The 288,358-nt window shown below is 38.8% G+C and overlaps 1 protein-coding gene across 1 annotated transcript; it reads left to right on the top strand.

The window, feature by feature from the left end:
- The first annotated feature begins 204,610 nt into the window (after positions 1 to 204,610).
- Positions 204,611 to 205,693, top strand: FUT9 (fucosyltransferase 9). Its single transcript, XM_009982072.2, has one exon. It carries the CDS (start codon positions 204,614 to 204,616, stop codon positions 205,691 to 205,693), a length of 1,080 nt encoding a protein of 359 aa, XP_009980374.1. The 5' UTR covers positions 204,611 to 204,613.
- The last annotated feature ends 82,665 nt before the right edge of the window (positions 205,694 to 288,358 follow it).

The raw sequence follows: 288,358 nt of genomic DNA, 5'->3' as shown, positions 1-288,358 counted from the left end.
ATCATGACTTGAAGAGAAGAGCATCTGCTCGGAGAGGCCTTGATTTAAATATACCATCAGAACTGGGCTCATCTCCACAGGTTTCGATAGACTGTAGAGGTATGTGAGGTTTCATTGTTTTATAGTCATCCACACGGAGAAATTTAGCAGACTATGATTAAAGAAATGGTACACTGATTCCCACCATCTCCCACAGCAGTTTAACAAGGAGTCAGATTTGGGCAGAGTTGAAGCAGTCAGAATCATCCTTCACATCTTGTCCTCTCAGCTGCTACATACCCTGGAGATGTGAAGAGAGTCCTTCTCTGATTTTTACATTCCCTGGGTACGTGTTGCTGCTCCTTGATCCTTGCCCAGAAGTGCACCTCAGAACTGAATTCATCTAGGAGGAGAAGACCTATGTGGATTTAACAGACATGCTCTGAAAAAATCTGCCGCACAAGTATAAGATCACGTAACACAGTGGTAGCTACTCCTTTATTTTGAAGGTCAAAACCCCAGACTTTTATCAAGTACTTTAGTAACTATAGTGATAGAAGAAAGGGCAGAGGAAAGGCAAAAGGAAATAGGAAAAGAGTGTTTAAGGGTTAAACACCAATACAAAAAAAGAAAACATTTAGGCTCTGGGCTTTTCTTTTAGCACTGCTTATGAATTTTATATTAAATACTTTCTCTTTCTTTGTCTTTCTCCATCTCAGTTTAGCTTGAGTTCCCTTCTACAAAATGGAAAGACTTCAGCAGGAGAGTCTGAATGTCTGGGAATGTTTCTCCACCATGCTAATCACCAAATAATTTGCAACTTGGTGGTTAAACTACTCCTTTGGCATACTATGGAGGTATTGTGTAAGAAGTGGGAGGTGATGTGGTCTTCCCATTTTCTGGCATTTTGGAAACATGGTGATCATGCTTTGAAATAAACAAGTGACCTCAATTTGTTCTTAGACATAAGGTCTATTTTCAGAGTTGGGCTTGAAGTCTTCCTCCCCCTCCCTCCCCCCCCTCCATGAAAAAGGAAATGTCTTTCTGGAACACTAAGCAAGAACTAAAATCCACAGAAGTATAACGTTTGAGAAAACAACAATTGCAAGGCTATTCCTACTAATTAGCTCTGGGCACAGATACACTCAGCATATTGGTTGTTTTGAGGTGCTTCTCTCTCTAAGCATTTTATGTTTAATCCAGACATGTAAACCAAGTGTACTGGGCTTCTTGCTGACATATATAAAAGTCATAGGGATGAGAGGACATTCTTCCTGACATTTATTTCTTAGTGCTAAAAAGCATCATGGGATTAAATTGACCTAATAACCTTAGTCACAGAGCTAATATACTTCCATATGTAAACTTCATGTGCCAAAGTTCATGATGTTACAGCTCCTACATTAGAATGACAAAAATTTACATGTTGACAAAGAGACAGTCTAGATTTGCAAATAAATGCACTAAACAAATCATAAACCCAATTTTCTATAATATATGCCATCTGTGCTATTTGATCAAAAGAGACAATTGATTAGTTTAGCAGATAAGACAAGGGGAAATGGCTTTAAACTGAAAGAGGGCAGATTTAGATTAGATATAAGGAAGAAATTTTTTACAGTGAGGGTGGTGAGGCACTGGAACAGGTTGCCTAGACAAGCTGTGGGTGCCCCATCCCTGGAGGTGTTCAAGGCCAGGCTGGATGAAGCTTTGAGTAACCTGATGTAGTGGAAGTTGTTCCTGCCCATGGCAGGGGAGTTGGAAGTAGCTGATCTTTGAGGTCCCTTCTAACCCTAACCATTCTATGATTCTATGATTCCATGATCAACAGGAGAGTGAGTGAGTGAGATACATTGGGTTCCTCAGATGAGAGCAAACCTAAGGCTGTACAATACTCATTTCTATCATTAAAAAAAAATCATCATAGACATGGACGTAACACATGTGCCTAGACGTTCCCAAATTAGTCTCTGGTAGAAATTTGAAAATTATTTTGTTTCAATTTATGTCAGTGAATACGTTGTTTACTCACTCGTCTGAAAAAGAACAAAACAGTAGTGGATCATTCAAGCATTTCAATGATAGCATGACAATATGTGTACAATATTTGCCTGACAGTATACCAGAAATAAGTGTCCCTCTGCGTGATACGTACAGCTAGGTAGTATAATAGAGACACAATGCTGAGACGGAAGGAAGAAACTAGCCAGATGAAAATGTAAAGTTGTCTGTGGAAGAAGACCTCTGTGCCACAAGAATACTTTGCCTCACCTAGTTAGTCTAGTCACTGTACAGTACTGACTGGCAATCTGGATCTCTTATTTCCAAACACTAACTCTTAGTGTTTAAATTCTCTAAGATGCTACATAAAAATATAGATGCAGATAGTTGCAGATCAGGAAAAATAACATCTTTGCAGATTAGTCAAAGACAGGCAAAGAATAAATTGCTTCATAGAGTCCTTCTGAATCTGTTCATTGACAGGTACCAAATTTTAGGCACCTAGGGAACAAGCCAGACTAGGTATGGCCCCACTCACAAGAAATGTTATCTTCCGCTGCTGCTGCTGCCCATATTTTATATGATATCTTGGTGACTTTAAACACCAGTGAGTTAAACAGAACAGTATCTCCTGCAGTCTGGAACTTAGGCACAAATGCTCCATATGTTCATAAATCTCTCCTTTATTGGATATGTCCCTTGCAGAGGCAGGTATTTTTTATCGTATCAGTATTTTTTCTTGCAACTTTACTTAACACCAACACAGTAGACCTGATTTGCTTATTTTCATTGTCTTTGTGAGTTTGTAATGTTTTTACTATCTTGTGCTGACAATCTCTAAAACATCAGTCATTTTCATTAGATTAGAAAGATTTCCATGATGCAAGGCAAGATCTTGGCTCATCTTATCACCTGATATCCATATTTTCCCTGGAAAATGATGTGATTTATTAGGCAAAGAAACTTTTTCTGTGTTCCTCTGATACTGTTATTCTATTGATGCCCTGGTCATTGAAGTAATTTTTTGGTATAAAGACCACTTGTAGACTGAAACAGGTGTTATTAACAGTAGTGCCATCTACCAGATTCTGTAATCCACTGACATTATTGAGGCCTCTTACATGCAGAAACTAATCTAGATTAACAACTGCAGGACCAAAGTTAAAATTTTACCCAACAAACGTAAAAGCAGCAGAATACTGAAAAAGGATGTACAAGGAGTTAACTATATTTACATTGCGAGGTCAGGTGTGTCCTTCTATGCTGTTATTTTGACTCCTTTCCCTCTATGAATTTAGCTGTTCAGTAAACATATGCATAATATAACTGCCAGTTGGATTTGCTGAAATAAGAAATCTGATCCTTAGATATATTTAAATACAATGAAACATATTTTGAAAGTCATGTATGCTGTATGCAGATACAAATAGGAACTGCAGAAGAACTTTGGGTGTTATGTGTCGAAGTCAAGCAAGTCTACTTGTGCAAGTGTGTAGAGCTTGGACAACAAGTCAAGTCTATTCCAAGAAGTCCCCTGAAAGTTAGAGTCTGGGCACTTCATAAGTTTTTTGAACAATGTGATTTCACATGCTTATTTTGCTCACCAAGTTGAGTATTTAAGTTTTCATTTATAAGTATGTTTAATCACACTGCAATATATGCCTTCAGGATTTGGAACAAAATACTGGATTTATTATTACTTGATTTAGTTCTGTGTTTATAGTATAAGATATGATGAGTTGTTTGAAAAGCTGTTGCAATAAGAAAGAAAAAGGAAATCTTAGGACATTGAATTTGGCATGGTTTCAGAGAACTTAAGAGTAACTGTCTTATGGTACATAGAATTTGTTGAGGAGGTGCCTTAACTCTACTTTTAGTTATGATTGTGATTGTCCTTTACACAGAAATACTCAGTAGTGATGGAATTTTTTCAGCTTTTTTTTTTTTTAACAGTCAGGATATGTTCCTTTTCTATAATTTTCTGAAGTGTATATTTTATTCCCAGGTAAACATACCTGTGTTGAAATACTAGGGATGAAATTGCCCTTAAGATTTCTCTTTCATCTATAGAGGCATAAGGGAGTATCAGACCTATACCTTTAATCTCAAAATATCTCTTTCACATAATGGAAGTGTATGATAGAAAATAACTGAAGCCCATTCACAGCATTACTAGGAAAGAACAATTACAATAAGACAAGCCTTATTACCTGTATTGAAGACTTCAGATTGTATTGCCTTTATTGTTGAGCATCAGACTGAGTAGCTGTTTATGAATCTGCAAAATACTTATAAGAAGATTCTATATACTTGGTAGAGTAGATACACTGTATTAAAGCATTCAGATTTAGTATTTACTTAATATTCACTCTCTGGTGGTGACAGCTTTAATTTATAATAATGCTAAATGTCTTTCCTCATAGTATGGAGATTTCGATTACAAATACATATTACGTTCCTTATCTCATCTAAAACTGTAATCAACAGTACTAACTTCAATACAAATAAAAAGACATAACTATGTTTTAAGAAAAAAAAGAACACCAAACTGAACCGAGTTTCAGCTGCAGCTCTGCAATAAATTTTCATGTATTAATTCAAAAGATACAACACTTATTTGTAATGGAAGTTTAAAATTATACCACTAACCATTGTGATGCTTCTGCTTAGGGCTAGACTACAGCAGAAGACAAATACAGCTACTGAAGAACAGAGTGACTGATGTATATCAGAAGTGATACAGGGCGGAAGGCCTACATAAAAAAGTTAGGACAGAGTCTGACCTAGACTTTGATGGTTTGACCGTCCTCACCTGAATCAGCATTTGCTCAACTATCTCCAGTTGTATGATGCCTTTTGATTCTGGCTGAATCTTTCAAAAATCCCTTGCATATAGAGGAGTTAATTGAGAAAGCTTAAGTTCAGCAGTGCAGAGATTTAATGCACTAATGAAATAGGTTATCAACTGATATCCTAATTGTCTGAAGTATTCATCTACCTGAACAACATGTAAAAGTTCTGTTCATTCCCACAATTGTTCAGCTTTTCCAAATCATGCTGTCTTAGCTGAATAATAATTCATTTAGAAGAACTCTGAGACAAACATTATTTAAATCACTTGATGCGTTTACTAAGTTGTTGAAAAACGAACAAAAGAACAAGAGCATTGTTTAACATATCATTTTTTTAGTGGCATGAGTTGAGTTAGGGAATTTTTATGGAAGCCTGACTACATAAGGACATTGAGAAATAAATTCTACAGTAGAAGGAGCAAAAACAATAAGGAATGTGGTCTCTGTGAATAATTATTTTGCTGGTGAGTTGGCTTTAAAAAAAAACCTATCAGATAAGCCAAAATTATTTTTTTCCCTTTAAGATAAAAACTAAAGAGAAAAAGCTGGGTAAAAATTAAAAACTGGAATATGATTTTGAGTGATTCAAGACCAAAATATTTCAATTTAATTTCAGGCAACTTTGGCAAAACAAATAAATCAAAATTAAGAGACAGACTTAGCAAATACCCACAAAACCAGAGCAGAGAAGAAAGCGTCCCTCACTTTTTACTGACAGTCATCTACACTGTGCATAACTCAGGTTTAATTTTCTCCTCTGCCTCAAGGGATACAACTTTCCAAGCAGTGTGCCTCAGCTGATAAAGAACTTGCTGAGCTGAGTAGGCTACTCTCCGTCTTTTTGTTTTAGGCTGGTCAATTTGGTCTAAAATATTTACAAGTTATTTTGATCAGTGACTGGAAGCTAAGTGTTCTCTCTTGCTATCTCTTCACTTAAATCCCTTGAGTGGCATCCCACACAGCTCTTCTGATTCTCTTTCTCTCTCTAACTGAATTAATCTTTAATTATTCCATGCAAGGTGGAACAGTTCAAGAATAAGGAATGAATTGGCCATGGCTTCATGGCTCAGTCACTAGTATGTGAGAATTTAATTCAAGTGTCTCTCAGCTCTAAGCACAGAAGGCCTTAGGCTTGAAGGCAGTCAGTTTTTGTAAGAGTCCTCTTAGTGCTGGCTTAGAAGATATTCAAAGGAGCAAAGACTTCCTTAGTCTCTCCTGTTGAATGCCCTATAACATGGAAGAGGCAGGTTCATATTCCTTTTGGCAGAAGAAAAATATGAAGCAGGATTTCTCATCAGTACTTAAAGGATCCAACAACCAGAATGGATGGGGGGTCTTACACACTCCACATTGGTCATAGAAATGCAATCTTGGAAAAAAGGAAACTATATAAATACTGAGTATGCAAATGGATTGAGGAGGTCAGGCCAAACAACTCATATTTTTAAAGGAACAGGCTGTTTGCAATAGACTTGAAATAACATAGCTTATTTCAGTCTATATTTTCCTCAATATTTAGCATTCCTCTCTTGTTCTAAACGTTTCTTCTCAAGGTCGATATTTTATTTGTATTAACATTTAAGATCTGACCATTTCACATAAAGGAGTCTCAAATGGGTATTTTGAAAGTTAAACGGCTCATCGAAGACACTTTATGAGATAGTGATTCCCAAACAAGGGATAAGGGGACAAACGAAACCTTCCATAAATTTCAGGAGACTTTTGAGTGATATCATATTGTTTTTAAGGTAAGGAAATTAATGAAAACTACTACAATTTAAAGTGATTTTGTGATCAATGTTTATTAAGTGTCCTGTAGTTTGAATTGTTTCCATACTTAATGTAAATATACACAGATTCTTAGAGACGCTTACAGTTAATTCAATTAAAAATATGCTTGTAGAGGTAAAAGCTCCATAAACCAAGAAGAAACTGATATTAGTATCTCTTAATCTGAACCTGTGCAGCTAGGCCTTATTCCCTACAGACTTCCCCCAGAATAAACGTAATATCATTAACTTCCTGGAAAGTTGCAATAACAGCTTGATACCTATTCTACCTCTATCGTTTATTTCCGTCTGTTCTCACAGCGAATCATACTTAATTTTCAATTCACTAAATTCAGACTTTAAAAACCTATGTATTTTTCAACAGGAAGCCTGCAGAAAATGCCAAACCTTCAAAGAAAAGAAGGATTAGAAAACACTTTATCAGAAAATGCTATTCCCATTAAAAGAAAAATAAAAAAATGCCTCCACTCCATATAACAGGAGACTAGCAAATTACAATGTTTCCAGATTGTTAGAGGTAGACTACAGTTGCAAGATAATTTCACACTGGATTCTTAATTTGGCATTTTTTTTCTCAAACTGTCTTGTTCTTTAAAACATACTAAAAAGATTTTGTAAAACTGTCAATAGAAAGAAGTATCAACAGAGTGTAGATGGAAGATGGATTTTTCTCTCTGGCATGCAAACTTTAATGATTTATGCGAAATAAGCAGGAGAAATGCTATTTCCAGCATGGAGATATATATCTATATTTACACATTTCTATGTTTTTGCTTTTATATTCCTTGAGCATCTATAGCTGGAAACAAACATATCAGATTCAGTGAAAGGCCAATCAGTCTAAAACACAGTTTTCCTATTTAAAGCAGAGCCATCTCTTCTTATTGTTTACAATATAATTCTGTGATTCTATAATATAAAATGACAGCTGCAGCAGTTGGGGCTTATGTCTCTCTTTCATTACGAATAGAGCAACCAGAACATCTCTCATTATGGTACATTTGTTCATACATACCTCTGAATAAGTGAGTGAATTTTCCTTTGACTCTTGGTGACACTATATTAATTTCTCCTAATAGTGCCTCCATGTCGAAGACAACTTGTCCTGGTTTTCTGAAAATTTAGGACAGGAAGATAGACTGTAAACAGCTGAGTCTAAGTTGAAATGTCATTTTGTCACACACAGCTTAAGAGAACCTATTTGAAGAAATTGCACTCCAGAAAAGCAAACTCTCTAGGCCAGCAATAAAACAGAAAACTACTGTTTATACATATACTTAATATATCACATGCTTCATGGGATACTGTAGGCATAGGGATTTGGTTTTGTTTGTGAGTAAGTTTGTTGGAAAGTGCAGAGCTCAGCTCATCAAATCTATAACACCAGTGAAATGGCTTGCCTTAATTAAGGATTTCAGGCTGAAATGACTCAGCTCCTTTGAAAAACAGCAGAAAAAAAAGAAACTGAAAGGACAGTGTCTCTCTTCCCTAGGCTTTCAGCAAACATCCCTAATGAAAATCCCTATTGCGAAAAACAAGGCCTTAAGCACAATAAACTTTAGCTTTTCTTCATTTGTAACTTCAGCTGGCACTGCCAGAAACAGTACCTTTCTCTCCCTTCCAAGGCAATCACAAGGGCAGATTAATTATTCTAGCTCCAGGCTTCAGATTTTTAACATTCAATAGTGCAGCATAATTAATGCAGGTGGTATTTACACATCATTAGATTTTATAAAGGTTTTACCTCTCTCCTCAAGCTACCATCCAGCTTATTTGTATGAATGATATCCCTTGCTCCCTTGCTTCAGTTCTGGGTATCCTAATTCTGTTTAGCCTTGTAAAACCACTCTCTGCAGAGCACTTACTGTCATTTATTAATACTCACTTTCAGTCTTTCTCCCCTGCTCAAAGTTTAACTTTGAGATCTCATACAGGGCTCGTTGATCTCCTCTCACCCTCCATCCTTGTCTTTTCATACTCTGCCCCTACATGTATTTTACAGAGAAACTTTGAGTGACAAGATCTGCAGGGACCTCAAGAGATCCTTGGTCCATGTCCTTTTCTCCAGTTCAGCATCCAAACAGCCCCAAGTAGGTGCCGTTGTCAGACATTGAACCGTCGGGTTCAATGGGTAAGGACAAAAAAGGGATATTTCGGTAAAGACAGTATGAGCTGAAGAAAGCTCACATAGTACACTACAAGGGCATTTTCTGTGCTTAACAGGGTCTATAGAAACAAAGTGAGTATCTTCATGTTTTTGCTAGGATTTGTTCAGGTATCTTGAATGTTGGTAGGAACTAGTGGTAGCACAATGGATCTAAATATGCCCAAATTCCCCGCAGGGACTGGAAACACTGGTGAACTCTCTGTCAAAAATAACAATAATACAGACTGTATCCTAGAAGATGGCTAGAAGGAACAACTCCTTTCCCATGAGATTTGGCCTTCTGACAGACAAGTGTTTTCCACCAAACCAACTCTCTCACCCCTCTTGATGCATCATTGTTTTTCTGTTTTCTACTGAAGATAAGCTAAAGGCCTTCACCATCAAGGTCCTTTGCAGGTACCTCCACCTTAGCTATGAAGCCTTCACTCATTGCTGAAATGTCAAGTCTCACTTCCAGTCAGCCTGAGAAGTCAGCTTCTCTCTACCATTTGTTAAATTGGGAAACAAAAAGAACTTTGATCCTTTTATCCAAATTCATACTTCATATTAACTTCTCATAATGTCTGGAGAGCTGTTTAATATCCTCTTTCGCCACAATGGCTGTAAGCTTGACAATATTTAAGCTACTGTTATCTTGGTACAGATTCTGGCCTTGACATTGAGAACAGAGCTTGTATCATGAGTTGGTTTTGCCTTCCTCTTTCTTATTGCCTGGTTCATCTGTTGCCCTGGCCTTCCGCATACTTAGAAAAATTTTGAAGGTAGGGACTGTACTTTTTTGTTCTGCAGTGCCTAGGCACAATAAAAGTAATGATCCATGACTACTTCTGGTTTATTGAGCTCTCATAAAATCTAGAGAAGAATCTAGCTATAGATCTATCTGTCGATATCTATCTAGATGTCTATTTATACTCATCTATTCACATATCTAACTAGCCTATGTTAGTATTTACACTTAAAATTAACAGGAAAGACAAGTAAAGTGGTAGGACTTTCAAATTCCTTAGGAAATTTGAATCTGAGCTGACGTTGTTTAATCAGTAAGATCAGGATTCATTTTGAAGAAAAAATCAGATGGGTCATTGTCTTAATATCTCAAATAGAACAACTAAAATACAAGTTAAAAAGAAAAATGAAATCCTGACCTTGATTTATTTGATAACTCTAAGTCAGTATTCCTACCAGAAACATCAGAAGGTGGAAATTTCTGCAGTAGAAACATAACTCTTCCTAATTTCTTGTATTTAACATATAACTGATGAACTAAAAACTTCTTAAATCTACACATCACAATGTTTCCAGTGTTTTTACTCTTGAACATGCAAGGGTTCCAAAATGCTCAAAGACATCTGCAGAATCAGGCTTGTCTTAGGGATGTCTGGGGCAGTCAAATGAAACAACTCCTGGGAAATACTGATAATCTGGAAGGATATTCTTCAGGTGGAAAGCTAGCTTACCAAAGGAAATCCAAGTAGTCCTGACTCTGCTTAGTCAAATAGGGGCATAAAGCTCTTCAAGCAAACAGCATAACATCTTCTTGGGTCTTGGTTCAGAGATCAGAAATAGAAAGATTATTACAGCTTATCCAATATTTTCTTCTAACTGTAAGAGTCAAAAGAAAAAGAGGAACATTTTGACTGACCTGCGCCTTTAAAAAAAAGAGGTTTTTAAGCTGATAAATTGATGCACACTTCTTCCCTTAAGGCAGAAAAAGAAATCACATCCTAGAAGACACCATGAGGTCACGGTTCCTCACAGTCAATAACTTGAAAGGGTAACTGATCCTCGAAGTGCAGCCTAGCACTGAGCAGTGACTGTGACAGACAATGGATCTATATTGCTTGTTCCTCTTCAAATATCAGTACAGGTATTGTACGCTATATATTTTGTTTAAAATATTGTGCCAACAGGAAGCTGAGAGGAAGACTATGTAGAGGAAGACTGAGAGGAAGACTTTGTAGGCTACAGCCTACAAATACTTGAGAAAAGATGGTGGGGAGGTGGGGGAAGGGCTCTTTACATTAGTGTTGGGTGATAGAACAAGAGGAAATGGGTATAAGCTTAGTCAGGGGAGATTCAGGTTGCATGTTAGGAAGTATTTCTTCTCTGAAAGGGTTGTCAGCCACTGGAATAGGCTGCCCAGGGAGGTGGTTGAGTCCCAGGATGTGTTTAAGAATAGGGTGGATGATCTACTTGAGGATATGGTTTAATGGGGATTAGGGATGGTTGGACTCGATGATCTCTAAGGTCTTTTCCAACCTAGAAATCTATGAAAATCTATGAATGTATTTATACTTAGGTCCTCGCCTCTGAGTCACACCACACAGCCTTTTGGACTAAAATGACCCAGCTTGCCAAGGTATGTTGTGAAGGAGCTGTTTTGCTTTTTTCCCAAAGATTTTATTTTATTTGTCTCAGACAGCAGTTGCAAACTCTTTCCCTGCATGAAGGAGTTATTTTATCCCAGCCTGTTATTTTGTGCTTTAATAAAATATATTAGGGGAGATTGAAAGCCTTGGCGTTCTTTTGATAGTCTCACTAATAAAACAAAAATCATAGAATCATAGAATCATAGAATCATAGAATGGTTAGGGTTGGAAGGGACCTTCAAGACCATCTAGTTCCAACCCCCCTGCCATGGGCAGAGAAATCCTCCACTACACCAGGTTGCCCAAATCCTCATCTAATCTGGCCTTGAACACTTCCAGGGATGGGGCATCTACAACTTCTCTGGGCAACCTGTTCCACTGCCTCACCACCCTCAATGTAAAAAATTTCTTCCTTATATCTAATCAAAATCTCCCCTCTTTCAGTTTAAAGCCATTGTCCTGTCACTACACGCCCTTGTAAAAAGTCCCTCTCCAGCTTTCCTGCAGGCACCCTTTAGGTACTGGAAAGCTGCAAGAAGATCACCCTGAAGCCTTCTCTTCTCCAGGCTGAACAGCCCCAACTCTCTCAGCCTGTCTTCATAGCAGAGGTGTTCCAGCCCTCGGATCATCTTCGTGGCCCTCCTCTGGACTCGCTCCAGTAGTTCCATGTCTTTCTTATGTTGGGGACTCCAGAGCTGAACACAGTATTCCAGGTGGGGTCTCACGAGAGCTGAGTAGAGGGGCAGAATCACTTCCCTCGACCTGCTGGCCACACTTCTTTTGATACAGCCCAGGATATGATTTGCTTTCTGGGCTGCCAGTGCACATTGCCAGCTCATGTTGAGCTTCTCATCCACCAGCACTCCCAAGTCCTTTTCCTCAGGGCTGCTCTCGATCCATTCTCCGCCCAGCCTGTACTTTGCTTGGGATTGCCCCGACCCACGTGCAGTACCTTGCACAAAATAATGGAGGCATTTCCACCTCATAGCTCTGGTTAATTTAAAGCCTCCCACACAGATACTTTCTGAAGTCTTGTCTTTTTTTAAAATGTGTCTCATGTACAAAATATTTATTACTTGCATATGACCATGTTGTACAATCAATGTGAAGGAGAAATGCCTACCGAAGTCACTGAAAAGTTCAGGCTAAAAAAAAAAAATCAATCACATGTGATTACTTTAAAATATTAATGTGTAACAACTAAAGTGTTCTTCTGAGCTAAAAATATCTTTGATTCTCAGATGAAGGAGACGATAAAAACACCAACGGACCAATGGAATTAAGTATTGATTTAACAAAAATAGGTGGTTAATCCTTTTTGTACCATTTTTCATTCATAGATCCACCATCCTTTTACAAGCAAAGAAATTAATGCAAAACATGATTTGATAGGCAAACCTCTCCTCCTGAACCTTGTAAGGAAGGCTCAGGACTGCACCAAACCCAGCTCTAGATCCATAGCCTGGCCTCACAGCCAGACTTGTGCACTGCTGGCAGAGGCAGCAGAGCAACCTACTCATCTGTCTCCTCGTGGGTACAGCTGAGCATTGGCACAAATCAATCTTCTTTGCAGTTTATCCTTCTGAGCCAGGCACTGGCATTTCTGGAGTATTGGCGTACTTTGAGATAGGTTTTGTTACAGGGTTGGGGATAGCCAGCTGAGGCTAGTGACTTCTTCAATCACTCCATCAAAATTCAGTAGAAGTCATTTGACTGAGCCCTGAAACACTGAAGTGAAATGATTTGGCCAGCATCCCATTACAGGTCATTTGAGGAGCTGAGAAGAAAATTACGGTCTCCTCACTCTCCAACTTACATTCTGAAGCGTAAAATATCCTCTATAAACTGAATGTTTCTTTCATTAGACTCAGCTGAGAAAATCCGCGCACCCCAGCCTCCATCAATTAAACTAATTGAAGCAGTAGGTTTAGCCTAGTTTCCCATTCATGACTGCTGAGCAATTGTTGGAAAAAATCAGCCCTCAAGCTTGAAAAAAACCTTACTCAATTTAAAAAAAAAATAAAATAAGGGGGTTAAAGAAAGCCTTTAGAGACATCTGAAGGTAAATCTCTGAAAAGAATAAAATAGGCTATAGTTGCAGAGTCACCATGCCATCAGGCAGACTAAATGACATGCTGAAAGAAGTTTACAGGAGGTCCAGGAGTCTTTTGTGATAAATTCTGTCACTTAATTGAAGACGGATTTGGGATGGTTTTCTTGTCTCTGTAAGAATTCAGCCAAAACTGTTTATTATTACATTTTCTCTACCTGAGAGGGCTGATCCTCAAAATGAAGAGAAATACAATCAGGGGTATTGTTTGGAGTTATTTCCCCCTTTAGAGCAAAACATACCATGTTAAGTGACAGGGGTGCAGGTTCCCAGGTGAAGTATACTTATTATCGCTTAAAACATGTGCATTTCTTCTATGCTATCTTAATATTACCTAAACCAAAAACTATCGAGATTATTTTGGTCTGAAACTGTGATGATGTATATCAAATAACTGCACTGTTCTTCACTGTTTGGATCAGTTTTGAGGAAAGTTTATTTTTCAATGATACCACAAATTATTGCATATTTTTGTTTCCTCTATTCTCAAGTCTAGCTATTCTGTCAGATGATACATGTGCTGATATGTGAATCTTTCAGGAGATCTCTGTAAAATAAGCAAAAGAGGTTTCAGGCCAGGGCCTCAAAGCAGAGAATCAGCTGTATTGCTTTGGAACACAGGCCTGTTTCCCTGACGCAGTGAACATATTAATTGATTTGTCTTTCAGATATTTTTAGATTTTTTAACCCATCCTACCAAATTATTTAACCAGTCTCTTTTATTTTAGTACAATTTTTAGTTTTACACTCTTCGTTTGATCGTTTCAGCAGAGTACAAAATTGTGCCTTCAGGCGCAGCCTGTTGCAAGCAGTCGTGTGAAGATGCATTGCCTCGTGGGGCTGAAAAAGATGCTTCCTTCCTTGGTGCGTTATCTCTCAAAGCAGCCTGGTTGCACTTAGAGGAAAATAATTGGTACGTATTTTTAGATGGCTGAAGTATATTCACGTCTAACTGCTAAGCCAATTTATTGGCAATTGAGGGGTACAGACAGAGATTTGTTTCTGACCTTTAATTGGGAGGTTTCTTACAGGATGACAATCAACTGTGCTTTCCCAAGAACAAGGGTCTTGGTATAGACTTGGCCCTGGTATAGACTGTGTGAAGTTGCCAGGTCTTTAGTCGCAGAAGTATCACTGAGTCCTTACAGGAAACTAAAAGATAAACTCATATCAGTTTTCAAGATCTTAAGTAGAGAGTTAATTTACTTTGGGCCCTGATTGAACAGCTTGGAGTAGCTGCTCATTCAGTTTTCAGGCTTAAGAAAACCCGTAAAGGCTCTCTTATGATTCCTGACAAAGTCTTCCTCAGTCAAGATCAAATTATTTTCAGCTCAATTAATTAGCCAATATTGGATCTTACAGGTTGCAATCATTAGAAAGGACTAAACATCCTACTTTTTATCATGGTCAAAATCAACAGACGACTGCCTTTGCTTGATGTTCCAGATGTCTTCCTGTCCAGGACTTTACATCAAAAATTTCCTTTGTCTTTGTTATTACCTTCTCTCTTGCCATTTCTTTCTCCCCTCTTTCTCTACCAGACTATCTAAAATCTCCGTGTCAAATAAAGATTTTGCATATGAGAGCCACCCATCCCAGTGTTAACAACAAGAAAAATTATCTGAAAACGTTTATGTTTTTGGTGGTGAATAGAGATGCTCAACAAGGCCATTCGGTTAATACTTCCTATACTTGACAAATTTACTGAGAGCGAATTATTGTGAAATCAAAACAGTGGTGTTTAAAGGATCCAACACAGTTACCCACTGAGCTAAAATGTCTCCTATGGCCCTAAAAAGGTCACCTTGAAATTCTGAGAAGCAGTTGCGTGGCCAGCTGAAATTAGTAGTTAGAAAATTAATTCCACAGTCAAGATACCAGACTAAATTAGCATGTTATTGAAGATCCATTTAAGATTCCGTTTACTACTCTGTGAAATAATTTGTCATTCCCATTGCTTACCACCACACAGAGCTTATTCCTGACATAGCAGAATTCTTTCTACTCCTCACTAACAATATTAACCATGACAACCCTGCTTCCACTGAGCCTTTACCTCATTTTCAGAGCTTTCTTAAATTTAAGTTCTTGAATCAGGTACCAAATCTTGCTCATTAATCTTGCTCAGTAATATAAATGTAGCTTTATGGATTTTGTTGGAGTTACTTGTGTTTAAGGTACTAACTTTGTCAAAAGTTTCTAAAGTCCAGTCCGGTTGGACTGTACGTATTTCCCTTAGGTACAGCAGAAATAAATAGCTCATAAGGGCTGAAATGTTAAAATCATATCTGTTTCTATTTTAATTACTTACCATAGTCCTAATATACAAGCTGAGAATGATAAAGTTGCACTTAATTTGTAGATAGATAAACTGCCCTGCTGAAGGAATTGCTTGAATTATATTCACTTTTTTTAGGAAGAGGGAAACACTTTGTTCCTAAGTACATGTGAAACTCTGAAGCTGTACTAAATGAAAAGAAACTGGGAACTTTGTCATCAGCTTCAGTGGAAGCAAGCAGTATATCCTTGCAAAACCGTAGGTACTTGCTGGAGAGATTTTCTAGTCTAATCTGACAGAGAAAATGACATTTCATTTCTGGCCTGTTTTGTTTGTTTGTTTGTTTGTTTAATATTATTATTATCTTATACCCTAAATTGTATTTTTATATTCCTGAATGTATTTTCCCCAAATTCTAACTCTATTCAAAGATGTCATTTATAAGTATTTTATGTGAAATACATATTTTCCAAGTGTATACACATACTGACCAACAGTTGCACATAATGCACAGCAGAACTCAAGCAAGACTAAGATTTCTGTTTACTTGGTTTCCTTCCTGGCTTGCACATGTTACATAATGGATAACTTTTCAAAAGCAGCTACTTGGCTAAGGAGTTTAAGTTCCATTTTCAAAAACTTCTTATGCACTTAAGAACTCCTAGGCTCAGTGACTTATAATGTGGCTTGGCCTCTAAGTCCAAATGGAAAAATGCATCTGAGTGCTTTGGAAAATTACAGCTAAAGCCAATTATCTCAGCAAAAACTGAGATTCAGACAGGGAGAAAAAATAAGCTATTCTACAAAGAGATAAATGAGAATACTATAGCAGATAAAAGAAATATGAGCTGAAAGTTAGGTACAAAAAGTATCTCAATCAATTAGAGAGACTAAATGCAGGGTAACTGAAAAGAGGAAAAAATTCTGTCTTGCTGCTACTGATTGAAACTGACACTGATTTTTTTCAGATTCTTTTTTCATGTTTTTTTTTTCAAATCCTAATTTTCTCTTCACACTGACAAATCGAACATGGATATACTGGGTCAGACAGTTGCTCCATAACCGTAGACATGGTAAGTAACCCTCTTTAGAAATACAGTATGTACATTTTTCTCACTAGCTAGGCCTGTGCGCAGAAGTAGATATTCTTGAAGACTCATTTCAAGGGAGAGGCTGGACTAGGTGACCTCCAGAGGTTCCTTCAAATCAAAGTTTCTGTGATTGTGTTGCTGTTAACAGATTAACAGCATAAGCTACGGAGGAATTCTCAATGCTCCATCTCTCATAACGTACCTAATTTCACCACGATTTTGGGGGCAAAAGGATAATAGACGGTGTTGTGTGTATCTGCAGCTACAGTAATGTTGTACGCGTTTCAAAATGTATCGATTCCTTTTAATATAATTAAGAGAAGAATAATACGTTGCACAAACCATGCTGGGGGGTTTTGATCCAGGGAAGTTACATCCTCTTTTCAGCAAAAAAATTTCAAGGATCTTGAAGGACAACAGGAATTAACTTGACAGAATGATGAAAAATATGTCTTGCACATCACCTAAGGGGAAAGGGAAGCAGCACCTCTGTCAGTCAGAGCTGGAAAGACAGGAAAAGAAAATGGCATCCTCTCTCTCCAGAACCACACTGCACTTCTGAAAAACCACACTGCAGTACTGCCTCTGAACTTTATTGTGGCAATTTTGTTTGGTGCTGTAGCATGGTACTTGCTAGAAAAGGTCAACAAAGCAAAAAGACAGTGTGTGTGAATTGGCAAATGAGAAATTACAACAATTTGCAGGTAAAAAATACGGTAAATCAATTGGGCATGGGTGTTTGGGCGTGAAATTAAGACAACTGGATGCAGAATCAGAGCCATCTCTGTCATATCTTTATGAAAGTATTACCAGACATTACACTAGGGATTGGCTTAATTACAAGTTTCTTAAATTGATCCAGAAAAAAACAGATGTACTTGAGCCACATCCATTTGCTGAATTCAACTTGTACTTTCTCCATCTGAAAGCTCTTAGGTCCTAAACTTAAAATGAGCTCTGTATAAATAAAGAAGCAGGCTGGAGTTTGTGGATTTTTTTTATCCCTGGGTTAATGTGAAAAAAAAATTATGTCTTGAACCCCCACTATTCTACAGCTGTAATATAGCCTGTTTGTTTGTCTTTAACTCAGTATTCCGGTTATCCATAAGTGAGACATGAAACATTGAAAGTACACGTCAAAGATTGTCCTGTTTGAACGAGGATATTTGGTACCTCCTAATCTCTTCACAGAAAATCAGGTGAGTTCCATGCGAGGGCTGTTGGCTTTCATAGAGTTAATTGGTCGTGACTAGTCACTGGTGACATGTCATTTTCCTTTTCCCTCTCTTTCTCAACTCCCTTCTCATCATTTTTTTCTCAGAATACTATCCAGTAAAATTGATTTTATCCCTTTAATAGCTTCATTTTTCTCTCATTTTTGTAGAGGAAGGCAGCTATAAAAGCTGATTGGTTCCCAGTTAGCTTGGCCTGTAAGTTAGCAGAGAGATAAGAATCCTTCCTATCTTTGTAGCTTTGGCAGATACAGGAAATTTTCATTCAAAAAGAAAATGCACTTCAGATAAAAAGACTGAAATGTTTTAAGGGTTATTAACTGTGTTTACTTCCCTGTCAGTCCCATTACAAGTGATAAAACTCTTTCTGTTCCAAAAGCCAGAAGGAAAGTAGTTCAACCATAAGTCTGTGTGTATGCTGGGGTGGGTATATACATGTATATGTTTATACTGATCTTTTTCCTGCAGGTTAGACTGCAGCTTTTGGGGAGTGACTGCATGCTTCCCCCTTGGCAGCCGATAAGGAGGGAGCTGCACCAGGAGCAGCTCTCACCCTGAAGGAGACCGGACGACCATGGGGACACGCATGGGGACCCATGGAGGGAAAGTGTGCTTGTGACCCATGGGACAAGGGCAGGGGGGAGCTAACTGGGAGCTGGAGGGTACTAGTAGAGTGTGCTCCTGGAGATTAGTTACTGGGGCTGGGAAAAGTACAGCTGGTTTTTAATGCTCTGTAAGTGTGTGGTATGATCATTTATCCATTGTACTGCCAATATTGACCCTGAATATACAGTAGACTGATTGCCAGTTATTCAGGTCGTTAATAAGTCAATAAAATTTCATCATGATTTGAATTAAACCATATAATATTAAAATATTAAACTGAGATGTTTTTCTCCCTTCAGCAATAGCCATTGTAGAGTTGTTTTGCCAAGGCAGCAGCTGGAGACGGAGTTCATCCCAGAGAGCAGAGAGTTACAAGCAGGACGCCTCTGGCTCTACTTTGGCACAGTGTAGAAGCCAGAACATGTACTGTGCCCTTGGAACAGGAGCAGCCCAGCCCCTACAGAAATGCGACTTCTCCAAAACAAACAAACTGCTCTCTTCCCCCACATTTGCTTCTCACTCCTCTTGCACCAGCATCCTTCTGCATGAGGAGCTGAGGTGTGTGCACATTTCCTATTTCCCTTTGGTAAATTGATCTGCATCATTAAGTGTATCTGTAGTGGAATTCCTAATTCCCATCCAGAACTCTCTTTAATGTGTGATTTGACTAGGGGAAGACTTCAGTAGCCAACTGCAATTTTATTAGCTTACCAAATCTGACTTTTGAAAGACAGCGGTGTGTAGGTCATAGGAAACAACATAAACCGTAACCTAAGAGCAGCTTCTATTGAGCCAAGGTTTGGGTTTCAGATCAGCCTGAGTCCTTTCATGCTAGCCTATGAAGATTTTTGAGGCTAGCAAAGGATTTTCAGCTTGTAAGGACATCACATATCCATTTTTCCTACAATCGCAGATCCACCAAGAACTCTGTGGTAGTCTCTGTTGCTGGAAATTAAACTTATGGCCTTTTACCCAGCTTGACTAAGAGCTGTAGGTTGTGACAAGTCAGCAGTTCTATAAATCATAGATATTCTTTCCTAAGCCCAGCTCTTAGTTAACCAAACTTTAAGCCCTTGCTTTTGTGAGAAATGTTGTAAAATCCTAACTGTCCGATACTTTGATTCAAAGGAAGAAAATTCCATGTTGACTACCCTCTGCCCTCAAAAGTTATATAGCAGATCCCCAGCATCCTTTGGTGTAACTCCTGCATTATATGCATAGACATAGTCAAAAAAACCCCAAGAGAACAGACTTCTAAAGTCTTAAGTGGAAAAATAACAGAATGGGAGAAATAATAAGTCCTTTCTTATCTCTCACTGCTCTTAAACTGAGCAATGGTTAGACAAATCCTCTTTAAAACAAATGATGAGATTTAGTGCTGCGTTTTCCAGTGCGTGCCCTTCTGTTCCGTGGAGACAGCTCAGCATATTTCAGCCTGTTCAAGACTGTCTCCGCATGAACATGAGATGTCCTTGCTATTATCTTCATTGATTCGTACCCTAAAAAGGTGTCAATAAGTTGAATATTAATGTAAAGGGCATGGCAGTGTCTGCTGCAGCTTTAATTGTTCTATCACTTAACCCTCATACAGAGAAATCTAAATGAGATGGGCCTGAGTTCTAACAACCTTAAAATGCATTGGAAGTTTCAAATAAACCAATACCACTAATCTACAGAAGAGTGGATCATGACGATAAAGACTTGGTTTTGAAGCATGCTGTTTCAATTTATTTTACTACTACAATGTACTGTTCATGAATATTTGACAGCAGTAAAGGCTTCTAAGTAAATACCGACACAAAATTATATCAGAAGACATTATTCCTTATTTTCCTTAAAAAAAAAAAAAAATCAATCACTTCTTCAGGGACTAGAAAGTAAGCTATGTACAAATTTCCAAACTTGAATACAGAATATTAGCAAAGGATAGTTTGCCAGATGACTAAAGAATATCAGATGATCACTGAGGATGATGTGAAAGTATAGAATACTTCCCAATTCTATAATAACAGGACAACCAATGAAAGAGAATATTTAAAGTCAATTTTCAGCCAATACTTTTAGACTAGCAATGCTTTATGACTGCCTTGTTGCTGGTCCTTCTTGGTCTGTATTTGTTTCCAGTTCCTTCATCTTCCTCCATGAAATCACTCCAAAAAAACTCCACTGAAGACATAAATTAGACTCAATATCTTCCAGTGAAGAATTAACACATCATAAAACTCCAGACTGCTTCAAGCCCAGCAGTCTGGTTTGCATACTCTGCCTTATAAAGTAAAAAGGACTATTAACCTCATCCCACACAAAAGTAATGAGCATTTTTAGCTTATATTTAAGTTATAGAAAATCCCATTTCTGTGTTGTAATAACTTTTTAGCAATGATGTTTGTAAATCTTTCTTTCTTCCAGTGTATGATTCCTGACAATATTTCTTATAAATGAAGAGGTTTTATATACTGGAGAAGGGTATAAGCTCTGTAGTTTTATAACAGATCTCAGTAGTTTGTCAAGGGAAAAAATGCGAGCATGACAGAAAATGCATACTTAAAAAAGTAAGAATGTTCAGAGATATTTAAATATGACTCAGCACATAAGGAAAATTCTTTCATTTTAGTATGAATTGACCTTTTGAGAGTGTCACTAGTTCAAAACCGTCATCAAAAATACTTAAAGAATTGCCTATTACTTTAAATTTATTCATCACTGCTTAAAGGCAGAACTTGTAGACTCAACTAATATCAATTGTGTGAGAAAGGAATGGCACGGGAGAATTCAGGGACTGCAACTTCTTCCTTGTCAAAGAGAGAACCCTGAGGTCATTGGCAATCTCACTATACAGAATATCTTCACATCACTGTGTGGTCAGAGACAAGGACACACCACGTACGGCTGTCAGCAGCTGCCAAGCACAGGGAAGAGAGAGATGTCACAGTGAGTGCTCGGGTCTGGAATTTGTCGTTTTCCTTCTTGAATGCTGTCTTTTAAGACACACAGTCATATTCGACAAAGTTATGGCCAGCAATGACCTTGTGCCTTAAACTTACCCATTCTCAGAAATTCATGGCCTGTTCTAGGAGGCATGAACTTGGATAGGATGATATGTAAAGCATAAATTATCACTCACAGTGCCAATTGTGTTGCTTTCATCAGATCACAGAGGCACAAGTACACAGGAGTCCGTTCACACAAGCAGCAAAGCATTGCATTGGAGCCCTCTGTTATTCACCTCTACTCAGGTGAAAGGAAAGAAGCTCAGTAACACTTCAGTAAGCCAGAGGTAGAAAGATTGAGTGCTGTCCTTTGAAAGTGACAGCTCCTAGAAAGTTTAAACCAAGTAACATAGCAGGCAAGAGGACAACTTTAACGGTGTCATGCTTTTGTCAATCCTTACTGACAAAGCAAGGTGAAATCTTAGCCATAAGATTCAATATGATGGAGAGGAGGAAAAATCACTCTGTGGGGTACAGAAAAGTGAGTGTTGATATAACAAACAAGCACTGAAACATCTTCACCTGTCTTCTAGCATATAATAAACCCTGTGCACTTATATACTCTGTTCTCTCTAGGGTTGTTACTGGCTGAATCACAAGGGGAAAATCAGTAATTTTTTATGCTCTTGGTATCTCGTTTTTCTGAGAACATCCTTCTGTTGTATCCAAACACCTGAGCCATTCTTGTTTTTGTGGATAAAGATTTCAAGAGCTATAGTAATTCACAGTAGGATGGATTTTTCTCCCCTTCAGTGAAAAATCAAAACAAACCCAGTGTGTTCTAAACATTTTCTTCTTCATTGCTCTGGGAGACAGCCAAACCTTACCTACAGATGCTATTGATGAGATTCATATATCATAATCAAAAAGGGAAAAAAATCTTTATGTTCTCAATAATGCATTGTAAAGTATCAGGATAAACAAAGAGCAGCTTAAAAGACATATTTAATCATTTGTACCACCAATAAAAGGTAAAGATCTTTTAACCTTCTACTGACATAGAAAACTGTTCTGTCTGTTCTATTTGGCAGAAGGTTTCCATGAGTAATGAACTACACAAAATACTAGTCTAGCTGCTCAGAATGCAATTTTATAATAGTATCAATAACAGAAACTTTATTTTCCTTTTAGATCATAGAATCATAGAATGGTTAGGGTTGGAAGGGACCTTAAAGATCATCTAGTTCCAAACCCCCTGCCATGGGCAGGGAAACCCTCCACTACACCAGGTTGCCCAAAGGCTCATCCAACCTGGCCTTGAACACTTCCAGGGATGGGGCATCTACAACTTCTCTGGGCAACCTGTTCTACTGCCTCACCACTCTCAGAGTGAAAAATTTCTTTCTTATATCTAACCTAAATCTGCTGTTTGTCCCAGATGAAGGATATAGGCTAGATTCAAATAAGATCAGAGATCTTCTACTTATTGCAGGCACATGAATCCAAAACTACCAACTTTTACTCCATTCTTCTTTCTCCGTTTCCCAGCTGACCTGAAAGTTCCCTTTTTCTGTCTCAAGTTTCTGCAGCTGCTCCTTCTGCTACCCATGCTTCATGGTTAGGACTGAGACATAACACCAGGTGAGTCAACGAGTCAAACCAATGGTACGTTCTCTCTTTTTAGGAAGAATCTCTATGCCTTAGGAGTAAGAGGTAGTAGGTATAAAGCAAGTTATTGCCACAGGTGATGATGTTCTGTGCCTTTCTCAGCCTCAGGAGATTCAAGGACTTACACAAAATATATGTATGCCTCTAAATGTAAAGCTGGTTAGGAGATGCCAAGCCCATGCCATCTTTGTCTCTCCTGTTAAAGAAGAGGCACCTCCAGGCAGCCAGTGATGGAAGGAGAGGCTCCCTTTGAGGTTAAGATTCTTAGATTTAGATGTCTACCTGTAGATCGCTGTATACGTCAGATGCTTAAGTTTCAACCGATGTCAGTGTAGTTGGAGAGCAGTTGAGTTGGCCAGTGTCTGAGTGCCTACTTTAGGGTGAGTATAACTTCTCCAGGTTTCCTTAGTTATTGGGAGCAGATTTGACTGCAGTGGGAGGTTTGACATCTTGGGCACCAGAGGAGAAGACCGCAGGAGACTTATGGTTACAGCATTTGGCTGGGAAGGTGATGATCCCACTCCTTTGATTTTTCTGTTTTTGTAGCAAGAACTGTTCAATGTGAGAAACAGGGATCCCTGCACTCAGAGGGATGCTCTGAGATGAAAGAAGCCAGACTCCCTTTTTGTCTTCTTTCATGCCAGTTTTCTCTGCTGTTGTGTCTCATCACTTTCTAGGTGGTTATTGGGAGATGTTACTAGGACTCATCTTACACAGCTATTTTATTCTGCATTTCTTCCCTAGTATAGATTTATAAGCAATCAAATGTCTCCTATGTGCTAAAAGCAAAATACTTTTCACTTTAAGTGAAAATTGCAGACATTTATGAACAGGTCATGGTTTTGAAATCAATTCATTTCAGTACTGGAACAGCCCCTGAGAAACCTCTGTCTCCTGCAGACAGAACTGTAACATCATCATGGTAACTCCATTGTGAAAACAGAGTGAAACTGTTGAATCCAGCCTTTGTTCTATACCACAAGGGTTCTATTTCATGCATTAAGTGCCAAGGAGCTCAACTATGTATTACTTTATGGTTTAAACTGGGAAATTTCTGAGATTGCTTATCTATTCTCAAATACTTGAACAAATGAGGAAAGCAAGGGAAGTTTATTAGAATGAGTAAATAACCACTGAATGGAGAGTTCTTAAAAAAGTGTGGTCAATATCCTAAATCACTCTGATTTCTTAGTTGGTATATATTATATCTCACTAACACTAACACTCTCATGTCAGCTAGAAATACGGCAAGGATACTTCTTTGTTTGCTGTTGTGTGGCTTACTCCTGTACTCTTATTAATTTGCACCGGGGAGGTGAAGAGAACACAAAACCAGAGAGGTTTGGGAAAAAGTTTTCAGCTATTATTGCTAATGTGAATATTACTTAGTTTTAGAAGAATGAATAAAAAACAAGTCCATGTTATAGTTTAATCTAATCAACTGTTGGAAAATGCAATATTTTTGCAGTTTTTATCTATTTTTGCAGTTTTTATCTATTTTTGCGTAAAGATAATTGTTTGTATGTTCTTTTTGTTTGCCAAGAATGTTCATAAAAAGGAAAGGCTTCTCTGCAAAAACAGTAATACTAACTTGCATTAAGGAAATTACCTTTAAAAACACCTATGTCTCATTCAAATTATAGAAAGGAAGAGGAATTTTAGCTAGCACAAAGATGTAAAATATGGCTTCTGCTGTGGGAATATCAGCTTATTTTCATATGTTCAGGATTCATACGAGAAGCTATTTTAATTCATAATGTGTGTCTACAAAAACCTGGCTGTGAAAGGAGTGCTGACTCATTGTACATAGCTTATGGCCAATCTGGGCAGACATGTCTGCTTTCTGAGGGGCACAAATGTCAATTCTAACAGACTGGTGTCATTTCCAACCAGCACCAACTCTTATCATCAGTAGGCTTTTTCTCTGCCTTTCATCCACAAGGATTTTACTGTCTGGAAACCTACAACTGCCTGTCTCAGGCTGTTCTCCATCTAGATGCTTCTCTATTCTAGCTTTTTTTCTGGTTATAAAATAGCAATGTTTCAGACTTTATCCAGAGACTCAAATGGAAAATCAATCATATTGAGCCTAAATTTGCAAAATCCTTACAGACCAAAGGCCTTCCTTCTTTTATAGACAGCTATTGTGTATTAGGTGATGTAAATAGGTTATATCTCTTCAGCCTCTCTTCCAGAATGCTTTCAGCTGTTAGAAAACTCATCTACGGTGTTAAATACCTGTGTATAGCAGTTTGATGAGACTTTCTGTATTAAAACACAAGAAATGAAAGCTTATGAATGACTCAGGAAATGACCAGCATGGTTTTAGGAATTATGATCATCAATAGTAGTTAAACTGATAGATTCACTGTCATGAATTGATTAGCCTCTTTCAGTGACAGTTTATGGCAGAAATACCAATGGTATCTACTGTATAACAGAGAAAGATTAGACAAAAAGTTACTGCTTTGAAGGACTCCAAAGAAATCTTTTATCCTTTATTCACTGCAGATGATATTAGGGTCATGGTGATTACAAATAGTCCATCCACCTGCCTTTGAAGAACAAAGCCCTTGGAGGATTTGATTCCCCGAAAAGTGTAAGGACATTTATGCCTGATTGAATGAATGCAGTGTTGCCTATTATTCAAATGTTATTTCGCTTTCCCACAGAAAGGACATAATAGCTAGACAGTCGACAAGGAATTTACAAAGCTATTTGTAAGAGCACAAAGTCCCTCTGACCTACAGATGGACACACAATTCAGTCTTCACTCGCACTGATGTGCGGAAACAGACTCCACAACTTAGAAAGTTGTAAAGTAGGTATGTTTATTGCAGCGCTGGGTGCACGGGGGATCGCTCCACCACAAACGTGCACACCCGCCGTAGCAGTTCTTCTTGTATTTATACAGACATACTCATCCCCCTCCCCCCAAAAGGGCAGTCTCTCCCTGGAGATCATTTCCATAGCCCCTGCCTCAGGATCTGCCTCAGGCTCCTCCTTGACACGCCTCCTGGTGGTCATGGGCAGGGGTCTTTGGGATGAAGGCCATAGGTCTTCCTCACTGTGTGTTTTCACTTCTTCCCTAAAATTCCTGTTTTGGCTGGGCTTGCAGAGCCAAACTGTTTCCCAGCCTGGCCTTGCCTTGAGTGGACACCTGGTTGTCTCCTACTTGTTATTGTTTGAAGACAAATGTTAGTTCTTGTTAGTCCTTATCTCTCCTCTTTGTCTGTTTTTCTCCCTATGGGTCATGAGTTACAATCTCGCTAGCATTTATTCTGTCTCTCTTACCGGCCTTCTTTTCAGGTAGTGAGTGTTTCAAAGCAGGGATTGGTATTTGATAACTTCTAACAACTCACAGAGCTATTTCACAGAGCTATGTATTTCCCAGAGTCTTATGCCGTCTTATGCCTATTCTTATAACTATCCATAGAAATAATAGCTAATATAGTCTTATGTAGTCTTATGCCTACTCCTATACCTATCCCCGTATCAGCACAGCAAGAGTATAGAATGTCACCAACACCTGCAAAGCAGATCTAGCCTGTGCACATTCCCTTTTCTGATATTTCTCTGGAATCCCTCCCTCTCTAGTATTTCTTCTTCTTGCCAGCCCCAAGATTTCTTTATTTTAATTAGATTTGCCTTCTTTCTAAATAATGACATGATCTTTTGTCTCATAAGTTGATCCAAATTTCCGTTTTTCCCTTGATTCCAGGCAGCACAGTGATGGGAAAGACAAATTCACTTACATCAGATTTTGTTGCCTTGTTATATGACATAGCGCTTGGGAGTGGTGCCTCAGGAGCCTAAAGACACCGAGTAAGGATACGGTGGAGCTCGTCTAGCTGAGAGCAGACAGGTCTACTTGTCCTTCTGCTTGGTCTTTAGCTCTCAACACCCCTTTCCTCAGAAATGGAACTTTTTCTGACTCCACAGTGAGTTGGTTCACCAACACATTGGAAAATAACCTAATGAACATACTGAATATTCTTCTGCAGTTTAGTTGTCTAAATCAGCTCATCATGAGGTTGCACAACAGCTGAGGAAAGGGAGATGGTGGGAGTCTGCTGCCAGAGAAAGCTCAGGGGTGGGAACACTTCACCATCAGACAGGCTCCGCCAACTTTACACTTGGAATATGATGCCCAATCCCTTTGGCCTGAGAATAACAAGCTTTCACATATTAATAAATTATATAGTAACAAGGATTTTACAAGGAATTTTATATCTGATTAAACTATTTTATTGAACTATTGTGTTAAGCTATTTTACAATGTTCAGGTTTCATTTCATTTAATTTCATTTGAAACTATGGCATGTAGTTATATCTTATATACAATGTCTGTAAGATAACTTTCACAGGAGTTTATATAAATTGCTAGACTTTACCTCAAAACTCAGTGCCTCCCACAGATACTCAGGAGTCCCCTGGATCAGCTTCATAATGCTAATTTATTAACCAAGAGCATGGAAAATACCATCTACGTTCAAACATGAATTATATCTTCTCCCCATTGCAAAATATCGAATTCTCTAGATAGAATAAGAATGTCAAGCACAAAATTAAATTTTGATTTACATATTTTTCAGAGAGAATCAATCTTCATTAATCAAAAACAATATGGCTAAATCCTCCTTCCTTTTTTCATTATAGTGATTGTATTATGGACTTGGTCTAACGTAACCGGAAAGATTTAACACAATTTCTAAAGACCCTGAATCAGTCTCAAAATTATTATTTTTTATTTTCTTCAAAGAGGATCTTCTGCAAGATTAAGCAAGTAGTTAGAATATATATTTTTAATCAGTTCATCACGTGATATTTACCTCTAAATCAAAGCAACCCTTAGCCCAGTCTTAAGGAACAGACCAGAGGACACTATGGATTATTTGGCAACCTATAATGTTTGACTGTAAAAAATATTCACATTACTTTCCAAGTTACTTAAGTATGCAAAATGCAGTGGCAAAGAGAGCAATATTTCCCGTGAAATTTCTAGTGTTTCTACTCCTAAGCAGGTTAGGAACTGAAAGAAGCACTTTTACACTCACAAGCTTTCCAAACAGCAACTTGAGACTTCAGGTTTGTTCTCACTGCAGTTATTGATAATGAAATTACTCTTGATTTCGATGTGTTCCAAAGCCAAGTTTCCCTTACTGATTTCAGAAAGTGTTCTTCTGACTTATGTTTTTGTGAGTAAGAGGCAAACAAATGCAATCGATTTTATTGTCTTTTACTCTTCTTGTTTCATACAGTCTATACTTTTTCTTTCTTCTTGTGTACAGAAGTCTAGAGAGCTGATCGAAGACAGAAAATGTTTCCAGACAAGTCTGAGGCAGAAAAGGAAATAATAAACATCAAAAACTATACAATGTCAGTATGATCATTTCAGACCATCACTCCAGACTTCACTGCACTTCCAGACACTTTTACAACTGTGCTGACTGACAGCATTTCAACAGAGTTACAGATTGTTTATTGGACTTCCAGCTGTTCCATCAGAGAGTAAATAGGAAGAAAATGATAAAATCATGTCCAATTTCTATATATTAAATATTATTTTTTTTTCACAGTTAGTATTCTTTTAAGATCCTGTCTTACCAAGGGAGAAATATTTTGTTTCCAAGCGAGTCACTGTGTGCAGAATGCAACTATTGGAACACTTTTGTCCTTTAAGTCCTACAGTGGATGTGCTTATGCATTTTGCTGCATACAGGTGACAGTGCATAAGATAAGATTTGGTGGTAATTCTTCCTAAAACACAAGTCATGCACTTCTACATTTTGCTGAATTTTTATGCCTTTAAGGAGGCACCAGCAGCTACACAGGTTGTAGGCATGGATGTAAAGGTCACAGATGACAGGTAGGTACTTACTACTTTAATTCTCAACTGCAAATTATTGCTTAACTGCCATTTGTGCCTTTGAAAATGTCTCCTTATTTGTTCTGCTGAATCAGAACCTATGTGTGGTCTAGCTCACTTCATACTGTACAGGTTGAAGTCTATAGCTAAAGGTTTTGCAGGGTTAAGAAAATAACTGTTATTATACACCAGCTCTTTTTCTGTAACTTCAGTGAAGATTCCAAAATGTTACTCTCTTCCAAGAGACAACTGAGAAAAAAAAATTATGTAATGTACAAAAAACTTTGTGGGACAGTGCAAGGATGTATGCAATCACACCACTGATGGGGAATCTCAGGAAAGACAAACAGTTCACCAGAATCAAAAATCGTCTTGTTAGTGAAAGAATACAGTGGTCATACTAGTCAGTTGTCAGTGACCGATCTTCATCAATTGCAAAAATGATGAGAGGTAGAATATCACTACAATGAGCAACAGTTGAGCTTGTGACATTCCTAATGCCCGTGTTTGTTACTTCTATCTATCTACTTTATCAGCTCCTTTAAGCTGATGGATCAGGAAGCATTGGGGACTTCTGATCACTTTCAAAATTCAGATATTGAATAGATGTGAATAGAATTTCTAAGTAATTCATTCATGGATAAAGACCTGATAATATTTGTGATAGTGAAATATATTTGGTGAAGAAACGACAAGACTGAAAAACTATTTCTGTAGCAACAAACAAAAATGTTCCCTGCTTTCGAAGACAGCCTTGTAGCTGTACTTCCCCAGGTACTGAGTTCCTCTTCAGTGATGGCTATCAACATTGTTGCCGTCATTCTTTTCCTGACCATATGCTGACAATCTCATCTCCTTCTCTTTCTCCATGTTCTACTGTGAGGATCCTTTGGCATTTTAGATTCCTTGAAGATGTCAAAGCCATCAAATAGTGACAAATGACTTGTTTCTGTTTTGTATTAACTATTTATGCTGCACAAACATCATCCCATACTTGAGATTTTCTTAATCTGTAGAGTGTGTTCATATAAGCAGGGCAATCTGCATCTTGTTGTTATGAATTGCAGATCCAGAGTTTAATGTGAGGTGGCTTCTTCTTTCTTCTCCACCCAGAAATGCTAATATTCATTAGGTTTTGTCGTATTCTGACAGGCAGTTTTTTTCTCCAATTTTGGCTACTCAGCTCCAGTTTGGTATATTTCTGCTCGCTGGATCTAGCAAACTATTTACTTCTTGCAGTTGGTCCCACTATCATTCTTTCATCATTCATTCAAATTTATCCAGTCTTATTAGGATATCAAAATAAGTTTCTGAGTAAAACTGTGTAGTAAATGTTCAAAACAGTAAAATATCAACGTTTTCTCCTTCTCTTGTTATGTTACTGGCAACCATAATAATTCAAAATATTATCCTATTAATGTTCAGTTTTGTGGACATTCTCAGTAGAAATGTTAACCACTGCTATAATTTCTGGTTTTATTATATGAACACAAAGTAATATGTACTATAAATTCATTATAAAAAATATTCTTTTATAAATAATTATTATAATACTTAGAATGTCATGCCAAATAGAAAAAGGGATAGAATCATCCTGTAATTTATTAATAATAGTTGCATCAAGACAGAAAGTTCAAGATTAGTTTTTTTTCTGATATTATTTTTCAAAGCATTCTACAGCCCTGTTTAAACACTGCCAGTTTGGAATCAGTGTTTTAAGGCAAGGACTCTAAGCCTAAATATCCTCTGCCTTATGCAAGGCCAAATACTACTAAGAGCAGTGAACAACTGATGGGCACAAAGTGCAGCTAGATCAGCATAACAACATATTGGACCCCAGTTTTGCAAAAGATGGAGTGGTTTGTAGTTCAAAGGATTGCAAAAAATCATTCTTCTTTCCATATACCTCAAAAGCCTAAGGACAGTGTTGGAAACCAAAATTAATTACAATAACAAATATCTTCTAAAGGTAACATTCTTTTTCTTCACTTCCGTCAACATTACCAGCCTACCTAATAGCATTTTTCATGGGGATTTTTGTTATCTGTATACTGTTGGAGATCTCTAGACCATACATCAGCAAAGGGGTCAAAAAAATTGCATGATTTTAAGAACGGAAGGATAGTTCAGCCTACCAAACACGCACAGTTTGAAAACTTGCTAAAATTCTACTTGTAAGATTTATTGCAATTACACTTAAGTTTATTCACGCAGGAGGGGTTATGTGGCATCTCTCCCACAATGCTTCTAATTTTTCCCAGGCTTCATCCTAGAGAGACCACTTCAAAGCATGAGAATCAGTAAAACTGCTCCTCCTGCAGAGGACTCCATCCTTCTGCAGAGCCTACAAAGCCAGTGCCACTTGTGATGCAGTACTACACTGTTCAGGTAGAATATCTTTAAGGAAACTGGCTGGAATCACCAAATACCATGTTGCTTCCCCAGTAAAGTCCACAGGTAATAAAGTCAAACACAGAGAACCATATTTATTCAGATATTGCCTTATCCTGAGTGCACCTACCCCTTATATGGCCCTGCTCTGTCACTTTTAAGGTGTCCCAAGCATCACTAGCTATGACTTTGTACTACACCTCAACTTGAACAACTCAGAGACTGCCACAGGCCAAGCCATAGCAGACATAACAAGCTTTGTGGATTTGTCTTCATAAAGTTTCTTTGGGAATGGCTATGAACTTGAGCTCCTCAAGCAAGATAGCCATCACACTATGAATGTCAAACTTTCTGGGATCTCAAATTTTCTGTTGAAATGTCTTCATCTTATAGGTTTGCACTGCAGAACTATGGTTTACATCTGGCAGATATATCTGTTAAACAAGAGAGGTAATAAAATTCTTCACTGTGTTTCTGTGACCCAGCATGATATCATGCAGTTTTCCAGGCAAACAACCTATGGCAACAGCTCCCCATATGTCCTCCTCATGCTGAAGACCCAACTTTCACAGGTACATCCATACCCACACAGCAGAACCATCTGCTATCAGAGTCCATGTGCATCAAACGCTCATCCCAGCGAGTGACCATCAAGGTAAACATGACTATTTGTAAATTTTTATGGGATTTACACACAGAGATAACACCAGTAATAAGTTCTTCTGCACTGCTAAGACTGGGCATGCCTAAGAACACAACAATAAGCAAGAAATTTCTAGATAACAAATTAAGGATCATTTCAAGTACCTTCTGCATAAAGCACTACTGGATGAAGGTGTGAACTTTCTACATTTTGGATTTAGGTATAGTCTGCCTGCTTTTCATGTAGCAAAGTCTGTTGTGGAGGTACCTCTTTGTCCTTTTTGAAGCCTTAATACAGAAAAATATTCCCTTTACAACGAAGTCAGTACCTAGAGAAGCAAAAGTTGCCCTCTCTATACAGCATTAAATGAGGACAGAAAAGTCCATACCTCACCTTCCCGTTTCTTTATAGGCTGACCCTATGACCTGATGGTTTGAACATCCTGTGTGGAACATAGTCTATGGGTTTTTAAAGCAGTGATCTGAATGTCAGATACACTGTTTCTAGGGCAAGGAGATAAACTGCTATTAGGAGTTCAGACAGACTGCTATGCTATCATTTCCTATTGTTTATCACTAATGTTGCTGAACTTAATGCTTCAAAGCTTTTAATCTTCTTAGTATTACACAGTATTCTCACCTGGTCTGCAGAGACATTAAACAGGAAAACACCTGTAGAATTAAGTCCTTATTTTGTGCAACCCAGAGCATATAGGTTGTAAAGAACGAATAGCCAACAGGTCAACAGCATTTTGCACATTTATGCCTATTCTTCTACTTCAAAATATTTGTAATTATGTCTTTTTAAACTCAAGAAAGCTGTGGAGAAGGTAATAGGAAACTGTATCTCTGTAGTTCCTCATTGTGTAAGAATCAAGGACACAAAAAGAAAGATCAGGTAATTGCCCCAAAATGATTGTCCCATCAGTGCCTCAAATATGAAAACTTTCAGTTACCGTGATGAAATTAACAAAAATTACGCACATAAGGAGGTAATGACATGTATCAGAAAAAAAGTACTTTCACAACCATGATTATAGCAGCAAAATTGCTATTTTATAGGTATCATATTATTCAACAACAACAACAACAAATCAAACTACTTCTAAATTTCATTCAGCATATAACTGTACCGAAAACCACAGTGTAATAAACCAAGACTGTGACCTGTCTGTGTCACTAACTTCAACCTAAGTGCCAGGAGAGGATTCAGCTTCAGATGAAGATAACTGTCATGGAGGTTTGTTTATGTGAGTATCTGCATGTCAGCTAAATGTTCAAGCCCCTCCGCTGGCAGAGAGCTAGTCAAAGGAATCACAGTGGCTCCACTAAAGCTTTTACAGACTCCACCATTTGATGAGCTGAAGTGCTGCCTTGGCTGTATCAATAATGAACTAAACTTAGTTGCCTAATCATAGCTATCTAATACTGTTTTGCGTGCACTACAACACTCCACCTGGTTTCTGCTTACCCCTCATAGATTCATAGATTTCTAGGTTGGAAAAGACCTTAGAGATCATCCAGTCCAACTGTCCCTAATCCCCCATTAAACCATACCCCTAAATATCATCCACCCTTTTCTTAAACACATTCAGGGATGGGGACTCAACCACCTCCCTGGGCAGCCTATTCCAGTGGCTGACAACCCTTTCAGAGAAGAAATACTTTCTAACATCCAAACTGTACCTCCCCTGACTAAGCTTATACCCATTTCCTCTTGTTCTATCACCCATCACTAATGTAAAGAGCCCTTCCCCTACCTCCCCACCATCTTTTCCCAAGTATTTGTAGGCTGTAATCAGGTCTCCCCTCAGCCTCCTCTAAAGCCCTCCAAAGGACTCAAGTCTTTTCTCATCCCCTGCAGAATGCTCAGGGTGCTTTAAATGGCACAAGGTGCCTATATTTAGAGAACTGCATTTTTTTCTTATATCTTTATTAATTAAAATAGGAATCGTGTTTTATTCACTTTAATGTTTGTGCTTCAGTTTGTTGAAGCAGTTTTTTCTGCACTAATCATGTGAGGAACTTTGGCTGTTAGCTAGGTTTTTCCTTAGGCACTAAACATTTAGGCATAAGTATTTTCACGGTGAATAAAAGAACAAATATAAAATCATAGAAACATTTCCACCAGATCTTACAAGGGTGGAAATACAATGAGCATCAAGATAAGTGTCATTTATTTTATACTATTTCTTGCTAATACAAAAACCTGACTACATAACATACGTAAGACCAATGGAGACGTTCCTTGAGGAAAATCCGAGACCATCTGAAGAACCTGAAGGTGGACAAGTCCACTGGACCAGATGAGGTGCATCCGTGGGTCCTGAGGGAACTGGCAGATGAAGTTGCTAAGTTACTATCCATCATATTTCAGAAGTCGTGGCAATCTGGTGAAGTTCCCAATGACTGGAAAAGGGGAAACATAGCCCCCATCTTTAAAAAGGGGAAAAAAGAAGACCCAGGGAACTACAGGCCAGTCAGTCTCACCTCTGTGCCCAGCAAGATCATGGAGCAGATCCTCCTGGTGACTATGCTAAGGCACATAGAAAACAAGGAGGTGATTGGTGACAGCCAACATGGCTTCACTAAGGGCAAATCCTGCCTGACTAATTTGGTGGCCTTCTATGATGAGGTTACAGCATTGATGGATAGGGGAAGAGCAACTGACATCGTCTACCTGGACTTATCCAAAGCATTTGATACTGTCCCACACGACATCCTTGTCTCTAAACTGGAAAGACATGGTTTTGATGGATGGACCACTCGGTGGATAAGGAATTGGCTGGATGGTCACACTCAAAGAGTTGTGGTCAACGGTTCAATGTCCAAGTGGAGACCTGTGATGAGTGGTGTTCCTCAGGGGTCAGTACTGGGACCAGTGCTATTTAACATCTTTGTTGGATACATGGACAGTGGGATCGAGTGCACCCTCAGCAAGTTTGCAGATGACACCAAGTTGTGTGGTGTTGTGGACACGCTGGAGGGGAGGGAAGCCATCCAGAGGGACCTTGACAGGCTGGAGAGATGGGCCTGTGTGAACCTCATGAAGTTCAGCAAGGCCAAGTGCAAGGTCCTGCACACAGTTCGGGGCAATCCCAAGCTCAAGTCCAGGCTCGGCGGAGAATGGATTGAGAGCAGCCCTGAGGAAAAGGACTTGGGAGTGCTGGTGGATGAGAAGCTCAACATGAGCCGGCAATGTGCGCTGGCAGCCCAGAAAGCCAACTGTATCCTGGGCTGCATCAAAAGGAGCGTGGCCAGCAGGTCAAGGGAAGTGATTGTGCCCCTCTACTCTGCTCTCGTGAGACCCCACCTGGAATACTGCATTCAGCTCTGAAGTCCCCAACACAAGAAGGACATGGAGCTACTGGAACGAGTCCAGAGGAGGGCCACGAAGATGATCAGAGGGCTGGAACACCTCTGCTATGAAGAAAGGCTGAGAGAGTTGGGGCTGTTCAGCCTGGAGAAGAGAAGGCTCCGGAGTGATCTTCTTGCAGCTTTCCAGTACCTAAAGGGGGCATACAGGAAAGGTGGAGAGGGGCTTTTTACAAGGGTATGTAGTGATAGGACAAGGGGCAACGGATTTAAACTGAAAGAGGGCAGATTTAGGTTAGATATAAGAAAGAAATTCTTTACATTGAGGGTGGTGAGGTACTGGAACAGGTTGCCCAGAGAAGTTGTGGATGCCCCATCCCTGGAAATGTTCGAGGCCAGGTTGGATGAGGCTTTGGGCAACCTGATGTAGTGGAGGATTTCTCTGCCCATGGCAAGGGGATTGGAATTAGATGGTCTTTGAGGTCCCTTCCAACCCTAACCATGCTATGATTCTGTGATTCTATTCTAAAAGCACGATATAAAATCCATATTTCATATTGGAAAAAACAAAAATAATGAATCATATAGCAGAACTACATTATAACTCCTCTGCAGGGTATGGACATTACCTTCATTGTACACATTCAGTTCCTCTCCTTTGTTTTATTCATTGCACTTTTTAGTCAGTGACGAATTACAATTGATATTGAATCAGTGCTGACATCTGGCCATTAAGGAGTCTGCATCAGTAATACAGGACAAATGCTCATCTGGGACAACTCCGTGAATGTCTAGTAGAAATGATGTATTGAACTTGATTTTAGATTCCAGCATTAGTGACAGATATATTCAGTTCAGAACCTGATTCCTGCTAAGGGTTTCTATCCTTTCTGAGCTGTTTGTAGGGCCCAGACTGGAAGGACATGTGTTGGAGAAGGGCTAAAAGTCAGGAAAAAAGAACTATGGCATAGCTGTTAGTTGGAAGTTGCACAACTGAATATATTTTGAGCATTCTAATGGTAAATAGAAAGACAGTAATTCCTACATGCTTTGTCTGTTAGAATTTGAGTAATTACCTATAACAGCACTTCGACCGTTGAGCTGTTAGGTACCATTAGGCTTCTATTACATTTCTTTACTCAGACTTCAAAAACTACATTTGGGTTTAAAAGAAACCTTAAGCTTTTTCAGATTCTCTGTGCATTCTAATGAATAGAAATATTGCAGTATAATCACATCTGGCTGCAGTGACCACGACACAGTGGAGTTCAAGATCCATGGGGCAGCAAGGAAACCATTCAGCAAGCTCTGTACCCTAGACTTCAAGAAGGCGGACTTCGGCCTCTTGAAGCACCTGATGGGCAAAGTGCCGTGGGAGGTGGCCCTGGAGGGACAAGGGGCCCAGGAAAGTTGGTCCACATTCAAGGAGCACCTTCTCCAAGCTCAGCAGAGGTGCATCCCGACGAAGAACAAGTCGGGCAAAAAGACCAGGAGGCCGGCGTGGATGAGCAAGGAGCTCCTGGACCAACTGAAAATGAAGAGGTTAGCCTACAGAGGGTGGAAGCGGAGACAGATAGCCTGGGAGGAATACAGAGAAGCTGTAAGAGTGACCAGGGATCAAGTGAGGAAGGCTAAAGCCCTGAAGGAATTGAATTTGGCAAGGGATATAAAAAGCAACAAAAAATGCTTCTATAGGTATGTAGGGGACAAAAGGAAGTCCAAAGAGAATGTAGGCCCCCTCCGGAAGGATACTGGTGCTCTGGTTACCCGGGACATAGAGAAGGCTGAGGTACTCAATGAATTTTTTGCCTCAGTCTTCAATGGTAAAGCCTCTTGTCTTACCACCCAAGCTGTGGAAAGAACTAGCAGGGACTGTGAGGATGAACCACCGCCCACTGTACTTGAAGACCAGGTTCGAGAACATCTGAGGAACTTGAAGGTGCACAAGTCCATGGGACCTGATGAGATCCATCCGCGGGTCCTGAAGGAACTGGCGGATGAAGTTGCCAAGCCACTGGCTATTGTATTCGAGAAGTCGTGGCGGTCTGGCGAGGTCCCCGATGACTGGAAGAGAGGGAACATAACCCCCATTTTTAAAAAGGGGAACAAGGAGGACCCGGGCAACTACAGACCGGTCAGCCTCACCTCTGTGCCTGGCAAGGTCATGGAGCAGATTCTCCTGGGAACCATGCTAAGGCACATGGAGAGCAAGGAGGTGGTGGGTGACAGCCAACATGGCTTCACCAAAGGCAGATCGTGCCTGACCAACTTGGTGGCCTTTTACGATGGGGTGACAGCATCGGTGGACAAGGGTCGACCAATGGATGTCATCTACCTGGACTTGTGCAAAGCTTTTGACACTGTCCCGCACGACATTCTTCTCTCTAAATTAGAGAGTCATGGGTTTGATGGATGGACCACTCGGTGGATAAGGAATTGGCTCAATGGCCGCACTCAGAGAGTAGTGGTCAACGGCTCAATGTCCAAGTGGAGACCGGTCACGAGTGGCGTCCCTCAGGGGTCCGTGTTGGGCCCGGCCCTCTTCAACATCTTTGTCGGTGACGTGGACAGTGGCATGGAGTGCACCCTCAGCAAGTTCGCCGATGACACCAAGCTGTGTGGTGCTGTCGACACGCTGGAAGGGAGGGATGCCATCCAGAGGGACCTTGACAGGCTGGAGAGGTGGGCCCGTACCAACCTCATGAAGTTTAACCAGGCCAAATGCAAGGTCCTACATCTGGGTCGTGGCAATCCCAGGCATAAATACAGACTGGGTGGTGATTGGATCGAGAGCAGCCCTGAGGAGAAGGACTTGGGAGTACTGGTGGACGAGAAGCTCAATATGAGCCGGCAATGTGCTCTTGCGGCCCAGAAGGCCAACCGCGTCCTGGGCTGCATCAAGAGGAGTGTGGCCAGCAGGTCGAGGGAGGTGATTCTCCCCCTCTACTCTGCCCTTGTGAGACCTCACTTGGAGTACTGCGTCCAGTTCTGGAGCCCCCAACATAAGAAGGACATGGACCAGTTGGAGAGGGTCCAGAGGAGGGCCACGAAGATGATAAGAGGGCTGGAGCACCTTTCCTATGAGGACAGGCTGAAAGAGTTGGGGCTGTTCAGCCTGGAGAAGAGGAGGCTCCGGGGTGACCTTATAGCGGTCTTCCAGTACCTCAAGGGGGCCTACAGGAAAGATGGGGAGAGGCTGTTCAGGAGGGCCAGTTATGATAGGACAAGGGGTAATGGTTTTAAAATAGAGGGAGGTAGGTTCAGGTTGGATATTAGGAAAAAATTTTTTACTATGAGAGTGGTAGAACACTGGAACAGGTTGCCCAGAGAGGTGGTGGATGCTCCATCCCTGGAGACGTTCAAGGCCAGGTTGGACAAGGCCCTGAGCAACCTGATCTAGTTGGAGATATCCCTGTTCCTTGCAGGGGGGTTGGACTAGATGACCTTTGAAGGTCCCTTCCAGCCCTAACCATTCTATGATTCTATGATTCTATCTTTATTATCAATTACGGTACTAACCTTGGACAAAGAAACACCTTTAAAAAAAAATGTTTACATGCTTCTGATATCATTCTTCCATATTCTAATTAGACAAAAAAAATGAAATTTCAATTGTGAAACCTCTGACAAAGCTATAACAAACATGATGTATTATGGAGATGACTCTTCTCCTCTGAAAATAGCCCATAACATCCTTCCTTTTTCAAGAGCCTGTCAGGCTCTTTGATAAGAAATATTCATGCAATGATTCTCTTCTTTATTACATTTCCATTTTATCACTAAATAGCCTATCTTCCTCTCTTTCATAATTGTCTTAACAACACTGTTACAACAGCTGTGATTGCATGTATGGCAAAGTGACATCAGGAAAGTGATCTGTGTGTTTCTGAAATGTTTTAAGGAAATTAAACTGTTGAAAGAAGAAAAATCAGCTATGAAAAGCTGGTGTCAAGGTCCCGAGAGCACTGGTAGGATTTAGTTTCTCTAACAAATTGTATACTCAGTAAACAATACTGAGTCATGTTTTTCTTTTTTGATATTTAGACTTTTCTGGATTACAATAGTAAGTAACATAGATACATGTACTTTTTTAAAAAAAAAAACCCTAAAAAATAATAGCCTTTCCCTTGAAATATTTTTGCTAGGTCTGGCACCACAGTGAATTCTTGATGCTTTCTCTAATCATGATTTTTGTATTCATTCTAATGAGGAAAATTGGTTTGCCCTATTGCACGTCTGTCATTTCTTCATTACGCAGTGCCAGTTACACAATAGCAGTTTTTCATGTCAATGTATTTTTCAGATGCAAATAGGTAGATTACAGATGAGCAGCAGAAAGAATGTCTTCTGTGAAATGCACAAACTTCTCACTGCCTTCTCTTTTCATCAAAGCTATTAGTCTTACAATTAGCCCAAGAGTGACAATTTCTGTGCGTAATACTCATTTTCTATTCTTTTGCATTTCTATTTTTCTTTTTTATTTCACTTCAACTCACTTGACACTTGTACAGTCTTAGGGCTTTTTCTCAAATTCAATGCATATGCTACACTTTTTTGGATTTTACTTGAAGCTTTTTCAACCCATGATAACTGTTTTTCAAGCAAAGGAGTCAAAAGATACTGACATTAGCTTAGTTTACCATACCTATGTATTTGCCAGAAATTCCATACCAGATTTTACAGATTTCTCTTTCCATGTGAATTGTGAATTTCCCACTTCAAAAGCACATGCAGCATTTCCTTTAACATCTCTGGGACATCTCTACCAATTGTAGAGATAGAAAATAGAATCAGGATAGTATACTGTGTTTTCAATTTCTTTTACTTCAGTGTAGCAGACAAAAATAAGGAGGAGCCAATGATTTATGGCCTCATAGTTGTAGCACTGTTTCCCTATGCTGCATATTGACTATATTCAAAGCCTAGTTGGTGGTAGGAAAGGCAAGCATCTGTTTGGAAACGAAAAGAGACTTCATTATTCACTCACATCATTTGACTTGCTTCATATACATTCAAGTGTTCTTATCCTGTATCGATCACCATATTATTCTGGTATATGTTAAGCCTGGAGACTACGTAGGTCCCACTTGCTGTTCAGTCAGAAGTCTAGAGCAGAATTAGATGCATGACCCGACCAGCTTTTCTGCAGTAAAATGTTGAAATATGTATGTTGGTGTTTTATAATGGGGGAGGTCCAGAAATCTGTAGTGTACACTTATAATGGAGTACAATCATGTTTGAAATCATGTTGGTACCCAGGTGAGATGTCATGATTTAACCTTAGCCAGCAACGGCTCCTCACTCACTCCCCGCCAGCAGAATAAGCAAAGAGAATCAGAAGGGTAAAAGCGAGAAAACGCTTGGGTTGAGATAAAAATTGTTTAATAATTGAAATAAAATTTAAAAAATAACAAAACATAGTAAATTGCAAACCAAGAATAACAGAGAGAGAAATAAAACCCAAGAAAGATAAGTGATGCAAATGAAAAAAACTGCTCACAACCAACTGACCAGTGTCCAGCCAGTCCCTGAGCAGCAGTTCACCCCACCAACCTCCCCCCCAGCTTTCACTGCTAAGCATGACATCATATGGAATATCCCTTTGGTTAGTTGGGGTCCGCTGTCCCAGCTGTGTCCCCTCCCAGCTTCTTGTGCACCCACAGCCTACTCGCTGGTGGGGTGGGATGAGAAGCAGAAAAGGCCTTGACTCGGTGTGAGCACTGCTCAGCAGTATTGAAAACATCTCTGTGTTATCAACACTGTTTTCAGCACAAATCCAAAACATACTAGAGCCCCATACTAGCTATTCTGAAGAAAATTAACTCTATCCCAGCCAAAACCAGCATATAAGATTATTAGTCTGTGATTAGTTTGTGTGATGATCTGTGGACAGGAGCCTTGCATTCTACAGGATTTATGTTGTGTCTTTTTATACGCACAAGAAATGATGGAATTGGGGGATATTTCCCCCCCTATTTTGTCATGTATCTCTTATCTCAGGAGACAGCAAGTAGTGCTGTCAGCTCTATTAATAACATCACAAATCTTGCTGACATGCATTAAAAAGTTTCTCATGGTCTCCTGTGGCAATATTCTGAAGTCTTCAGAAGAGTTTCCATTTCCCTTAAATTTTAGCAGGATGAAGCCTAATTGACTACAATTGCTATTCTTTGGTGTTTACTAGTGCCCAAGAGAATGAGAGCCAGTAGACCAAGGAAATTAAATAATAGTGATAGAAATATAAACCTAGTGTTGTAATAGGAACGAGAAAGAATACTTCAGGGTAAGGAAAGAAGAAAAAGAGAAAAAGAAGAGAAAAATGCTAGAGGTAGGATAGGTGATTCAAGAGAATCTTAAAGGAGACAGGAAGAATTTGAGATACAAGATGGCGCGGGGAAGGTCTGGACAGAGAAGAGTGTTAGGACAAATCTGCAAGCAGATGTCTATGCTGCTGAGCATACAGTCAAATTTGCAGTGACCACTTCATTATCAGTGCAATGAAATTGAAAGCAATGGTTCAGAACAAAACTAATAGGAACATCCTCAGTGACTATACTTTGCCAGCTAACATAAGCCACGATTGTATAACCAGAGGAACGGGGATAGGAGTAGACAGAATCAAGGCTAGATCTGAAAAAGAGCATTTTATCATTCTGTTTTACAAATCAGGATATGAAATATCGTGAAATTAAACAGCTTGCCTATATTCATTTTAATTTATTTATTGTGACAAATCTTTATTAAGTATTTTGATCAGCCTTACCAAAATCCCAGTGTTCTCTCTCTTTCCTGAGCTAAATCCACAAAATTCAAGGAAACAAGAAAAATGAGAAGAAAATACAAAGAGCAAAAAGCAATTGCAAAATAAAGATAGAAAGCCACATAAGAAAGTCAAGGGATCATTAGTCAAGAACTCAGATATTAAATATAGGTACTCTTTTATATGAGAATGGTATCTTACCAGTTCCAGCCAGTCACACACTTGCAAAGAGCACAGCCTCTCCCTGCACACTCTGGTGGTAACCATAGCGCAGGCAGGATGATGCTACAAGTGCCAGAACTGCAGCTACTGCTTTTAGTGAGGAACCTTGGAAAGCTGCTTCCAAAATTGCATGGCAGGAGGTCACAAACAATAGGAATTGAAAAAGAGTGAGAAGAGCATCAGGATACATTTTGTATCTCACCTAGCAGGAATTCTCTGTGGAGAAAAAGCAGCGAATAGCAAACTGGGCAAATCTATCTAGCAAGCTGGTAGATAGAAAGGCTGGGGTGTCTGCGTGAATTCAGAAGTCACCTTTAGTTGATTGTAAAGCATTTTCTTTGTGCTAGATTGTGGGTAGCAAAAACCAATTATGTATTTCTGGGAGTATCTTCTTTAAACAAAAGAGCCTGATTACCTTTCTAAGAAACTTCATATCTCTTGAAAATTTATAAGAGGGTTTCGTATTTTAAATCAGAAAACATAAACTCTTAAGAGTCATGGTCTAGCTTGATCAATACAATTCACAGTCTTTATTATCTGTTACATTTTCCATGCAGCCTTTTTCAGAAGGCTGAATAGCATTTTCATACCAGCTTTCATTGGTGACCCATGTAATTGCCTTTAGTCTTTTATGTTACATGAAAATCCATCTTCTGAGCTGCGTGATGACAGAAAGGCAGCTTTGTTTCCCATCATTTCAAACAACCTTTACTAGAAAGAAATCAGTAACAGGTATTCTGTAGATTACTGATTTACTCAGCCAAAAAATAAATGAGAAGCACCATCTTTAAACTGCCTCTTTTCCCATAAAACAGCTTTATTATCAGCTCTGAAATGGATGTGTCTGCACTCGTAATAAAGTTTGATAAAATACAGTCTTATTGACCTGAACAAAGCTTTTGCTGTTTTTCCTGTACATCATTCATAGTGATAACTGTAGAGAGCACAAGGCTTTTTGCATTTTTAAATGAAAGCTCTTTCTACAGATAACCTATCAACACTCCAGCTATCTGCAGGACTTATCCATAGAGTCGCATTATTTTAACATATTCAAGCTATTTGCATATTGACTTATTTGCTATGAAAAATGGCATCTTTAATCATTTGCCCTGAACAATCTCCTCTGTTCTTTGTGGGTAGGAAAACGTCCATGAAGAAGAGCATTCCTAGAGTCAGGCAACAGCATGAATTCAGTGCATTGAGGTCCTTGGAACAAGTATCCTGGAACAACTTTGCCTATCAATTTTCTGAGGATTCACTAGATACCAGGAGAGCTGTTATATTTAGTTGCTTATCTGCTTTTGCCTGCAGTGCAGGACTTGCAAAGATGTCTTTCATTCCGAGGCTTAACACATTAAATATCACCTGATCTGAAGATATTTGAGGGTGTAGAGCCTCTTGCATAGAATAAAAGTCTTATCTAAAAATAGCATTACATTTCTACATAGTCCTTCATTTTGTGTTGTTCTGCTTTGTACATAAATTAAGGCACAAAGAAAAGCTAAAGGTCTGTCTTCACACTGACAGAGGGAAGAAAACTCAAAGCTTAAAAATAAAATCCTCTGACATTCCTACTCAAAATCACCCCAGTATGTCCAGATATTGCATTGAATAGAAAGTGGCAGAAGATATCCTTCAAAGACTCGGATGGAAAGCAGAAAAAAAAAAAAAAGCTGGGGTGTCATGCTGAATAACAGATATAACAGCATAGACTAAAGCTGCAGTATCTCATTGAATATTCACTTTCATTCTGTGGATTTTAAATAAGGCCTTTAACCTAAGATTCCTCTGTGATTAAATCTCCTTTAGTGTATATTCACGGAATCTCTTAAATTACTACTCCCTAACATTTTAGGAAACTAATGGATTGCTAAAATAAAATTCCTAGTCTAGTAAATTAAAGGAGAATGATATTGAGACCAAGTGCCACCATGGGTTGTATTTAATACCACCATGGCTTAGCAATGACAAAGCACTGGACAACAACAGCCTGCTTGCCTGTGTTACATGAATATCTGAACAATGAGGAAGTGTGCCATTTAAAAGCCTATCCACTGCAATCCTTTTCAAGTAGCAAAAGATTTGTGTTACCCATATCTGGAAATAATGCCCAATAACTTATACTTCTTAACACCAAGCATTTCAGCTGACCCCTCACACATAAACAATATCTACTACTGTGCCATGAAGTCATCATTGGCAAATTGTCTGTAGCTACCATTCGAGTTCTCCTAACACACTGTCTAGTAAGGAGCCTTTTCCCTGCATATCTTTTTCTCTATTTTCCTACTCATGCTTATGTCCATTATATTTACAGATAGATTTATATCTTAAGGTGGTGCCCATTTAAGAGTGGAAGAGGAGAACATGTTGCAAGGCCATCACGCACTGAAGCTGCAGGATAGATCTTTGACTGGCTTGCTGAAGTTGACGCAGATGTTTTCTGGGCCATCGTAGCGATGCAGAAACATAGGGTTAAGGTGAAGTACCTTTCCACCTTTCCTTAATATGTAGCACTAATGTCTTGTCATCTGTAAAGAGCCCTGCTAATGAAATGAGGACATATTTCCTTTCCAGTCTATTTGTTCTTTCCTTTGATAGAACTGGAGCTATTGACAATGCTAATAAGAATTTTTTTCACTCCACACTGAGGATAGACAGGACAGCATTAAAAATATTTAGGAGCTTCATTCCTATGATTTCAATGGTTTGCTGTATTGAGGGCAGCCAAACCTTGAGAGGAAGAGGAAGGAAGAGAAGGAAGGGAAGGAAGGTAAAGGATAAATCAGGGAAATTTCTGTGCTTTTGAGAAACTATAGAAAAAACAGTTACTTCCTTCAGATGCTGTTTATAAAGATGATGTTTATAAAATCTGGGACAAAATAATACTGCAAAAATCTTACATACAGAACAATCTTACAGTTTCAGGATATGCAGTCTTTCTAATTAAATGCTTTGGTGAATCATAAATCAATTGAAAAGATGAAACTAGCAACACATTCCTAAAAATTACAGTTATACTGCAGACATCCTCAGCCTGGGAGAAAGAAGGTAATTTAATGAATTGTCAGGTAATTTAATGAATTGTCACTATCCTACCCATTTTCTCTTTCAGTATCACTGTTTGCAGTAGTGGATAGGATTAAAGTGAAGTTTATCTTTTGAATCACCTTCTTTTTATTTTTTTCCAAATTTGTGACATCTGTATCCTTGGCCCATTCATAATGAAAACCATGAATTTTTCCTTCTCCAGCATGTTTATTTTTCATTGATATGTGGAACCAGAATATACACCTCAAGGTATGTTTCTCATAATGAAATTACTAACATGGCGTTGGAGAAAGCAGGTTTGTTTGGGGTTTTTGGCTTTTTTTGTGTGAAAGTCAGGTCTAATTTCTTCCAGATGTTTGTTATACTAATGGAGAAAAGGAAAAGTTCAGTAAAAGAAAATAAAACCAATTTAAATTTTACTTGTCATTGCTTTAAAACAATTTGAACAACTGTTATGTTCTTTATGAAGGCTGTAAATTCCATTTTAGCACTTTTATAATCCCTTAAGCCACAGGCAAAATGTACGCAAACATGATGAAATTATGCTGTGAAACAATCTGACAGGAACTGCAAAGATACCTTGGCTACTTTACGGCAACTTTTCTATAATTTCTATCCCCTTTTCCATCCCTCATCCTCTATCTCAACAGGTTAACTATGTAGAATAAAATAGAATGTATGCTACCAATAATCGCTAAAATTTTCAGGGAGGAGTTACAAAATAAAAGTTGATTTCCAAGGAAGGATATAAAGGTTACCTTTGATAAGCCTAAAATGAATGTGTAATTCAAATGCTATTTTGTAATATGATGGAAAAAGCATTTGTATATACAGTTCTGCAATAAAACACAGAAGACAAATTTTGCAGTAACCATGATATAATCTGATTAGTCAGTTCTTGATTCTCTAAGATAGTGCCATAACTGTACCGTTCATTTGAACGGTGCTACTCATAACTGACAGGGGAGTGTATGAAAAGATAAAAAAAACACCATGCAGCAATATCTAATTTTTATGTTGCATTGAATTGCATTAGTGTCTATGAGTCTTTACAACTCTAGACTGATTTTATTATATTCTTTTAATGTAAAATGCTTGAACATTTCCAGTAGGGTGTCCATATGCAGTGCTTTCACATTTTCTATGGGTTCCTACATCTGGCCAAAACTTTACATCTACAATATCCATCAATCTATCTAATTTGAAAGCAAAGAAATCACATCTGTAGTATGCAATGATAAGTGTCTTTATAGATGAAAAGCTTTTAAGAATTAGAATAATGATGTCCTCACATTAAAGCTCAGAGGACCTCAGGGTAATTGAAATACATGAAGTAGGTACTTATGGCCATTATGTTTAAAATAAACTTTTGATATAAATCAGCAGCAGTCTATCAGATCCTTCTCTTGGATTAGCCTTTGTGATAACTAGAATGATGTCTCTAGAGTCTATTGCAAATCATAATGCCAAGCACTGCAGAGCTACAATTAACCTATAGTGATAAACAGAAATTTTTATCAGTTGGTAATTTGATGATATAAGGGATATTACAGATATCTGCATTTCACAGAACAGATGTTTATTGGCTATTTAATATACTTATGTAGTCAGAACATATCCAGGTTTTGGGAGCTTTTGGATTGTCACTTCAGAGTCAGACGATAATTTACTGCATTTCGTAAGGCAAGTTATCCCATGCAGAGAAGCAGATACAAGGTATAACCAAGGCCTCCCTAGATGTGTGTTAAAACTGCTTCCAATAAAGCCACCTCTCAAAAACTTGTCTAAAACAGGGACTTAAAGATGGCCAGATGTGAATCAAGTATTCCGTACACTTAATGATACCAGCCTTCCTTGATCAACCAGCCAGCCTGGTTACTCTTTCAATTCATCTGTGGATGAAACTTTTTATAACATGGAAGTCTTAGTGGGATAACTAGTGTTGGATACCAGGCATCTCACGGAGAAAAGGAGAACAGACAGAATCTATTCCAAGACTACCAAGTTTCCAACTCATGCCCTGAGGTAAGGAACTGGGCTAAATCATGACAGTTCCATACTGGAATGTTAAAAATCAGCACTTCTGAGACACCTAATGTCTACCTGAAGCACATGAATGTATTAATCCAGGAGTCACAACAGAGGAGCCATAGTTTCATAACTCAAGCAATGATATTTGAATATTGGCCTTCCCTATCTGAATCTTCAACTTCAATGGAAAGTTTGACGTTTTGTGTGATTCCTGTCATTCAGTAAAACGAAATATCATTTCATCTCCAACATTGCTTGGAAATGAATCTAAAAGTAACCTGAGAGAGACTATTCTCCTGTGTTGGCAGTGTTTTCAAATACTTGATGACATGGGTGTTCATTTTCAGTAAAAAAAAAAAAAAGTTTTGCGGATTTCTTTAAAATCAAACTCAATTTTTGATTGGGATAGCAGCAGGAAGTAAGTTACCCAACAATAAATCTTTTAATGAACATATTCAGCCTTCTGCATAATTTCAATCTAATTAAAAAACTACAGTAAACTAAAATGCAGAGTTTATTATGTGACTTGATATTACAAACTTTGTATTCTCACAAAAAAAAAATATTGAAGGGTGAAATTGTGAAAGGGTAGCTGTTTTGCTTTTGCTGAACTGGCCAAAAGCCAAATTTGAATGGATATGCTTTATATGTAAAACTTATCATGCAATTCTAATTAAAATCTACTGAAGCTTTAAGCTTCATTTAGAAGAGTTAATCTTCTGAATACTCTCCATTTTCTTTTGGTTGCATTATATTTAAGGAGAAACTATCATACTATCATACATTCTTAAAATAAATAAGATGGAGTAAGTTTTAAAAGATCAGGAAATAAAACCCAGAATTTGGTTTCTTATAGACATAAATGTATGCATTTTTGACAGAATTTTTTAATGACAAAAACTTTGCTTTCTGTAAATATCCAATATCAGAGTGTGGAAAAATAAACAATACGTTTTTTCCAGAAATTCAGTATTGATGGAATAGATGCATTTTTACGTATGAGTATATCTCATTGGGACATAACTAATTTGACCACATATGTAAAGTATATATCTCTTAAAGTATATATGTCTTTTACTTTATTAATTTAAAACGCTATTAAGTGTGTGTCACTGCTTAAATGGTTAACTGTGTGTAGCCTTTATAACAAATACATTGATCTACTCATTCTACTAGGTGAACAATAGCTGGCAAGATAGCAGATATTTAGAGAATTTTAGATCATTTAGTCTAAATGATAGTCTTTTATCTATATTATATGTAGATTAACATATGCATCTATTATTTTATATGATTCTTACGAAAATAATGAATGCTTAATAATAATACAGTAAAATAATGTAACGAATAATAGAATAAACAAACAATATAATAGTACGAAGGTTATAACAATGAAGATAGATACAGATATAAATATAGAAAATAGAGATAAAGATAGATATAGATGATCCAGCCGGCAGCTAAACACGACACACGCTCACTCACCCTCCCCCTCCTGCAGGGAATGGGGAAGAGAATTAAACAAGAAAAGGGAAGGAAACTTGTGGGTTGAGATAACAACAATTTAATAAATAATAATAATAATAATAATAATAATAATAATAATAATAATAATAATAATAATAATAGTAATACAACTATAACAATTATAATAACTATAAAAATAAACATTATAAGTGATAATAATAGTATATGAATATGTGTATGTATATAATGATAATTATATATTCAGACAAGTGATGCACAGTGTAATTACTCACCATCCAGTGACCAATGCCTATCCAGTACCAGCAAACAATCCCAAAACAGCTAAGTTCCAACACCGCAATCTCGGATAAGCAAGAGGCCCAAAAAGAGAGAACGACAGAGAGCGAGCACTCCCAGAGTCTGAGAAATCCCTCGGAAGAGGCTCCCAGAAGAGCTAAAGATCTTCTTCCTGGTCATCCCTCATCTATATACTGGGCATGACATTGCATAATATGGATACTCCATTGACCACTTTAGGCCTCAAACTTAAGTCTAAGTTCAAATCATAAGGGGAGTTGTGGGCCCTTTGTCCTGGCCGTGCTCCCCCTCAGCCTGTTGTGCTCCTGCACACTGGCAAAACATCGGAAGCTGAAAGGTCCTTGATGTCTCAGCACCAACTATAAACATCATAGAACCATAGAATCGTCTGTTTGGAAGAGACCTTCAAGATCATCGAGTCCAATCAGTGTGCTATGAACATTCTTCTCATAACTAATTCCGGACTAAAACCAAAACACAGAGCTCTTCTAGCTGCTGAAAAGACAAACTAACTTTGTCCCAGTCGAAATCAGGACAAGATAAAATGGAAACAGTATTTTTCTGGGTATTATATGGAAATATTAAGAGAACTGGTCAGACAACACGGACTCAACTACCATAAGTGGTGTTGATAATGCCCTCCTTTGCCTCTGAGGGCCACTGTCTGGCTGACAGTGTTGACTCACTGAGAAATGTTACCCAGCTCAGTGTCCTAGCTACTCAATGGGGAGAAAGGGAATCTTTCTAAAGAGTTCATAGTTAAGATTACTCCCATTTGGTAATTTAGCTTATAGTTTATGGATATTTTAGGGTAATCATGTCAAAAGAATCCCCCAAAGCCGCCACCTGTAGTTGACTAGGACAATCTGATGCATCCTAATCCCAAGCAGTCAGGATGGGCTGGTGTCTTGTATTCAAGCTGGAAACTCTTCAGTTGGGCTATGCCAATGCAAAAACCTATATGTGACAACTGAAGCACTTACAAACTCTGAAGTGCCGCTGCATGCTATAGTGCATCTCCTCAACAGCATTGTCCTCAGGAATACAAAGCATAGGATACAAAATACTCACTATATTGGATTTCTAGAGGATTGAAAAAGAAATGTATGAGATAAGGCTTAATCTACAAGGCATTTCAAGTCCTGAAAGAGCTGTCTCACTGCCTGGGAAAGTAAAGAGATTCTAAGATGTCTAAAGAATGAGCTAAAGCAGTGATGGCATTGGTAGTGTCAAAAGAGGTTATACCAGTCTGAGTCTTAGTGGAACTCCTCCTTGAAGTTGATCTTGTTTAAATGTGTATTAATGATGCAATTAGGTTTTAATAGTGTTAAGTGGGAGTGGGCTGTGAAGTTTGCTGATGATATAAGACTGAGAGTGCTCACTAATAAAAGAAAATTTCAGGATACCATGCATAAAGAGCTGGGTGATCTTGCAGAATGGAGAAATAGGAAAGGGAATAAATGTGAGAACTGATAATAAGCATTTCTTCTATATGTTAAGAATTGGAAATGACTGAAGAGTCATGACTGTTGAAGTATTAATACAGTATAACACTAAAATATGCAAATATGATCTTTGAATGCATCAGGAAGGTCTTTCCAGCAGATATGAAGCAAATGTTTGATCTCTTCTTCTCCCCCTCCCTCCCACAACCTTACACTGGTCTTCCATATTTTAAAAAGAGGGATTCAAACTGAAAAAGGTTCAAAGAGGGTTATATGAAAAGTCTATCATTCAAACGGAGAAGAGAGATTACGTTTTTGTAATACAGAAGAACACCAGCTGCAGGGGACAATGCCTAGTGTCATAAGCAAATCCTGATGTCAAATATTAAAGTGGTAAAGAAGTTCTTTAAAAGATGTTGTCATAGAAATATGTCAACTGACTACGCACACATGTAGGCTGGAAATCAAAAGAATGTGCCTTAAAGCAGAAGGTTCTTAAACAGTTTTCATAAACAAGATGTTGAAAAAGAAATCTAATAACTTCTAAAGTTTGTGAAGGAGATGATTATCACTTTTGGCTGCTTCTCATACCAAGAGATTGGACTCAATGATCTGGGAAGTGCCTTCTTACCCAACTGTGTTTGTACAACATCTAAACTGTAGCCTTAAACATCAGGGTTAAAGTTGCAATGATTAGCTATATTCTTCTAGCACTGTGCAATCAGAGTAAAGGTCAGAAGGTCAGCTTTGGTATAATGAATTTCCCCAAGATCTACAACCTGAATCAATTCTCCTAAATACTTAAACATTGGGTATTTTCGATCAGATTGCGTCACCTGCACAAAAAAAGAATAGAGGTTTCAATGTCTACACAGTTGTACAGTATAGCCACTGCACTCCAGAAAGTCTTAGTCCTATGCTGTGAAGACAAAAGTGACACTACAGCTCTGGGGAATAGTGTTTCACCTTAGAACAGACAACAGAAATAGACTTTCTGCAATGCTATTTATTTGCAACAGAAGCAGCTTTTATTTGCTCAATAACTTTGGATCAAACATTGTGTTTATGACTACACATGTTGCCTTCTTCCCTCTGGCTAATGATTTTTCATTTTTGCCATTAAAAATGAAACTTAAGTGTTTATTTCTAGCTGGGCTGCTACCGATAGGACTCTATTTTAGAGAAAATCCTTCTTCATTTGTATCTAGAGTCCCAATGGAATTTTGCCTTTTAATACAAATAAGGATGGTTATGCTTCAAAGATCTCTGTCCATTTTACTCCAGCTGAAGACAATTGGGTGTGTAGGTGTTTGGAGGCTTTGGTAAATCAAGCCCTTACACAGCAGCTCTGTTAATGACAGTGAGTCAGAAGGGAACCCATACCACACTCCCACATCTGCACCCCACTTCTGTCAGCTGAATGTAGAACACATTTATTTTTTGTCACTGAATTCAAATGTGACTGAATACAGAGCAGATCTGAATAGGAAGGCGCATTTTTACATAATACCTTTTCAGAACAGAATAAAGGTCAAAATCTGTTTGACTTACGTTGCATGACATTAATTCAAAGGAGATCATTTAGGACAGAATTCAGCCCCAAGCTTCTGTAAGACTACAGTTACAGATGGCTTTTTCAGAAACAAAAAGCCACACTAAAACGTCCTTCACATACATGTTATAAAACTGTTCCAAAGTGAACTCAACTGTAATTAACGTTAGATATTAAATAGTTATTGCAAAGGAATCACAAAATCATAATGCCATCATAACAGGGCCAAAATAAATTAAATGACTTGAGATTGAAATCTAGATATACAGCTGCATACCTTTCATGGACTACTCCCGCTTATAGAGAGCTTCATGAATACAGGCAGTGAGCCATTGTATAGAAATCATACTGAAGAGATATGATGGTCAACAAATACCTAGCATAGACCTCAGGATTTCCTCATTTGAACTGATTGGTTTCAGCCCAAATGGACCATTCCAAAACCTGCTGATTACTGAGATGTAAAAGACTGGTATGCTCCTCATTTCCTGAGAACTCTCTCCGCTGCCAGCACACACACACATGAACATTCACGTTGTGGTGGCTTGAATCCAGGCTGTGAATGATGTATAACAGAAGGAGCAATCAAATTTCTCTAAAACCATTAAAGTCACATTTTCATTGTGAGTTTGCAGCACAATACCCCTATGACCAATAATTCTGACTGCCATGAACACATAACAGTAATCCAGTGAAATTGGTTCAAAATTAATTTATACTGGGCTACTTCAATTAGTCAGCGCAACGCTATAGCTAACAGATGTTCCATGCTGTAATGCAGTATTACAGAACAAGAGTATGACACAGCTACATTGATTTTTATCTTCACTACCTTTTCCATGTAGCACCGGGCAACATGCAGTATATAAGTCCAAATGAAATTATGAGTCTTTAGAGTTAGCAGCTGGACATGGCAGAAAGTATTAGTAAGCTCTCTTGCCCTTAGGAGACCATCATGTTGAAGAAAATCCATTATTATAAAGTTTTGAATGGTTTCCCAGATACACTGCAAAAATTGATAAACACTTGAGAATTTTTCAACCAAAAGAGGACAGTTGTCAGAGGAAAGAGGAGACATATTATGGCACTTATAACATATTTCACTGTAGTGCATCACCACAACAGTGGCTTAATGCAAAAACAAGGCATTATTCAATGTCTCCTGCTGTATATAAATTCATTGATTCCAAAGTCAGGAGCAGCCTCTGTGAACACAGAGTCTGACCTCCTGTTGAACACAAGCTGTAGGATGCTCTGGATGAAGTCCAACCTGTTCAGTAATCCCAGCTTTAGAGAGCTCAGTATTAACCTTTGCAAATTTTCCTGCTTGGAAAACATCCATAGCTTTCTTCTGATCTGAATTTGTCTCATTTTAACATCTTGCCCTCAGACCTTGCCAATAATTTTGTCTTGATTTCAAACTTTTACTTTCCAAGTAAGTGCCTTTATAATGCAAACAAGTCACCTTTTAATCTTGATAAACAATTAATTACTTGATAAATCTAACTAGATTAAATGAGATTAAGCTGCTAGAGTTATGTATGGGTTTATTTCTCACTGGGATAATGCCTAGGATTTTCATGTAACCTCTCTAAACTATTCATGTGTCTGCAGCACCAGATCCAAGCATGGTACTCCAAAGCAGTATTATTCAAAGGTGACAAATCCTTATTTCTATTTAAAAACTCCTGGAAATAACATCGCAGTTCATGCTCACCTGAGCTTTGTAGTCAAGGCTTCTCAGAATGGAAAAGTTTTCTTCCTTTATTGGAAATAACATCCTTTCATACTAGGCCTGTGACTTTAAGTTTGGCCATATGTAAATTCAGCTGTTTGTTTGCACCTACCTTGCCAGACAGTCTTGATCACCTTACATCAAAGACTTCCCTTTTTATTATTCGCTACACTCACAACATTTTTCATCCGAAACTTTATCAGTATCATTGTGTATTTTCTTCTGAGCATTCAAAAAGAATATTAAGTATAATAGAGTCAAATACTGATCCCCATGGAGCTCATAGACAAACATCTGAAGAATGATGATCCTTCATTTACAGTAATATTTTAAGACCTTTCAGTTGCACAGGTTTTAATCAATTCAGTATGTGCCATGTTGATTTTATTTCTTAATCAACGTGTCATGTGCTACCAAATGAAATGCCTTATAGAAGACTAAATGTGTTCCATCAATTTTATTACCTTTATAAACAAAACAGGATTGCTGTATCATCTGTTTCATTACTCTGCCTGAGATCATTATCAGGCTGACAAATCTATAATTACACTTTTTTGTTGTTTATATTTGTAGAGAATTGGACTTCCAGGGCTACCAAAATGCTTCAAGTGTTGAAACTCAGTGTTGAAAACCAAGTCTAACAATTCAAGGAGATCATCAGCCAGTTCTGTTAGGTTTTTTGATACAAATTATTTGGACTTCTTTATTTTGAATGCTTGCTTTTATTACTCCTTTTTTAACATATATCAACATTTTTTGAGCAGAAAAAATATTATCCTTATACTATACCAGATTCAAGGCTACAAACAACTGCAGTCTTGATGTGAGACTGTATGTTAGTGCAACCTCTTCCTTATCACAAGATACAGAACATGTTCCAGATGTGGTGCTGAAGGACAAATACCCCTTCTCGCAACCGTCAGTATGCTCTAACATGCCTCTTTCCTAAAGTAGCAACTGTAGTATTTTGTTTAATAAATATTCTGCTTCTGTTACGTTATTGTTGAAAAGTTCCTATTTCCATCTGGCTTTAGATCAGTACTACAGTACTACTACACCAGAAATCTCTTGTCGTGATCTACACCAAAACATCTTCCTTATTGTATTGACATTTCCCAACCTCTTTTTATCCTTCAGCTTCTCTGATTATTTCTCTGTTATCTCATATTTTTCTTCGTAAAATATGCTATGAACTGACCAAACCCATCTTTTTCAAATGTATCTTTGAAAGACAGTGGTGAATAAAGTATGCTTCTTGTTCAGTTTAGTTTAAACTCATCAGAAAATATCGTATTGACTGAGACAGAAGTTTGTTGTTACCACTAAAATAACTATATAATCTCTGATCTATACACGTATTAACTGTAGATACCACTTAATTATAACCTGTGAATATGCAAAACATTCATTTTTATTTATCAGGAAATGAGTATATTAATACAACACTTCACATTTTTCACTTTTCAATGTTAAAATTTGCAATTAAAAGTTTCTATTTTGACTTAAAAATTATTTTATACAGAATTTTTTTTTTAAAAAGTCAAAATATAATCAAAAACTTTCAATTATGCTGAAAAAAAAAATCTTTACAATCTGAAAATAATATTCAGAAAGTTGTGGCTGTTTATTTCACCTAAAGCACACATACATACACTCACACAAACACGATCAAGCATATATCTGTTGAGAAAAATTAGTCTTAAACCCAGACCTTGCACTAGATTTGAAGACTTTGAGTCTCACAGCTCATTGCTCAAAATAGCTTAACTTCATAGGAATGGAAAGATCTGACAACAGAGAAGTTACTACAGAATCAAACCCATCATTTGCAATTTTAAACCTTTATTAACAATTCATCCTCATTACTGTAGTAATTTTCTTCATACGCTCTTTCTTTATACAAAGAGTACTCTTTATCAGTTCTGTTTGTCGAAGGCCCCGAGACATCCAGGAGAAGTTTCTTCAAACAGAGCTTTAAAACTTCATGATTACTCAAAGATTGTAAAATAATCTAACCTGTTCAATATTAATATTTATTCTTTGCAGTTCATAGTCTTTTTGTCTCCTGGTGAACCACACATGAAACTGGATATTGTTTACACCGTAAGCTGGCTATCAGCCAGATCTACATCCATTCTCTACAAGTACCAGTTTTGCTCTATCTCCCAATTCACCAAGATCACAGGGCTTGGTAGTGAGGGTGGGGATCGGGAGAAGACAGAATAGCGGCCTGTTGTTGCACTATTTGTCTTATCCATCAGGAAAGGCAACTTTATATTTGCTGTTACACAAGCACACTACACCTCTCTCTTCAGCTCTGTGTAACTGTTCAATGTATTTGATTTATAATAGGAAATCGTGTTTATTTTTCAAGTCACCTAGGAACAGATGTGGCAGGGCACAGTTGACCGAAAAAAAAATACCACAGGGTTCCCTTCAACTGACTAAACAGGCCATATATATGAAATAAGAGCCATAGGTCTCTATTTTGCTCATGGGAACCTCGCGCAGTAGTGGAGGCTGATGTAATCCTGACCAACCTGGATAAGGCAAAACTCTGACTACTGTAATCTTAAAACCCCAAAGCTGATATTCTTCATTTATGGTGTATTGATTGGTATAAATGAGAGCAGAAAATTTCAACTCCATGCTCCTGTATCAAAAGGAGCATGGCCAGCAGGTCGAGGGAAGTGATTCTGCCCCTCTACTCAACTCTCGTGAGACCCCACCTGGAATACTGTGTTCAGCTCTGGAGTCCCCAACACAAGAAGGACATGGAGCTACTGGAATGAGTCCAGAGGAGGGCCACGAAGATGATCAGAAGGCTGGAACACCTCTGCTATGAAGACAGGCTGAGAGAGTTGGGGCTGTTCAGCCTGGAGAAGAGAAGGCTCGGGGTGATCTTATAGCAGCTTTCCAGTACCTAAAGGGGGCCTACAGGAAAGGTGGAGAGGGACTTTTTACAAGGGCGTATAGTGATAGGACAAGGGGCAATGGCTTTAAACTGAAAGAGGGAAGATTTAGGATAGATATAAGAAAGAAATTTTTCACTCTGAGGGTGGTGAGGCAGTGGAACAGGTTGCCCAGAGAAGTTGTAGATGCCCCATCCCTGGAAGTGTTCAAGGCCAGGTTGGATGAGGCTTTGGGCAACCTGGTGTAGTAGAGGGTTTCCCTGCCCATGGCAGGGGGGTTGGAACCAGATGATCTTGAAGGTCCCTTCCAACCCTAACCATTCTATGATTCTATGATATATATTCTTACTGTGATCTTACCAGATACTCAGAGACATGGCCAAAACATTTTGAAATTCGTGGTAAGTTGAAGAATGGGATTTCTTGTCTGTTTGTTTGTTTGTTTAATGCAGTTTTGCGTATTTTCTTTATGGGACATGTAATGCAGTCAAATGTGCAGCAGGGCGGCTGAGATTTGAGCCTGTGGTCCATGCTACCACTCCTGGTATAGGACCATAGTTCCTTGTAAGTGTAGGTTCATGCAGCTGCAGACAGCACTAATGAAATGCCACAAAACTGCCCTCCATTCGTCCCAAGCACTTGCTGTAGGACCAGATGGTTGCTTTTGGCATGTCTAGAAGTAAGATCTCCGCCACATCTGCCACCAGCGTCTTCCACCTAACCTCCTGGTAACAAACGGCTCTGAGAGAAGCTACCACTCTGAGCAGCATCGTTCCCACTCCTCCGAGCTGCATGCATGCGACCATGCTCACCTGCTGACTCCAGGAGGGTGGAAAGTGATTTACCTCAGTTTTGGCAGAACCATAGAAAACTCTCCTCTGCTTCCCTGCCAGCATTCCCAGGCCATAATAAAGAAATGACAGTGCAGGATTACTGTAACGAAGTTATACACACCTGGTTTCTTCCCGTTCAATCTTACTCATAAGTGAAAAGGACAGTGCCGTGGTTGCCATCAGGGCTGGGATGTCATGCAGCTGAAGTGATGTTATACCTACCTTTCCCTTTTCGCTTCATTGATGCACTATACCTCTGCTCCAGAACATGGACAAAGAATCTCTGCAAATACATAGGTAATGTTTACTGAGGAATCAGTAATAACGGCAAATGCAGCTCAAACAATGCAGATGTTATCGTGATCAATATGATGAATGTAACAGTACAAGACAACAACAGTAAAATGCAAGCTAAGCTTCTGCAAAAGTTCAACAGAAAATAAAGGTTCCCTAAATTATAACCAAATCTCTATTAGATAGCTATGTTGTAGAACAGCATTTAAAAAGATACTGGAAACATACTTCGAATTTCCAGATTGTAATTGCCTAGCTATCATAAAAGAAGAGAGAATTATGTTTTAAATCTGATATACCAACACGTTACAAAATACTCTTCAGTCTTTTATTAAAAATGTGTATGTTTAATATATACGCATTACATTACACCTGCAAACATGCATATTTATTGATTTATATGATGTCATAGATAAAACTTTTTTAATCTAAAGATGAAAATAACAGAAAATCTTAACAGTGCAGAAAGTACAAAATCATTTCTTTATCTCAAATTAGAAAGTGAGTTGATACTGGCAGCTACCTTTGAAATTATTACTCTTGGCAGGTAGGTTTTTGTGTTTGTTTTCTTTAAAGAGTGACTGGAGATAAAAACACTAAATCATCATGCAGTTTGGTTGCAATCTGCTACTGTTAAATTTCTGTACAGGTTTTTATTTATTGTAACTCATTCAGAGCTCTTTAAAACTTGTGTCTTTCAAACATATTATTTTGCTTGGGTTTTGTATTTTTTTCTCTAGCAAGGTGTCTTCACTATGTGAAATATCTTATTCTGAACAGAAATAGCTTATTAATATTTCAGTGAGAAAAAAACTATCTCTTTTCTTATAATTATTTTTTTTCATTTTGAAAAAAAAAAACAAGCAACAAAATCAACAGAATAACACTACTTTCAATGACAAAAATGAGTTGGGTTAAAATTCCAAATTAGCTGGAAATATCCTTGGTGAATGACAGTCTATCTGTCTTCTCTGAAGTAATTGGTTTTGACTGGTTAGGATTATTTGTACTTGAAAATTTCGTAGCAGGCAGCATCTTCTAAAAACACTACAGTTGTATACCAAAGGAAAATTTGCAACAAGAATACATTCAAAATTATTTTTCTGAAAGTCACTACTTTAAGGAGATAAAATCTGGGTCTAGCATGAGTTATTTCTACATTAATTATTCTGTGACTCCTGACATCCTTCCTTTAAGTACACATTCTGACACCTTTATTCGTTATGAGTACTATATTTTCATGTAGTCGTCAATATAAAGTGGAAACTCTAAAATATGACCATATAAGGTTTTTGTTACTGAGAGCGTTTCTAAGGAAGCTTTCAGAGAAGCAAGAAGAAGAAATACCCCTCTGCGCACTTCAGGATGGAAAACTGAAATAATTAACTTTAAAGACCATAATGGAAGTAAGCAATAGGTTCTCCTTGTGTGTCCTTCCCTTCTTCCATCTATCCACAACACCCTCCATTTTCTGAGTCCACAAGCACACTCAACAATTCACCGAGCCACCTCATTCACCATCTGACTCCATCACTCCAGCATTTCACCTTTGCAATTCAACTTTTCACTCTTTTATCTCACATTTTATTCTGCCTCATCTATTAGAAATCTTACTCTGTGAAAGCACCTGTTTCAGAATGGGAAAAAAAAACCCAAAACATTAACGTCTATCCCATCAGAGATCACAGTCATCCTGCTAAAAATCTGAATCTCTCCTGGCTAAGAGAGAGAGAATTAGAACAAAAGCACCTTCCGTTTACAACCCTATTTCTCTCCACATCCTTAAAATTATCTTTCCCTCCTACTCAACACTTAGAACTATGCCTCTGAATTTTGTCTGGGAGCATGGGCAGGTGCGATTGTAACAGAGTTTTACTACCATGACGCATTTTTCATTAACCTTCCACCTTTGAGGATAGGTCTTTTTTTACACTTATATGAGACAGTACTCCCTTCATAAAATCATTTTCAAAGGACAAACCAGCATATGACTGAAATCCTTGAGCAGAGCTCTGCGTAGTATTTCAAATCCTGTCTCAGACCAGACCTGTAAGAGCAGAGGATGGCTGTCCCCAGCCTGAGGTTAACTCCTGGCACCTTTACTGGGCTTCTAAGCTCCAGGTGCATGATGTAGGAGCACCTACAGGTGTAACTCACAGTACCTGACTGGTATAACCACTGGGAAGAGACTGACCACCGGCAGCCCCTCCTGTCTGTTGAGGCAATGTTCAGGGACCCTCCTGAATGATACTTCGACTGCAGTGAGCCCCTTTTCTCACCTCTCCTGCAGATGAGTTCTTCAAGCCATAGGACTCTCCTAGGGCAAGAAGAGTGACTTCAGTGTCTTTGGAGAAGTTTCAATGTTGTCTAAGTTAAATAATCATCACTGGAAAGATTTGGGCACCTACTGGTGGGGCAGGAATGTTTCAGGCTGAAGCTCTTGAATACATCAGTGTTTACATACAAATATTCAGCGGAACAGCTTCATCTCTTCATAGCATGGTATTAAACCTGAAGCAGATCTAGCAAGAGGATTGATGAGCACCAGCCCCAGTCTCCAGGCTACTCTCTATTAATTAGAATTTTCTTTTGAGATCGTTGTAAGAAGACAAAGGAATTAAAATCCAGCCATGACGCAGGCTCAAGCAGCTAACTTGGACAAAAGGGAGATAGTACATCTATCCCCTCTGTCTCTCATGTTTGTCATATTATTTAAATTGGGAAATCATGCTCTGCAAATGCTGTCAAATCAGGCTCCTCACCTGGCAAATGTGGAGGGGGAGCATTTCTGCAGGTAATGGGGATCTTCTCCATAGGAGATAGTTAAGTCCAGTGCTGTCAAAACTCAGTACTTCGAGCATGGCCAGAAGCCAAATTCAGGCATCAGGGTACTTTACATAAAATATCTGGGCAGATTTTATGTCCATTCTCTATAGGCAGCAGCTTGTGTGAGGCATTTGAGAATCAGAATTTTCAAGTCTGGTGTTTTGAATTATGAGTTGCTTAGGTTTAGACATCTGATGCTTCCATGTCTCTAAATCACCTCAGACAAGCTGTCAGTGTTTTACAGCTCCAGTCTCCACAATGCACTGACGTTGCCAACAGACTTTCCCACTTCTTCATGATTCGATTAAAACCTCGCAAAGATTCAAGGTCCAGAATATTAATTTGATATGAAAAATCATCTTTATTTCTCTGAGAGTAAGAGACTACACCACAAACAACCAGAAGTGAAGATGAAAAAGGAACCAAAATGTCTGTTTAAAAACAAGAAGTTTGTGGAGTTGCAATGCTCTGTCTTGCCAAACTTCATTCCTAACACTAGAGGGAGATGTGAAAAGGAATAGATTCTGACCACACGGATTGAGAAGCCCAGATTTCGCTGGCCAAGCTGGCCTCAGCAGCTATTACTGCTGTCTATGCGCATTCAGAACGAAAGAGAAAAAAATTATAAATCTTAAGTAAGGTAAGCATCCGTTGTCTCTATTTTTGAGGAGTGAAAAAATAGCTCCTCAGTGTGCACTCGAAAGTTTTCTTCCTTTCTATCTTCTCACTGAGAATTTAATCAAATTCAACATAACTTTTTAACGTAGCGTCCTTTTGTTAAAAATAAAGTTTTCATACATCTATTCCTTGGGTAGCATAGGTAGTCCATAACTTCTGTCTATTTCATATTCTTGTATTTTGCTCAATCTCAATTGCTACTTTTAAAGGGAGCCATAAGCTTTTCCTTTTACTTCTTCAGCTATTAACAATTTTACTCTATGGAGATCTTTATAGGTTTAAGATCATTATCTTGCTTATCAACAAACGTTTGAGCTCATCTGTATTAAACAGGGTTTGAGTTGTTGTTTTATTGGTTGAGATTTTTCCTTTTTTTTCCCCATAGTTTTAAAGGTATATAGCGATATAAAAAAGTCTTGATCAATATTGCAGACAAATGTCTTGATTTACAAATTTCTTAAAATAGAATAAAACCCACTTGCACTTAGTACAACATTATCTTAAGTTTTGCTTTAATTCTTAAAGAAAAACAAAAGATCTGCTGATGTATCAAGCTTGCTTATACACGATCTGTAATTATTTCTGTATTTCTCACTGTCATAAATGCTGCCACTGAGTATCTCTGCCAGCTGATGACAAGACTCAACCTTTCACTGACTGCAAAAAACGTAGAGTCTCCCTCTGTATGCAGAGCGTGTTCAAAACACTCTATTTGAGCCAGTAGCTGGGCACCAGCCTTCAAATTTAAGACAACATTAACATCTGGTAATTTCTTGTGTTTTTTTATTCGAAACTCTCTTTTTTATGTTTTAATTTTTTTTACTTACCTAAGCACTCTGTCATTAGTCACTGCAGTGGCCTGCTGGATAGAAGGCTTGCCATTTTCAGCTTCACTTGTGATTACTATGCTGCAATAACTTTCCTAATGCGTTTACCTTTTGTTTTCTTGTCTGACATTTACCTACATTGCCCTTCATTTGCTGCCCAGGAATCAAATTAATTTTAAAACGTCCGGTTTTGTCTTCATTCAACTGTTGCTTATCATTTCTGTGCAACAAATTCAGGTCTGTATGAAATATCACGTTCTTGATTTTAACAAGTAAAGCATACAGTTATAATTACTGATGTGCACGGTGAGTTTCTGAATGAGAAAATGATCATCATCCATTTGCATGTGCAATTATCCATTCTGCATATACCATTTGCAGGTGAAGGTTTCACAGGCCACAGTGGTAATTTCACATGCAAATTAGACATGTGACTGCACTTGCATGTTTCACATGAAATTACTCTCCTCAGACACCTAAAAATCAAGACCTAAAATAACTATTTATAACAAATGTGACAATAAAGTCCATCAATCTGAGGAGATTCTAATAATGATATAACATTGCGAAAGCTCATGGCATATTATTATTGCATTTAGCAGTTATGCTATGGCTACTGACGAACAAGTGAACAAGGCAGGGCTTTGTAGCAAATCTGTGGATGGATTAACATGTTTGGAGAAATAGTAGCTGATAAATGGAAGGCTTTGATGCAAAGTTTGACTTTGTAAAAGCAGCTGACGTTGCGTCATGTGAAAGACGCAAGATGAGAGCATAGGCTCAGTTTTGGGGGACCGAGATTCAACCTTTTGCCGAGTTGTGGAAGTACTAAAGTTGTTGTATTTAATCCTCTGCAGAAAATGTTGATGGGTTTGGGCTAGCCTTAGGGCTAGCTAGGCTTGGGCTAGCCTTAACATGTGGCTGTTAGGTCACTGACTCTTCACTCTTCAAGATGTCTATATGGCAAGTTTAAGTCTCACACAAAGATCTATGAGATGGATGCTAACATCCAGAAGTGAGTGAGCTGAAATAATGGTTTTCATCCTATTCAGAATTACTTGAATTTCTATTTAGAAAATAATGTCTTCATTAGGACCTGCAAAAGCAGCAAGTGTGAAGAGAAAGGATTAACAGAGATACCTTTATGCTTTGCTGAAGGAATGGGAGTTTCTCCCAGGTGAAGGCAGTGGAGAACTTAGTTTCTTTCATTAAAGCTCAGGGCTAATTTGATTAAGACTTGGAATTTGGGCTATGTTTGGTTCCGTTCATTTGAAACAACCTGATGAAATTGCTATCCCATTTGTGAGTGTGAGAATTCCTGCCTTACAGAGAAGTATCTTGTAAAGTATTTCAGTCAAATTATAATGTGCATTTCAACATCCTCTTTTCCATAATAATAGTCACTGACTTTCCAGAACTTCGTGACTTTTCTTTTGTTAGAGGACAGTATGGTGTATGTTTTTGCTGACACCAAATTTATCCTTGTTAGAGTATTTTAATTTTTCTGTGACAAAAGGACATCCCTCTGGCTCATTTCTGGAATATTGAGAAGCATATTGTGAAGATGGTCATTTTCATTCACGATCACTTTCATTGTATGACTATATAAAGATTTCTTATGTTTTATGTAAGATGCAGAGAAATATAATTGTTTAGAGGATAAGGTATGCAAAAAAATCTGCTTCCAGTGACATTGCTTTAACAACTTAGAAACATATAACTTCATGGAAGTTCAGCAGTTCAAGGGAATGTGTCAGGGCATCAGAAATTAATCATCTATACTGTTCAGTTATTAAAATAGTCCCTGGCAGAGTTTTGGCTCAGACCAACTACAATAGTCCTACACAGCCCTTAGACATAACTTGGAGTAAGCAGAGTCCAGAGACCATTTGCTCTGTTTCAGTAGTGTGGGTGTTGGCCACCCACAGATAGCCTCTGAGCTACCCAGCAAGCCTCACTAGCACAGACATAGCGTAAGTGGCTGGATCTCCTGAAAATTGAATTATGCTCCGGAGTTATTGAGTAGTAGTGCTTTTACAGCAGTGATAGTCTAAGGGTATGAGAGAGACAGGGTTATAAGGAGAGGCAATATTTTCTATCAGAACAATTCATGCGCTGGTTAAAAAAAAGGGATACATTTGGGACTCGGATTGACTTAAAATAGGCATTTTTGAAAATGTATTGACTGACCAGTAACAAAAGGAAAAATAGAAAGAAAACAATAAAAATAATAACAATGCTTAAGAATTAAGAAGAATACAGGGGAAAAAAAAGAAAACAAACATGAGTTCATCTATTGGTAGTCTGTCCTTTTCTATTCTGCTGCCTTACACTGTACTCATCTTCATGATATATGAGAACCTGGTTTTAGTTTGTCAAGAAATACAACTACAAAATAGAGGTATGGAACTGGATCAGTCCGGGTCACCAAGTCCAGTCATCATTTTGTCAGGTAATCCCTTTCTTAAATGTATCCCTTTTAAAACAGATTATTCTTCTTGCTTCCTCTTTTCCTGTCATAAAAGGGTCTTTCAGAAACTCACTGCTCTGAAGCTTAGAAACTTGCTCCTAAAATCTACTGCAAATTGATTGATTGACTATTTCTGACACATTTGTCTTGTGCTAGCACAGCCTAAAATGCTTTTACCTTCCCCAAGTTGGCAGCTGACCTTCTTATGTACTTGTAGAGAGCAATCGTATCTGGTAGTATTTTGCTCACCTAAATAATCCAGATTTTTATAATTTTCCTTCTTGCAAGGAATAATATAATTTCCCTGATTATGTCACAGCCCATTGCTGTGTCTGCTGTAGTTTAAAATGATCTTTGTTAAATACGAGGTCCAGAATTACGTATACTGTGTCCGAGGAAGTCCTACTATTGTCTCTATTGGTACCTTACCTGCATCTCCTGGAAATACCTTGAATCACAGACTCATAGAATCTGTTTAGGTTGGAGGAGACCTTGAAGATCAGAGTCTGACCATTAACCAAACACTGCCAAGTCCACCACTAAACCATGTCCCTAAGCATCACATTTACACGTCTTTTAAATACCTCCAAGGATGGTGATTCAACCACTTCCCTGGGCAGCCTGACCTGCTGCATCTTACAACTTCAGTTGTCTTCTTTTTTTTATGACCACATCACATCAGTGACTCATAGTCATCTTGTGATTACTAATACACTCAGTGTATTATACATCTGTCATGTGTTGTTTGTTCATTCTCTGAGTCTTTTCCCAGGAGGAGAAGCATGTTCAGAGATGTGTTAGGCTTTAGTGGCGTTTTCCCTTTTTGTTTTGCCCTTTGTTTTATGGTACACGTTGCTGCATATTTTTGTAATTGACTTCTTAATCTTTCCACTCGGATTAAAAGGTAATGACATTGGTGATTGTTGGTAGTTCCTGAGGAGTTAACCCAAAGTCTCAGACCAACCACTAATTTTTGTCTGTCAGACAGAAAAATTTTGTCCCTAGTGCAAAGCGTTGAACTACATTTGCTGACCATGGTCTTATCCCAATATTCCGTCATGGCCATTAGATACTTTGGCACCAGAAAAAGAATTTGACACCAAATTCTTGAAGATATAGACAGAGATCTAGCATCAAATAAATGTGCCCACACAACAGCCATGAAGGGCTCACAGAAACCTTTATTAGTACAGAAAATAATCTGCAGTATTTCCTACCACCTGTGACTAGCACTAAAGAAACTTCATGTTTTGTACCCCAATACACCTATACTGCCTTGATGTGGTCAAGAGGAGAGGAATGCATAAATAACTACAGTTAAATCGTTCTGAAACAAAGGTCTTCAGTCTCTTCAATAAGAGCTGATATGGTTGGCCATGCTTAAACAGGTAGCTCATTGATTTCAGAATGAGTGAGGGTTACAGAGAGAGGACCCCATTATCCACAGAGAAGGATGGCAGTTCCTGTGTTAACAGACAGAAGAGTCAAATACTCTGAGCTCCTGGAACTTTAACTGAGAAGGGAAAAAGGGTCGGTTTGACATTTTTTTAATTGAAACTCCTCTTTTGAAGGAATATAAAAGAAAGTCAGATTTTCAGGTGACTATCAGTTTTGGGAAAAAAACATAAACTTTGATATTGGTAATGAAGGTATCTAAGCACAGAGTTCTCAACATATTTTTAACTGATGATTTTTAAGTTGTTTCTTCCCCAAAAGAAGAAATCCACTCAGAAATTTAAAACAAGTTAAAAATATGCAAAATACTAAAAAATCACAATGATATGAAAATATGAGAAGAGATTATTTTAAAAATAATGAGTAAGGAAAAAAAACTATGTAAAATACCTTGATGGGTTTATTTTAAATATTCGGTGAATTATGCAGCCTGTTTTCTTGTTTTGTTAATGAAGCATCAGGTCCTAAAATATATTTAGTGTTTCATGAATATGCAATGAAATGCTTAATATTTGCAATGAGGTTTGACAATGTGAACTTTCCTGAAAACTTACCAACCTGAACACTTAAAAATACTTTGAATCCACCAAGAAGTCAAGCATAGGTGCTGATCGGCTGCTCCCTCTGCCTAGAGGCAGTATTTCAGCGGCTTTTGTTCTTGTGGTCGAGTGATGCAGAAGAGCAGCTACTATGGATGAAAGAGTTACTGACCTCAGTCAAATAATGTCTTGACCAAATAGCATTCAAAGGTTTCCCAAACAGACTGATAGGCTGGTAAAACCAAACTGAAGTAATTATTACTCTAAAACACAATTGCTTGTTTTGCAGCTGCCACCCAAAACAGTCTTTACTGTACTCAGTGAGTTTGAAAACATTTTGCAGCTCTGTTAAACATCAATTTATTTACAAAATACCAGTCATAAGCAGAATTAGACTAACTGTAAAACACTGTAAAATGGAAGTGTTTTACCAGACAGGAAAAAAAAAAAATCAACCTGCTTCATCATCTTGGAGTTCTTCATTTACTCTCAAATACGATCAACTCAAAGAATGGACACAGGCAGCTTTTTGCCTCTGTCGCTGGATCAGCTCATTGCAGCACTGAGTCCCTCCCACACTTCTTTCAAGAATGGTCAAAAAATGATCTGCCCTCACCCTCTCTTGTTAGAACTGTAATCAAATCCTTTCAACAGTAAGTATTTTTAAGTCATAGCAACTATATTTCAAACTGCTGCTGGCAGCAGTGTTTTAGTCGGGGGTCTGAGTCATATCAGGGCTCTGCGTGGCCTCACTCCTGCAAAGACACACCACAGCTGCTCGGGGTGCGCGTCTCCTGCTGGAGCGTGCAGACCACCTCGTTATTCCGCGCTCCTCTCAATTGCTGTTCACACCAAAATCATAGGCTGCAAATTACAAGCCCTGAAAAGCAGATATTCCTCCTACTTTGTTAGGCTGCTGGAAGGGAGGCACAGCTTTTTAAGGAGAGCTGGAGTGGGGAACAGTAGTCCTGTCATCTCTCCCACCTAAGGTCCTCTGGGCGCGTACATCAGGGCTGAAGATGTGATGCTACGCAAGATAGTGCGATTGCTTAGATGACTTGGTTACAGGTAGAAAGCTACTAGAAGAAGCTGCTCAAATGGCTTCAGACCATGCACTCCAGCTTCAAGTTCAGTGTTGACCATTAGATAAGCTGTAGTATCCTCTGTTTTTCTTATCGGTGATGACAAGCATTTCATCTGACTTGGGAAGATCTCAGGGTTTTTCCTCTAATGGTCAAGTAAAAAAGAACAAATCGCATGGCTTTTTGCAAATTTCTAATTTATTTCTGTTTTAAACTGTCAGAGTTTAAGATTCTCCAAGTCAGAATATAAATGAAGATATTGAGTAAACAAAAAAGATGGAGGCAGTATGTCTAAGCCCCAGTCTGTGAAAACATGCACTGTACTTGTCACTTCCTTCATTCAAAATCAAAAAGGACTTTCAATTTTAAAAAGAAACCAGCCTGAACCCACAGTTACCCACTCTGTCTCAAACCTAACTAGTGTTTCCAAGCACATATTAAAAGTACAGAGACTGAGGCCTGAAGTGAATACCAGGCGTCTCCAAGGGAGTAATGCAAAACCTGCCAAGTGTCACGGTTCACACCTGAACCTCATCTTTGGTAGCCCTCTGAGGTTTGTACTGCTGCATTAGACCAGTTTTTACAGCAAATGGCAAATGGATGGGGAAGTGTGATTAGCATTCAGCAAAGATCATTGCTAACATTCAGCACACAGTCGCCAGTAATAATTTAAAACACCAAAATTTTTTTTTTTTTATTCTTCAGTGTGCTGTGGTAGCTCTAGAGCTCTCAGTCAGTTATTGGGGCAGCCAGGAACAAGCATCTGCAGAACCTATAATCAAAGGATGTTCTTTGATGTAAAGAGAAAATACACGCAACAAGCTCACTATAACAGTAAGAAAATAATGATGGCATTGTAAGCTGTGGTTGTAGCTTTTTGCAAATTCTATTGCATCTTATCAGACAAGCATAATTTCTAATAGCGAAAAATGTATCGTCTCGTCCAAATCCTGCTAGAAAGTGATAGATGAAAAATAGTTAGCTGGTTTCTCTTGCATTGAAGGAGAATTTCAGGTTGTTCCTGTTTGTGCTATTGAAAGTTAGGTTTCTTGACAAATATGAAATCCTGGCAGAAGCCGATATTAAAGGTATTCGAGTGAAACCCTTAGTGCTTTCTCTTTCTCAACAGCCAGGGCAAGTCATCTTCTTTGCATTTCTTGAAACCATTTTAATTGAATTTAGAGCCAACTCAGGTCTCCCAAATTCAGACTCTGAAGATCCAGTGGAGGAGAAAATACCAAACAGCACTTCTAGACTGAATGAATTATCAGCAAAAAGCCTGATCCCATAAAATGTTCAGTGACTTTGATTCCTGTTTAAATCACAGTAAGCTGTGATTGTTCAGTGTAATTGGCCCCAGGTGTCTGAGGCACAAGATTGCCCTTTAGTATGAAATATTCCTATTCTTGTTAGCACTAGTGCACTGCTAGAAAGCTGTGTAATTTCATAACAGCTTGATTTTATGTACAAAGGGAAGAAGAGAATGTTAAATCTGAGAAATGTATAGAGATTAGAAAACTGTGGAAGTGGCTTTGGAAAAGAGTACATTTCAGATCGATAATATTTTTAGGAAGTACCTATTTTCAACCTTCTTTCTTTAGTCAGATCTACCAGCATAAATTGCCATGTCACTAGTTTCATCCGTTTTATACTCTGGTCACCTAGAGGAATATAGGAAAGATTGTTCTTGCTGTCCCCAAAACTGTGAGCAAGCAGGAAATTAGACCTCTGTTTTTAATAGCATGCTACAAAATATTCTTCAAATTTTGAAATGCTTCATGTAGCTTTAAAATATCTCATGTACGAACCTGAAAACACTATAAATATTTTATTTAGCATTCCAAGTGTAAAAACATCATGATTTCCTCTGGTTAAGTAATGTTTATTTGCAAGTCTGAGGGTCAGTGTTTGATTGATAGAGTATCACAGGATTTACTTGAAAAATGGTATGTGAGTGTCATGGCTTAACTTCAGCCAGCAACTAAGCCCCACCAATGGCTCACTGGCTCCTTCACAGTGGGATGGGGGAGGGAATCAGAAGGGTAAAAGTGAGAAAACTCGTAGATTGAAATAAAGATAATTTAACAGGTAAACCAAAAGCAAAGCAAAACAAAGAATTTCCTCGCTGCTTCCCATGGGCGGGCAGGTATTCAGCCATCTCCAGGAAAACAGGGCTCCATCATGTGTAATGGTTACTTGGGAAGACATACGCCATCACTCCAAATATGCCCTCTTCCTTCTCCTTCCTTCTTCTTGGCTTTATATGCTGGGCATGACACCATACGGTATGGAATACCCCTTTCGTCAGTTGGGGTCAGCTGTCCCAGCTGTGTCTCCTCTTAACTTTTTGTGCACCCCCAGCCTACTTGCTGGTGGGGTGAGATGAGAAGCAGAACAGGCCTTGACTCTAGGTAAGCGCTGCTCAGCAATAATGAAAACATCTCTGTGTTATCAACACTGTTTTCAGCAAAAATCCAAAATATAGCCCCAAACTAGCTACTATGAAGAAAATTAACTCGTTCCCAGTCAAAACTAGCATATTGATTATATGCAGGTTTCCCTGAATAATAGGAATAAATACAGTAACAACCAAATCACAGGAACGCTCCTGTCTAGTTTTCAGATATGTCATAAATCTTGCTATGGTACTCATTAATAAGAAAAAAAAAGCAATCTCTATGAGCGTAGCCACTCTGCCTTCAATATCTGTGTTCAGATGTGATCAACAGTAAAATGAATAGTCTTTCCTTAGGAAGAACGATGCACTAAAATAAGCAAGAGAACAGCAGGGTGGTATGACGATGGCATCCTTGTAAGATGTTGTTTGTACCGATCACACCTGAGATTTAATTGCTTCCATTTAAAGATATGAGGAATCTCACTGTCACTGATGATGAAAAACATAGCAATCGCTAGCTGTCGGCAGATCTTCAACAGACGTCTGCTGTCATAGTGCTGCAGCACTCACTGGGGCATGTATTCAAAAGGAAAATCTTCCCTTTGTTGTTCTGTTTCACTGTTTCTGATTATGCTCTCCCTGCAACAGTACTTTAGGGTAAAGCAGGTACTAAAAGCAATACAGCTGGGCTTAAAGGTGTTCTGCCTGAGCTCAGTGGACTCAAGTCTTCAGTATTGCTAGCACAGCCTTGCAAGTCCAGTCTCTAGGGTAGCATGTTTGTGATGGACTGTTCAACACACCGGGCTCCATCGTGCCATACTGACAGAGCTTCCCATTACAGCTCAGATGCAATGACCAGGACTGGAGATACGGAACAGTGGTTCTGGAAACTACTTCTATGCCAAACTCAGATGCGACTTCTGACTCTTTGAACACTATGCTGAACTGCTGCGTTTTTTTCCAGGTTCCTGGTGTATCCTGGCGCCATTTGTCAACTCTCCCTTTGTCCTTTGACATTTGGAGTCTCTATTTTTCCACTGTAATGTAAGTTAGCACTTTCACAGGATGCCATCTACACAAAAATGATTTCTCCTTATGGCGTGGTATGTTACAGTAGTAAATTATATTGAAGCATTCAGGGACTATTAGGAAAGAGATATGTCCCTCTCATGTCTAATTCTAATGCTTTGTTTTCCAAAAGGTGCCAAAAGCCTACTTCACATAGGGAAATTATAACTACTATGACCTGCAGAGAAAAAAAAAAAAAAAAAGAGTAGAGAAAAGAAACAAAGAAATTTAGGAGAAAACAGAAAACCGAGTGAAACATGAAAAAGAAATTATACATTAAGTTTTCCACACAGTTTAAACTGGGAAAATATATATAACGGATTATTGTGGTTCATTAAAAACATTTTATAAGAATGACATTTATCAAACAAAGCAAGAAAAATGCATATAAACATGCCTAAAAAAATCTCAAACCTGCTAGACTGAGTGAATCAGTGACGAAGAAAAATTCAAAATTATAGTCAAACATAGCATTTCAATCTGAAAATGATATAGAGTATTTTATGAAACGTAAAGAATACATCTGAAAAACTGTGTACACCAGTGAACTTTCTGTCTAATCATGAAAAGTTTCCCGAGCATGAGCAGGATAGTACTGCATGAATTACTACGTAACTGGTTAATGTTATCAGTCAACAAAACCGGAGCAATACAAATGACTACTTCCCAGCAGGTGGCAGTGAAGTTAATGTACTGTAATTCACCTCGGCATCTTTCCGCAATCTTCATAAAGACTGGTAGATTTTCATACTGGAAGTCTTCCTTCTTCACTTTCTAGAAGGTCCTTACCTAAGATCTCAAGGAATGATAGAATAAAATAGGAGCTAACAGAAAAAATCTCAAGTATCACCAAAATGCTGCCACCTGACACTGTCTGGCTGAAAAGAAGCAGCCTTTTGTCTCATAAATACCTCACAAGGAAATCGTGCAACATTATGGACACTTGGTTGTGTTATTGTTGCGTCAAAAGTCATACCTCATGTTCTGCTGCCTAAAATTGCTGAGAAATTGAGGGGGTTTTCTCTCGTTAGTCAATTTAACCTGCTTCTCTTGAAAAGCGTTGCGGTTCCGACTAATATCCACCTTCTATATTTTCAAAATCATAGGCAAATATTTTTAACATGACTGCTGACAAAACCTCTTTAATATGGCTGGTGTGAGATATATGGTGCAGTCCTGTGAAAGCACAGGGTGATAGATGGATGCTGCACAGGCTTACCAGCCATTCTGATTTGTATGCAACGATTCTGTCCTCGTTCTGAAACTCCTGCATTATGCCAGGGATTATGATTGTTCTGAGACTCCTGATCCCTAGGAGAGGCATGCAGAAAAATATCTGAAAGTGCTACAGTGAGGCAAAGTTGTAAAGGAACAGCTGTAGGGACCAGACATCAACAACAAAACAGGGAGAAAGACAATCCCATAGGCCTGAGACAGATAATTGAATGACATCGTCTGTCCCTAGCTTTCCTGATATTCTATCATTCTTTCTTTCTTGTCTATTACTATGTCACTGAGAATAATAAACCTTTCCTTAATAATACAGAAGAGATGAGTACTTGATTATTATGATGTTTTCTAAATCACTCTACCCTCAACATTTGTCTACTACATCCTTGACAATACACTGGATATTGAAGAATACAGTTAGCTGGCATGATCTGTCATAAAGAAACCTTGTTTCTTCCTTTGTGTTAGTTTAAATTTTAAAGTATTTGTTGGAAAAAGTGATCTGTATGACTGTCTCATAAATGAAATTGTTTAAATTTTAAAAGCAATTTACAAATTACTGTCCTGTACTGTATGTATTTGTTCATTAATAATGGATTTCCATGTGATGCCTCCTTATGACTTTAATGGAAGAAATTTAGCCAGTTGCTTTTCTAATTGTGACTTGATTATATTCCAGTTTTTACAATAGACTTTCTTAAGCTGAAATTAAACATAATCATCTCTCTTCAGTATCAGATCCTCTGAAAATGTGTATCTAACTGGTACAGCAGGATGGCTGCTTGTGCATTGACATAAAAAGCTGAAAGCAGCCCAGCAGAGAAATTATGAATTTAGGAGGCTATGTTTGTTAGAACTGAATCTTGTGGAAAGTAAACAGGCATACTGGCAAAGAATAACGTTTCAATCACAAAATAAGTCAGTGAAAAAATCTTTATTCAAGGTACTTTGCTGGGGAAAAATAAAGTAGTTAAAAAAATATACACAATTAGTTTAATTGACAGAAGAGTCTAGCATTCAGCTATTTGGAAAAAATAGCTAAGGCTAGCTTCAAAGAGAATGCAGATAGTTGCACAGACATACATGTACTCTGACAAAAATTATTTGCTAAAAAACATTAAAATTGCAAATCAGTTTCTCAAAATCTAGGAAATGACAGAAATAAGGTTTCCTGTGGAAGCCTGAGTATATATTATTCAAAGGGTTTTCCTGAAGGACCCTGTCTCATAAGCCTCCTCTTCATAAGATCAAGCAGGGATTCAGATAGGCAGCACAGTGCACTCTAACACTTAAAATATTATGCAGTAGCTGCAGAAGATTGTTCTCTTCCGTGTGGGTCACCATTCAGAGAGGGACAGAAACATGCAGTTGGCAGTGTGGCAGCAATTTGTTACATGACGAAGGAATATCTAACGCTGTGATCGAAGAACTGCTCAGCTTCTGAAGAAGAGTGGTTTTGAGCTGTTTTCCTCTTCTCTTTAGTCTATCTTTATTCCTCTCCCTTGTTTCTTCTGTCTCTTCCTTTCTTGTTCCTTTTCTAATCTTCTCCTTTCCCTTTTTATTAATCTCTCCTACCCCTTCCCACCTTGCCTGTGTCCATTCATCTATATTTCTTCAGCATTACTTGGATCTAGTCCTAACATGGAAACTCTGTTACGGAGACTGGAGCCACAGTGCCGCTGAAAACGCAGGAGCAGCAATGGACACAAGACTATCTTCCTAAACAGGAATATCCTCCTAAACATCTAGGTACCCAGGCTGGACTGTGCCTGGATGTTCAGGGTGGCAGGGGCAGGGCCATAGCTCAGGAGGCAGCTAAGGAGCTGAGTGAAGCAAGAGCATCTTCAGAGAACAGAAACAATGAGTTCTAACAAGTCATACATAGTGAAGTTCATAATATTTCAAAAGCTTTTAGCTTATTCAAATTTGGAGAAGTTTTCATGAAGTCAGGAAAAAAAAAAGACATATTCTTATTACTTCAGAAATCATCCTGCCAAATGTCAAGTCCTTGCTCCATAGCACAGAGACCCAACCTAATTAGCTACCTTCAAGAAGACTTTTAATATGTGCAAAATAATGTTAGTCTTATCCTCTGAAAATACTGCGTCTGAAACTACTCTAAATAAACAAAGATACAAACCAGCCCACCTACAATATGAATAAAAAAGTTTAAAGTTTAGTGATATTTTCAGCAACTAAAAGTAGTCCCAGCCCAGAAATTACTGGAAAATTTCAATAATTAGCAGGTATATAAACTTGTCAATAATGCTGAAGGGGAAAAATATCCATTACTAAAATGACAAATGCAAAAATTCCAAAATCTCTATTCATAGCATCTGCCTGTCCTACCTAGACCTGTACAAGTACAAAATAGCATCTTTTGTTAGCTAAGCTATTTTAATATATGAATTGATAAAAACTTTTCTGCTGTTAATGGTAAATGGTCAGTTACACTCACATGATTCCCAAGCTCTAAGCGCAAGAATTTGTAGTAGGGCTTTGTATGATCTAAATGACAAAAAGAAGTACAAATGATAAGTATCAATGTATCTTTAAATTGTGTATAACATTTGCAGACGACACTCTTCTTTTTTGATAAGTAGCAAAAAGATGTTAATTTTTTTCTGCATATTTATTGTATGTATTATTTGTATATTATGTATATTATAATATGTATATTATCTGTAATATACATAACAAGAAACTTATGTATATTACTCAACACAAGAAAAATGTGCTTTGGTTCACCCAAACCGCTGGAACACCCCAGCAGATGTTGGTAGCACGTATGTTATGGTTTTGCTTGGCTGTGATCTCATAGCTCTGATCAATAAACTAATTGAGCTGTGTCAAATTGGTCTTCTGGGCTTTTACTCCTATTAGAAACAATTCATACTCAAATTTGGAATAAACACATAGAGGAAACAGGCAGGGTGATGTCTCCTCTGTGAGTAACCTAGATATTACGTACAGTCTCTCATCTCCACTCATAGCTCATTCTGGAAGGATAAAATAGTTTCCACGATTCTGATGTTGCTTAAACATGATTGTACAGCAACTCTCTTTTTACCATGCAGCAATTTTATGCACGCTGTCCTGCTTTCCTAGTATTCCTCACCTATTTTTCTGTACTGAATCTTTCATTGCCTTCTTGAAGCTTTTTCTTCAGTGCCACATTTTTCACTTTCATTTATGAGGCCTTGCAAAACCTCAGTCCTGTGCTGCTTTCACTGTATGTTATTGTTGCTATACTGTGCATGTGAAATTCAAGTGCGAGGATCAATAATCGTTACTTTTCGATAAAAAGTACTAGAAGAGATAATCATGTGCCTGAGATTCTTTTTTTTTTTTTTCTGGTGGCTTTCAGTGATGTTGAAATATCTCTGAACTGCATTTAGAAGATTTTACAGGCATCTGTGCTCCAGGACTAATGGAACCTTTTCCTTTCAGCTTCACTGTTGACTTAACAGTGTCTCAAGAGCTTTATTTCAAAGCAAATTCCAACAGGCATGTATAGATTGTCAACTTCCAGTAACAGTAAAAGTAAATGCAACAACTTTAAATGTGGATTTCGGGGAAGCAATTTGTACATACAAGGTTATACCTGCAGTTAGCTCACCATCTGTCTAGCTCCTTTTTCATGCCACATACAAGTTCTGCTTACATTATCACTTCTTGTAACCATGCAGAGTAAGTTTATCTGGAGATAAACAGTCCCACATGTACTATTGAGAAGCCCCCTTGAGATCTCTTGTTAGGCACAAGTGTCAGGATCTGGGTTTGTGCTTCTCTTTCCACTGACCCCAGCTCATTAGTTTCATGTTTAGGGCATCTTCTGCAGTTTTGCATCAGATGTACACAGAGAGATTTTAATTCCAAAGAACATTGTGCAGTAGCCCAACAAAAAGATATAGGCAGATCCTCTTTAAGTAATCAAAATAACATCAAGATGAAACTAAAATTTAGGAAGTGCTACGTTAGCATTCGTTCCGTTAACATCAAGAGGTTTTGTCCTTATCCTCAGCTAAGGCTTTAAAAGATATTAACTTTAATAATTATGTAGCAACACTAAACTTTTTATGTTGTCATAATGAAAGGAGATAGATATATGTTGTACTGCTGCGAGTTGTGTAAATCTTTGAGTATAAGATCATTAACACTTCAGTTATTAGAGATACAAGTTTTAAGAAAAGAGATTTTATTTGTTTGCAAAGGTTCCTAGGATTCACTTGATGAAAAATATATGAAACGCTGTGACTTCCCTGGTAGCAAGGACAGTTCTTCAAATTGCAAACTTTTTTTGGAGAAGGGACAGCATCTTTTGCACTTTGCACACTTGGGTTATGAATTTTCTAGAAGTTCCTTTCAGGGTCACAGGTGGGAGATAAAACTGCTTTAATGATCACTCTCTTTTTCTCTCAGCAGCTTTTTTCAGGCGCGATATATGTGCCATTTAGCAAATGCAGTGGCATTTACTGTCCTGCCTTTGCTTAGTGATTCCTTCACTAAAGAGTTAACTGGGGCTTTGCCAGTCAGTACTACTACATTTCCTATCAACACATAATAACCTTTAATCTTCTTTTAGAAGTGATTTAAGCCTATGCTAACTGAAACTCTGACTGGCTAGAAAGACTGTGATGGGAAGGCCCCTGAGTTATGCTCTGACAGAAGTACATTTACCATGAACCGAGGACATGGAAAAAATCAATCAGCTGTCATTACTTCTTGAGAAACATCCCATAACTCTTGCAAAGAACAGACGAGTTGTCCTGTAATTGACTCAATTGATGGGAAAGGGTTCATAGGACATTTAGCACAAAAAGCCTAGGAATTGGCCGTTGAGGCATGTAAGCAGAAGCAATGAGAACATGGAAAGAATTTGTGGAGGAAATGTTTAAACCTGTGGTAAACTAAACCAGGTGGGTGCCACTTACCCAGTTCACTCTGCATAGGAAATAGTCTTGTGGACTGTCTGGCTGAGCTACACTCTTTAGTATGTAAGCATTTTAGTAAGTATTTGCCAACACTTATCAGACTTTTCTCTGAGCATCTGGCAGCAGCTGATTAAAATGACTGAAGACCCGCATCTTAAAGTCAAAGTAGCATGTAATTGCCAAATAGGACATAAGATTTAGGAGTATATTAACACAACAAAGAGACTCAATGCATCTTTTTCTATATGAGCTCAGAGGGCCTACCTATTGCTCTAGTATGGTCCAGCCTGTTTCTTTCCCTGGGTTGGGAGAACGAGGGTGCTTGCTGGAGATAGCAGCCGGGTAGGATTCAGTTGTGAATGTTCTGTTGTATTAAATGTTGACATCAACTGATAACTAATACATCAAAGAATTTTTGAGTAGTAAAATGTATATAGAATACTTTCGGAAGAATTGAATGACAACATGGCAAAAACATTTAGATTATTGAATATTTTGTATCTAAAACATGATGCTTTTTCTAAAGAACATGATGTTTCAACATCAATATAGGTAGTAATTTCTCCCATAATTTTAGGATTAAGACCAGGCTCTGTTCTTGCACTCAATAACTCTGTAATCAAAACCAGTGTAACGCCCAACATACTAGTCAAGCCATACTTCTATCCCTTCTACATGTGTTGTTTATTAATGCATCAAAACTTTTCCCTTACAAACTGTTAAAAAGACCAATAATGAATAAGCCATTCAAATAAGCCATGCAGCAGAGCTCTATGTTAACGATAATAGTCAACAACTGAATTTCCCTCAGGAAGAAATTCAGTTTATAAAGTTATTTGCTTTGGGAAAGACTTGGGCAACAGGCATTCTTGTTGCTTCAAACCGACAGCAGGGAGTCTGAAGCATACTGTTAACACCCTTTTGAGTAGATGTGACTACAGTTTCAATCTATTGAAATTCCTGCTGCATTGCTTTGTATTTAATCGCAATTTTTATTGGTATTTATTCATCATAACTGTACTTTATTCATTTATTCACTTAAATGTTTATACAAAATTGAATATATAAAACTGTGGCAATATCTTTTATGAGCAACAAATAAAAATTAAGCCTGCTTGCATTGCATGTGCATATCCATTCAACAGATGCCCTGTTATTGTTTGATGGATGTCTGTGCCAGAAAAAGAGCTAGAAGCATATTCTGTTTAGTTTAGAAATAATTGGTACTTGAAAGATTTTCAGTTTTCTGTTCGTCAGATACACACACATATGTATATGTATGCACGCATTTTATAGTAAACGTGTCATTTGTATTTGCCACTGTCAGAAGTCTAAATAAAAGGAAGCACGACGGGTGATAGTGTCCGTTGCTAAAAGTCAGTCTATTTTCATTGCTGTCAGTCATAGCAACAGAGTAGTGCCGGTATGGGCTGACTGAGAGTATGACCAGTGTTTCTCATAATCCTGTCAGAAAAAAAAAAGAAGTAAATTCTTAACTTTAACAATACCTTTTATTTTTCCTTGTAATTTTTTCCATGTCAGTCTAGGATATAGGTTTCAATTTTCTGCCAGTGAATAGAAACAGAAAAGTTTTCAAGTTCACACTCTTTATTATTCTGTTGTACTAAATTCTGCAGTAAAGTTCCCAGGATTGCTGTAAAAGAGACTTTCTGGGGCAAAAAAAAATAATTCAAGAATCAAGAACAGGGTTTTTGGTCAAACAGTCACCTCTTCAGGCACTTAATTTTGAAATTGTCTCATGGGACTCACTTAAAGACCCTCTTTTTTGTCAGCAAAACCGCTATGGCACTTAATTCTTGTCCACGATGAACCATTCTGTGTCTATTTTGTGCCTAAAAAGCAGTGTGACATACTAGTACCTTTACTCTTCCTTAGCTGTGTGGTTCCGCTCTAGAACATATGTTCTAACCGCATGACATAAACCCTCAGGAGGAGGCATTCCTGACCACTCAAGAGTCAACACAGTCACTTTGCACTGACCTTGAGACAAGGACAGTACGCATGAATTAGTAGACCATAAATTTGAGCATTGGCTTGGAATAAATGTTTAAAGTATTTATATAAATAAGAATTATATAATCACCAGAGACTAATGTTAGCATGTCACATCATATGCTATAGCTTGATAGCAAAGATGAGATGGCAAATGGGGGACTGAAACTTGCTCTGAGTGGTATAGCCCTTTACTGAAAAGGTACTGACTTCGGTACCTAAACCCAGGAAAGTTTTAATGAATGCACAAAGGTGTGTCTACCCAGCTTGGATTTAGGCATCTCTATCTCACAAAAAAGGAGGCTTTAAACCAAGTTCCTCAATTCAGCAACTTTTCCTAATTGTCTTTAGAAGTTCTGTACTCTGGTTTTGTGAATCCTGCTCTGAGGTACCTTCCCTGTCATTAAAGTATTTCTCTAATCATTGTGTGGAAAATGTACTAACCTAACTTGTGGCTGGGGATGCTGCTAAGTAGAACTGAAGAGGTAGTTTGGCTCACTGCTGCACTGAGCCAGAATTCCCAGTGTAAGTCCAGGCCTATGAGATTACTGTTAAGTGGGAAAAAAATCCTCTTTAAAATGGCATTTCATGCAGTAATTTCAGACTGATGGAACTAATTCTGAGAATTATAAATTACTCAAAGTAATGGAGATAAGGACTTAAGTGGCAACTAGAAGCAAGCTACAGACTCATATTTTAGGGCCTCTAGGGACCACTAAGCTCATCTAGTCTGACCCACTGCCTAGTGCAGGCCAAACAATTTCATCTAATAGTTCCTGCAATGAACAGAAATATTCTTCCCTAAAGTGCAAGTTAGCATTGCTCAGTCCCTTATCTCGTAGCTGAGCAAGAATGTAGCCCTTAAGAAGACATCCAGTTTTGATTTAAACACCTCTAGCTTGAATAAACCCTTTTCCAAATATAAAGAAAAAGAAAAGCAAAGAAAAAGAAAAGCAAAGAAAAAGAAAACCAAGTCTCCACATTGCTGCTCATTGTGAAGTAGAGAAACAGTAAGGACAGTAGTTTTCTGAATTACAAAATCGTGAGTTGCATAAGAAGCTGTATAAGTACAGTGTCAGCCAAAGGTGTATTTCTTTGTTTATTTCCTTTATTCTTCTATACATCACTGAGGTTTTAAAGTAGGTCAATTCTGGAGACTGAAAGGGTTTTCCTAGTGATTCCAGTCAATATATCTTTGGACATATTCCTAAACCACTACAACTAATAGAAATTTTTCATTGTCTTAGACACGCTTTGGAGCCAACTCAATGTCTAAAACATGCTTTAAAATATTGACCCACACAATGGTCTATAAGATGAACCCTTTATGGCTAATTTTACATTTACCAATAACTATTAAAGCTAAGTGGCATCTTGAAACTCAATTTATATCCTACAAAAAAAATAAAAGAGAAAACTTTAACCTTACTACATGGTACTTAACTTTGCAAAAAGAAACTTCCTTCTGCTGCCACTTATACTGAAAGAAATAAGTAAAGAAAAGAAAATGCTGAGATAATGACTGATCATAAAATGGATCAAACTCATATTGCAAATATATATATGTAATACATATAATAGCTGAATCTGAACTAATAATGGAGTGCATTTTATATTAGCACTTCAATGTCTCTCAGAAGATACAGTAGATAGGCCTTTGTCACAAAGAGACAGTCCTGAGACTGTTTCAGAAGATAATTTGTCTTATTGAACTGATGTGATGCGAGGTTACACGTCCAAAGGATCAAAAACAACTGTCAGAGAAAATTGCCAAGGTCATTAGACTCCCTCCTGGAATTCATTCCAATAAGCTGAGAATAATAGAGTATCAAAAGCTTGGAGGTAGCCTAACAAAATCTAATGACATTTAAGAAACTGTTGACCTCTCTGTTACCAAAGTTTAAGGCTCAATAGTAAGACTACCATACCCCACGCCTGTGCAACCTCTCTCTCATCAATGGTCTGTGGTAAGATAGAAGGAAACTTCTGTCAAATGAGTCCTCTGTCACTCTAGTTTCAGCCCAGCATGAATAATCCAATACAGAAGGAAAAATAATTGATATTATGCATAAGGCCATCTACTTCTGATTACCTCCTCCATGGAGTGGTTTAGGAACTAAATTACAAATGTTTCAATCTCAAAATAATCTCTGGTCTCCCTGATTAGCAAAAATTGGCAATGTTAGCTCAAAAGCTGTCCTCGACTGTATTTATGATAGTTTCAAACCAAGCAAAATGGCATTTGCATGGCTATATCCTGAGTTGAGAAACATCCAGACAGCTAGTAAAAAATGTTGAGGAGAGAACATCAAACTTCAGACAAGCTTGAAAAAATTTAAGCCTGATGATATTTTGTATCGGCAGTGCCTCATGATTTGGATGTTAAGCAGCAGAGTAGAGCAAACCTAAATTGTTTCAGTGTGGAGCAATGTAGTTCTGAATAAAGCGAACCTTCATTTAGTGCATCATTGTTCTGTGGTTAAATGATGACCGTCTGTTAGGTAAAGGGATTTGACTGGTAACAGAAAACAGTACAATGAGCAGAAGATCCAGAAGAGCGCTCACAAAGAACAGTTAGTGTTAGATGAATATAGATAACAGCCTTCTTTCTTTGACAAAAACACCAGTTTGCATTTCTTAAATGTGCCAGAAAGTATTCTTTCACTATCATCAGCCAGGAATCTCGGCTATTTTCATTAAGGTTTCATTTGTGATATGACTATTTTTTGTTAAAATATGTTAAGCGAAAAGAATAAAATGGTATTTTCAATCCTCAAAAACGCCAAGAAATTTCAAAGATGTGCCCCCAGCCCCTCCTATGAACAAATTTAAAACATGCGCACTGAATAGTTGTCTCAGACTTTTAAATCTGTACTTAGTTTTGCAACCTGTTCATAAGGCATTAAAACACAATAATTTCTTAAATATCACTGCTTACTTTAAATCACGTTTTATTACTACAATGTATACCAAAACATTATTTTAAAGTTGCATGTCTTTAAAGATAGCCTTCTGTTATTCAGGTGGAAAGTGTAGAAAGTAAATATTTTTTAACATTCCTGTGTGCCTTCTGCAATACTTGCTTGTTACTCAAGAGCAGCACGTTACATGCATTCTGTGCTGTCACAGCATAAGATGATTTACAGTCAATGCCATCAGCTGGAAAGTGTTTGATCCCAGCTCAAGCTCAATGGTTTGCTTGGGATTGTGTGATCCTGAGGGGTTTTGCAGGCTCACAAGATTTGAAATACAAAGACATTTTACAGAGCACTTTGTGGTGCCTGCTGAGTGGTTTCCCGCAGGTTGTATCAATTCACCACACTAATCAACTGATGGCAATAAACTAGAGGCATTTAATTACTATTAAAGACCACTTTCTGCCTCTGAATATAGATAGGTAACTGCCAGTGACTTTAAAAGGAGGTACTGATGTCAGCCTGAGCCTAGAATCTAATTCTATGCAGTTTGGTTTTTACTATCTTACTTAATGGTTTTGGCTGGAAGTCCAAAAGCCTAGATCGTGTTTTCAGGTGTCTGTCTTTGGCTGCAGCAAAAACTGCTTTATCAAAATGCTCTATCTCATTCTCATGGCCTTATGTCCCAAATGTAGGCGTTTTCCAATACTGGAGTAATCTAGGCATACTGGAGGTGAACATCAAAAAATAAAATTACTCCATTCCACATGCAGCCTGGACAAGACTACACCTGGTAACGTTGATACTGCAGATCCACCAAGTCATGGTCTGCAAGGTAAAGGCAACACTCCAGAGTACTGCACATGTTGCTTGATTTTCTTCTAAAGTTTTGCAGTGTTGGCAGAGGCTTTATTTCTATAACACACTATTACTATCATCCACGTGCAAATGTGGATCCAGAGTCCGCCCACACCGTGCCAAACAGGGAACCGACCAGATGTACCAGCATGTCTTACACTCCCTGCTGCAACTTGAGTAGTAAAGACCCTCCTTCTCTCAGCCTCATGATCCAGCCTGCATTTATCTATTAACTTATAACAGAGTTATACTTTATCTATCAACTTATATTGGCTTATTAGCCAATCAACTGAGTAATTCCTTTGAGCAGGTAATTTAGGCTAAGACTGGGAAAAAAGTCAGTTTAGTTGGTGAGATATCAATTCCACCTTGCAACTTCTACAGTAAGAATTTAACTCTTGGAAATTCATAGAAAATTATTGAACATTAGAAATTAAAATGTTAGAAAGCTCATTATATTTTTAAGATTTCAAACTATATTGGATTTGATGACTGTGTAACTCAAGGAGCTCTGAAGCTACATCTTTACCATGATTAGTATGGCAGGCTGAGGAGCACATCTTTTTGCCCCTCACCATTGGTAGCAGTCTGGTTGTAGCTTGGTCTCCAAAGACTAGACTCACCTCATCTAATTTTAGATTTCCAGATGAGTTAACTAGCATGTCCCTGTAGCCAAGTAAATGCAGTATCATTGTGGCTAGTAATAGGCTACAGGCTTTTTAATAGCTGCAAGGACTCAAGATGAGGATTTTCAGACTCTTCGTGTCTGGTCTTGCCTTTTTCAGTCCCAAGGGTTGTTTCAGCTTGCTTAGTTGGAACTACAATTGCCTAATGACCAGGTGGACACTACCTAGCTTATTTTAGCCTTCCTTAGCTTTGTATAATTTTGAGCTGCAGCATCTATTGCTGTTCTAATGTCGATATATTTCCTGTAAGTAATTGATACTGGTAGCTATTCTGGTAGTTTATCTGTGTAGAACGAATTATCTATGACTCCAGAATAACAACATGATGTAGTGCAATACAAATGCAGGAGGCTAGCAGGGGCCATGGAAGCGTGGGACCAAGCCCAGAGGCTTCAGGGCTGTACACAACTTGCCCATTACCGCTACTGAGCCCTAAAAGTATGCGACTCCTGAAGCTCAATTAAACTGGTTTTAGGGGTCACCAAGAGAAGAAGTAAACAGGTATCTGACATAAGTAATATACACCATATAGAATAAATTCAGAAGTAATTTGAAATTGCAAGTCAATTAAGAAAGAGCTAGGTGCAGGCTTTGTTAGCCAAAATAGCCCCACATCCATACTTGGTTGAGGAGGAAGAAACTATCAACATCACTTTCCTCCTGGCAACAGACTTGAGATGTTAAATATTGAAGCAACCAAACCACTGAAGTAAAGTAGAAAAATAAAGAATTGTATACAGTGACTGGACAAAAAATGAGTTAATGAGTGGAAGATAAGTAAGAAACAATAATTTTTGTAAATATTCAACCCAAGATATATGGGGACTGATTTATAAAAATGCTGAGTGCTCACATCTGCAAGTGATGCAAAGTATACTTGAGCTGTGTTTTGGACCAAAAAACTTCTATAGCAGTCCTAAGTATTCTGAAAATAAGGCTGCCAAGGGCCATAATTTAAAATATATATAGGCAGTAAAAATTGTAAAAATCATGCCTGCAGGGATTTTCCAAAGGACCTGAGAAGTTTGATGCCTAACACCCATGAGAAGGGGTTAGCATCTCCTTAGGCTAATGATCTCCTCAGACTAATTCGCCTACCTGCACTTCCAAGGTTTCGAAAAATCTGTTTCCGAGAACCTGGAAGTTGGCAGCCTAAATGAATTGATATTTTTGACAGCGTTTGTCTAAATCACTCTATGCCTCAGTTCCTTTTCTTTAAAAAGGATAATAATACTATCTTGTGTCACAGGGCTGTCAGGAAGATGCATTGAACTAAAGGCTTTGAAGCATTCCTAAACAAGAGTGAGAAAGCTATTGAAACATCTTAGCATCTGATCATGTGCAGATTTCCCCCCACAGTGCAGTGTTTGGATAATGTAGACAAAATACAGCTTGAGCTATAGCTAGACAGGAGAAACAGGCCTTTGGTGGGTTGTTTTTTGGTTTTGTTTTTGTTTTTTTTTTAAATAATGTGCGATTACAATTAAAACTAATTATTTAAAAATATACAGATATCCTTAAGAAATTCTTCCAAATGTCACACAATTATCTGAGCTAGAGTGACTTCAGCACCTCGAGACACTCATCATCAGGTCTGCTATCTTGATTCCCAACCTACTTGTGCATCAAACAGAAGTTTACAAGGCAACTTGATCATGGGTCATAAGGACTCAGAGAAGACTTCTGATATTTGGGACATTTAATCTGACAGACAATAGCATGACAAGATTCAGTTTCTGGATAAGCTGAAGGCAGTAAAGTACAAATGAGGAAGAAAAAACAAATTTTATCAAGGAGGGTTATTAATCATTGGTGCAGCTTACCAAGGAAAGTGGCAAATTTATCATAACTTTAAGTCAACATTGAATGACTTTCCAAAGGATGGGAACCAAGCAATGCATTTTGGTGCTAGATACCAAAAGGGAAGAATAATTCCTACCTGCAGAAGAACATTGTCTGTCCTGCGATACGCAAGCATCCAGACTAAGTCAGTGTCATCTCCTCTGGGCTTAAAATGAATGTGTCTATACTTGGCTGCCTTTCATGATGAACCAATGAACCAGAGATGGGCACATACCATAAGACAGAACACAGTCACTGAATGAAACATGCAGCAGCTATGTGGGACATGTACTGTGCCTTTTTTTCAGGAAAATTAATTACAGGTAATTATTATGTATCATTTCTTTAACATCATATATCTGCATGCTCCTTAATGAATATAAATTAAAACACTCTCCTGGATTTCTTCTCTGTCATAAATTAAATAATAAATAGATCAAAGAAGGAAAGAGTAAACCACATTATAGTGTAAAAATTGTTTACATTCAGGCATTCGCAATGCCATTTCTGTTTTTTGCTTTTGTTGTCATTTCTTTGCATTTGCTTTCAATGTCATTATTTCAAAATAAGTGAAGGTTTTAAATGTTTCAGAGACTATATTCCTCCTCAGGGGCAATACAGATGATAAGAATGGATTTCGTAGCTGTTGGTTTGTTTTTTTTTTCCCCAGCATTAAACATAAATATATAAATAAATGTATACCATTAGTTTTGAAGGGGTTGTATCACTTTGTATGAACCACAAATTTACATCCTGATTTGTATGTTCCTACAATTTGATTCAGCTTAAAAGATAGTTAGGAAACCTTGACAGAGAACAAGCCACTTTATATTGGACACTCCTTCTGGGAGATTTTAGCCGGTTAAGAGTAATCATAACTGCGATGATAGCAACTGAAAAAAGGGGAAGAGCGATTTCTTATGCTAGCCACTTTGAAACTCTCGCATTTCAAAAATTCACATATCCTTTGGTTTTCCTCTGAATAAAATTCCAGAGGGGGATTTAGAGTTCAGATAAATTCAGGCAGTGGCATCTAGACTGATTTGTAACAGGTTATTCAGTCAGGCGTTTAGAAAGAACATGACAAGACCTAATCTTGCCACTTGCCATTCACGCTGCAAATAGTCCTGTTGCTGTCACGTGACTCAAATTCATCAGGCACAGGATTTATATATTCAATATTATTCAAATAAAGGAGAAGTAAGAAACTGGAGGTGGGATGGGAATACTGCTTCTTTCCCGAATCCATCAGCTAGTTTTACAATCCCCTCTCCACAGACCTTGCTTCTCTCATGTTCCTAGACCATCACAGCCACAACAGTAATTATGCAAATTAGTACTTTTTAATTTTAATATTCTGATTAATCTTCTGGTTTTAGGTATAGTAATAGCTGCTAGCCTTCTGGAAAGTGTTTTCTCAGTAAACTGAATTAAACTGAACTTTGTGAATATTGAAATCCAGTGTGGTTGATCGTGTTCTGAATGCACCAATAGAGTTCTGGAGTTTGTCTGTACTCAAAATATATTAATTACTGTATGGATTTTACTCAAGTGGAACTTTGTGGCAAAGATTTTAATCACTGTCTAATTTGTTCTTTAGTCTTATGCCCTCACCAAAAAGCTAAAACTTTTCCAGATATATTTTCTTAGACATTTCAACCTGTTAGATGCAAGTGGATTTTGTGACTATAGTTTCTCTAGTGATTCATAAAGTATACGAATTATTTTATGTATTTAATTTCAACTAGCATAAACAATTTGAAATATTCTCCTACTTGCCCTGCAAATTTCAAAAGAAGATTTGAACATTAACTTACCATTAACTGGAATGAAAACCTTTGACTGTATACATGCTTGAGGTGGAAGTTTCCAAAGCACCAAGTGGTTTTTTTCACCATATCTCCTGCAGTCAGCACGAAAGCAACTTCTCAAATCTTTCTGTGGGCTACTAACTTGGGCTTGTCTGCATACACAAACTTTTCCCTGCTGCTTCCCACTCCGTTGCATATTTTTCTAACATCAAAGGAGTTTGAGGCTTTTCACATCTCCCAGCTGTCTAGCCTATGTGAATACAGGATTTGGAGCCAATACATTATCATTATTACTAGGTGTTATTTAGAACCATGCTGATGGACCATGACCCTGTTGTCCTACATACTGTAAAATGTGAGAACAAAAAGATGGTTTGTAACTCCAAAGAGCTTATGGTCCTTCCAGACAAATGAATGAAGCCAGGAATGTTAGGGAAGAGCTCAAAACAAAGAGACAGATCTATAATTAATCACTAACAGTTCTAATGGATACTGAAGAAAAACAATCAGAGAGAACAGAGAATTACTCTCACATGGGTGAAAACACCTTTAAAGATTGATATGTCCCTGCAAGGACAGTGTGAAAAGGGTTACTATGGAGTTTAATGCTTTGATTGTCTTCACTAGTTCAATCTCATACATACAGAACCATATTTCAAATAGAAACATGTTCATTTTTCTAACTATAAGGTCTACTCAATCAGAAATGGGTGTATTTCTATCCCCCTCAGTGTTAGCAGTAAAAATTGCCAGTCAAGCTGGGACCTTGGATATTTTCTTCCAGTAATGCACCCAGTAACATTTCCGTTATTCTGTTGTCTGTATCAATCTTAAATTAAGCTATGCCTGCTTTGTAGACTTCTGCTAGCTTAGCTTTGTGAACTACTGGTATGAAAATATTTTCCAGAAGCTCCTGTTATAAGCCCACTTGCACTTAATATAAAACACCAAAACCAAAAAGCTTTTACCTGTTTAACTTGTTTAGCTGTTTAGCTTGTTTAACTCAGAGGTAATCAGATAAAGTATGCAATATATAGCTTTCACAAGATAAGCTGCATCCTTACTAGGAAAGAGTTGCTACTACGGTACACTGCTGTAGGAATACCTTTAAATCATGTCTAGTGAAGACATGGCCCTTAGTGAACAATTCTGTTGACGATACACAGAACAGACGAGTTTGCAGCGCAGGTGTATTGACTTGGTAGCACTAGCTAATGTTCAAAAAAATTGATACATTCTTTGTTTCCAAACCCACCAGATTTAATATTGAATTATTAAAGAAACAAATCTGTTGATATGTTTATGCTCCCTTTTTGCTGCATTAAGCTTTGTTTTAGTACACCACTGCTGGGATATATATGTGAAGTATCAACAATATAATACTGGTGCACAAGATAGGAGTCAAGGCAGGAGAAATCCATAATTAGATTTTTCTCAGTACATCCATCTTCATTTATCCAAGAGGCCAAAGTCATTATTATTTACTCAAGAATCTCCTTGGAGAGTAGAACTGTAAAGATTTACTGCATATTATGAGAATCTGTAAGTATATTGAAGCTTCCTAGTTCAATTATTTGTCCGTTTTACATTTGATTAAAGTAGGAAGAAAGTTAGACCATATATGTTTGATTTCTGATGATATCTTCCCTCTCCTAAATTGTTCCTGTAGTGGAAAAGGGTAACTGTATTTCATTTCTTCTCTCACACTTTGTTTCTTCTTTTTGTTTTTTTCCTTCCACCAGCTGATACAAGTTTACTTGTAAAGTTCTTTGTGTTTGGTATGAGAAGACGATCAAATGTGTTAAGAAATTCAGGACAGAAAGTCTTAACTAGAGAAGTTGTACTTTTCACAGCCATCCTTCGTGCTCAGTGGAGATTGAGGCTTGGATGCAGTAAACCACATCTCTCTATGGATAGTGGTACCCTAGACCAATTTGAATTAATGAGTGAAGTCGTTGCTTTATCTTGGCCCGTTAGAGCAAAACACTTTTTAAGGATCAGTCCTGTGAACCGTAGTGGAAAGGCATTTCATTTTAAAGTTTAAATCTGATTGTCCTGTATAATATGAAACTGCCGTTCAGCTAAGAGCCTTACTCAATAAAAATGGCACTATGCACACACACCTAAAAAAACCCGAAACGAAAACCACCCTAGATTCCTTAATCTCAATCTTTGTTTTTCCTTAATAAAACATATGGAACAAACTAAATATTCTGTGAGTAAATGAAAGCTGTAATAAAGCCCACTAGCTACGTTTCCATATAGAAGATATTTTAATAAGTGATTTATTTTATTTTCTCTAAAATAAGGCATTAGCAGATGCTATAAATGTGCCTAAAAATGAAGACTTAAGCAACACAGATATCAGAGTTAAATGCATTCAACCTGCTGTAAAGTAAAAGCTGAGAACATACAGTTCTTTCTCAGATTCAAATGTCATTAATATTTACTGTTATTTTTTATCTTAATCATATCCAAAGCCTCAGCCTCTGTTCCTGTCCGGATCTAGGATCCTACTCCTCGTCCCACAATCGTGCAAACTGCCACGGGCCACTGCGCCCATCAAGGTCATTAAGGCTGACTGCACAGCACCAGGTACTGGCATTAGTCAATCCAGCTGTAGAATTGGGGCCAAGTTTAAGGCAAGCCATAACTAATGAACGTCAAGAACAGTAAGCCAAAGGATGATAGATTTTTAAATGATGCACTTAACCCCCAAGCCAACAATCAATTACAAATAGGAAAATGCACACAGGACTCCCTTGAGCACGGGTTCTGGGTCCTCCAAAATGAATGCAGATGAAAAGAGAAGCCCTGTCCCTGCAAACACTGATTGGATTAACTTTATGGAAACAATGTTAGCGGAAGAGCACAGTCTCAGTACTGCATGTAAGTTTAGTAAGTGCTTAAATGTTGTTACTTTAAACACACGCCTCACATAAATGTTCAGACCATGTTAGGTAAAAAATAAATCCTCATTTTTTTTTCCCATGATTTTGATAAATATCTACTTTTGACTTTGGGGAGCTGTTTGGGGAGGGAATTGTGTCTTTTTGGTTGATTTTTGTAATTTTGTTCTGTTTCTTTTGACCTTTACAATATCCTGCTTAAAAAAAAAAATAAATCAGTCTTTATACATTTTTTACTTTTAAAACATCTATTAATATCCACATGTTTTCCATTATGTGAATGAAACCTTTTATCAAACTGTGCTGTCAGAAAATATTTTGGAACCTTCAGAAAACAACATAAGCATATTTCCAGCCTAAGGTGGCAAGCTCAGCAGCCAGCTTTTGCAAAGGCAATTTATGTAGCAATGGTATAATCACAAAAGGCTTACATTTTCTCTCCAATGAGAAAAAGAATGTTTACTGCTATCACACAAAGGTTTTATAGAAGAGATGCAACCTCATATCTAAGAATAAATCAGTTCACTGAGATAATGTAAGGGTTAATGTTTGTATTCTTCATAAACAAAATGCTGGTATAATTTAAAAACAGAAAATCTTGGTAAATCCTTGTACATAAACATAAATTCTTGTACATATACATAAAGAGCATGCAAGAATCTGAATTGAGCCCTGTAATTTCCAGAGAAGTGACAGATTTCCAACAAAATAATTTTTGGGGAAAAAACATTTCTGTGGGCATATAAGTGCTTGCTTTGATGCAGGCTAAATCTGTAGTCAAAGCTAGGAGAGAGCTAAAGTCATTCATCTGAGAACAGACTGGACCTCGGCGGGTCATTTTCTATTCTGAATCTCAGAGAAAAAAAATGTTTATGCTCAGTCTCTCACTTCTCAGGAATCACCCTACCAGGCTACCATTACACTGGGCTCAGTTGTCCCTACTGGAGTCATTCGTCAGCAACTACAGAAGAAGAGAGGAACAAAATAAAATTAACTATGTTAAAAAATGCATCAAATATACTAAAACCCTGTATTAACAACATTAAAAAATATAAGCCAATTTCTGTGCCACTCATGCTAGATAAGCGCTTGCTCGAAGATGTCATTATCTATGCAGAGCCCAAATCTTTCCCACTGCCCGGTTTCCCTTCCGTGACTACTTCCATCTCTTTTATTAGCCCAGAGCCCTTGATGGAGAAGGCAGAAGAGGCATGAGGGAAGACGATGAGTACAGGGGAAATAACAGAGATCTACAGGTTAAAGAGGTGCTCAGGTCTAATCTCAGGACTGAGACCAGAGAAGAGAAAGACACTGAAAGATTAATTTGTTGAGAATTTCCTTGCAAGCAGCAATGGCTCAAAATAAAACATTGAATCCTGCTTCTATTGGCTTTACAAGTGCCCAGAATTGGACCTAGTAGTTTTACAATATCCCTTCTTTCCTTCCCCTTGCTTACTGTATTTGGTGGCTTGGTTCACCCTACAAAGTCCAGAGGACATCCTCCAGCCAGGGACTGTAACTTGCCTTCTAGTACATATTTTTGTCAATAGCTGACCTTTTCCCAGCAATTTGATGAAAAAGATGTACATCTTAGTAATTTTTCTTTTTCCCAGGGAGTTCTTGCTAGTTCTTACTAGCCCTTACCAGTACAGTGGCACCCAGAAATACCTTCACGCCAACAGTGAGCTCACAGTGGTTTGAACCAATTCCCACCATAGTTATAAAAATATTCGTATTGTCTTTAGTGAACCTTGGGTCAGGCCTCTCTTTTGGAATAAACCTGTTAGAAGATGAGACCAATTCTCTAAGTCACTGTAGCCCTTACAGCAAATCAGCAGTTTGAAATGTAGAGCTACGTGGAAATCTACCCAATCTCTCTCGTCCCTGGCTTCACAAGTGGGAGCTGTTGATACCTGCACGGCTCTTGGTACACGGCAGAGCAGAAGAGCATAGTAAGTTAATAATCCACAAGCCATTCAGAAGCGTCTAGGACAGAGACACTGACACCAGGGAATCATATGTCTGCATTGAGCTTTTAGTAAAGTGTTTGCTTGGAAGACTGATGAGAAACGCACAGATGAACCTCTGAAACAACTCCTTGGCAGGTAAGGCTACTAACGTACTCTGATAAATAGCACTATGTTCTCATCATCGCTGTATCTTTTCCCTAAATGTACTCGCAGCAGTTTATCGACATTATGTAATGCAGGGAGAGTTCAGAGCAAGGATAAAGAGTTGATAGCCAGCTTTTGGTGCGCTTGTTTATTTGACATACTTGATTCACAGGTCTCCTGTTTACACAATGCACTTTGAGCTGCTGTTTCTTTTATTTTTAAAGTTAAAATAATTACTCTTGATCTCAAATAAACATTTGGAATGTCCTTTAGGTTTCAGGAGCAGGCTTGAAAGACTGCTTTTAAGAACAACTCCAGTGTATGGTTTATTTCTCATGCGGTCAATGATTATCACACTATATGTTTTCCTCTTGTTTACCGCCTTTTTTCCCCTACCACAGCACGGTTTTGTTTCCTCCTGCCGGGTAGGGAAAAAGAAAAAAAAAAAGGAAGAGCAGGACAGGCAAGCGCTGTCAGAGCATTCTCCCTCGGGATTGGGGGGCACCGAAGAAGCGGAGCTGGGGACCTTCTGCCCTTCAGAGGAGCAGGTCACCCTTCCCGGGGCGGGGGGGTGGGGAGCGGCGGGGACGCGCCGGCGGGCAGCAGCGCGCCCGCGCCCACCGGCGCTGCTTGCGCGCCCGCCGCGGCCCCGCGGGGCTCCGGGGCCAGCCTGCGGCGGAGGGCGACGGGGGCGGGAGGGGGGAAGAGCGGAGGGAACCGCGGCTCCGCTGCCGGGGGAGCGAAGGGACGGAGGAATGGCGAGACGGATGGATGAGGGATGGAGGGATAGCGAGTGGAGGGATGGAGGGGCGAGGGATGGACGGATCGAAAGATGGAGGGATGAAGGATTGGAGGGACTGGAGGAGGTGGGATGGAGGGATGAGGGATGGAGGGAGAAGAAAAAGGAAGGATAGACGAACGAGAAAACGAGGGCTGAGGGACGAAGGGATGAAGGGCCGAGGGACGGAGGGCTGCAGGAGCGAGCGCCCGCGCTTCCCAGCTGCTCCCCCTCCGCTGCGCGCCCCCGCTCCGCTCCCCGCCCCCCCCTCCTTCTCCGTCGCCGCGCGTGCCCGCGCCCGGGGCTGACTCTCTCTCGCATCCTCCTCCGGCGGCGGCGGCGGCGGCAGCGCCGGGGATGGGCAGCGAGAGCGCGCCCAGGAGCAGCCCGGGCCCCGCCGCTCCCCCCTGCTCCCGCGCCCGCTGCTGCTCCTGCCCCGCCGCCCCCCGCGCCCCGGGGGCAGCGCCGCTGCCGCGCTACCCGCAGCCCCCGCCTCGGACGGGTGAGTCACCGGGCCCTGCCCCCCCCCCAACCCCAAAAAGCACCTGCTGTGCATCCCCCTCTCTCTCCTTTCCCCCCGCCTCACATCCCGGAGCGGCCCCGGGGATGAGCGCTGGGGGAGTGGGGGGTGGCGGGGGGAATCACCGCGCTCACGCCTGCTCCCTCCCTCGGGGGAACGGAAGGTCCCGGCCCGGGCTTGCGCTCTCCCCGCAGGGGCGGGAGGTCCGCGGGGCAGCAGAGGTGTCCCCGTGGCTCCGCTGGAGCTGCGGGGGAAGGGGCTCCCGCCCTGCCACCCTTCCCGAGCACCGCTGCCCATTCCCACGGGGGTTCGCACCCGCACAGACGCGCACACAGACACCCCGACAGCCCCGCTCCCCGACCGGGGCCAGGAGCCCCTTGACCCCCCGCCCTCCGCAGCCCGCCTCGCCCGTGGCGGCTCGGGGGAGGGGGCAGCGCCTTAACTTTTGCAAGGGACCATTGGAAGGTGGGGTGGACCTGGCTCGGCAGAATTGGCTGCTTCCCCGGAGTCACCCCCCAGGAGGTGGCGGAGGGTCCCGGTCCCCCTCCTGGGGTCGCGGGGTGCAGCGGTGCGCGGCTCTTCCCGCGGAGCGGCCGCGGGGGACGGGGGGCGGCTTCGTGCAGGACTCAGAGCTCAAATGGACTTTTCTGACGCTCCCCCTCGCCAAAAAAAAAAAAAAAAAAAAAAAATTGCTTAGGGGTGCGGGGTGGAGGAAGAAGTCTGCCCTCGTTTTGCTTTCGCTGCCCGGAGCCGAGAGTGCAAATGATGGGATGCCGTGGCTGAAAAGCGTTTTCTGGTTTTTATGTGTCATGATGCACACGGTTTGTTGTAGGTAGAGTAGTAACTATCTGTATCCCAATAGTTCCCTGTCGAAGGGTTGTTATGGCAGCAGAGCTTCCCGCTTCTTTTATTTAGCATCTCCGGCTCAGAATAATGTTAAAGACCTGGAAACTGCCTTTAAAAAAAAAAAAAGAAAGAAAGAAAAAAAAAAAAAAAAGAGCAACCTCTTGCCTCTTCGGCAAATAGCCAACAAGTACAAATACAAGATTCACACTAAATCTTCACTCCCTTCTCCAGAAGCTGGTGCTGTGATAACACTTAAGACCGAAGGAGGCTGGGGGAAAACGTAATTTTTTTTTCCACAATTCCTGCTTTTTGTTAAATTTTGTTGGATTTTTTGCTTGATTTTGCGTTGTTTTTTTTTTTTTTCACGTTTCACTTATACTTTTTCATAGTACTCTTTCTTACTTACAGAGGACTTCTTAGTCCTTCATTACGTTGGATAAAGGGATTCAAGCGGTTCTACAGACAAGTAATGCACAACATTTACGTGAAGGGAAAGCTTGTGACTCTGTAGATTTAGCTTTTCTGTACAATTTACAGTATGTATGAGTTTTCTTCTTGCGATACAGAGAGGAATCAGTGTGAGACTCATCAGAAAGATTTCATCACATCTTAACTGCCATGGCTGGTGGCAGTCTGAAACAATGAGGTTTAAAGGTTATTATGGAAATAAGTTTCTCTGTCACCTGTAATGGTCAGCCTGTTCATGGTCAAACCACAAATAGTTGTAAGGGAAACGTTCTGATTCTGATTTCAGTTTAGTTAGTAGTGGTTTTTGAAACAGTGTTTAAAACATGAAGCCTTTGATAAGGATGGATGTTAAAACCACATAAATTGATAGAGAGCTATATTATTTCGCAGTTTTTACTCTGCAATTGTATAGGTATCATTTGTTGTCTTCAACTGGAGTTTGCTTGAGTAGAGGTTGAGCAGTAAATAGTAAGGACAGAAGGATTTTGTGCTGGAAGCTCAGGTTTTGTGCTGGAAGCTCCCACATTTTTATTTTCAGCAGAATATTTAATATTGATATTGCAGGATGAAATGTTATTGAATCGTGATATCGTGTTTCCAATTGTATGTTTTGAAATAAGTTTGGCTTATCAGTAGGAAAGCAACACAAATGTGTAACTGTTCATTTAAGAATGAGAAAACGAAAAAATGCCATTCCAGGATGATTCATGTGTTGAAACAGACTAGATTCAGGTTAAATAGGTGAACTAAAATATTGTAGTGTAAGTGATCCATAAGTAATTCTTGTTGCTTATAGTGAAAACAGACACTCTTGTCATCTTCAAATTGTAACAAAGATGTTAGAAGAGAGGTGAAGAACAGCAAAATGTGTATTTTTAATGACAAACTAAACTCCTGAATAAACCTCAGATATTTCTGAGCAAATGCAAGCACGTTTCTTGGCATAACTGTGGTCATGATTCCGATCCCGGCTAAATCAGTGTGGGATTCTCCCCTGGCACTGCTGTGAGCAGAATCAAAGACATCTCTGCTAAACCTTTTTCAGGAACCAGGATGTGAAAAGATCATTTGTATTTTTCCCCATTGCCGTAGCTGGAAGGATTTATTTTGTGTCTCATATGGAATATTCCATGCTTTAACCTTCTGAGCTGTACTCAAGCCTATAGTTCTTACCTGCCCAGACAGCTCCGCGGAAATAAATCTTGTGAGAAAGAAGAATGTATGTATAGCTATGGGCAGCTTTATTGGGCCCAACTAGTTAAATAATAGTCATGTTTACTGGAAAAAGAAGTTGACTTTGAATGATATTTTCATATCTGATACCACTAAAATTTCATTTTAGGTGGTGGGAATAGCATGTTCCTTAAAATGGCATTATTTGTTTCGTGGTTCTGATATGAAAGGACTAGCTGAATTTAATCAAGCTGGAGAGCAGATGTTTCCAACTTTAGTGATTTAAAAATATCCTTAGTGATTCAAAAATAACCTTAAATTGTAATGAAGAAAAGACAAATTTGGTCACTCTGAAAAGGATTACAGCTGCAGTTACTTGATACAAATGAACCAATAGATTGCACTTACTTAACATTAGGCAGAAGTAAAATGGAACAAAAAAGAAAGCTGGCAGAACTCAGCCATCATAGGAAAATACACAGTATAAACCCTAGAAGACTATTGCAAAAATTACCCAAGAGCTTCCACCTTTAAGCATCTGACTCCCTTATGGGAGTCAAGTGGAAAAAGCCCCATTGACTTCAGTAAGTATTAATAGCTGGAGCACATTCTGAGAGAAGAGATGGGTAAATCTAATTTAATTAAGTACCACAAGAATTCTGACAGATAGTTACGAAAACCAGATTGGAAACGTATGGGTTTTCTTCAGTTAGGAGGAAGTCCTGGCTCCACTGAAACTGATTTGGAGTCTTGCCATTGATTTCACTGGGGCCAAAACATCACCCTGAGAATTAAGTTTCAAGTGACTTTTAAAGTACTTTACATGTTACATTTAATCTGGTTTTAATTTGTGTGATATTGTATTAAAATGAGGTTACCTTTGCCAAGCTTGAGTTATTAATTAGTTATTAGCAATCATTTTCCCTTTCCTTTTACGTTTTTTTAAATGTCAGTTTTTCAGAAAAGGCAAGAAACACAAAATAGTCTTCCTGCAAGAGTGCACTCATAAGCTGAATAATTCAAAGCCTGTGCAGTCATTGTACGATCAAATTTTTAGTATGATACTGTCAAAGTCATAGAAAATCAAATGTGACATCACAGGAGACAATGTATATAGCTGACATGACATACGAATATTTTAATTTCTCCACTTTAGTGGTTAATGAAGATAGACTTTTCTTTTGTTCCTCTGGGGAAGCTCCTTATACAACGTATCAAATGTTCAGAAAAAATGATATGTATATTTTCTTAAAGAGAGATATATCTCTTGTGAAGAAAAGTCCCTAACGTAAAGGAAATTAAATCATAAGGAAGACAATTTAGAGTCTTCGCTGGGAAACACAGAACTGAGATAATTTGTAGCTAATAAGAACAGCTATTGCCAGATATGTTTTCTAGAATATGGTAGGTTCAATCTTGACAACGGACAACTTATTAACGGTTCCTAACTAGGTATGTACCTCTATGTAAAAAAAGAGACTAGTGCACTTTTGTCCTCAAAAAATGTAGTCATTTCTGTGGTGTCTTTCTGCTGTTTTTCCACTTAAATTAAGTATATTTGATGCTAATGAAAAGTACCAGATTGGCAGAAATGGAAAATGAAACTGGGTTTATACCCAGCATTTGTGGAGCATAAGAAGGAGCAGTGCAATGCTGTGACCCCACACTGAGCTCCCATTTCAGCCCGTCTTGGCTGGATATTCGACATGGAGGAAATGTTTGCCCACCAAGGTCTTCCAGGTGGCTTAAGACCTCTTTGCTCCACGTGGTCAAGGTACTGAGGAAGTTCACCTGGAATGGGATTTTATTTGCTAACCTCAGCCTCTGCCATCCTCAAAGAAACCAGCTTTGGTTGTGGCTCCACGGGAGCCTGGCCAGATTCTGTGAGGACCTCAGTATTCTCAGCGCTGGTACTTTTGCAAGTGCTGAGTGCTTTTTCAAGATCCTTCAAGAAATGGAGTGAAATAACCAGTTCATTTCACACAGGCCACAAACCAGCTTTCAAATCGCAATGATTTTCCGTCACTGCTGCGTGTTGGCTGTATTTGAATCAGTGAACTAGAGGTGAAAGGCTCCAAAAATGTCATTACCAGTCCCCTGGGACATTTAGTCCTTCAAGGATATCTTACTGGAAATACGTGCTTGTATTTCACAAACTGGAGCAGAAAGAAATGAATTAATAACATGCAAATATTTTTCTTTTGTTTTAAAAAAAGTTTTCAAACCTTTTTTTTTTTTTTAAATATTTGTAGAGAGATTGTTAATTCCATGTTGTCAGATATTTTGTTCTGGAATACATACATAATCCATGAGCAAACAGCCTCATACTTGTTCCTATTTTATTACCACATATTGCTACATTTTTGATCTGACAGTAAACAATGATTTAACCATGCACTCCCATACCTGGCTAAATTAAAATATTCCAGTACTAATGTTTGGGGTGTTGATTTTTCCCACCAATGTCTGCCACTCAGCAGCAGAAAATGTCAGAAAACCAATGAAATAAATAACAAATAAAAATCGATTATTTTAGAAAAATCTGAATAATAGATTTTTATGTATAATGGCTTATTTTGTATAAATGAAGTCTACTACTCTTTAAAAAAAAATCAACTTAAAACCATTGTAATTGTTTTACAGTACAATCTAAACCTACTATGTAAGTAAAGCTACTGAACTAAAGGAAGCCAACAATTGAACAGTGAAAATGAATATTTAAGTGATAATCTAGCTGTCCAAAGGTCTTTTGTCTTTCTTCAGATGCCTTCTCCCTTTTAGTTTATCCAAAATAGTAACTACAGCAGTTTCAAACTGAGAAAATGCATTAGAACTGAAAGTGCAGGAAAGCCTGTTTTCCCATTTCAGTGTTATAATGGAAGTGAGAGACAGAGATCTATAAGGTCTAAACTTCGAAGGACACAATGACGAAAAAAACATACTTCCTTCAAAATTATTTTTTTATTTAGAAAATGAGCGAAGTTTTTTTAAAATATTGAATGTATTTTTTAAATTTTGTATTTATCTAAAACCTTTACTCTAATTTTATTTATCTAATAAAACAATCCTAGAACATATTTTAGGAACTTTAATTGTATATCAACTTCCATCCCAAAGCATCTGCCTAACATTAATCATCATTTTTCATATTAAAATGCACAAATTAAAAATCAGAAGAAAAGACAAGATGCAGACTTTGTTGCAATTAGCAAAAAATGGTGTCAAATTTTATATAACTGTTGATTAGTGTTTTTTACTGGTTAAGAGTGAGTGACACTCAAATATTCTTTAAGGAAATAACTAAGAAGCATAAATATAGTCCACGATTAAACAGAGTCATTTAATTCATGGTGCCTTTCTTACCGATTTGAACAAGTTGGAGATTTAAACTACTTCGATTGAATACTGCCCGTACTTAAAGTATTATCACTGAGCATCTTGTTTATATTTTTGTATTTATATTTCCCCATAGTTCCTCCTGAAGTTTTTTCACTCATATTTTTCACCCCAGATGGAGACACTGGGTAGGAGTTCAAAATATTTTTAAATAGCTTCAAAATAATTAGGCAGCATTAACTCCCTGTATGTTCAAAGATTTTCTTCAGACGAGTCACCACATCTTAGGAGGTCAGGTACCAACAGCAGTGCCCAGAGCAGATTACTAGCCAAGGACAGATGGATGCAGGTGACAAGTAGATCATGCCAGACACCACAGAGCGAAGCAGGCTCACAAAGCAACAAAACCAGTTTTCTCTACTTAGGAGGGTGACATTTCAGACGTTTTTGAAAATACAAATGTCTCCTTTTGAAATGAAAGAGACAAATTTAGAAGTCTTCAAAAAACCACAGTTTCTTCTCCAAATTGTTTTGGATAGCCCAAAATCTAAAACATTGTAATATGCGTCCCAACATAACAGAAACAATTTGAATACGTCTCTTTTCTGAGTTTTTTTTTTTTTTTTTTCAAACTATGACTTCAGCAAAATTAGTTCAATTTTGTGGAACATTGTGATTTCAGTAGAACTGCGTATTCCAACAGAATAGGATTTTGGTGAAGTTTCTTCAGCAGTAGAACAAGAAGGACTTTCCTTAAAATTAAGGTTATGCTGAATGAAGGCATCAATCTTGAAATAATTTCTGTATATGCAAAGCTTTAGGAATGTGTGTATTCCAATAAATTGGCTAGTGGTGTACATCAAATTACTCATGTGACAAATACTCTGACTTTATCAGAATGGAGTCCTCACTATTCTTTGGCAAAACAGTGGAAGTCTTGGCTTAGGGAGAGGTGGTGGAAGTGATGGTAGAGCTTGATTTGGAATTCTCCCTCAAAAATATTTTTAAATAGAAATAATTCATGCTTTGAAATTAAAAGTGGCATTAGTATGGGTCAATAGTAAAAGATCCCTAATTTAATTTGAAAAATGAAAAATCATAAACTCTTGAAATTAAAGATTTGAAATGAGAAATATTTTATGGTCACTACTGCTGAATATTACATTTAAATGGAATGGGAGGACATCCAACAAGACTTAGAAAGCAATCAAGTTATTATTATTGCCTGTATTGTTATGTCTGGAATAAAATTTATCAGCTAAACAGCCAAGGCTATCAACCTAGGCTATACCAATTTTATGATTTATCTAAGCTGGCAATACAAGATTTTCACAAACTAGCTGCTTACGACTATTATTCAGCAGTTCTAAATACCCATAGTTTAAAGGCCAATGTTTAAGTATAAGGAAGTAAGCTTGCTCTGACACAAATGCTAATTAGTTTCTTGCACTACTAGACTACTAGAGTATTTAAGCAACACTATTTAGTTGAATGGAGAAAGAAAATGCGATAATATCCAATGAATGCCATTTTGGAGCATAACATACTTGCTAATTCTAGAACTTGCAACAATTAGGAGAATTTCAAGTGAGAATGCTTGTCTCAAACAACATTCACCTCAATCACCTACACTAGGAGACAACTGATAGCCTACATTAAATATTAGCATTGATATTAGAGTTGCAAGGGAGAAGCTCAGCAAGGGAATCAAACTTCACTTTCCAGACAGTCTTCATGCCTTCCCTACACCTACTTACCAGCCACTCTGGCTGCACAACACACATAGGGGGCAAAGGAATGTCCAGCAGCCTCCCCAGCAAAGCTTCCTGGGAGATACAGCTCAAATTCCCCATTACTTGACCTTGCTGAGTCCAGGTGCTCTGTTCCTGCCATCCTGCACTTCCTCCTCTCCACACCTGCTGGGCCTCCACCACTGGCCCGTGTGCCTGCTCAAAGCAAGCTGATAATATTTTAGATTCCAGATAAAGAGTATTTAAGGAGAAAGCAATGAGAAGATTTCAAAATAACATTAAAATGTTTTAGCTGTTAGAATGCACATAGCAAGATAAAATGTGTTTCCTTAAGGTCCTGTTGAGATGAAGAGTCTTCTTTCCACAGGTGTTCTAGGGCAGGCAAGTGCAAGCAGCTGAGAACATTCCTATTGTTAAAGCAATCACCACAAACAAAAATGTTAACAACAATAATTACATCTGGTTTTCAGATCTTTCCAGACCAGAGAAGTTTAAGCCTTGCATGACAAGCGGTACCAATGGTCAATGGGAAGAGATTCCAAACTGATTGCACGTTGGAGTGAAACAGCAGCACTGCTATGAAACTCGGGGCTGGGAATTTTTACACAGTTGATAATATCCAGCATGAGCTTGGAAGTGATTTGATTTCATGCGATCAATGAAATAAATAGGAAAATGGTTGATATGTGTGTGTACAAATAAACTAGAGCATGAATAAGTCAATTCAGTAAAAGAAAAGAAGTAGTTGACAAAACCTGTGAACTGCAACAGTGGGCAGCTGTCGTGATTTTATAATAAAAGGAACTGAGGGTCGAGACAAGAACAGAGAGGGAACACCCACCAACCATGGTCCCGGGCAAAACATGACTCAGGTTTTTTTCTTAAAACGAAACAATTTATTAACAGTTGCTTAAACAAGGACAAAAGGAAACAAAAACCAGTTACTTGAGAGGATAAAGAGCAAACAAGGCCAGATCTTAAAACAACATCTCCCCACCCCCTTTTTCCTTTCGTTCCTGGCTCTACCTCCCCTCCAGCAGCACAGGGGGACAGGGAATGGGGGAGTGCAGGTCAGTTCATCCATGTTGTTACTGCCGCTCCTTTCTTAAAGGAGGAGGAGTCCTTACACCCTTTTTCCCTTGCTCCAGTGGATCCCCTACTCATGAGAAAACTCCACAAACTTCTCTCAGGCTGAGTCCTACCCGCAGGATGCAATCCTTCCCCATTGGATTACTCCAATGCGGGCTTCACCACAGTCTCGGATTCTTAGGGAGCTGTTGCGACTCACTTCGGTGTGGGTCGTCCCACGGACTCTAGATGCCTCATGCCCTCATCATGCATCCCATGCCCCATTATTAACAGTACTTGGTTGTGCATCCCCTGCTCCATGACCTCTCCTAGGCTCAGGCATCTCTTTCCCTGACGTGGGCTTCTCCATGGGCTGTGAGTGGGTCTCTGCTCCGCCGAGTCTATCTTGGTTGCAGGGGGGCCGCCTGCCAGCTCACCACCGATTGCAAGGGAAACTTCAGCTCCAGCACACCTCCTCCTGTTCCGTCTTGACTGACCTGGTGTCGGTGTGGCCGTTTCTCTTAGATCTTAGTCCTCTCTGGGTGAACTCGGCCCGGCGGGCACCCTGGGCGCGGGGTGCTTCCCGAATTCCCCATGCAGCTCCGCTGGCGCCATCATGAGCACGTGGCACCGGCCCGGGCAGCCACCAGGCCGGGAGCCAGGGGCATCGCCCTCCTCCTCTCTCCTCGCTCCTGGGCAAAAAGACCTTTTCCCGTCCCTTTGTCTCAACTTAAATAGGGCAATTCGCAGAGGCGCTGATTTGGCTCAACCCCCCGAGGGGTATGGGACTCAGATCTGGTGGCGCAGGGAGCAAATCCCCTCTCCTGCCACCAGAACACCCCCCCCATCAAACTATCACAGCAGCTAAAGAAGATACCAGCAGTCACAGTTTTTTTTTCACATTTATAACATATGATTACAAAATGTGGAGACAAATACCAGTCATAGAAGTACAACTTGAAACTAGGAGACTACTTGTTTTTGAAATAGGTTGCTTCATCCCACATCATCTTGACACTTCAAATAAGCCTAAATTTAATCAGCTTTCCCATCACCACATTCCTCTAAATCTTGTTATGAGGTAAAACAGACTAGCTGTGGAGCCAACTCTCTTTCTCAAATAATGATTTTGCAACCATATTATGCATGGTGTTCATCACTGAGGAACACATTCTGTTTTCCTTAACACCTAAGATACACAGGGAAAAAAAATGTTATGAGTCTGTTGCGTATTTAGTAATGAAGCACTCAGCCATATGAAAGTATCATTTTGTTTATGGGAAATTTTACAGTTTCATTATTTTTCTGTTCTGAAAAGAACAAAAACATAAGTTGAATGTTTCTACAGAATAAGAATTTTTTTTTCAGTCAGTAATTCTGCTTGTAGGACAATATAGTCATAGATAAATTTAGAAGGTTGGTTATGATAAAACGAAAATAATTTGTTATTTTGTATGATAAAAAAACCCACTGCAGTGAAAGCTATTTCCACTGAATAGAGACTTGAAAAAGATACCTTTTTCACTTTTTCAGAACAATTTTTTCTTGAAATTTGCACAATTGCAGGAGATGTTTTGATGTAAAAACATTGAATTGTCTTTCCTTCTCCTCTGAAAAAAATTCATTCCATTCTAGATCTACAGGAAAGAACATGATATTCCTTTGTATGTTACTGGGAAAACCTGCAGCTTTCTGTGTTAAGGTATATAAAGACAACAGTCTAATGTGCTGAACAGAATCACTGTGTCTTAACCATATATTTTCTTAAGTATATACATACAATTGTATAGGGATATACACATATATATGTACAGATACATGCATTCATACTTCTATTCCTCCTTGTCCACAATAGCAGCTGAGCTCCTTGGTCTCCCTAAGTGGTTAAAATCTTCCTCCCTGAAAATCAGCTCTTTTTTTTTCCCCCTGATAGAGCAATTTCCTCTGGTGGATTTATGAATTTATCTCTTTTCTTGAACTTTGTTGGATTGGCCTAATTTGTAGTTGTTTTTGCTCATGTTACTATGCAGATAATATTTGTTCCTTTCACTGAGTTGTTATAGAATAAGTCATTTTGATGCTTGTGCCCCATTTTTGTAAGTGCTTAATGCTCTGTAATAGTTATGGATTATCTGTAGTTTTCAGGTAAGTAGAAAAAATGACTCCAGAATTATGCCTCTCTGAAGGTCAGAGACACACAGCTAGATATGGGAGCCAAGGCACTAGGTTCCCAGTCCCCAGCTCCAGTCATGTCTCAGTACGAAATTGTATTTAGAACAGATTTTCCCCAAAATACGGAGGACACTTTTGATGCCATGAAGGGAAGGTAATATGTGATAATCACAGGCTATTTCAGCAGCAACGAGAAAAGGCTGGTATAGACTTGAGAGAATAGTCACTGATCAGTCTAGATAGTAAACTACGCTATCTACTGATATGTATATTTTTTACACTTTCTGCAAAGTATTGCTTCAAAATATATTTATATTTCCTCCTGCTTCATCACCACCTGTTTTCTTTTCTAGTCTGTTCTCTCTTAGTCATTACTGATCTTTCCTTACTTTCTTCCTGCCTTTGTTTCTTTTATTCCTCAGATTTGTTTTATTTCCATTCTTAACTTCCATCTTCTCCTTCGCAAGTTTCCCAAATTGTCACTTCTTACTTAATTATTGGAAAGTTATTTTATTTGCCTTAGGCAAAAAAAGAGGGAATTTGAAGTTCTCACTAACAATTATCTGACATGACTGAGGGCAAAATCCGCACAGAGACTTACAGCTAAACACATTAAGGATTTTAGGCAGCAGAACTGTGACTTGGATGTATTTGTTTGTATTAGCAAGCAGTTCAGCACAATAGGAGCAGACCAGTAGATCAAAGCAGCTGATCCTGAGGTCCTTATATTTAAGGTATGTGATCAATATCTTTTACCATGGACTACATTTAGTTTGGTGTCTTGGACCAAATGTTATTACCCTGCATGTGGTCTGAAGCTGTTCACAGGACTAATTAGTTCCAATCCGTTTGTCCCCACTGCAGGTTATAGTACATTTGGTACAAACTGTAAGCAGAGCTTCCAATTTACTTTGCTTCTAAAGAAATCTAATTCACACACACTTTGCAAACCACACCAATGTATGGTTACTGGGATTCACTGCAAACTCACGCTACTTCTCCCAGTCAGATGGCAGTCACTTACACTCTGAACAGTAAACTCCACCACCATCTTGCCCTGGAGTTGGCCATTCCTAATTCAGTTTTCAGTCTTAAAATTTTTATTAGGGTATGTTCCCAGAAGAACCTTAATTCTTCTGAAGACTGAACAAGCTCAAGACTGTAAATCTTTCATCATGCCAGATTATGGACTAAGTACTGCAACCAGGTACCCATTCCTTGGGCACCTCTGTCAGTTGCCCAGCTAGGCTAAAGAGTTATTCACCTCTTCTGTGTGGACAAATAAATGTTTAATTCCTCCATTCTGATCATGTAGTTACATGATTCATACAGGTATGGCCAATGTTTTATCTGAGAACAGTCTCTGGGAGTAGCAGGTTGCAGTTCCACAGCCAGAGTAAGGAATCAGCAGAATAGAATCCAGACTGCCAGCATTTTGGACAACAAATTTAATAACAGTGTTATTAGGGGAGCACCAGCACATCCCTTTTCTTTTTATTTTAAAAGAAAATATTTAATCCATTTCTTTTTGTCTTCCATCCAGTTTCTAAAAAAAAAATTAAAAATATAAATTATGTTTACTTTGCTAACATGATCTGAAGCCTCCATGAAAAGATGCACATCTTTCAAATCCTAAACAGGTGCTTAACTTCTGACTGGGTGAAATCTAAAACAGACTTTGTGATTTGCATTCCCCTCTATATCAAACTGCCTGTTTAGTGTCATGACTTTACACAGCTCTCTGCTCTGTGTGCAGGTTGTCTGCTACCCAGTCTGTATCACTTACCTTCCTGGGCAATGGTTTCCAGCTCATAAACACTTAAATATGGATGCTTCATCTAATGTAGGGACAAGACACCAAAAGTGAAGTAATGAATTGTTCTACCTTTTAGTACCCAGTCTTCTTTTTGGATGTAACCGTCCAGCTTTGCAATATCTAACTGACAAATATTTTGTTCATAAAGACTTGTTCTCTACTCTGAGTTAAGCTTCCTGTGCAAAGCACAGGAGACAGATGAGTAAGAGTTGAATCCAGAGAAATCAGCAAGGAGGAGGGATAACTTCAAGGAAATATGGTGAGACAGTAACACACCTTAAAGGCTTTTACTTTCAGCACTGGAGAAGTGTCTACTGTCCCCTGAAAATAACCATGTAAGCTAGACCTGTCTTTTCTCCAAAATAATTAGAACATGCTGCTAACTGATGCCCAAATATCCAGTAATTAGAGCACTTACCATTTCAGTGGACGACCTTTTAAAAACATACCCACACTTCTGAGTTGGAGAAAAATTTCAGTCACAGGCACTTTCAGGTCACAGAAATGTGCCCTAACTACTGACTGAATGGTTATTTTGGGATGAAGTTAGTGACTTTCTCCTCTTGAAACTGTGCCAATATGGATAATTGATTAAATAGCTAATGGAGAAGGAACTTAAATCTGACCCCCTTTCTTCACAGAAGAATGGACTAGCATTGGTCTGTGGAGTCAATTGCTTGCTATTTGGCTGAATAAATATTTAAAAGCAAACTGAACAGTTCTAAGAGGGGAAAATGAAAAAGCTGTCTTGCCAAATAACAGGTACTTTCTGGTTAATGAGAACCTCCCGGGAAGCAGATAGTCTCAAAACTAATGCTCTCTATAGATCAGACGAAGCGGGGTTGTTTGTCTCCCAAGAGAGACCTTCATTTACTGCAGTTTCAGAAAGTCTTTCTTCCTGCAGTCAGGGCGTGAGGGACCTGGTGCATGAGCACCACAAGCTTGGACATACTGGGCTACGGTTGTGTGAGGGCTAGAAAGTGTTAGTGGTGTCTGAACGCTAAACTTAATGTTGTCGAAAGTGACAACTAAAACCCTCGATAGGCTTTTATTTTTTACTTCATTTTTGGGTGTTATAAAGTAACGCTTAAGAGCCTTTAGAAATACAGAGAGGTACTAATAATGGAAACCTTCAGCAAATTTAAGATTTTATAGAAAGTGCTTAGTATCTAGTTTGGGAAACTGAAGATCTCTCTCTCTTTTCAGGTAATAGATACAGTACAGTGAGCGGTAAAATAGCTTTCCCATACTACCTCACCACTTTTTCTCCATTTGCTGTTAGAAGGTATTCAGGTCTGTGGCAAAGGCATAAAATAAGTTAATGTCCAAAGGAGCAGAAGAATGTGCTAGTTCAGGGAATTATGCTTCAGACAAAAGTAAATATCTATCATTTTCCCATAGATACTTATTTTTGCAAACTATTTACTCAAAAAGATCTTTACCAGTCCTTTGTCAGTCTCTGTGTTTAAGATGTTTAAGTCTACATGGCAGAGACTTTTATCATGTTTGCACCTGTATCCATGGAAGCAACTATGTACTAGCATGATAACTCAATCTAATCTAGATTTTACATTTTATTTTACAAAGCAAAACTTTACATAGATTTCTTCAGCACTGAAAAAGCTTGCTGAAGTCCTTAAATATCTGATTTATTCAAGTGGACTTAGGCATTCCTACTTTCTAATGCTCCTTGAACCATTATCAAATTATAGATATGATTTCAGTGAAAGCCCTAATGTTTGTGGTAAGTCTTCTCTGGTATGGAAAATGGAAGAGAAAAAACCTTTGAAATTTATTACTCCCTGTTTAGACTGAAACCTTTCTGAAGCAGTAGTAAGTTGACAAGAGCATTAGTATTTCCCAGATAATCATTTTTTAATGGGTGCAAATCTGTTGGTGGTAGGCAAACTGTAGGTTGTCTTTCCCTGTTAACCTTTTATGACCTCCTTCAACCAAAAGGAAAGTGTTTTCATGCAAAATTTTATGTAAAATGTAACAAGTTGGAAAAGATTATTTTTCTAAATATGTGTAGTTTCGTAGTTGCATGTATAATTCCTTTTGGATGAGTAGCCTGCAATTCTTTGATAGAACAATTTTGACTTGAATTCTTCCTAGACTTACAGTTCAGAGACTAGAATATATCTATTCTACAACACCTTCATCTTACAAATTATTCTTGGGTTTACGTCTCTTTCAGAGCTCTGGAAAGGCTATAGCTTTTCTTTCTGAAACACAGATACGCCAGAATGGTCATTGTTTCCTGTTAGAGTCAATCCTCATCTCCTCATTGGTCGTGCATTAATATGTCTGGGGACGGCGACTTTAAATATTTGCATTTTGTAATCCTTGAGTTTTCTTTAAAGGCAATGAGTGAAGCTAGAGATGTACTTCTGAGCATTAAGTATTTAACTAATTTAAAAGACAGCCTGACCTTCCATGTGAAGCCTCCTAAAATTTTAGATTTAAGTACAGATATGGCAATGTATTTTAATTATGTATTTTTTATCTTTTTTTTTTTTTTTCACTAATAATCTGCACCTTTGTCTCTCATCTTCTTCTGTATTTTCCCATCTTCTCTGGTAGTATTTTATTATCCAGAGTCATGATCCTACTTGTAATACTACAATCGGCCCTAAGTTTCAAAATGGAGAGGTTCAAAACATACTTCTCAGTGGCTTTCCTTTCACCTAACTTTAGCCACCAGAAAATAAGCTAACCTTCAAGGCTTCCTCTGTAGTTAGGAGAGAGAAAGACAGCACCAGAGGGCAATTCTTTATGCTTTCTGGACTTCTCTCTCAGAAGCCCACTGTATAAGAAAAAGTCTATATAGGACTATAAAGGAGCTTCTCTGAGTGAGAATATGTCTAACTTTTTTTAAAAAGATGACTGTATTATTTAAGACTATAAACAATGTATTTAAGATTAAAAATTATGTTTATGTAAGATTTTCAGTTTCTGATATCATCACCTGTGACTGAGTTGGGCCATGTGTAGAGAGCAGGAAAGCAGCCAGATGAGTTTGCTGTGCTACCCTGGCAGCTGGGAAAGAGGAGGAGTATGGTACAGAGATATTTGAGCTGGCAGCACAGAAGCCATTGTGGGGCTAGGAGCAGCACAGCTGTGTTCATGCAGCACTGTACACTGAGTTAAGAAATGCTGCTGAAACCAGCTTAATTTACTGGCACAGTACCTCAATTTATATGAAATTTGTTTATAGCAAATAGACCAGTAGAACAGTCTATATATTTAGGAAGCTTCTTCCAGTTTACCACTTTCTTCCAGTTTCTTACTTGATTTTGAACAAATCATCACAGAAATGGAGCAAGCTTAGAGATGTCTTATACAAGCCATTTTCTGTTACAGTATATATACTTTCCTGAGAAGCAACACAGTCATTCATTTTGTTCTACCATCTCTATATGTATGTACATCTATATTAAGGAATGTGTTGATCAGGGAAGAAGTAAGATGCTCTGGAGGAGTAGTAGTAATGCAGCTTAATTTAATTACAGAAAAGTCCTTTCATTAATTTCTGTGAATGAATATAAACTGAATGCTAATAGACAAGTGCATATCATTAATTAAAGCTAAATCAAAAGGATATATAACCTCAATTTGTCAATAAATGCTCACAGCACTAGTCCAAAGTTGATATTCTGAAGCTGTTCATAACATATCAATACTTCTTTTTAGAACTGCAAGGCTATGAAGGATAAAACCGCAATCTTCTCTGAAAGCCGGACTTTCAGTGCAGTTATTATCATTTTGTCAGCTGAATGGATGTCATTTAAATTAGACCTTGAAATATTAGTGTTACATACTGTCTTGTAAAAGGAAGTATTTTGTCTGGGTCGAATTAAATTTGCCTTTGCTAGAGGAAATTTTTTTTTTTTATATTGGAATGGAGATTGATCCCCATTTCAGTTCACTACTCTTTTTCACAAGGATTGCTGTATGTCATTTCACCTAAAAATCCTTATAGTTCAGGAAGTTATTAAAATTTATGTGTAAGGAAATTCTAAACCAATTAAACATAGGAGTCAACAAATTTTTTCATTGTTATTCTCAGAAGAGAAGAGTTGAGAGCTCATCTACTGACAGAGAATCACTAATGTCCCTTCCCGTGAACTGTCAGAGCATCTGAACTTTTTCTACTTTCCTAACTTGCCTTTCCTCCAAGAGAAGAGCATGGAAACAGCAAGTTTGAGATCCAGCTCTGTGTTCTTGGAGTAGAAAGTTGACTTCAATTCTTCAATACACAAGTGCCTTACTGGACTTTTGGGTTAAATGTACCAAGATATATATAAAAAAAAAGAATCTAAAATTGTTTTTATGGCAACAATATCATAGAATCATAGAATGGTTTGGGTTGAAAGGGACCTTAAAGATCATCTGTTTCCAAGCCCCCTGCCATGGTCAAGGATGCCTTCCTCTAGGTCAGGTTGCTCAAAGCCTCATCCAACCTGGCCTTGAACATGTCCACAGATGGGGCATCCACAGCTTCTCTGGGCAACCTGTTCCAGTGTTTCAGCACCTTCATTGTAAAAAATTTCTTCCTTACATCTAATCGAAATCTACCCACTTTCAGTTTAAAGCCATTGCCCCTTGTCCTATCACTACACGTCCTTGCAAAAAGTCCCTCTCCAGCTTTTATAGGACCCTTTAGGTACTGGAAGGCTGCTAGAAGGTCTCCCTGGAGCCTTCTCTTACCCAGGCTGAACAACCCCAGCTCTCTCAGCCTGTCTTCAGAGGAGAGGTGTTCCAGCCCTTGGATCAGTTTTGTGGCCCTCTTCTGGACCTGCTCCAACAAGTCCATGTCCTTATGTTTGGGGACCCCAGAGCTAAACACAGTATTCCAGATCGGGTCTCACAAGAGCAGAGTAGAGGGGCAGAATCACCTCCCTCGACCTGCTGGCCGTGCTTCTTTGTATGCAGCCCAGGATACAGTTGACTTTCTGGGCTGCCAGCACACATTGCCAGCTCATGTTGAGCTTCTCATCAACCAACGTATCTTTACATTTACTTTACTCTTACAAATTCACTGCATAATTTTCCTATTGCTTATGGGCACATGAAAGGGCTAGTGATATCTAATCTCATTATTTTATGATGCGTGCTGTGAATTTTTTCTCTTAATGCTCCATCTTAGAATATTAGAGCATTGCATGAAAACGTCAAATGCCATTAGGCAGAAAAAAAGAGAAAGCTAGGAACATACACAGTACACTTCCTAAGCAAAATCCTTTCCAACTTCTAAGCCTACTAAACATTATTGTCTTCTCAGTTCTGTTAGCAAACAAATTCTATTTAAAATATTTAAGTTAGGCTAGTTGTTTTAGCCTGAAACAAACTATGAGCAAGTTGTATGAGTATATACTAATATGAGCAGTGGAACTGCTGGATCACAGAAGTTATAGCTTTCAGCTGCATGAGGGTAGGTGTAAGTAAATCAAGTTAATCAGGTCTGTAACCAGAGCTGTAGGATGATGTATTTCCAAATCCTAATTTTCTAGATATCACGAGTATAGACAATAGTGTCAAAATATATCTTATTAAAAAAAAAACCACAACAACCAAAACAAAAGGCAAGAGTATTTTAAAAGCATCCGCATATCTTTCTTTTTTAATCACATAATTTTTGAGCCGACCTAATAGTCTCATGTGAATTGAATTACCATTTTTGAGATCTTTTGGCAGTTCCACAAAACAATCTGTACTATTGGGACAGTTAAGATGGAGCCTGGAGAGTGACAATGATTTTGAGTGAATCCACTGAAGTCAGATAAATTTGTGCTTCAAAAATGGTGCAGGAGAATTTTTGACTTTACGCATACTCTTTATGTAATTTGGCAAATCTCCAAGTAATTTTTTTTTTCTCATCCCTTTTGAGAACTATGAAATTCTGCAGAAATAAAGTCAACTTTTTTGGCCTATAGAAGTTTTACTTCCTGTGATGAAAAAACAAGGTTTGTAGGAATAAAACCACTCCACTTCTACACAGAATAGTTTCCTTGTGCTAGCTGTTAAGAAATGATCTTTTTTAGATGTAACTTGAACTATCTTGACCTTGGTGAATCTTAATCCCAATTTACCTCTCATACTTTGATGACCGTATACTTAGGTAGGTAGTACTATTGACATCAATGTGACTTCTCACCAGTAGGAATGTAAATCAGGGTGAGTAATCAGCATGGAAACCTCTAATGCTATAATTATAATTTTTTGCAAAGTAGTACTTCCCTGGACTGCTCATCTTCTTGCTTCATACCTGAAGTTAAGCCTTACATTTTAATCTTTGATTAGTCTGTGTGTCTTTCTGCTATGGGATAGGGTGTGGGGAATTGGTGTTGCTTACTCATTATGATTTGATTCCGTGAGCTGCAGCTTTCCCAGAGCAGCTGCTTTTTTTGACAAACATAATGCTCTACACTATGCCTTTGATTTTCTGCATGTTTTACTTGCTCATTAGGTCTTGCTCTTTGTATATTACTACTTCATTCATTGTACGTATTCTACTGCGTGTTCCCAGATGGTCAAGTATTTTCGTCTGTGTTTTAAATTTTGCTTTTGCAGAAGTTGCTGAAAGTTTTGATCAGCATGAGTGGATGCAGGCTTAAGTTATAATTTAAGAAAATAATGAGAGAAAAGGATCTGAATCACTGGGTGCTCAACTGTAACAAAAATAGCAGGGCAGGAAGCAGAATACCAGAATACTACACTTTTCTGCTGTCGTTGTGAGGGCAGAATACTAGGGGTATGCACTTTTCTGCTGCATTTTTGAGTATTAAATCAGTATGATGAAGAGCTAAAGGTCTGCACATGAGCACATGCCACTTACTGGAAATTGTTCCTCTGACTATCGCTTTCACTTGGAAAATACTCAAGTCCTTGGCTGTGTACTGCCAACATCCATTCTGAGCCTCCATATGGACAGAGAAGGTATTGTTCAATATCTTGTGTATCTGATGATTTCCCACTTTCACAGGAGAGGTTCTTGTTTGAGTTTTGCCTAAGAAAAAAAGGTATTAGTATTTCAGTCACTTACACTTCATGTTTACTAAGTAATTTATTTTATCATCAATCACAATGGATTATATCAGAGTTCGAGCTTTATGTGCTTTTTTACTGTTTTAGGAACTTGTCACTCCATAAGCATCTGAATAATCTTAATTTATTACCAACACTGTCTTGTAGCAAATTAAATATATTAACTACTTGATATTATTAAAAATTAATTACATTTTCATTCTTTTCCTGGTAATAATACCCACAAACTGTAATCATTTTCATTTTGAATTTTATTCTCATACTGCTTTCTAGACTACAGTATTCTAAAGACTTATAAAATCATTGATTTTATGCAATATGAAATACAGGAAATTGTTTGTTTCTACTATTTCAGGGAAATTTTTTTTTTGTTGCATTTTGTCCAGATTATTGGATTTTAGGTTGACCTGTGTTCAATTTTTTAATGTTTTTGTTTACAGTCTCATTAAAGTAGACTCTGATTCACAGGCACATTTTTTTTTCCTGGCAAATGGATTCCCAAAGTAAAAAAAACTCAGTTCAGTTAATGTGATACCTAACTAGTTTGTAGCCTAACAGAGTATCCTTGACATAGAATCACAGAATGGTTGGGGTTGAAAGGGACCTTAAAAATAATTTAGTTCCAAGCCCCTTGCTATAGTCAGCGATACCTTCCACTAGATCAGGTTGCTCAAAGCCTCATCCAACCTGGCCTTGAACACTTCCAGGGATGGGGCATCCACAACTTCTCTGGGCAACCTGTTCCACTGCCTCACCACCCTCATTGTAAAATAGATCTAACCTAAATCTCCCCTCTTTCAGTTTAAAGCCATTGCCCCTTGTCCTGTCACTACATGTCCTTGCGAAAAGTCCCTCTCCAGCTTTCTTGTAAGCCCTCTTTAAGTACTGGAAAGCTGCTAGAAGGTCTCCCTGGAGCCTTCTCTTCTCCAGGCTGAACAGCCCCAACTCTCTCAGCCTGTCCTCATAGCAGAGGTGTTCCAGCCCACGGATCATCTTCGTGGCCCTCCTCTGGATCTGCTCCAACAGCTCCATGCACTTCTTATGTTTGGGGCCCCAGAGCTAAACACAGTACTCCAGGTGAGTTCTCACGAGAGCAGAGCAGAGGGGTAGAATCATCTCCCTAGACCTTCTGGCCACACTTCTTTGGATGCAGCCAGGATACGGTTGGCTTTCTGGGCTGCCAGCGCACATTGCCAGCTCATGTTGAGCTTCTCAACATGAACTTGGTGGGAACTTCACCTGATTGCCACAAAGAGAAGACTTTGGGGGGACCTAATAGCTGCCTTCCAATACCTGAAGGGATCCTACAGGAAGGCTGGGGAGGGACTTTTTACAAGATTGTCCACTGATAGGACAAAGGGAAATGGGTTTAAGCTGAAGGAGAACAGATTTAGATTAGATTTTAGCAAGAAGTGTTCAAGGCCAGGTTAGATGAGGATTTTGGCAACCTGGTGTAGCAAAGGATTTCTCCGCCCATGGCAGGGGGGTTGGAACTAGATGATCTTTAAGGTCCCTTCCAACCCAAACCATTCTATGATTCTAAGAAATTCTTCAGTACAAAGGTGGTAAGACTTTGGAATAAATTGCCCAGAGAAGTTGTGGATGCCCCCTCCCTGGAGGTGTTCCAGGCCAAGCTGGACAAAGCCTTGAGTAGCCTCATCTAGTTGAGATGCATCTAGTTGAGCTGCTCTCAATTCATTCTCCACTCAGTCTGTATTTGTGCTTGGGATTGCCCCGCACCATGTGCAGGACATCGAGCCATTGATCGCAACTCTTTGAGTATGACCATCCAGCCAACTCCTTATCCACTGAGTGGTCCATCCATCAAATCCCCATCTCTCCAACCTAGAGACAAGGATGTCGTGTGGGACAGTATCAAATGCTTTGGACAAGTCCAGGTAGATGATGTCAGTTGCTCTTCCCCTATCCATCAATGCTGTAACCTCATCATAGAAGGACACCAAATCAGTCAGGCATGATTTGCCCTTAGTGAAGCCATGTTGGCTGTCACCAATCACTCCCTTATTTTTACCATGTGCTTTAGCATAGTAGCCAGGAGGATCTGCTCCATGATCTTGCCGGGCACAGAGGTGAGACTGACTGGCCTGTAGTTCCTGGATCTTCCTTTTTTCTCTTTTTGAAATGAGGGTTATGTTTCCCCTTTTACAGTTGGTGGGAACTTCAACTGACTGCCACAACTTCTCAAATATGATGGATAATGGTTTAGCAACTTCATTGGCCACTTCTCTCCGTACCTGCGGATGCACCTCATCAGGTCCCATGACTTGTGCACCTTCAGGTTCCTTTGTCCCAAACCTGATCTTCTCCTGCAATGGACAGTTCTTCATTATCCCAGTCCCTGCCTTTGCCTTCTGTGACTTGGGCAGTGCAGCTGGAGCTCTTGTCAGTGAAGGCTGAGGTGAAAAAGTCATTGATTACCTCAGCCTTTTCCATATCCTGGGTAATCAGGTCTCCCATTTCCTTCTGGAGAGTGCCCACATTTTCCCTAGTCCTCCTTTTGTCACTGACGTACCTGTAGAAGCTTTTCTTGTTGCCCTTGATGTCCCTGGCCAGATTTAATTCTATCAGGGCTTTAACTTTCCTAACCTGATCCCTGGTTGCTCGGATAATTTCTCCGTATTCCTCCCAGGCTACCTGTCCTTGCTTCCACCCTCTGAAGGATTCCCTTTTGTTTTCGAGTTTGTTGAGGAGCTCCTTGTTCATCCATGCAGATCTTCTGGTGGTTTTGCCCAACTTCCTCTTTGTTGGGATGCACTGCTCCTGATCTTGGAGGAGGTGATCCTTGAATATTAACCAGCTTTCTTGAGCCTCTCTTCCCTCCAGGACTTCATCCCATGGTACTCTACAAAGCAGATCCCTGAAGAGGACAAAGTCTACTCTCCTGAAGTCCTGGATTGTGAGCTTGCTGAGCACCCTCCTTGCTGCCGTAAAGATCTTGAAGTCCATTATTTCATGTTCACTACAGCCAAGGCTGCCCTTGAGCTTCACATTCCCCATGAGCTCCTCCTTGTTGGTGAGAACAAGGTCCAGAAAAGCACCTCTCCTTGTTGCTTCCTCTATCTCTTGGAGAAGAAAGTTCTCATCAATGCATTCCAGGAACCTTCTGAATTGCTTATGCCCTGCTGTGTTGTCCCTTCAACAGATATTGGGGTGATTGAAGTCCCCCATGAGCACCAGGACTTGTGAATGTGAGGCTGCTCCTATCTGTCTATAGAAGGCCTCATTCGCTCAGTCTTCCTGGTCAGGTGGCCTATAACAGACCCCCACTGTAATGTCGGCTGTCCCTGCCCTCCCTTTAATCCTGACTCATAAGTTCTCGATGAACTCCTCATCTATCCCCAGGTGGAGCTCCATGCACTCCAGCTGGTCATTGACATAGAGGGCAACCCCTCTTCCTCGTCTCCCCTACCCGTCCTCTCTAAAGAGCCTGTATCCTTCCAACACTCCAGTCGTAGGAGCCCTCCTATCATGTCTCTGTGATGCTAATAAGATCATAGCCCTGCAGATGTGCTCACATGTCTGACTCCTCTTGTTTATTTTCCATGCTATGTGCATGACTCAAGGATCACTGTGCTCTTGTCCTATTATATCTGTTGAAGGATCATCAACTGACTTTATGCAGATACATACAGATTTTTAGACAGATTTCACCCTTTTGCTTCTGGTACTGGACTGAGAAAGTCCTTGAAGAATCCTGAGCAGTGAGTTACCATCCTTTTATGCACCAGTTCTTATAAGATGCAACTGGATGAGACTCAGAACACAGACGCTGGAGACCAGACTTCAGAGTAACTGAGGGAATAGTCAGTGCTGGTAGGTATTTTGAAAGGTTGAATTCTTGAATTCTTGAATGCTAGTTATGGTTTGCAGTTAACATAATTTGCTCTAGAATTGGTGAATAGTATCGAAAGCAGCATGCTTTGCATCGTTCTCTTCCTGTTATTTCAGTTCAGTAGTCTTCCATTTAGGGAGCCTTGCAAACACATGGAACGAGTGCCAGGCCTCCATGAAACACCTTCACATCATCATTCCCATTGCTCTGTGTGACCCAATTGTCTTGTGGAAGGTCAGAGCATCACAGATGTGTTGGAACATCCAGAGAAAGAAACAGTCCTTGATGTCCTGAAGGTTTGCTACTCCCTGCTGCTTTGAGGCTGGCAACGCTGGGTCACAGCAGCCAGCACTGATCCTCTGGGTGCCCTCCGAGGCTTGTCTGCAAACACCCATCAGCTGGGGAGCTGTCGTGAGGAACTCGCCACAGAGACAAAGGGAGAAGTTTTAACCTCACAGTCCTCACTAACATCATGCCAGGCTCCCAAAATAGTTTTGGAAGGTCTGGGGTAAACCTGCTTCTTCACAGGGACTGCAGAACCAACCCTGGTGTATATGCCTGTTTTCAAAGGGAGTGAAAAGGCCCCTGTAACACCTGTCCTCCAAGAAATCCTGACCATCTACTATTCACGCTTGCTGAATAAAATTGCTTTCTAAACTATTTTCTTATTAAGGAAATGTATTTTTTTCCCAAAACAGAAACTCCTTCCCTAGATTTCTACTCAAAATACTCTACAACTGGTATTTGTTGTCTTTGTTATACACTGTTTAAGGGAACTTAACTGTTGCATTCAATGTGATTTGATTTCTGTGTATTACAGCTATAGTGTAGCTATCAGTCCATTCTCCAGAACTTGCCAAGTCTTGGTGAAAGCGATAAACTTCAGTCCTTGAAAACTAAGATTATTTTTCTGGCTGTATCAAGATGCGTTCATTGGATAAAAAAAGTAATTTTTCTTCCTATAGATGTGTAGCAAGTTCTAAATGGAACTGAATTATGCTGAATGTACATATATTTACTTTAAATAATGTGAATCTTTGCACACATATAATTAGATCTTTAATACTAATTTTAGAAAATTGCTTGGATATGGTCAGCATAATCTATTTTTTATCAGAACTTCAAATTTATTCTGGCTTTGCTTCTAATTCTCTCTTTACAGCAACAATCGCTTTTTATTTATTTACGAAAGTAATTAAACTCAGTTCAGCATATATTTCTGGAGGTAATATAAAAAACTCTTGCTGTGATACTAAATGTAAGCCGTCTGTTTTCTGAGTGAAATTATTACACTAATGATTAAGAGTCCATTTTTTAATTCTAACTTTAAAACTTTCTCATCTGTACAAATAATGTCATTAAAAAACCAGTTTCTTACAGAGTTCCTTTTGAATGGAGATAGTTTATGCTGCCATTCACACAGGCTGTTTTCTAAGACCTTTAAACTCCACTGATTGATACAGAAGAAAAGCAAATACAGCTCCAATGATTAGAAGAACAGTTGTTTTCTTACTCTTCATCTGTCCTGAATAGATGTTGTGAGGAGCTTTTACTAGCGTGGTTTTTTTTTTGTGTGAGGAACAGAATTTATAGCAAATAAAGACAAGTTTAAGATGTGACTTTTTATTTTTCAGAGGTCTGTAGTTTAACCTGGTCTCTCAAAGTTTTGCTGTAGTTGGATGATGAGGAACATGCTTGCTCTGCCATTTTCTCAGAGAGGTAGCATTTCCCTGTGGACCCAGCCTGATGAAGGTTTGGTTTGGTTTGTCTGCTTTTTAAGGAGCTTGAGAGAAACTCAGCTAGCAAATGACAACTTTATGTCCAAGAAGATTTCTCTCTTAGTGATTAAAGATTTTTATCAGTAAGAAATTACAGTGAACTTATCATTCAAAGTGGATGATTTAATGATATTTCAATGTTGTGCTAAGATGTAAGGAAAAAAAGATTCTTTTATTGACTAGAAATAATGGCACAGAGTGAGAATGTTCATCCAGAGAAGGGTCTTAAAGCAAACAATTACGGACAGGAAAAATGAATTAAAACGGTTTTATACTTTGCAAAGAGAGAGAAGGAATAATAAATACTGACGACTGCAAAAGTCACTGCAGATAAATTGTTGAAAACGCAGTGGCTGAATTATCAAAATAATTTCTAAATGTGTTTCCAATTAGATAAACAGAAACTGCCTTTAAAATTAGTAAGAAATGAAAGTAAATCTATTAAAAAATCTATCTGGCAGCCTAAACTCTAGGTGAGAAATAATTTACAAAGAGATTTACACGCCTAGCTTCTACAGCCTGATTTCTGAAGTATACAAGTGCGAATGTCCTCCAAATTCCAGCAAAAACCTCTTTCTGATGGTAGTCACATATTCAGTACTTGAAAAGACTGAGCTGAATTTTGTTTAAAAACACCCAAGTGTGATTAGCAGCAAAAGTATTCACATCCACGTATTTTATGGCAGACTCACCCAGGCTACCTCATTCTAAGAAGGAAGTTCACTTTCCTTTCTTCCTTCCCTCTTCTGAGAAGGGGATCATAACCTATAGGACAGTCTCATTTGCTCCCCCAAGTTATGCATGAGATGACATTTATTTCAAATATCAAACAATTAATGGATGCTAGTTACCTCACTATATATGCATTGCTTGTTTCTTTTTTAATTGGGGAAAACTAAATGTGTTTTTGCTAAAAGTAGGATGTTGTTCTTTAGGAAAACAAGTAAGTGGGCACTATCAGGGGATAAGATCAGATATAATTTCCGGTTAGATATCCATCTTCTACGTCTACAGATACAGATCAAAGGCAGGTCAAAGTGAAGGCTGTTTTCTATGCATGTAAAGAGTTTGATGAGCTAAAATTTCCATACCAAACTTCTGTGCGTTCCTGCATGTGCGAAGCCTAGTCGTGGGGCCAGGAAGAACTTCAAAGCTCAGGCATCCCATCACATTGCTCAATACATTTGTCTGTTCCAGAAAATCTAATAAATCTTGTATATTCAAAAACATTTAAAGAAATCATACATAATAAATCCAAAATTAATTTGGTAAACTTCTGAAAGTAGGCAAAGACATCACTTTCTCTACTAAGGGAATCAACCAAATTTTCAGATTTTTTGCTAAACTGTTGCTGAAGTATTATGTTATATAAGAAACTACGTTTTTTGTTTGTGTGTTTCAGTTTGATGACATTAACAGTGAGCGGAACTTAAATTGCACGGATAAAGTTATGTAAGAGGAAGAGACAGTCATGTCCCTAGAGAACCTAGGGGATCTGTTAGAATCTGTTTATGCTTCGATTTAGGGATCATCATTGTCAGACTGGAGATGGCTGATACGAAGAATTCTAATTATTGTGTCCTGGTCATGAGCACTAGGAAAATATTAGAGTGACTGAATAATGGGACATGGGAGGGAAATCTCCAAACAAAGGGCTCATGTTCGACCCTCTGAGATTTTATCCTTCAGCTCCTTTCAACAGCATCTAACTTTAGAGGACTAAAGCTGGCAAAAGAAATTAATGAGAAATAAAAATACTTTCCACTAGTTCTATTTAAAGCCAAATACAGCAGGTGGAGAATTGTTTCCTTTTAATCCTAAATGAGCAGCCAAATTAGCTCAGGGCGGGGGCTGTGTTTGGGTACTGAATTAGGCAAAATAGTAATTTCTAAATCTTTATTTATCAGCAAAGACACATCAATTTTTTCATCCCAATTTGAGTCTTGCTGATGTTCTTACTAGCAGGCAACAATCTGTTTAATGTCTCCTCTGCAGTTATGACATTTTCAGTCTTCCTTTTTCTGTACCTTTTTTAATGACCATAGCATTAAAAGCTAAGAAGAGGAAATATCACATCGTCTAGTCTGACCCACCTTCTTTTGTTGTTTGATATTCAGCTTCATTATCTATCTCCTACCTTTAAAGGGTCACTGCTAGTGCCTGTAACTGATCACTCTTGCTTTCAGCTTGGGAAATCTGAGGCGCTGTTACTGCATTCAGTTTTGTTCTGTTTTGCTGCCCTTAGTTGTCACTAGGTAAAGCTTTTCCCATACCCAGGAAACGAAGTGCCTCCTGTGAACAGTTCCCTCACACAAGCTCTCTTTGTCTCAAGTCTTCTCACTCAGAAGAATCAGCACTATAATAAAAATGTCAGTTTAATTTTTAGTAGGAAATGCTTGACTTTTTTAACAAGAGAAGAGCACTCAATGTTGAAGCTGTCAGGAGAAAAAAACTCTTTTCATGACCACTGGCATTAGTGGACAGGGACAGTGAGGGAGAGACCAAAGGGTGGGAAACTGGCTTTCTTCCAAAAAAAAAAAAAAAAGGCTACATTTAAGGACGTAATTGAAAGATTTGGCATTACTTTGAAGAATTAACCCAGCATAACCTTTTAAAATTAGTAAAACCTAAGTGTATAATTCATGTGAAAAATATATAAATGAGTGTTTGAAGTATTAATGGATGAATTTGCAAATATTTTAAGCTGGGAAAACAAGCGACAGCACAATTGCCATCTGGGTTTGAAATTACAAACACATGCACACAAGACCAATTATCTACAATGAAGTAGCATTAGAAAAAGGAAATGAGAAAACTTTAAAAAAAATTAACATCTTGTCAGCACACTGACTTCACTGCTTGCTTAATAGAAAAGGGTGTTATCAGTTTTATTTCCTTCGAGGATAGGGAAGAAGCTATTATAGTGCAGAATCCCTCGTGCCTATGAGAAAAGAGCTGAAAATAGATTGAAAAATGTGTGGGAAAAGTAGGCATAATCAAAACTAGTTATTCTACAGAAACATTTCATTTTTTTATATATCCCAGCTAATGATACATTTTACACTTCTTTCTGTTTACCTAAAGAAGCCACTAATAGTATTTTATGTAAGCGCAGAAAGGAGAGAAACTGAATTATGGCTACTTTGCAGAGAACTCAAATTCAATAATTGCTACATAAAGCATGCTTAAGCAAAGATATTCAAACCCAATAAAAAGGGGCATTCCTATAAATACTAACAGTGTCTAATTAACAGAGAATCATAGCTGAATCTATGAGAAACCCCGAAGGTTAAATACGGTTTCGTGTGCCTAGAAACAGGCTTGGGAGGCAAAAAATAAGAGCTATTCATCACCAAGGCACAGTGAAATGTGTCAATAACAACCTCGCAAAGGCCACAACTTTCATCATCTTTATAACCGATGGCTGCGTAACGTGGGATGATTAATGTAAAGCACGTCTCCTGGGAATGGAGGTTTGTGGTGAGGGTAGGTGGAAGTGACTGTCAAGCGACTGGCAATATTTATCTCATTCTAAGACATGATTTTTCCCTTTCATGAGCAGGCCTGGCACAGCTGTGTGCTCCCACGTATCGAAAGCCTGTACGATGCCCAGACTAGAGAAAGACAAGGTCAAAATGCATTTCAAGGGGTGATAGACATCAAAATGGGAATTTAGGTCTACATCACCAGCAAGGCAGAGATTTCTCTGCTGGTGATTAGGGCTTTTTACAGCAAGAATAAGACGGGAGTGTTGAAGGTATTTAGCAGGGAATGATAAGTGGACGTATTGGGGACATAACAGAAAGGCACACATATACATGACACCAAATTCACCATTCCCATCTAAGCCTTCTCACTTCTTATTCCTCTATGGCTTTCTAGTTGAGGAAGTCAAAAAGAACAGCTGATTTTATCTTGATTTGTAGTGTTATTGCCTAGGCTGCTTCCTTTGGCTGCTTTGACTGCTTTCTCCTTCTTTTGGATTATAATGTATTTTCACTGCAAAGATCATGATGCAACAGGAAGCATTATAGCACGGAAGAATGCATGACATGAAAAAGTGGTGGAAGAACTATTGGCAATGAAGAAGGGAACCAGTCAAACTCGCATTGGGAGGAGAATAAACAGGGAAAATGGTCCAGACAGTTGATATCTGTCTTATCTAGTGCTACTGAATAAATATCTTGTTTTGATTGGAAGTGGCCAGGAAACCAACACAATCCCTCAGAGAAGTTCCACTTTGGTTGCTCTTTTCTAAAGAACAAAAACAAAGTATGAAAATACCACAAAGTGTTTCCACTTCTTAGTTTTTATTATTACTTTTCAAGTGCTTCTAATATATTGTATCTGTTCTTCAAGTCAACATGTAGTGGCTTTCTGCTTCAGCCTGTGGTAGTAGTATTGCAGCACACTCCCCTTGTTACCAAGTACAATATAAGCTGAATATGGCATCTTTGACCCAAATTACGATTGCTCTGATTCTCTGAACAGATGGAAACACTGTTGTATATCATCTTTTTGTTCAGAGAAGCTCTTCAAATAAACCAATGTACTTCAAAGTTAATCTAATAAATGTAAAAAGACCAGATAAACTGTTTTCTTTAGCAAACTGCCATCCTTTTCAAAATGCCCTGGATTTTTCCTTTTCCATACTTCACAGAAGTCATCCCAAATTCAGTGGAAATGGAAGCAATCACGTCTTACACAAAATGTTATAAGATATATTCCCATTCATAAATATCTCTGTACTGTATTTCCAAACTTTTGGTGATTAGCATATATTTTGAAGTTTATAAATGATAGTTCTTTTTGATTATAGTATAAAGATGAACAAAAGCTAACACAAAAAAAATGGCATATTTATTACTCCATTTTCAGTATCTTCTCCAGCAGAATGTTGCTGGAGGTCCTGCTTTGCTGCTGGAGAGACAAGGAGCAAGTGGTGTAACTCCCATGGATTTTAATTCCATTTTTAGAAAAATGCAAATTCCATGGCAGGTACATGACATAGGAGAGGATATGTACTCTTCAAAACCTGTGAAGCCTCTTGATTGAGACTGAATGTAAAAAGCCTACCACTTGCCAACAGTCTTTTTCTCCTCCTAAGTTTTGTAAGATGAATTTCCTGACAGATACATCTGTACTGCTTGCCTAATAATAGCGATTGTCTGTGTAATTGGGAGCATAGAAAGAGGTGGGTAAGCCTTTGAAGAAAGCCAGCTAAGCATGGAAATGCTGCTTGTAATTGGTACATAAATTTAGGTGATCTAGTTGCATATGTATTTCCTGCTTAATGATGATATTTAGAAGCTCAATACTTGCTCTGCTTCCCAACTTTCCGGGTTCTAAGCAGCGATCCTTTGATGCATTTAACTTTACATAGCTTTTACAAGACCCTACACCCAAAATTCACTGTTATAAATGAAACATGTTGTTTCATCCATCTGCCTTTCTCCACAAATAATAATCATAAAAAAGCAGGACAGGATGGAACAATAGTTTGTAGATAATTTACACTTTTTTCTTTCATGTTTTAAATTTAAGTTTGAGCTTCACAGATCAAGCTTTGTCTGGGCTGCCTTCTGCATAAAATGGTTTTGAGGATAGACTTCAGTTGATTACTCATATAGAACAGACCACGTCTTCAAAATTCAAGTTCAAGGTCACTTCCTCCCATAATTTTCCTTTATCCTCAACACAATGCAAATTTAAGTGGTTAATATACTCTAATTTCAAGTTTTGTCACAATTCTGTTTTCATCAATTAAACATACTTCATCAGTTCCTACTGAACTCATCAACGACTTCTTCCAGCTACGCTTCGTTTTTAATGTAATGATAACTTTACTTAGTTCTAACATTTTGGAATTGTCCTCCTTCTATCTTATTTTCCATTAAATTAATTAATTAATTATGCTCTATCATTCTTTGTCGCAGACCGCTGGTCTCACGTTCTTCAGGAATCACAACCCAGAAGGTTGTTGTGATTCCCCTCGTACATCAGAAGGTCTTATTTCGCTCCAAAGGTCTATACCACAATCAAAGGCTTCTAACAGAGAGCTTCAAGACACTGCTCTCCAGGGGCTCCTACCACTCCAGTCTCCAGGAAGAAAGTGCCCCACTCCCTCTTGGGAGTGCCCCGCCTTTAACCATCCATGAGTCACATGGTCTCCGGCTGACCAACATGACTCACAGCACCTGTCCTGACGAGGCACAGGTGCTTTCTATTGTAGTAGCCCATGTAGCAGCCAGAAAACTTCCGCAACAGTTCTTATCTGTCAGTTTTTCCTCTGCTTCACATCATGTAGTTTCCATGCTCTTTCATGTTTCTTCCAATCTCGAAAATAACGGTCATATTCACTACCTGATTCCATCTGTCATTACTGTTTCCAGTTTTTCCAGGTCATCAAATTTTGGTAAATCCCACAGTAGAAATGACAGTGAATCCTAGTCACTATGATGACTGGTCACATCCTTACAAAATGTAACAATGGTGACATGATTTCCGAGGCAGTGACCACAGGTCTGACTCCATTTCTGGGCTGCAGGGGTAAATCACTTTCTGTAGCACTTTGAAGCACATGCAAGGAACAACAATGCTTTGATGAAGCCAAATCCAAAAAAGAGATGGCTGACTGTTAGCCAGCAGTTTAAAATTCTGTTCACGCCCTCTCTTATTGAAATTGAAGCCCATACACACCGTAGGAGATTTGCAGAGCAGATACCAAATTAGGATGCAGTCTACATGTACAGTGACAGTGCTGATGATCTTTTTTTATTACTATTTTTTTACAGATAACAGCAGTTACAGGTTTAGTCCCCATCATTATAACTCTTGACAGTAATTGTCCCACTTATTTTGTTTGCAGGTTTTAAATTGAGACATTATTGGTTGATGAATAAACGTTCCACTAACTTCTCAATTATATCAATTGTCACCACATGCAATCGTGAATATAATTGTATGCACGAATAGTTGCATTGCCATTAGAATGTGTGAAAACTAGATAACTTAGAAAAATAATAGAATGACTGTTGTTTTATTTTAGTATTTTTCACAGATAATGTCATTCTAGGAGTTTGCACTCTGCAAGGATTTGCAGAAGTTTGCTGTTTGCAACATATCATTTTATATGATTTCAATTTGATTTGAAAAATACCTTCATAGTACTTGATTGTGGCATACATTATAATCTTCAGAGTGAATAACATATGTCCATAGCATCTTTCAGAAAGACATAGTCTTGTTTTAATGTTGAGGAATGTGTAGGAGAAAAAAAAAAGACACTTAATCAGAAATAATAATATAACTTTTTATTCATTAACTTAGTAACAAAATAAAACACAAAATATGTTCTAATTAATAGTATTTGACTGACCTTGGAAGACCTTTTTGGCAGCAAGTGGTCATGACTCAAGTCTGAAGTTATAGCCCAATTCCCAGCTGAACTGAGAAGAAGCTTGGAACCTCAATTAACAGAAAAGAAACTTTCCTGTTTAAATTAAGGATATAATAGGTATTTAGTGGAATTCATTAACTAAATTATCAACATGTCTATCATTTTTCAGTTTAAGTGTTTCTTTTATCTTTCATTTTTACTCTGATAATATATTTATAAAAAGTAAGCACAAGCCCTCTTACTCTCATTTTTGTTAGGCCTCTTAACTTGTCCTAAAGAGCAACCAACCCTCTCAACCCTATTCAGATCGTTGTAGTAAGGCTTTTCCCATCCTTTTCCTGACAAAATAAATTATACCTAAATGAGACAGATTAAAATCTTTATGAAATTTCAAAATATGTGTGTGTGTAACTTTACCAGGGAGACTTTTATTTCCTGAGATACAAATATTGCAAGATATAAACAGGAAAAGAAAATAATTAATTGTTTTTTAAACTGGGACAAATATGCTGTCAGGTTTCCCCTGAAAAGGATCAAACCCAAAGATGACAGACAAATAAACACAGGAGGTTTAGATGATCTTCAATTCCAGTTCTTCTAGTCCCTGGAAAGGAGAAACGAAGCAGTGTCAGATGTTATATAGATGTTACAAAAGCTGCTATGTACAAAGAAGCTTTTGAAGATGCGTGTTGTAGAACAGACCCCAGTACAGATAGATTTTCTCTTCTGAGACTGATGTTGCTATGACTGATATGAATCAGCTAAGAAAGGAGAAAACTGAAAGAAACTTATTTTAATTCATGCAGCTAAGAATGCAGTTAAGTATAAAGGAGTATCGGAGAAGAGGATACTCAGGTAGCACAAGAACAGCAGTAGATTTACAAATTTCCAATAGATTTCTTTTTCAGAGGTGAAGTAGAGTAATTTTGCCTTTTTCTCCTACGTTTTTTCCAAAGTAATCATTTTTACAATTTGCTTTGCAGCAGCAAATTCTGTAGCACTGAAGTTGCAGTAAACACTTCTCAACACTTCCTTTCAATCCTATGGCCCACAAATAACATTATTTAAACCATGGAACCCATCTGCCCTACTGTAATAAATGATAGGTCACTCGCTGTCACCAGTGGAATCAGGGCCAGATTTCTTATCCTTATTTGATTTACTTATAACTAACTGGTGAAATAAGAAAAGCTGATTCTTAGAGAGATACAGCTTCCAACATCAAATTCTATTTCATGGTGTAAGAGAATGCGAGAAAGATTCTTAATCTGCCTACATATATCCCATTGATGTTATGTTTTTAAACACAAGGCATAAAAAGAGAATGCATCTTTTTTTCTGTAGTAGAGTATAGTAGACAGAAGGTTTATTTTTATATCCTTTCAGAAGAGCAAGTATTTCAGATACAGTTTTGACAAACTATAATTAATATCCATTACAATATAAAGGGAGTACAGAGAAGAAAAAAATGTTATTCTGTTAGAGCAGTAATCAGTTTTTTCCCCTGGAAAATACTTGTAAAAATAGGTTTGATCCATTACTCTCTTTTACATTTTAAAGATTATTGCTAATTGCAAAGAAAAAAACATGAAAAGCTGTTTGCCGTGTGAAAAGGAAGACAAATAAGAGCAATGCGTATTAACAAAGAAACTGACTGATCCACTCATTGCTGCAAGCAGGCAGCCCTTTGTTGGTTTTTTTTTTCTGAATTTTCTAACACCTCCTCAAACTCTTTCTATTCAGTCTCACCAAAAAAATCCTGAGCCTTGTGGCCGTTCCAGATGTCCTAGGCTGGGCACATGGTCTTGATTGCTGTGAGGCTGATCTCCAGAAGTTATGCCATCCCTTTGGAGGCCTTTTTGATACTGCCTGTTACTGGGAAAAATTTGCTAATGCTCTCAGAAACACTGTATTCTCTGAAATATAAAATATACAGTAATGACAGTAATACAAGTAAAGTATAAAAATACTATAAAGCATGAAATAAGAATTTTATGACAAAATTCTACTATTTATAGAGTACACGTAAAATTAAGATAAAACTGAAATCAGTATCTCTTATATACTTTTTTTTTTTACAAAATTGCCTGCAGCTCACTACAAACTTAATAGAGCAAAGATTTTAAACAAGAATCTAGTGCCTTATGGTTTATTACATTAATCAATCAATAATTAAATAATTCTACATTGAATTGAAAAAATAGCAAAAAAGATCATTTAGGGAAGGTGTACCGTCTTTCAGATATTTTCTATTTTAACAATACATCAAAACAAACAGGACCACAAATCCTGTCTTTTCCTTCCCAGCCATTATTTTCTCCAGGAATCTGTTTTTCCTACAGGGGTCTAGATCCTGCCAGTCCTTATATTTTTTGTATTCAGAAGCCTCCTGCACAAATAAGCATTACTACCACAGCATATGGCATCAGAACCTCATTCCTGATTGCCGTGCCTTTGCAGGTCACAGCAACTTTGTGTGGCACGAGGAACAGTCTTTCTGGTAGGAAAATGGTGAGCTGTGGGGAATTCTGAACTCTTCCAGCTGACAAGCAGCTGCTGTAGTTTACAGAGTGTTATTTCCAGTCTTATCAGGTACCGAATTGGATTCGAAGTTGCACTGTTTTTCTGAGTCTTTTTGTGGCCAAGGCCCGGGGTATCTCAGCTGAAGTCCCAGAATGAAAACAGTGATTGACGATTTTGTTCTACTGGCAAAGGGAAACCTTTGAAAGGACAGTAAATCTTATTAAATAGAAAACAGTGCTTTTGCTGGGGCCAGTCTGAGGCTGAGAAATCGACTTCTCCAGGAGGCAAGGACCGGCACAAGTTTGAGTGCCACCTTCCTTTCTGAGTGCAAATTGGATTTTCTTAACCTTTCCTTCTGTAACATAAACATTTAGACAAACAGTCAGACAAGCATTATATGTTGTAAAACAAAACATTGCACAGTAGACACATCTTCCCCTGGGGAGAAGAATGAAAGTATAAACATGTAACAAGCATTAGTCACATTGCTTAATGCACTGCTGGAAGACACTCAAATATTCATTGTGAGTATGCTATAAAGAGATATATAAAGTATAATAAATGTACTATATAACTTGTCAGATAATCTACTGCATTCTGAATGAGCCCAAGTTAGAATGAATTTTAAGAGCAGTTCCGTGTGCAGTTGAGGAAGGCAGCAAAATCTTGTCAGATAGACAATTTTGCATTCGTCTTACTAAGTGCAGTTGCAAAAAGCGTTCCTGATCTTTTTTTAGCAGAATTCCTTAGCAGCACCTGTAACTGGCAAATTGTCAAAGGCAATCTTGATTGACAAACAGTAGAGAAATATCCTGAAAAAGGGAAGCTAGGATACTGTCTCCTCATCATCATCATAGAATCATAGAATCATAGAATGGTTTGGGTTGGAAGGGACCTTAAAGATCATCTAGTTCCAACCCCCCTGCCATGGGCAGGGACACCTTCCACTAGACCAGGTTGCTTAACACCTCATCCAGTCTGGCCTTGAACACTGCCAGGGATGGGGCATCCACAACTTCTCTGGGCAACCTGTTCCACTGCCTCACCACCCTGAGAGGGAAGAATTTCTTCCTTATATCTAATTGAAATCTCCCCTCTTTCAGTTTAAAGCCATTGCCCCTTGTCCTATCACTACACGTCCCTCTCCAGCTTTCTTGTAGGCCTCCTTTAGGCACAGGAAGGTTGCTAGAAGGTCTTTCCGGTGTCTTCTCTTCTCCAGGCTGAACAAACACAATTCTCTCAACCTGTCTTCATAGGAGAGGTGCTCCAGCCTTTGGATCATCTTCGTGGCCCTCCTCTGGACTTGCTCCAACAGCTCCATGTCCTTCTTATGTTTGGGGTCCCAGAGGTGAATGCAGTAATTCAGCAGCATTATCATCACCTAGTTGTTTCCTAGCAAACTTTTAGTACCATCTCAGTTTTATTTCCATTTCCATAGGGACTGTGGCAGGAACAGTTAACAACTGCAGCACACAGGCACAATGCACCTAGGAACGGAGATCAGCCAGTGAAAGCTGAACTGAAAAGGAGTCAGAAGTTACATTTACACTCAGAAGAAAGTTCTTGGAAACATTCGCCACTACACAAGTGAAGCTTCCACTTCTGGTTGAAAGTTCATGTCTACAGTCAATCACTTACAATCTCTAGTTTACAAGCACTACTTGCTCATGATACTTCATTATTCTTTAGACACAACCACTAATAAAACTTCTACTCTCTCCAGCTGGCCTGGGGAGTACCCTACCAATCTCATACATAATGGGCTGGCCCTAATCGTAGAGGTGTCTATACCTCTGGTTAATTAGACAGTACAATAGGTATGGTGGGCATTCGTCTTTCAGAAAGACAAATTAGTACTGAAAATTGTAACGTATTTCTTCAGCCTTATGAATAGAGAGAGTAAATAAACCTGTCACTATCCCGAGTTCCAGAGTCACACCAAGGCAAACTGATGGTCTCAGCTATGTAGTAGTCAAAAGTAGGATATTGAAAATTCATCAACGGTTACAGGTAGACACTGTGGTCTATAACTGTACTCTGCTGTCAGAATTAAATTTTCTGATATAATGGTAAAGTGGTGAAAGGTGAAGCATGTCGTATTTTTCCAAGAGTGAATCCAATCTGTCACGGTGTTCTACTTTTCCAAACACTTGCGCATGTGATGTCATATTTAATAGAATTTAACTTGTGATGTGGGTTCCACTGAAGCCACTGGACGTTATTCAGTATCTTATTGTTATAATGTATAGGGATAAACAGAGACCGTGAGCTGTCCTCAGAACTGGACACAAGGGCTGTGCAGACGAGGCTGCAGCATGCAGCTGGGCATGCTTCTCTAAGCATTGCTGCACACTCTGCAGCGTGCTGGGGATACAGACCTAATTTTTTGACTGCGCAGTTTAGGGGCCCACCTGTATTTCGCAGATCAGAATTGCAGAATTTTATGCAGGGTCTCCAACACCCATTTGATTCTGCTCATTTGACTTTGTTGAGTAGTTGAGGAGTCTTGTCAGAGTTGTTGCCATGGTATGAGGAAGAATCCAGATGTATCATGTAGATGCAGTACTTCATTTCAGTGCTGAGTTCTGTAGGCTGTGTTGGGCTCAGTACAATACTCAGTAATGTGCTGCTACTGTTGCTATAGCGGTGACACAAGAGTTTGTATAGACTAGGCCAGAGCTTTCCTGAGGCTGTAGAAAAGACAGCGTAGATACTCTCCACCAGGCAAGATGCACACACTAGCACTACAACTTAAAAATGGAAGGAAATGACAGGAATCAATTCATTAAAATATTTACAGGTGTACTATAGAAATTTCAACATATACGTATAATGACTCTTACTAGAGAGTAAATTATGCAAAACTCTGCCAGTGAGTGGCAAACTTTCCATAGACTTCAATGGTTCTCGGATTTAGTCAAGTCATCTCAAGCACTACAGAATTAATGTTTCTCTTTGAAAAGCAGTAATTCAAGCTTTGAGTACATAAAATTTTATACTTCTCATTTGTAATACATGAAGTGAGTCACAAAATTTAGGCTTAAATTTACCTTTCAATTAGTGTTATATCACTTTTTATTTGTATGCATTATATATATCAAAAGTGCAAACTCTGAGAGTGAGGTTTTGCAGAAAACTGTAGGCCAAGGTAAAGAGCCTTGGGCTTCTCTTGCTCCTTTGCCACTTGTGGTTATATTACTCTCTTAGGCTTTGCAGCACACCTCTGAATTGCCTCTTGTACAGAATGACTGAATCATTTAGATTGGAAGGAACCTCTTGAGAACACCTAGTCCACCTCGCCTGCTTAAGTTCATCTTCCTTTACTACAACTGTGATCACATTCTGCCTTCTCTGAGCATTGTAAGCACATCACCTAAGCCCATCTCTTCTGAGACTTCTTCCATTTTAAGGGTCTGTGGCTTCGTCACAGGTAGCCATTGGCTCCATACAGGGGGTGACACGGTTTAAAGCCTTTCCTGAGAGCCGGGGTGAATGGTGTTGATGGGCTGCTACCTGTTGTCTCCTGGCTAAAGCAGGGACTGTTAACTGCATCTGACAGAGAAACCATCATACCCTTGCTCAGACAGCGTGGAAGGGTTGGGACGGTGTGCGGCAAGGGCAGCTCTGGGTGCAGAGTTTAAGTCTGGAGGACAGCAGGGGCTATGGGACCACCATGGGTGTTCGAGAAGCTCTGAGCTCTCTGCCAGGGTTCTGTGCAGGCCAGCAGCTCCCTCTGGGTGGATGTGCTGGGGGCCAAGGGCAGCCATGGTGCAGGGGAGCAGTGCCCGCACTGACAGGGTGCAGCCCCATGGTGCCTGAGCCAGCTGAGCTGAGCAAGGTGATGATGGCAACAGGCCCTGCTGACAGGCTGATGGACATCAGCCAAGAAGAAGGTAACGATCCAGGGCCAAAGACAAGCCAGGAAATCCAAATGAGCGTTCAGGAACTGGTCTGGAGACCCTGCAGCATCTCTGGAGGGTGCTAAAATGGGGTCTTGGCTTGTGGGCAGGGTGAGGGCAGCTCTGCAGAGGCTGGCCAGGGACAGCCAGGTCCACCAATGCTCTTACAGCCCTAACAAGGATTCTCTTTGGCACCCAGCCCACTTCAGGATGTGCCATGAATAAATAATGATAATTGGCTGGTGCAAAGTAAAATGCGTTCACTCAAGCTGAGGAAAATTGAGCAATGTCATTTCATTTTTGTTAACCAAAATAAGCAGGTGAGAAAAAATAAATTGTAAGAGAATGGCTTGTACTAGCAAAATGAGTAAGTGATGTCAATGGAACTGCAAGGTGGTCTCATTAGCAGCATGGTTTTGCACTAGCTTTGCACAATAATTGTTGAAAGACTTCCAATATTGTTTAGAAAGTTCAGAAGTACCTCTCCTAAAGTCCACTGGATTTTAGTTTAATAGTTTATTTCCTAGGGAGCTGAATTATTTATTGATTTGTTAAAGAGAACAATGACCTAAATGCAATTGAGATCCAATTGGAGGGACATTAACCTACTCTCTAAATTTAAGTGCAGACACTTAAATTGGCCCCAAGATTAAAAGAAATTATTTTTCAGTTAGATTCTTTCAGTGCCAGAAAGTACAGTTTCAGAACGAAAAGGCATAACTTTTTCCTTTTTTTTCTTTTATAATATCTCATTCTAAATTGGACAAAAGTGGCAGAGCAACAGAATGTATTTTTAAAATGACCCAATACTTCCTTACTTAAGACTATAAACCCAGACTGTATTGTAAGTACTGCTGTAGCTAATATGATTCCCTAATATAGGTTTCCCAGCATGTCCCATTAGAGCAGAAGTTCTAGAAGAGTAAAGTGATGAAGGAATTTCAAGACCTGGGGAAAAAATTGTGAATCAGTATGCTTTTCAATCTGAGCATTGGGAGAGTTCAGCACATTTTGCTACAGTCAAGGAAAGAAATTTATTGTAATTGATATGCCGTTAACCTTTAAAAGTAACTTTCCTTTACCAGGAGTGGTGTTCTACCAGCATCTTATTATGCTATCAGTTCCTCTGAGTAATTGAGGTTGTTAAACTACCTCTTAAAAATTAATTTCTCTCGCTGATAATGGGAGCATCACTGGTCCCTGAAAGAATAAACTATACTTGAATTGACTCAGCGTGGAAGTACTGCCTTCTTCCAATGCTGTGTCTTGTGAGTAAACAGTGAAAAAATATTCAAACTTTTTAAAAGAGAAGTGTTCTTATCTGTTTGACTTCCACAAGATATAATTAACTAAATTCTCAATTGGGCAGTTTGAGCAGTTTCCTTTCTTCAAATTAAACAATGTCAGTAGGTTGATATGCCTCTAAACCACTTGAGTCCTACAATGATACTTGCTTTGATGCTGCTTCCAAAGCTACTGGAAGGTATCTGAAGTGATAACATGTATGATTAGTTAGGCTTTATATGTTGTGCATCCTCATTCATCTGGACACACATCTGGTTTTCCTGTATACCAAGAGTCAGCTAATGCGAGTGTTAATACAATATGCAGACTCCTTCAACTTAAACCCATTTCCCCTTGTCCTATCAGTGGACACTCTTGTAAAAAGTCCCTCCCCAGCCTTCCTGCAAGTTCCCTTCAGGTTTGGAAGGCAGCTATTAGGTCCCCCCGAAGTCTTCTCTTTGTAGAAGACTCTGTCCTTTGCCTTTGTTCGTTTTCTTTGTCTCTCTCCAGGGTATCTTGTGCAAAAATTTATTAGAAGTATGATTTGGACCTCCTCAGCTAATTTTACTGTAAGGTTTGCCAGAGAGATGTGGAAATCATCTTGTGCATGATGACAGAAATGTTCACAGTTAGCTGCTGTGGTTCTAACTCTTGTTTTTAAAGTATCGATCTCCTGTTTGTTTGAGGCAAACAAAATGAGAGTTAATTAAAAGCTTGAGATTCTTACAGTCCAGATCCAAATTTAAAGCACTCTTGCCTGTGATGTGTTGTAGTTAACAGAGATTTGTTTCTGGTTTGACTTCCATTTATGGTGGATTGGTTGCATGTTGTAAGGCCTCTCCTCATCTTTAGTAAAGGATGAAAGCACTTAGTGCTCTGCAGGTTACAGCTTTGTTCGACCAGTGAAAAACTGTAAGTGCAAACACTCTTGTGATCTTAAATCTGGTTATAGAACTCGCCTGAGAAGATTTTTAGTTAATGATGTTGAGACAGGCACTATCACAAGCATTCTTCATAATTGCATATTTATTTTGGCTGATCTTATTTGTGTTTGGTTTGAGACCCAAAACAAGATTTGATGCAGAATTTTATTTTTTTTAAGTAAATAGAAAAAAAACAAAACAAACAATGTATTTGTGGATGTTTTAATTTTTAAATGCCTAGATATGTGACAGTTGTTTTATTAGATATACCGTATTTGCTCTGCTTTGTTTTGCTTTATTTTTGACTCTTTAACACACTCCTCTCAAGCTGAATTTCAAACACTCAGATTACAAAACGATGGCTGTAGTCCTGCGTTGGATAATGACACAGTTAATTTTAAAACCAGGTGGGTAAAGGCTAATGAAACAAAAAATTACTTGACATGACTTTACATGTCCAATATACAGTATAGTATTTTCGATTTTGAGTAAGTATGGAATTCAGCCTCTGGAACAGCCCTACAGCAGCTTGCTGTCTGCCACACTTTGACCTTAGAAACATCTACACCTACCTTAAAGATGGTATCAGAGCCTAAGACCAGCACTGCAATCATTTTCTCCATGCCTGGAAGATATATGCTTTCATTCAAACACTAAACTATGTGAGTTAGTTGATTTGATTAGCTTTCAAAAAGTGAGCCCCCTGCTCTTTTGCTCTCTTCCGTTCTCTGCACTGCTTCTGCACAGTTTCATTACAGTAACAGAAAAAAAAAAAGCCCAAGTCAGTACCGACTCGTCTATATAGCATTTCACTAACTCTTACTGTCATATTCATTTTCATGTGGATAACAGGAAGACATTGGGATTTTTGCCCTTAAAAAAATCTATAAAGATAAAAATATGAAACTGCAAAGCACATTAAGTGAACTGAGAAATTTTGTCATTTTTTACTTTATTTTTATCTTACTTACCATGATTACGGATTCAAACACCCATGACAGGGAATCAGGATTCAATTATAAGAATTATGATTTATTAGGAATATTTAATGAAACATGACTTCCTGCAAAGGTACGAAAAGCTTCCTCTGTACTATAGACCAGCTCTAATGAAAATATGGTGCAATGGCTAATTATTAATGCAGAGAAGTCAGCATGAGCCGGAGGGCAGTAAAGACCAGTCCCAAGCATGGTGTCTTCATAAAGCAGAAGATATTTGGCGTGTGAGAGCAAAATTGCCTGAAGAAGAAGTGGCGAATGTCTCACATGCACAAAACCAAAACAAGAGAAAAATTGGTAAGAAGGAGAATCATTTTCCAGTTCATCCAGCTGTATGACAGCTCATGAACTATGTTACGTGTCAAAAACCTCATGGAGTAAGACTGGAAAAGAGATGTGCAAAAAGAAGCAGCATTCAGACATCTTTTGTCATCAGTGGGTTTCCTGAAATCCTTGAGTATCTCAGCTAAACTGCTATTTTAGAGTGTACTGTTGCCAACCACTTCCATGAGCTATCATAGCACATATGTATATTAATTGCCAAAGGTGTCAAATAAATCTTTCTTCATCTTGGCTTTCTTATACATGACAGCCTACACAGAATGTGTTTTTACTTTGTTATAGGCTGCTATACTTCGAGTGAAATAATATATTGGGTTTGTGCCATTGACTTACACCCTGTGCATCCTACTTATGCCAGCAGATTTATGCGTTACTGACAGTAGGCACAGACCATAATCATATATTTCCCCCTTTCTTTTTAGTGGAGTAAAATTAATGTGTCTGATTAAAATATCTTCGCAGACTGACAAGGACAGCAGTATCACTACAAGGGAGGTTCTCCTTGTGTTGAAAATTACCTGAGGGGTTTCAGATGGTCTTTTAATTAATTTATAATAACTTCAGAGTATAAATGACAATACAAAATCAAGTTATTGAGACAAAATGCCCGCATGCCATTTGAATTTTATTCAGTAATTTGACAGGCCTACTGAATTGGGATTGCCTCAGCATATGGCAAAGATTCAAGAAGTTTCCAACATAGAATAGATAACTAAGATGGAATTTTACTCATTACACTACTTGAGACATTAATCTATTGGAACACATGTATTACTACAGGCCTAATTTTAAAGAACGTGTGTTTGCTCTTGTTTCATCATTACCTGTACATTTGAAAGATGATGCCAAAATTACCTTTGTGAATACATTTACAGGCAGATCTTGACACCTATTTTGAACACACTGAAAGTGCCTGCACAGTGGTGCAAGTATAATTGTACACGTAAAGCAAACAGCAAAAATGTTACATGTGTAAATTTATTTTAAAATTAGATTTCTTGCAAGTACATGAAAAAGGGTTGAGAGTATGTTAGAATATCTGAAAATAATTGCCACTAAATTTAATCAATTATCTGGAATGTGAAGAAGTCAACTCAAGGTCAGCTTAAAAAGGAAATGAACGATTTAAGCAGCCATTGCACAGAACCAGATGGCATGACTGAGAGGTTAAAAACAAGAAAGGACAAAGTTCTTCAAAGTTGCATTAATTTGTTAATGTATGTATCCTAGAACCATGTAAATGAAAGGTTCACTGATTATTTACAAACTAAATTTACTAATTTCCTACTTGATGAAGGGGAAGAATGGAGATAAGAGGCTTAAGACACTTAATAACTTCCTATTTCTATGAAGAAAATGTCCATATTTTTAATTCAGAATTCTCATATTTTTCATAGAGATCATCAGCTCTGCAGGTTTACCATATTCATTTCAGAGTGTAAAGAAAAGCCGGCAGGCTGTGTGTCTGGTCCTGCCACTTCCTGCTATCCTCTTTACAGAGCTTCAAGGCTATTTCCATCTTTTATCTATTTATCCTACATTTTAATAGAGATAGGAAAATACTCATCTAAGAATTAAACATGCATAATTTATCCTTGTATATCAGGTTTCCCTTCAGACTATCAGTTCCCCTTGTTACGTTCATTTCATCATCTCACATCTGTACTCCAGACAATTGCTTTCTCTATATTCCTTGAATCTATTCTCGACTTCGCTGTCACTTAAAATGTTTCTCTTTCTTGACGTCAAAGGACACTGCATTTGTAATTTAACCCCTCTTCTATTAATGGATTAATAGCTCATAGTTGTAAGGAGCTAAAAGCCAAATGCTGGTCAGAGACATCTGTAAGAGCATTGGATCTGAAGCCAAGTACTGCTTTGGAAGTCAGCCCACAAGGTATGGGAGAAATAGGCACAGTTTGAGTAAAGCATAATGAGCAGCACCTTGGTCCTTTACTTTTTCATCTGATTAGACAGGTATGTAGGATGATAATTTTCAAGGAAAACCATCTGATAAAGTATAGTCCAGTGGCTAGAGAAGTAGCCTGGAAATCAGGAGAGCGAAGTCCTACTGGGTTTTATGTCCCCATCCACAAACAGGGAGTTTTAGTAACCTCCTGCTCACTGATGTAAGCAAAATAGGCATACATACAGTTCAGAAACTAGGGGAGAGTGCTGATATTGGTACTGCATTGTTTGTGTATGTGAGTGTGTGGGTGAAGGAAGAAGATATGTAAATATCTATGATAGGAAATTACAGAAAATGGCTTCTTAAGGGGAAAAGACTTTTGGTTATTATTATAAGGGTGATACTGAAGAAGCGACTCGTGTTTTAAGAATCCTTTTTTATGATTAGTATTCTCACTCGGTCAGTTCATTAACTGTGTTTACATTCCCCAACAGAATGACTTTCCTATTTAACATTGGCACCTTAAAAATTAGGCACCTTAACTCAAGCAAACCTACTTCCATTGCAGTTTAGGCACTTATGAGGGCAATTAACTCTTACGAAGAGTTAAAATCTTAGAATAATTCAGATTGAAAGGGACTTCAGAACATCTCCGGTCCAATCTATTGTTTTTCAGGGTTTTATCCAGTTGAGCCTGGAAAACCTCCAAAGATGGAGACAGCACAACCTCTCCAAGCAACCCGTTCCACTGTCTGGCTGTCCTCAGCAGAAAATATTTCTCCTTATATCTAGTCTGAACCTGCCGTTTCAATTCAAGCTTCCCTCAGCTTCAAAAAAAAAAAAACCCAACAACTAATTTTAAAGTGCATACTAAATAAAAAAATATGTATTTCCCATTTTTAGCAATGTTACATGCAGACAAAGACAAGCTGCAATCAGAATGATGTTGTCAGTGCCAATGCAGTAGGTATTATGGTCCGGAAAATAATACATATTTTGGTACTCTCTAACCTCTTCTCTTGTGGGAATCTTTGGTTCTACAGCTTATTGGATAGTTCAGACTGGTAAGGAAATCTCTTTGGACTAAACAACTTTAATACAGTTTGTTTTCTTCGTACTCAGCTATCTGTGAATTCTACCTTATTTGCCAGTCTGCAGGTGCTGTTTCCCTATTAAGACAAACATTTGCAAGGTCCACAATCATCTTTGTAATGTCATTAGAACAGATACTGGGTTATATTGTTTGTGTATATAAGCTAACTACCAAACAGGACTTATATTGTCCCTATACATCAAAGATCTCCAGTTCATAGTTCCAAAGAGTAGGCTGAAAACCTGACTTGTAGATTTGATACTGAAAAGAATGAGTCATGGGGCTTAAAACATCCCTCACAAGGAAATATTTGAGGAAGTAATCTATTTATTAAGGGGAAAGTAAAGAGACTGACCTCTAACATAACAATAAAATAGGAGTATGCACTAGGAGAGGGCTAATGGATGCCATGTTATTTATAACGACAATAAAATCCACGGTCTACAGGTTATAGATAGACACATTCAAAGTGGAAATATGAGACACATTTGTATCAGTGAGAGAAAATAACCATTGGATCAATTTATGAAGGAAAGTGGTAGATTTTCTGTCCATCATACAGCATTTTAAAATCAATATTGTTTTTTTTTTCTAAAAGGTGTACTATATTCAACCATATATTATTGGACTTCATGTAGACGTTATTGGGTGAGGTCTTACTGCCTGTGTCACATAGTAGGTCAGACTAAATGACTGCCAGACTGTTCTCTTCTGGCCTTAAAATCTATGAAGTGATCAATGACTGTTACAGGACCACAGCCATGGAAAAAAGTAGTGATTACTTATGGCTGAAGGGAAAGGGAGACGCCATGTGCTCTGATATGCCTGTTCACTCCATACCAGCCTATGGAGGCTTCCAATACTCATAAGGGAAAAAGTAACCATATCTATCCACCCTGCGCTTTCAGCTTTTAGATTAAAATTCAATATTTATCATTTTCACTCTCCTGCGTAGTATGTAACAGAAAGAGAAACAAGTACTCAAATAGGATTGGAGTTTTAATATATATAAACAATGGGTGCTTTTCCTTCCTGTAGTGTGTGATCACTGCTCTATTTTACCAGTTTTTGGATCTGTCCCTTTGCCTCCGACTACAGTGTCTAATTTTTTTCTCACATCTCCTCTCCAGCCTCTGGAAAAATGTATCATTAACCACTTGGCATTTATTTATGATTTAAGGAAAAGGTGGTTGAAAATATAGAAAAAAAAACACTTTATAACTGAATGAAAAAATTCAGCATCCCTTGTGGTCATGAGCTCCGTATGATCTCCTTTGCACTCTACACAATACCAAGAACACCAAATGAAAAAATCTTTTATTATTGTGTTTTAAGGCTGGAATTAAAGTGCTTTGAAGATTCTTTATTCTTTGCTTTCCTAAATCTTTTGCATGTCTTGGGTCACAGAGAAGTATTATTTTTTTTTAAGGAATAAACTTAAGAATGTGTCTTGTTCAGATGGAAAAATTCTGGAAAGATCACGCTCTGACCTTGTATATTATGTGCTATCTTAATTAATTTAGCTGTAAATTAGCCTTCGGAATTTCCATGCAGTCTGTCTGAAAGGTCACTAGAATACTAATAAATTCTCTTGTCTTCTTCAGCTATTCTACATACAGTATGCTATGTAGTGAGAAGTGACTGAACATCCTTTGAGATATTTACTGTGAAACAATTTTTCCCATCAGAACTATGTATTGCATGGAGTTTAAGGAAAGTGCATCTTTTAAAAATATGAATAAGTTCTGGATGCTACTTGTGAGGAGCCTTCATTTTGCTTTCATGATGAACATCAATTTCTCCTGTTGAATGCAGAGCATTGTGGCAAGATGCTGGTGGAATACGGATTATTTTTTATATATGTATGTATATATAAATATATATTATTTATATATATATAATTCCGGGATCCTGAGGGGAAAGGAGACAGGTGGGTGGAAAGAATAGCTCATGTCTCTTTGTGACAACACATTACTGGATGGGGAAGGCTGTTCCTGGCCCAATCTCGCTCAAAAACTCCATTTCAAAAATAAGCATAAGGACATGGGCTACTCCTCTGAGTTGCTGTCTTTTCATGTTTTGTACTTCACAAAAATTTGCTCAATCAGCTGTATAAAAGTATCTTATACATGCATGGGAATTACTTTAAATTACATTCTTATCATGATGTACAGTTATAACAATCACACCAAAATCCTGTCACTCTTAAAAAAGTTGACAATTCAGACATGACTTATAGGAGTGCGGGTAAAATGCTGCAATCTTACTCTGTGTCATTGTATCAGCAATGTGTAGATTAAATGATTCTTAATAATATGCTTTGCTATAGTACAAGATGACAGGTCTTCTTATAAGGGTTACATAGTGTTGTATGAATTTATGCTGATACTATCTACCTAAAGTGACACGCCATTAAACTGCCAAAGTAAGATGTAGCTCCTCTGCCTGGTCTTATATGAAAAGAACCCACAGAACTCCATGAAAAGTTGGGCGGAATTGTTTTGCCTTCATTTAATCTTAAATCTTCTTTCTTTCCACAACATAAATTGGAAAAGAGAAGAGACGCATGAAAAAGCTGTATAAAAACGTTGTCTTTGTTCTGGTAGATTATGAACCCATATAGTTCAAATTCTGAAGGACTAAATTCAAAGAATAAGCAAGAGTGCATTATTTAATGAATTATCCAATATTTCCTATAAGTTTTGCTGGTAATTGTAACTTAGCATCTATAATAATGCTTTGGAAAAAGATAAACTCATAGCTGATGCTATCAAGGGTATCAAGATGGATATTTAAAACGAGGACCTTGTGAAATCTAATAAATGCATTAAAAAGATCAACTTAAATTTACCTTGGAAAGGAAAAAGATTTAAGAAGATACTATCCCAGATGAGATTACTTAATAGAATGGAAATACTTCAAAAGTTGTGCAAACTACCTGTGTAGTCATTAATTTGAGTATGTTATGATACTCATTTTTAAAAAACAGTTTCATATGTGCTCATACATATAAGTACTACCCAAAAGACCAATGAGAACACATTGTCTCACTATAAGCATGAGCCATAGCATCAGTTTAAACCATACTACAGTGCTTTTAAGTCCTGGCTACGAAGACACGGGTACTGAAATGAGAAAACAACATATGCATGCTCATACACCATATAGCGCTGTAGGGCAGCCATCTGTGTCACAGTGCTGTTTCAATCAACAGTAGGAAGGGTACGCCTGCAGTTCATTGCTGCATTATGTGGAGGTTCCCAAATCCAACAAGCAAGTTCCAGAACAGGAAGCATCAGAGCGGTGTCATCAGTTTAGCCAAGTTCCTGAATGTGCTGGTTTTGTCTGGGATGGAGTTAATTTTCTTCGCAATAGCTATGATGGGGCTATGTTTTGGATTTGTGCTGAAAATAATGTTGATAACAGAGGGATGTTTTTGTTATTGCTGAGCAGTGCTCACACAGAGTCAAGGCCTTTTCTGCTTCTCACCTCACCCCACCAGCGAGTACGCTGGAGGTGCGCAAGAACTTGGGAGGGGACACAGCTGGGACAGCTGACTGACCAAACTGACAACTGACCAAAGGGCTATTCCATACCATATGACACCTTGCTCAGCATACAAAGCTGAGGGAAAAAGAAGGAAGGGGGGGATGTTCAGAGTTATGGCATTTGTCTTCCCAAGTAACCGTTACATATGATGAAGCCCTACTTTCCTGTAGATGGCTGAACACCTGCCTGCCCATGGGAAGCGGTGAATCAATTCCTTGTTTTTCTTTACTTGCGCACCCAGCTATTAAACTGTCTTTATCTCAACCCATGATTTTTCTCACTATTCCGATTCTCTTCCCCACCCCACTGGAGGCAAGTTAGTGAGCATCTGTGTGGAGCTCAGTTGCTGACTGGGGTTAAACCACAAAACTAAGTAACTAGCATCGTGAATCAGAAGAGTAAAAACACTCAGGGATATTCTCTGCTATTGAAAGCACCATAATAAAACCACTAAATAAAGGAGAAAGATGAGTCACATAGATGTTGGATGAATTGCCACAGATTTCTCTGTAACAGCTGTTGAAAACTAAGCTAAGGCCTTTCTCAGCACTGACCTTACTGTGGTTAAAATGAACACCACCATTTTTATTCTCTCCTGCTTCATATGCTTTGTTGCCAGTGCCTTTGTACTCAGGGATTCAGAAATGAGTGTACTAAAGTGTCTCGAGCTGATCTTCTCATGCCCTTTTTTGTTGAGGAGGAACATTTACATTTTGCTAAACTTCTAAAAATAATGACCTGAAAATTAAGAGAAGACTGTAACACAGGACACTAAGGCTACATCAACACTAGTAAAATAAACAAGGCACTAACAACACCTTGTGCTGTTCAGTTTTTACTGTGTTCCTGGGCTCAATTTTCTCTGGTCCTAAGAAATGCCAAAACAAGGTTCAGGATCTGGCAAAACACAGAGAATCAGTTCAGCTGATTGTATTGATAAATCTATCCCATTTCAGAACAAATAGGTTTGTGCATAGCCATGTGGGCATAAGCCATCCTAGGCTCGTGGTTTTTGTTCTATACATGTGACTCTAGATTCATTGTCATTGGCTGTGTTCCTTGAATGAGATACCTGAATTTGGTCTTCAATATCTGACCTTAATCTTCCCATCCTGGATTAAAGATCATTTAGACAGGAGGAATCTGGTCATGCTCTGGTTTCTACCAGAGATTTCACTCCACATTGCAGAGCAGTTCCCTAAAAAAAAAGCCTCATTTCATTGAATGTGTTGTTTCCCCAAACAGTTGTGGTTCTGATAACTCATTATTTTCTTACAGAAAAATATTGAATTCCAGTCTGCTCCAAAGAGCTTCCTGTTTTGTTCAAAGAGCCAGACATTGCTTACCTTTGAATTATAGGTTCTTCCTTCTCTCTATCTATATTTACTCTAGCTTTATTGTGGACAGAAAGAAAAAACTTTTTTTACACTATGCATCTGTTTTTGAATCATGCACTACGTATTTATTTCTAAGTATTATTGATAAGCCACAGCTCATCATTTTGAAAAATGATATAAAATGCATAAACTCTTCACTAACGCTATTTTATAATTGAGCATTTATACACACCAACAGTCAAAAGCTGGCTTTAAAGTTCTTGCAATGCTACCATATCCTAATTTAAGAAGCAGTTTGGTGAAGCCATAGGTATATGCTTATATATGAACTGCCAAATATGATTCAAATGTAAGAAATATGGAAAATATTATTCCAATCCATTAGCTACTTCCATAAGTCTGCTATATTAAAGTCAGACCTCATTCCTCTACACATGCCCATTGTTGAGTTAACATCTAAGGACAACATGCTTATCTATCAGCATAGCAATACATGGCACCTAAAACTAGAGTAACACATTCATTCTCTTCTAATGTCTCCTTTGTTCAGGTTACCCAGTATTTCATATCTCCTCCAGCAGTTACCTTTCCACCTTTTTTACCTAGCAGTTATTTCTTCTTGCCTTACAGGACTTACTAGACTCTACTACTCATGGGAAATCTTGTTACAGATAGTTTGAACATCACAAAAAACTATGCTAAATTGTTTCTAAGTCAAGTTCTACCCTTTGTAGTAAAGCCACTTTACAGTTTAAATCTAGATCTAGAGAAGATCTACAGCAGATGTACAAGATCTACAGTCTACATCTAGTTCCAGTCTAGATTCCTCAGAACTGAACTTAAACTCTCTAGGTTTCCAGTCAACATTGATCATAATGTTGGTTCTTAAGGAACACCTCTCCTCCTCCACTTCAGGAGATTCTCCTCATTCCTTCCCTAAATTGCCATGAGATTTAAAAAAAACATGTTTTTCTCTATGGATCACCTCCACCAAGTAAATGGTACTATCACCTTGAAGCATTTCTTCCTTCATTCTCCAGATTCTACCTCCTTCTGGCCAAGCTGAAATCTTTATTACTTGGAAGTCTCTATAGATAAAAGTAGTGTAATTAGGAGTCCTGGTAAACAGATGCAGTTTGTCAAGAGTAATGTAGCATAGCATAGCATAGCTAGCATAGAAATGGAACCGTATCAACTTTTACATCTTCATCAACTTCAGCTCAGATACTTTCCAATCCAAAGATTGTGGAATTTATATTCACATAGGACTCAAGGCTTCAGAAAATACCCAGAAAAAGAGACCTATGGACACATCTTAGTACCTCACATTTAAACTCCAATCCTGTCTTTATATTTAAATAATACACTTACCAGTGCACATACCTTGGATTCATGCACATCTTTTTATCAGTACGCACATTTACAGAAAATGTATCTTACGCATAAAAAAGATTAGTTAGAAATTTATGTTCTTAAACAAATATATTATTTTAAGACTGCTGCTAAAATTTACCCTGCACTACTGAGGAAAACGAAATTTTGCCTTAGACTCTCCTGAGAGCAATTCTATAGTCTGTGTCAGTTAGTAATTGAGGGATAATGAGGAGAATTCAAACTGCATATCAGACCAGGACAAAGATTTCAGTGAGACTGGGATGAAATAATAAATAATGCATTTTAGCACATCAGTCATGGCAGTAACTTAATTCACATCATATTCATACAAATAGAGTGTTCCACAGCCTCAGAAGTATTGATCTCAAAGTTTTATGGAAATACGGCTTGTATCATATTTATTTAGAGCTTAAATTATATTTATTTCTCAGGCAGCCAGTTTATTTGAAATTTACTGGAAATATTCCAGGAGAAAGTTGTGATTGATAATTATATGTTGATATGGATTATTTTAATAAAAATCTTATTTGTCAAAATATATGCTATGAAATGTGGTGTAAATTAATCCAGATCAGTTAAACTAATAATTGATTGTTGGGGGAGTTCCTGACTACTACAATAGAAAGCACCTGTGCCTCGTTAGGACAGGTGCTGTGAGTCACGTTGGTCAACCGGAAACCACGTGACTCATGGATGAATAAAGGTGGGGCACTCCCAAGAGGGAGTGGGGGCAGTTCCCTCCTGGAGTGATAGGAGCCCCTGGAGAGCAGCATCTTGAAGCTCTCTGTTGGAAGCCTTTGGTTGTGACAAGGACCTTTGGAGTGTGATAGAGCCTTCTGATATACGAGGAAGATCACAACAACCTTCTGGGTTGTGATCCCCGAAGATTGAGACACCAGTAGTCCGCAACAATTGGTGACCCCGACGTGATTCGTTGGAACAGGAACCACTGGGACTGCAGAATGAAGCTTGAGAGCGGCAGGAGCTGCGGACTGACCAAGACACCTGGAACAAGGTGAGCCGCTGGGAGTGAACATGGGTCAGAATTTTGTAAAGGAAAGTCAGACCTTCACCTTTCTCAAATCTGCAGGAACGGCTGCGGGGCTCAGTATAAGTAATGAGGATTTATATTACCTACTCAACTGGGCAGCGGGACATGAAGATCTAGCCAACCTCACCTTTACCTTTAACCTAGAACTTTGGAAAAGGTTGGGGGATAAGTTACTCTATGAAGCCGTAGTTAAGCAAAAGGGCCGGACCGACCTGCTGTGTACATGGGAGGCCCTAGATAATATAATTCAAAAGGGGTCAGCAGAAGAGGAGGAAGAGGAATCAACAGATTATGTATCTGCAAGCGAGGGGTATGAAGGGAACAACGAACTGTCTGAAGGAAGACTAACCCCAGACAGCGTGGACAGCGAGTTAGACGTATCCTCGCTGTTCACAGAGATCAATAAAGTTGCGGGGACTATGCAGGGACTCTACCCCACCCTGCAGGAAATATTGGAGCGTCCCCCACCCTTTGCCCCAGCAACCCCCCCTTCCTCCTCAGGATGCGTTATGCCTACGGCTCCGCCATTTGAGCAATTGGCCCCACCCTTGGCAACTTCATATCCCGCGGTATCTGGTTATCCGGCCCAGGTACACTTGGCGCAGCCAGCACTAGTGCGCCAGGCCGTAACAATGCTCCAAGGAGTATCTCGGCAGCTGTAGTGGAGATACTGCATCAGGCTATGACCCCCCCTGTAGCAAAAGAAATTTCAGGAGAAACCTCCAAGACAAGTGACAGCTCAGCTAAGGAGTTACCACCGGTTTCTCCACCAAGGGAAAAATCACTAGAATCTATCTGTTTATTAAATCCAAACCCCTTGGGAACCCCTACAGCAATAGTTCAACGCCGTGACCCGGTCCGTTTTTGGAACGAAATAAAAATGAAAGCAATAGAGGCTGGGGATTGGGACTTGGCTCAAGTCTTGGGGCTGCCAGTCAATAACGAAAAATTATCCATGATGGAAATAGGGGAAAGGCCAAATGTATTCCCTGTGGAATTGACCCTCCCGGGTTCTAACCAGCCCAATCAATACCTGGGCTGGTCATGGAAAGTCGTACAAGACATACAAAAGGCAGTAGCACAGTATGGGCCAAACTCCCCAACAATTATTACGATTACTAAACCTGGAAATATTGGTGCCGTATGACTTTCAACATTTGGCTCAGATTATGTTCCAGCCGGTACAACGCTCCATTTTTATGAGCACGTGGAGGCAGTTGGCTGATCGTCAGGCACTACAAAATATACAGTTACCCCAAGGTGACCCATGTTATGCCGTAGGTGCAGATGTCCTGATGGGAACGGGTCAAGTATTTAGCAACCCGGCAGTACAAGCCCAATGGCATCCCCAAATTCTTGGGCAGATCAAACAAATAGGAATGCAGGCCCTCATGCGGACCACAGAAATGGCGAAACCCCAAGCGAGGTATTCCACAATTAAACAAGGAATCAAGGAGCCTTTCTTACAATTTGTAGAAAGATTGCAAGGGGCTATAGAAAAACAAGTTTATGACGGCAATCTACGGGCCCTGTTGACAAAACAACTCGCAAGGGATAACGCCAACGCTGACTGCCGAAGAGCTATTGAAGTACTCCCAGGGGACCCCTCCCTAGAGGAGATGGTCATTGCATGTGCTAAGGTCGGGTCTGTGGAACATGAAATGACCGCGCTAGCAACCACCTTGATGGCCTCAGATAATAAGAAACTGAAGTGTTATAAGTGCGGGAGAATAGGTCATCTCGCAAAAAACTGCAAATCCAATGGCCGGCCGAGGAGCAGCAGAAAGAGAAAGTATGCACAGATGTCTTATAGTCCAGGCAAGCCCTTTGCGGGAACACTGCAACAACCGCAAACTAATCCGGAAAAGACCCCTGAAGGAATGTTGCGGCAGCCGCAGATTAAGCAGCCAGAACAACCAGGGTGGATGTATCCAACTTCATCAGAACAGTGGATATATCCACCACCAACGTGGTATGACAGGAAAACATAAGAACGACTCCCCCACGGTTTTGTTCCAAGGCATCTGACAAATGGCAATGAAAAATGGAACTGGAACATTAGAAAGCCCTAAATGCTATTAGATTTTTTTTTTTTTTTCAAAAAAAGAAAGGGGGAATTGTTGGGGGAGTTCCTGACTACTACAATAGAAAGCACCTGTGCCTCGTTAGGACAGGTGCTGTGAGTCACGTTGGTCAACCGGAAACCACGTGACTCATGGATGAATAAAGGTGGGGCACTCCCAAGAGGGAGTGGGGGCAGTTCCCTCCTGGAGACTGGAGTGATAGGAGCCCCTGGAGAGCAGCATCTTGAAGCTCTCTGTTGGAAGCCTTTGGTTGTGACAAGGACCTTTGGAGTGTGATAGAGCCTTCTGATATACGAGGAAGATCACAACAACCTTCTGGGTTGTGATCCCCGAAGATTGAGACACCAGTAGTCCGCAACAATTGATGTCTCTGGACTGGAAGAGAACTTCAAGCATAGAAAAAGAACAGCCTTGGATATAGAATACAGTAAAGCACTCATAGTGAGATTAAATTTTAAAGGGTGAGTGGTTTCTTTCTCTATTGGTTACCCTTCAGCATGTTCAACTAATGTGCTTCCCTCTCTACCCACCCCTTTCGCTGTTCAAGACATTTTCTCCTGATGTGGAATGAAAATTGCGAGGCTTTATGAGTAGTTAAGTGAGTCTATTTGACAATAAGTCTAAAATAGAATCATAGAATCATAAAATCATAGAATGGTTAGAGTTGAAAGGACCTCAAAAATCATCTAGTTCCAACCACCCTGCCATGGGCAGGGAAACCCTCCACTACACCAGGTTGCCCAAAGTCTCATCCAACCTGGCCTTGAACACTTCCAGGGATGGGGCATCCACAACTTCTCTGGGCAACCAGTTCCACTGCCTCACCACCCTCGGAGTGAAAAATTTCTTTCTTATATCTAACCAAAATCTCCCCTCTTTCAATTTAAAGCCATTGCCCCTTGTCCTATCACTACACACCCTTGTAAAAAGTCCCTCTCCAGCTTTCCTGTAGGCCCCCTTTAAGTACTGGAAGGCTGCTATAAGATCACCCCAGAGCCTTCCCTTCTCCAGGCTGAACAGTCCCAACTCTCTCAGCCTGTCTTCATAGGAGAGGTGTTCCAGCCCTTGGATCATCTTCGTGGCCCTCCTCTGGACTCATTTCAGTAGCTCCATGTCCTTCTTGTGCTGGGGACTCCAGAGCTGAACACAGTATTCCAGGTGGGGTCTCACGAGAGCAGAGTAGAGGGGCAGAATCACTTCCCTTGACCTGCTGGCCACGCTCCTTTTGATGCAGCCCAGGATACGGTTTGCTTTCTGGGTTGCCAGCGCACATTGCCGGCTTATGTTGAGCTTCTCATCCACCAGCACTCCCAAGTCCTTTTCCTCAGGGCTGCTCTCAATCCATTCTCTGCCCAGCCTGTACTTGTGCTTGGGATTGCCCTGACCCACGTGCAGGACCTTGCACTTGGCCTTGTTGAACTTCATGAGGTTCTCACAGGCCCACCTCTCCAGCCTGTCAAGGTCCCTCTGGGTGGCATCCCTTCCCTCCAGCGTGTCCACAACACCACACAACTTGGTGTCATCTGCAAACTTGCTGAGGGTGCACTCGATCCCACTGTCCATGTCTCCAACAAAGATGTTAAATAGCACTGGTCCCAGTACTGGCCCCTGAGGAACACCACTCATCACTGGCCTCCACTTGGACATTGAACCATTGACCACAACTCTTTGAGTGCAACCATCCAGCCAATTCCTTCTCCACCGAATGGTCCATCCATCAAAACCATGTCTTTCCAGTTTAGAGACAAGAATGTCGTGTGGGACAGTATCAAATAATTTCCAATAATCCACATTATAAAGGAATCTGATTTCCATCAAGTTAGAAACATATATTTTTTACTGTAATCAAAATAGAACAAATTTCTGAAATTCAAGAAATTCAATCCAAGCAACAGAATTTAGTAGGCATTTAATTTACTGGATCTTAGTCACTTAGCTTATTTGGGTCATAATTTGCAGAAATTCAGTTATGATCTAAAATTTAACTCTGTCAAAACTGGGAAGGTCTGATTCTCTGTCTTCTCTCCCCACCCCCACCCTTTATCAACGCACATGTTTACCAGTGCAAATAGTTCCAGAACAGATAGAGATGAACATGGTTCTGATGTTGTACATTTTTGCACCAACTTAGCAGAGTTGTGAGTGATTGCGTGGGATAATATAGTGAGACCAATCCAGAGATGACCATGTTTGAACTCAATGACCTTAAGGGTCTTTTTCAATCTAAATGATTCTATGATTCTATGTTTGCACTACATCTTATGTCATTCAATATGAAAGGAATAAAAACCAAGACCTGCCATAATTATTATTATTAATACTTACAAAAATTATGAAAAAATCCTGAGGCTTCATGTTTTGAGGCTTAAACAAGACTCTAGCTGTGAGGTATGGAGAAAAGACCTAACTGAGGAAAACAGATTTAGAAAAACAATATGAATTTCTGAAATATTTCTCCAAGTACTATAGTAATGGTTAAAAAGAGGCAACAGATTGCAGTAGAGAGCCTAGGATTCCTGGTAGGAATCTGCTCTAGAACAGTAATTCCTGTTTCATCTTTAAGTGCTTTGGAGTTTTAAAAGTCATTTGTGCAAACTGTTACTCTTATGACTGAATAGCCCAGATAATTACAGAATATAGAGGTGAATCAAATAAAGAGTATAGATGTGAATTGAAGATGAAGGATCAGCCCTTTATTTAATGTAACCTGAGTTAATTGAAGCCACACTAAAAAAAAAAAAAACCAACAAAAAAAACCCAGCTTGGGGTTAAAATGTAGCACCAGATCAATGGCACATAGCAACGAAATTAAAAAGTTCAAGTTGAAAAAGGAAGAATATCTTTTCCGGTTGGAATTGCAAAAGCAATATAGTATTACCCACATGCAAATTGGCTAAGGCACTGACATTAATTTCATAAAACTCAGCCTGCGTTGAACCTTTTTCTGGTTATTCCTTTGCTTGTTTTTGCTAAACTTATTAAGTAGGCACTTGAGAAAATTTGCACTCAATAATTAAGTGCTCAGTAAATTGCTCAGTCCCTGTGACGTGTTATAGCCCAGAACCAGAGCTAAAGAAGAAGCAGGATTTTGGAGCTTTTGAACAGATGCAAATGTGTTCTTAAATGCTTTAGCAACGTTTTTTCAATTAATAGAACTTACTTGTTGGAACCAAAGTTTTTAGGCAGGTGCACAAGTTAGGTTTACCCTTCACATCTCCATACTCAGAAGGGCTGGGACAGGGACCAGGCATTGGCTCTGCACCTGGGATTCCCTGAGCTGGTGAATAACTTTAGCCTCATTAACAGCAAAGCAAAGACAATTGCAGAATCCAGATGGATATGAAGATGCTTGTTTGCATGCACAGATTCAGGCTCTTGACCTGAAGGAATGCAGGACTATGCCCATTTGTTATCTGTTTTTTCAGGAGGTAGCACAGCCCTAGATAAAGTCACTTCTTTGGATACTTTTTAGGTTTCTTTTCTGTGGTAAATTAACATAGAAAACTAAAATAAATTATGTGAAATTAACTATTACAATTGTAAAAGTTCTGTAGTCTTGCACAAAAAAGAAAAAAGTTGTGAAACTACTCGTGCGTGGAAGAATTATTGCATTACAAGATTTGTGTATTTTTGCAATGCTGTGCACTTGAGTAACATTATCTCAGGCACTGTTTCTTCTTTATCCTGTAGGCAGTCACTTATGCATGTTCGCAGAGGACTATACTTATTCTGTGCTCAGTAAACCATTTATGTGAAAAACCTCAATAATCAGTCTGTAAGTGAAACACAGCTCAAGGTCACCATATAGACCTGTAACACAGTATGTATGTGGCAGCACATTTTAACTATAGAGAGCAATGCATTTAGAAACAAATTGCAACTGTATCTTCTCCAAGAGCTATTATCCTTGATGCAACTTTCTTCCTAAAACTTTAAAGTTAAATCATGTTATATCTTTGCCCCATTTATTTGTTTCTGGGGTTTTTTTTATACAAATTAAAAATTGACAAATGTTTTTTACTGTCTGTATTAAATTTTGTTACTCTCTTAGTTCTAATTCTTCTTTGCCATTCCCAAGTTTTATGCTCTTTTTCACCACTTAAGTGTATATTCACTCCATCTTACTAGCTAATCCTTCAGATGCAGAATTTTGTGGTAATTCTGTGTGCACCCTCTGTGGATACCTCAACTTCTTCAACGTGAGTACCTCCACCTCAGCTTCATGTTCCCTTTTCTCTCATGATCCTTTTCTTCCTCTGTGTTGTATCTATATATCATTCTAGAAATAGCTACCCATCTTCTACCCTTTCCTTTAAATCCCTTCAGAATAGCTTGATCTTCTGTGATGCTCACAAGAATCTGATCAGTTATTGATCAACTTAGATATGTTTTATCCATTTACCAACTTAGCATAATAAATAATATTGACTTGGATCTATCCTGTCACACATTACCCAAGTGGTGACAAGGGTCTGATCCTGGTGTAAAGGGAACTCCTCTACTTCTATTGTTCTGTCTCTCTGCACTTATTCCTTATTTTCATATCCATTATGTGACATGCAAAATAATTTGGCATATTTTCTTTGGATTAGGATCCTTGTGTTTCAGCATAAATATTTGATGGTTATTGAGCATTAGATTTTTGCAACTGGAAACACAAGCATATATCAACTTACAAAGACAAAATGTGCATTTTCCCTATATTTGTATTCATCTAATTATAACTATAGTACTAGGTACATATATTTAAATGTTTTCCGTTTATTAAATAGTTTAATAGTATTTTGAAGACATATGCAGTACTTGGAGACAGTAGTATCCACCATTTTCAGTCTAGAGAATAGACAACAAAGAAATACAAAACAATTATACTCAGTCTTTGAGCTACACAAAAAAAAGAGTTATGGAATAGCTTATGAATAGATTACAGGTCAGATAGGGATTTATCTGCAAAAGAGAAACATTTTCTGCTAATGGTGTAATAAATGTACACAGTGGCAGTTACTGACACATGCATCAGAACAAATGGAAGATCACATAAAAACGTGATCAACATAAATGGTAAAAAGTGTGATTCAATATGAAATGTATTTAGAATTATGAAATGTAGTGCTAGCTTAAAAACTGGAGAAAAAGTAACCAAGAAGAAAAAATGACATAATTACAAGAACATCTGTAGGGTATTGGAAGTATAATAGCATTTTATCTGAGAAACGGCATGTGATCTTACAAATGAAGACACCCATCGTGCCACTTCAGAGACCACTGTGAGAACGTTTGCGTCTAACTCCAAGAAACCAATTCAAAATGTAAAAGCACTTTTGAAGCACTGCTTCAGCTCATGGAGGTATTTCCCTTTTGGGATCACAAAATCCTAATTAAAATGTCTGTGCCTACACATACTCCAAAATGTGTCAGGAATACAATTTTAAGAGATGATTTTCCTTTTAGTAAAGTGTGTGTTGAACCAAGCAACAAAAATGTCTTTTCTTCTTCTTTATCTGCTTTTTGACCGCGTGGGCTACCAGTGGGATGGCTTTTGCAGAATCTCTCTCAGCCAGTAGGACAGGACTGTTCCTTCCTCCTCTGCATTGTCAAAAGTCTGTGCTATCCCTAGTAACTATGACGGAAGAAATATATGGAAAGAAAGGGAAACTAAGGTATTTTGGACCATCACATAAGCAGTAGCTCTTGCCGGAATATCAAAACTCTGTGCACAAGCACAGAAAGTGAAGAAACGGTTGAGAGTTTGGGATAATTTGTGTATGATGGCACACATTGATGTCTCATCTTCCTTCTCTACAAAGATGTTCGCAGAATATTAATGAATGAAAAAAGATGGCTGTTAGGGATCTTAAAAACAAGAGCCTAACAGCACATTTGATTAAGATCTACTGTGCAGGGCAGTTGCTTGCAAACGTCTCTGTGGAGTTATGTTGCGTTTCTCCATTCTTAGCTGTAACTTCCTCATTATTCTGAGCATTTCACACTTAAAAAGCTTTCTTTTCATGGTGTCTTATTCCACACCCAATCTTCTCATTCATTTTTAAAGCCAAATTACATTCCTGTTTTGATATTTCCGTACTATGTGGCCTGTACAGTGTACCTGGAAATGGGCAGTATTTCTTTCTTTCAGGTACATGCTTGTTACCTCATTGTTCTAATTTTGTTGAAGCATGATCCCAAAGTCTCTTGGGAAACCAGCTAATATAACTTAATCAGACCTATGGTTTTATGTTATACCCATGGCAGTAGGGTATGACCACTGATTCTACTAAACTGGCAAAAATTAGGATTCAAATATCCAACTTGGAAGAAGACACTCTATGTTTTAAAATCATGGCAAATCACTATATTAAACACAATAGATTCGAGAGAGAAATCACAGATAGTGACTTATACAGACCAATGCAAACTGTTTTCCTCTAACTTTATTTATTTCAATATATTAATCAGAAAGCATGCAATATTTCTAAAAGAACTTGTATATGACATATGACTATTTCCAGTCCTTTTTTTTTGCTCTCCCAGTAAAAATCAGTTCTTCTTATCCTGAATAAATCTTCGTAAATATTTATATTTTGATATCAAAATAGCCTCTTTACTTGTAAGGATAACTCATGTTATCCTTAATTGCTTGACAATTTTTTTTTAAATGCTAAGATATGTAATTTGGAAACTATCCAACTTTAGAAAACTAGATGTCATCATCTTTAATGTGATATGAAACTAATTTCAGTTCAAGAAAAGTGACATTTTTTGTTCATTATACAAGGCAGGTGATTTCATATAGTAACTGTTTAATTAGATGACTGAAATATCCTACCTCTTCTGTTAAAAAATATATACCCTTGTATTTGAATATAATTTCACAAGCTATGCATGTTTCTAATATGACTTCTGAACATAACTGTAATAAATTTTGTTATCTGTTTTTGGTGTATAACTTATATGTAATTACAGTCTTTTTTTGAGAATGAAAGTTAAGCAGTGCTCTGACTTGTTTTCTTTTATGTTTTCATATTCCAAGGGGATGAATTTCATAATTAGAAATTTTTAACATCTTCCACACTCAACTTAATTTGCACATTACTCATTATTTTAGGATAGTTGCAATAGTCTCTAAATTATGCAGCCTGTGGTGAAAGCATGCAGCCGATAATCAAAACACAGTGTTTATAAAGAGATCAATTCTGATATCAAAATGTACAGAAAGGAGTATTAGAGATTTTCTAGCTCAGAAACCAGAAACATAAAGAAAGGAAATAAAATAGCAATGATGGCAGATATATATATATATGCTGTAAGGTTTTTTTTTGTTACAATGTGTTGCCTTCCTCCTTTTGTCTTGAACAAGGCCATCACAACAACAGCTCTCTGCTGATGTTTCATCACACATCTGTTCTATCTACTAGTGTTAAACTCCTGATATCTAAGGGACAGTGAGGACTGCCTGCGTGATATCTTCTCAGCTCAGCTACCCTCCCATACAGAATTTTTCTCCATTCTTCTTTTCAATAGGTTGCATGCTTCTTCTGCTCCATACTATTATCTCTCATGAGAACTACAGATTTCTTGACAGCCACTCCTAAGAGTAACAAACGTCAAGTCATGGACTGGAATAAAAGGGACATGAATCTGTACCAAAGAAAGGAAAGGAAGGAGGGAGATAGAGAATAAGTAGGAAAAAAAGCATGTGGTTCAAACATAGAGGTAACTTAGATAACTTCCAGAAGGTAAAAGGAGGAAAAGAAAAAAACATACGTAACAAAGGAAGCATTCAAAAGGAAAAAGGAAAGTGAACACTCAAAAAGATAGTTTTAAACCTTATTTGTTATTGGTACAGAGATTCTTAAAGCAGCACAGTAAAAATAAATGAAAATCTGTGTCCACTCTTACATCGAGTTAATCCCATTCATACTGAATTTACTTATATTGTATCTTTGTTATAATAATAATATAGGTTAATATAGATAATGTGTACAGATTTTAAACGTAGATTTTCCAGATGTACCATGACTGCCTTTCATTTCAAATATAGTATCTTTGGCAGCTGAGAAGATAACCAGAAAAAAGAAAATAATCAGCAGCTTTTTGTTGGCAAAGCCTAGGTATAAAATTGGCAACCTTGACAAAGGTAATGGCAGGATAAAATTGATGTCCTTCTATTTAAAATAATTTTGGGGATGGCAAATCAAGGAAAAAAAAACAGTCAAATTTCATTGTTTCTGAAGTACGTACAGTTTCTTCCCCACCACATCTTTACTTAAACTAGAAAAGACTACCTTGCCTGCTGCATTGCTATGCTTGTTGGATTAAATAAATAAGATTCAAAATGAGGCCTGGGGAAAGTGCTGCTGTATTGTCAGTCACTTGAGCATGATTAACTTGCTTTTTGAAATGGCTTTGTAGCATAACAAGAGTTCTGTATTGCTTGATTAAATAATACATAGAATTAATGGGATGAATCTTGTTCTGGGATGCAACCTATGAAAAAGTATACTTCTGGGTTTTTCTGCTAAGGCTTTTGTTTTGTTGGTTTTTTAGAGATTTTATGAATCATACAGGTAAACCAGAAAAGACTCATATCATTTCCATGTGCAGCTCATTTTCCCTTGATCGTACACTTGATTATTATATTTTAGTTGTTGCTGTTACGGAATATCAGTGAATGTACTCCTCTTCACGTGTGTAAAAATGTGTAAGAGCAAGCACTTAAGTCAGTGTAACTGAGCAGAAATTAGCTTACTTTTTTTTTTTTTTTTTTTAAATAAAGTGGAACTGAAGCCCTGCTGAAATTATTTAAGAAATCTGTGATACATTTCAGTAGATTTGAGTATTAAATCTAGTGCTCTAGTAAAATTGTTAGCTACAGTCCTCTCTGATTTCAGTTCAATGTAGGACTCATTTAAATCCTTCAGTAGATTCCAGTTGTCTATACCATGCAGGATAACCCAACTGAACCAACAATTTCACCTGAATGAAGACTACAGGAGTCAATCTGCAGACTATTTTCTGGTTTTACCATAAATATTCTCACCTAATCCTTCCTGTGCTTCATATACTTCCTCTGTATTTATTGAGTAAGAACCATAGGGTAATCCAGGTAGGAATGGACCTCATGGCATTTCTACTCCAATTTTCTGCTCAAAGCAGTCTCAGATCTGACATCATGCCAGGTTGCTCAGGGTTGTGTAAGGTTGAGTCTTGAAAACTTCCAAGGGTAGAGACTATACAACACCTTGGAGCAGCCTCCTCCATTGCTTGGCTGTCTTCAGGATGAAAACATTTCTCTTTATGTCTAGTTTGAACCTCTCTTTCCGGTTTATATCCATTTTCTCTTGTTCTCGCACCATGTACCACTATAGGATCATGGTCCTGTCTTCTCAATGACCTCCTTGTTGGTCTGGGGGTCTGCTAAGTAGCCCACCGGCTATTCTCCCATGCAGCCTGAAATGCTGCCTTCTTTCCTGCACGGCACAATGATGGTTCATGTTCATGTACTGTCTGCCAAGATCCCCAAGTCCTTTTTGGTAGAGCTGTTCTCCAGCCAGGCAGTCCCCAGTCTATATCATTGCAAGTGGTCTACTTCACAGGTGCAGGACTTGGCATTTGTTAAATATTGAAACCTCCCTGTTGGCCCATTCCTCCAGTCTGTTTAGGTTCCTCTGAATTGCAGCCCTGCCCATTAGCAATTACTTACTTGTTCCCCAAGGCAAAAAAATAATCTTACCAAAACAACCCTCACAAAGAAATGCCTTAGTCATCTAAAGACAGAAGTCTGTGAAAGTTTTTCCAGTTGAAGAGATGACAGGAAGTACCTTCTCATCTGAAATCTGATCAAGTGTCTGGCTTTTCTGATACCCAGCTTATACAGATTCTGGGTGCTAAATGTGAAAATGTTCAGCCATGAAAGAACTTTATTTAGGTTATGATCTGGGGCACAAATATGGCTTTTTGGCTTTACAGGCCTTCTCCTTCCTTGGAGAAGGAGCTGTGTCCAATGTGAAGTGCAGCAGCCTCATAGCTGGTATAACTGGTGCCGGTGGGTAATGGTCATTCATGAGTCAACCTGAAAGTCAGAACTGGAGAGCTCATGAAGACTAAGCCATTCTTAGTCCACACTAACAAGAATTTTTATTGAAAGGCACATCTTCAGTTCCCTCATATGACCTTCAGCACTGATTTAGTGCAACTTTGAGGTTTGCCTTACTTCTGATTAGGGCTGCTTCAGAAGAACACAGGATCTGAACCACCTTTGTGGAAAGCAGTATCGAGTTTGTTTGAATCTTCACATAACACTTTTTTGCTCTTTCCTGATATGCTAAATCTCTCTTATTGGTTTGTCAGTGCCAAAAATCCTGGAGCCAGACTTGTCATTGGCAGGCAGATCCATTTATATAGATGCTGTGTTTTCCCCTTACTAGAGTATCCAGGGAGCTTCATCTCATCCAAAAGAGAAAAAAGTGAACACCTTCCTTCTGGCCTTTTTCCCTTACAGATGTACCTGCCAAGCTCTGCAATTCATATGATAAACTCAGGAGTGCCCTTTTGGAGGCTGATATCAAGACCTTCCCATCAACTCACACACCAGAAAAGCCCTTCAGTATTTCATTTCAGATCAGCAAAAGGTTTTTTTCCAAGTGAATGGCAGTACATCTGTGGTCACTAGAGTGAGAGGTCATTCATCTGTCGTCATACAACGGCTGATTATGGCAGATGAATTCAGAGAGTCAGGCACTAATTACAGTGAGCAAGGTTCAATTCTTTCCACAGCCCCATGCACTGAACATAGGCTACAGGTTTTGTATCTTTCCTGCCTCACAAGCTTCTTAGCATCACAGGTATACATGATCTTTATGTTTTTCTTGCACGATGTGATAGAGGTGATCTCTGAAAAAAGGTAAATTACGTAGGATGAGGCCAGCCACTATAGCAGCCAGCACCACCAATTCCTTCTCTCGGATCCAGTTTAAAATTCATATGCTACTGAATTTGAAAATAAAATCTAGTCCTGTTGTCTCTGTCATTTGTATCCAATCACTACTTTTTTTACTCCAGTTGTTTTTCTAATGTTAATCAGCCTAATGAGCTCTTCTACCAGCTCACCTTGGAATGAGTTCACAGGGCTACCATTCCCACAAACCCCCACATTATTCTAGTAATGTTTCCTTGCATGGCTGTAAAGCATGCCAACTTCTATTACTTTGTTTTTTCTTTAGTCACTACTTACCCATAGATTTGTTTTACCTTTTTGATCTTTCTCATAAATCTGTTCTCCCAGGACTCTTTATCACTTAGCTTCTATTTTATGGCTTTGCTCTGTTTTCATCAATATCTTCTGAAGCCTTCATGTCCAGGACTGTGTCCTCGACTGAGTGGTACAGAGAAGTATTGTCTTTTTTCTTGTTTCTTATGATGCATCTTCAAAAGCAGCCCCTTGTTGCATATTATTTTTTTTTAGTGTATTTATGAATATCTTAACATGAAAAGAGACTTTAACTACAAAAATGAGAATATCTAAAGAAATTCTGGACTGGAGCATATTTTCTTAGTTCTCTGGTAACCCTGAAAATTCTGGCAGCTTGTATTGTCTTCAACATGGAGCACAGCCTTGTTCTTTTCTTTTCAAAATAAACACTTTATTTGTTTTTTAGCTGGTCAAACATGTTAATAGAAATTCAGGAGAATGTTGTAAGAGTAAGCATACTTACACTGAGGTCATAGTTATACTGATGGAGAACTGAGATAACAGTGTTGACTGTGCATTACCATTCTAACCTAGATCTTTCATTAGCTCTCTTCCAGATTCTAGAACCGCTGACCAAACGTCTAATCCCAGCTCACAAAGCTCAAAGAAACTGAAAACAAAGTGAGTTTTTTCCATTCAGGCTCTGAGGAGTGGCTGGTATTTGCAGATTATTTTCTTGTCTTTTCACAGAGTTCAATTTAAAATTTTGAGGAAATCGAACAAACAAAAAAAAAACCCCAAACCAACCAAACAAACAAAAAAGGCCTAATGAAAAAGATTAAAAGGGATCCTGCTATCTTTAGATGTTGAACTTCTGGCAGACTAGCCAGGCTCATGTAAGTCTTCTCCATGATCAAAGAGGAAGACTGTGTCAAAGCTCTGAATAGAAATCAGAACTGATAGCTCTCTGTTTCATTCAAAGCACTATTCCTCTTAATCTGAATCTACTGGCCAGAACAATGTTGTTCTAAATCTACTTGCATCCGGTCCTTTTTTTTATTTCCAGAAGACATTTCATTGGAAAGTTTGAAATTGTTCCTGCTGCACCATTGAGCAGATGACAGTAAGAGCACCTCATTAGTTTGTAGTGAGGAGTGGATCAGACACTAAAGTGAATACAGTAAAGCTAAAATTTATGCAGTGTCTTACAAAATGAGATAGATATGTTATGTGTTAAACTGTTGTCAATTCTTCTTCCAAACAATGATTTTACAGTTACGTCTTCCTAGTTTAAAGTGTCACCATATATTTCCTCCATCTCCTCTTTTAGAGCTGTTTGCTGCCATCCATTTTACACATGGCATTGGTACTTTGTCGTCTTTGTCACAAGCTCCAAACATCACAGTTGCCTGAGCTTGTCTCACACAGTGCCACAAAGCCACTAAAGACCTCTGTGCAGCTGATCAGGATTCCATGCCTTTTTCTATGCACGGAATTACTAATTTTCAGTGAAAATGGAAAAAGTGCTTAATGTCTGTTATCTCTATTAACATGTGTTTTCTTCTGCTTGGTGCTCCATTTTTATCTTCTTTGTCTTTCTTTGCTGCTTCATGTTTTATAGTACATCAGACACAATAATGGTCACATGCCTTATACCTGATTATTTCTATGCTCAAATTTGCTGGAACATTTGCTGGAAACTTTCCAGGACTACAAGGGCAACAAATAATCTTCATAAAACAGAAGAGATGACAGGCACCTTTGTCTTTATTATGGCATTGTTGCTTTAGAAATCTACAGGTCCAGATGCTAAGAAAAGGGTGTAGCTTTGTTCACTGAGACCAATATCTGCTGCTCGTTTCATACCATGTTAAAATTATGGTAAATAAGTCATCTTTTTATGACCCAGTGGCTTGGGTTTATATGTGCAATTTCCTGTGTGCTTTTATTTTCCCACTTAACTTTAATCAGACAATTGCGGACTTAGATGTAATTTCAGAATGTTAGCAGTCAAAAACCCCCATCCTATTGGTGTATGTTCACAGTTAACGAACTCATATTCAATTAATACCCATCAAGCTGCTGAGATGAGTGATGACAACTGAGCAAGGGATCCTTATCAGAAAAGGTCTCAGTTCGCTGAAGGCGACGTAGACCCTATAGTGGAACAGAAAAAGAAATGGGAGATTCTTAGGATCTAGCTTCGACAGATATTTTTTAGGAGTGTATTTTTGACTTCAGAATGCAGCCAATTGCTCCAAACATGCTCTCATCTATCAAAAACTAGCATAGCTGAGTAATGACACATAAGAATCCCTCCAAAGTTGCCATCACCCTCTTTAAACTACAAAGCTCAAATACTGATCTACCATAGACTGACTTGTAAATTCAATCAAGTAACTTCTTTAACCTGCAAGCTGAATATATACATAGCCACAGATAAACATACCTGGGAGGAAGATAAATAATTACATGGTATGATGAAGAGCAGAGGAGTTGCCTCAGAGGCACAAAAGGATATAAAGTAATGAGATGATGCCAAATCAATGCTTTTTGAGAGCAAAGTAGGAAAAGTTTTTTAGTCTACATGATACACAATGAAATCACCTCTTTGGGAAGTTGTGCAACTTCTGAATTTAGTTCAGACTATCTCTTTCTTTATTTGAATCATATTTCTTACAAATGTTCATTCACATAAATCAATTCTTCACCAACAAAAAATACATTGAAGAATGTTGCTCAGGTTGGAAAGCCAAAGCGCTGCGAGCTAGGAAATACCAGAATCAAGGCTGTTTGTTAGCTTTCAGTCTACCCTTGTGAGAATGTGCATATTAAATCTTTAATTACACGATCACATACTGTTTTTCCCAAAGGACCTCTGACTCACTCAGCACAAAAGTTGGAAAATGCTCAGTGAATGAGGAAAATAAAGGATCAGTTATTCAAAAGGCATTATTATCCTGAAAGAAAGCTAAAGACTTTTTGGCCAATGGTACAAAACTGATACAAGAGAAATTGCTTTTCACTTGGCAGAGGTGAAGTGGGTGAATACTTAGGAGTGGCATCAAAGTGTCTAAATACTGATAAATATTTAACATGGAAGTTGATCTAAAGCTTCCACTTTTGCTAAACAATTTTTAGAATATTTAAATGCTTAAATATCAGTAAGCTTTAAAAGGAGCAAGCTGTGAGACTTTTATTAATGTCAACAGTAGTTGCACAACTAAATTCCTCTGCACCACCACAAATTTTCCTCCATATTGTATTTGATAATAGAGATTATCATGCACAGTTTGAAACAAATGATAAGACAGCCGTTACATAGACAAATTGTAAAGTACGTAATAGTCTTTAGTTGTATTTGATTGTTAGTCAGCAGAGCAGCTGGAGAAACAACACTGCAGCTAGTATTAGTGCTAGGAAGATAGGGCATGGCAACAGTAGGATAAGTATATTGTGGATGAACAGGTAGTTCCATTATATGGAACTTAGTTGGAAGATCATTAGACACGGGAAACCACACTGCTCCCATTCAGTCACAGACTGCAGTAATTTTCTCTGATTATGATTTATTGTCTTATCTTGTGAAGATTATTCACCATCTGGAAGAGTACATAGATCACCAAAACCAGGAGACAGGAGGCAGGATCTGAGAAAGAATGCCAAGTACGTAGCTCACTCCAGAAGGAATCTTGGATAAATTCAAAGCAATCAGTGCCACCACCCAGGATTTTTGACAATGTCTTCTGAAGACAGAAAAAAGAGACGAAGCAGTGGTCTGAAAGTCAGCTTCCAAACTCTCAAGACCATGTCATTTATGGTAGCCAGAGCTACTACTTGATATATTCAGAAAAAATATATGTTTTTTTAAGTTCCTTGCCACTTTGTAAAATTTCAATCATTTGAACTGAATTTTTCTGTGTTAAGTATTTCAGTTCATACATGCTCAATAACATAGCTACTAATTTCTCTGCAAAAACCTAGTTAAACTGAGAAGGTGACAGTCCAGACCTGTGCAGTCTGAAGAGGACTTTCCCTACAATTTTTTCTCCCAGATTCTACAGATCACTCTGACCTCTAACACTGAGGACCAAGAGCACAAAGACTGTCTCTTTTGTGCATAATATTCTCCAAGCTAATAATCAAGTCAAAGGCTGATTGGAATAAAAGAGAGACAAGTTTAATCCACCTGAGATTATAACAGACATTTTGTAAACTGGAGATTTCTTGGATGTTTCTAAGATGTTATGCCAGTCTATGGAACTTACTTCTACGTGTAATTAATCATCAGTTTCACCTCCATCATAGATAAACTGAGTCAAATTGATTCATGACTGCTGTCCCTTGTATCTACAAAGTAAAGCTCCCAAATCAGAAAGTTAGTTTTAAAGACATTGGCTTTGCTGCCCAGCAAACCAGTATGATTCGAACACACAAAGTAGATCTAAATGGAAGAAAGAAAAATCTTCTGAGGTGAAAGAGTCATGTGGTAAAGTTCCTGCAAATGATTTAAAATATAAGGCATGTAAGTCTCATTAGGTTGCCTCCACTTTCAGACTCTGTTAGAAGGAAACACGGAAACTTTTTCACTGCATTGCTTTGTTACTTATTTTATGTCCAGTTATGGAGCTATTTCAGGCTTTGAAAAACAGCTATGTTAGCTCTAAGCTGAAATAACTGGGCAATCTCTGCATTGTGCAATTTGTAGGCACTTAATCTGGGGGAAAACAATTTTGTTTCTGTCTTTCTAGTTTCGTTCTAAGATTTCTTATGCATGTGTCTAATGAAGTCTCAAGTTTTCTTATTGTTACCTGACTTGTTTTGGTTTTATTTTACCTGCAAAATTTTTGACCTGATTTAATCATTATGTTTTTCTTTAAAAAACAGTCACTCAGCATAGCTAGCTTCAGTTTTGTTTTAATAAATTGTTAAGTATGAGTTTCACTTACAACTTTAATTATACAAGGCAGGATAAAGCAGAGAGTGCTAAACAAAAACAACTACAGAAACAGATTGTTGAAACAGAAGAGAAGATTGACCTAGGCATGTCATGGTATTATTGTTTGAAATTTGAAGCAGCTAAGCTTTGATCCTGCAAAGGCATGCTCAGAGGCTTTGCTTAACTCACTAAAATCAATGGGGCTCTTTGCAATGTGAAATGGCAAGCAGGTGTATACACCTTTGCAGTACTGTAGCCTAAAAGTGCCTATAATGAAAACTTCACATGAAAGATTGTAGTGTCACCATTTAACAGCTTTTAGAGAAAGCAAGGGAAATCACATGTTAACCTGAACTCCATGTAGTTTTCAGCTCATTTTATATGTTAAAGATAAAAAAATGTCAGATTTGAAGGGGGGAAAAAAAGGAATACGGTATTTAAGAGACCATCAGCCTTCATGATGCACTTCCACACAAGAATTGTTCATCACAGCATGGCTTTTGATTTTTTTTGAACCACTAATTGTCATTGCACAGAAATTCATTCAAAACTAATTTAAGTCAGGCCATTTACTCCTGCAGGCTTTGGATTATTGAGAAAAATAGACAGCTCTGCTTTCAAGAAAAGGAGACTTTACTTATTGTAAGGAACTTTGGCAAATAAAAAAGGTGATGATTTTTACAGCATTTATTCTGACCATACTTAGTCTCTGTAGTTACTTGTTTCCATCTGATCAGTTCTCAGTAGCTTAAAAGTAGCAGATAAGAATGGTTTAGTAGCCAAGCCAAATAATTTTCTCATTCAGGTCTGTGGGAAAATATACACTGGTGCTAGTGAAATCAGACTTTGGGTTTTGCTTTGGTTTTTGACTTTTTTTTCTTAACTTCTGGCAGAAGTGTTAAGTGATAATCTTGGTTTATGAAGATAATGAGACTTGAGTGGTATGACCACAAAGAGGTCCAAACCAGCATTTCATGCAGCCACTAAACACTTCAGATTATTAATTTGCAGCTCACTAATGTAACATGAAAACTGGCGAGTTTCAATCTATCAAGAGATGATCTATAAACTAACAGGATTTTTAAAAAATTATTTAATTCTTTTATTGTAAACGAAGCATCTTCTCTCTGAAAGAGTTGGCAGATGCAGAGAAGTGCTGTTTATTGCAAAGTTGAATCATGGAGATCTTTACTATAAGTTCTTGTAACTGAAGTTTTTATAATTTTGTAATTCTAGAAGTGAATGTTTTAACAAATTTTTAAAACAATATTTTTTTTTTATCTTAAATGTTGAGTGGTTTGTATATTTATTTATTCTCCCTCACTACTTTCTTTCCCATCCTCTGCTGCCAGATTATAATGAAATACCAATATATTTCTTTCCCCAACAGATTAAGGAACACTTTGATTTTTTTTAGTTATGAATAATCTCCCTTACTCATTCCGTTCATATATTTGAATCTGGATTCTTCTATAGGGCAATAATATCATTTTTGGTAGTGCAGTAACGTCAGGAAGGAACAAGGTTCTTTGTCAATTTTCACAGTGGTGGAATATTCTAATTCCTGTGCATATACACAGAAAAATACCTCTTTTTCAATGCAACTATTTTCTTTGAATAAGTGTTACAGATTTCACTAGCTATATCATTCTTTTGGTGGCAAAATCACTTCTTTGTGAAGGACACACTAACAAAAGGACAGACATGAGCAGGTTGGAACTGCCCGTTTGCTACATTAAGAGCATTTCACTTCAGAAAATAATTTCATACAAGTGGATTTAAGCATTTTATAATTGTCTGTCAGAAATTTCTTGTGTATATAAAATCTATATTATATCATTTAATCTTCTTAGGTAGATGAGAGAGTAATGCAGCAAAAAGTCACTTACAATAGCTGTGAGGTATATAGTTTGCCCTAACACATACACATGAAAATTCTAGGTCCAACACAGGTCAGGCTTGTAGTGTGTACCACTGCAGAAATGGTGGCAGAAATGCATCCCCGAGACAACAGTTCTCAAATTCTAAAATAATGTTTTCCATAAATCTCAGTCTGCCTTCACTGTTTGCGTATTCTTTCCCCCTAAGGTCCCATAGCCTTGGATGGTTGCCAGCCTTCTAGTAAATAACCTGATCATGCAACCCTTATTCAAACAAATCTGTTGTTGATTTTTATTAAGCCTGTTCTGGTATCTATCACATTTACTTACACGTAGCTGCAGTGTATTCAAACAACACAGGCTACAAACGTATGCTGGAGCTCTTATTCTCACAAGCCTTGATTTGGGAATTGACCATGAGTTCTTCATTCAAGCAGAACTTCCAGAAGGAAATCACATATCATTTTTTAATAGATTATATAGACAAGCTACAATGATATTGTCCACATTACAGCTATCTAAGCTGATGTTCATTTTGTTTAGATGGAGGTGCCAAAAATTTTAGTGCTCATATGCAGATACAAAGAAAGATATGCCTCAGTGTCTTAGTTTTGACTTTTACATAAAAAAAATCTGACACTTGAATCTAAATTGTTCTAAAACAATGTTTTCTAAATATCTACACAAAAAATGATTATTGTCTTAAAATTATTGCTGTGAAATGCTTTTTGCGTGTGCTTAACTCTACACATGTGAGTAACAGTTCAGTAGAATTACCAACATGCATTGAAGTAAATCATTGTCATAGTTCTTTTAGAAACTTAGTGCATTAAGGAATATTAACGTCTTTATACTATTTTGAACTGTGGAGAAACACAAGTTTGTTCTAAATATTAATTTATACCAAAATTTTGGCTTAAATTGCAAAGTATATTAAAATCTATTTTGTGTCTTGAAGTAAATTAAGAAAATATTGTTAAAACAGTTTTTTGTGAGCTGAATAGATTTATATCATAACTAGTTAAATAAAAGTACATGAAAGAGTGTAAGAAAAGGTATTATACAGACTAAGTGAAAGAACAAACAGATCGTTTTAGGAAAAAAAAAAAAAAACACCACAGTGGGATCAGAATAAATTGGGACAATGGGATGGGAAAGAAACAGAAAACTGGCACCCCGAAAAGTAAAATTGGGAAAATCAATGGATAACAAATGAAAAAAAAAGTTAAATATGGTGAATGCCATTTCAGATAGATAAGGTAAAGGAAGTAATTTGATCTTTTAAAAATAACAGAGAAGAACCAGTGGTGGAAATGCACCTCTGCTTTTCTGAAGAACGGTATGTGTTGGCTGTCAATCAGCTTAAGGAAGCTGAAAGATAAACTACCTGAGGTTGAAGCAGCAGATTTGTCTTATAAAAAGACTAGACATTCACTTTAGTAATAAATTTCTTTTTTTTTTTTAATGGCTTAATTGTATGTGCCAGCTGAACTTATAGGCAGCAAAAGGAGATTTAATGTTATACAGTTGTGAAATGTTTTATTTCTTAATAAAGGCAATTATGTAATATAGTGTAATTTTTTGTAACAGAACGCTTGTGAGTGTTCATCAGTTTTTCGATGGTATTTAGAACCATACTGGAATTTACAGAGATATTCATTGGTACTTTTTTGCCTATGTGACCCAACAAAGGAATTATCAACAACCAGCACTTTATTGTAGAAGGTCTTTCAGGTCTCAAGAGACTAGTCCCATTCTATAAAGTATCATGCAGCCTGGTTCCTGTCAAGAGGACTTACATAGCATCAAGATCAAGAAGATCAGAAGCAGCTAGAGACCTTTTTGTTTGAAATCAAAGTAGCCATGCCATCTGTATATATGAATTAGAAGGTAAGGGAGACAAATCTATCCTATCTGGACTAGGGTTCCTGAAAATCCCATCTCCGTTACTGAGCATCTAGGCACCATTTTATATCTGACTTTGTGTCCGTGGCCATCCAAATACTTTGCATGTACTCAGTGCTAAGTTCATGAGCAGTTCTGCTGAGTTTAAGTGTGAACACTCAGAAGGTTCAAATGGAAAAAAAAACATTCCCAAGTTTAAATTCAAGGTAGTGTCCAAGCTTCACAGGTGGTTTCTTCTGTTTTGAAGATTAATGTTTTAAGGCAACATAACTATACTGGCTTTATGTCTCCTCAACACGAGGAGAATTTACTTCTTATCTTTTCAATTATCTCCAGGTCAAACAACATATTTACTAAGTAACTACAATTAAGTGCACTGGCAGGAGACCTCCAGCACATTTTATTGAGTGAATGTTGTAAATAAATCTCTATGCTCCAGAGATATGCTAGATACAAGCCTTTCTGGCTTTGGTCTTGAACTGACTCCTTGTTGTTTGCATTCTTGGCTGACAAGCTGCAACAGGGAAAAAAGAAAATTTATCTCACCAACATCTTTCCACAATGAGCTACTGCTTGTTGGTTTGGATGCTCTTCTAAGACTCTTCACTGCTACTGAGTGTTGTACTCAAAACAGTCATTTGGCCTTCCCACCATAGGAAGTGAAGATCGGTCAACACCCAATTTGGTAGCCAAGTTCAGGAGCTGGACTTCAGGATCTATATTGTAGTGTAAGTGACATAAATAGCTACCACCTTAAGATGCCTACTTGTAACAGAAATGGAGATGTAGATTCAGCCTCCTCCGGACTGGTTTAAGCATCAGTGTGTTTCACCTGCTGACAGGTGCAAACCCCTGTTGTAAGCTTCCCGCCATGCTGCTCATCTGTTCATCCAACAGAACACAGACGCTTGACTTTATATCAAGGGAGGTGATTCTGCCCCTCTGCTCTGCTCCCATGAGACCCCACTCGGAGTACTGCGTTCAGCTCTGGGGCCCTAAAATAAGAAGGGCATGGACTTGTTGGAGCGGATCCAGAGGAGGGACACAAAAATGATCCAAGGGCTGGAGCACCTCTCCTCTGAAGACAGGCTAAGAGGAGTAACAGGTTACTCAGAGAAATTGTGGATGTCTCATGCCTGATAGTGTTCTAGGCCAGATTGGATGAGACTTTGAGCAACCTGATGTAGTGGAGGACGTCCCTGCCCATGGCAGGGGGTTTAAAACTAAATGATCTTTAAGGTTCCTTCCAACCCAAACCATTCTATGATCCTATGATTCTATAATATTGCAAAACCCACTCCAGGTGCTCCACATCTCAGTAGCACAGTGCACTTTTCAGTGCAAACATTACACTTGGCTCTGAGTATGTAATTTTAGGCATTGCAGTATTAAAATGTAGTTACCTGAACCCTTTTCTAGTTCTTAAGACAAGTGATGCTGAGGACTGTATTTTCCCATTCTCCAGTTTTCCCTTTCGGTAGAAAAAAATAATGACAAAAATTGCCCTGAGAGTTGCAATCCACTTACTAGTGAAAGAAAAAGCATAATTCTACTGAGGAAAGCCAGAAAAAAGTGGCCACTCTGCTGCTTGCAGAAATGCATAGAAGATGTATATGAGTTCTGAGAAGAGGAAATGATACTTAACTCCTGTGCAGGATTTATTTCAAAAAGTGTTTAAGGTGATTTCACCTTGGAGATTAATGTTTAAAGTGCAGACAAGTGAGTAGTTTCAGGATGGAAAGTTGATTTGTGAAATGCAATCTGGGATGGAAACTTTCAGTTTGGGAAAGGATTGTAGCATGCTAGGGTAATTTTAGGGCTGTTTTGCATTTAGATAATGTACCTGTGATTTGTTGGAGAAAACTGATTGAAAAATGGGTAAGGAAATGATTTAACTCAGGAGAAATGAGATTATCGAGACATAATTCATGCAAGCAGCATCCCTGGGGTTGGCAATACATACCTTTTAACTTCTACTTGTTGAGTATAAGTGTGTTTTATAAAGCTCCCTTCTCACCCATGCTCAAAAAGGACATATCTTGTGGAGAAAGTCCCTTCATTAAAAGGATCAAGGTGACAATACCTTCATTGTGGTGACCACACTGCAGAAGGGAAAAGATCATGCCAGTCTCCGTGGCAGCCAAGACAGTATCCTCACAAGTTCTAACACCTCAGAGGCTATGTGCAAAGTCAGTTGTCTACTCAAAAAGCACTAAGCTAATAAATAATGCAATTAGATTGAAAGAATCCAGATCATTCAGGGGATTCAGAAAGCATTGAGCAACTAGAAATCAGCCTGGAGAGGCTTAAGACCATGCTGGGAAATATTTGCTAAGCAGAACAACTGTAAAGTACACTGGGAAGAAAGGGAATAAACTGAGGAGAAGTAGTGAAAGCATAGATTTCGTGTGTGAGTATAGGGATACTCTGTGTTTGTCTTACCCAGATGGCCCACTGCTTCTCACCATTAGTCTGGATTGCCATGAGGCACCACTAGCAGTGTTTTCAGACAATCCAAACAGTATAAAAAACAGTGACTTCTTAACTTGCAAGAGAAATTGATCAGTTCCTCCTTTTCCATTGCCTTTGTTGCCATCATAAGACCATCTTATGGCCACTTGTTCCTCCAAAGGGGTTTACACTGTGTTTTCCTGCTGTTACTGCTAAAGACATGAACTGCTCTTGTGGGTTTTTAACCAGTTTTCTCGCTGCACTCTTCTGCTCATATAAAATGAAGCTGCCAAAATAGTCATGTCAGCTATTACAGCCTGGTTTCCTCTCTTCTGAAGCTCTACCTTCCCACCTTGTGATAGGAAACAGTTTCCTACCACATCAGAGTCAGCCTTTCAGTTTTTGCCATTGCACATCACCTTGGAACACGTCCATCTTTAGTGATTCTCCTCCTACAGTGGCAAACATCTTTCAAGTCCCTTCTACATAGCCCCTTAATGCTATAATAGATTCTTAAAGTTGATCCATAAATTGATCCTATTCTCTTCCCATTAACACCTAAGGACACACTGTCTGGAAAGAAATTATGTTTTTTTAAAAAAGTACCCCAAAGAAGTAAAAAAAAAAAAAGTTAAAAAAAAAAAAAAGAAAGAAATAGAATACTCTGATATGAATTCACCAGCAAACAGGATGGCTGCTACAGCTCTGATTTAAGCTTTCTAAAGAAATTTGGGCATGCACACCTAAACTCATGATCTTACTTTTGCTATCTTTGTCTTTCTTATCTTCCTTCTCATCTTTTGCTGCAATCATTTATTGAATCTTGGCTTAGGCAAAATACTCCTTGTGACAAATTCTCCACTTGCACTTAGATGTTCATAATAAAAATACAATCAAATTTCTGTTCTGATGAGATCTTCCAGGAACCTACCAAAAAATGTGTTATTTCTATAGGAACTATAACTAAAGTGGTACCTCAGCCAGCCAAACTCATACACCTTCGTATAGGAGAGGATTCTGTGCTCATGTGTCTTTTGCAAAACATTAAAGAAGCTTGATGAACCCTCATGATCCAAATCACCTCAGTTGTAAAGTAGGCTCTGTCCATCATCAATTAATAAGCAATCCATCACTCATAGAAGTGTCAGGCAAATTCCACTGAACTAATAATATTCATAATAAAATCTATTGCTTATCAAAAAAGTATTTGAGGTTTCCAGATGATTTAATCTTCTCTGTGTTTTATTTGGGGGGGGGGGGGGGGGGGGGGGGGCGGGAAGTGAACAGTTTTTCTAGTGATATATAATAGCATAGGTAATAATAATGGTGCAGCTATCAGGAAACAACTTCCATTTGCAGTCTTAACCTTACTCTTTGCCACATATGTTTTATAGTACAGCCACTATTTACATGTATTTCAGTATTTCTCAGATAATGTAATGCTTTCTAACATTATGTCCTTTCTCTTCATATTAGCTAATATTTAACAAAAAAATTAAAATAAATCTTTTAAACAACAGAACCAAAAAGTCTTTAAAAGCTTTGTCAGAAGACCCAGTTTCACAGATGGAGCTGAAGAAACTTACCTTTAATTATTCCGTTTATGATCTCTGAGAGCATTGAGCTTGTTAACCCAGTCCCCAAGCTCACATTTGCAGGAAAAAAGTCAAAAACACCTGAACAAATGCGTATGTTGAGCAACCTGACCTTGACTCTGTGCTATGTACATCACACTAGTGATGTCTTTGTAAACTGTTGTTTCAGCTGAGTTAATGAGTCCGATTCCTAGACGAGATCAGACTGAGAGCTCATGAGAACGCAGGTGACTGAGAGCTAATGTGATATGAGACGGAGCTAAAGAGAACAAAGACACACACTCACTTTTGATTTCCCTGAGGGTGTAAACAGAGGCACTGAGCGAAAAGTCTGTTGTAGGAGAGGGGGTAGAAAAAAATGTCTTCAGTAAGTGTAGAGAGTTGTCAGGTTTTGTGCTGTTATCTGTTTTCAATATTTTCTGTAAGAAACTGCTGAAGGTATCCAGGAGAGTCCCTCACTGGGAAATCTCACTGTAGCAAGTAGCTGCTAATTCCACTTTAAGTTAGTGTGTTTTCCTGCAGTACAATTTTGGGCTTATAAGCACATACCTAATAAATGCTCTAGCGCAGGAGTTCTTCAACTGCTTGAAGGTAAGGGTATGCAGTGCGATCGTTATCTCCTGGAGCTGTGCTCCAAAACTGTATTTGGCGCAGACCTAGCTGTATCCTCAGCAAACCAAACGACAGTTTTAAAGCAAGCTACAACACTCACCTGAAATCCTTGCTCTGCACAGCAGCAAACTGGGAATGTTAAAAGGCTTCAACCTCAGTGTTGAAGGAGAATTTTGCATAATCCAGAGAAAACCAGAGGCTAATCAAGAGCAACACTGAGGCAACACTGAAATAGTCAATGGCAGTGAACTAAGTGAAATCTTTTATTGTGTATGAAGCATATAAAAATCAACTTTTCTTCACATTTGTAACCTTTACAAAACAAGAAATAAGTTTGAACAGATCTAAACTACAACTGAAATATTTATTGGGTTCAAAATGACTAGGAAAGGGAAAAAAAGGCTGTGAGTCTACAAAACAAGACACCTCATGTTTTTCGTGTTTGGCTACTTTTCCAGGAGTTAGGACTGGAAAGGTGTAATGAACACATGGTAAAGTTGGACAAAACGGCATGCAAAAAAGGACTACACATGTTGTGCCTTTCTGGTATTCTAATTGCATTGCTTCCTTTTCTTGCTTCAAATCGCATTTGACACTTACTTAATTAGGTTAATCTGATGGATTGCAAATGTGTATCCAGGACTGTAAATGTAATTGACATGTGTTAAAAATATAATCCTACTGGTCTGAAGTATCTGCATCTTGTCCTGCTAAGGGCATTCCCAATTTTTTGACCTGTAAGTCAGAAATAGTGGAGCTTCTTTTCTTTGCATTCTTATTTTACTCAACATATTTGGACTTTATTTATTACGTGGTTCAGATCTGTCATTTTCACTTGTCATGGCCAGTGGCTGTGATGTCCATAGTTGTCATTCAACAATATAAAACTGTACTTTTTTCCTCCTTATATTATTTTTTGTGAATTTAAGAATATTCACACTGAGAAATGTTTAATTCTCTTTGAGCTTAATAGAAGAGATTATGATTCTGTCCTGAAAAGACATGGGTTGTCTTCATCACAGTAAAACATTTAAAGTTTTGCATGTTACTAATACCATTTTAAATGACAAAGACAAAATTATCATTTTAACCAAATAAGTAAACAGTAATCTTTATTCCTTTCTAACTACTTTATTCTGATATTTTCTTTGCCACAACACCTTCATAAACCATATTTGGATCTGTGTTTATTGTGGACAGATTTCATTTTCTGGAGTTTGGTTTTTTTTCATTTTATGTTTGCAATGGCCTGTTTGCATGATGGAATTTAGATCTTGGGTTGGTGCTGACACTTGACCGATGAAGAGCTCCTCATAGTCTGCAATGTCCGAGCTAGAGATCCTGTCCCATAGATCTTTATTTTGAAAGAAGGTAGAGAAGACATGTACAGACAAGAGAGGTATATACACTGCCTTGTACCCTGTTTATATCAGTTCAGGATATACAGTTCAACTGTCTATAGACAAGTTGTTGAATGTTTCTGATGTAATTGCATTTCATACTTACTGCTCATGACAATACATCTATACAAATTCCACAGAGCAGAGATTAAATGTAGATAGGAAAGTGTCTTGATCCACTAGATTTAGGTTTTGTTATGTGTTTTGTGTGATAGCATTACATTTTTCTCCATGCTAAAGAAAATGCTTTTTATAATGATATTAGACGTTTCTGCATGCACGTGCAGACTCCTTTTTCTCTTTACTGGACAAAACAATCTTAGCCCAAGGATGATTTTTTCACATTGGCTATCACCACATCTGAGATCTTGTTCTCAAGAAGTAAAGAGTGGGCAGGATGTACCTAAGAGCTTTTGATCCTCAGATTTTTCTGCCTTTCATATATCATGTCAGGCATAGTAAGATTTTGTGAGATGATTGACTGGGACCAACAGCCTGATCAGAAAACTTGATTCTATCCTTTGAGATAATTGTTTGGGGGAGTTTGCTTTTATTTTAGATTGGCAGATCAGTCTTTTCTTCCTGCTATGTGTTGGAATAAGGCTCTGTGGGGGATTTAGCTGCCCTCAAAACATTTATTTCTGTTCTATGTGAGGAAAATGTAGTGAAATTTTGTGTGAATTTTTCTGGCTGCCTAATGTATGATTCTACCTCTGAGAAGCTGTCATACGAGAACTGGGGTGCTTCAGAGCTATTCCTGGGTTTATTCTTTTTCATGTTGTAGAACTAGCAGGACTTTAATTTGCTCATCAGGACCAAAGAAAATACAAGCTTCCTCAGGCAGCTGGGGGTGATAATACTTGTTTACTGGAGGGCAGGATCTAGGTTACTCAGAAACAAAGTTTCCAACTGCAAAGGTGATACAGATTATAATATAAAGTGTCAGGAGAGATTCAAGCCACAGGTGGAAGATCTTTCCTATATGGCATTTCTGTAGGTATTTAAAATTGTCTGTGTTTATACCGCCACACTCAGAAACAGAGTTCACAGAAAGAAAGGAAGTAAGAAAAGTAATTTTGACAGTTTATTCAAACTTTAAGAACTCTTACAGACTGCTTCTTTCACATAGTGTAATTTTTGCTTGTAGTGCCATTGCAAGATCATAGGCTAATTAGTGGCTGTTACCCCTGGGTTAAATACCACAGCAGATGGTCTCCCAAGGCTCATGCAGTTAATCTTCCTTTCACAAGGGACCTTTTTGTTCATGAAGGCATGAATCAAATACATTTGTAAAAATTTTGTATTAAGCTATGAGGCTGATATACTCCTCTTTCAGTGGCTTCATCCTCATCCTCAGACATAAGAGTAGCACAGATAAAATCATTGCATTTCTCTCTTGTCTATTCTAAATCTGTTGGGTGCCTTGCTAGGAAAGAATGGAGTCTTGCTTTCTCTCTCTTTTTTTTTTTTTTTTTTTTTCCCCTCCAAAATAGTTGCATGATCTCTTTGTTCTCCAAACTGTACCTCAGCTCTACAGTTAAAACCACTTTTCCTTACATATATGTAAGGAGAGACCACAGCTGAGCTGTGAGCTGACCCGGGCTTTGCTGTGTGCCCTGCCTGTGCTCAGGAGCAGACAGTGGTATGCAGGACTCATCTCAGGATATGGTCACAGGGATAGCAATCACCTACTCAGCGCCTCATTCCTTTTAATACCAGAAAGGACACATGCCACCTTCTTCTGGTTTGTGTTGACAAATGAATCAGGCAGGAAGTTCAACTTGCTCAGCTGCATCAGATATTTAAAGAAATTGAAGACCTTTGTTAGCACACCCCGATTCAAAGTAATAATTCTTGAAGTGCAGCCAATAATGGCAAGGAAGTGTTTGAATTAAAAAGACCATTTACCTCTGCATACTGAATAGAACTATGTAGGAAATTTTTAGGGACATTCGTTGGTAATTACTTGTTGATTCAAAATGGCAGTACTTGTACATCGTGAATATTACTCTGTAATTTCACTGAACAATTCATCAGCATCAATTAGAGTGCATTTGGCGCACCTCTGGGACATATACACAGCCTTTTTCTTCTAACTACTGCTTGAGAGGTTTGTTTAATGTGCTGCCTGATGTAGTCAAATTCAGCAGCTCTGTGGGCCAGATCTGTGCTCAGGAGCTCGTCACCTTCAAAACAAATCTTGTCTGTTGCCCATAAGCATGTTCTCCAACTCTGACCAGAAGGCAAACGTATTCTTTTTTTTTTTTTTCCACTCTCCAAGGCTTGCAGGTTAAGCCTGCAGTCAATGTGCTCTGTGTTGATTTTGGTATTTTTAAACCATTAGATTGTGGTAAATATATGTTATCTGGAGGATACCCTTTACTCATCCTTCTATGGAACTGGCAGGTGTGAGCAAGAAAGGTAGGCTTGTGCATTGTTGTTCTTTGCTGCTTCTGAGAGTAATTTGGGCATTAATTACATTTAAGAACCAAGAGGAGGAATTTACATTTGTTGTTCAATAAATTTCAGGCAGGATAGTTGTTGGATGCAGGACTATAAAGAGTGAAGATTTTTGTACAATAAAATAGCCAGGCTACAACCTCAGAGCTCTGTAATAGCAAAATAATGTTAAGCATTCATCATACTCTGCAATTCTATCTGAAAATATAAATATTAAATAATTAATCCCCACAACCTCTCAGCAAGTTGACTCTCATTATTCCAGTTTTATAGATAAACTGCAGAGCAGAATAATTAAATACTTTGGTTAAGGTCACACAGTAAGTCTGCTGAAGATATGAAAATGGAATCAAACTCTCCTGATTCCCAGTTTGGTTCTTTAGCCACAGAACAGTCTTTTTCTGCAACATCTCTCTCACTCATGATACATCTCATGCTTAGTCTAAATTAGAAGCATCATTAAGAAGTGAAGTTAATTACCTTCTCTCCTTTAAAAACTATTTGCTGATTTTAATATTCAGTACATTCAAGCAGTTTTCTCATGCTATTATGATGGCAAAAAATCTAAACACAAATCTGAAAATAATCATGCTGTTTCTCCCTGTTTTCATGGTATAAACAGCCAATAACACCCACAGCAACTTTATTAAGACAAAGATTAGCAAATATGGAGGTTTAATTGGTTTTCATTTTCAAACATATCTAAGCCTTAAAAAACCAACATTTACATTCTCCGTCTTTATTTCTTCTCTCTGACATTTTAAGCAAACTTGTCGTTGCGAAAATTAAGGCACTGTTTGAACTAACAAAAACTCTGCATTTTTCTAGAGAAATGGGGGGGTAGTTTTTAAAAACACCTTGTACAACAATTTCTAAAATCTCATTTTCAAAAGCAAGTATAGGGTATGGAGAGGGCAGCATTTGAAGGTATGGATGTTAATCACTGAACAATACCCAGAAACTTTAGAAAATTCCCCTGACACATTAGCTGAATTTTTAGCCTCTGACATAAAAGGAAAACATTTGACCTGCAAGCACTTCTGGAAATTTTTCATACAGAGCCTAAACAGTCAAAGTTTCATGGAAAAATAGTGATTCTAAACCTAAAACAACATGGAGACTTAGGTGTCTACTTCATGTTCTTAAATGCACGTGTTTAGGTGCCTGTGAGACACTATACCCTCTCAATGGCCACATAGGCTTCCCATGTCCGGAGACCCCTGCATCCAAGTTTTTGTCAGTGAAGTCTTCAACACAAAAGACCACTGTCTCCTGAGCTCTGAGGAAACTATGCATCTTTCTACCATGACTAGGCTGTCCAAAGCCCAGGGATATCCCATTACCCTGATAGGATCCTCAAATCAAAACGAGTTCCCCCTGTGGTACCTGGACACTCATATCCCATCACTGTATTTGGAATATGCCTGAGCTTCACATGAGTCAGCAGGGAGAGAGGGGGAGAATATCTGTTTGACATGTAGCTGAAAGTACCCGCCTATGATGTCGCAAGATGTGGTTAAAATGTGTTTTGTTTGAAGTTTTTGGACTCGATGATCTCTAAGGTCTTTTTCAACCTAGAAATCTAAGTTTTGGAGGAGGGGATTGTACCTTCTGCAGGCTCTCACATGAAGCAGCTGTATTCTAGGGTGCATCACAGACGGAGGATGTTTCTCTCTACAAGTGTTTTGGTCAGGCTCATGTTCTGCTACAGTAGTCAAGTATTTGAATTTCACCCCGGGATGCACAAAGACCTTTATTTCTGTATGCCTCCTTACAGCTTAGTTGTTAAGCCTCTTTCCCAGAAGACAGGAAACCAGATCAAACACAGAATGTATTTGGATTTGATTCTCCTGTTTTCCAGGACAGCGTTATAGACAGCTGCTCCTTACGTCCCCCACCTGCCAACCCAAAAAAGACTGACCATGCTTCATCTACTTGACTCCGAAAGAGGCTTAATGACTCTGCATCCCAAGGGGAAATAAAAAATAAGCATCTACTCTCCCTCCCAGACATTTATCTTATGACGAGCTGAAATTATTTACTGAGATGTCTATCTCTCTCTAATATGAGAAGTAGATTATACAACCAGCTTAGAGCAGACACCTAACTTTTAGGAGATTGAAGTTCCAGTTAAAATGCCTAGGCTAGTTTTGAAAATGATGATAGATTTCTAAAGCACATAGATGATAGGTGCTTTTGGGAAGCGTGCCCTTAGCACTTCTGCACTTCACTGAACTTATTGTTTTAATTTGGGACTTTGCAGAATTGTGCAACGTATTGTGCAAGCTAAATTCAGTATTTCCATTTTTCAAGGAAGGATTCTATAAGAAAACTAAGTTGTATAGCCATAGCTTAACTTATATCTGTTTTCAAAACCATTAGGATGTATTAAATGAGGAGTTTTAATGTGGTCATCATTATGAGATGCAAATTGTAAGAGTTAACAATTTTTTTCTGTGTAGAGGAGTTCCATTAAAATCCATTATCTCTGTTTAATTTCTAGTCTAAAATTCAGTGATTTGCTTATACTTTGTGTAAAACAGTTTTAAAATACTATGCAAAACACAGTTATAAAATACTATGTAAGAAGCTTTAAAAAACTAGTTTTATGTAAAAGTCTGCAGAGAGGAAAGGAAACACTTGCTGACCCTTAATATTTAATCTTCTGGTTATCACGACATCATTTTTTTTCTTAACTCTTCTGTTTTTACCTCCAACATAGAAGGGATTCTGGAAGAAAATGGAAATAAGGGCTTCACTCATCCTTATTTTTATTATGACTAAGCTTGTAAAAAAATATTTTGAGTTTCCAAAGAGGATATTCTTACAGATTTGCAATGGACAATTTCAAAGTTACTTTACAGAAAAACGGGTTACCTGTGATCACAGCTGTAATTCATATGTCATAACAAAACAGCTCTGAATTGCAAATCATTATTTGCGGAAATAATCTGAAGTATCTAAGAGAACTAAGGAGGGAAGGAAGGGTAAATTTTAACTGGAGGACAGCAGAATCTGTCACAAACAGAAAATTTTTAATCCTTTCCAAAATATATTGTTGTTATAGTGTCTTAATAGCAACATGCCACAATGGAATAATAGCACAGTCACATGCAGTAAGGAGATAACATGGGACAGAGCTACACATGTACAGATTTTTTTACTAATGCACATTTACTTTTTTTGTTAGTTTCTTTTTTTTTTTAGATTCATGCAAGCTAAAAAGTATTTGAAACGTCTCTGAAAGTAATGAGCAGACGAACAGAGACTGCTGATGCTACCTACTCCTCTAATGGAATGAAAGATTGGGTCATTTTCCTGTGATGAATATATCTTCACCGAACATTTGCGCTTTTTGATGGCACATTTTCTTTTCACAAAGTCTCTAAACATACAATATAAAAAGGGGTGGAAACGTAAAAAGAACAGGTATACTGCATATCAGCTTAGAGTGTATTTACCTCTTCTGCTCTTCCCCTGTATTCTTCAGTTTCGTCCATCTCTTCTTTATATCATCTCTAGGCTAAGAAGTGCTTCTTCTAGATATTCAAGCCATACGAGAGTAGAGGTTGGTTTCCACCAACTTAAAAAGCTCAGTGTCCATCAAAGAAAATACACGGCAATCTTTCAGATAGTAAAGCCTTTTCACACAAGTGCAATGCAGTGTATTATTACCTGTACGTGCCTTCTGTGAGCAAAGTTCTGACCTCATTGTCTTTTTGCACAAGTTAATAGAGGTGCTAATGAGCTACAGTTCTTAAGGACTGTCACAAATCTATGCTGTATAAGATCTATGCTACATAACTGCTCTGGCGATACTCAAGAAGCAAACTAAAGGAGGCTTAAGAGAAAAGACAAAAGATATCACGACCCTTGGGTCCAGTGGTGATCTCTGCTGGTAGTCAGGGTCCTCCAGTGATGGGCACACACTGAGAGGCTGACCCATTCTCCTTTTATCTTCGGGTGTCTGTCGTCCCTCTTCAGGGAAGGAGTATTTTTGTACATGCGCAGCTGTTCTTCATGAAAGTTCTCAAAATGGGTTGGGGGATGTAGAGGGTCCTGGTGGTCGACTCACCCCTCTTTATTGCCATGACCGTGGTATGACCTTTCTGGGCACATGTGCAGTAATTCTTCATGAAAGTTCTCCAAATGGATCTGAGCGATGCAGGGGGTTCTGGTGGTCAGATCACCTCCCCTTTATCGCCGTGACCACGATATGATCTCTCTGGGCGCATGCGCCCCTAGCCTTGGGTCAAGATAGAGGAGTTAATGCAGCAGGTGACACCACCCCACCTGCTCAATTCTTGCCATTATCTGCCACTCCCCTACTTCTGTGGGCCTGCAAAACCAGTTTGTTTAAGGCATGCCCCATAGGTCCCTTATCAAGTAAGGAAAGTACAAAGCATTCAAGCGCCTCTGTCTGTTTCTCAAGATGGATGTTTGTGACAAACACTCACTCTGACCTGGGGTTTTACACTATGTAAAGGGATTAAGCAATATTTCAAATGTGTAAATGAGTTTACACTGAGATAAACCTCACCCTGTTGGTCTACAGAGAGATTTTATTTATATAAGATAAATCTTTCATTCATAGCAAAATTTAATGCCAGCCCAGTCATTATGCTCTCCGCAGTTATTCTGAAAAAGAGGCTTGTTTACAGACAGCAGCTCTGTCTAACTATGCCTTAGAGATACCGGCATTTCCAAATCTAGGCTGTAGCAGTCAGCAATCCTTTGGAATAAATGTTAAAAACTGATACCTTGATCAAGTATTAAGATGGAGAATCATAAGAACATCTGTGGAAGAGACTAGAATGTGAATGGGAATACATGTGCATTTGGGAAGACTTGTTGCAGACTGACGTCCTATTCTGAACAGATAGTTCTGATGGTTGAGGGTGAGGTTCTTGCCCAAGAACAGATACCACATCTGGGAGCTTTGCAAGTATCCTGACTTCTTTTTTTGAACAAAATAAGAAAAGAAACACTTTCAGCTATTTATAGCATACGTAGCTCTGAAACATTTTTTTTTTCATTTCAGCCTATCTTTCCCCAGCAGAATAAAAGCTCTATATCTTTTTGCACTACCATAAAATGAACCTGTTCTTCATGTTTTAGCAGTGGGGACAATGATTTTAGAGGCAAATCACAGGAAATGGCAATCCTGTACAGTCAGCAGTGGTATACCGTTCTCAGGGAAGAGACAATACTAAGCAGGAGTCTCTGTTTTACCAGTGTCATAATCCTAGAGTACTCAAGAGACAATGGAACTCTCCACTACTAATATTGATGTATCATTTTAGGAGAAAAAAAAAAAACACAAAAAACCACCACTGTGCAGAAAATACCTCACAGCACATACCAACTAAAATAGCCTTAACATGCAGCAAACCAGCATGAGAATACCTAATCAATGGCAATTTTTCTAGATTATATTACTGTCACATCCTGTGACAGTAATGGAGCTAGAGCAGTTCAGACCATAACTATTCTACATCTCTGATGAGTTCCAAAATACAAAGAATATCATCCAAACATTTTTCTGCTCTGGACCTGCTCAATTGCTAAACTGGTTCCTAATGATGCACTGCAGCCAAATGTATTCAGCATAATTTTGCTCCAGACACAGAGTAGTGTGCAATCATGGTTCGGATCCATGTGGCATTAAAAGTAAAATAAAAAAAAAAAAAAACAAAAAACCCATGCAGTAAAAAAAGAGCAGTTGTTTGAGACTATTTCAAACATTCCACATTTCCACATTAAAAGCTCTCTGCCTTGAGAGAAAAGAAGCGAGTTCTGTAAACTGTATTGAAAGTAAAGTATCAAACAGTGAAACTCAGGAGCTGCTTTCCCACAGTCTCGATAGAATTTCTTGTAATCACTACTGTATTTTTTTAATCTTAATTTTGAGGTACACCAGCTTTGCTCTTTTTTTCCAGCTTTGCTCTTTTTTTCAATCTTTGCTCTACAGCTGTGATTCCTTGGGAAAATGGAAGCTCTGTGCATTCACAATGCTGCAGTACGCAGGAACCTAAGGCTTCCTGGATTTAGGCTTCCTGCACACTTGAATAAAAAGCAACTGGTGAAAATATTTCTAATAAGTCTATGGTGTGGGAATTTTTTTTATATGAATTCGTATGCACGTATGCAAGCATACAGAGAAGATACAAACAGATAGAAATTATATTGTTTTGCTGTTTCTTTACCATCATTCAGTGTCATGGGATTCCAAGGGTGAGGTGCACTGAAGCCTGTAAATTCTTATCCATATTTAGTTGCTCCTTAATACCTATCTAAGCCAGAGCAGTTCACAGTGATATGTACTTTTCTGCCATGTTTAGCTCTTCAGGTCTGTGTTCTACAGAGCGGTTTGGGATGTCGAACAAGCTAGGATTATTTAGAGATGTTGTTCTGCTCCTTGATTGCCATAATGCTACTTCCCTCATCAGAGACATTTTGATTGGAAATCTGCAGTATGAGTCACAAAGGACAATGTTGATGTAATTAGGATGCTAAAATGACAGTGACAGAGTGTTAGGCGAGCTGTGGGAATGACATTCAAATATTGGGTTTCATACTCTGTATTTACAATGGAAATATACCTTCAGACTCATGATGCAAGGTAGCAAACACCTGCCACCGTTATTACAGAGAAAGTGGGACTTATTATTCAGCGAGTAACAACAGCTTTCAAAGCTGCAAAGCAAAAGGCAAAGTGCTGATGACTGGAGACCAAGAAAGGCCACGTCTGTGGAATATGTGCCCATATCCTTCTGCCCTTAGAAGAAAGTCCTTCCGTTACCCCTCCTCAACCCTCCATTTGGAATTATTCTACTTAGGTGGCTTTTCCACTAAAGTCAAGAGACAGAGGGCTAAGAGTCGCCTTCACAGTGTCATTTAGTTACCAAGCCTCCCTTGCTTTGCTTTATCTGAGTGATTTTTCTCCTCAGCAGCTGCAGCAGGAGTGACTTCAGTGTGCTATATCCAGTTTGGTATTAGTTACTCTCTGTGTAATTTTGTGGCTTTGTCTATTATGCTGCTTTTTATGGCATTATAGCATGACTAGTTTGGAGTATAGACATCTTCAAAGCTTAGTGATCATATTTATACTGTGGCCAACCATTAGGGAAACTTCAAGAACAGTGATTCCCAATTGGTAAGATAAAAAACATGTTAAAAGTGAGATCCAGCATGGAGCCCCACTAAACGTCAGAGCAGGACGTGTGCCAAGCTGGATGTCAGACTAGAGCAGGGCTCTGAAACGGGCATACTGAGGAGCATGGGAAAAGTGACTTGGTGGTTCAGAGCAACATCATTTGGTGGCAGTGCTGTCAACTGTAATGAGAGTCTTCCAGAAGACCTGAGAAACAGGACGGGGAGGGAACTGGGATTAGAAGCAGACAAAGCTGAACATAGTTGGAAGAACATAATGCCTCTTATTTCAAATGAGGTGTTTACATGGTAATCTACATGAAGCCTGAAATCACAGGTCCAGAAAATATATGCAAAACACCAGTGTTATAACAAAATTCACAGAATTTTAATTCATGCTCATTAATCGGACGAAAGTTTCACTTGAAAGCATCAGTGATCTGGATCATACAGACATTTTTAATTCGGAGCATCTGCTGCTGGGGGAATGAGGAATAACTCTAGTAATGAATAATGAGCAGAGTAATGCTGGTATAAAGTACGTGTAAGATTAGGAAAGAAGTCTTCAGGAAAGGTCAGGGATGTAATATATGCTATATCATGTCTCCATGAAAGTAACTGTAGCACCCTCAGTCAAGTAACCCACGTTCCTCAGGTGTCGGTATTGGGGCTGGAGCTGTTTAATATCTTTTTCAATAACATGAACAGTGGGATCGAGTGCACCCTCAGCAAGTTTGCTGACAACACCAAGCTGTGTGGTGTGGTTGATATACTGGAGGGAAGGGATGCCACCCAGAGGGACCTGGACAGACTTGAGTGTTGCACCCATGCGAACCCCATGAAGTTCAATAAAGCCACGTGCGAAGTCCTGCACATGGGTCGGGGCAATCCCAAGCACAAGTACAGGCTGGGCGGAGAATGGATTGAGAGCAGCACAGAGGAGAAGGTCTTGGGATGATGGTTGATGAGAAGTTCAAAATGAGCCAGTAATGTGCACTTGCAGCCCAGAAAGCCAACCGTATGCTGGGCTGCATCAAAAGAAGTATTTGGAATATTGTGTCCAGTTTTGGGCCCCTCGCTTTAAGAGAGATATTGAGCTCCTGGAGCGAGTCCAAAGAAGTGCGACTAAACTGGTCAAGGGGCTGGAAAATAAAACTCATGAGGAGTGGCTGAGGGAGTTGGGGCTGTTTAGCCTGGAGAAGAGGAGGCTGAGGCAAGACCTGATTACAGCCTACAAATACTTGAGAAAAGATGGGGAGGTAGGGGAAGGGCTCTTTACATTAGTGTTGGGTGATAGAACAAGAGGAAATAGGTATAAGCTTAGTCAGGGGAGATTCAGGTTGGATGTTAGGAAGTATTTCTTCTCTGAAAGGGTTGTCAGCCACTGGAATAGGCTGCCCAGGGAGGTGGTTGAGTCCCCATCCCTGGATGTGTTTAAGAACAGGGTGGATGATCTACTTAGCAATATGGTTTAATGGGGATTAGGGACGGTTGGACTCTATGATCTCTAAGGTCTTTTCCAACCTAGAAACCTATGATTTCTAAGTGTGGCCAGCAGGTCGAGGGAGGTGATTCTGCCCCTCTGCTCTCGTGAGACCCCACCTGGAATACAGCATTCAGCTCTGTGAACCTCAACATAAGAAGGACATGGACCTGTTGGAACCCGGAGGAGGTCCACAAAGATGGTCAGAGGGCTGGAGCACCTCTTCTCTGAAGACAGGCTGAGAGAGTTGGGGCTGTTCAGCCTGGAAAAGAGAAGGCTCCAGGGACATCATATAGCAGTCTTCCAGTACCTAAAGGGGGCTTACAGGAAAGCTGGAGAGGGATATTTTGCAAGGGCATGTAGTGATAGGTCAAGGGGTAATGGTTTTAAACTGAAAGAGGGGAGATTTAGATTAGATATAAGGAAGAAATTCTTCCCTCTGAAGGTGGTGAAGCACTAGAATAGGTTGCTCAGAAAACTTGTGGATGCCCCATCCCTGGAAGTGTTCAAGGCCAGGTTGGATGAGGCTTTGAGCAACCTGGTGTAGTGGATGATGTCCCTGCTCATGGCAGGGGTGTTGGAACTAGATGATCTTTAAAGTCCCTTTCAACCCAAATCAGTCTATGATTCTATGATAAGTATACACTTGTAGGTATAAAAATTAATTATGCATAACAAATAACGTGGTAAAGACATGTCTCTTCAAGTCCGAACCCATTTTGAATAACACAGTAGGGCATGTATATGATATAAAATGTCTTAAACAAATAACACTCTCCAGAACTTGCCTCTATTCTGCAATCTTTACCCTGAGTAAATCTGGAGGTCCTTCCTGTCTTTCCTGAACACAATTGAAGTCTTAAGGCTTCCAGTCACTTATTTAGCATTAGTTGTCTGAGCACTGATAATCTTTCCCTTCATTCAGAGGAAAAGAGTATGAGATGAAAAAATTCGCTGCTTTCAGGTGCTTTTTCTCCCAATCTACTCATGGGCTTTTATTTAGCTTTTATTTAGCATTTATGTAATAATTGTTGTCGGATTAACGTGCTGGACCCTATCAAGAGCATTGAAAGTTCTGTTTATCTGCCTTAAAATAGGAAAAATGCATAGGAATAGTAAACCCTAAATGAGGACAAGGGACAGTAAAAGTGACATTGGCAGTATTAGTTAGTATTTAGTTAGTTCCATTAGTTGTTAAGATGTTGCTGGAGCTGTCATATTCCCCTACTTGTTGCTAATTCTGAGAAATGAAAAGGGTGTGACATTGCCCCAAAAAGGAGTGAAGTAAAGATGGAAACAGGACCAGAGGATGAAGAAAAAGGAATAGTAGAAGCAGAAGGAAAAAAAGGAGAGATAGTTAAGAGAGTGAGTTGAGGTTGTTCTCAGTAAGGATCATGATGTCTGAGGCTGAGACCATGAAGATCTCACCATGCTTTTAGTAGAGATGACTAGTATAGGCCCTGTGAGGAGACTGAAATTTTCATAAGGTATCTTACATGTGCATGTTACAGGTCCAATGTCTTTGATGCAGATCCTTCAAGGTATCCTTACCTAACAGCTTAGGGAACACTGGAAAGCATGGTACTCCTCTGGGTGCTTGCTGCTAGAGCAACAGTTGCTGGATTGTCTCCTGATGGAAGCTACTTATTGCTCAGGCTATGTTTGTAACAAGGTAAGATGTCTTTCTTCCACCCTTGCTTTCCTTTAGAAGGTAATTCAGTTGCACAGCTCAGGAGGAAGATGTGACGCTGTTGTCACATCCCATCCTGATAGCATGTGACAGTGTGTACCTGTCCTCTAGGCTTGACAGAGGACGAGAAATCTTCCAGCCATTAGAGGTATTATAAATTGATAGCAGGAATGATTTCTTGTCCTTCGCAAAATTTTTTATGTTGAAAATGTCATTTTTATCGGCACAGAATCGACATCTTTCAAACCACTCCCTCCTTAATGAGGTCTACTAGAATTAGGGCAGTTATGGGCTTCCCTGATATTTATTCAGACTCTGACAAAAAATATCTCTGAGAAAATGTTAACAAAACCCACATTCTTGAGATAAGTTTTTGTTTTGATAAACGTAATGGTCAAAAATAAAATTTATTAAACATTTTATGATCAAGTGTCCTTGGACCTTCACAGATCAAAATTTAGTTTTATGCCCAATGTATCAGGATCGGAAATCATTTAATTCACCTTGTCCAGTGAAAACAAGAGGCATTTCCACCATAGTTTATAGTTACTGTCCAGTAAATCTGAGTTTGTCCTCCACTAGCAGAGAACAGCTTATACACTGCAGGAATTTGTAAAAGAAATAAAAAAATCTTTTCTCTGCATTTCAAACAGTAACAACAGTGGAAACATTTCTATTGTTCTTAAGTTTTGTAAATCAAGGTATTCCAAACATAAATTCTGTGCCACATTTGCCTGAATGCTATCTCTTTTATGTAATTTCCATTATATGTGGCAGTTAAATAAAAAAGTGATGTAGAATCCCAATGGAAAAAATAAATCCAGCTAGAGCAATCATACTATCAACACATCAGCTCTGCAAAACTCTGTCTTGCTTCCTTGCACAAAATGACAATTTAAAGTATCTTTCCAGAAGTCTCCGGGGAGATTATCGTATTTTATTCTCTATTTAGGAAAAAAAAAAAGTAAAAATCTTTGAGAACGTATTAGAAGTCTTCTAGCGAAATACTTACAGTTTAGTTCAGCATTATACACCAGTTTCAGAGAGGCTGAAATGTAATTTATTCGTTTTACTTTCATCAGCAAGTAAAGGTCATTCATCCAAAACCAGCTTTTCCGGATGCACACATTTCATTTGTTATCATCTTAAATAACACAGAAGTGCAGTCAAATTCCAATATCTGTCAATCACATACAAGTTCTGTTAAGTAATCTTTTACTCTCTGTTTAAATGCTTACAGCATGGACATTGAATAAATGCTTGGCATTCAAACAAAGAGCTTAAAGCAGGAAGACTTCTTTTAAACTGTAACGAATTTTCTAAATATTTTATGAGTACCTGAAAAACTATATTTACCAGTTAATACTACATTAACAGGAATATAGAAGCATTCTGCACAGTTATATCTCTAAAAATCCAAAGTAGCTCAATTTTAAAAAGTGCTCCTTCTATGATCTTTAGACATAGTCTTTCTCCTCTTCCATTTTATCAATTGCTGATAACAGGTGTCATTGGGAGCTAGGAACTAAGAACAAGCACAGAATTATCTCGCAGATAGACTAACTGTGCTGATATACCATTTAGGCATACAGCTAATATCTCAGGTTATTTCTGTTCCTTTGGCAAACATACCAGGTCTTGGCGTATCTTACTGTTGAGATTGCAAAACAAAGACTCAAGCATGGTTAACTATTCCTGTGACTTCATTGCTGTGGTTGTTGTCTGTGTTAGGGATCTACTTTGAAGCCTTATTGCAATTTTAAAATGGATTCCCTGACTACTTCTGCTCACTGTCTGTTGGTTCGATTCTAAAAGAGATTTAGGTGTGCACAAACTATTTTCCTTTCCAAGAAGAAGTAATCAGAGGCTTTGTTTCGAAACTGCTGCAGAGCTTCATGAGGATATTGAGCTCCAAACCAAGGTGAGGGCTGGATCGCCCTGGGGACCTGTGCGATGAACCCTACCTGAATTCAGCAACAAGGCTTCCAAAATGGACAGAGCTCCTACAGCAGCCTGAAATGATTCTCACGCTTTATAAAGGACCATCTACTTTATGACTTGTTATGTATATTTTCCTCTTCATTACAGCTACTACCAGCAACTACATCTTCTCTTTGCCACTCCTTCACCATCCAAGAAATAAAATAATGAATTCAATTCAAATACATGCTCGCAGAGATTGACATAAGGTACAAATAACTCACGGCTATGTTTTCAGTCTCTGGTTTCTAATGAGAATTTCTACCTCTTAACAATTTGAAACAGTATTTTCATCCTAGTTGTTTAAAGGAAGTAAAATACTTTCAGCTAATACGTAAATTACATACGGTGTATTTATTTATTACAGAAATACACATTATCTGTCACCTGCTGATTACCTCATAACGAACACCGAACACTGAGTTACAAAATGTCGTCCCATCTTCATACAGATGCGTACAATGTCTTCCTGGTTCTGACTTGGCCAAGCTTTAGTGGTAAATCAGTCTGCAGGATGAATAAAGCTCTGTGAAGAAAACCCTTTCTGGTGCTGAAGCTGCGGCAAGAGGAGTCGGTCAGTAAGAGATTGATCCTACAGAAGCTGAGTTCTGCTGAAGATACATTTTCCCAGCCAGGCAGCTCGTCTTGGCAATGTTAAGGAAGCAAATGGAATGTGTGCACTCAGGTCATCCTCCTCTCATTCTTACGTGCAGAACAGAGCAGAACAACCACCTCTATGAGTACAGAGTGGTTTAAATAGAATAAATTCCCACGTATTCTACTTAGATTTTAATCTTCCCTTTTGGCCTTGCAGAGCATGATTTCAGAACAATAAATAACGAAACCAGATGCTAAGGTGTCAGGCATGACATAGGAACCTGAACAGAATAGCTCAGAAAGCAAACAGAAGATACGTGGAAAAAATCTTTGAAAGAGTTTATTCTAAAATGTCCTTAGGAATATTTAAAAAGAAAAAATAATACATACACAAATCTTAGACTGTTGTATTGGCAGTTAAAATTAATCCAATAGAAATAGCTGATTGAAAACAATTATCATATTTGTCATATTTAGGACTCAAAACCTAAAAGCACAGAAAATGAATGAAAACTAAATGAAATGAAAACTAAATTGGATTTTAAGAATCCTTTAACTTTGAAGCTTTCTATTCATATCAACTATGTCAATAAACATGCTTGTTTGCTTATTAGGAAAGATTCTTGAGTAAATCCACCCCATTCTCCCATGACATATTTCATCAGCATCCTAGTCTGAGCAACTGCCTTGTCTTCCTTGCCAGAGTTTTTTCAGAAGTCTCAAGACAGATTTCCCATCTCCAGATATATATATAGAGATCTCGTGCATTTCAAACTGTACATAATCTTCAGGATTGCAGGATTCAGTCTGCTGCTGTGCTTCTTGCTGAAGGAACTATTTGAGAGCAGTGCTTTTTTTCATGTCCTCTCTGAGAAAAGGGTTAAGATGTATAAGAAAGAAAACGATTTTATTTCTCACATGTAATAATCCCTGTCTCCACTTTCCATCGCCTCTTCCCATCCATCCCTCCCTGGCTCAGTGCCTCAGTGAATTCAATGCTCTGTTTCTCTCCCTCATATTTGCCAGTACGGCAGGAGCAGTCGCTCCGTTGTCTTCTGCACCCGCTTGCTGTCACACCGCAAAGCAGTGGCGCATCTCATTAGGATCACTGTCTCTGTCCATGTCCAGCAGGTTGGGCAGTAGTTCCCTATATATTCATAAGCAGATGTGTGCATATGTACATACTTACATGCATACAGATGTACGTAAGGGTATGAATACAAAGAAATAGAAATCAAAATTGATAAGAAACATTTCAGGGAATCTAAGCAATGAAGTGTGTTATGAATACGATGTAAACGGAGTGTGTGTGTTTATATATGTATGTATGTATGTGTATATATATCTATATTTATAACATGTCGCAGGTATGAAAACTGAGACACACCTTTAATACATGATTAACTCTTTCCTAAGGTTACAGATTGTGTCTGTGTAAATGTGTGTGTATGGGTGAGCGTTCATTATTTGTAACTTGTTCCAATGTTTAGATTCCTTGAGCTCTGACTTACATCTGTCTTGCTGTCTCCTGAGGTGCCTTAGGTTTTTCATTTCTAAGTTAACTTTAATCACAAAGGAATAGCTTTTGAGCTCTTTTTCTCAGTTCTTACATGTTGCTGCAATCAACTGAAAGAACAAAACCCTAACCATACTGAAATTAATAGAAGCTTTTCCAGTGTTTCTGTGAGCAAGATTTCATCACTGATCCCTCTTGTCTTTCAGCAAATCCAGCTTTGCTGACAGAGTTTCGACTGTAGTTTTGAAAAAGGGCTATGGTTTTTCTTATTGTGCAGATCAAAGGGTCATTGACTTAAATCTGATTAAATCTTCCGTTTCCCTTTACTAACTTACTACAATCAAGAAGATGGGGGTATGTTTTCAGAGATTTGAAACAAAAAAAAATGCCAGAGATACCTGAACTGAATAAATGTGATATAACTAGTTTCTGGTGACATTTGTTTGAAGGAAAATTTTCTAACACGCAGACTCAACTGTTTTGATGTAAATCGAAGTCATCATTGTCAAATATCTGTTAAAATCTTTATTGTTCTGTGGAAATCACTTTATCTTTCTGGGACTTCATTTCCACCTCTCCCTTACTCCCTATAAAGCAGTTTCAGTAATAATTTTCTGACTGTGCTGTGATTAAAACTTAATTAATGCTTGTAAAAATCCAAAAGATTCTTCAAACGAAGGCATTTGAGAAGTGGAAGTATTGTTATTACTACCGCAGCGTTTTATTTTGCTTGTATGATACCTTCAATATGTAGAATTTAAAGTATTTTCTTAAAGGAGGGAAAATGTCATCAGTCTCGTGCTATAGGTGTCAAAAAATGAGATATAAAGTGCACTCAAACGAATACAAATTAAATTTCACTCAACTAAACTCAAGTTAAATTGATAGAAGAGCCATGTAGTCTTCCTACCATGTTGTTCTCTGCCCAGTATACGAGACTCATTAGGCACCAACAGGCTCTAATTGCCCTGGCAAAACTGTATTGTCCATCAGATCAAGATGCTGGTCAGTCAGATCAAGATTTCCTAGTATTATTATTAGTGCTTTTGATTTCACTTCATTTGTGATCTATATACTGTAGCAGAAATTCCATTTAATTTGGATGGGAGGGAGATTTTGTGGTATTTTAGTCTTTGTTTTGTGTGATATCTGACCGCACCTGATCGTGCAGACCAAAGGCTGTACTCAAAAAACAGCTAGTGCCCTGAACATTAGCATGGCTGGCTGTTAGCCCAAAAGCCTCCTTAGGGTGCCTAGGCCACTTAACCTAAAGCAGGAAATTAGTTAGGCACATAAGGGTGGAGACACACAACACAAGCAAGCAGAAGAGGCTGCCCGGAACAGGACTGGGATGTGTCTTCCTCCATCCCTCGCCAAGACACATCTGATGCTCTGGAGTGGGCCCTTCTTGGGATTCAGAGCTGGCAGTCATCCCTTGAGATAAGCAAACTAGCCCCTTTCTTTTATGAAGAAATCAGGGAATTACACCTTTTGAAACAAAGTTGTAGGAGGATTCACCCAGAACACAGACCAGTTTTCGTGATCTTTCCAACCAAGGAGATTCAAATCACCTCTGCCATCTTCCCTTTACAAGGTTGTAAACTGCACAGAGAAGGAAGTTGACTCCACCCTCTACTGCTGCAGATGTGCCCCTGGGCATAAATCATTAGGGAGTCAATAAGCAAGAGACAGAAAGAGGTCACGGGAAAATAGTAGTGTCTGGATTAGCAGCTAGAGCACCAGTAAGGAGGAAAGAATTCTTCGACTCCAATCCTAAAGATCTTCACACATTTTAAAACCAACAGCTATTCTCACCTAGGAGCTAGGAAATCTTTAAAAAAAGTAAAATATCTAGGTCTGAATCACTTCAGGCTGAAGTAGAACTCATATCTACTAGGTCACAGCTTCAATTGCTGCTTAAAGGGACTTCATGAAATGCCCATTTCTTTAAAATCAGACGAACAAAAAGAAGCTGCTGCCACTGCATTTAAGATGGAGTCTGCTCTTGTAGGCACATCTGCATCCTCAGTGCTGAGAGCTGGGGGAGTAGCTAGTTTACCAATTTCGAATGGCCCTTCCCTGTGAAAAACGAGCCCTGTCTGGGCATGTGCTGGCACCAGGCTGCCAAGTCCACAGGAGCCTGAAAGACAGAGAGTTTAAGCATGAACAGCATGAAGAGACAAATGAACAGAGGTTTTTCAGGGTTGCAGTGTCAGAGCCAGATGCCAGCATTTCCCTTGAGCCCTGCTAGGAGTGCCTGTTTCTGGTTTGGGGCTCCTAGCCTAATCAACATGGGGTTTAGGTCCCTCTTATCATTCTAGTCATCAAATTAGTCCTACCCACCTTTCCTAAGCTGTGTTAACTGCAGGGATTCACAGACTGTTCGCAAAGGCAACTGCCTCCCATCATTTTTCTTTACACCAATGTCCTTAAAGCAGAAGAATACAGAATTAAATAGAGTGCTGCTGACCTCATATCTAGCTCCTTTTTTTTTCACCCTTTTCCAATTTATTTCCCTTGTTCTCTCTCTTTCTCTTCGTATTTCCTCCTAGCTATCTCTGCTGACTTTCTTTAGGAAGTTACTTTCTGAGTAAGACGACTATATAACATTTTACTCATGTAGTAGGAACAAATGAAAGCTCTTTCCCCTGTTTAAATACCTGTTTTTAATACATGCAGTAGGGTTGTACCAGAGAAAGAGTATGGGCTGCAAACTTTAAGATAGGAAAAAGATTGCTGGGCAAATTATATTTTCAAGATATAGTAAATAATTTTACATTAACTTGTTACTGTACTGTTAAAAAATTCACTCATTCATTATGGAATTTTTGCTCTATTAAAAGTAGAATAATGTATGACAGTAAAACCCAGTAATTGAGCATCGGAATGAACTGCTCTAACTTACAATGCAATTATTTAACTTCTCTTTTTAATAAGCATAAAAGGAAGACAGCAGGCTAAGAAATGGAAAGTAGCTTGAGTCTTTTCAAATGAAATATGATCTCTACTCTAACTACTGATCTGCTTTGTACAATGTACTGTCAACAGCCTGTGCAGAATATTCTTCATACCTGTATTCTAACCTTGAGAGTTGCTCTCAGAGGCATCAGTGAGTATGTTAACCTGGACAGTAAGTAGTAACAAGAAAACATCATCTTAGAACATGTAGCTGTTTGTAACTACTGGAGGATTTTTTCAAAGTGTTGTTCCTTCAACCGATTCCTCTTATGTATTTGCTATTTCTTGACTGAAAGATTTCTTTTTTTTTCTTTTCTACAGGAAAAGACTTTTCAGTGCCTTTTTATTAAGCTTTTTATTTCTCAGCTTGTTATACTAGTAGTTCCAGCTCTCTGCTCTTCCTTTTGTTATGCACACAAAGAGGTACTCCAAGAAATTAACCGTTAGTTTCTCTCAACTGCAATTTTGTTTTCTCAAAGGAGTGTGCTGTTTGAGAGTCTTAGAAACTGTTATTTTTGCTGGTTTTACAACATATACTATCTAAAATGTATATTCTATTTAAAATATGCTTTCATTCTTGCTATTGAATGTTTTAAGTTTTGGGCAATTATGTTTTTGTTTCTGTTTGTGTGTGTGCATACGTTTAAACTTCTTTTAATATTGTTATGAACGGTTCTGAATTTACTTTGTATGGATCTTGCTCTTTCTCTGCGTGAATAAGAAATCACTTGGGTTGGTCTCTTAAGAGTTTTCTGGTCCTTTTTACGGTGTCCAAACTTGGCAAATCTTTACAGCAACTTACTAATTCATTTGCTCCAGCAGGACAAAGCACTTCATTTAAGAGTCCTGTTTTATAATCACTTTCCATCTTACACCTACCAGCCTCTTTCTTTAAAATGTTTAGCACTGCCAATAGAAGTCACCTTGAAAACATAACTCTTGGTGCACAATAGGAAAATGATTGATGTTATTCTTCCGGTTTTCCAATTGTCCATTAATTTAGTGCTGATGTCCTTACACTTAAAAGTGCTCTATATGCATCATCTACTTGAATTGCACTTTTCTCAGATGGAAAATAAGCAATCATCATTTTTGGTACTCAGTATCTTGTGATATGAAGGATTTGTATTCTTTATACACAGACTCTAACCTGAAGCTTTGAGTCATTGATATTCTTTCACGAAAGTTAGAGCAGTGAGGAGCTCTGCTCAAGTCATTTAAACACTGACTAGCAGAACTTGGATAAAGACTCTTGGCCATCATGAGTGCGGTTGACCAATACTTAGTTCTTTGTTTAGAATAGTCAAGAAATCTAATTCAGTTGGCTGGATTTCTAAAACAAATGTCCATCCTTCCATGCTGTTGCAAAGAGGTGGGGTGGAGGGAAATCTTATTTGCAAAGAATATGGACATATTTCAAAAAATTAGGCCTATAAATCACCACCTCTTTTCTCCACTTTCCTTCTGATTGTATTAATAAATGCAGTCTCTCTTTCAGCCGAAGAGCAGATTGCAATAGATTTGAGCACTTCAGTTGCTCCCTTTCCTCTCTAGGGCAGTTCTTGTCTCTCTGGCAACTGCTATCCATAGCAGTTAAGACTTTGCAAATTAAAGCAAGAACATTAACCTGCATCCTAAAAAAACAGCTACATCAGTACAGATCCCAAACCCAGAGGCACAATGAGTTCCTTAAGGAAAAGGTGCTAGGAAGGCAGAGAAGTAAAATGTTAAGTAGAGATCAGATTATGAGAATTTTATGGTATTTTTTAGAGACCTCTCAGGCTTTCTTTCTAGGTTACAGAGCTGTCTCAGGAGTTATGCCGCCACTGGCAAAATCCTCCAGATCTATGCAGTTGTATCTGCAAAAAAAGCAGCATTAAATCCCAATTACAATTTTTGAGCTTGCCTATGCAGCAAGATTCAACAGTGTAACTACTGCACGCAGCATCTAATCATATCTACACAAACAGCTGGTGCTTAGAGCTCCGAAAGTCTTGCTTTGCCACAGAAGTAATGTCCCCTACAGTAAGCATTCACTATTATAAGCAGGCAACCTCTGCTCTTTCTTGATTCTCATCTGTCTGCTTTCCATGGAGAGGTGTTTTTCCACTGGACTAGGGAACTATATAATAGTGAATCAGCCAGAAGCAACTGCGATTCTGAGATGTCGTGTTTGGCACACACGCACGGTAAAGCCCATGATTATTCTTCTGCCACTTCACGCTCCATCTCTGCTTGGCTTAGGTCACACCATTTTCACAGCTACTGTGAGTTAACTAGGGCTTTCTGGTGGGCTGGTGGCCATCACAAACACATAGCTTGTGCAGGTATGTTATTCATATTTCAGCTGGTCGGCTGCAGTTTTACAAGCCAGCCACAAAGCTACTGAAGAGCCCTTTCTGCGGTTCTGGCAGAATCAGAGAGAACAGCAGTTTGCTGTCCCCAAGCCACACAGAAAGAAGGGAGAAAGAGACCACTTGCTTCTGGAACAGCTTTTCTTTGATCAGCTTCATTTGGTGCAGAGCCTTCTCAGGGCTTTTGAAAGAAGTGTGGACTGGCTTGTGCGACATAGCTAGGATGAGACTCATCTTCAGGAATATAAAAAAGCACTTTCCTGGCAAAGCAGATAAAGTTTGCTACCAAGCTACCGTAGTGAAGAATTCCCTTTTCTGTAGCCAGCACAGTATGGAAAACCACCATCCCTTTCACAGAATGTTATCAGGCATAAACTAGCTGTGATGTGGACAAGTCAACGTGGAAGTTAAGGTAAAAAAGGTCCTGTCTCTGCATGTTACTGAAGCTGGTAATGCTGCTGAGATTTCTGATGGCTTTGCATGGATGTATTTTCCAGATGTGCCAGGGAGGGAAATGAGTGTGTTCATGTTCCCTCCGAGACAAACCTAAAAGCTGATAATTAGAAAGTGTTACAGCTGCAGCGTGGAGTGTACTGACACTAATGCCAGACTGTCTGGAAAAGCTCCTTGCAGATAGGTTTTTTGGGTAATTCCACCTGTGTTCTTTTTTCATATGTGGCGGTGGGAATGGAGATAGGGTCACTCCAGCATGGACAGCAATGCTGCAGCCGTTTCCCTCTGTTATTCTGAGACACTCTGCGTCCCTGGCTAATGCCTTTTCCTGTACAGCTGGATCGCAGAAAGGAACCACTAAGCTGTTGCCTAAGCAGCTGGAGAGTGACGGTGTGTGACTGCCGTGGGGAAAAGGAGAGGATAGATGGTAATCACAGGGGAAGGTCTGGGGCTGCTGAGCCATAGCAGCACACTGTGCTTTGAACAGCATTTGGGAGAAGGGAGCTGAGAATAGAGATTTCCTCAGCAAGGCCTGAGGGGACAAGATTCAGAGATTCTCAAAAAAGCAGCAGTACCCCAGGTAGTTTTACGTTCTGCCTTTGAAAATAGGGACTTTTTGTTGTTGTTGTCCACGCAGTTTCTCAGTTTCCTTCACACTTTCACTGTGTACAGTATGGCTGTTTCATGGTTTGCAAGACAAGTTTCAAGATGGGGGATTTTTTTCACTCATTTCTTCAGCAATTCTTTGCAGTTTTAGACTTCCAGCTTGTGTTTGTATTAGGTGCGTTTTACAAGAATCCATGTTTAATGTTATCACTGAACACAAGGCTGGAAGGAATCAAGTGAGGTCATCTAGCCCATCCCCAGGACCTGCGGGCAGAATCTGATCTCTCATTGCTGACTGATGCTTGTCTAACCTGTTCTTAACAGTCTCCAGCGATAGGTTCAACACCATCCCTAAGCAATCTATTTTAATGGCTACCTGTCCTCAGGGTGCTCTTAGATCATTTTCCTAAAACTGTTGAAAGTAAAAATTACCACTGTTGAATAAAACCATTCTATACTGTTATCAAAGTGCAAATACACAAAACTGGAATCTGAGGAATTGAACAAATAACCCGAAAACAAAGGAGGTGGAGAAGGGAAGAAAAAGAATGTTGCAAACAATAGAATAAAAATATGCAGTCTGAGATTAACAGCTCATTCAACTTCCAGCCTTTAACTGTGTGCAGGTCTGTTGAGCCTTTTCATACTGGGCTGCTTTCAGAAATCCGCAGGACAGGCGTGGAAAGGGGAGGAAGCAAGCCCATGTTTGGATACCGAGGGGGGACAGGGGGAGCGGGGGGTGGGGAGGCGGAACATCCACCATTCCAGTTGCTACAGCGGAGACATAACTGGGAGCAGTGAGAGTTAATTCCAGTAAAAAAGAAGCATTCTTCAGTCTCAGAGAGCTAAAGCAAAAGCAGTTTGGGGCACGTCCACACAGCGGTGACTTGGAGATAAGAAGTCACACTCAGGCTATCCTGAGGCAATCAGTTTTCTTTTAATACTGCAGGTGAAAAAGCTCTAGTTAATTGGGAGTGTGGTCTAAGAAACCACAGCTCTTAGCATAAATGCAGATACACCATGCCTGAGGCTTGTGAAACATGCCAGAGGACAGGGAGAGCAATTTCAAATGAGCCTTCTTTCTAACAATAACAATTGTTTGCTTGTGATTCCTATCTGTTCCCACTGCATTCGGCTGTCCTTTTAATAGTCTGGGAGTATCTAGCCAGCTAGCTGTCTGCTTCTAAATGGGCCTACCTCTGACACCTCTGTTTGCCTCTGTGTCCTTCTGCTCCTCAATCTTGATAAGTCCTTTGTGCCAGAAATGCCCAATCTGATCCCAGGAGAGATCCTCAGAAACTGTCTAGGTTGGTTAAGTATTTCTTCTTGAGTTATCCTGAGACCAAGTGATGATGAAGATAAAAGTTAGCCCCAAACACTTAAGATGAGAAAAGTAGCAAGTAATTTTTCTATTCATTATGCAGTGTCCAAGGTTTCAAAAATTTTTACTCCAACTTAATTTTAAACTACTGTCCTTTTCCTTTGGAAAATCTCAGTACTAAACTGGTAATCAAAGTTATACCTCTGCAAGTAATGATGTATTTTGGACTACTGGCAAAACTTTGAGGATATATCAGAGAAACTGGTGTAAAAATATACCAGGGAGACGGGTATTGATATTACTGACAAAAAAGGTTATATCTTCTCCCTCCTGCAGTGTTGCATAACCAGAAAAATACACGTTTATCCCTTCTGGAATGATTCAGAAGCTGCTGTGGTAATGAAGCCATGATAAAACAGTTTCCGTAAAATTCCATTTGATTTCTTAGTGAACATGATGCATTCACAAAACAGATAAATTTTTGCAAGCCATGCCTGGTGTACTTGGGGTTAACATTGCTGCTACCCTGTTACTGTCTCCCTGTTTCTGTTGCTGCTAAATGGAGTTGCTCCCTGATGGAATGCCAAGCTTTGCACTTAAAAAGGAGCCTTGCTAAGTCTTGTACTGAGAAAAATAGTCTTGTACTGATGAAATACTATACTTTCAAGTCGGAAAAAAGCACCTAGAAAATACTTGCTATGCCACAACACTCTGAAAAGTACTTTATAACAAAACTATCAAAAGTACCAAATTCTTCCACTTGGCAAAAGTCTCAGCAAACACATTTCTTTGACCAAGTTTTCTTTTCAGAGTCTGGCATGCCAGAGATTGATGGGGGAGGGGATCCACAAAAAGGAAATTTGTGATTCTGTGGTAGAAGGAAAGCAGTGAAAGAGGAAGGGTGAGCTAAGGTTACTTGGCTGGATGTATTATAATAAATGTCTCCTTAGCATCACCTTTATAGTGAGAATCACAGTGGGAGACCAGTGGTTATCTTGGGCACAAAAAGGGAAGAAGAAAATAAATAAATATGTAAAAGACTCTACATTTTGGAGAATATTATGAAAAAAAATGCCATGAATTCTAGCGGACAAACAAAAAACTGCAACCGATACTTCCTGGCAGTATGGACAAATGACTTGTCAAGAAAATAGTATTTGTCAACAGGTGCATACCACATGCCTTCACTGTACTGATGCCTGACTGTGTAGTCTCAAAAGCCATGAAGGCAGAGTCTGCTGGTCCATTCCATAGGTTCCTCAATCTGCTTTATGAAGCACAGAAGTTATTGCATTTGAGGTTAGCACTTCATCCTGAAAAATTACTGCTATTCCCAGTGCACATCTTAATAGTTATTACTGAAGTTAACACAAAATTGAATATAAAAATAGAATTTCATGACAAAATCCTGTCCAGCTCCTCAGGGTATAGGTAAGCGATATTTTTAGGATTCTGGTCAGGTCTTCTGCTTCCTTGCAAAACTTTCATTCCAGGTTTTAATGGGTCTTATTTACACCGCTTTTCCACCATCCCATTAGCAGTAACTTCAAAGTAAAGCCTGCCAGTGATGCTTATACATCTAATGGATGTATGAGTCTGTGTAACAAATTGTCATTTCCAAAGGATGGAAAATTTAAAAGGACTATCCTGACTGTAGACTTGTGTTTTGGTGAAAGGCAAAATCTAAGAACTATGATCCAAAATCAGGAGGGGGCACATGAGTTCACAGGGCGGCAAAGCAATGCAAGGAAACCGATCCGGAAGGGATAAGATAGGTAAACTCACCTGTTCAGTGTTGTGAGATACTAATATTGGTTCTCTGGGTAACACAAACAGCAAGTGTTTATTCTCACATCGGCACTACAATTCAAAAGCTTCCTACACAAACGCAACACTGTGGACACACTAATTTCAAGCAGAGAGCAGAATACATAATATCTGGTCATTTCCTATGTAGTAAGAATTGCCATGTGATGATGCAGGTTTTTTATTAGTTAGCAGAAGAGCTTAAAGTAAAATAAGCCCTATCAGAGAGGCTTGTGTCAAAGGGCTTTTAACTGGAGGGCGACTAAGTTACAAGACACGATGTTAACGTCCTTTTCTGATTTCTCATCCATTTCAATCCCTAGAAAATGAACAGTCTTTGTGAACAGACATCTTTCCCGACCTATTGTTCAAACTCAGCTCATGCTATCTGTTCGGTGCAAAGCTATACATATTCTGTGCATTGGTTTCAATAGCACAGAAATGAACAGTTACATGATCTGCTCAGCCTCTTGTTTTTCCCTTGAGCTTCATCTTCTACCCTTCTTCTTCAGAGACCTTGTTCTGACTTTCACTACAGTAAGGCTCACTTCTGCTCTCATGGGTCATAACCTCCCCTCTAGACATATTTTCCAGCAAAAATCAACATATGCTAAAAAAAAGTCAATGTGATGTTGCTGTAAAACCACGTATTTCTTTCAGAGGAGTTTAAATTTGTGAGGATAAGTAGAAAAGGCGTGGACACAACAGTTCCTCCCCTTGACTCCCTTCAGGATCATTTTGCTGAAAGCAGAGAGGACCTGCTAAGCTATATCCAAAAGAAAGAGACTGAGACAAAAGAGTCAGACTCAACATACTACTGTATTTTCTGTAACCGCATTGTGTGTCTTTGCCCAGATGTTGACAGAGGAGTCTGCAGGGGCTGCCTCTGTGAGGAAAGGCCGGGACTGCCCCATGCCAGACACAGCTGATTCCAGCCACCTTCAGAGGACCCACTGCAGGGCACGGCTGAGCCCCTCAACCTCAGCCAAGATAGCGGCAACTCTGGGAGAGTGTATTTAAGAAAGGCACGGGGAGTGAGGAATGAGGAAAAAAAAGTGTGAGAAACAACTCTGTGAGCACCAAGGTCAAAGAAGGAGGGTGGGAGGAGGTGTTGCAGGCACTGGAGCAGAGATTCCCCTTTAGTTCATGGGACCACAGTGGAGCAAATATCCACACTGCAGCCAAGGGAGGACCCTATCTCAGAGGAGAGGGTTATGTTCTGAAGGAACTGCAGCCCATAGAGAGCCCATGCAGAAGCAGAGTTTTCTTCCTGAAGGGTCTGTATCCCATGGGAAGAACCCATGTTGGAGCAGGGGAAAAGCGTGAGGAGGAAGGAGAGGCTAAGAGGAATCACTGTGGACTGACCACAAACCTTCATTCTCCATCCCTCTGCACTGCTCAGAGGCAGGGAGGAGGTAGAGGAGTTGGGAATGAAGGGGGAAGTTGAGTCTGGGAAGAAGTTGGGAGGAGGTATTGACTTTTGTCTTTGTTTCTCACTATCCAAATCTACTTAATTGGCAATAAATTGCATTAATTTACCCCAGAGTGAGTCTGTTTTGCCTGTGACAGTAATTGGTGAGTGATCTCCTTGTCCTTACATCAAGCCAAGAGATTTTATTCGTATTTTCTCCCGTGCTGAGGAGGGGGACTGAGAGAGTAGCTGAGTGAGTGTCTGACAGCCAGCCAAGATTAACCCACCACACTAACTAAAACCAGAATTAAGACCACCTGCCTTCCCAAAACAGGAGATCTTTTGGCAAATTCCTTTTTCCTCAAGATATAATGTTTGAGTAAAGCTAAGCATGACATTCCCTCCTTTGTCCTTTCCTCAACAACAAAGATGAAAACATTTTTGCTGTAACTGTGGTGCTACACTCGCACATCAATTTTTGCACTCACAAAGCAGCAAAGTTGTGTTCCATTAATGGACTTTGAATCATATTCTACCATGTCATCATTCTGAATTTTACTACTTATTTCACAGGTTAGAGGAGATGAACTATGAAACTGGCTTAAAAGGTCTGAAATTCTCTTTCTGCTTTCTGTGACATTGAATTTATTATTTTTTATTTTTTAAATCTATATTATATATTTTAAGTATGTATTTGGGGGTGGGATTTTTATAAAACTTTGTGGAGCTAGCTAGTAAAGCTGACACAAACCCAAATAATTGAAAAATATGCAGAAAAAGAAAACCAGACAAATTTAATAGTCATTGAAATGCACTGCAGAATTACCTTTCTACAGTAGGCCAGTATATTCAGAACACTTCTTTTTGGTAACTAACTTCCATTCCTTTTTCCTTGTATGTCATAGTGCTCTTTACATGATTAACTGTTTTTATGTTTAGAACACCTCTGATTTCTAGGGCTACGTTCAGGAGCAAAGGTTACCAAAAAGCAACCCCTAACTTTGCTAGGTTTCACAAGAACCATATGGAAGAGATGTTCTGGAAAGAGATTTATCGCTTCTCTCAGAAAGAGACAAGCAGACAGAGGACAAAGGAGGCTATGTGAACCCCTCACCCCATTTTCCCCATGGAAAAAAAATGGTACCTCACAAAGATGCAGCATATCTGTACTTTTCCTATTTTTTTGACGTAGGGTTGTGGCATAAAAACATATTCAAATATTTAAAGACTTTTTTTTTTTTTTTTTATATGGGAACTATATGAGACTGCATATGGGAATAGAGGAGCTAAGAATCTCTATTGTTGCTTTCCTTCCCTAGCTATTTTCGGAGTCCTTTGGAGAAGGCATGAATGTTCGTCTCCATGTAGCCATTAGGCATAAACTAGTTTTCTAACGGTCTATTGATTATAGAGTTAAAGTTCCAGTTCCTTCCATTTTCATTTCTCTGATCCTATATCCTCCATACATAAATACACACAAATATGAATGGAGCAAATCTTCAGCATGTTATTCCTTACACAGACACAAGGACAAAATCAAAGGGTAATTTTGTCTGCCTTGTGTGTCTCTAACTCTTGGCCTAGGTTCTAGGCAAAAAGACTTCTCAAGATATATACTGATTTATTTCAAGTATGAGATGCATTAAAATCCTGCTTTTAATTTATGTCAATTAGCCTGAAGAGGAGGAGAAATATTGTCATTTTGTCATGAATACGATGCAAGAACCCATACCCTCTCCACTTAAAGAAATTTCTGATGTTACAGCTCAGTGATATTGAAGTTCTATCCATTCTGATGTCTGATGTCAGATTGCTTTAGCAGGACACATACATGTAATATAATATCTGATGTTATTTTCTCTCTTTCTCTTCCTCTCTTTTTTCTCAGAACAAATTATGACATCGACATCTAAAGGAATTTTCCGGCCATTTTTTATTATCTTCATTGTCCTTGGTTGTTTCATGGCATTTATACTAATTTATATCAAACCAACAAATAGCTGGATCTCTGGTCCTATAGAATCAGCCAGTTCTGTTTTGAAAATGAAGAACTTCTTTTCTTCCAAAACTGACAATCTTAATGAGACTACTATTTTGATCTGGGTTTGGCCATTTGGTCAGACATTTGATCTAACATCCTGCCAAACAATGTTCAATATCCACGGGTGCCATCTGACTATCGACCGCTCACTATATAACAGATCCCATGCTGTTCTCATTCATCACAGGGACATTAGCTGGGATCTGACTAACTTACCTCAGCAAGCCAGGCCACCATTCCAGAAGTGGATTTGGATGAACTTGGAGTCTCCAACTCATACTCCACAAAAGAGTGGCATTGAACACCTCTTTAATCTGACCCTGACTTATCGACGTGATTCAGATATTCAGGTGCCTTATGGCTTCATGATGGTCGGTACAAGTTCCTTTACATTTGAAGTGCCAAGTAAGGAAAACTTGGTCTGTTGGGTTGTAAGTAACTGGAACCCTGAGCACGCTCGAGTCAAGTATTACAATGAGCTTAGCAAATACATTGAAATCCATACCTATGGACAAGCTTTTGGAGACTACGTCAATGATAAAAACTTGATTCCAACTATCTCCACTTGCAAATTTTACCTCTCCTTTGAAAATTCAATCCACAAAGATTACATTACTGAAAAACTTTACAATGCTCTTCTGGCCGGATCAGTACCAGTTGTACTGGGCCCTTCCAGAGAAAACTATGAGAATTACATTCCAGCAGACTCTTTCATACACGTGGAAGATTTTCTCTCCCCAAGAGAGCTGGCAGAATATCTTCTGATGCTTGACAAAAATAATAAGATGTACCTTAGTTATTTCAACTGGAAGAAGGATTTCTCGGTGCATCTTCCTAGGTTCTGGGAATCACACGCGTGTCTCGCTTGTGATCATGTGAAAAGACACCAGGAATACAAGTCCATTGGAAATTTAGAAAAATGGTTTTGGAATTAATTTGTGTGTGTGTGTGCGCGCGCTTTTTTGAAGAAGCCAGAAGAAACTTCAGTCCAAGCGGAGAGGAAAGGAAAAGAGAAAAAAAAGGCAGAAAAGAGAACTTTATGTTATGGTTTATCAGCTGTCCTCTCTTGGCTACCCTATTTATATTTTGTAAGAGATTTTAAAAGATCATCATCAGCAATCATCAATACTCAGTTTTAAATTATAATGTACATATTAATTATGTGCACTGAAGAACATTTGATTGTTTACTATAATTTTTAAACAAGATTTTTCACATTTTCTGTGAAATATGTCGCAGTCTTACACTTAAAGTAGTCATTTTTAACACTTTTTTTTTTAGCATTACATTCTCTATTTAGCCTATTTGGAAAATGAGGAGACAACTTTTAAATGCCAGAGAGAACTTTGAGAACATAATTTGTTGTTCCAGTCTGAAATGTGTGTCATATTTCAAAAGAAACTGAAGTTTTTTATGGTTCATCTTTAAGAACACAGTGAAGTTCAATACCTACCATTATTCCAGTGTGATCAATTGCACTCCTTTTTAAGGGCGATGAACCTAGAAATATACGTTTTGAAAGATATTACAATAGTAGACAGTCTTTGTTTCCAAAAATAGGATGTTTCCTAACAAATAGCTTCATTAAGTTATTTTATGAATATGTCTGTTCTTACCCTCCGAAGAATAAAGAAGCCAGATTTAGAGAAGATGAACAACCTTAGTGACCAAAGCCAAGATCTATCCAATTTTTGAGTGTATTTAAATGCAGCATGTCCGTAATTCTCATTGTGTCTCAAGCGTTGTTTTCCTGAACCAGGGCTGTAAGTGGTATTATACTGATACAGAGATAAACAGATTTTAACATAGGCATTTGATTACATCGGCCTCATGCACTGAATTCAGCTGGTAATAATGGAGTTTCAGAAATTACTTGTTGAGAAACTTTAGCAATTTCTCTCATATAATTTCTTGAATAATTGTGAATTTGTTTCCAATTCTGTAAAGATCTGTTGAACCTTATTTGTAGCTGGACAACTTGCTGTTATGACTCATGAATGTGGAAAAAAAAAAATGTCCAAACAGTTTGTTTTCTGAAAGAAACACGCTGAAATTCAGTAAGTTATCAGGCTGACATATTCAACCATTCAACTCATTAACCTAATGAATTTTGTTTTTCGAAAATATTTTATGTGATAGGAATAAACAAATGCACTCTAAAGAGCAGCAGTTGCTGACAAAATTTGAGTATATAAATAGGTTCTTGAAGTATTACATTTGCTCTGGTAGCAAATACAAAAATGTGATGATTGTCATGACTTTAAAATGTCTGCTTTTAATGTGTCATTTGATTTTACTGTTTTTTTCTTTCAGCTAAGACTTAAATATCTGATTGCTATATGTATTCATATGTACAAGGTTGATTTAATGAAATACATATGTGAATATGTTTTGGTATCAAGTGAAAGAAAGTCAGCTTGTTTTTTCAGGTCAAAATGTTACAAATCACACCTTCTACTGAAAAAAAACCACCGATCTTTAACTGGAAAAACTTCTATTTATATGATGTTTAAGACCCTGATCAAGCAAAGTAGTTGATCAAATACTTAAGATTAAAATTTCAGACAACAATGTTGCTGAAGTAAGGGAATAAGGGATAAACAATGATAAACATTTAGCAAAACATAAGGTGATTTGTCAGATATTTTTTTTAACCCCTGGCTGGAATAGAAACGCAGAAGGCTGTAAGAGTAATGTAGTTGAATTTCTAAAACATGAAACTCCACCAAAAGTTGATAGAAATACTTGTTCTTTCCCTACAGCTTCAAAAGCTGTATTCTGATCCAGGGATTTATTTACACTATTTATTACCATCTTTAAAACCTAGTTTGCAATATACTGTGAACCTCTTAGATTCACCAGCATTCCAAGACGAAACAAGATGAGCTCACCTTTCAAACTAATGCAATATAATGAAACCTAGTCTTCTAAAAACAAACTGCTGACATGGATGCAGTGTGAGCAGTATTTTGAAGGCAAGCGACTATTGCCTGCAGTCTATAGTTCTATAGGGCATCATACCTTTTGTTTCCAGGAGGGCCATGAAATTCTCCATCGTTTAATACGTCATTGCTTTGGCTGGATAATCTGATTCCCTTGATGGAATCAGAATTTGGAAGTTCTTTACATTCATCTCGGTGGAAGTACATTCACCCCTTGGTGAACATACACAGTCCTTTGTTTCATTGCTCATTTCAGATAGCGGGAGTTGTGCTGTGTGTTAAAAGGCCTTATGTCAAATCAGACTGGTTTCTTGGCATCAAGATTCAGCCAATAAATTCTTATATTAATAACAAGTAAGCACAATAATAAGATATATGACTTGTTACTACAAATATCAATTGGTGTATACACAGGAAAATTCTGAAATATATGCTAAATTTCAAGCTTGTAAGTAATGTCATTACCTCTGTGAGCACTGGATCCAGTCAGCATGGCTAATCTTGGGCTGAATTTTAAGAAATGTGAAAGTCTCTTGATGGAACCGGAAAGAGAGTTGTTCTCTTCACAGAAACTCCACACAAGGCTTGTATACTTTGCATTCAGGATGCATAGCTAAAATTATTTCAAAGATTAATAAGAGAGAAATCTATTCTAGATTGAAACAACCAAGAATCATGACCAAATTCTAAACAAGAGACATGATCCTAGTGCCCCACTGATGTTCTTGAAGAGTGTGGGCTGGAACATAGGTGAGCCAGCTGTTTTAAGAAGATTCTAAGGTGATCTGCAGGTATCAACCCTTAAGCAGCTCTGGATACAAAGACCTTTGCTGACGGAAGATGAAGCATCTTCTGTCCTAAGTGGTAAATGATGTGAAGAGAAGTAAAACATCTGGACTACATGCATACATAAAGGCAGTCTACCCAGACTTACGCACCTAACTCACAGAAGATTTATTCTAGTCCATATATAACATTAAGCATTGTGATGTCTGTGCTCCTTCAGTGAGCTACTCTGCCTGAACAGCTAACACAAATAGACTCAAATAGTACATCACTGTGAAGGACAATGGACAAAACCAATTAATTATGGAAGGGTAAATAACACAGAATTAGATAAAATAGAGAACAAGGTATTATTTATGCCTTGGTACCACTAGCAAAAGAAGACAGTTGTACAAGAAAAGATAAATGAAAGATGAGAAATCACACTAGTTCTTACTATTTTCTCAACAATTTTATTTCAGATATTCTTTATTTTATTTGCTAGCCCACAATAATCTTGCATATGCGTTTGTCACAAGTTAACTTGGCAGTCGCTGAAGACAGAGAGTAATCATTATTCTTTCTTCTACAATGGCTTCTTTTGGATGTTTTTAGGCTCTCCGCCATGCACTGAGCTGTCAACATTACTGCCTCTCTCAGTGTGGAAAATAAGTCTCCAACCAGATAAAATACTAACTGCAAATGCATTGCTACCCCACTGAATGTGAACAGACATCAGACAAAACTGGCAGCAGATCCTTCTAAAGCAGAGTTTTCCTTTAATTTCACAGACACTCAACAACCACAGCAACTCTTGCTCAGTATGAGATCTCCCTTCCTTAGAGAATCCTGGTTGCCAGTTTCTTTGAATACCTCTTGCCATCCAAGATGGCTGTACTCACCATGAACGAGAAAAGAAGAGAAAATAAGAATAAGGATACTTGAAGTCAGATAAGAAATATGATTAGCTTACTGACAGACTTCACTATTCTCCTGAATGTTTTTTTTTGTCTAATAAAAGCCTAGATGAGGCCTGCAAAATGTACGAGACACATCCAGCAACATAATTTTCTTTTAAGAAATGGATCAAATGAAATGAAATTTGGACTAAGAGAGCATGAATGTGGAGATTTGTAGGATTCATCCAGGCTGAGCAAGATATGGGAAATTGGCACTACTAAGCACAGTAAACAGCCACTTATGTTTGTTTCTCAATCTGAGGTTTAAAAAAAAAAAACAACCCACATAATTTTCTCTCATCTCTAATCAAGCAAGTTTCAGTTAAATAAGCAATAACTGTTGCTGATTATTCAAGAATGGGACTCCTGTTGGCCTTGTATTATCTCTCTTATTGGACAAAAAATAACATTTGGGGGAAGAGTGAAGTCCGTCAGTAAGCTAATCATATTTCTTATCTGCCTTTAAGAATCCTTACTCTTATTTTCTTTTCTTTTTAGATTTTGAAGTAAATCTTCATGTCCTCATGCAACAATACTTTCTGGACTTGATTCAGGAAAGACCTTAAGCACATGCATATGACCATAAGACTCAAACACGTGCTTAAACTTAAGAGCATCTTAAATGCTTTAATGCATTGCGTCTTCGAACAGTATGTTTTTATTGCCTTTGGGAACTGTGCCAGAAAGCACAGTCCATAGCCAACAGAGGCCAATTTCCGTGGCCTCTTTTGCACCATGCGTGCCCATCCTGTGAGTAAACTGGCTACTTCACACTCAAAACTGTTTGGACTAATTCTGACTTAGTGTCTCTCCAATATACCTTCTGCATGAGCATACTATATGTGCCACCATGACCTCATGCCATCTCCTCAGCATGGCACTGCACCTTACAGCCTGCCTGCGCTGTGCAGGTTGAGTGAACGTGCATGTGGTATAACGAGGTGAGAGGAGCTGAGGCTTGCTGAGATCATGTTTGGAGGACTGACCTAGAAAGAAAGCATAAAACCTGGTCATGTGTGCACTCTCTTAATCGCAACTGAGTGTGCCCTAGAAAGGGTCGGTCTCAGCCATATCTGATTTTCCTTTTGAAGGAAAATATTTGGTTCAGTCTAGACAAGACTGTGAGTGATCAATCGTGCACGCAAAGTGCGAAAAAGAGGTATGTCTGTGCAGGCTGACGAGGTTTCTGACCCATTTAAAGCTAACATTGAAAGTTAGTCAAATACTCAAGTGTGTCCTTGGTCAAAACTAGTACATTATTGGGAAGAGAGTCCAGAAGAAGTATTTCTTTATCCGCCAGTTGGTGGGCTTTTTCATTAATATTGGCTGACAGTTCTATTTTGTTTGTTTACTTGTTTTAATATAAGTGATTTTTAAAAGTCAGCAATCAATCAATATGATTCATACAAGATAGTTATTTCAGCTTCGTCTTTCACTCCTTGCTCAGGCAAATCTTCACCAGAGTCAAGAGCTGATTTGGGAGATTCCCATACTAGTAATAAAGGAATGAGCCAAGGGTGGAATGGCTGGGGTGAAAAACAACCTTCTTATTCATGGATGTTTCCCTTCTAATATTTGAATAACTAGTTCTAGTGCTACAGCCAATTCAACCTTCAGAGAATCAGTATAAAATTCATACTAGCTAGATCTGTTCATGAAAGGTGCAGAAATGCCAAGAAATTGATTAAATAAACAATGCAGTAGTAATTTTAATTCATGGCACAAAGGCCATAGTGTAATACAGATGATAAAACCATAAATTCATGAGAAATAATTGGGCCTACAGATATCACCCTGCAGTTTTCATAGTGGAAAAAGTCACTTCATTACTCTATTGGAAAGGTAATTAATTGGAAATCTTTTATGTCACCATATTCTCTACGCAATTAACTGAAACCAACAGTGTCTGTGCAGTGAATAGTTCAGAGATTTGCTCATGTGGCAGAGAGCCTTTCACCTCCAGACTAATAGCCTGAATTATGAGTAGGTTGGTACAGACTGCTGTTTGGCAACCTCTAGTAGACAGCTTGGTGATCTCAGTCAGGTTTCTCGTTCCTGCTTTCAGACAAGGAGGCAAAGAACTGACCTGAGACTCATCTGACATCTTCTGTGCATTTCTTGGCGTGCTCATGGCGTGGCCTGCAGCCTGTACCATGCCTGTTTATGATCATGCAGAAGACTTTGCTGTTCCGAGTAATAAGAGTATTGGCGGGTTTTTTTGAGGTATGGTGCCAGTCTGTACAAACGAAACATTCATACAGGAGGAAACTCTTCATTAATATTCCTAAGTAAATAATTAGAAGGAAAATCATTTAATCATTGCAACTTGGCAGCAAAAGCAATTGTTTGTTATTCTTTATATGAATTAGTGCAGTGAAAAATAGGCTTTGATGAAACTTTATCCCCCTGGCTTGACACAGCCTGTTTGGATCCAGATATAGGGACAGCAAGATAACAAAATTTGAAAGATATATGGTAAACCAACACTTTATATATAAAAAGTTGGGATAAATTTCCTATAGAGCCTTGAAGCTGTAACTAAACACTTTAGCAGTCACCAGATGAAAAATGTTCCCATCAATCCTTTTCTTTATAACATGATAAGAAAAGCCAGTCTGATACATGCTGTTTGGCAAATAAATCAAACATAAAATCTACATTTTCCTTTGCTGTTTTGTTTTGTAACACACATGTTATAAGAGATGAGATTAAAAAGTTTGGAAAGTTAACTCCCTTGGTGCAATTTAATGTTTTAAAGATTCAATGCATGTACCGAAAAGAAGAAAGTGAGAAGCTTTTCCATCTATACAAAATCCTAATGTGCCAAACTGTCTCCAGTGAATGAACAAAACAGTTAAATATACTGACTTTTTGTTAGGATTTGCAAAATCTTCTATTAACGCACTGTAATTTTGCACTATTTTGTAAGAAAAGAAAAAAGGAAAAAGAAAAAAGGAACTGAAAAATAAACAGAAAAAAATCTAAAAATAGATGCCAAATGTATAGTTTGTAAAATACTATTTTTCTTATATAAGGTGTCATCACATTGTGAATCTAACTGTGTTATTGTAAACTGTGAAAAATGTGATGTACTGTTGTGATACAGCCTACCAAGGGCCATTTCTCACACACAGATTAGTCACCTGGACTTGTTTATATGAAACATACTCATAAATCTGAGATCACTTTTATACTTATTTTTTGTAGACTATTTTTCCACATTTACAACACAACTGTTATTTTATATCAAACATTAATTTTGCTTTAAAATATTATTTGAATAGGTGGGTGGGTGTCTTAAATGTGACAGAAATTCAAAACTGTAACAAAGATAACTCAGAAACTATTCTTTGCCAAACTGTAACGCTACTGTTGAACAAGCAGGCACAACGAATAAACGATAGTTTCTATTTCGTTATAATGGTGATAATGTTACATTAGCTAGGATAAATGCCTGGTAGTTATAAGCTGCATTTCCCTTTGGTCTTTCTGTATGTTGGGGAAACAAAAGTGGGTGCCATAGCTGAACGTCGAAGATATTCAGCCACTCACATAATGTGCCATGGACTTGACCTCTATATTGATAAGAATTAGGAGAAAAACCCTTAAGCTGCTTGTCCTGATTCAAACTCACTTTCTGTGGTGAGTTACATGACAATGGGATGGTTGACACATGCAGGACTAGTACGATCTCAGTAAAGACAGTAAGTTCTGTATGTAGAAACATGGGACCACATCTACTTTCTTCGTGCAAGATCAGGACCAAAGTCCCTTTCTTGCGTATTTGAGCTTACACACATAGCATTGAGTGGACTCTCATGTGAACCCTTGCTTCATGTTCTCAGCTAATGATATTCCTTGTACTGACAACTTAATCTTTTGTGTGTTTTATAGAGTACATATATAATGCATAAATTCATGTGTAAGAAATAGTTACCATGGAAAATTGAATTTTAATAAAAATAATGAAAACCATTCTTACCTACAGGCACATTTTAAGATGCCATGTTAAAAAGAGATCTTGTAAAAAAGTTGCATTTTTTATTTATTAGTGATTGTATATTTTGCCCCATGATCTAGACATGTTATAACAGGGATTCTACCAAACTGTTTCTTTATTCCCTTTGAACAATATCTTCACCCTGAGATCCATCTGAAAAATGTAGAGGTTCAACCACTGATGTTTTTCAGTATTTTTTTAATTTGATGTTGCTGTTAAACTTTCTTCTGATTACCTATAGCTACGTTCAGAGTTTTCAACACAATTTGACTGCAGTCAAAAGACACCTGCTGTATGAAACTACAGGTAACTGTAACCATTTGAAGGACTTTCATCATTTATGTGAAATTAATATTTCAGAACTCTGATTCCAAGATGGTTAGCAAACAGATCACTGACTCTTATTTACTGAGCACTGGAATTCTCCCCAAAGGATAAACACTGAATTATGTAAATAATAGTGCTCTATATAAGCCTAATAAATTGTTGTAATGGGTATATTTAAAATAAAAAGAGAACATTCTAAGTGTACTATAGTCTTTGATCATTATTTTGTAGGTCTAATGTCATTCTTTTTCTTCTCATGGTAGTTCTCATCAAGAGTCTGATCTAAAGATTGTACTAGTCATTCCCATGACTTCTGAGTGATATCTCACAGAGTTTTAGTTCTTTTTAAGCTGTTGCACATTAAATTAATGCAAATGTTCCGGGTCAGACTGAATTCGTATGGACTGTTGCATGAATTTGTGGTGTACAGCAAGCAACACAACAGAATCTGTAGGGTACTACTGTTCAGGTACTTTGCCTTGTTTTTAGCAATGTAATTATCCAGCACTCTTTGAGTAATCAGTTGATTATTCATTTGATTTGCAGAGCTTAACTATATCTAAAATAGAAAATGATTTACACAATGGTGTCAGTTTTGTTCTTAAATATATATGCAAAAAAAAAAAGAAATAGCTGCCACTGAAATAAATGTAATAAATAATGAGATATTCCCAGTAGAACAGAGCATTTGGTCCCAGTGCAAGATTTATCCAAGACAGAATATTATGTCTGGCTACTGTGCAGCTTGAAGAATGGGTTGGAGTCTTCCAAAATCCTTTTCCTTTCTGTAAAACAGGCAAATTTGCTTTCCTCCTGAGCTAATAAATCTTCGCTAATTTGTATACATTCTTTAAAAGTTCATTTAATTTACACCGTTTACTCAAACCAAACTTATCATCATCTTGAACTCATCCCTGACAAGTACAGAGACAGATTTTTTAATAATATATGGGAAAGAAGTCCCTGTAACTTTTAATTCACCCCCTCTCATTTCTCGTTCTTGCATTCAAACACCACATCAAAAAGTCAGTCTAGAACAGAATATACAACTTTCTGTCTTTAAAACAGAACTTTTTTTCTGAAATGATCCATTTCTTCTTCCTGTCACTTACAAACTCCACCTGGATACCCCAGCCTACTAGACACAAAGCCTGTGTGTTTGGACAGCCAGGTCTCTGCCCCTGAGTCTCAGAAGCAGCTGACCTAATGATCTGCTTCTGAAAGCACAGCACTGAAGTGAAACCTCGAAATAAAGGGTCAGCTCACCTACCCAAGATGTCTTCATCTTTAAGCCTGCTTAAGATCACGTTAAAAAATAACATATTAACTATCAGTTCAATGACAATTGTTATTACAATTGATTTTGATGAACAACGTATTAGAAAAATGAAAGAAAACAAAGCTGCTTGTGTTGAAAGGTGAAAAATTATCAGGTTGCATTTTTTCTGTCAAAATTAGTTGTTTGTGATGTTCTAACCAGTACTTTTATGAAAGATCAAAATCATTCTCAATATTTTTGCCTTTAATCAAAAACTTAAAATTTCAGTAATAGCTAAAATAATATTAAGATTAATTTGGGAAGTTGCATACTAATTTTAACACATTTATGAGATTTCTTTTTCCCAAAAGAGGCTATTTTTCAATGACGGGATTCCTGAAGGAGGAAAATGTTATCAACTGTATTTTCATTCTTCTCTTAGCTTCTGTCATCTGAATTCTGCCATGTGTGAAGAACACATACTTGGTGGGATGTGGTTAATCAAAAATGGAAGAGTTGTTACAAAAACTTTTAAACTAATTTCTATACAGTCACAGCCTTGCTGCTATACCACAATCATGTTATTCCTGCAATAGGAGCAATCATCTAATAGCTAATAGCCATCTTTCAGACACATATTCTCAAGTTATGAATGTTTGTAAGCTGCTCAGTCTTGTTATGAGCACCATTACAATTCCACAATGTTTACTGCTCTATCAGCTCTCTTCTCAGTTTGAAATGTGTACACCTGGACATCCTGGGGTTTCAGGAGAGAGCAAGGTCAATTCGACCATAATGTCCCAATCCAGGTGCCTTGGAGAGTGGTGGACAGAGGTTCTTGGCATTGCCTGTGGATATGCAGGAGCACCCAGACAGGCTCAGGCCAGCCCAGAAGTCAAAGAACAGGCTGTTAATAGGACCTATGTAGTGATCTTTCCACTAATATCGGATTCAACCTTTAGCAGTGTATGACTTCCTATCCCAGTTACATGCAAATCATAGTATTTTGTAACTGCTGATGGCCTTAAGATTTTTCAACCTTTCCGTGCTTTTGGTCTGTTCACTATCTTCTAGTAATGAGTTCCACTGTTTATTTATACTTGCTGGGAAGAAACATTTAATTAATATTTTGGTGAGTTTAAACCTATTGCCTGAATTGGAAATTAATTATTGTAGATATCTTGCAGTGGTCTGACTACCATTAAAATGGAAGAAGTTATGTTATCACACAGCAGAGATAACTATTTTGTCCTTTTCCACAAGAAAAAATTAGGATTTTTTGTGGTAACTATGTAGTTGTGATCTGTATCTACTTTCTCTCTAACCAGCTTTACTGGCTCTGGGTGAATCCCAGGGCCTTAGATCAGACTTTAAAATATTTTTTAAAAATTTCACTAGAATAATAGTGGGATCATTTATTTTTAGCAGACTGTAGGTAGCGCATTTTTTTTTGAGATATTATTTATAGACTGTTTTTTTTTTGTGAGACTCAGATTGAGTTTGTATTCTTATTGCTTTTTAGCAATAATTAAAATTTGTTTTATTTGTTTTATATAAGCTTATCTATATAATCAGCTAAAAGAAGCAATGAATTTCTATAGCTTCGAAGTTTGCAGATTATTTATTTTGGCTAGTAGCTGTCTGCTATTAAATCACTTCAAAGCTCTGGTATGATCCTTAGGTATGGCAAATATCAGGATCATTTTTAAAAGATGTTGTTTGGAGAGTAGTAAGAATGTTGGCTTTAAAGAAATATAGCTTGGGTGAAATTTGTGCTAAAAAAAAATCAATTACCCTCTTCCTCTTGAGGAAAGATGAAAACTGCATCAATTTAAGTGATCATTTTTAAGGAATCTATTCTTTATTAAAATTCTTAGGGACAAGAGCAACAGGAGTAGTTAAGGAATGTGAAATGAGTCTCTCTAAGAAAAATCTAAGAAAAATAGGTTACTTAACTAGCTAACTAGGAAGAAAGATGAAAACTATGTGTTCACTTGGCCCAATACAATTTCTGAATAACTTCTGAGGTTGATCGAGCTTCTGTGAATTTATTGGTTTAGACTGTGGAAGTATTCAAGGCCAGGTTGGATGAGGCTTTGGGCAACCTGGTGTAGTGGAGGGTTTCCCTGCCCATGGCAGGGGGGTTGGAACTAGATGATCTTTGAGGTCCCTTCCAACCCTAACCATTCTATGATTCTATGATTCTATGAGATCGTTTCTGGCATTTGTTGGCATTGTCTCCACCTTATGTCCCTTTGGTTTCCTCAGCCATATCATGCCCTTTCCTTCTACACCAACTCTATACTTCTACATTCTCGGTCAGCCTTTTGACATTAAAAAAAAAAAAAAATCTATATCCAGCTAGAATGATTCAAACCTCTGTAACCTTGAACTAGTGAGCCCTACACCCTTACACCACTGCCCCTTCATTGTCACTCAATTAGATTTAATTCACTGATAAGCGCCTTTAAATGAAATGTAACAAGGTACATGAGCAAATAGGTGCTTTTTAATTAGTTCTGCTTGACAATCAAATGTATTGCTATGCAACCAACCCGATGTGTCCATTACATCTATAGTGGTGGTTTTACCCTTGAAACCTTTTATTCCAGTATAGCTCCAAGCTGTCATGCGGTTATACCATACCAAACTCAGTCTTGAGCTCAAAGACAGCAAGCAATACTGAGGGGATAAGCCAACACCACAGGATAAACATTTAGTCAGTTGTCATTCAAGATTCCTTGATTAATAGGAAAAAGAAAATCTACAGCTGGACATATCATATAATTTACCACAGTGATATGTGCCTGCACAGGCTCAGCTCGTGTCCAGCACGGCGGCATCATGACTTCTGGCTAGCGCAGAGCACCATGCGGACCCGCAGAGCTCTCTAGCACCCTGGACAAGCTGCCCAGCAATAATAAGTACAGACGCATCTCCAAGCATCCCCAAGAGCTGGAGAGCAGTGCCTGGTGAGCAGGACTGAGCCTGTAGGCCACTCATCGGCCATAAGATCTAGGTCAACAAGCGAGCGTGTTCAAAAGTGCAGCTTGCTTTGTCTGTCTTTTTTCATGTCTTTCATGCTGGATATCTGAAAAATACTTTTATCTTCCATTTGTTTGATATTAAAAAAGCATCCTCTTTCCCACTAGCTCTGAATGCAATGGCACTTAATGTTATCACACAAAATCTCTTACGAAAACCACAGAACCAAAACCTTAATCTTTCTAGTGATTTTACATGTCTCTGATGCATTACATTTTAGTTTGTGTTCAAGATGAATTCTTTTCACAGATAAACACATTGTATAGCAAGACAGAGCTCATTTACTTTTTTGTGAGGCTCAAATATGTATTTACAAATGAAAACATGGTTCATGAGCTCTATCTTATCAGCAAAAAATATGCAGGAATGTGCACCATAATGATAATAATTCTCACTGCTCCCAATCCCATTCAACCAAGAAGATCAAAGAGTCAGTGAAATAAATCTGACCCTTCAGTATTTACAAGAATGTTTTTCCTTGATGCTGCAAATTGTAGACTTAAATGGTTTTGAGATGCCTTCCACACAGGCACAAGCATCTGCACAAGTGTTTGCAGAATTAGGGCCTTTACTATCTAGACAAATTCCTACCTTGCATAAATCATAGAATCATAGAATCATAGAATCATAGAATCATAGAATGATTTGGGTTGAAAAGGATGTTAAAGATCATCTAGTTCCAACACCCCTGCCATGGCCAGAGAAATCCTCCACTACACCAGGTTGCCCAAAGCCTCATCTAACCTGGCCTTGAACACTTCCAGGGATGGGGCATCCACAACTTCTCTGGGCAACCTGTTCCACTGCCTCACCACCCTCAATGTAAAAAATTTCTTCCTTACATCTAATCGAAATCTCCCCTCTTTCAGTTTGAATCCATTGCCGCTTGTCCTGTCACTATACACCTTTGTAAAAAGTCCCTCTCCAGCTTTCCTGTATGCCCCCTTTAGGTACTGGAAAGCTGCAAGAAGATCACTCCGGAGCCTTCTCTTCTCCAGGCTGAACAGCCCCAACTCTCTCAGCCTGTCTTCATAGCAGAGGTGTTCCAGCCCTCTGATCATCTTCGTGGCCCTCCTCTGGACTCGCTCCAGTAGCTCCATGTCCTTCTTGCGTTGGGGACTCCAGAGCTGAACACAGTGTTCCAGGTGGGGTCTCACGAGAGTTGAGTAGAGGGGCAGAATCACTTCCCTCGACCTGCTGGCCACATTTCTTTTGATACAGCCCAGGATACGGTTGGCTTTCTGGGCTGCAAGTGCACGTTGCCGGCTCATGTTGAGCTTCTCATCCACCAGCACTCCCAAGTCCTTTTCCTCAGGGCTGCTCTCAATCCATTCTCCGCCCAGCCTGCACTTGTGCTTGGGATTGCCCCAACCCACATGCAGGACCTTGCACTTGGCCTTGTTGAACTTCATGAGGTTCTCACAGGCCCACCTCTCCAGCCTGTCAAGGTCCCTCTGGATGGCATCCCTTCCCTCCAGCGCGTCCACAACACCACACAACTTGGTGTCATCTGCAAACTTGCTGAGGGTGCACTCGATCCCACTGTCCATGTCTCCAACAAAGATGTTAAATAGCACTGGTCCCAGTACCGACCCCTGATGAATGCCGCTCGTCACAGGCCTCCACGTGGACATTGAACCGTTGACCACAACACTTTGAGAGCGACCATCCAGCCAATTCATTATCCACTGAGTGGTCCATCCACTAAAACCGTGTCTTTCCAGTTTAGAGACAAGGATGTCGTGTGGGATAGTATCAAATGCTTTGGATAAGTCCAGGTAGACGATGTCAGTTGCTCTTCCCCTATCCATCAATGCTGTAACCTCATCATAGAAGGCCACCAAATTAGTCAGGCGGGATTTGCCCTCATGTTTTCATTATCCACATTCAAGAACTGAGGCAGACTTTATGCAGCCTAGTGCAGTCATGAGCACAATGAACTAGCTCAGCTGTTGTACAGCACAGCTGTATAGCAATGTAAGCACTTGCCTGCACTCTCCCAGAGCCTGAGCTAGCTCACTTTGAGCCATTGCACCTCTACAAGCAATCTACTAAACCTTTCCTTTCAGGAAATCTCTAGAATCCTCCCTGAAAGCTAGTAGGAAAACAGTCCTTAGGTGGTGTTCTAAATCTCTTAATCCCGAAACGAAACCTGTAACTAAGTTACCTGGGAGCATTTCCTTGTTGCAGATATTAATGCATACCTTTACAAAGTACTTGACTTTACAGATGACCACATTGTTAATAAAGATGCCTCAGAAGTTCTTTTCTTAAACTCTCAGCACAATCACTTTAAGACAACTACAACTTTTCTTCAATTAAACATTTAGATGTTTTAGAAAATATTAATGTTAACATCCTTACTAAAGAGGTAGCTGTGTTCTCGCTACCAACTGTTTTTCTGTCCTGTAGACTTCTGTCTTTTTCTACAGTTCCTGCCAGACTGATAGATCTAAGATTTAAGACTGGACTGGAAAGGACACATGCTAGGCCAGAACACCCAGAACTAGCAATTCTCATCAAAACTGAGCATAATTTTAATACTCAAAATTATTTATGAAGCTGTTTTGCTGCTCTGGAATCTGTATTCCTTCTCATGGAAGCCCATCTCATCTTGTGACAGCACTGCTCTTCAGCTTAAGAGGGAAGAAGCTCTTTTCTCCTACCCTTAAACTTACCTTCATGATGTGTTTTTGTAGTGTTGCATCCCTTCTCCGTTTTCAGTTTGCTCTTCTATTTGTTTTTCACATTACGAGTTTCCCATGCCCTGATATTCTTAGCTGTCAAGAGGAATTTATCCTTCCTGAATCTGAGTGACTAGACAGCTACATAGTATTTGAGATGTTTGGTAGCAGCAGCTTCAATAGTACTACTCTAAAATGATTGATCCCTTTTCCATCTTCCTTTCTAAAGAGGCTTTTATTGGTGATGTCTCTGGTCTTATAGTGATTTCTTACTGTTCTTCCAATAGCTGATTGCTTCAGTTTGAGGGCATTTCCCAATCGCCTTCCTTTAACAGTTTCTCAGTCCCTTATTCCCACTACAGGAGAATTCTATTCATTCATTTATCAGCTCAGCACCCTAATGTTATCTAAAAGCCTTACATAACTTTTGTTTTCCTAATTTAACATATTAGCATAATATAATTGAAATTGCTCATGATGTCCAGAAACATTAATTTCAAGGCATTGTTGATTTCATTGTTCTAATACTTGCAGTAATATCTCCATTGTATGATACTACACCCCCCAAGACAGAAGAATACATGCTTAATAAGCTTTGTTATCTCCTCTGAAGCTAATTATTCCTGCGGCTTTGGCTTCATAATGCATTCTGGTTTTAAAAAGTTTCTCAAAACATCCCTCTCCACCACCATTTTTTACCTAGACAACATGCTGCTCTTTCTCACTCTATTTACTAAACATAACAATGCCTCTCGACAGCAGTCTTTCAGTGAAGTTCATCACCTGCCCCAGCATCTTAATAGACATTTTGTTCTTTTAAGATCTTTTAGCATAGGAAGTAATGAAGCCTAGTTTTATGAATTCAGGTCTTGTAGTTGGATTCTCTAGCATATAATTAGGCGTGATGTCTGATTAAAGCTTTTCTTACAATCAGGACACTCATAATAGCTCTCTCTTGTGGATTCCCTGGTGTCTCTGGAGGGTTGCATTCACAAGCCAGGTTTTCTTTCAGAAGGGAGACTTTACAGGTCTATTTGAACTGCCTAGTTGCCCATTTTGATGAACATTATGTGAACATATTATCTTTGCATCTACTAACATTCTGTGAAATTGGCTCATATGCTGACAATTTATGAAGTGTGAACGAGACAACCAAAAAGGGAAACACAGGTAGAAACAGGCAGAGGAGGAGAGAAACTAATCACTTAAGCCTCATATTCTTAGGAAATGTCTAAAATACCGAATTCTGATACATATTCCCTTCAATCATGCAGCAGCATTAATATGTCCCATTTGCACACACTTAAAGAAACGCAAGTTCAACCTTTCACCCTCTGTGGAGAAATATGGCAGACAAAGCCAGCCTCTGTGCTGAAATAACTGCTGCTTCACTTTTACTTCCATTACAAACCTCTTCCTTCTTCCTCAGACTGTCTTGATCGCATTAAGTTCCTTCCTCACAATATTTCTCTTCTTGTCTCACCTACAAAGGCTATATTCCCCAAGTGTCCAGATAAAAATTTTTAAACATGAGAATGACAGCTAAGAGCTTTTGCTAAGGAACAACCGTTCCCCAACTGTTCACTCAAACACAAGCTGCTCACAAATACACATGCAGCCAAACAGTCATTAAGAAACAAGGCATTGCCATTAGGCAGCCTATGATACTGCACATTTGGGCATCTGTTTGTGTCTGCTCTTGGAGACAGACCACGGGGACAGATAGGCTCCTAGACTAACCCAGTTTGATCCTTCTTACGTTCTCACACAGAAGTGTCACGGTGAGCTTTCCATGACAGCATCCGAGAACAGGCTCCCAGGTGCCAGAGCCTGTCATTGCTGGAGACCCGTGGCAGCACCACTTTCACTGGCCAACTTCTAAAATCCTTAGATTCTTAGATACCCAACAGTCTGTGTGTGCTCTTCAGGCTGCCGCAGTGGCATGCAGCTCTTTCAGTCAGCTCAGACATGGCAGCAGGTGTGGCAGGCTGTCTAATGGCATCGTTTCTCTCAAAGCAAGTCTGTTGTGTGAGCTAATTGGAACCTTATCCGGCTATACCTGCATCAACTCACAGAAGCTTTGGGCAACCTGGTGTAGTGGAGGGTGTCCCTGCCCATGGCAGGGGGGTTGGAACTAAATGATCTTTGAGGTCCCTTCCAACCCAAACCATTCTATGATTCTATGATTCTAAGTGCTAAACAACACGCTGCCAGGGACACGCAAGCCAGCTACGCACCTGAGAGGCAGCAGCGTGTGGATAGAGCTGTTTCACTACTATTAAGTGTCATCATCGCGACGTTGTATGTGGAATCACACGTAAAATTTTTGGTACCATTTTTCTCTGTACAATACAGACATGCTTCCACTAACTAATTCCAGAGCCAGCATCAGCCCCTGGGAGCCACAGCTGAGTGAAAGATACAGATCCCTCAGTCCTCTCTCAAGAACATCAAAAGACTTGTCTTTGCTTGGGTGCATGCACTGTCACAGCATTCAGCCCCACAGAAATGCTTTCCTTGCCTACCCTTAAAGTGACCGGGGAATGCTCAAATCTCTCTGAAATCTGCCTTTAGTGAAACTATGAGCCAAATCTTCCAAAGTAGATACAGGCAGTGGGAATTATATATAGTCTGATGCATACTATCACATTGTAAGAGTTATCTCTGGCACCTTACATGCCTCAGGCCAGCTGCTGCACTCCTAGTGTCTCCCTAGCACATTTCAGGAGTCATCTCATGCTGAGAGGCACTCAATATGAGACTATTCTCTTCTGGAGGATAGACTCGACTAGTGTGTATACTGGCTAGTCCCAGAGGATGGTTATGCGCATGTTTCACTAGTAAAATGCAATTAAAGGTTAGTATAGATTTAAGCATTTAATACTAGGCACTTATGTAATTTCTTGAACGAAGTCTTTTTCACGAACTAAAACAGTATCACATCCCACTACCTGCAAAAAGGCATTGTCATATTCTCTGGGGGTAGTAGTCATGTTACATTGAAAGAGCTATAAACTCATTTAGGAAAAATCTTTTGCTGTTAGAGTTCAGTGCATGATCAATTTATCAGCATTATGACAATTCACAGTCCTGCATTTACTGTGATTTTACCCCCTTTTTAGTGGCAATTTCTTCTTAATGAAAACAAAATTTTACAACCACTATTACATAAAATGTGAGCCTAATTTATGTCTAAATTTTGTCCTGTTTCATCACCTTCCCTCCCTCGATTACTATGAAAGTCCTCCTGCAGAGTTTAACCATGTAAGAGTGAATTCAATCCTTTTCAGATATTTGGAGAATAGATAGCTCTTGATTAAAGAGTTCATTCATTATACCCCAACACACAACTTCTATTCAGGGATAGAATCTTTTCCTCCTCAAGAAGGATCATTTCCATATAATTGAAATAGAAGGCAAGATTCTGTTCATATTTCAAATTATGGGCTGCATGGAACTGGAACTGATAGGTAAGAGAAATAATGAAAGTGAGCAGAAGAAATTCTCCTCTTCTGATAATCCTCTGCTGAAAATCCTTGAATCTGGGGACACATTTTTCAATGAGTCAGATGAGGACTGAATATAGGAGGACACACCATGGCAGGTCAGATGCTCTGCATGAAAGGATTTAAATGAATCAAATTAACATTTGCATGTTCACAAACATAACTGAATGGAAGTTCAGAGCCCTTCCAAATTCACCTATCATTTCACATATTGCACTTCACTTTTTAAAAGGAAGTTAGAAAATTAATTCACTACCTAGGTAAAGATGCTTAAAAAATGTCATACCTTTAGACAAAAGCCTTGAAAACTACAGATTACAATAGTACTGTAACAGTGTAACGAACATGGCTTTGTTTCGTTTGTTTGCAATTTTGAGCAAGGAATGTGAAACCTAGTAGATCTAAAAGTAACCCCACAAGAACATGCAGTGCTGAAGTGTTTATGAGCCCTCTACTATTTCCTTATGTTCTAATTTTCACAGCACAAAATAAAAGATCATTCATCCAAATCTCTTCACTGGCACAACATCCTTCTCTAAAGTCGTAAAGGGTTATGACTTTATCATCAAAACTCAGTAAAATAAATCTGTGTCACACCACAGGTTCTACATAAATATGAGTGTTGGTTAGAGCTGGCTAGAAGAACAATGGCTTTTATAAAAAAATCAGGTTATGCTGAGCTGAGTTTATGTCCAGTATCCCAAGCTGTTCTGAATCATCTTCATGTCAGAAAGATGATACCATCTGATATCTAGCACAGTGTGAATGAAAGTGTATATTTTGAGGTTTTTCTATAAGTTTCTTTTTGTCTGCCTCAGATCCCATCTTTCTCCTCCCTTTTCTGGTAGAAACCTCAGTACAATGACAAGGCCCTTCTATTTCATTCTTGAGATGGTAACATTCAATTGTGCCCACACTACTCATAAGCTTGGAGGTGATGCTGAATGTAGGGATGTACTTTTTTCCTGAATGGACCTTATGTGACTGCAGCAGGATTATAACTTCACATAATATTAAACTCTCGTATGAGTGTAGGCAAGACTGGAGGATAATTGGTTATTGTAATTCAGCTTGTTTACTTCTTAATTTCTCTCAATATCGCCAAGGAAAATACTCTATTTTGTCCCTTTTTTTTCTGTATTTGTTCAGTTTTCAGGTACAGTATTCCTCTGAACCCACTGGCAATACCTTCAACAGAATTCCTTATCCAAGGTACTGTGGCCAAGCAGCCTTTTTAAGGGGAACACCTGGTTCATCCACTGAGGAACATTGTTATTACGGCATACTGTTATCGCACACTCGATTATCCTGAAATGGCAGATGATGTAGCTTAAAAAAATCTGCTGGAGAAAATCCATTTTGATTCCATAATTATATAAAGCTAATTCCACTGAATTTTGTTGTAAAACTATGTCAGCATATCTTTTGGTCTTAGTTTTTAAGGTTTTTTTGTGTTGATTTTCAATTGATATCCACCTGCTTATCTATTAAGCATATAATTTATGAGTAGAACTGAATCTGCACAGGTATGGGTCCCCTGTTGGACAAACTACATTGTTTGGTAGGCATGAATTATAATTTAATAGACACAGCCAGAAAAAATCCCTGTCCATCTGTTTCATCCTTTAACTAAATATTTTGGAAGGAGGTAATTCACCTTGGCAAGATCCCCCAGTAAATTATGAGTAGAATAAATAAGCCTCCCTGTATATCTGTTTGTACTTGCAGTGTCTCTCAAGTTAGGACGATCTATATACATCTCTTTTAAAACATTTTTCACAGTAAATAAATAAAACAGACACTGTTCTAAAAGGCTGACTGTTTTCACTTATTATATGGAAAGACATGGTTTTGATGGACGGACCACTCGGTGGATAAGGAATTGGCTGGATGGTCGCTCTCAAAGAGTTGTGGTCAACAGTTCAATGTCCAAGTGGAGGCCAGTGATGAGTGGTGTTCCTCAGGGGTCGGTACTGGGACCAGTGCTATTTAACATCTTTGTTGGAGACATGGACAGTGGGATCGAGTGTACCCTCAGCAAGTTTGCAGATGACACCGAGTTGTGTGGTGTTGTGGACACACTGGAGGGAAGGGATGCCATCCAGAGGGAGCTTGACAGGCTGGAGAGGTGGGCCTGTGAGAACCTCATGAAGTTCAACAAGGCCAAGTGCAAGGTCCTGCATGTGGGTCGTGGCAATCCCAAGCACAAGTGCAGGCTGGGCGGAGAATGGATTGAGAGCAGCCCTGAGGAAAAGGACTTGGGAGTGCTGGTGGATGAGAAGTTCAACATGAGCCGGCAACGTGCACTTGCAGCCCAGAAAGCCAACCGTATCCTGGGCTGCATCAAAAGAAGTGTGGCCAGCAGGTCGAGGGAGGTGATTCTGCCCCTCTACTCTGCTCTCGTGAGACCCCACCTGGAATAATGCATTCAGCTCTGGAGTCCCCAACACAAGAAGGACATGGAGCTGCTGGAGCGAGTCCAGAGGAGGGCCACGAAGATGATCAGAGGGCTGGAGCACCTCTGCTATGAAGACAGGCTGAGAGAGTCGGGGCTGTTCAGCCTGGAGAAGGGAAGGCTTCGGGGTCATCTTATAGCAGCTTTCCAGTACCTAAAGAGGGCCTACAGGAAAGCTGGAGAGGGACTTCTTACAAGGGCGTGTAGTGATAGGACAAGGGGCAATGGCTTTAAACTGAAAAAGGGCAGATTTAGGTTAGATATAAGAAAGAAATTCTTTACATTGAGGGTGGTGAGGTACTGGAACAGGTTGCCCAGAGAAGTTGTAGATGCCTCATCCCTGGAGGTGTTCAAGGCCAGGTTGGATGAGGCTTTGGGCAGCCTGGTGCAGTGGAGGATTTCCCTGCCCATGGCAGGGGGGTTGGAACTAGATGATCTTTGAGGTCCCTTCCAACCCTAACCATTCTATGATTCTATTACAGAATCAAAAGCATTTTTGTCAGAGGGAACTTAAGAACTGAATGGGGTATCTTGAGATAAACTGATCTTAACTACATTCTCTCTGCCAAATGGAAAGCCAAAAGTCACCCAGGAAAGATCTTCCCATACTCCAAAGAGGGGATAAACCTGTTTTTCCCCCTGAGTAGTTGTCTTGAGTCTTCCTTGCTGCAAAGTAACTTTTCTCTTACCTCTGATAACTATGGAGTATATCCTTGTACTAACATTTCAGTAGACACAGCCTGCTGCCATATTCCCATCTATTCTCTTTTCTAGATTAAATAAGCTCAGTTACTTCAGAAGTGGTTTTTTTCCTTTTTTTAAGTGGTGTTTCTCTATTTTTTTTTGTAGATCCTTCTTTAAATGTGTTGTCCAAGTTCCACTTTTTCACCAGCACTTTACAGAGGAAGCAACTGTTTCGTTTGTACACTATTCTTGCTAATATATCACAAAATGAAATACACTTTTTTATGTTATAACATCCCAGCAGGGATTCATGTTTCATTTGTGATTTGCTACAACTCTCACAGCCTTCACTGCAGTACCTCTGACAACTCAGTTGTTACTCATTTTGTACTTACAACTTCGATTTTGTCTTCCTTGAATTTTGAACTATACACTTGTGTTTAGTGAATTGTCTCCTCGATTTTAGATTATTTCTTCCATTTATCAAGAATCTTTAAATTCTGATCTTCATGATTCTTTCAAAGTCATTTTAAACCATTCAGCTTGGCATGATCTAAAATTTTAATAAGCTTGTTCTTTATTCTGTTATCTAGATCAGTAATGAGGCTATTTTAACAGCATCAGAAAAATGCTGAGGAACTCAACCTGAACTGTCCTCCCAGACTAAAAATCCCATTCTCCATGTCATGTTTCTGTAGTGCTTGATGTGGTGAAGGCTTGACAATTAAATATACATTGCATCACAGCGTGAAATTAACAGGCTGCTTTACAAAACTTAGTAGCTAGGACAGACAAAAATTAATGCAATCTGGCCTCTCTCTTCAGTTACATTATTATTTGCTGCTGTGTTATTAAATTCAGCAGATTTCTGCTGATAAAATTCAAATGCTACTAAAACTGGAAAACCACTATCATGACTTTCTCTTTGAAGTTATTTGTCTGATAATATGGTGAGCTGGACTGGGTGCTGTACTCATCATGTATGTTCATCAAAGGATTTGTCCTATGAGGTGATGAATATTCTGGCCCTGATTCAGCGCAGGAGATGGGGATATGAATTTAGAAACTCTGTGCGGTGGGAGGCATGAAACAGAATTGTCACCCATCACCTGTCAGTTTGCTCCAGGAAAGGAACCATTACAGCTGAGGAAGCGCATGGCCCCAAACCCAAAGCCTATGTAGTTTTCCAAAGTGTACTTTTTGCAGAAATGTGAACAAGGTTGAAGAGCTGCAACTATGTAAAGTAACGTAGAATTATCTTTCCTAATGTCCCACATGTGGCAAGGGAACACTTCTACCTACCACATCCTTCCTCGACCTTGTGGGGTTATAATGCACAGCTGTAGCCAGAGAGAAGACACCTCTTCCTGCAGCACCGCAGCTCGTCACCAGCTCCCTGCCTCTTGCACAGGAAAAGAGGTACAGCTATGGAATGGGAACACACCAATTGCAGTGTCATAGCAGCAAAACATGAAACAGAACAGTTTATGGGCTTCTCATTGGTTCTATAAGCAGAAGGAAGATACACTGGCGAGTCAATATTTATGGGATAAAAGACAGAAGTGAAAATGATTAAAAGTTATAGAAGCTAGACAAGTTCAAACAGAGGCATCTAACAGGGAAGTGTAAACCAACTAAAATCTTCTTTAGAAATGACAATTTGTGATCCACAAAATTTGCTGTGTTCAAATTATCAGTTCAGCTAGGGAAAAAAAAAAAAAAAATAAAAAAAAAAGCTTTAGGAAAAAAAATACTGGTTTATATTGTGCCATCCAAATAGAAGTTTTCATTTTTATTAACCCATTTCCATTTTTTTAAAGGAATAAATAATATAGGGTCAGTACCTTTGCTATTTCCTGTATCTGTTCTGCGCTCAACATTCCTAGGGGTATTTAAACATCAACTATTACTAAAAATCAAATATCTTAAAAAAAATTCTAAGTCATAAGCAATATAAACACTCAACAGCTGCATAGATCTCAGCAACCCTTGAAGAGGTCACTTTTTCTGAAAGTGTTACAACTTTCCTGTTACCCACTGCAAGAAGCTAACTATTCTAGCCTGTCCTCAGTTATGTTATCTGATGTGAATTTGATTGCTTCTTATCTCAGTAGTCAGTAACAAAGTTGGCTGAAAATATCATTACACAAACTGATTTGGCGTAGATGAAAAAATAGAAGGAAATAATTTGGAAATTTATAGGAAACAGTGGCTTCCCAACTGGCAAGAGTAGTTAGGAAACAACTAGATTTTTTTTCAAGTTGCTTTATCTCACCTAACTTCAGCTGTCTAAAGGCTGGGCATGCAGATTTACGTGTAGGTCCTGTCACCTAGGCTTTCTCCTTTCAAATACTGCCAAGGAATGATTAATAAGATATGCATTTTAGATGTGTAGGATGAATATATATTTGAAGATGCCTGTCTCTCTCCTCTGACTGTAAATGAAGTTTAGAGGAATGGCTGAAAGTCTAAATATATAAATTCTGGGCAGTTAGATGAAGCAAATTCTAACTTAGAAGTCTGGCTTTAAATACCATCATTTTGATCTGCACAGACTTCAGTGGTGAATGATCAAAGAATTGTAGTGTGCAGAGAGGACTAGTGAGTAGAACGGGAGGGAAAGGGATTATGATGTGAGTAAAACATAGAGTAAATTGGAGAGGAAGATTTTCTGCTGGAATATTAATTTTCTGGAGCAAGGGGTAGAATGAAGATGCAAATGGCTTTCTGCTTGTTATTTTTGAAGGGTAAAAGTGAAATGAATAGTTGTACCTGAGGGCTATTTGGAATCTAAGAGAATCCACAATTACCATTAGAATGTTTAAGAGGAGGCTGCAGTCTGAGAAGATACTGCAAAATGAAGCATTTTAGGTATGTTTCACCTTGACACTGTATCACTCTTCTAAGTCAAATGAGACTGGGTTTTCACTTTGGATCTCAGACTGACAAATGCAGCATGGGATTTGAAAGTCAAAGTGTACTTTTTCTAGATATAGTACAATAGCTGCAGAAAGGCATTGTGCTAACTAAAGTACACTGTTTCCGATGTCTGGAACCAGTCAAATACTTCTTCCTGGACCTGCACCAAGTTTTAGAGCACTGACTTCTCCCTTTTCTATATTATCAGTGATAAAAGCCAACCTAATATTATTATCCAACTTCTGTGTTTATTCTCTTATCAATAACCACTGAGTTTTCAGAATCTATGTTCAGATAAATTAATGGTGATGAAAAGAAACCCTAGCTTTCTTGCTGTATCATTTCTGTGAGGCAAAGTCAAACTTGCTTTTCCTTACTGAATTATTTTTTTATTGGCCTTATCTCTATAAAATATTTGCGATACAAAGCTGAATGGGTGCAAATCCATTCACAATTTGTACATTTCCTCCAGACTTATAAAAATTCAAACAGCTGCAAGCCATACAGAACAAGCCCTTTTTGAAGAGCTATTTAAAAAGTATAAGTGATGACATCCTTCATACGGCATATAGGGCAGTAAACACATAGCAGTTGATTTTTGTATACTTCCCTTTTAAATTACGAAACACTCTTCCCACAGAGATGGTTTCCATTTCATTCTCTGTGCTCAGAAGTCTATGTGAAGCTATACTGTCTGATGGGCACTTGAATTTCATTTTTTCTTCTTGTTTCCTCTTTAACTTAAAGATAATCAATGGGGAAATCCCGTATATGGGAAAATATAATTCCAATTACATTAAAATAAATAATACTATAATCTCTATTTAATTCTTTTCATTGAAAGGAAGTAGTTATAGCTGCTTCTAGCTTAAATGATTTTTGCTTTAGCAGCATTTAAAATTTATTGTTGTTTTAAAGGTGGATTTATGAATAAAACATCGAAGTTCTAAAAACAGCCTGGCTTTGCAGTGCTGTGAATGGAGAGCAAAAATAACAAATTAATAAGTATGTTAGAATTTCACCTGACGTTTTATGGGCAGAAGCATTACAGCTAGTTTAATATCTGAATCATCTTAACTGTAGCAGTAGCCTTGAGAACAACATCAATAGTTTTGAATTGGCCTGATTTAATTCCTAGCTTTCAGTTTAAAGCAGAGTGACTTTTAATGGTCCTATTTCATTTCAAAATTATATATTGTTAGTAGGAGTAGTTACAAATGGATTATTAGGAAGACAAGCAATACTAAGTTACTGTAAATCAGAAATTACAAAAAACAGCACCAATGCTCTTTCAAAAGAATTACTAACCCTAGAGACAGAGCAGGATTAGGGCTAATTTGGAGTTTCTTTTTTTTTTTTTTTTTTCCCTTCCTGGAAGACAGGAAGACATTGTGGTTTCTATTTATTTGATCTTGGGGAAACCTGAGTGCCCTCAGCTGTGATTGACTTTGAGATGAGACAGACATCCAACAGCTCACAAGTTGAAATCCTTGCTAGCATGTGGAAATAAATCTCTCCATCGCTCTGCTACATGTGTGCCTGCGGGGGTGGGGAAAGGTGCAGGTTGCAATAAGCTCTACTGAAGGCTCAGGATTTCTGAACTCAACACAAGGAACACGGAGCCAATACGCGATACAAAACCCCACTTCATAGGCGACCCTTGCATGGTCATGCAGAGACCATCAGGTCTGCACCAACACCCTCAAACCCCATGGGAAGCTCCGAGTAGTGAAAAGGAAAGGCTAATTCAAACAGAAATCTCAACAAGGCCTCATTTGATATATTTTTTTCTGGTTCACTGTGAACTACTGTAGTTACCGGTTGTGGCTTTTCATTTCTTCTTCGGTACTCACACATATACATCTTAAGTAGCTGCTTCCTGCTTGCAAAAACAGAGCCCACAACTGATCTTTACCTACTTTCAAGCACCTAATATTATTGAATTTGACAATGCATATATTACAAGAAATTATTGTATGTCTAAACAACATCCCATGACACAGTTTCCCATCTTACATATATTACAATGTTATATACGTTGTGGGTAAGTTTAAATAGATCTCCTGCCTACACAGGATTTCACTTAAGAGATTAATCTCTGCACATTGGAGTGTGTGATGAAAAGTCAAGCGACAGAAAACATTCATATTTTCTTTACAAATACTCCCCTTAAGCATTGGCAGGAAATTCCATGGAGACACAGAGTGAAATAGCTCCCAATTCTGAAAACACCATCACAGCTAATTGGAAAGCTGTGTATCGGAACAATTCCAGGGCTGCCCAACAGAGGAAATTCATTTCTGTCTAATGCAGCAGTTTTCTCTTCAGGTAAAGTCACCACAGAGGCACACACACCTACCAAAGCTGTGGCGAGGCACCTCCTCTCTGCTGCAGCCAGATGGGATAGTATAATCAGGAGCAGGAGGGTTGCTGGGCAGGCTCTCGTCTGAATTAGAGCCAGCATCAGATTTCAGTGCCCAGCTTCCAGGTGAGAGGCTCAGGTGTACTGCCATTCAGGGTGTGCATGGAGACGATGGGCACAGAGGTGAGGAAGGATTCTATCCCTAAAGGGCGTATTCTCACATAACCTTTCTGCTCACCTAAAAACGAGTTAATCACAGATTCCTCCGTCCACTCCTCCCATCAGGCAATGTCTCCATTCCCTGACAAATGTTTGTGCCTTTGTCCTCAAATATTCCATCCTGTCTCTTCTGAAGTGGTGTGCACTGTGCCCTGTGTGCAGAGGACCTCAGGGTTTCTGTCTGATTTTCATCCACTCCTTTGCTCAGTGAGGGACTTCTGTAAGGGAGAATTTCAAGGCCAAACAGAGGGAAAGAAAAGGAGAAGGAATACAAAGAGGAACTGCCAGGCCCACTCAACAATGAGATGCTTCTTTTCCCCCTCCCCATTCCCAATACTATTTCATCAGTGAAGAGAACAAGCATGAGACATTTACTGCATTCAGTAAAAGGAATCCTCCATACCAAGCAGAGTTTTTACCTGGTAGCTAATTTTTACCTGACATTTCCACTGATTTGTTTTGCCAAATATGACCTAACTAGGAAACTAAATCTCTCATTTGGCATCAGATGCAAACTTTGCATTGGCTTTGTTTTCAGTGAGAAATGTGAAAACATGCTCATTTCAGTTAAATACCCGTGCATCTTCTTTTCCTTCTTTTTTTTCCCTAACTTTTCATTGTTCAGTTTGGCTACTGAACCAAAAAAATCAATTATTCATATAGCCCAAGCAGAGAGTTCAACAATTGTAATTAACAAATGTAGCAGTTCATTTGAACATACTCAAAATCTTCACCTACGTTTCCAAAACACATTCGCTTTCTTTGTGGAATGCAGATATCACACAAGTCAGCATTTAACAGATTCTTTGTTGTGCAAGCACATATAAAGGTTTCTATGGAAAAGTACAAAATTTTTGAGTCCCCTAATCCACCTCACTCCAAAAACCCTTATATACATCTACTTTCTATTTGCCATTATGATAACATTCTCAGATCAACACTATTACACTCAGAAACAGTGCTTAGTTCCACAAAGACAAGGGACTCTAACAACAAAGGCAAATAAGGGTAAGCACACAGGACTCTAACAACAAAGGCAAATAAGGGTAAGCACACACTATTTATTTTTTGCCACAGTTTTGTTTACTGCTTTGTTGATTATCAGTGTCAAACAGCTAAGCAGGAAACCCCCAGCTTCTTTCTTTTTTCATTCTCTGTGATGCTTTAGTATTGTAATGTCACTGTGGAGCTTCCTCAGCTGGACCTGTGCTTCTCAAGGATCAAATGCTAAGGTCTCTTCAAGAATTAAATATTCTGTTATGCAGAGATATTGTAGGATGCCCTAATCTCCATACCTTCCACTTATGTAGGTGCAGATGTGGCAGTTCCTCCAAGGCATGGTCTCATGTACAGGAACACAAATGAGTAAGTAAAGTTTCGCTTAATTATGTAAGAAAAAGTTATAATCAAAAGCAGCTGTCTGCATTCACCACTGCAGTGCTAGTTTTGCATGGATTTTACACTCAGCCTTAAAATTGTACACGCAAGTAGAGAGTTCATTCAATTTGGGACCATTTAATGTTTCAAAGTTAAGCAGATGCTTAATTGCAATGTTCATAGAGCAGTAACAGTGCGTAAAGTTAATGATCTCTGACATATTTTTTTATAATCCTTATTTTATATAAGTTTTTCCTCCCATACATGATTAATAGCTGGTGGCTGCTTATAAAGCCAACAATTTACAGACTATAAAGCCAAACTGTTCTATTCTATTTCTTCAAGTAATAAGCAGACTAGGTCAAGCAAGCATTAGGTACATAGAGCAAAGAATTTAATTAGACTCATCAAAAAGTTATTTGTCTCCCTGGCCACCTAACTCACAGTGCAGATATGTTTTGTGGCACCTTTCTCAGCCCTGACCCCTCATAGAATGGTTTGGGTTGGAAGGGATCTTAGAGATCATCTAGTTCCAACTCCTCTGCCCTGAGCAGGGACACCCTCCACTAAACCAGGTTGCTCAAAGCCTCATCCAAACTAGCCTGGAACACTTTCAGGGATGGGCATCCACAGCTTCTCTGGGCAACCTATTCCAGTGCTTCACCAGCTTCAGAGGGAAGAATATCTTCCTTATATCTAATCTAAATCTACTCTCTTTCAGCTTAAAGCCATTGCCCCTTGTCCTATCACTACATGCCCTTGTAAAAAGTCCCTCTCTAGCATTCTTGTGGGCCTTCTTTAGATACTGGAAGGCTGCTAGAAGGTCTCCCTGGAGCCTTCTCTTCTCCAGGCTGAACAACCCCAACTCTCTCAGCCTGTCTTCACAGGAGAGCTGCTCAAGCCCTCAGATCATCTTTGTGGCCCTCCTCTGGACCTGCTCCAACAGCTCCATGTCCTTCTTATGTTGGGGGCCCCGGAACTGAATGCAGTACTCCGGGTGGGGTCTCACTAGAGCAGAGCAGAGGGGCAGAATCACCTCCCTCGACCTGCTGGCCACACTTCTTTGGATACAGCCCAGGATACGGTTGGCTTTCTGGGCTGTGAGCGCACATTGCCGGCTCATGTTGAGCTTCTCATTGTTCAAACTGTGGGAAAGTGCACCAGGGGTCTTCTTCCACTCAGTAGTACGAACTTTCTTTTCATGGAAACCAGGGTTGGGCAGCTGCATAGGAATGGTTCATGCCTGTCTCCTTTTCCAACAGGGAGTGATGTTGCAGCTCAGATGTGCATCTGCTCTTAGGAGTTGCTAACCTGTCCCAGATCTCACAATATTCCCATAATGAGGTGTCAATTATTTTGATGAGAGCAGTGTAGATTCTCTGGCACAGCCTGTCTTTTTTCCCCCAACCACATTTCATGCCATCTTGGTTTTTAAAAGATTCTGTGAAACCTGAATATATTGCATCATTCTGTCAATGATATTGTAAAAATTAAACCACGTCAATTCTGAATTCAGAATCTAAGTAGCCTAATACTTAATGGCTTATAAGCTTCTGGGACACTTATGAAATACCCATCTTCATTTGTAAAACTCAGCTGAATATTTTACTGCTATTCTGCTTTAACATTTGGTACTATTTGAAGGCTTCCTCAAAGGATTTCAAAAGATTTCTGGTAGGCTGCACACATAATTCTTCCTCCCCCATCCTTGTGGTTTATAGCTGTAGTATGGATAGGCTGCTTACAACCAATGAAAGGTTTACACTAAAGGACATAGTCATCATAAAAAGTAATGAGCTAAAATTCAGAATTCCTTACTGGATAGAATCGAGTGCCTATAGCCACTAAGTAATTACTCCAATGCAAGGCATTAAGCCAAGCCTTCTAAGAGCTCTTTCTTGTAGCAGCTGCTAAATGATTAATGTCACATTGTTAGATTTCACAGGAGAATCTGCTAAATAAAGAAAGGTTCAGTGTATATGTAAAGTTTAAATTCCACACAATTTGTTTTAGAATCAACATACTACATTGTATATTTCATGGTTCCAAGAGGAGTGCAGCATTCATTAAGAAAATACAGATGGTCTTCAGATAGCTAACAAGATTTCACACTCATTTCGTTTCTCCCTGCTGTGAAACCTAGAGAGAAAATAACAGTAACAATGAACTCACTATAGCTGAACCTCAAAGCTCATTTCTGCCAAAATATCATCAAAATCCTGAACTGGTGTTAGCAGTCAAATTCCACCAACTTTAATAGGGATAATCTATTTAAAGCATTTTCATATGCGCCCCTCTTCTCTCCAACAGTATTTTTCTCATTTTAGGAAAATCCAGCATTTTTCAAGGCTGAGACTGTTGATTTATGACAAGCTCTGAATAGCCAGCAGCATATAGTTGTACTGCCCCAGGAGCACAGCAGTCTGAATCTTGAGACTCAGAGAATGAGAATTCAATCTTTGGTGGTTGCCTTGCTTTGGGAGAAAACAACCAAATCAGCACGTCAGTCACAGAGACTCTCCCTTCCCCTTCCATCAGCTGCCCTACGCTAACGCAGAGAGGAGAGAGACGTGAAGAGATGAGGCCTTGGGCATCAACGAGTCTAACCCTCTCGGCTGCACCAGAGCAAGACCTAATCATGCCCAAAATCTGCATTCAGCATACTAATATCCTATGGAATTTGTGCAAAACAACAGATAACAAGCATGTTTTGCTGGTCTGAATCCACTCAGGAATAATTGATCTCTCTGACAGTTTTGCTTCACTAAAGCATAAGGATTTCAGGATTTCTTCTCACACAGTTTCTGCCTGCAGTAAGAGAATATCTGATGAATGATGCAAGTATGAACACTGAAAAACAAACGATGGAGTATTCATCAGAATTTACATCAGGAATTTAGCTTTATCTTCACCTGACACTCTTAAAGGCATTCTGCCTTCTGCCTCCAGTGTCTCTGTTAACTTCCCCTCTGTTGTTCTAATGCGTTCATTATTTTTCTGCTGGAGCATCTATGAATAAGAAAAAATATAGGCACAGAGAAGTACAAATACATGATTGCATTACACACGCACATAGAGATAGATATATATTGATTCCCTATTGCTGCCCAAAGAGACCTTCCACATTAAAACAATTGAGATTCTAAAAAATTTTAAAATAATTCAAAAACTAGAATTGTTAAACCAAAGTCTGTTCATCACTCTCGATTATGTCTATGCTGTGTTCACACAGTAGGATGCTGCACTGGACCTATATACAAGAACTCCACAATTATGTGAAAATACTGGCTTAAGGTTACAGTTTCTCAAACACAGTTTGGTCTTACCCTTGCTCTTGAAACTGCGGAGTTAGCCTTTATTCAAGTTTTCAGTTAAGAGATTGTAATTTGCCTCATTTCAGAATCTGCTGGATCTTTCACAGACAGACCTGAGCTGCTAGTGCTTGTACTCAGAGCTGGCTGGACGCAAGCAAGGTCTCATCCAGAAACCACGTAGCTTCATTAGGTAGCACTTTGCTCTGAGCAAGGCTGACCATACTACTCCTTGCATGGTGCCATCAGTTTAAAGCTGGCTAGCATCCTGTTGGCTTAAAGCACAAGTGGAACAAGTAAAAATATGTCTGTTAAAGTGTATATAGAAATATTTATTGTCTCATATCATAAGCTAGTATGTCCGGCTGCAGGCTTTTACTGATATTTTAAAATCCTACCTGAGTTTAGGGTTATAGCTGTCGTATGGAGCCTTACTCACGCAAATGCAGAACTTGCATTGCAGACAAGTTTCCTCACAAAAACAAAATTGATGTCTGCTTAGTATGTACTCTATTACAGTACAATGACTGTCTCTACATTGCCAGGCTGATGGCCACATTTGCATTCATCCATATTCCTTGCCTACAGGAGCATTCTCGCAGTAGTTTTGCAGGGACGTATCAGGAAACAGGAGAATTTCCAAAATGTGGCACAGGTTTATTTAGTATCTGCATGGACCTTGTGGCTCTGGACTCCATTAACATAGGCCAATGGTTTGGGTCGACGGATTACTGATCTGGTCAGCTATGTTAGTTTCTATGTTCTACTGTAGACTAACATGTAAATCCTGTATCCTTACCAAGTATTTCTATTTCACTACAATACATCCAGACTGAAAGACTGAAGGGCTACTGCAGACTTTCTTATAACTTGCTATACATTAATTATGGTTATTATGAAAAGCAATCTTCTGCAGTATTAATGAAATATTTTATATATGATGCATCATGCATGTATTTGTGATACGGTTCAAAATCTATGTGTAATTTGTAATATTTCTTTATCTTTAAAGCTTTCTACTCAAATGAAAACAACTGTATTTGACAGGAAGACAGAAAAAACAAACTTAAAATAACCTCTAGATCTAAATACTCAGAGAATTCTTCATTATTTACAGTGAATCACATTTCCTGACTCTTTTGTTCACTGTCGCTTTCTAACATTCACATAAGAATACTTTGAAAAAAGAAATTATTAAAACATCAATGATGAAACTTGCAAGGTTATTATATGTCTAAGATTATAAGTACTGGTTTTGATTGTTCTCCTTTTTTTAAAAAAAATAATCTTTTTAAATGATTAACTTGGATAGCTTGAATGTGAAGATAGCTACAAAAATGGCATCCATATGTCTTCTTAAAACTCCTAAAAATCCTTGAAGCTTTGTTTTCTTTGTGTGATGTATCAAAGTGAAGTGTGACCTGAATGATTGACTTTTAGTCTGATTACTCATGTGGGCTTCCAACACCAATGTTGCTAAAACCTTTAGACCACATCATGGTGTAGTCTCCTTACAATTTTTGTTCTGATCTAGATGTAAGAAAAAAACCCTTTCAAAGAATAAAACATCCCATCATTTGTAGCCATGTCAAGTGGTCATGTTGTTAAAACTTTTTCTTTTCTCATCAAGGCATGACAGGTATTGTGCCTTTGTTAAAAGAGAACTGAGACCCAGAACGAAACCAGAACTGTCATCAGAGACCTGGTGTTTTAAAGTGAACATGTCATGAACTCTAAATGTGGCTAAATTAAATCACTCTCAGACTTTCCTGCTTATGAAGCGCTCCACTTACCTAGCAAAATACTTAACTACACTCAATAGGCTTTTTCAGCTATTTGTCTTTGCACTCAAAATGCAGTCATCTTGTTATTGCAGTAATCATTCTTCTGAAATCAAATAAAATTCTAAAAAGAAGGTAGTTTAATCTTTAAAAAATCTAGATAAAGCAGAGCATTTCCACTTCCAACCCAACCTTAACTCAACTTTTGGAAATTACTCTACGAATAATGGCACAGAAGTGGTGTGGAATAAAGCAAATAAAGTCAACAGTTTTTTCAAGAGGAACTTTGCGTACCTTACTCTCCACTGATCTGAAAAAAAAAAAAAATAGTAGCACATATTTTATCATATTAAACTTTTTAATCTAGCTGTTATGTGTTTGGCTAGCTCAATGAGTTCATCTAATATTAGATTTACCAATATTCGCTATTCAACTAATAGTGCTCACACAAGTCATTATTAGAAAACCTGAAAAAATTACCATACAGAATGATTGCATACATATGTTCCTGGTTTTCCACCTTTTTAACATAAGAAGGGTATTGAAGTGCAGGAAACATTGACTCTGTTTTGGAAAGACAATGAGGTTAAAGATCATGCATATATGTGTCAACAAACAATAAAGCACGCTATTAACCTCTTTTGTAGGGTTCAGGTTTTGTGCTGTAATATCATCTGTGCATTTTTATTACAGCAGTAATCAGGTTATTGGCACTAGATTAAAAATGCTATATGCCTTATACAACTAATTGGTTTTAATTGTAATTGACTAAATAAATATGAAGTTAAATGTAACAGTTTGTACAACCATAGCACTAAATGTTTGGAATAGATAACTAAGATTATGAGCATGAATTTTAAAGCTTCTGATAAAGAACAAATAATTTACACATCTAATTCATTCTCCTTCAGTTTTACATGTGCACAGATATCACATACTACATATACTGTCCTGCCTTCTCAATTTTTTGTATACGTATAACGCACATTGTCCAAAGTAAGTAGACTGTAGCTTGAAATAATTATGCTCAAGAGACTGTAATATTAGTTTGTTCATCACTGTGTTATTTTTGTCAAGAGCACAGAAATTGAAACTGAGCAGTCCTGAAATTGCTTGGAATGACTCATTACAGTGTGAAAGTAAATTATATTCTCTTCATCTATAGAAATGGGGGTAGTGATATTTACAGTGTCTGTTACTGTTTATGAAGTGTTTTGGAGATGAAAGGTGCTGTCTCATGCTGACTCCTTCTGCTATGCCATAAAAGTGTTTCATAATTTCTTTGAGTGTCAAAATGCTCTGCCAATACAGTCCTTAATATTATTATTAGGTTAATAAATGTGTGATTCTGCTGTTACAAATGAGAACACAATCTTTGGCAACAATATTATCCTGAGTGTCACTGTGTACATATTTTTCTCTAGTATGAATGTTACCTTCCTGTGTGATTTAATTTTGTTGCTGTGCTTTTGTTTAAATTTTTAAGAAGCATCAAAATAAGGGTACATAAAATTGATGTCAAGAATATATAATGAATGTAATCCTGATATCTTTCAGCTCCAGAAACAGAAATCTCCAAAACCACTTTACGTGAAAAACTTTCTGTAATTGTGTGTAAATGCTGTCTCTTATCCTGCCTGTGGAAAAGCCACTAGAAGACTATATAGCATTTTCAAGCACATACCCTTAACTGCAACACAGTTGAAGTACTGGCAGTGGCTGCATCATCTTCTCAGAAACTATGTAGGCTGCCTCTTCGTCCCAGCAGATGGTATTTTTATGACCCGCTGTTCCTAAATTCAGGAAGCCTAGGGAATTTACTTCTCAAGCTGAGGAATTTCAAAAGACTGTAACCAAAGTTTTTTGAGCTTAATGTTAGCCTTAACATTAAGAATTCTGGAACTAAGTGTCCTGGTTTTCAGAAATACTCAGTAATAGTAATTGCCCTTAAAGTCCAGCTCCATCTGGAAATCCTGCCAGCTACGTAGATGCCTTAGTGAGCATTAGAGAACCCAAGAAAAGAACTTGAAGGGAAAAAGTGTTGTGTGTTACTACAAAACAAGAGCCTGTATAAGAGCCAGAAAAAGCACATCACTTCCTGCTGCTCACTTTCTATAAGGTTGAGTTCCAGCAAGTGTTTTCAGCATCCCAGATCAATTCTATATAGTTTGGTCATTTTAATGTATTAACAACAGATCATATCAGATTGTTTCTCCTTCACAAGTATGGATTTCATCAACCAAAAATACCAAAATATATATGTCTGCCTTCATTTTCACCTTGTCCCAAGCTATATGCTTAGTCGCATCCCGTTTTTTAACTGATAATTTGAAAATGGGACATATGCTTCAAAATTATTATTTTTATGATATTCAAAGATGAGCAACTGATCTGAGCTGTGACACACAGCAAAAGACATAAAAGTAGCAAGAGCTCCACATCTGTTAGTTTATTATCAGTGCATGAATATGCTAGTTTATACTGTAGGCCATTTGATAAATGCCTTCTCCTAAACATACAAATGCAGATGCACCATCCTACCCTCAGTTCTGCGTTTTGTACTGCTGTAGATCTACAGCAACTCCTCAACCAGCCATCTTTTCAATTTGTATAGGTACAAATAAAGGACAAATATGGCCACCCTAGCTGAATATTTTACATGGTCCTCCAAAAGTTCACTCAGAAAACAAAACTATGGACAGCTTCTCCCCCTTGATCGGCTTGTGATAAACAGAACAAAACAAACAAATAACTTCGCAAGTGCAAGGACTCCTAAAGAAAGTGTCATTCTGATTAATCCCAAAGTACTTTTTGAGTAAACAAGTGTTTATATTTAAAAGCCACAATGTGATTTCAAAGAATTCTTTCTATCCCCCTCATTGCTCATGGTTAGAGCTAATTGGAAGCCACTTTCTCACTCTCTTGATGATTAATGAGTGGCATTTTGGTTTTTTAAACATAACATTCTTTAGTCCAACATAGAAAAGCAGTAGAAATTAGTGGCTTAATAACTTAGATTTTCAGAGCAGAGAAAAATTAAAACGGTGAAAGGCAAAGGAGAGGACACACAACAAGCTTTATTTAAACAAATCCCCCACTGAGAGCTGGGAGAGTTTGAGACCACAAGCAGTAAGTAAAATCAATTAATTTTGGTCTGACTTGAGTAAAGCTATTGATTTTATATAAGGATTTGATCCACCATGCTTGTTTGTTGCCAGCATGAAAAATGAATCTCATTTGACAGGAGAGTGTTGAATGTGGAGACTGCAAGACTCTCAGTTGAAAAAGTAAGGGGTGAAAGACACTCTGTATTCATGCATTCAGAATTGCTTGGGGCCGGGGGGTGGGTGTCCTTCATTCTTTCTTTTTTAAAAAATATGAAACCATGAATAGCCATACAAAGTTTTGCTTTCTTGTCCAGCACTGTACCTCCTTTCATGATGTCAGGACAAAAATGATGACCTACTCATGTGTTTGAATAGACGTCTTCATAAGCCACTCAAAGAATAATGAATAATACCATTCACACAGCTATTTCCATATACTACAACCAAACTGGGAAAAATGCTCAAAAGATGTGCCCAAGAAAAAGAGACAATTAAGAAAAACACAAGGTATAAACAGCAAAATGTGAACTATACTAAGGTGCATCTTCAGGGATCATACCACTTCTAGCTGGCTCTGGAAAATGACAGTCCTCTCTAGCCTTCGATTTTGCAGGTACTGAAAGCAGAAGATTTCAGATCAAGACATGGAATTTCAATTCCCAAAGATCAAGAGCGTTTAGGAGGAGTAAGCCATATCACACAGATCTAGGTTTGGATTTTCTGTACATCTTTAGCTTTGGATGATGCAGATGTCAAAGAGAGGTCAGCAATGATATGTTGCCTACAGGAGCAATCATTGATGAAGATCTTTGCATTTCTGCTTCAGGATTCTGGACAGGCATCCTCCTCATTCTCTGCTGCCTTGCATTGTGTACAGTCATCCAAATGTCAGCTGTGTGGAGCATTATGCAAGCATCCATTTATACAAAGCACTGATGGGACATACCACTTGTAACTAGCTGTTAAGAACACATCAGGGAGCGGGAGGAAGTCTTATAAAGTTTCAGACACTGTGTTATAGACTTTTCCACTTCAGTTCATCAGTTTTCATTTGATCCAAGTCAATTATTTCCTCTGTGCTGCAAAGTGTATTAATTTTCAAGTTTTTTTTCAGGGCAAGAAAAGCCTTTCCGTCCTATCACCTGAAATGTCGATGAATGATTAGATATTATCACCTTGCAAATATCAGCAATAGCTGATGGTCTCAGAGAAATTACCATAGTGCAGATATTCTTATCATAAACACATTCCCATGGCAATTAAATTTCAGTGACAACTGAAAACTACAGACTAGTTTTTCCTTTCAATCCCAAAAGCAACCTCTGCTTTCCAATGCCAAGATACGGTAACAGGTCACTACCCAGGATCTCATGTACAAAGCAACTGTACTGTACCAACACAAAGAAAAATACCTCTCACTTCAAGAAAACAGAGCAGACCCAAGGCACAGGCAAAGCAGGCAGACGCCCTGGGCAGGACACTGCTGAGTAGGAAGAGCTGGATATGGCTCACTGCTCACGATAACTATTTCAGAGCCTTGAAAAATCATCTTGCTTTGCTGCTGCCACCCAGGAGACATGGAAAGGTGAAGATCGCTGCTTGGTGCTCCGACCTCCATAAAAATATCAAACTCTGTGCTCTGCCAGTGCCATCCCTCTTGTCACAACTAGAACAGAAAGCTGGTTTCCCCAGGATTTGTCCCTTAGCTCCTCATCCATCTCTGTCTCCTTCCTTCTATTCCTTTTGTTCCTCTGGCAAGAGTAACCTGGAGTCAGCCAAAACCTGAACCTCCTTTTTAGAGCAGCATATTAAGATTTGCCAGCGCTGCTGAAAACTGCTGTGCTACCTCTGAGAAAACATAAGCACAAAGCCAGGAGTTACTCCTATGCAACATAGCACTGAATCCTACCCTGACCTTAGAATATATTCTAAACCTCCTGTCTTCAAGCAGATGAGGTGAGTTTGAGCATATGCTTAATTGCTGTCTTGAGCTACGCCAGATAAAACCTCTAGGTCTGTCAAAACAGAAATATTTTAAAGAGAACATGAAAAAAATAATCCAAAACAGAGACAGCCACATTTTTTCTTCCCTTGTGCGTGTAGAAAGTGAACTCGGTCATTCAGCATTTGGTGACTTTTTTTCTTACGTGCTTTACCACACACAGTGATTACTACTCTAGATTTAGATCACAGTCACAGGAGGTTTAGTAATTTAATATTTTAAAATTAAAGTGGCACTTCAAATTAAAGGGGCACAAATACTATTTGAATGTGGTAAATACTGATCATATAATTACATGGTAATTAATTTTCATGTGGTATCCATGTGATTATGAGATGAATATATGACTTTTCTGTCTCCAAACAGCACTGCAGCTTACTAGCTAATTATTTTTAGATCTGCTTAGTGTAATTACACTGTAATCTGCAAAAGTCTGTACATACTCTGTCTTTACTTCACGTTTACCGATAACAGCATCAAACTGCCTTAGGTCAGATCTTATCCCTTCCTCTTCAGCTTCTTGACACCTTGGCATAGGCGCATTTCTTTCACGGAGGAAAAGGAGTGCTGGAATTTGTGAGGATTTCTCAGAGGCTCCACATCTTAAATGCAATGTACAACGTACTCTGGTTCTACTGGGATTTCTTGCTCTGCAATGTAATGAGATCTGCAAGCTCATTGTCAGAATTTGAATTTTCTAATCTTGGATGTAGGACGAAGAGAAAGGCTGAATACTTTTGCATCCATCCAAATACTTTTTTTATCTGAGTGGCTTATATTTAAATAGAGCAATACTTAACATCCTCTGTGCTTCCTCCAGGCTTCACATATCATCAGTTTATGAAAGTATCTCAGTGACTCAGACAAAGAAGTAGTTAAGTTGAAGAAAAAGAATCCAAATCTCATCAGGCAACATCTCCATATTCAAGAAAAGATCCTCCCACCTGCAGCTGGAAGACGAGTGAGGGAAGGGCAAGAATGTGCATTTGGTTGTTCTCTGTTCCCGCTGGTGTTCAAAATTAGCAGGCTGCTGTTCCAGTATGAGAGATGACAATGATGGGCATTATCCCATATATGATATAAATGGAGAAAAGACATAATAAAGTAGCTGTACATAACACTTGTGGCCTGTGGTTTGAATACTTACTTAGGGCTCAGTCTGTGTGCATTGTTCTTATTGTGCAAATGCAACTTTTTCAGGGGAAGAGAAAATGCTGCAAGGAATTTATAGTTATATTTGTTTACTGGACTCTCTACTTCACACCCATGCTCAGATATGTAACTTAAGCTCCCCTCAGTTATCTACATTGTATCTAGGTCATTGTGTGTTACCATGTTCTCATATTATTCAAACATGATATGAAAAAAATGGGTTAAAGAAAGCATAACTAACTGCTTTATTTCCAAATTAATGAGATTTTTTTTTTTTAATTAAATCAAAGAGATGGGATTTAAAAGGTTTCGGATCAAAATTTTGGGGGCCATGAGATACCCTTCCTGATGAAAGCAAATGCCAAGGGAACTGACTTACAACAACCTATGTGAGACAAATGATTTGCTCTAGAGTCATGATTCATAAATCATCTTCAAGGCAAATCATTGTGACTTGTCTGTGATGGCAGTTTCAGCATCATAAACCATACATCATTCTACAACAAATAGCAGCTTGCAACGTCCTTGTTAATGGCACACTAATACTAGATTTTACCTCTAATAATGAATTTCCACGTATTCAAACTTACGGCATCAGGCTTCAGCAAATCCTTGTTATGATGTTTCAATTCACTAAAGTCAACAGTGTTTTAAAAAGCCTTTTAAAATGTTAATTTATGCACTGGAAGTAAGACATGATTCACCATCTGTCACAGAAGGTCACTGGCTATATTTGGATCCATTAATAAATTCACAGGTTGCAAACGAGTAGAGGTGAGCCACCCCCTGCAGTAGAAGAAGCTGGCCCAAATCTTTGCCTTGTTTCTGGGCCAAACTCGTAAAGTTCATTCTGACTCAGATAAATTACATAGGGATGGAAAAGATAAGTTAGTCACTCTGCCTGCAAAACAACCCACTCAGATGGATCACTATCGGATTGCAGGTCTGGCAGAGACACGCCAAGTAAGCAGGATGACGCCTGACCTCTGCCCATGAAGTTCAGAGTAACTTCAGGAAACCACAGAATTTAAAACTCTCTGAGGGCCATTGTGAACATCTCTTCACCTTTTAAGTCTGAAGTCTGAGCTAAAAGGTGGCAGCAGTTCCAACCTTTAGCAAGGAATACACACCACTTATGTCTCTCCCTGCCGTTATCTGATTGCATCGTTAAGTCTTTCTTCTTCCTTCTGTGGTTTCTAATTGGTTTGCCTGTTGGAGATATTTACACTGAAGGGAACTGCTTTTCAGCCTAGCATTGTCTGGGCAGCACAAGATGTCTCAGAGATTGCATTAGTATGATTTAAGCATCAGTTTTCTGGATGCTTTTCTATGGTATTTCTGAGGTTCAAATAATAGACGTAATCTGGAGATAAGAGAAGCTAGAGAATCTGCTCAAAGCCTTATCCGTTCTCCTCCACGAGGAAATTGCAAGAGATAAAACTCTGGTGGGAGAAAGCTAAAGAGGGATTTTGGGTGGCCTACTTTAGCGTTTTAGTTTAGATCAGGAGTGTATTTTTGAAGCAAATCTCTAGATTGTCCCCACTTACCATGCTCCAGTTCACAATGCAAAGTAGACTCAGAAGACAGGAATAGGAATTCTTTCAGATGACATTAAATTGGGAAATGAGCTCTGTAAGTGGAGGACGTGCTCTAGCCACTAAAGCATGGTCAGTCCACATAACAGACTACACTCACTCGGATGTGAAATCCCCTGGTGCATAAACAGTTTGGACATTTCGTTCTGGGCTCCAGGTCTACAGATCTGACCCTAGTAAGCTGCACAGTCTTCTAACGTAGATCCAGGGGAGATGTATTCCCTGCTCACAGGCCCAGGAGCCCCTTTCCTGTTCAGCCTGGAGTCGCCAGCCCCTGCCCCAGCAATGCCACAGGAGTACCAGTCTCCAGCCCTGTGTCTGTCCCAGCCCTCTGGATGAACCTAGGCCCTATGTTGGAGGTAACTTAGTTCTGGGTCAGACCTCTCAGATGTATGTTGTAGCTGTGTCACCAGTCCTGACTCTGGCCCTGTCTCCTTCTGCTCCTGATTGGCCTTCTTGGCTGGACCCTGGACCTGGTTCACTGCTTGCCATGTTGGGGGCTCTCAATGGAGCCAGCACCCAGCCCTGCCCCACCATGCTCAGACTCTGTGAGACAGAGCCCGATCGGTGAGGACACTACCTGAGCTGGTGTCACCATCTGCTCCCTGTTCTTTAGGGAGCAGCCGTCCCTCATTGCACCCTGACACTGACAAGACAAAACAGAAGTTTATGTATGCATTCCTTCTTTTTGTATAAACATTTATTTTGGGTTTATTCATTGTATTTCAGTAGGACAACAAAGTAGAGTTTAAAGACACAAAGCTGATGTCAGTTTAAGAAGTACTCCATACACTTACCGGAGCACAAAAGCACAAAAGAGGATTTAGATAGACTTCAAATGATGCTTTTTTTCCCCTGTTGGAAAAGAAAACTCACAATTTACTGCAAGCAGGAACAGATTCTCAGTTTCACAGTAGTTCATTATTCAAAGCCGAGAAGCCCGAGAGCTGTAGTCCATCAGGTAAAGAAACTCACAAAAACTCTGGGAAATTTTCAGCCGAAGGCTACCTGTCAAGAAGGGCTCATTAGATCTGTTCCACAGTTTCATTAGAACTTCAGTAAAAATAACTGTTTTTGAGAATCATTTAGATTTCACTAAACCAGCATGTAATGTCAAAAAAAATCCATCTGATCCTTGTCTTGAATTGGCTCATTTTTCAACCACAAATACAAGAGGCCAACATCACACTAAATCCATAATCTAGAAATAAAGCCTATTTTCTGAGTCAGGGTCGGAAAGAAGAGAGACTGAATTAGATGCCAAGGAGGAATGATCTTACTGTCCAAGGGAAAAAGAAAGAAAGAAAACAGACAAAGAGGGAGTGAGACAGTCTCCCAGTAGCACTAATGATTCTATATGAAGAACAATGTGTTCTAAACTTGTATGGAAAATGTTAAGTGCATCTTTCCAGTTTATATTAAACTATTGTATTATAAAACTTGAAAATTTTGACTTTTCTGTCCCTGGAGTTACAGATTCATCTGTTTAAACATCTGGAAAGCTGTTTTCAAGAAAACTTAAACAGAATCCAGATGAAGACATATAACTTGAGATGAATATATTAGGGATAAGGATTCATCTCACCATTCTGCTTCCTCTGATCATGAGTGGCAAATCAGATTTGGTTCTTCAGTGTTAATTTCACATGGTTGGACGTACCTTAAAAAAATAAGGTTCTTTAGTTCATATCATGCTTGACACTATAGTGAGAACATCACTAAGATATCTTATTAGATATATTCCTGAAAACTGTATTGAATTTAGTGTTATTACCAATGAAAAATTAAATAAAAAGACAAATCAAAAATTGGCAAAACATCACTTTAGCTTAAAAGCGAGTAAGCCAACATATTCTTTGTTGCTGTTAATCATCATTTTGCCTTGTCAATCTTTAATGGCAATCTGTCACTGGCAATATTTGGCATAGAAAAACACACCTCACACTTACATATGTGTGACTGTGCACATGCACGTATCAGCATGTGTGGACAGATATCTATTACCCTCAAACACACACACACACACACACACACACTCTGAAGCGGTTTGAGAAGACTGCAAATAAAGAAAGTGGTATTTTCGTTTTCTTCCCAGGAGAGAAAGAATGGCAGAGATCCAACCTCAGAAGAGTCTCTCTCACTGTGCTTTGCCTTTCTGAGAAAGTCTACCAAAGGATTAAGGAAATAGTACTTTCATCTATTTCTCATTTGCCTTTTTCTCACAACATGCTTTGCAACCTGGACTAGCCCATCCTCAGATTTCTCCTCTTTAGGCAGGTACTATCAATTCCTTCCTGTCAAAGCTCTCATGATAATCATCATGTTGCTATTAGGATTATTCCAGTCCTAATGATCAGTCTCTCGGAGTGGGTTTTTCCTTTGCACCAAGATTCATCCATTCTTCAGCTTCATTTTCAGAGGAAAAGAGGCTTATGTGATCTTGTCTCTTGGTGTTGATCTATGTATCTATCCTGGAAAGCATCTGAACTCAGAAGCCAGTTTCTACCAAACTTGACAAAGAGGTAAAAGCTCAAAGATACTCGCTTCTGACACACTTGGGAGTGGGGTTGAGGAAAAGCCAAGTATGGGACACATCTCTCATTTGTGTCTCTGAGACACAATCACTAGTTCACCCTCTAGTAAGGGGTGAACTGAAACGAAGTTCACCCCTTACTAGATGTCAAAAAAAAGAAACAAATCCATAGGAAATCATGACTGCTCTCATGAGGGAAGCTTCTGTTATCAGCAAAAAAGAATTAATTTTCTTCACTGTGGAGCAGGGGCTGTGACAATTTAGCACTGAATACATAGAAAAAGAGGTATGAGAGATTGTAGCCTTTCTTCTCATGGTAATATAACCAGTGTTTATATTTGCCAGCCTCTGCAATAGAAATCTCAGAGCAGGTATTCTGCAAACAACAAGGACCCTACAGTAAAATTCAAGTCCAGTCTGCTTTAGAGTAGGCAGGATTTTGTTTTGTGAAAACACTGAAGTAATACAGCTGAAGTAAAACGAGACGTAGTTCATTTCCCATACCAGCATGCCATGACAGTTTATGAGAAGGACTATGACTGGCTTTACATCATGTGTCAACTTCCCTGCCTGTTCAGTTTTTATTGGTGTCAAAATCTTGTTGTTCAGACTGACAGACAACTGAACATGACTTCAAAGGGTTAGGGCATTGTATTCAAGTGCAGTTCCAGCTGATTTAAATCAGGGAGTTGCAGCACCCCTGATTCCCCGACTTGCTGACACCCCAACCCGCTGACTCCCCAACCCTTACACTGGCATTCATGAAACCAAGAAGCCAGATCAGTGAGCTGATCTAACTCAGACTATGTTTATATAGGTATATATTGTGGGGGGAAACACAGCTTCCCAAGCACCAGTGGCACCAGAGGGGAACATTGAGAATTACATAGCTGCTGCCAGAAGATGAGACCCTGGTATCCCTACTACAGTAATTTTAAATTCTGGTGTAAGAACTTCCTGAGAGCATCTTCCAACACAGCTAAATGCAACAGAGGAAAAGAATATAAAACATGCAAGGGCAATATTAGGTACACAAGCAATTATGCTAAGCAGCATTCATGTCCACTTATCATGCTCAGAGAATAATGGCTTTCCATCACAGATTTTTTTCAAGGCTGTCTTATTTTTTTCCTGTCTTTAACATACTCATGCTCCTGGTTGTACAACTGAAGTCTTTCCCTAAGAAAGCCCTGCAACAGCTAATAGTTCCCTTGTGCTCTGTCTGCATAGTCACAAGGTCTGGATAAAGAGTGGTACTCTTTGATTGCCAGTCACATTCAGAGGTACAGTATAAAAGACTTTTCTTACATTTAAATGGAACCTCCTTTGCTTCAATTTGTGCCCATTTCCTCTGGTCCTGTCACTGAGCACCATTGAGAAAAGTCTGGCTTTGCTTTCTTACACTGTCCCATCAGGTATTTCTACACATTTATCAGATCCCCCGAGCCTTCTCTTCCTCAGGCTGAACAACCTCAGCTCTCTCAGCCTCTCCCCATTGGAAAGATGCTTCAATCTCTTAATCATCTTTGTGGCCCTTTGCTGGACTCTCTTCTGTCTGTCCCTTGTACTGGCGAGTCCACAGCTGGACCCAGCACTCCAAAATGTGTTTCACTGGTGCTGAGTAGCAGGGCAGGATTGCCTTCCTCGACCTGCTGGCAGTGCAGGGGCTGTTGGCCCTTTTTGCTGCAAGGGCATATTGCTGTCTCACATTCAAGTTGTTGTGTACCAGGACCTCCAGGTCCTTCTCTGCAGAGCTGCTTTCCAGCTGGTCAGCCTCCAGCATCTACAGAGGTATGAAGTTATTCCACCTCAGGTGCAGGACTTCACATTTCCCATCAAAGCATTAACATGTAAAAGAATATTAGACATGAAAATCACTCATAAGACTGCACTATGTATCTCAGAATTTGTAGTACTTGAGAGGGCTGATGCTGTCTGACCATTTGCAGATAATTATCATACTTTTAAATAAGCAGACAGTTAAGTCTCTTTATGTGTCAGGACTTCTCACCTCTTACAGAAAACACCAAGAAGGAGAAAAAATCAGAAGAAACTGGTAGAATACTGCTGTCCAGTCTGAGCTCTGTTGCTTCTTTAATGTAAACCTGAAGTGGGGGGGAAAAAAAAAAAAAAAAGAAAAACAAGAAAGAAAAAAAAAGAGAAGAAAGAAAAATAATACTGTGTGACAAAACCTCAGTTTAGTAACACAGGTGAAAAATGTGAGAATAGGTGCAAATTAAAAAAAAAAAATCAGATTCTAGTTCTAGATAATTTCAATTTCCCAGACTTCCTTTTTAAACAGACCTAAATGAAATTATTATTAAATAATATTCCTGTTGCACTTTCCTAGAGTAAAAGATAGAAGAAGAACCAAAGACCTGATTCACTGAGATGGTGAGTGCTCTCAACATCAACTAAAATGAACTTCTTGCTAGATGGTGTCCAAATTGTTTTACATAAAATACCAGAGAGGCAAGCCTAACACACTTTGCTTTCCACATAGGAAGGCACAGACAGGAGACTGGAAGAATGTGATATACAGGAATTCAGGTGATGGTTGGGTTTTTTTTCAAAATGAGGATATACACTCTCACTCCTTATGGATATCTACAGGCAATTGCAGGTTTTTTGGAAAGCAGCTTTAATTTCAACTCTATTTCCATCTGTGGTGCTTGATTTAGGAATGATATATCCACAGCTCGATGCCATAGAGATGTGTAGTGTGCGAAGATGGTAGATAAGATTATAATACAGACAAGATAAAACACCTTGAAGGCTTTTCATGTCTATGTTGATGCTTTTACGATGAGCCTTGGAAACTCAGCTTGGCACCTGAAACCGTAGCTGCTGAGTAACTGTCATCCTCTTGTGCAGCTGGTGTAAAAGGTCTCAGGTTTAATCAGCCTTTTAAAATGACGGGCATGAGAAAGTTGGTCGTAACCATAGGGACCCCTTGCAGCGTGGTGCTCTTGCCACGAACACCCACTCCTCCTTCCCTCCCTCCTTACCCCAGTAATATCCAGCCGCTGCCCAGGACATGCTGCAAAATGCTTCCTGCCTTGCTCCTCAGCCTTGGAGAACTGCAAAACAAACGAGGGTAACTTTATACAGCAAATTTCCAAGTGGTGCCCTAGAAGCCTGGGTAAAACTTTTCCAGCTCTTTCCACGTCACGACCAACCGGAAGCCAGAGCAGGTAGGTCTGAGCATGGTGGTTTCCTGTGGCTCTATGCCCTGTCCTTGGATAAACCAACATGTACTGAAGATATGAATTTTGGAAAAAGCTTTTCCTGCAGTTACTCCTACCTCCTTCTCCCATGCAGATCCTTTGGTATAATAAAGTTCATCTTTGGCTTCACCCTTTCCTTTATTGAAGAACTAATGTGGTTTACTTTTTATCTTTCTATTTCATGACAATTATAGGAAACAGATATCTTTCAGGCCTTTACCTGTCTGTCAAATTTAGTTAAAATTGGCCACAGAGATTACAATTTTTTTGTGGGGGAGGCCAAGAACAGCTGACAGCTAAGCATTTTCTGTATGGAATCTGGATAGAAACATCTAAAAATACATAATACTCTCAAGAACTCTAAAGCTTTACATATGCTGTATGATGGAATTAACTAATTTGTATTTTTTTAAATAAGATTAAGTCAAAGTCCTGCTCAAAATTCCGTAGGAAAATATATTTTCTTTTATTTGATGCCTGAAACTTTTGAGTGAAGCCACAATGGTAGGTTCATTTTAAAGTTTTTTTTTTCCCTTTCTTAACCCAAACCACAGAAGACTACTGTTATCAGAAACCTTTATCCTTTATCCTTTCAACTTAAGGCCTGATCTAGCAGTCAAAACTGCAAATTGCAGTTCAGTTACAAAAACAGAACTGTGGACTGCACAAGTGTTGAGCTTTTTAATCTCTGCAGTGTTGCACTCTAGTTCATGTTACTATTCATTAAACAGGAGCTGTTAATGCTACTTGTTGACAGTAAGAGTTATCACTATTTGACAGTCATTATCCTGCAGCAAGGCTCTTCAGACCTTTTTGGACCCTTTCTCTGTGATTATGCTGTACTAAGTTCTTTCCGTTTGCAGTAGCTCATTTATCATTTCAATTGGGAATTACCACAGAAGCCCAATTTCCCAACAAGAGTTATTGGTTAGGAAGCAAAAGGGAAGTAGTAGTTTTAAATTAAGTTTGGTCCTTCATATCTTTCAAATAATAGAAAAAAAAAATTATTCTCCATCTAGACTGGTAGTTTCCCTTAACAGTGTTTCAAATGTCGCTGTGTTACTTTCACTGACCGAATCTTTTTTGGAAAGGGCAGCAGGAAAGGAAGAAAGGCATGATTCCTGACTCCTGTAAAATTTATCACTTAAGCAGTAGGTGGAAGACCAAAAAAACCCAACAGTTTTAGTGGGATGATGGAGATGATGAAGAAGGAGGGAATAAGATGATCTAAGGGAGTCTGTGACTCAGGTTGCCCTTTCAGTACAATTTTGTAGCCCTTGGAGTATCACATTATACTGCAAAAATAATATAAGCAAAAGTTTGAATTTCTAATCCTTTGAAAAAGCATTCTCTCATTCCAAATCAATGTCAAAATATTGAGGTTTTTTTCTCATCAAAAAGTTCAGAAAAACTCTGATTCAGAAATAGCTAAATATTTTGTTATGAGTCAGTCTGACATTAAATTGGATTATCTGGCATCCCACATGGTCTCACAGGAGCTGTATCATCACCAGCTCATAATCTACTCCATAAGCAGTGCTCAGTGTCAAGACTTCATCTTTCACAGGGTACTGACACTTATGAATCTTCACATGTTTCAATCAAAAGGCTACTATATGGTATCATAAGAGTTATAATCCATCTGGGAAACATAGATTACAGACAGTCTAGAGTCAGGCCCCTAAGCACCTAATCTACAGATGTTATGAAATTTCAGTGACAGGAGGAGATCCGGGTTAATGCTGAACCGAAGCTAACATTTCAAATTTGGCAAAAAAGAGTGTTTAAGTATTCCCAATGGAACATTTTTTTTAAATCATTGACATAAAAACATGGTTTTATAGAAAATATATGTTGCATAGAAGTTGGCCTCCTCTACCTAAAAGAAACAAAACAAAACTTTCATGGCCATCTCTTTGCGTGATGCAAGTTGATCATTTTAGACTATGCAGGAGAATGGGAGATAGTTATAAAGAATGAAAGTACTTGTTCCCTTTGATTCTGGCAGGAAATAGTTGTGTAGAGTTTCTAAATGAAGCACTGCCTCAGAAAGGCAGGATGAGCTTTAATAGCATGACTATTAAAAAAGTCAGATGGCATGACGTAAGGCATCATGGCTGGTGTATTTTGATGCTTGATAACTCTGCAACTGGAATGATCTATTTCAGGCTAGATTACTGACTGATTTAAAGCAGCTAATTCATCTGAGCAATCAATTTATCTGAGCTATACAGACTCACATCAGCAAAGAACTATTACATATCAAAGCATAATAAAATTGAGGGCATGTTGAGAACCAAGGGTCACTGAGGTGTTGCTTTATGCTTTATTCTCACTTAACAAAAAAGGCAAAGAAAGATAATCTTCTAATCGGTCCAGTATGAAAATTGGAGATGAGAGGTCTTTTTATGCTCTTTGATATATTTCCTATGCATGTGCTTTTTCAACATCAGAGTTCTTTCTCAAAAATGAGATGATTTCCTGAAAATGTTCAGCAATGTTCTAATTTAAAAAAATATATACTTTACAAGATATTTTTCTTGCTAGTGGTTTTTCTTTGCTTTTGGTTTGGAAAACATGGAGGACAACATGAAAGAGTTATGTCTCTTTCAGTACAGTGTATTCTGTTCTTAGGAATTTCATCCTCTATTGCATCATGTTTCCTACTTGATATAATAAATTAACTCATCATTTCTTAATCATGCCCCTTGCCTTTGCTCTCATGAAAAGATTAGAACAAGATGCAGGTAAGAAAGAATTAAAGGATAAGAGTACATTTAATGTCACTTGGTGTGGCTAGAATGAAAATAGGTCTTGTCAAACAAATAAGATTTCATTTTGACTGAGATTACAGGTTTGATTGATAAAGATAACGACAGAGGTGTAATTGAATAGTTAAGTATTGATGTGCAAAATTCTGATTTAAAAATTAGCTGTCTGTATGATCAATGAATTGAGAATTATCCAACTGACAAACTCCCAAAAGTCAGTGAAGATCATCACAGTGAAGATCTTGACTGGAATAGAGTAGAAAAGACTTTCCCATCTCTGACAACTGCAATTTAAAAAGCATTAGTATGTCGCGGTAGAAACTGCTACAAAATTAGACAGAACTCAACAGAGAGGACTTTCTTCCTGTCATCCAGTGAATATTTAGCTATACATATATATATAGAGAGCAAGGAAGAGATACTGACACTCCTCTAAGGGTGACTAAAGTATGGTAAGAGATTTCATTTGGGAGATGGGTAATATGGGTTCAAATCCAATCCTTAGGCTGACTCAAGATAAAGCCAAATCTGCACTTGGATCTTCCAAATTCCTAAAAGTTGTATTTCTCACTATTCTGGAAGGGAATTCTGTTATCATTAGTTTTCATTACACATTCCTGAATCTGAGAAATGTCTCTGTAATATTCTTATCAAAACCAGCACAATCTTTGAAGGATTATTAATTCCAACATATTGACATAATATAGTGAAAAAGACCTTTAAAAATATCAGTCCAGGCCTATTTTCTATGGAAATTCTGCAGGATCTGGCAATACAGCGACACTAATCAGTATCTTCTTCAGTGGTATTGAAATAACATAAAACCACTACTGATAAAATCATATCAAATGATGCAAAGATAAGTTGAATGGTAAATAATGACGAAGAAATACCATTGCACTTAGTAAATTGCTCGGTAAACTGAGTCCATTCAGGCAAGATACATTACATTAAAAAGTGTAGGAGATGCAATATATACAGTTCAGAAGGAGGGACTATTTTGTGGACACATCAGCAATGAACAGGGCTTAGGATTCCCACTGAGTCAGCTACTGCAGTAGGGAGTGGACACAGACCCTGTTCAGGTGGCAGGTGACTATTTCAAGCTATATGTGTGTTTCTGAATGATACTGATTACTCAAGATCTCTCAAATCTTAACAGAAACACACAGTCACAATCAAATCGGGAAAAGTCTTAACATTTGTAACAATCTAAACACCAGGAAAATGGTGAATTCATCTTCCCTCATTCTCTTCAAGTGAAGACTTGATGTCTACAAGAGAAATAATGTTTCAATCCAACAATTTCCAAAGTTTTCTCAGGTAACCTTGCTTCTGTGTTCATGATCTCATCTTTGATTGCAATCCTGTAGCCTGGGAACCACTGACATAGCTAAAAACAAGTTACTAGCCTTCAACATTTCCAGCAAAATGAAATGTATTACTTTGTAAAATACTGAAGGTTTGATGAGGTTCCATTCTTTGAAGCGTATCAGACATTTCAAGTATATCATGTGCTTCAGCAGACAGTTCAAGTGACATATGTAGCACCTGAAGATGCTCCACAGGATAGCTACTCTCCCATTACTGATATGTGTAATTCTGCCATACTCCATCATTGTTGTCAAATATATTATGGATCTGTCTTACAACAAAGCAAAAAGTCGCTCCAAACAAGCAAGCAGTTCCACAGGCTTCAGCACTGAGGAAGCCTGGCTTCCCATGAACATTTAACCTACATCATAGACTTTGGTATTTAAAAAAATGCTAACTACAGCAGGAAATTTAATCTCCTTCCCACATGGGTTGTCCAATGGCTCCACTGAGTGAGCTCCCAGAGGTGCTTTTTCTCAGGTATTGGGCATGCAAAGTACTTTTCTTTCACATGTCCAGCTGTTTTCATGAAACTGGAGAACTAGCCTGCAGTCTACTTAGGCAAATTCAAGCCTGTCATTTGCATCTGGTTTTAGATACCTAGTGATGCTCTATAAGTTCTTTAGCACAATAATCACTGAATGGAAAGAAGTAGGTGTTTTTGAAGGCTTTTAGAAATACCTATTGTCCAACTAACTTCCATGCTTAAATTACGGTCATCAAGATCTCTCACAGAGATCTCTAAAGGCACCTACTCCTCTGCCTTAACTCTATGGGGAATTTAGCCAGCTACTTTAAGAGCACTTTTTTTTGCTAGGAGTGAAAAGATAAACACATTATGAGTCTTCAGTTGAGGAGACTTGACTCCGATTGATAGTCATCATCAATTGTATAAAAATTTTCAGAGAACAGCAGAACCCCAAAGGCCATATTAGCACACGAACATGCATGTATTGTATGATCCCAAGTCTTTTTTCTATAGAAAGCATATTGAACAGAAAATGTTCGAACTTCAATTTCTCTTTTATTTCTATCTCTAAAATAAAAGTTTCAGAATATTTTAAGGTAGCTGACATCTAAATTTTTTTAACAAATTTCTATTGCAAGGAAATTTGATTAAAATTTTTTTCCAGAGTCTAGCAATTTTTTTTATTATTATACAAGATTCTTATTGATATCCCACACAACATCCTTATCTCTAAACTGGAAAGACATGGTTTTGATGGATGGACCACTCGGTGGATAAGGAATTGGCTGGTTGGTCGCACTCAAAGAGTTGTGGTCAACGGTTCAATGTCCGCGTGGAAGCTAGTGATGAGTGGTGTTCCTCAGGGGTCGGTACTGGGACCAGTGCTATTTAACATCTTTGTTGGAGACATGGATAGCGGGATTGAGTGCACCCTCAGCAAGTTTGCAGATGACACCAAGTTGTGTGGTGTTGTGGACACACTGGAGGGAAGGGATGCCATCCAGAGGGACCTTGACAGGCTGGAGAGATGGGCCTGTGAGAACCTCATGAAGTTCAACAAGGCCAAGTGCAAGGTCCTGCACGTGGGTCAGGGCAATCCCAAGCACAAGTCCAGGCTGGGCAGAGAATGGATTGAGAGCAGCCCTGAGGAAAAGGACTTGGGAGTGCTGGTGGATGAGAAGCTCAACATGAGCTGGTAATGTGCACTGGCAGCCCAGAAAGCCAACCGTATCCTGGGCTGCATCAAAAGGAGCATGGCCAGCAGGTCGAGGGAAGTGATTCTGCCCCTCTACTCTGCTCTCGTGAGACCCCACCTGGAATACTGTGTTCAGCTCTGGAGTCCCCAACACAAGAAGGACATGGAGCTACTGGAACGAGTCCAGAGGAGGGCCACAAAGATGATCAGAGGGCTGGAACACCTCTGCTATGAAGACAGGCTAAGAGAGTTGGGGCTGTTCAGCCTGGAGAAGGGAAGGCTCCGGGGTGATCTTATAGCAGCTTTCCAGTACCTAAAGAGGGCCTACAGGAAAGCTGGAGAGGGACTTTTTACAAGGGCGTGTAGTGATAGGACAAGGGGCAATGGATTTAAACTGAAAGAGGGTAGATTTAGGTTAGATATAAGAAAGAAATTCTTTACATTGAGGGTGGTGAGGTACTGGAACAGGTTGCCCAGAGAAGTTGTAGATGCCTCATCCCTGGAGGTGTTCAAGGCCAGGTTGGATGAGGCTTTGGGCAACCTGGTGTAGTGGAGGATTTCCCTGCCCATGGCAGGGGTGTTGGAACTAGATGATCTTTGAGGTCCCTTCCAACCCTAACCATTCTATGATTCTATGATTCTATGATCTTTATTTATCCAGAGAACAGTGCTTTATAAATACCAACACCACTTCATCACATTTTTCTGAGCTAACATTACCACTTACCATTATCACTTAGATGATGCTAAACTATCCACCAAGAATCTAACCGATCACCAGTCTGGTCTTAAATACATCAGTAGAATAGCTAGCAGCAAAATCTGTGCTCTGAGAACATATCGATCTGCTAGACATGCACTTTCGTGCATTATAAAGCTGCAAATTTTTGGTTAGTGTACATAGGGAACTTTTTATCCTTGGGCTACCTGCAGTTTAGGATTTGACTTGGATTTGTTACTCTCTCTCCTCTGTGTGATAGCCCAAAGGATAGTGCTTTTTCCTCCTCTATTTTTTGTTGTTTTTTTCCAGTATGCCAGCCTATGAGGGTTATTTTCTCCATTATTCTGTCCTTGTCTTATTTCTTGTCTTCCTTTAGCTTGATACACTTGTTCCAAACTGATGGCTATTTTACTTCACTGATCTCCCTGAAATTCAATAGGAGACATCTTTATAGAGATAAAGCTGCTCCTCTCATAAATCTCTCTAGTAAGCTGGATTCACACACTCCACAAAAGATTCAGCCTTTGATTCGAGATTCCTTTCTCTAAAATCATATGGGAATGGAAAAATTCTTAACTGCACAAGTTTTTGGAACATCTTTTGATCTGTAGTTTTTGGCTCAGAACTCATCAAATTGCTCTCTCCTGTGTTCAGACACCATTTCTGACAATGGTGTCCCATTTATTCGCTTTTTTCTCTCATCAAAATATTTAAATGGTGTTATCTCAGTTTTTTTAAATCTTTATCATAGTGAGCTCTGTATACAGACTCAACTCTTGCATCCATTGCTTTTATGCAGATATTTGGTGGTTCAGCCTGAAGCTGTTTTTTTTCTCAGGACTGTAGTGTTCAGCTGTTAATTAGTCTCTTCCTCAGCAAGAATATCACAAACCTGCACATTGCTAATGTTTTTCTTGCATCACATGTTCAGTAATGTACAAGAAGATTTTTTTTTTTCTCTGATAGCCCATTGTCTGTCTTTTAAGACTTATTCTGCAACTGTAGCCAGCGATCTAGCTACATGATGGCTTCTCAAGTCTCCCTTTCAATATCATGCTCTACAGGCTGGATGGTTTCTTTCTTTAAGAATTTTACAGAATTTTTAATTAATGCAAAGTTTACTATAAGGTAAAAAAGCAAGCAGCAGTGCTGTCAATGTTCAGTAGCTTTAGTTCTCCTGATGGACCAATAATTTAGTAATCCTCTGCACATTACCAGTCGGTGACTTGCCCTCTGTTGTAGCAACTGAATAGCAGCTGATAGCAAAAATTTCACTGAAGCTTCCTGGAAATGCTACAAGATCATTTGGAACGGTGAATCTCCAAAATAAGACATAAATGAAATTCATGGTGTACCACAAATCAGTCTCTCAGCATCATTTAGTGGACCTACAATTTCTCTCGATATCTCTGCACTTGGGACACAGATAATATGGACTGATTCATAAAACAACTCTAAATTGCAAAACTAGCAAAAGACACGAGAATACAATGATTTATGATTACAGTAAACATTTGTGAGGTTTTTATGTGTAAGGTAATTAATTATTGTATGAGTGTTTGAAACTTATACGACTGTTCGAAAGTGCCAACACTTTGAACCTTTACTATTTGTAGCGTTTACTAATAGTTGCAAAATACCTCAAGGCACTATAAATAAGTGCAAAACATCTCCAGTACTTTCTCAGTACCTGTCTCAAATCGACAAAACCAAGCATAAAACCAAGCATATCTCAGATACCTGAAGAAAATAAACAGCAAGCACAAATGGTAGTATAAAACCACAATAATACCAGAGGGGAGTGAAAGAAGGTAAAATACTAAGAATTGCCCAGGAACAGTGTTGGTTTTTTCAAAGGTAAGATCTAATTTGAGCTCATAAAATTGTACTTACAGGTAAGAGGAATGTGGAGCACCCTTTGGCAAAAGATGTTTCATCGAATGCAACAAGCAGTCTTATGTGCAAATCGCTGCTTTAGCAAGTCAGTACCCTTTCTCAAGCTGATGCCACCCATTTGAGTGTACAGCTGTGAGACAGCAATATACATCTTTAAATTGTTCACCAAACTTTGAAAACAGTAATGCAGCAACTCAGCTCCTCAGCTGGGATAAGTCACTGATGGTCCTTCTCTGAGATCTTGTTTTCAAACTAATGGCTGGAAGCCCTGAAACTCTTTCACGTCCAGAATTTAAAAAATATTTGGCTTCTTTTCCATATCTCAACTTCACACAGTTCCCTGTTCGAAGGTGGGCAGAACAGAGGGAGTGGCAAGACCTCACCCTATCTCTTTGTTTCTGTCTTTGTTCTCTTTAGGTTTGCTTAGCAATGATATAGTTTTTGTTCTCTAAGTGAAACCACAACAATGACCTTCGTTCAACAAGGACCACCAAACATATTAGCACTGGTGACGGAAACAGAGCCTGAGATATAGGTTTTAGGAAAAAAAAAACCAAGAAGATGTATTGTTTGTTCTGTTTCTCTTCACTCCATTTTTTATCATAAAATTGTCACATCATATGTCTTTCCTTAAAAATATTGCTTTTTGCCTCCAGCAATCCACAAATCACAAACATACATTGCTAATGATGTTTCTGTCTTCCTTTGTTCCCCTCAGAAGTAAACTTTTTGTCTGACATTCTCTCTCCAAGAGAAATGATCTTTTAACAAGTGTGGTATGTATTTATTCTGAGGTAGTCTTATCCTATCATGCACCTCTCCCACGACTGCTTTTCCACTTTGTTGACTTTGGGTTTTATGTCTTTTAGGACTTCTGAAAGCTTACAGTAGGCATTATGACTTTTGCATGAGCACAGATTCTGGTGGCATAAATTACATTCAAACTGTTCACAGCTGGTAGGTCCTCGGACATGAGCGGCTAATAGGAAGCACTGAACAATGAGACTGAAGTGGTATACAGGTTGTCAGAACCTGCATCTTTGTCCTTACAAACCTGAAGTCTCAGGGAGATTCTTTCTTCTATCTGAATTGAGAGGGCTTTGTAGTGAAATATAAAAGGTAACACCCTTCAGATCTGGAGTTAGCTTTAAATGAGTTAGTAACCTTTATTAAATTATATGCCTTTCCAGGTTTCTCAGGACAGAATAGCAAGGAGTTGACAGTTGGCTGCCTTCTGTAGTCTCAGTAAATCATCAAAGGCTAGTTGCATTACCACCACATACACCTGTGTGGAGCATGGTGAACCCTTATGATCAAGCAGACATTTTGCATGCATTCATTTAGCGATGTAAAATATAAATGTGGTGCAAGTGAGGCAGGAGTACGAATTTTTATTTACTGGTCTTGTGCTCATGATCAGGATTGCTCCAACTTATGCACAGATCGGGAATTCAGCCATATTTTTGGTTATCAAATCATCTATAGTAGTTGGACAAGTAATTTTCTGTAAGGCCTCTCAGTAAACCAGTTTCTTTTGCAACACGCTGGGTTTAAAGCATATTCGACTCAATGCATCTGTTAAAGTCATTGAATTGGATGGAATTTGCTTGAAGCTTGCAGCACTACTGACTGAGAGAAGGCACAAAGAAGGAACAGCCTCTAACAATTTTTTTCTTTAGTCATACACTACTGGATAGCAGAAACAGGACTCCGGCCAGTTGGTTCTTTGCTTCGGCCACTTTGTGCGTTCTTATTGTGAGCTACCTCTACACTTGGGCATCTTTTCAGTTCTTAAAGCTTTCAAGATGTGAACAGTGATAAAACTATTCTGGTATGAACTGGTTTAGTCTGATGATACATACTGACTACTATATGAATGTTCTGGGCAGGAATTATGAAGAAAGAGAAACGGGGAAAATCTTAAGAGAACAGTGCCACTTATATCCAGTGAGTTGTTGAATCTATTGTTAATAGAAAGCAGGTGACTTCCTCTTGGGATTTTCACTTTTCATTCCCTGGTTGGTGAAACAGAAGGAAGTAAACAGAAGAATTTTGATTAAAGAGAGGATATAGCATAAATGAATACTTGTGGTAAAATATCATTAAATTAGTGGGATCTGCAAGACTTTTCACACATACTGGAATTCCTCATTTCTTGCAAATATTTAACATACAATGCCACACCTAACATTTTATTCTTTGAAGTATTTGTGACTTTGTTTGCACAGGAGCAGAAGCCACATGACATATCTCGTTAGAGGAATTTCAGCATGTATGTTTATCATTTCTGGGTAGAAATCCGTTGTAACTCTTGAAATCCCATCCTCATCAATACTGCTCTAGCTTAACAACAGAATCATAGAACGGCTGAGGTTGGAAGGGACCTCCAGAGGTCATTTTGTCCAACCCCCCTGCTCAAGCAGGGCCACCTAGAGCAGATTGCTCAAGTATCATATTTAGAAGTCTTCTGAATATCTCTAAGGATGGGGACTCCACAACCTCTCTGGGCAGCCTCTGCCAGTGGTTGGTCATCCTCACAGTGGAAAAAAAGCATATCTTGATACTCAGGGGGAGCCTGCTGTGTTTCAGTTTGTGCCTGTTGCCTCTGGTCCTGTCACTGGGCACTGCTGAAAAGAGCCTGGCTCTGTCCTCTATGCATCCTCTCTTTAGGTATTTCTGTACGTTGATAAGATTCCCCCTGAGCTTTCTCTGCTCCAGGTGGAACAGTCCCAGCATCCTCAGGCTCTCCTCACAGAAGAGATATTCCAGCCTCATAACCATATTTGTAGCCTGTCACCGGACTCTCTCCAGTACGTCCATGTCTGTCTTCTAATGGGAAGCCCAGAGCTGGATGCGGTACTCCAGATGTGGCCTCACCAGTGCTGCGTAGAGGGGATCACCTCCCTCAACCTGCTGGCAATGCTCTGACTACTGCAGCAAAGGATGTCATTAGTCTTCTTTCATGCCCATATTGAATAATACAAGAAGGGAATAAAGTCCTTGTGTTTTCTCCATGGACTACAAAGTGTTAGGTACTTATATCTTCTTATAAAAAAGGAAGCATTAAGGAAAAACAGCTCATCAGTGGTTGTTACAAGTGAATTAATCTTCTTTATTACCATCCATAAATACTGCTAATGCATTAGCGTTTCACACATTGAACTCAGAGGTAAGAAAATATAAATCGTTAATATATCCAGCCACCTCATAACACAAAAGCCTGATGTATCTGTACAGTACCTTGCAAAAATCGTTAGACTCTCCACATTCTACAGAGCTGATACACCTATGTAAGGTTATTTGCAGTAGGCAGCTGGTAGTAGGAGGACTTCTTAGCAAATTCAGTTCCCAAAGGACAGATTCATCGGTGTTCACAAGCCTCCTGGCATCAAAAGTAGACCAGTTTGCTCCTCCATATGTGGCATGAACCTGAGAAGCATTCTCAAGTAAGGTACCACACTTGTGTGAAGAGTACAATTGTACTCTGTTTAACAGGGACACATGTCTCATTTCTCTGGCAATACCACACAGCTATCTATTTGTTGCTTTCATCTGAGGTCTTGCTCTTCTTCTGTCTATTAAACACTTTTGATTTTCTTCCTGTTCTCTTCCCTGTCTTCCCAAGACATGTCCTAATGGAGAATTCCTCTCTCCCTGGGAATTGTCAGCTACTGCTTTTTGGTCAGCTACTGCCCTTTTGTTGCCTTTGTGCAGCTGATGAATGAGACAGATGCAGCTATCAAAGATCAGGCTTTCCAGTTTGGCCATAAGGAACATGCCAAAGGTCTGGAATTTATAAGAAATGAAACTTGACTAGGAACTCCTGCATGTATTTCATATATATCCATAGTAACAGAGCTAACAGCAGACTTTTTCACTTGGTCAGCCACCCTGACAGCGGTTGCTATGGATGTTTTGATGGTTTTTTTTCTGACTACTTGGCAATTAAAAGGTTTTGTAGAGACTGATTTCTTTGATAGTATATAATTTCTCTGAGGTGAATTTCACATTTGACTACATGCTATTTTGGCATTCCTCTAAGTACCACAGTAATCATTATGTATACATACCTGCATAGGCACAAATCAAATAGCAAAAGATGCTTATTTCAGTCAGGATGTTTCCAGCTTGTAGTTAATGAAAACGCTCGATATGCAGATTATAACCAAAAGTGCATATGGGTAGACTAGTTCAATATAATTGCAACCCATCTTCACAATAATCACTGTCTGCATGGCAACCAGGCACCACATAGCCTTGCAGCAGGTCAGAACCCAAACCATGCCTCTAAAGATGAAAAAAAAAAAAAAAGAAAAAAAGAAATTGCTTATAGCATCTGATATCATTTGCACATTATTGTGTAGCACAATGGGACACTTTGTGGCTTTTCATTTTAGCATAGGAATTAAACTGGAGGATGTTAGTACCAAGTGATGTATTGCAGATTTGGAACACTTACAGATGAAAAACAGCCTATATGTCTTTTAGATAAAATGATTAACTCCAAAGCTGCAGAATACTATCATGAAAAGGTTGGTACACTAACAGATTACTTAAAATTTGACTTTACAGAACAGATACCTTTTATTAGTTCAAATCTCACCTGATTTTATTAACCTTTTCCTATGTATCCAATTAAAATAATATGAGCAATTAATATTAATCAGATAAAAGATTTAAATTATTCAGTCAAATAAATCTTTCACATTTTTCTTCCTTCTAATAAGTTTTTTATATTGTAGATATTCCAGCAGAAGAGCACAAAAATCATTTTGCATTCAACCTTTGTCTCACTTAAATGTCAGGAAAAAATGAATTTTTAATAATAAATAAAAACCCATTACTGTTCACAAATATACAAAAACCAACAATCAGTCATTCATGTTATTATGCAAATCAGATTCTTTCCTCCCCATTTATATTTTAATCATCCAGGAATAACTACAAACGTATCATAACGGATACTCTGGACACAGAAGACATTTTAGTACTGCAAAACCCAGCAATTTCATCATCACTCGCAGTTATAAACTAATAATGAGGATAATAAATTAATGATTGCTAACTTCCATTGTTGGTTTCCATTGTTGTACTCATATTACTGTCTTTCAGATACACATTTGCAAACCAGATATGGAAGCTGGAGCACACATAAAATTCTCAGTGATTAAACTGAAAGGTACTCTACAATGTCCACAGCCCATGTTGGAAGACTGACTTAGAGGCATGCTGCTGACTTCAGCAGACAGATAGGGAATGGCTTCATTCGTACTTGGAAACGAGAAAGAATACGGGGGAAAAAGAAAGTGAAATCTCTTTGAGGAATCATTCAAATTGGGCAGCATAAAAATGATTATCATGTGGGTTAGCAGATCCTAAACAGGAATGAAAGGTAATGGCCTACTGATTGCCTTTGGACATCAGTTAGTGCTGGTTTCAGTTAGCTTTTCAGGGATCATCAGGTAGATAGAGTGAATAGGGCAATAATTTGAAAACAATCCTGTTGAACAGAGCTGTGAAAACCAATGAGTTAGATGACATGACACAAAGAGACCTAAAGAGATTAGAAATCTGTGCCAAAAAGAGTGAAATGAGTTTCCTCTTCCAAAAAAACTAATATACCTGGGGAAATCCAATTAAAAATGGATACAAAAATACTCAGTCTGGTGGAGAGGTCTGGATAAGATTAATGATATAGGAGTCATAAGGGTGAAAGCTGAAAGTGAATGAGACAGGAGCTGGCAATGTTATATGGCTGCAAAATAAATTTATACAACTTAGGGTTGTATTGACAAATACCACACATTATGGAATAATAAGGCACAGGATTTTGATAGCACATGGCGTATCCCATGCTCATCTCCCAGAAATTTACTAAAAGAGATGCTGACAAACTTGAAGGGGTTCATAGAAAAGCAAGAGCATTTGAAATATAATTTAAAGAACATAAGGTATGTTGCTGTGGAAACAGAAAACTGTAAAGACATTTGACAGGTTTGGGTTTAAAGGGCTGCAGTGGCCATTCTTTCATAATTGAAGAGAGTCAACCTAGGAGAATTATGTTTGGAAGTTAACACCATTAGTAGACTGTGCTCATGCAAGATCCCTTTTTTAAGACAGTTCTCCAGTCAGTTTTAGTAACAGAAGTAACTCATGAACTTTTCCAGTGAAATAATTCAATAAGTAACAAAACAGACATTATCGTTGCTCAAATGTATATATGTTCATATATGTACGTCATACAGACACACAATACATACCTTCTGTGTAACAGGAGATATGAATTTACATCAATGCCTTGTGACGAAAAATTCTCTACACACACTCTTTGCAAATACAGCCCTTGAAGGGGAAATATATTTTTAATAGATACAGAGGTTTTCTTCGACATTTATTATCACACCATGTAATAATGTGAACTGTAATTCTACAAAAAAACCCTAAATATTTCAGGCCACAAGAAATGAAAAGCACAGTATATATTACTATATGAACATAATTAGTGCAATAATCATTATCCATATTATGCTAGAAATTAAGAATCTACATCAATTTTGATTACTAACACTTCTGTATTAACAGAAGTTGCAGAACATAGATAATTCAAACGTATAAATTTGTATTGATCTTTGGGAAAAGCTGAGGATCAAAATGGAATGTAGAGAAGGCTGAAACCCCCTTTTGCCATGTTACTTAAAATTACAATCGTAATCTGTGTAAAAAGCAAGTTTTCCTGAGTGCAACTCTTGCTAATCAAAAGCAGCTTAAGTTTTCATCTCCAGACACTGCATGAAATTCATAGCGTAAATCTTTGATATCAAGTGAATGGATATACTGCAGTGATACAGAACTTTCATTAAAACCTTGAAACATTTTATAAGGGGAAACAATATACACTTGTTGCTTGCTTCCCTGAACAGTGATTCAATACACAGCAAGTTTTCATTGAGTTTTATCTATTTTGTGATTAAATCACAACTAATATTAAAAGTATCACAGCAAAAGTTTGCTCGGTGAAAGCTTCAGATTTTCATATCGGTTTCTTAAGTGCTTGATCCAGCTTATAAATAAAAGAAATCTTTGAGACAGTAAAGGACACAGATATAGGTGTTTTATGGTAAGTTAAATTTGATTTTCATTTGAGAATCCTTAAATTCAGAAATTTAACATGGAGAAAAGACATTCCCAGTTTCCAATGACAAAAGTCCAGGCTTCTTTTGTATTCTTTGAACTAGCTTTCTTCAGATAAACATCAAAATATTTTTCTGCATTTTCATGTGCCTGCTAACAGGGAAAAATCAACTCTGTCTCATCAGAGTTGAGAAATTGCACACAGTGTATAGTACTTGCAAGGACCCATGTAACTCAGAAAAACCATCTGCTTGCTCAAAATAATCACCTCTGTCAGGAAGCTAACACCACCTGGGAGGAATAACATGCATGAAAAACATGCAGGCATCCGAACAAGTCATGCAAGCTTAGGCATGGGTGAAATGACAACTAATTTACCATTTAGAAGTCACCTCACTGTTGCTGAAATACTGACTTCCTTACAACTATGGCAGTTGACTACTGCACTTCCAGATAGGAGGATTATGTTTTGAAGGAATCTGACTGGATAGGGAAGAGACTGGGAAGGTGAGCAGGAAAAGGGAAAATATTCTTGGTTTAATTAGCTATTTTCTATTAGGAGTTTTGAACAAAACTCCAACTGGTACTACTGAAGACACAAACACAGATAAACTGTACCCTTCCTTTAGTAAACTTTTAACAGAATTTTACTTCTGTCACTGACTTTATTGAATGGTTAAAAGGAAAGCTTCTTCAAATATCCCATCTAGCACTGCCAACAGCCACAGTCCAACCTGTAATTCTCCCCTAAGCTTCAAAATAGTCAAGCCATTTAAACAAAATATGACATTCTAGTAAGTTACGTAGCAAAAGAATAAAAATAAAATGCAAATGCTATCAATGAGGTGCCTAGCCAGAGAAAAGTGCTTTGTATAACATTATTTCTATGCAATTCAGAAGGAAAAAAAAAAAATTGTTGTTCTTTACTCCCTCAAAGTTCATCCCCTCAAGTCAAATTGAAAAAAACATAGATTCAAATTTTATCGATAATTTTGTTCTGTACAGACATTCCTAGAGGTCTGAACTTTCCTATGGATGTGAATGTAACTTGCTGGGAGTTAAATGAAAAGTGGTATTAAGCAATAATTTAGCAATGGAAAGCCACTCATAAGCAGATAAAAGAAGTAAAAAGAAAAGAACAGGGTTTTTACTGAAGAAAAAATATTTTGCATACTTCTCTATCCCTATATCAAGGCAGCAAGTAGTGTTAATATTACCCAAAAAACAGCATCACTTTCCACATCTCAAAGATGGTCCCTATAGCTGAGTACTGCAGCATGGCTTTACAACTGACTGATTTAAGGGCATGGCTGGAGATGTGGGGGGCTCCCAAAAATCCCACATGCACAATTGTCTTTCTTACAGAGTGCAGCCCATTGTGAAATTCAAAAGCAGTTTTTCCCTATGGTCAAAGATGCCAAACTCAAACAGAAAAATCTATGTTTATCCCTCAAATGTTTCTTTATCATCCCGTTGTATTGATGACACACAACGCTGTCACAGGGCAACAGAAGTAACACTTAAAATGGAAGTGACATGTTAAAAGAAAGAAATAACACATAAAGCTACAACTGTCAGATGATAGGGCTGGAGAAAGAAATTATGAGCACGTAGAATACATACCTATGAACATTGCACACTGGGACAAAGCACACACACTGGCTAGCTAGTAGGGTGAGTTAACAAATTGGTATATATAAGAGAAAAGTATAAAATGCGGAGTTCCAGTGGAAGGGGTCAGGATGGGGACTGACAAAGAAAAGCGTGATCTGCAAAAAGATCTCTGTACTCAGAAAATTTTGTTTGGACAAGGGTTGAATTTCCTTGCCATAAGATTCCTTTATTCTTAGGGTTATATCTGGAGTTGAGACAAAGAGAAAACTCAAAAGCTACATTGGCAAGAAAAAGATCCTACAATGGAAAGTAAGAACCGAGGCTGAATAGACAGAACGGTCTTCAGCTGAATATAGCACCTGTGATGGGGCTAGTGTGTCTGTCCGTAAAAGTAAGGAAAGTGAGAAAGGGAAACCCCAGAGGTAGAGCTTTAAGGGCTCTAGAAAAGTTCCAGTAAACTAAAAAGGACATGTTGACGCAAGAATTCTGGTATGGAAATAGTTGAGTCTGGGGTGAAAGTGGAAGCAGTGACAAAAAGGTCAGAACATGGTAAGGTTTTGACTTGTGAGAAAGCTGATACCACCACCAAGTGTAATGGTTTGGGGTCAGGTTTAAAAAAGAGAGAAAACCTAGAGCTCTGGTTGTAATAGGGCTACAAAGTAAAGCAAAATAAAGTGGGGAGGATGGGCACTCAAACGGGCAGGGAAGTGGGAAAGGATGGGTAAAATAATGAGTAAATTACCTGAAAATTTTCTCAGCTCAGCCTTGTCTAGGAAAATGGATATAAAGTAAAGCATGTGCCTAGGTTAAGATGTGGATTAGGACTCTCTTAGGGGTAGGGCAAAGAGAAAGCCTAGAACTCCAGCTGGACTGGAGCTGCAAACAGGCTGAAAAGTGAGGAGAAAGCTGTAAAAAGAATTGTCCACTAAGAACTTGTTCACCTGGGCCAGGGCACTAGGTCTTGGACAAAGGCTCAGCTGCGGCCAGGACCAGCGTCAGGGTTCAGGGCACTGGTTAGGAAAGGGAGCAAGCCTACAGCTGTGCTGAGAGGGAGATTGAGAGAGGCTGACAAAACAAGGCTGCCAAAATTGTCCCCCCAGGACTTGCTCATCCCTGCTGTAGCTCTGGGCATTGAAGCCTGGGGTTAGGGTTAAGGTTTGGGCTAGAAAAGAGACAAAGCCTTGAGCTGCACTTGCATTGGGTCTGCAGATGTATGCTGCACAAAAAATTCTCCCTATTGAACTTGTTCACGGGGTCATGACGTAGGGCTCATCTTAACTTGGATGGTTTAGTTTTTCGGTTTGCCTCTTTCCTAGCCCTAATCCTAGTATCATCTGAGCCTTTGCCGAAGATCCCCCAGATGAAAAAGTTCTCTGGGACAGCTCTTTTGCCAGCCCACACCTTCCTTTGGCAGCCTCTCTGCACCACTCCAAACGCAGTGCTAGCCTTTCTCTCTTTCCTAACCATAATCCTAAAGTTTAATCTTGACCTTGTGTGATGGTTTGATGTAAAGGGGTTCTGGTGGCAGAAGAGGGGACTTGCTCCCTGTGACTTCCCTGGTTTTGGAACCGGGTCAGACCCAGTTCTGCCCACCAGATTGGACTCCCATCCCCCTCGGGATTGAGCCAATCGGTGCCTCTGCGAATTGCCCTATTTAAGTTGGGACAAAGGAACCAGAAAAGGTGCTTTGCCCGGGGGTGAGGAGAGAAGGGAGGAGGGTGCTGCCCCTGCTCCCTGGCTCCCAGCCGGGGGGCTGCCCGTGCTGGGCCGGCGCCACCCACGGAAGATGGCAGTGGCAGAGCCACCTGGGGAGCTCGGGGAGCACCCCGCTCCCAGGGTGCCCACTGGGCTGAGTTCACCCAGAGAGGACTGAGATCTGAAATGGCCACACCGACACCAAGTCAGTGAAGATGGAGCGGGACAAGGTGTGCCGGAGCTGAGGTTCCCCTGCAACCAGTGGCGAGACGACAGGCGGCCCCCCTGCAGCCAGGACAGACTCGGTGGAGCAGAGACCCACTCGCAGCTCGTGGAGAAGCCCACGTTGGGGAAGGGATGCCTGAGCCTGAGGACGGTCGTGGAGCATGGGATGCACGACAAGGTAGAGATGTATCTAGAGTCCGTGGGATGACCCACACTGGAGCGAGTGGCAACAACTCCCCAAGAATCCAAGACTGTGGTAAAGCTCGCACTGGAGCAATCCGATGGGGAAGGATTGCATCCTGCGGGTAGGACTCACACTGGAGAAGATTGTGGATTTTCGTCGCGAGTAGGGGATCCACTGGAGCAAGGGAAAAAAGGGTATAAGGACTCCTCTTCCTTTAAGAAAGGAGTGGCAGGAACAACATGGGATGAACTGACCTGCACTCCTCCATTCCCTGTCCCCCTGCGCCGCTGGGGGGGAGGTAGAGCCGGGAAGAAAAGGAAAGGGAGGGGGAAAAGGTGTTGTTTTTAAGATCTGGCTTTGTTTCTTTTTATCCTCTCAAGTAACTGTTTTTTTTTCCCTTTGTCCTTTTAAGTAACTGTTAATAAATTGCTTTGCTTTGAGAAAGCCAAGTCTGTTTTGCCCGGGACCATGGTTGGTGGGTACTCCTTCTCTGTTCTTGTCTCGACCCTCAGTTCTTTTTATTATATTTTTCTCCTCTCCACTTCCCTGGGGAAGGAGTGAGAGAGAGCGGCTGTGTGGAGTTTAGTTGCCAGATCAGCCCAAACCACGACACCTTGGCCTTGCCTGGATCCTATCCCAACACATTTGAGCCTGGGTTCAAGAAAACAGATTCACAGGGGACAATTCTGTTTGCAGCCTACACTTTCCTTGGGCAGCCCTTTTGCAGCTGCATTCCAGCTGTGGCTTTCTCCCCTTCCGAACCTTTGGCACCATGGCCCAGATGAAAAAGTTTTCCAGGGGACAAGTCTTTCTGCAGCCTACACCTTTCTTGTGGCAGTTCCTTTGCAGCTCCATTCCAACTGGATTTCTATGGTTCTTGAACCCTAAGAATCCTAACTGACAGCCTGACCGCCCTGGCCCTGGTTCCTACTCCTATCAGAGGCTCCACATTTCTGAGAGGAAAATTCAAGTATCAGTTGTTTCCTTTCTTAGAGGATTTTCCAGACTCTTAAACACAGTTATCCCACAGTTTCTCTTTTTCTCTTCACTGTAATTTTATTTCTAAATACAATCCTAACCCTAAAATAAGCCTAGACACTGCCCGCCTTCATCTTACCCAGAAAAGGATTTACTCAAGGGGGAAATATAGCCTACAGGATTTTTTTCGGACAGCCCTTCTGCACCACTCAAGTGGTAGAGCCCTTCTGCACCACTCAAGTGGTAGCTCTGGGCTCTTTCTCTCAATCATCAGAGAGCTGTTAAAGGAACTGAGTGGTACAAAAATAATTGTTTCCTTGGGAATTTTTCATCTTCACTGGCATGGTTTTTTATAAGGTTCATTTTAGGGTTAGGGTTAAGGTTATTTTTGAGCGAAAGTCCACAGCTAAGTTTGACTGCATCTGGACAGCAGCTGACAAAGAAACCCATGGCCATATCCTAATATAGTACTCAGAAGAACACTGAATCTTTGCATGGAGCACCATCTTTGGCATATGCATCAGCCAAGCATTTATGCTAGAGGAGATTTAGAGACAAAGGGAATCCAGAGACGAAGACGTAGTGGGGCTGCAACATATCCTCCACTGTTAAGCAAGAGGTAGTGCAACAACTGGAGAATTGCATGGTATTTATCTAAGCATACTTCTAAATGGAGAGAGTTTCCTCTCCTATAGCCCAGGCTAGGCTTAGGTTAGGTTTGTTGATGAAAAGAAGCAGCCCCCAGCTTCAGGGGGATGAGGTCTGGAAAGGGGCTGCCAAACGGAATTGGGAGTTCCAATAAAGAATTCTGTTTGCCAGTTTTCAGTATGGATAAAGTCAATCTGGCCTTTTGTGACACTCAGCTGAGGTTACTCAGTTAGGGCTTTAGTTACTGTTATGAGAAAGAGAAATCCTAGAATGACACTTTGGTGGCATCTTTTAGAGTTAAGTAAAGACTAATGTGACAATTCTTTTCTTAGGATTATTGATTCTTTTTGGTTGGAGTCTTAGCTCTGTCCTATAGATCAAACTCAAGTTATTGCCTAAGGCTAGGGCTGAGAGGAATAAATTTCAGAACTGCACTTGCAGGAGGACTGGGAACAGACTGCCAAAAGAAACTGAAATTCTCCCATGAGGAACTTTTTGTCATGACTAGGCTGGCTTGCTCTTTCCTGAGGCTCACCTTGCATTAGAGTTTGTGTTGAAAGAAACATAACAATTTGTTGAACATGTAAGATGTTTCCATGCGTGTATTTTTACTAGCCTTAAATAACGTGCAGAGTATTGATGCATTCATGTGCTTGCATGGTATCATCAGTAAGGATTCCTTGTGCTAACAACAAACTCACAGAGTAGTCATATATTCACTTAGGCTTAAGTGCAAAAAGCGTGGAGGAGAAAGTTGCAAGGTCCTTTATAGAGGAATGGACATTTTTTTTCTGTTTTCCAACATACAGCAGCAAATACTTTCACCTGGTTAGTGTTATTTTGTCAATGAAAACCTACATGTTCTTGTCTTGTATGCTACTGTTTTCTTGACCCTCTATTGCATTATATGCACGCCCACACAAACAAGTCTACTCCAGAATTTTCTGTTTAAGATCTGTAACAACTAAAAAGCCTTAGAACCACCACCAGTGGTTAGAAGCAACTCAACGTGTTTTGAGTGACTTTCAAGGAAATAGATTCTATATAATTATTCTACACAACTATTTTTGCTCATCATCACAGTATCTATGTGTTTATGTGTGCTATATGCTACAGCAAAGCATCAAACAAACAGCTTTAAGACTGTAAATCTAGCACATATGACATAGCTTATATTTGAGAGAACACAAATATAAATTTTTTTGTTCCTTCGGGCTGCATGGATAATCTTCTATAAACAAACTGAGCATGACTGAGCAATGTTAGCCTGAGCGTGTCTATTTAGGAGGTCTTTTGTAAAAAAAACCTCCTTTCTCCGGGAGAGGTTTATGCCTTAGGCTCTCCTCAGTAAGAACCAGAATCTACTTTTCATAACTTGAGGGAGCTCAGATTCTGTTTTTTGGTTTAGTCCATTAAGAGCAGCAGACACCCACATCCAAATATGACCAAACAGGTTAGTGCATTCACACTAGGACTTGATTGAGACTTATCTCACCTTCTTGTCTCCATATGACCAAATCAGCGTAAGTGAAATAAGGAGCTTTTCTGAAAGGCTCCAACACAAATAAGGATGGTTATGGCAGTAATGGTTATGGGAATAATCCTAACAGTATTGCACTGACAGCTCATATTTGGTTTGCTTCTCTGGACTAACTTCTTCCCATGAAGCTGACCCCATTTATGCCTATGTTGCTTACTGCTTCCTTGAGCATAGCATCCATTTATTGTCACTCACCAGATGAAGGCTTCAGGCTGCAGCTCTAAAGCAGGTTACCACTTCTCCCACAGTCAGGAGGAAATGGCCCGCCTTTTGTAGGAAGGGCCTTAACTTCAAGGTAATTGATTACAAATTCCACAATTCCTAGCAGATAACAAATTCCACAACTCCTAGCAGCCACAATTCCTAGCAGATGGATCCACAATTTATCAAGTCAGAATTCAGACCATTGTTTTTCTTTCTGCACCAGGCATCACTTGAAATCCTCTTCCACCTTCTGCATGACAATCTTTAGAGCAATATTTTGAGTAAAGTACATGAGCTCATTACTTCGCAAGAAATGACTGTTAACCTCCCTGTTTCATCTCTTTTCATTATTATTTAAATATATGTATATGTGTATTCAAAATGTTTAACATCCTTATATTCAACACTGTATATATTCATGTCAAAGCATAATATGTATGTGCTGCGCTACATATACAAAATAAATCCTATAAATTGCACAGTATCACTGAGTATATCACTAACGATTACAACAAAGATATTACAGAACAAGAAAACGTGATACTGCAGCAGTCAGTCAGCTAGATGATATTGAAAAGTTCCTCAGCTTGTTTGCTTTTGCTTATTGCCTAGAGCATAAGACTGAGGCAAACATAAGTATGTGGTATATATCTTGTTGTTCCTCCTGCATAGGATTCTAGTCCATAAATCTATGCATACCCAGCCATGTGCTAATCACAGAAGCAAGAGTACCACAAAGGAAAGCCTAAATAGATGTCAACAGCTGGAAAAAAGTGTCTGCACCATTTTCAAGTCCTCGCCTGTTTGGTATTAAAGAGAAGTAGAGATATCTCCTGAGACACATGAAATTTTTAAGGACAAATATGAATTTTAGCAGATGCCATATTTCATATTTTATAGGTTACAGAGAGTAACTTTCTATTTACATAGATGTGGAGGTAGGTGAGCAGGAGTGTTGGCTGAGGGTAATCAAAGTTTAACAGATTTTGCTCACATATCACGCTCACTCCCTTCTCAGTGCTCGTTCTGGAACACCAAGCAAGTATCATCTGTTTTATTTTATGTGGCTGCATGTGTGTGTGTACATGTGTGGATCTACACATTTTTTCCTTTATTTTTTTTCTTGTCCTGAGTGCCAGTAGTGCTGTGTAGCATTGTAACACCACATCATTGCTACAAAAAAAAACATTTTGGGGCTGTGCTCATTGCACCCTGGGATCCAATTGTCCAGGCCTAAGGCAGTATTTGTATACAGGCTCTAAAGAAGCGGTTTAATCACTACACAGTATCAATGGAAACAGCTCAAAAGATATTTACCCAGGTAGTGAGAGTGGTCATGTTTATACCATATCAGGGCACATGCTTGTCCATGTATTTGCCGTATGGCAACAGGGCTATAAGAGCTGTGGCTGCTGGATTAAAAGAGATGCTGTTAAACTCTTGTCATGGGCAAAAGGGAACATACCCTATAAATGAAGCTAAGAACATGCATTTATTCCAATTAAATTTTTAGTAGTCTAACAGTCTGAATTAGATAATTAATTGTCATGGCCCTCAGTGTATCAACAGATTTTAATTGCTTTGACCTCTACCCATGCCCATTGGTCTAGGAACTGCAGTAAAGCTCCTTGCTTGAAATATGCTGTAGGTATATTTGTACTCAGTTCTGTTCCTGGCTTGTTGCTTTGTGTAGCTCAGATCATCACTAGACTGCAAATGGGTCTTCTAGTTGTCACCACCCCTACATTTGTCAGGTCTATGCCTCTGTCAGAACAGGTGCTGCCCCTCTTCGCAATGTTGTTCCTGGCTTGTTTTCTCTTGTGGAGCATCCCCACTCCTGTTATTCCCCAACTGTACCACATTAGTCTTTTTCATAATAGATCTAAAATTATTTTAGACAAAACACATTTCTAGTATCTGACACTTTTTTCTGCTGTTATGCTCACCCTTCCGATGTTACCCCAGATCCTAGAGGAGAGGAGTGAGTGAGTGACTGGATGAGTGCTCAGTTGCTGGCTGGGGTCGACCCACCACAGGCAGAAAGGGAAGGTCACATACCCCAAGCACAATACATTGCTGCTGTTCTGGTTTCACCATGTGTCTTTAAAAGTTTCCAGCCTTTTTTTCAGCTGCTGATACTCGAGTACACTTTTCACTAGTCAGACCTGGTTCTGCATCAGATTAGCCAGATACTTGGTGAGAGCTAAGAAGAAATGGAGACTTCCTTCCCATCCCAGAAAAAGCTTTGCATACTGGGAGAAAAGAATGAGCACGGAATGAGGTCCCCGTTTCTGTAGTGCCAATCAGCTTAATCCTTTAGACATGCCCTAAGGCTCTTTCTTAGAGAAGATCAATACCCACCTGCCCAATCTGACATCAGAGTTTAACTGTGGCTCATATCGTGTAAAAATTAGTCCACAGACATTCTCTAACCCTCTTTCACTTCCAGTACACTTAAACAGGGACTGCTAGAAAAGTCCTTGAGTATTAGCTTTTGTGATGGAAAAGGCTTGCATAGACATAGGGGTGCTTGCATAGAGGAGAGGTGCTTTGCTGGACCTTGTTCTCACCAACAAGGAAGGGCTGGTGGGGAATGTGACACTCAAGGAGAGCCTTGGCTGCAGTGATCATGAAATGGTGGAATTCAAGCTTCTTAGGGCAGCAAGAAGGGTGCACAGCAGGCTCACTACCCTGGATTTCAGGAGAGCAGACTTTGGCCTCTTCAGGGATCTCCTCGCTAGAGTACAATGGGATGAGGCCCTGAAGGGAAGAGGGACACAAGAAAGCTGGTTAATATTTAAGAATCACCTCCTCCAAGCTCAGGAGCGGTGCATCCCAACAAAGAGAAAGTCTGGTAGGAAAACCAGGAGGCCTGCATGGATGAACAAGGAGCTCCTGGACCAGCTCGGGCACAAAAGGAAGGCCTATAGAGGGTGGAAGCAAGGACAGGTGGCTTGCGAAGAATACAGAGCAATTGTCCGAACAACCAGAGACCAGGTTAGGAAAGCTAAAGCCCTGATAGAGTTAAATCTGGCCAACGACGTCAAGGGCAACAAGAAAAACTTCTATAGATAACGTTAGTGATAAAAAGAGATCTAGGGAAAATGTAGGCCCTCTCCAGAAGGAAACAGGGGACCTGGCTACCCAGAATATGGAGAAGGCTGAGGTTCTCAATGACTTCTTTGCCTCGGTCTTCACTGGCAAGAGCTCCAGCTGCACAGCCCAAGCCACAGAAGGCAAAGGCAGGGACTGGGAGAATGTAGAACCACCCACTGTAGGAGAAGATCAGGTTCAAGACCATCTAAAGAACCTGAAGGTGGACAAGTCCATGGGACCTGATGAGGTGCATCCGCAGGTCCTGAGAGAACTGGCAGGTGAAGTTGCTAAGCTACTACCATCATATTTCAGAAGTCGTGGCAATCTGGTGAAGTTCCCACTGACTGGAAAAGGGGAAACATAGCCCCCATCTTTAAAAAGGGGAAAAAAGAAGACCCAGGGAACTACAGGTCAGTCAGTCTCACCTCTGTGCCCGGCAAGATCATGGAGCAGATCCTCCTGGCGACTATGCTAAGGCACATAGAAAATAAGGAGGTGATTGGTGACAGCCAACATGGCTTCACTAAGGGCAAATCCTGCCTGACTAATTTGGTGGCCTTCTATGATGAGGTTACAGCATTGATGGATAGGGGAAGAGCAACTGACATCATCTACCTGGACTTATCCAAAGCATTTGATACTGTCCCACACGACATCCTTATCTCTAAACTGGAAAGACATGGTTTTGATGGAAGGACCACTCGGTGGCAAAGGAATTCGCTGGATGGTCGCACTCAAAGAGTTGTGGTCAACGGCTCAATGTCCACGTGGAAGCTAGTGACGAGTGGTGTTCCTCAGGGGTCGGTACTGGGACCAGTGCTATTTAACATCTTTGTTGGGGACATGGACAGAGGGATTGAGTGCACCCTCAGCAAGTTTGCAGATGACACCAAGTTGTGTGGTGTTGTGGACACGCTGGAGGGAAGGGATGCCATCCAGAGGGACCTGGACAGGCTGGAGAGATGGGCCTGTGAGAACCTCATGAAATTCAACAAGGCCAAGTGCAAGGTCCTGCACATGGGTCAGGGCAATCCCAAGCACAAGTCCAGGCTGGGCAGAGAATGGATTGAGAGCAGCCCTGAGGAAAAGGACTTGGGAGTGCTGGTGGATGAGAAGCTCAACATGAGCCGGCAATGTGCACTGGCAGCCCAGAAAGCCAACCATATCCTGGGCTGCATCAAAAGAAGTGTGGTCCGCAGGTCCAGGGAGGTGATTCTGCCCCTCTGCTCTCGTGAGACCCCACCTGGAATACTGTGTTCAGCTCTGGAGTCCCCAACACAAGAAGGACATGGAGCTGCTAGAGCGAGTCCAGAGGAGGGTCACAAAGATGATCCGAGGGCTGGAGCACCTCTGCTATGAAGACAGGCTGAGAGAGTTGGGGCTGTTCAGCCTGGAGAAGAGAAGGCTCCGGGGTGATCTTATTGCAGCCTTCCAGTACTTAAAGGGGGCCTAGAGGAAAGCTGGAGAGAGGCTTTTTACAAGGGCGTGTAGTGATAAGACAAGGGGTAATGGATTTAAACTGAAAGAGGGGAGATTTAGATTAGATATAAGGAAGAAATTTTTCACTCAGAGGGTGGTGACGTACTGGAACAAGTTGCCCAGAGAAGTTGCAGATGCCCCATCCCTGGAAGTGTTCAAGGCCAGGTTGGAGGAGGCTTTGGGCAACCTGGTGTACTTGAGGGTTTCCCTGCCCATGGCAGGGGAGTTGGAACTAGATCATCTTTGAGGTCCCTTCCAACCCTAACCATTCTATGATTCTATGATATGACCCCAGCCTTTTATAACTCCGACAAGGCATCGTCTGTTACAGTATAAGCATCTACTGAAGAAATGCATCTTACCTTCTATGACAGCAGTAAAAATGCACATTTTCTACCCGAGCATTGTCTATTTTGTTCCAGACTAGGACGGCTGAGTGCCCTGCGCTGCTCCCCCTCATCTATGCCTCAAGCTACTGTAAAGAACAGGAATCTGCTCTGAACCATCATGAAACCTCTGTTAACACACTGATCTGAATTCTTTTCAACACTCGTACGTTAAGTACAGGACTAGGTTTTATAGGATGAAAATAAAGACTAAGAGGAGTAAACAATAAGTGCTTTTAAGGAAGAATAGTGTTCAATGGTGATCGATTGAGACATGTTAGAAACCAGTGGTTTGGCACAAATATCTTATATTCACTCACATATGCTGCCACCTAGAGTTGTGACATTATGAAAACATGGATAATAGACTATCAAGCAAAATTACTGTATTTGTGTGGTTATTTTAAGAAGTAGAGGAAGGTGGAGGTGTTCGTAATCAGGGGAGTATGTGGCAGGGAAAGGTGAAAGAACAGACAAGCAATGAGCAGGCAGTGTTAAACTTGAATTTTTTAAGTGTCTTTCTTACCAAATCTATAATGGACAAATTCAGATCTTACACTGAAAGGTGGAACAGTGGAACTTAGTATGGAAAAGCAAGTTGGAGCTGCTATTCTGTACATTTATCAGAATACTTAAAAAACATATTTATTTCCAGTTCAATTTCCAGGTCTGCAAAATAATGGTTAGCAGAGGAAGAGATGTTCTAGTTGAGCAGCCTTGCTTTCAATTTTGATGAAAAAGTCTGCCAGTGTTCAAGAAAGTCTTAAAGAAAGCATGTTTAAGCTTCTCTCTCTCTACCAGTAGAATATTGCAGAATACGAAATATCCTCATGAGGTAGCCTAACTGGAAATCCAAGGCTGCCTGGAAAATGAGTTATCCTGCTATGCTTTAGAAATTGCAAACAGCAGCAACCCAGTTTCTCAGTTAACCTGAAGGAGCTGGCAGCATTTGCTACGAGATGCCTAATTCAGTGCCTGGACTCTCATACTGTGTGTAATTTGTTTGGAAATGAGCTATGAACTTGGATCTCAATTTGCACAACAGGATATGGTTTGATTAAATGTGTCCGGATGCATTTGTAATGGGATTATAGATTTCAATTAGGAGTAAGCAACAATCATTACAAGGTAATACTTTTTCATGCATGTTTTAACAAGCTGAATTGGGACAAGAAATAGGAATATGATGGAAAAGTCTCCCATTTCTTTCTTCCCTCCACAACATTGTTACTGCTTCTTCACACTCAAGTACTGTTTTTTTCCAACATAAGCTTATCTTTCTTTTTCCTTTGCCGGCCTGTTGTCAAAGTGATGGCTTCTGCTTCCTCTGAGCTCTGAACATGGCCATGTTCCCAGCAACAGCCTGATCTGCAACTCTTCTCCCTGCTAGTGAATGACAGGGACTGGATCTTTACTGTATTTGATTGCTGAGCCAGCAGAGCTAAGCCAATTGTTTCCAGGCGGTTTCCATGCTGGGCTACTGCTCACTGAACTAGCCACCACTCCCTGACTTGGGCTTCTGTTTACACCGCAAGGTGGAAAACAGGCTTGAGAAGAAGTTGTCTGTCCACTGAGGCCCATGATCCTCACAGCTGGTGGCAGCTAAAGAAGAGCCAACTCCCAGTACTTCCCACTCAATAGGTGATTAAGTCTCACTCATACCTACTCTGTCAGACTGTACCTAAAAGTGCCATTTTGCAGAACTAGACGCACTTGGATTCTGTCTTCTCCAGGAAGCTCTAGAGCTTGGACTCATTTGGCCCCTTAGTTTAAAATGGAGAGTTTACAGCATGGACTGAGGTCAGCTCTCTTTTAACCAGTGAACTCAAAACTCTGTTGCCTTAACTAAAGAGAGACTACTGTCATGGAAGCACGTGCCAAAGTACAAAATGCAACCACGCAGCTAAGCTTTCTTCCCACCAAACAGGATGGCTTCATTCGAAATGGAAACACTCCCTGGCCTGTACTGCTCTCCAGACTGTGTCCAGGAAGTCTGAGAAGCTGTTACCTGACATGGGCCAAAAACATGCTAGAAAGAGTGTTAACAGTGCTGGAACTTTGTTTGTATCTGTGTCCTGGTCTTGTGTCCTCAGAGAGCAGGAACTTAAGACAGTGGTGGAAGTAGGTATACAACTGTTTCTGAGTAGGATGCTGTTCCTTTGTTAAGAAATAGTTTGTTAACTGTGGTTTAAGTGCCCTGATTCCTCCTTCGAAAAAACAGGAGTGCTGAACGGAGAAGGTGAGAACAAGGCAAAGATTATTCTGCCTGTTTCCTTCTAGGGGCTTTCTAAATAACTATTACTGATATAAACAATAATCACTTGTGACAGGCAAGAGAGTAAGTTTCTAACGTGTATTTTACAGGCATGCGGTCAGGAAATCTGTTCAGTCCCATGCAATATCCTCCAGGAGTTGCCAGGAATAGGACAAGGAGGGCAAGTGTTTATGTTAATAAACTGTGAATAATTTACCTGTTATATTCCTTATGGGACCTGGGTGAAGATGGGATGGCAGAGACAGCAGCTATTCCTTTATCTTTCTCCATTCCTTCTAATGTCTTGAAAAAATAAGCTCCTTAAGACTACTAAATGTTAGAAATCATACAGGCTGATATATAAAAATGTATGTATATGTTTATACTCCTGACAAAACTGATATTGCCACTGCCGTTTCAGACAGTCACATCCCACTTTGAGGGACCTATAAACCCTGAAGCGCAACAGATGTGTCTGCTCAGTTACATCACTTACCTGAAACATTCTTCTCCTCACTACCTGATGGCGAGCAGCTAACTGTATCATTTCCTTTCTTAAAAAGTGTAAAAATACACAACATACAAATACACAACTTCAAAGGACATGGCAAAGATTCTCCATTCCAGCAGACTCTCCATTCTAAACAACAGGCACTTCTGAGAATGGAGAGGAAACAAAATGAATAAGAACAAGTTTGACTGGGCAATGATTAATGCACATATCTGGGTAGAGTTATCTTTTTTCCTCATCTATCATTGTGGTGGTTGGTAATGTTTATTATTGTATAGGCACCTGGCCTGGTCATGACATAATCAGTCGATGGATGGCGTATGCTCAGACTCCATTTCAACCTACAGATCCAGTCTGCATCAGTTCGTACTGCACTAGAAATGTCAGTTTGCGTACACTGCCAATACACTGGCGCAAACAGTATGGAAACGATTCACAGGCAATGCGCTAGTTATTTTTGTCAAATGGGGCAAAGGATCAGCAATTTTGTTGTATCTGCCATAATATTCAGGCCAGCTTTCTCTTCTGCAAAGGAAAGCAAACAGTCTTCCAGATCAGATGAATCTAAAAGGAAATATGACAAATTCTGCCCATTTATTACATTCACATATTTCTGTTCATTAGTTAAAGTATGTTCATCACTATTTTATTTATACCCTGTAGAGTAAGAGGAGATCTGGTGTATCTTTGCACAAATGTTCTGTATAGCTATTATCAATCCATGGAACTGAGCAAACTACTCAGATCAAACCCCATTTCTATAAGAAAAGCATAAAAATATGCAGTTGCTTAGCCTGGGCGATCACCTAGCCTCTTGCTAGTCCTTTCTTTGATGGAGTCCTAGTCTGAGTGTACATTTCACTCTGTGAAAAGTACAGAAGAATGTTGGGACGGATGTCAAAGACTCACAGATCAGAAGCAAGCCTGAACGTCTGATATGTAGTGCAGCCAGTAAGTTCAGAGTAACTCAAGCAACCACTAGACTGATAGAGAATGCCTTACATGGCCTGTGTGATTCTTCCATCTAATTTAAGCTAAGATGCCTGATTTAGCACCGACACATCATCAGGGAAAGATAAGAGGTAGTGGATTCAATGGAAGAGTTTTGAAAGGGACCACTCTTGCACTCCTCTTCCTCTTCATCCTCTCATCAGCCCTCCAAACTTGTATTTCCTAAGATTTTAATTTATATCGCAGTACTGTTTATAACAGATGCTCTTGCATATCGTTTATATGTTCAGTATTCAATCCTTTTCTCCAGAGTTAAAACTAAGAAACAAGGAAGTATAAATATGATGAGATTCATGCAGTGATGGGATTAACATGGAAAATCCAAAAGGTAGCTGCCTGGGAGAACTAAATGCCAGCAGTCAAGAGCACTGGCAAATTCTTTTCACAACACGCAGGCAAGATTTAATGCTTCAAATCGAAGTACATTTAAGTTTTAGGTGGGAGGCCTGGGGGGTGTTTGGAGGTTTGTGGCTTTGTTTGTTTAGAGAAAATAGAAAGTATTTCTAAGATCGCATACTGGAAGGAACATTCATTTCTTTTCATCTTACAGGATCAGAGAAGAAAGTATCCAGTCTGTGTTCCCAGTAACTCGTCTGCTTCCGCTGAGCAACACCAACACTGCTGTATTCCATGTGGCAGTATAATATGAAGTTCTTTAGAAACTCGGATGACCTATATTTATTTCAGCGCATCATTTTTAGTGCTGTTCTAGATAGCAATTTTGATCTATAATTCCCTGTGTGGTTAAAAGCCATTGCTGTTCTCCTATTTTTCACCAGTAGTCGAAATCTGCTAAACCAACAGCCACTGTGGCATGTTTGCCTGGATGCATGACTGGGATTTTTCAGCAGTTAGCCTTTGGAACTTGCCCTTGATTCAATGAAGCTGAAAGACATCTGACTTTTGGTTATTAGGGCGAGGCAGAGAGCATTTTTCATGGGATTGAAAGGCATTTTCAGGAGGATTGCAGGCATACAAGAGAAAACATTGCTCTGTTTTCTTCAGAAAGATAATTAACACATTATATGGGTGAGGACATTTCATGGACATATGGTCCCTCTGCACCCTACCCTCAAGGAAAGGGCTTCACTGCCCACATGGCTAGAAAACCAGCAGCAAATCTTACAGTGCTAGTCCGTTTGATTTGGCAGTCATACTACCCACCTCTGAAGTCATTCTACTAAGGCAGTTGATTGGCCATGGAAAACATAAGAAAAATAAAATTAGAAAAAAAAATACAACAAACAAAACCTGAAGGGAATATGTTCACTACCTCAGGGATCTTTCATTTTAAATTAATAAGCAATGCAATTTAGATTCATAGAATGTGAGAATCCAGGTTTTAGCTCCGATTTTCAGATGTAACGTCTTGCAGAAAAACATGTGTTTAAGTGGATATCTCTTCTGATTTCAGAATTAACCTACAAATTTATAAATAGTGTCAATTTTCCTCTACTTTTAAGCAGTCTTCTCTGTTGTGAATTTATTTTCTATAATACATATATTTGAATTTCTGAAAGGTTTGAGGATAAAAAGCTGTGCTATCAGTGTTCAGCTGCAGCTAATCAAACTCACTGGCATTTAAGTTACAGCTTTATTCTGTGCAAAATCCAGAAGTAAAATAGTTGAACTTATTTACAACCACTCAACCTACTATCAGTTGGATGGTTATAAACCATGCCTTTCATTTCTGTGCACGATGCTTTCCAGTCTTTTAAAAGATTATTGCCTCAGCTACCTGCAAGCTGCATTCTTGTCATGTACCCTACACCTCTCATAACCCACTGCAGAAAAATTAGAGTGTTATAAAAGTATATTTAATCCATTAGCACACATATTTTTTTTATTAGGTATTTCATATTTCATGCCATGAGTTTTTTTACTATATGGAACTAGAGTGCCTGCCTTAAAAATGTCTGGGTCCCTGAATCCATTAAATAGACTTTGTTACAAGGAGAAGAAAAAAGGTTTAAAGAAGTCACAGTTGATTTCTGAAATTTCAAAGCAGAAGCACGCAGCAAACTTTATTATTTCTCCACTTTTTAAAATTCCATTTCCTAAAAGTTCTACAAGGTGGTTTTGCCTCCACATATATTTCCTTTTCCTACAGGAAAAGGTGCTATCAATGCTACAGGGAATCTTGTGCTGTCTTGACAAGTTTTTCCCATTACTACATGGTGAGGCAGCTGAGGATAAAGAATAGAATAGAATAGAATAGAATAGAATAGAATAGAATAGAATAGAATAGAAAAAAGAAACAGTGAGGACCTTGCTTCCTCTTTTCACCCAAGATGTCCTATTCCAGATTTGACTTGTGTAAGACAACTGTAAAATGCCAGAAACACCTCTCCTATTTTCAGGAAGGGCAAGAAGGAAGATCTGAGGAATTACAGTCTAGTCAGCCTCACCTCAATCTCTGGGTAGGTGATGGAACAACTGATCTTGGAAAACAGTTTCAAACACATGAAGGACACAAAGGTGATCAAGAGATGTTACCACAGATTTACTTACAAAGGTGAAATCATGCTTAACCAACCCAGTAACCTTCTACAACAAAGTGACTGGCTTGGTGGACAAGGGGAGAGCAGTGGATATTGTTTATCATGACTTTAGTCTCCCATAACATCCTTATAGACAAACTGATGAGGAACAGATTACATAAGTGGACAGTGAGGTGAATTGAAAACTGGCTGAACAGCTGGACCCACAGGGTTGTGATCTGAGCACAAACTGCAGTCGCAAACCACTAGTGGTGTACCCCAGGGGCTGATACTGTGGCTGATACTGATGAACATCTTCATTAATGACCCGGAGGATGGGACAAAGTGCATTGCAGCAAGTTTGAAAATAACACAAAACTGGGAGGAGTGGCTGCTACACCAGATGGGTGTGCTGCCATCCAGAGGGACCTTGACAGGCTGGAACACAGGGCTGAGAGGAGTATCATGAAGTTCTACAAGGGAAAATGCAAAGTCTTGCCTCTGGGAATGAATAACCCCAGGCACCAGTACATGCTGGAGGCTAAATGGCTGGAAAACATCTCTTTAGAGAAGGATTTTGGGGTCTTGGTGGACAACGAATTGACCATGAGGAAGCAATCCACCCTCATGGCAAAAAAGGCCAAGAGCATCCTGGGTCATGAAGATGATGAAGGGACTGGAGCATCTGACAACTGAGGAGAGGCTGAGAGAGCTGGGGTTGTTCAGCCTGGAGAAGGTTCAGAGAGCATCTAATCAGCCTATATAAATACCTAAAGGGAGAGAATGAAGAAGAGTGAGGCAGACTCTTCTCAGTGGTGCCCACTGACAGGATAAACTGGAATACAAATGATTCCATTTAAACAAAAGAAAAATCTCTTTACTTTGAGAGTGGCCAAACTAGATGATCTCAAGAGGTCTCTTCCAACCTCAACTATTCTGTGATTCTGTGAAGACTCCTGCCATTGAGATGGTGGAAGCTGTCTTTAAAAGTAGTCTTTAAAAATCAGTCTGGAGTTCCTTTGCTGCTTCTGGTTTTGGAGTCCAGAACCACGAATTCCATGAAATCTGGTACCTTACTTAGACTTTAGTTGCCTAAGTTTAAATTTTTATTTAAAACCTCCATAGTTTCTGAGAAAACATAAGGAGTGAGCCAAAAAGACTGTAAACTGAGAAGGCAAATAAAGAACTCAAAAAATATTCCTTTAATAAAAAAGAGAAAAATATAGTTAGAAAGTAAAAACTCATAATTTTGAGTTTTTAAATAAATAAAAACTCATTGCTAAGCTCAGGTTTTGCTGAACATTAGGGACCACTACTGCTCGCCCAATCGCCAAGGTAGTTATCTACTGAGGCTCTGTCTGTAGCTCCTGTTTGCAGCACTCCCAGTCACTGCACTCCTGAAATGCCAGTTGAAGAGCAAACAGAAGGCAGGCACAGGCATCTCTTGCTCTTGTGCAAGACCTCCCCTCATCAGGCTCACTTTTACGTCATGAGCACCATTACCACCACATGCTCCTTCTGCCCATGC

Source organism: Tauraco erythrolophus, chromosome 2 (assembly GCF_009769465.1).
Source record: "Tauraco erythrolophus isolate bTauEry1 chromosome 2, bTauEry1.pri, whole genome shotgun sequence".
NCBI lineage: Eukaryota > Metazoa > Chordata > Aves > Musophagiformes > Musophagidae > Tauraco > Tauraco erythrolophus.
Note: the sequence above shows the minus strand (reverse complement) of the source record. Positions and strands in the feature narration are given on the sequence as shown.

What these genes read in the sequence shown, in the direction of transcription:
- FUT9 (XM_009982072.2), top strand. Translation starts at nt 204,614, where the DNA reads ATGACATCGACATCTAAAGGAATTTTCCGGCCATTTTTTATTATCTTC.